The following is a 273,173-nucleotide window of genomic DNA, read 5'->3' as shown; positions in this document are numbered from 1 at the left end:
ATATATATATATATATATATATATATATATATATATATATATATATATATATATATTTATTTAAAAAGTTAAGCTTATATTGTTAAAATGTCACGCATTTATCAAATTTTAGGTTGAATTTAAAATATAAAGTGTTATTAGTCTAGTTGGTTAAAAGTTCGAACCATACCTATAGCATTTTTAATTTTATTTTTAACCGTTTTAAGTTTATGGGCGGGTCAAACCCACAATCCGACCCAAGTATCCATTTACTCAAACATATATCCAAATTAACCACAGCTCTCGACCCGGCAATCCGGACACTTTAAAAATTAAGCATCATTATATATATATATAGATTAGTTAGTTAAAAAGTTGAACTTATATTGTTAAAATGTCACGCGTTTATCAAATTTTGGGTTGAATTTAAAATATAAAGTGTTATTAGCCTAGTTGGTTAAAAGGTTATACTTATTTTGTTAGGTTGCAAGTTCGAACCATACCTATAGCATTTTTAATTTTATTTTTAACCGTTTTAAATTTATGGGCGGGTCAACCCACAATCTGACCCAAGTATCCATTTACTCTCACATATATCCAGTATCCATTTACTCTCACATATATCCAAATTAACCACCGCTCTCGACCCGGCAATCCAGACACTTTAAAAATTAAGCATCATTATATATATATATATATAGATTTGTATTATAAATTAAAATATGATTTAATAAAAAAAAGTGTATTATTATTATTTTTTATAAGGAATTAATTCCCTTAAATTGAAATATGAATTATGTATGAAAAATAATTAATAAATAATACAAAATAACATTTACAAAATCTAAATAAAAAATTGATGATTTAGATATCAAATTGTATAAACAATTTAAAAAAAATAAAACTCTCAAATGAAAATATACAACGATCATGCAATTTGTTGAGGATTTCTCCAAAGACGAACTCAATCTTTTGAGTTTCTAAACAATAGTGTTGAAGTAGAGCAAATTAAACGAACCAATAAAACGGTATCAAAAGAATTTCTGTAAAATATATTCTTAATGTCGAAGGTTGGTAAATGACGTCGTAAAAGAGCATGTTAAGTGAAAATGAACAATTTACATATATGATCGAAATAGTGATAAAATTTATACAAATAATGAAAGAATAAAGGTAAAAGATCCTCCATATACAAGATTAAATCTAGTAATATTTTATTGAAAAAATGAAAAATAACTATAATTCTGGTTATTTGTTGTTAAGAAGGAGACAGACACGAGAAAGAACCATCAACCCATAAGAAATAAACTTACACAAATTCGAGAAAAGATCATCAATACAATTAGAGGAAATTAGCAATAACAACCCACCAACCAACGATTGAGAATATTATTTAGACTATAAAATATTGAAACAAAAAAACCGATCCTGCTAAACAGGATTCTGACCCAAAAAATTTAACAACAACTCAAATATGAGTGATGAAATAAAAAACGAGACACCAATTAACCTTCTAAACTCGTTAGAGTTTGTTTTTCTATAGATAAATCTAGAATGTTAATATAAAATGTGAAAAAAAGAATATATTACTTAAATGTTATTTTTTAAATTAATATTTAAAATTTATAAAATTATAAATTAATGTTAACATTTAAATTTTATTGATTAGTGTTAGAATAAAGAGGAAAGAAATTGTATTGAATGGTATATTATGAATTACATAAGTTATGTCTATTATATAGACATTATATTGAGCTTATAAGGAAACTAATAATATAATATAATATTGATATAATATAATATACTAATGATATTATCACAATTTATAATATTGTGATAATATCTTACATTATATATTATCGTATATTTTAACATCCCTCCTCAAACTCAAGATGGAAAACGCTTGATCAACTTGAGGTTGAAGACGAGATGATGAAATGTTGATGTTGTATTCTTCAATCTTCAAAAACTCGTGAGCTCCATCCAGTTAAAGGATGACAATGTGTTGACGGATAAACCAACAAAGAGGTAGAATCCATGGGAATAGAATGCTGGGGTGAAACAACAACCGAATGAACTCCGAAGTTATTCGCGAGTCTCGAAATCCATCTAACGACGGGATGACAGTGTGTTGCATTAAAGAAAACCAGTGAAAAAGGTATGTAGAATCTCATGGGAATAGAATGTTGGAGTGAAACAACACCTGTAAAACTCATTCTACGATAATATATAATGTAAGATATTATCACAATATTATAAATTGTGATAATATCATTAGTATATTATATTATATCAATATTATATTATATTATTAGTTTCCTTATAAGCTCAATATAATGTCTATATAATTGACATAACTTATGTAATTCATAATATACCATTCAATATTGATATAATATAATATACTAATGATATTATCACAATTTATATTATTGTGATAATATCTTACCTTATATATTATCGTATATTCTAACAATTAGTGGACAGATGATTGTCGAATTCAAATAACCTCAAAATATCAAACAAACTCTAATTTGTATATTTTCTTTATTTGTGAATTGCTATATCAATTTTATTAATTAAAATATTTGTAATTTGTGGACTAACTAAAAATGTGCTAAATTGTCTTATTTGAGTTGAAATGAAAAAAATGGTTGCTAAAAAAATATTAAGCTAAATTTCAAGTGACATAATATTTTAAAATATTAAGTAGTCAATTATTAATTAAAAGATTATTACTATTATTGTATAACTAATCATTTAATAAAATAATGAATAAATTAATTTTCACTCATTTTATTTAAATGGTTGCATTATTTTAGAATTTTGAATCGTGGGAGAGTTCAATTATCATAACTTTAAAATTATTTATTTTCATTCTCATTTTTAGTAAAAAACACATACTAAATATGACTTGTCATTTAAAACATTTTTATTTTTCAATTAATTTATCATATTTCTATAAAAAAAAAATAACAATTCTTTTTTTTTTTTCCAAATATTTTTCCAAATTATATATTTTTAAATCATTAAATTTCGAATTATATCTTAAATAAAATACTAAATTTAAAATATAAATACATCAAAATTGCTAAATTAAAAAATAATTATAATTATCACTCCAAATTAATTTAAAAAAATGGAAAAAAAGTAACAAATATCTACAAACTTATATTTCTAACAACATTAAATTACAATTCATTCAAAGTTAGAAGTTAATTAATTTAATGAAAATGAAAGCCTCTAAATAATCCAATTATTTATTTGTAAAAAAAACCTAGTGTTATCGGACACATTTTAAACTCAATCAAATTCGAACGTTTTGAAATCTCCCTCCTTCATTTCAATCATCTGTAAATAACGATCACCTGATAGGCATTCAAAGGAAGAAGAAGAAGATAGAAGGCTGCGGATCTGTTGACAGATTAAGATGAAAACTCCAAGAAGAACGATGAGACTGAAAGGTCCAGCACCGAATCGCTTAACAGTTCAGCTAGGTCAAGTATGTTTCAAGGTTCCTCACAAAAAAAGCTCTTTATCCAACTCTTCCCGATTCCAGAACCTTCTCGATTCCGAATCGCAAAATCCGGAATCAAAACCACCACCATCTCTAGATGTCAATGCAGATGACAAGAACTTTATTCTAAGTCAAGATTTATTCTGGTAATCTCCATATTCTCGATACTGATTTCGAATCATTTCAATTTACATAATTTAGGGTTTTGTCTTACTTTGCTAATATTTATGTTTTTATTTGATGTTTTTCTGATTCCAGCACTCCTGATTATATCACTCCAGATAGCCAATACATATCGAATAAATTGGAGAACAAGGTGAGTTCTTTTGCTAAATTTATAGTACTAGTAGTAATTGTTTGGAAATATTGAATCTGGGTATTGATTTTCAGGAAAACATCCCTTCTCCCAAGTCTCCTGACAAGATAAAAGTTCCTAAAAGCAAATTATTACATAGACCAGGTAAGGCTAGTTCATTTTATTGTGATCTGAAACCCTAATTACTTCAATGATGAACTGTTTTGTTGTACTTCCAGAAAACATATTGGCATTTGGATCCCATTTGTCTGAACATGAACAAGATTTGGACTTGTTAGAACAAAATGAAGAAAAGCTGGAAAAAGTTGTCACAACAGAAGTTCAAGGGAAACACAGTTATGTTTCACAATCTGCTGTAGCTTTAAGATGTCGTGTTATGCCTCCTCCTTGCATAAGCAATCCTTATTTGAAGGACACATCTGGATCTGGTATGGATCCATTTTCTAACCAAAGATCCAAGTGTGCAGGTACAAGTTAAACGTCCTTAGATACAAAATTTGTAGTTAGTGAAATCTTTTGTTGCTGTTGCTGTTGTTGTTGTTGTTTAAATGGAAAATTGTGCAGGTTTTTTCCCATCACTCACCGGTGGAGATGGCCAATCAAGATACCGATCAGATTTTCATGAGATAGAGGTATTTATGCCTTTGAATAACAGGAGTTTGTTAGATTATTTATGTTTAGATTGGTCTGTTTCTTTGTAGGAAATTGGTAATGGCAACTTCAGTCATGTTTTTAAAGTCTTGAACAGAATTGATGGGTCCATGTATGCTGTGAAAAAAAGCACCAAAGTATTGCATAATGATACAGAAAGGTTCATTTTCTGGCTTCCTAGATGCTCTACTACTTATTTGCTTCCTTCTACATGCATTCCTTTTGTTAATAAATTGATTTCTGCAGAAGAAAAGCTTTAATGGAGGTTCAAGCTTTGGCAGCTTTAGGTTAGTGAATGTTCAGATGATATTCTTATAAGACTCAATGAAGGGTTTTAATCCATATAACCACTTATTCCATCATGAATAAAAATTTCAAATCATCAACTAAAATACTAAATACAAAGGATATTTTAGTCAATTAACCTAATCTTGCATCAAACAAGCTCCAAATCTAGATTTTAATTCTTCTTTTGATCATTACAGGATTTCATGAAAACTTAGTCGGCTATTACTCATCATGGTTTGAAAACGAGCAACTATTTATTCAGATGGAACTGTGTGATCACAGTCTATCCATTTCCAAGCCTCCAAAGCTGTGCACAGAGGGACAAGTCCTAGATGTTATGCATCAGGTTGCATTTTTTGCCAAATTGAAAGTAAATGTATTGTTGTTTATAGTTTAGTAACAGTATAGAATCTTAATAATCCTCAGATAGCCAAGGCATTGGTATTTATCCACGAGAGAGGGATAGCTCACTTGGATTTAAAGCCCGAGAATATTTACAAAAAGAATGGAATTTATAAGCTTGGTGATTTCGGGTGTACGACTCTCCTTGACAAGAGTCTTCCAATTGAGGAGGGTGATGCACACTATATGCCTCTGGAAATACTTAATGATAACTATGATCACCTCGAAAAGGTTGATATATTTTCGTTGGGAATCACAATCTTTGAGCTTATTAGAGGAGCAACTTTGCCTAAATCAGGACCTCTTCTTCTAAATCTTAGACAAGGAAAGCTGCCTTTGCTCCCTGGACACACAGTGCACTTCCAAAGTTTGCTTAAGGTATAATATATTTTTTACTATTTCCTCTAAATTGGATTAAAACAATGTGTAAATTTGTTTAAATTGATTGTTGATAACTTGTTAACTTATATCAGGCCATGATGGACCCTGATCCGATTCGGAGACCCTCTGCTAGAGAACTTGTCGATAACCCAATATTTGATAGATGTCAAAGAAGCACCAAGGCCAAATGAGGCAGCAGCCTGTTGTTGGATAGTCCTTTTTTCTCATTTTATTGTGCAAAAGGGTGCACTGGTTTGCTGTGTAAGGAGTTGAAATTAAGTTGGGTTTTGAGATTCAGATTTCTTTAAAAAGAAAATTGAACTTGTTTTGAATTGTTTGTGTTGTTCATTGTATGAGAATTATGGAAGAGTGGTTCTAGAAATTCAAGTACAAACAGTGTGTTTTGGCTTTATATTTAATAAAAGACCATCTTTAAATAAACATATATTACATTCAAATCTATTGTCTTCTTAAAAATATATATTATATTTTTTGTAAAGCTAATAAATATTTCATGCATGTAACCTTTCATTGGGAATAATAGTCCAGTTACATTTATGTCTAAGCAACTTTTTCTTTTCAAGATTTTCAATTACATATGTAGCAATTCTTCCTATATTTTGACAAATGAATTTATGTCTGTTTTTTTTTGTTTGACCGAACAACGATTTATCGTTGGTAGAGAATCCAATTGAAAAGTGGCGCTTCAGTTTTGCAACGAGAATTTGTTGATTTACCTATCATAATCATTTAAAAATAATAATAGTTATATTATATGTTTAGTGACTACTCGTTAGTTCAACAATTTTTTAAAATCATTTTCTATTCGATTCTTTTCATTTACATATTATTATTAAATTTTTTTTTATTTTTATGTTCATTCAATTTTTTTTTTTCAAGTTTACCGTAACTCTAATTTCTAAATTCGTCTCTCTTGTAAATGCTAATGGTCTCATAACAATTAATTCATTTGTTATCGATTGAATGTTGGTTGTGTTTTAAAACTTTCATTGTGTTTTTGCGTTCTTAAAATGTTTTTCTAGCCAACCCTCTCACGTCACAATATTTTCTTTTAAATTTTCATTTATTTCGCCTTATTTAGATCTTCATTACAAAAAAAAATAGCTTAGTATGATATTTATAAAGTTGCAAAATCTACCATTGAGATTAAATGAATAAATAAATTTAATGCTTCATATCTAATTAAAGTATTTTTTCTTGAAGAAAATAAACTTTTTATAACTTTTGTAATCTGTGTTATATTTTAAAGGGAATTAAAAAGAAATAAATATATGGTAAATAGAGAACACAGGCATGCACGCGAAAGAAAAACAAAGAAAAAAGGTTGAGATAGTTAGAATAGATAAATGATTGTACGTATTTGATTGATAAAATGAATTAGACATCTGATATGATTTCTAATACATAAATATTATTAAACATATAAATTTCACACTATTAAAACAAAATAATTAAAATGACATATAAGATAAATAAAGCATGCATATAAGTGAAAGAAAAAGATAAATATAAAGTATTTTATAAAAAGAATCTTATTAATTTATTTACTATATTATTACATCTTCATCATTTTCCGTGTAATCGATAATGACGAAGTTACGTTATAACCAACTATTTCGTCTCTAGATTGAAGCTCGACATTGTGCCTAAAAACTCATATTTTATTTGGGTAATTCGTGCTAAATTTTCAATTATGTCGTGCTGTGTCTATTTTAATCCGTGTTGTATCGTGTTTTGACACGCTCAAAATATAATGATCAACGAGTTCATTCTTGTCATGCTAACTCGTGTCATCAATTTTATTTTTATCGTGTTAACTCGTTCTCAAATTTGTGTATCGTGGTGTGTCGAATAGAGTTGGTAATCGTGTCGGCTCAATTGTGTCGTGTCGGATCGATGCTCATTTTCATGCGTGTCATGACGTGCTTTAACTTACTCAAAATATTATAACTCATGAGTCTAATCATGTCTTGTTATCTCGAGTACATAGATGTGAGGAACAACGAACAAGAACCGTTTGAATAAGTACTTAATTGTGATTGTAAAATTTGTAAATTTGTAATTGCAGCGCCGGTTTATTGGCCAACTTTTGTGGTGGTTGTGTTAGCGGCTATGATAGCGAGCCAATCGTTGATATCAGGGGCTTTCTCTTTTAATCAGCAGTCTCTCTCGATGGGTTGTTTCCCTCGTGTCACAGTCATTCATACGTCGGCTAAGTTTCATGGGTAGGTTTACATTCCTGAAATTAACTACCTCCTCATGGTGGCTTGCGTTTGTGTCACCTTAAAGGTTTTGACGAAATATTAATATTGGCTTCAACCCCATTGACGTCTGGATTATTGGTATTGTGTTATACATTGCAGTAGAATTATGTATAAATCTTGAACATAAAAGGATAAAAGAATTAGATTGAGATAAGGATTGAAGAATCCAAGGAAGGTGATAGAACCCTAACTGCTAGGGTGAATACAATAAGGATGAGGGAGAGAAATTCTAACAAAATTTTTTAACTAAATCATTTCATATCTATTCTTAACAACCAATATTCTATTTATATTACTCTATTAATAACCTTAATATTATTTCCTCTTGTATCATTACCCTCTCTTTCACTTCGTTTGTCCGCGAATGACAATAGTCGAAGGTTCTGTTGAAGCTCTAAAACATCTGGTGGCTCTCTTCGAACCATATGAATAGCCAAAATTGCTTCTTTAGGATATCGGGTGGTTCTTCAAACCATACAAATTGTCCAACAAGATTTATCAATTGTAGCCCATAAGAACAATTACAAAACTTTGCATCAGGTGGTTTTTCAAACCATAATAAGTATTTGCATCTCATCAATGTTTTATGCCATAAAAGTTTCTGAAAACAAGATCCAATGTCTTGTAATTTCTTGAACCACAAAAACTGGACGCAATTTGGACTTGGCGCTAATAATGCTTGAGAAATGGAATCAAACGTCAACATCTTATCTTCAAGGCCCATTACATCTTCAAACATTCTTTCAATTTCAGCTTCTCCCAAATCACCCCGATAATGATCATCCTTTTCAACGTAGGTTGCCTTTGTATTCTCTCAGTTATCATACACTAGGGAGACTTGCAAATGAATAAACGAAAAACATGAATTATCAGAAATTTGTTCACCAAGATTGAGATTGTCGTGTTTTGTAACATTAGTATGTGAAATCTCCATTTCTTTTTCATAAGAAAAAGTCTTCGAGAGGAGGCGCGTCTTCCATTTTAGAACAATCGTCATCAATAGGGGTTACATCTTTATTTGGAACCGAATGTATTAATGGGAAAGGTGTCGATTGACCCACATCTTCTAAATGTTGATAGTAATCTTCTACTAACTCATCAGATTTGAAGATCAAATTTTGACGATCATCTTTCCACTTTTGCATTGTTATTAATTCATCAGCCTTTTGTTTCTGTCTTTTTATTTCGTCAGCGATCCTCCATGATTTTAATAAGTCGGTTATTTGTCGATACTGTTCTGCAATTAACTCCCACGGTTCTGGCTGCATTTTTTTATATGTCGGGGATCGTCCCTTGTAAATGTCCCAAACTCACGTCGCAATAGTTGTTTCAACTCTATCCACGTAAATCCTTACTAAGAGTTTTTATGACCACATATTCCCTAAGCCATCGTAATGCATTTCCCTAATGTGAGTTGTTGCAAGATGCACCTTGTCTTCTTAAAGCGTATCATTAACCCGAAAAAATCTTTCTACCTCATAAATTCAGTCTTCGACATTTTCAACATTTTCTCCAAAAAATTTTGGGAAAATCATTTTAAAATAATCCACACCCTAATTTCAATTGACCTTTTCGTGAAAGTAACAAAATATTAATTAAAGTTACAGCTACAAGGATAGGTAGGAGCAGGTACTGTGCAACAACAAGGATAAGATGGAGCAGGTACTGTTCACCAATAAGGATAGGATAAGGATAGGATGTAGCAGGTATACTGAGAACTAATTCTCAAACTAACTTACTTTGTTCATTCATTCCCAAGCTAACCTACTTTACTATTTAAACTCAGTTTTTATATTTTAATTTTTTTTATTGTTTTATTATATTTAAATTTAATATTAAATGTATATATTTAAATTATTATTTTTATAAATTAGATTATTTATATTTTGATGTATATATTTACATTATTATTTATATTTTGATATATATATTTTAAATTATTATTTTTATAAATTTTATAATTATTATTTTAATATATATATATATTTACATTTCAATTATTATTTATATAATATAATAAATATTCACTTTACCATCTTCATAAATAATTTGATAAATACTAATATATTTAAAATATTTTAATCATAACTATATATAATAATTTATAAAAATAATTATAATAATTCTTCTCTAAATTATTGACAAGTTTACTCAAATATATCTTCAATTTCTTGACCATACCTCCCATAAATTATGGTCATTCTTGAGCTATTCATTTCAATTAGAGCTAACTTTAATTTCTTTAGTTTTTCTTCTTTCTTAAAATTTTATTAGAATAAAATTATCATATTTCTTTCAATCATGTGCTATTAAGAACTCCAATATTGATTTTCTTGAGTATATATGAAATTATTAACACTATATTTTATATTAAATTTGCTCATTACTAAGCATATTTGACTTATGTTTTTATTATTATTTCTCGAATGTTTAATCTCTTATTTTTCACTTTATTTGGTGACAATTTCAACTATCATGTTTTTTTATAATGTTTTTGTCATTATATTTAAAAAATTCTCATTTATATAATATTAGATTAAACTTTTTAAAATAAAAATAAAATATTATATAAAATAATAATTAAAAATAAATATATATTAAAATATAAATAATCAAATTTATAAAAATAATAATTTAAATATATATCAAAATATAAATAATCAAATTTATAAAAATAATAATTTAAATAGTTTAATAAAAATAATAATTTATATATATATATATAATAAATTTAAAATATAAAAAAATAAAAATAAATAAGAAAATTGAGTTTGAATAGTAAAGAAGGCTAATTTGGGAATGAATGAACAAAGTACGTTAGTTTGAGAAGTTGAACGAGAAACCGTTAGTTTGGGAATTAGTTGGTGTATACTGAGCAACAGTAATGATGGAGCAGATATAGGATAGCAGTGCAAACAGATACACAACAGAAAGCACACTTATTGCTTCGATGCCTATAACGAACCAATTCCAACTTTATCTTCCTTCTTCCATGCAATAATCAGGAATCTCAAATTAAGTTCAGGCCACATATCTCAAAATAATATTGTGTTCTCGCTCTCTTCTCTTAACAGTCGCAGATACACAGTAGAAACACAAGAATATAATCACAGAACACAGGTGAAACCCTATCTAACAACAGTTTATGTGCTCATATTTTGTTCTGCTATTCACAGTTCACCATTGCCTGAAGCATCTATTCGAAATCAATCATTACTTTCGAACAAAATTAATTTCAAACCTAGTGACATTAACTTCACAATGAATTAGTTCTTACGGATGAAGATTTCCAGCCTTTATGATCGACAGAAAGGCACGTCGTTGATATTCTGATTGGTACTAGATTTCTACAACGGAGACAAACTAGTCTGACGCTGATTGAGCTTCAGAACAGTCGGAACCAGTGTGAAGAAGGTAAGTTCAGCCGTTTGGTTAGTTCTTCGCGATCGATACAATATCGTCAAATGATCGTAATGCCGGGATTTTGCTAATTAATCATGGTCCCGGGATTTTGCTAATTAATCATGGTCGAGCGACCTACGTACCTCACAGTCTCTTCCACTCTGATCGGAATATGCACATTTGATGATCCTTTGAATTGTAGCTTTCAGTTCAAATTTTGGATGACCTCAACAGTATTAATTCAAGAACAATCTAAAACGATGCTCTGATACCAGTGTTATTTATACCTTGCAGTAAAATTATGTATAAATCTTGAACATAAAAGAATAAAAGAATTAGATTGAGATGAGGATTTGAGAATCCAATAAAGGAGATAAAACCCTAACTGCTAGGATGAATACAATAGGGATAAGGGAGAAAAATTATAACAATTTTTTTTAACTAAATCATTTCATATCTATTCTTAACCACCAATATTCTATTTATACTAGCCTATCTCTTTCCCCTTGTATCATATTGATGGTGTGGAAAACGAACATACTTCTCGTGATCACTCACACTTTAATCATAGGTGGTGTGGTACAGACAAAGTAGGATATACTTTTGCTCCAATTATGTTACAATGGTTATGTTTGAATATGGCAATTGGAACCTACAATTTCTTCCATCCATCATGATCCCACTATTATAAAGATGCTTGAATTTCTCTAGGTGGTGTTATCCTTTGCACTACAGGTGCGGAAGCATTGTTCGCCGACGTTGGACATTTCAGTGTTAATGCAATACGATTAAGCATGAGAACACTTGTTTATCAAGCGATAGTCTTATCTTACACTGGCCAAGTTGCTTGAAAAATGAATAAAAAAGTCATTTTTTTGATAAAATTAAAAAAATTATCAAATTCTTTTAACCAATATGGTTAATTTAATTTAATTTTTTTTATAAAATAAAACCGTAGTAATAGTATTTATTTAATTACATATATAATAATATTAAGTAAACAAAAAAATATTCACCTTGATTATTAGCAACTTGTTTAATGGTGATTACATTTGAATTTTGTTATAATTTATTCTTAAATTTTCAAATTTTGTTTATCTACATTTTATTTTCAAATAAAAAAATAATTATTTTACTTTACAGCACTTAAATTCAAACAATTTATTTTATAGATCTTATCAGATTTTCATGATAATATTAACTATTTTGACAATTTCATTTTGATGGCCAAATATAAAAGTAGTAACTAAAGTAGGAGAGAATAGATAAATATTAATAGCCCATTTTGTCAAAAACAGCTGGAATTATTATTTAGAAAGCTAATATTACGAGGAAGAGAACTTAAACCAACTATAAGTTTATGGTTCAACAATTATATATATATATATATCTATAAAGTTAATTCAATTTACTTTCAACCAAGTAAAAATTTGAGAATAACACATTCAACTTCTCCAAATCTATAAACATAGATATTAATGATTTGTTATAATGTATTTTTAAACAATTCAGAAAACTTTCTATTTGTTATATTTCTTAAAAATGTTATGGCTTGTTTGCTGCAAGTTATTTAAGATAAAATTCGTAAACCAAAGTACCAATTTAAAAAAAAAAATATAACAAAATATTTGTTTCATTATATATTTATACGAAATGTTTTCTTACCCACAAAAATCAATAAACTACATCAAACAATACTAAATAACAACTTAGTTATTCAAATAACCCAAGAAGTCCCAGAATTGTTTATGAAAATAACAAACCCAAAAATATGACATGGGCAAGCAATTTCACATTCCTAAACGGCAAGAAATCAAATCTACAAGAAATTCATTAAATTCTCCAATTCCAGAAGAGAAAGATTTTATTTATTTTATTTTTTTTATATTTAAAATTTATTATATATAAAGTTTATATTTTGATATATATTTTAAATTATTATTTATATAAACTAAATTATTTATATTTTGATATATATTTAAAATTATTTTTTTATAAATTAGATTATTTATATTTTGATATATAATTTAAATATAATTATTTTTTATAAATTTAATTATTTATATTTTAATATATATATATATATTTATATTTCAATTATTATTTATATAGTGTAATAAATATTAAATAAATCTAATAAATAATTGATGAATACTAATAAATTTAAAATATTTTAACTATAACAATATAATAATTAAATATTTTGCGTTTTTAAATTTATCAATTATTTATTAAATATAATAACAAGATTACCATATTTTAGGGTTAAAATATTAATTAAAAATGTTATTATATTTAATAATTAATTAATAAATTTAAAAACATTTTGTTTGTATGAATATATAATTATTATATTATTATAATTAAAATATTTTAAATTTATTAGTATTTATCAATTATTAAAATGCTAAAGGAATATTTATTATATATATAAATAATAATTAAAATGTAAATATATATATATATATATATATATTAAAATATAAATAATTAAATTTATAAAAAATAATCAAATTAAAATTATATATCAAAATATAAATAATTTAATTTATATATAATGAATTTTAAATATAAAAAAAATAAATAAATAAAAAACTAAATTTGAATAGTAATTAGGTTAGTTTGAGAAAATGAAGGTGAAAGAAGTCATTTTGGGAAACCATCCTTCAAATCATGCAGTGCAATATCGGATATTAGCATATGATGCAAATGAAAACTCATCATCAGATCTTCCTTGAAATATGTCAAATAACTGAGGAAGAATATTTTCATACTTTCTGACATATCTTACTAGAAAATCATTATCACTGATGACTAGCAGAGTGGAAATGTTAACCTTATGTATCAGTAGTAACCCTTTCGATTTCAAGAGACTAAAAATCGTGCATCTCGGGATTATTCTATTCTCCAGACTATATATCAGAATCCAAGGTGTTTTCGCAATAGCACGGGGCTTCATACCCAATCCAGACACAAAGAAATCCATCGTGCTACTTATTTTCTGCTCTGACATACTTAGAATCTGAGGTTGTTTAAGGAAAGCCAGCCTAATGTTATCTTCAGACCAACCATACTTCTTGAAGGCTTTTATCTTGTCATTCCAGGCCGAGTCACTAAGTCCAGACACAGCGTGTATAGCTGGAACTAATAAAAACATGGAAGGACTAAACCCCAATTCAACTACCTTCTTCACAGCTTTCTCGTATTGGCCATGGCTTTGGAGAAGAGATGATTGCCTGCAGCTATCAGTAAACAAGTAGGATAATTTTGATAAAGGAACACCTGTTTTTCTCAAAAAAGCAATCTTGGGAAACAAACACCTGACTGGATCTTCCCTAAACATCCATGGTGATGTTGCAAACAGCTGTTTCACTTTCTCATCATCTAAGAGAAGGATGTCTTTAAGGAAGTTATAAGCTGGACGGATACGATTGTCAAGACTGGCACGGAATAGCAATGGAGTTGAACTGAAGGATTTGGTAAGTACATCAGTTGGAATCCCTAATGAGGTGAAGAATTCGAGTTTGGGTGAAATTGTATTTGAAGGATTAGATAGAAGCAGCCTAGGGTATGCATTGGTGAGTTTGGAGATCTGGGTATCGCTAAATCCGTGGCTTTTGAGGAGGGTGATAACGGAATCAGGTTGCTCTGCTGATTTGAATTGAATAGTTTTTGAAGCACGTAGAGCAGCTTCTGGAGAAAACCCACATGAGGAAATGAGGTATGAAACAGTGAATGATGAAGTAGATTTCTTGGAAGAGAAATGTAATCGTTGGTGTAAGATTGCAGATAATGGTTTGCTACAATTTGTTAGTGTAATGATTGATCTCTTTCCCACAAGCAACATGATTAATCTAGAAATCAAACACGATGCATGCAGGATTCAAATCTAGCAGAGCATTTTCTCGTATCAGATTGATACAATCTAGAGAGTATACAGATTACAGACAGATTAACATACAGGTAAGAAAGAGGAAGAGAGATATTTGAACTGACCTTAGAACATCTACGAAGAGTAGTGCGACGGCTCTTCTTATTCTTTTGCCCAGGTTTTCTTAGAGCATCTAATCTCATATTATGCGTGCCCCATTTTACTCGGACGCCATTCGCAAACCGCAAAATGCGTTTGGATCTCTCTTCCGGCCAACGAACTATTCGTTCCCTTATTTTACCCATTTTTATAAAATGGCCCTCCATCTAATTTTTTTTTTTTATATATATATATATATATATATTTTTATATATATATATATATATATATATATATATATATATATATATATATATATAATTATAATGATTCTTAATAAATAAAATGTAAGGTGACATTCATGTTCTCGCCACCTCTCAAATAGGCTTATTATATTTTATAACAATTTCTCTTTTATCATAATTACATATTCATAATTACTAATTTATTTCTCATACCATAATTATTAATTTATCTTTTCTAATTAATTTATATTTTATTTTATTATTTTTTTTATTCTAATTATATATATTAATTTTTTTCATTAATTTTATAAAAACTTATATTTATATTTAGTATTATTTATTTATATATATATATATATATATTTATTTATAATATACATAGTTATACTATATATATATATAATATATAATAACGTTTAAATTATTTATTAAACTTAAAATAAAATTATAAATTTCTCTTTTATATTCATTTCTCTCTCATATTTATAATATATTTCCTCATTAACACTAATAATTAATTTATTTTTTATTTTCTTTTTCCTCATTTATATATATATATATATATATATATTTTTTTTTTCTTACACATAATTTTTATATATTTTAAAAAAAATAAAAATTTTAAAAATTTTAATTTATTTAAAAATTAATATTAAGCGTTTTTCTCTCCTAAAATTATATTTTATCATTAATTTTATATAAATACATTTTTTTCATATTATGCTTTTATGCATATTTATTATTTATATGATTAATTAATTTATTTTATTTTATTCCTTATATATTTTATTTATTATTAATTAACAAAGATTAAATATTTATATATACATCAATTTTTAAATTAAATTCAAAAAAACATTAGTGGTCTAATGGTTAGTGTTCACATTTCATATTGGAGACCAGAGTTTGAGTCTCAATTGATGCGAATTTATAAATATGTAATTGTGCATGTGGGTATGAGTGCGTAAATGCTTTACAAATATGTGATTGTGCATGTGGGTATGAGTGGGAAGGCCAAAAGTAAGGGTAAGATCACATATGTGAGTCCTTACATTAATGCGTGTGTGAATTTGTGATTAATGGGGAAGAGATAATATATATAATGATGTTTAAAACTAATAATTTAGGGTGACATCTACCAAATTTTTACACATTTTATATGAATTTCTCATCAAATTCTTGCGGTACAGTCGTCTTTCTTTTCTCCTTAGATATAGTTAACACGAGAATAGGAGGTGGGCGTCGACAACGGAAGAGAGACCTAGAGGAAATATTCGATCTTGATTTGAAGAAAAATGAGAAGCGGATGATTACGAGGATTCAAAATTAAAAGGAAGCCGAAGATTCTCTACCTCCGTGGATTTTGAAAATTAAAATTAATTAATTTTTTATTTTTGCACATTTTATATGAATTTCTAATCAAATTCTCACGGTTTATCAAATTCTCGCATTACTTTCGTCTCTCATTTCTCCTTAGGTTTAGGTCTTTCATAAATCGACACTTCTTTCTCCTTAGGTATAGGTAGCACGAGAAGATGAGGAGGGAGACTCCGACGTGACAGAGAAGGGCGACGATGACGCAACGGAGGAGGACGACGACGGCGCAAGAGAGACATAGAGGAAAATATTCGATCTTGATTTGAAAAAAAAATGGGAAGAGAATGAAGACGAGGATTCGAAATCAAGAGGAAAACGAGTATTCTCTATCTCCGTAGATTTAGAAAAAAATAATTATTTTTTTATTTGTACACATTTTATATGAATTTATCATCAAATTCTTGCACTACAATTGTCTCTCCCTTCTCATTAGGTCTAGGTTTTTCTTAAATTGACTCTCATTTCTCCTTAGGTATAGGTAGCACGATAAGAGGATGTGAGCGACGACGACGTAAGAGAGACCTAGAGGAAAAAATTTGATCTTGATTTGAAGAAAAATGGGAAACGAAAGAAGACGAATATTTAAAATCAAGAGAAACCCGATAATTCTCTGTCTCCAATGATTTAAATTTTTTAAATTTTTTAATTTTTTTTTCTAATAAAATTGTATTTAATGAATAATATTAATATTTTAGTTATTTATATATATATATATATAATACAAAAATATAATAAATAGATTATATATATATATATAAATAATACAAAATATATTTAACTCTATATTTTGATATGTTTTAAATAATTAATAAATATTTATTTTTTTAATTTATAATATTATTATAAATATATATTTTTTATACAAAATATTATAAAATATAATTATTTTTTTTAATAAAATTAATAATTAATGTTATTGTTTAACCAAAATAAAATTATATATATAATAACATTTAAGTTTAAAATATATATATATATATATATATATATATATATATATATAATTTTGAAACAAGAGTTTTATGGTATTAACATAAAAAATGGTTCAACATTATTTTTTTAATAGACATTTCACATATATTTTAATTAATATTTTGAGTTTTATTGTATAATAAACTGTTTTCGAATTTCTTGAGAGAATATAGTAGAAGCTGAAATAATTATGTACAAAAGAGAAAAAAATACAAACATTTCAAATCAGTTCCATGTAAGACATTCTTATTTCATCTTATTTACTCGTATTCTTATTTTCATTCATGTAATCATGTGACCCTGGTTGTTCCCAAAAAGTAAGTCATCATAATGAAATTAACTTAATTTCAACACAATTATGTCGAGATCTATTTTCATCCGTGTTGTATTGCGTTTTCACTAGCTCAAAATATAATGATACACGGGTTCATTCTTGTCATGCTAACTCGCGTCATCAAGTTTATTAATTTATGTCGTGTTAACTTGTTCTCAAATTCGTGTATCATGATGTGTTGAATAATGTTGATTATCGTGTCGTGTCGGATCAATGCTCGTTTTTATGCCCAAAATATTAATTATGACCTACGAGTCCAATCATATCTTGTTATCTAGTGTACATAGATGCGAGGAACAATGAGCAAGAGCCGTTTGAGAGAATGTTTTTGAAAATGCTAAAGGGGTTCATAAGGGATGAGGTTGTTTTCTTAGACAAAAATAATGAGGATGATAAATAGATAGAATAATCAATGGAAAGGGAAGTAGATTTGTTGGAAGAGGCTTGTGGGTCGGGTGTGGTTCATTTTATGGGGTAGAGAAGTGGTGGCTGAGAATGCAGCCAAGAATGTCAAGAATCGATCAGTGTTGATTGGTTCGTATAATTTTTTAAAAAGAATCTGACTTGTTAACTTTAGACGGAATGTTTTAAACATGTTATAATATTTAGATTTGACACTCTATTTAGAACTCATGAGACTGAATTGAGATTTGAGATATGGATATGATATAGTATTTTCTTAATGTTATAAATAGCTTTTAAAAATTATTAAAAGAAAATAATAATATTTAAATAGTTTATTATTATGTAAAAGTTATAAATTCTTTTATTATATTACAATTTTATAAAAAAAAAATTAATAGAGTTAAAAAAAATCTAGTAATAAAAATACTCAATTGTCTCCTATTACAATTTTACTACTCATTTTTATAAATTTAAGAACTAGAAAAATAACCAAAAATATGTATGAAAATTTAATAGCTTGAAAAATGACCTTGAACCAAATTCTTCTCAATAATCCTTATGTACTAGTCAGGACTGACCCAAGTTATTCCGACAAGCCCTTGGGATAGTATATCCCACTTATCGGGACAACCCATTTATTAAAAATAATAAAATATTTAGTTAAATTTATTGTAATTGTAAACATAAAATATTTTAACTTAATGGTTTAAGATAAGAACTTAGAATTTTTATTAAGTTAAAACAAAATCATTATTTTATCAATTTTTTAAACTAGACCTAAGAAAAAAAAATATCGATATTTTTCCTACGGCCTGGGTCAGCTCAAAACTCGGGATCGGCTCGGGTACTAGTCAATCCAAACCATTTATCAATAATTCCAACAAAATTATTAATGCAAAAGATGTATGTGGTAATGTGGGCACCCAAAACTCAAACTTTGGGGATCATGTAAATGAAATAAAATTGAAATATTGAATTGAACTTTAAAACCCCATATTTGATAGATTTCTTTAAAAAGAAGATTGAACTTGTTTTGAATTGTTTATGTTGTTCATTATATGAGAATTCTGGAAGAGTGCTTCAAGAAACTCAAGTACAAATGTAAGTGTCTTCTTTTGGCTTTTATATTTAATAAAAGACAATCTTTAAAAAAAACATATATTACATTCAAATCTATTGTCTTCTAAAAAAAAACATTATTTTAAAGCAAATAAATATTTCATGCATATAACCTTTCATTGGGAATAATAGTCTAGTTACAATTAAGTCCAAGTAACTTTTTCTTTTACACAAATTTCAATTACATTGACAATCCAATTTCTTCCTATTTTGAAAAATGAAAATTAATAATCTTCCCTATCATGGGATGTGAATTGATGTCGACAATCAACTTTGCTGTAAGATTTATTGTTGGTAGAGAATTCAATTCAAAAGTGGCCTCAAAGGTAGATCGCTACCATTCTGTAACAAGAATTTGTTGATTTGTGACGTGACTACAACAAGAACTATTACAAATCATTTAACTATCATAATCATATGCCACCAATGTTGCGTATGTTTCCTTAGTGTGAATGATCTCGTCACAATTGAACTTCGTTTGATACTAGTTGTGTTTTATGACTTTCATTACGTATTTGCGTCCTTAAAAATGTTTCACTAGCCCACCCTTTCATTTCTTAACTTTTTTTTCTTTTAAATTTACATTTGTTCTGCCATATTTAGATGTTCCATTACAAATTAAAATTTTAGCAAGAGTTTGGTTTGTTATAAAGCTCCAATCTACTATTGAGATTAAATGTATAAATAAATAGAATACTTCATATCTAGCTAAGGTATTTTTTCTTAAAGAAAATAAACTTTTTACTTTAATAACTTTTGTAATTTGTATTACATTTCAAAGGAAAGTAAAATAAATAAATATAATAGTAAAATAGAGAACACGGTATGTACACAAAAAAAAAATGTTGAAATAATTGAAATTGTAGAAATTTATTGAAAAGGTAGCTTAAAGTTTTATTTAATTTATTGAAAAAAAAAATCTTATTCATTTATTTACTATATTACTTTCTTAATATATAAAAATATGATAAATAGAGACACTGTATGTACGCGGAAACAAATCTTATTAATTTATTTAAAAAAAACAGAATTATTAATTTAAAATAACTCATTATAATTCATTTTATTTGTTTATGCATTAAAATAAAAATAATATGTACAAAATCTCTATTTAATTTTCCTTAAACAATAATTAATACTATCAATTTTTCAATATTATTACAACAATTTTAATACTTTTACATTAATAATAATAATAATAATAATTTGTGGCATCCTATAAGTAGTCTTCTTCTTCCCACACAGCATAAACCCTCACACTTTCTCTCTCTACTGTAGATTCCGTTAACTGACCGGAAAGTTGACCGGAAAGTGTGAGATTAATGGCAAGTGACGAGCAATTAACTAATAATGTTCATGATAATGGCCAAATCTGTCCAGAAGAAGAGATATCAAATCTCCAACCGTATCAAAATCAACTGAAATCTAAGAAGAATTCATGGCACAGGCTTCGTCGTTACGATTCACTCGATATCGAATCGGCGAAGTTCTCTCGAGCCGATCCAGCTCACGGCGGCGGTAAGGTGCGATTCAATTCTCATTTCCTTTTCATTTAACCTAATCTATAAGCGGTTACGGTTACGATTTGATTGATAATTGATTAATAGTTCGATTGAAATTTTGTTGATGATTCTGTATGTGTTAGGGATTGGAGTCATGGTTTGTGCTTCTGCAACTTGCGTTTCAGAGTTTAGGCATTGTGTATGGAGATATCGGAACGTCGCCGTTGTACGTTTATGCCGGCGTATTTCAAGATGGAATCAAGCATAAGGATGATATATTAGGAGTTCTTTCTTTGATTTTCTATACACTCACCATCATTCCTTTGATCAAATACGTCTTCATCGTTCTTCGTGCAAACGATAACGGCGAAGGTACATTCTAACCAACTCTTCGCTTTTGCTTTTCCTTTCGTTTAAATCGTTTACATAATAATCTATAATAATCTGATACAATAATTTTGCGTTTTGCGAATGAAATGCGAACTCTTAAATTAAGTATAAGTTGAATCAAACCTTGATAGATCTTAATATTATTAAAATAATTATATTTTTATTTTAAATAGATCATTATAAATTTTTATTATTTGTAACAAAAAAATATATATATGAAGAGATAAATATATAAAGTTATTTGTTGACTTACACATTTTTTTTCACTTTTAATAAAGAAATTAATTGCTAAGGAATATTTGACTAGAATATAACTACTAACTATATTTTACTAAATCACAAATTAATGAAATTATCTTTTTCAACATATATTTAAAAAATTATGTAATAATTAATTGCTTGTTTCATTATTAATTAATGACCATAGTACACTTTTATTTCATTGGTTTGTTTAGGTTTTTAAAGATGTGTCAAATTTTTATTTTATTTTATTTTGTATAAAATTAGTTTGATATAATGGTGATATTTTATGAACAAACTGATTTGAACTTATCTTATTTTTCATATTGATATATTAATTAAAATTATATTGTTCCAATAAATTATATGAATATACTAATAGAATATTTACAAGTTTATTTGAATAATTTATTTACTATTTAAAAAAATTGATTGATATTAACTTTTAGAAAGTATGATTTTTTTATAAATAAATTTGAAATGTATTAATATATAATAATAATATAATTAATTGAGTGATACGAGTGATAAAAAAAATGTTAATTATATTATTACTTTTTTTAAAATCTTAATCGGATCAGTCTTAAAATAAAGAAAGTACCTTTTTCAAAAGATATTTTGAAAATTTAAACCATAATAAATGGTTTTTTTCAATATAATTTTTTTTATTAGAAACTTTTAACTGAGAATTATATGTTATTTAATGAGTGTAATAAAAATTTAATTTTTTTCTCTCTTATTAGATTTTTTTTACCCTCATTAAATAATACATTATTTTCTATTAAAATTTAATACAATTTTTATATATCATGGTCATTATAGAAATATCTTTTTTCTTTGTTTACAAAAATATTTGTTGAATTATCATAAAATTATCTTTTAAATCATATGATATTTTTTTTATCAACCTAATAAATATTATTTTGAATGAATCATTATTTTAATATTATTTAAAAGCTCTTATTTATATTATATTTTATATATTTGTTAAAATATTAAACCAAAATCATATACACGTTTTTTTTTTGGTACTAAACATGTTATTAATAAATGTATTTATATATACTAAAATAATGTCAATTAATTTTTATTATATTAAAATATTTATATAAATTCCAAAATCTCTGTTATTTGTAAAAACGCAGGAGGAACGTTTGCGTTGTATTCGCTTCTATGCCGAAACGCGAAAGTGAGCTTATTGCCTAGCCAAGAAGCTGAAGACAGAGAAGTTTCTACATTTAATTTGCAAATCCCAAACAATGAAGTTAAGCTTGCATCGAAGCTCAAATCGAGACTGGAAAATAGTGCATTTTCCAAATATTCTCTCCTCTTCGCCACCATGCTCGCCACTTCCATGCTCATTGGCGATGGAATCCTCACCCCTTGTATCTCAGGTACCCATTATAAGAAACTCTCTAATTTCAATTTAAACGATCTGAATCAACATCTTCATCGTCTGGTGCATGTGGGTTGTTGCAGTTTTATCAGCCGTAGGAGGGATCAAGGAAGCTAAATCTCTAGCCCATGTGCTGACTGATGGTAGTTATACTTGATTTACTATTTACCTCGAACCCAATTCACATTCTATGAAATGGGTATTGTTATAATAATGAGTTTGGTTTGATTATTGATTACAGATAGGATTGTGTGGATTTCAGTTGCAATCTTGGTGGTTCTATTTGCTGTTCAAAGATTTGGTACAGACAAAGTAGGGTATAGTTTTGCTCCAATTATGTTTTTATGGTTATGTTTGAATATGGCAATTGGAACCTACAATTTCTTCCATCATGATCCCACTATTATAAAAGCCTTAAACCCTTGGTACATAGTTGAGTATTTCAAAAGAAACAAGAAAGAGGCATGGATTTCTCTAGGCGGTGTTATCCTTTGCACTACAGGTGCTGAGGCATTGTTCGCCGACGTTGGACATTTCAGTGTTAATGCAATACGATTAAGCATGAGCACACTTGTTTATCCCGCAATTGTCTTATCTTACACTGGCCAAGCTGCTTACCTTATAAACAACACTGATGATTTTGCAGATGCTTACTTCAAATCAGTTCCATGTAAGACATTTCCTTTTTGATGATGAATGAATAAGTACTTAATTGTGATTGTAAAATTTGTAAATTTGTAATTGCAGCGCCTGTTTATTGGCCAACTTTTGTGGTGGCTGTGTTGGCGGCTGTGATAGCGAGTCAATCGTTGATATCAGGGGCTTTCTCTGTTATTCAGCAGTCTCTCTCGATGGGTTGTTTCCCTCGTGTCACAGTTATTCATACGTCGGCTAAGTTTCATGGGCAGGTTTACGTTCCTGAAATTAACTACCTCCTCATGGTGGCTTGCGTTTGTGTCACCTTTGGTTTCAAAACAACTACTAAAATTGGAAATGCATATGGTAATTTTCATTATAGTTGTGTAATGGGGTTGAAGCCAATATTAATATTTCGTCAAAACCTTTAATACAAGGATCTTTTCAGGTCTTGCCGTGGTGTTTGTGATGACATTAACGTCTGGATTATTGGTATTGATCATGATCATTGTGTGGAAAACGAACATACTTCTCGTGATCACTTACACTTTAATCATAGGAGGTGTGGAGCTACTCTACTTGACGTCGGTCCTGTACAAGTTCAATCAAGGCGGCTATTTACCCTTTGCATTTGCATTCGTCATGATGACAGTCATGTACGTGTGGAACCACGTTTACAGGAGCAAATACTATTACGAGCTGGAGAACAAAATCTCCCCCGAGAAAGTTAAAGAGATGACAGTTGACTCGAACTGTGTGCCCTTGCCAGGGCTAGCGATTTTCTATTCAGAGCTTGTCCAAGGAGTCCCGCCCATCTTCAAGCACTACATTGACAATGTGCCTGCTTTGCACTCTGTTTTGGTTTTCGTTTCAGTCAAGTCTTTGCCTATAAGCATAGTGCCTTCAGAGGAGCGTTTCCTTTTTCGTCGAATTCAACCAAGGGAGCTCAATGTTTTTCGTTGCGTGGTGAGGTACGGTTACATAGATGCAAGGAACGAACAAGAGCCGTTTGAGAGAATGCTCGTGGAAAGGCTAAAGGGGTTCATAAGGGAGGAGGTTATTTTCTTAAAGGAAAGTAACGTTGAAAAGAAGGAGGAGGATAACGAGATAGAAGAATTGATGGAAAGGGAGGTTGAGTTGTTGGAAAAGGCTTGGGGGTCGGGTGTGGTTCATTTTATGGGCGAGAGCGAAGTGGTGGCGGGGAATGGAGCCGGGATTATGAAGAAAGTGTTGATTGGATCGTATAATTTTTTGAAAAAGAATCTGAGGCAGTCGGAGAAAGTGTTCGATATTCCTCGAAAGAGGATGCTAAAAGTGGGGATGACTTATGAACTTTAAAGTTATGTTATAATATTTATAAGAGTAGTAGATGATGAGATTTAGAATTCATGAGATATGGATATGATATAGTTTTTTTTAATGTTATAAATAGTTTTTAAAAATTATTAAAAGAAAATAATATAATTAAAATAGTTTATTATTATGTGAATAAGTTATAGTTTTTTTTTTATATTACAATTTGATTACTACTATTTTTATAAATTTAAGAACTAGAAAAGTAACCAAAAATATATATGAAAAATTAATAGATTAAAAATGCCCTTGAGCCAAATTCTTCTCAACAATCCATAGGTACCATTTATTGCAAAAGATGTAAATGAGCACCCAAAAATCTAATACCCATTAATTGTTTTTCGAAAAGGGGATTGGAGATTATTGATAATTCAAAATTTGGGGTCATGGATATGAAATAAAATTGAAATAATCGTTTTGAATTGAATTTTAAAAACCCAATATTTGATAGATGTTTTTAAGAAGAAAATTGAACTTTTTTTGTATTGTTTCATTGTATGAGAATTATGGAAGAGTGTTTCTTGAAACTTAAGTACAAACAGTGCCTTTTGGCTTTATATTTAATAAAAGACAATCTTTAAAAAAAACACATATTACATTCAAATTCAAATTATTGTCTTCTTATAAAAACACTTTTCTTAAAGCAAATAAATATGAATGCATATTTCATTGGAAATAATAGTCCAGTTACAATTAAGTATAATTTACATTTACATTGACAAGCCTATTTCTTCCTATTTTGACAAATGAAAATCTATAATATTTCCTATCATGGGATATGAATTGATGTCTACAATCAACTTTGATGTTTTTTTATTGTGTTTGACTGTTAACGATTTATTGTCAATAATTATATGATGTTGGCTGTGTTGTAAGACTTTAATTATTTTTTTTGTCCTTAAAAATGTTTCTCTAGCCTACCCTCTCACGTGACAACTTTTTCTTTTAAATTTGTTTGGCACTTTGGCTTTGTAGAAATTTAATGACAAAAATAAATGTAGTTAATTTATTTATTATAATATTATTTATAATATATATATATATATATATATATATATATATATATATATATATATATATATATATATATATATATATATATATATATATATATATATATATATATATATATATATATCACTAGTAAAAAAAACTCATTAGGTCCTGACCTCTTAAAATTATACCATTTTAAAAGTAATTTGAAAAACTAAAATTAACTCTGACTTCTCAACATTATTACTAGTAAAAAAAAATAGATTTAACAAAATGGTAGCAATTTGAGGAAAAAATAAATTTAATAGAATTGAAGATAATAATAGATGAAGAAGATATTAATTATGTTATTTCAATCATCACACAAAATGAAGAATGAAGAAGCAATGAAAATAAATATTGTAAAAGAAGAGAAATTAAAGATAACTTATGGAGACAATTATACTATCAATGTCCTTAGGGTAATCTATGGTAATTTATATCTATATAATGATGCTTAATTTTTAAAGTGTCTGGATTGCCGGGTCGAGAGCTGTGGTTAATTTTGATATATGTGAGAGTAAATGGATACTTGGGTCGGATTGTGGGTTGACCCGCCCATAAAAATTTTACCGTAATATTTTTTCACAATTTTTATATTATTAATCGGGATACATGCTAGTTGATATTAATAACACTCCTATTTTATTAAATGGTATGCCTCTCTTTTATTTATTTAAATAAAAATTAAGAGTTTGTGTATATATATTAAAAATATTAGAAAACTTTAACATTCTCACCATCTTCTTAGTCAGAATATTATTTATTTAATTCTTAAAATAATTTTAAAACTTTTTTGTTTAGAAAGTCTTTATGAATCCATACAAATTTATTATTGTAGTTATATACTTTAAACTATCGTCTTTAGATGTTCCTATTAGTTAATAAGACTTATATAATCATAATTAAAGTTGTTCTTGAGCTGAATATAGCTAAACATAATTCCAATTAAATTTTGATTTCTTACGAACACTCAAGTAGACAATTATGAATGATCAATGACAAAAACATTGACCGATCATTTCACAATTACAAAAACTAATACTCGAGAGATAAAAACAATAGGTAAAAATCAAAGTTGTTTTAGAATAAATTTTTTGAACTTACAAACATGTTGAGAAGTCTATACAAACTCTAAAGACTTTCTTAGAGTTTAAAAAATAATAAGTAAAATAGAAGGTAAGAGGTTGACCACATGGTAGGGCAAAATGCCCCTTAGTAGGGTTACGAGGTCCAATGACAAACAATCAAGTTTTACTTACTTTTTAAGTTTAGAGTTATGTTTTCAATCTGGAGATTAATTCGCAATCTTTACATAATGATCTAACCAAATGAGTTGGCTTGAGAAGAAATGTCTAAAAGGTCATAAATTTTTCTTTTCCTACTCATCTATTAGGTGATAAATTCAAATATAATAACATAAATCTATATCATACTTCTATTTAGTACAATATTTATATTTTTATTAATCTATAATATTTAAAAAAAATTACAATAATTATATTATAGAGATATTATACCTAACTAGTTAATAATTTATAAACTCTATATTTGTAAAAAAAACATTAAATTTAAATTATATTAATATTTATTTTGTCAATATATTTATTAATAATTAATTATAATATACATTAATAATAATATGTAAAAAAACAATAATGTATAGCAATATATTTTAAATTTAAAAACATTATATAAATTTATATATTATTTAATTAAATAATATATATAATTAAATTTAAAATTTAATTAAGAATATAAATTATATTATATATACCTATTAATTAGTTTAAACTTTTATATATAATAATTAATATATTTTAAATTTATAAACTTTATATAGTTTGTTATTGTATTAATTAAATGATATATAATGATAATATTGGTTCTCGAAAATTCCAATTTGAAAATTTTAATTCCCTCGTCTTTCTCTCACTCTCTTTTCTAACTCTCCGCTCTATTTTTTATATATTAAAAATTTTATTTTCTCTTTTATTATATAAATATATATTTATATGATTAATTTAGGAGTATATAAATTACAGTACCTTAAAGTTTAAGATAGAGTTTAATATTTAGGATATTTTTAATTATTAATATTTATAAATAATAATATTATTAATTTATTATGTTATTTTATATGAATATATATAATCATATAATGTCTTTATGGCTTAAGGTTGTAAGTTTATGATTTTTTTTTAATATTAATGTATATTTATATAATTAGTTTAAGATTTAGAATATTTTTAATTTTTAAAGTTATATGAATATATATTTATATAATTAATTTAGGATTTATGATTATGATTATAATTTATGATACAAGGGTTTATGATACAAGGCTTAGTTTTTTTATATGAATATATATTTACGTAATACATGATTTAGGATTTAAGTGTAAGATAAGACTTATTCTGTATATAAATTTTATTATATTATATTTGATTATTCAGCAAAATGTTTGAGTAGATTTTATTATTTAAAAAAAATATTCAAAAATTTTATAAAAAAATTGTTATGATAATTTATTTGTAAATTTTGAATTATTTTTATTTATTTTCATTTGAGAAATGAAAGGAGAAAAGATAGAAAAGAAAAATAGAATATATAAAATATTTGATCTTAATTTATTTATTTTTTCTAATTTAGGTTTAGAAAAAATAAAAATAAAAAATATTAATAATTTTAAGGTTTAGTAAGAATAAAAAATACTAAATAAAAAGGCAAAAATTAAAATTTAGAATTAAAAAAAATTAAGAAGTCAAGAAAGATTGGAGAGTAGTGTGAGGGTGACTAGTGGTTACCTAATATTTATTATGAATAGGTAAATGATGTTTATTAAATTTAAATTATAATTAATATTTACTTTTATAAATATATGAATTTATTAATAATTAATTATATATACATAGACGATCATAATTATTAAATAAAAATAATAATAAGTAAAAACTAAAATGTTATGATATTGTATTTTTTTAATTTAAAAACATTATATAATTTTATATGTTCTTTAATTAAATAAATATATATAATTAAATTTAAAATATTCATATTTATTTAATTAAATATATATATATATATAATATTTTAAATTTTATATAAATTAATTTGATTTGTTATTTAATAAAATAAATACGTATAATATTACTGTTTTAAAATTTTGTTGACATTTCATATTTTTTAACTTAATAATTTATAATTATATATAAATATTCATTAGTTAGTAAATATATAATTAATTAATTAATTCATTCATTCATTAATCAGCCTCACCTCACCTCCGCCACTATATAAATAATTCTTCTTTCCTTAATCCCTTTCTCCTTACTCAACCTTTACTCTCTCATTATCAGGTTTTTCTTATTCACATTTTTTTTTATAGGATTTTGGGTTCAAATTCTTAATTTATTGATTATCATTGACACTCACCTATTTACTCTTTCTCAGTTTGTAAAAAAAATAAAATTAATTAAAATGGTATATACCACTGTTTTGTTTGTGTTTTTGTATGAGTACATATTTTCTATGAAGAAGACCCTAATAGTCTTATTCATTTCTCAAAATTAAATGAATTGACAAATGTAGTAGTAGAATCAATTTCATGAAAAAGTATAATCATTTTTTTTTTATAAACTCTTATTTATATGAATAGTCAACAAATCCATTAGGAATATAATTTTTATTATCACGATTATAATGCCTATACTATATTATATGATGATTTGTCTAGATGATATTGTTTATAATATATAATAATGATTACAACTAAACGATGATGCTTACATAATGTAATGCATAATTAATGATTTTACATGTATTTATATTTGTAATCATAATCCTAGTTAATTTGATGTTAATATTATTTTATTTTTAAAAAATTGTCTATTTTTAATGACAACAAATATATTTGAAGAGTTGTCTTCTAACTTATTAATAAATAAATGTTTATACTTAAATTGATTTATCAAACCATGTCCTATTATTAGTTAATGTGATATAATAATTTTGTTCTACGGTTAAATGTCTTCATTTATATATAATAAGTATACTAAATTTGGACGACAAACAAATTAATTCTGAAAAAGTATGTGGCTTATTTTAGGTTGAACTAACGAAAAAACAGAGCATCAAACTATTTTTTTCTCTGTATCATGAACATTTTGTTGGTTTAAGTGTAGTATTTATAAGGGTTGGAGTTAGATGATTTTTAATGTTAATTTTGGAATAATGTTTAAAAATTATCTTGTTATTTGAAAATTTGTGTTAAACATTTAAATTATCTTGTTATTTATAAAAAAAATATATAACACAAATATACCTTACCTGCCATCTCCGCCTTCCTCTTCTTGGCCAACTCCTTATTTGCCAACTTAGTGGCCAACTTAGCCGCTTTCCTCCTCTTGGCCAACTCCATTAACCTCTCCTTCCTCTCCTCCTTCTTTCTCTTCATCTCCTCATCCTCCTTCCTCTTCTTCATCTCCTGCATCCTCTTCATCTCCTCATCATGCTTCCTCTTCTTCATCTCCTACCTCTTTTTCTCCTTCTCCTTCTCATTCTCAATATCAAGTGCAGTACATGCCTCTTTTTTTTCTTCTCATCCACCATTCTTTTGTTCCTTTATTTCCCCCAATAATGTGATTATAAGATGTTGATTCTCTTTGATGAGTTTGATTACAGTTTTAATCTCATTTACATCCTTTGTTAGCTCATCAAATTTGGCATCAGTATAGGCTTGAGACACTCGATTGGGTGCACTAGATGTAGAATTGTCTTGATTAGTTCGAGGAGTCGTCGTAGAAGGGACTTACTGAGAGTTGTCTTGACTATTTCATCGTTAACTTCAGGGTTGAGGAGCTGGGGACTAATAAGTCTCATCTTCTTGTCCGACGGTTTGGGAGTCATTTCATCTTTTTCATCACAACCTTCATTATTTCTCTTCCTCCCATCCAATTCAAAGAATTTATCATAAATGTTGCCTCTCATACCTTCAAAGTCGTCCTAGAGTACTTTCTCTTCTCCTCCTCAGACTCATTAATTTTGTTGAGAACATTGCACTTCTAGAGGGTAGTGAATACCTCCTATATGGAATAACTCCTGTAGGATGTATAGAGCATTATCCTCGGGCTTGTAGGATCTTGCCGTGTCATTTCAACAAATTTGGGGACAAATGTATTGATAAGCTCATAGGTCCACACTTGGAAGGCTAGTGCGAACTCATGTAAAGTATAAGCATCATCACATACGCTTTTCTTCTTCCAGGTTTTCTTCTTGGCGAGATATAACCCCAGAGGTGTTTCATATCTTTGTTAAAATATTTGTGGACACGCAATTGAGTTGGCGTACAATGCAATTCATTTGCGTACCACGCAAATTTCATTGGCGTACCCACGCAAATTGCATTGGCGTACCCACAGGAAAATGTTCACAAACCATTCAGAATAAGTAAAAATTATACATTTCTCAGATCTCACAACATTTCAAACCAAAACTATAGAACTCAATAAACCCTAAAACTTAAAACCCTAAAACATTTCATACTCAACATGCAAGAGAGGGAGGAGTAGTCGAACTAACCTGAGAAATGCTTGACGATCGTCGGAGATTCGGGCTGGAAGCGTCTTGGCGATCGTCGAGTAGTCGGGCTCGATGGGTAAGCGTCTGGTGTTGCGCGTCGTCCTATGGCGAATGTCGGGGGAGTCGGGAATGATTGTAGTTGGGGGAGTCGGGGCTTGGGGCGTGGGAGTCGGGGGAGTGCGTCGTGAGAGAGCAACGATCGCGGGGGAGAGAAGGGAAAGAAAACTGAGAAATGGAGGGGAGAAGAGGTTAGTGAAATAAAAAAAAATATAGTAAGGGTAAACTTGTCAAAATTTTTTAAAAAATGTTATATTTGAAAAACGAGTTTATCAAGGTTAGTTTTGAGAGGAGGGTTTATTTTAGGGTCATTTGATCAAAATTCCAAAAATATGAAATATTACCCTTAATTAATTACAGTTTATTTATTTAATTATTAAAAAAATGTTAATACTTATTTTTATCTATTTGTTTTATTAAAAAAAAAAATTGTTATTTTTTTAAGCCCAATTTAAGCCTGGTCCAACTCAGAATTTTTATTGAGTAATTATTGAAGGTTCATTCATATGATTATGATTGTATTCGATTTTAGCATTAATTATTTTATTATTACTATTGAGTTTTATTACAAAATTACGACCCAAATTCAATAGAAGCCCAATAAAGGCCCATAAAAACCCTAAACCAAAGAAATAGCCGCAACGAACCCTAAACCTAGTTCTTGATCTCTCTCTCTATAAATGGTTAAGGACGGCAACCTTCTTCTCTATCCAGATTCACTACCATTACAATGAGCTAGGTAAGATCTTCAATGCTTGGAGATTTGCAGTTCTAATTTTCCATCTTCATATATGTTTTCCAATGAATGAAATAGAGGCTGTGATGTTGAATACTACCTATTTGCTGATCTGGAATTATCCTCTGTGATTAGAAAACACCAATGGATCCTTCTGAGCCTTTTTTTATAATTTCTTACCTTTTTCATTTGTTTGATTTTGATTAGATATGTTTTTCTACTAATTGAATTTAAGTAAGGCTATGATGTTTATAACTACCTATTTTATGATTATATGGAAATATCCTTTGTGATTATAATATACCAATGGATCCTTCTGAGCCTTTTTCAATCTTTCTTTGTTTTGTTGGATCTTCATCAAATTTGATTTTGTTAATGTTTATTTTACAATTCTTCATTTGTTTAATTTTAAATGAATGGATTTGAGACTATGATGTTGAATACCTACCTATTTGCTGATAAGGGAATTCATTCCCTTTGTGATTAGAAACCATCTAATTCTTCTGAGTCTCATTTTTTTCATCTTTCTATGTTTGAATAATAATCTTTAAAATTTAGTGTCTTTATTAATTTGTTTAATATTTTTGTTAAAGAATTAAAACCATTCTGTGATGATAATTTTAGCGAAAGATATGGTCACTTTTGCATTGGAAATTATTCCAGACTACAATTATCTGATCAATGGTTCCTTCTTTACCCAACTTTTATTTATTTATTTAAGTTTTCACTTGTTATTTGTATTATATTTATACATTGATATGATAAATATTATACATTGTGATATTATTTAAGTTTGATAAAAAATTTAGATATTGACATGTATTTTTAGAGTATTTATTTCATAATACATAAAATTTTGTGTGAATTGTGATTTAACTTTTTTTTTACTAATGTTTTTTTAATTTGAAATAGAGATATATGAATTAATTACATAAGTTTAGTTCACGTTGAGTTAGGTAAATCAGGATGAGTTAGGTAAATCAGGATTAGGTTAGAAATTTTTATTCGAATTATTAAACAGTTTTAGTTTAGAATAGAATCGATGAACCTGTGTCAACCTGGACCGATAACTCTTTAAGCTTACCTAAATTACCAACCATAAATTAAACACCACAAATGGTTATTGGGCCAAAGTATATTAGAAATTTAATTTTGTGAACTATGTATGTATGCAGTAAGAATATTGACGAAATTCAATTTATTCATGGATCTGTTATAAGAATGAATAAATTATAGTTGCGTAAGTAACAAATTACAAAATTTATTAATTTATACTACTCATTGATTTTAGAGAATATAGTCAAACTCAATAATGTTGGTATCCCAAAAATTTGAACTTATACTAAATTTTTTTTTATTACAAAATAATGGATAATTTAAAATTTGAGAAAATTTCAACTTATTATAATGTTTATTTTTTATTTGTATATTTCTTAATTAAAGAAATAGATATTTAATTATGTTATTTGGTCATAAACAATTAGAAGACAGTTTAATTAGTCATTTGAAAATGAACAAAATTTGTAGAATGACGAGAAAAGAATTAAATGTTTTATTTTTGCACGTGCCTATTATCATTAACCAAGAAGTTATTCAAAAATTTCTTAAGAATAAAAGTTTAATAAATTAAGTAACAAATTAATTATTTAATTTTAAATTAAAAAAACATTAAATATATAAAATAATAAAGATTGTCTATTATGATTGAAACCATTGACCAAAAAAAAGAAGCAATTTTTTTATCTTTCCCACTTATTTAGAAACACATATACTTAAAAATTATTAAACACGTAAATATAATTGGTACATCAAAACTCGGTTTAACCAAACTGGTCATGATTGGTACATCAAAACTCGGTTCAATCAGTTTTTTTATTGTTCGCTTTTTTTTTGCTTACCCCTACTTTGAATATTCCAATTCTCTTAACAAAATGTGATTTTGAAGAGTTTTATTTAGTTTTTTTTTTGTTATACATCATGCATTTTTAAATTTGTTTAGAGCTGGCATTGAATTACCAAGACGAAGTTGAATGCAGATTTGAACAGAATCTGGAGGTAGAGACTTTGATATTTCTTTTTCTGCTTCCTCTGCTACCTTTATACCTTCTCTGTAATTAATATATGTTTTCATGTTGTAATAGAAAATCAAATAAAAATTCTCTCTTTTTTTTAATCTTACCCGACTAGAATGTCATCGGGCATTGTGACCTCCATTTGAAGGACCATCTTCTCCGGCAACAAGTGTCTTGTTATCCTTTCAATCGCCATTTTCTAATAATCAACCCCAACTACCATTATTAATCTGATTTTAAGTGATGAACACTGTAAACTGAGAAAACAAACATACCTCTGAGAATTTACACAAGATTATATTCCTGACTTTATCTTCTATTTCCTTATGTTCTGCTACTGCTGAATTCGTCCTATTATTATTGTGCCAATGTTTTTCCTCCTCTGTTTCATACTCTCCCCCCATTGATTCATCAACTAAAAGTGAAGTTGCAGGTTCTATAAAAGACCACCCAATTGTTTGTCAATGCATAAATTTTGTGATTTAGATGGTGGAGGAGAGACGAGGAATATATATACCTACGTGTAGGAAGATTTCAAGAACATGAGGATGTTGTTTCTGAAGTTCACTACGAACACTCTCAGCAATATCATGTGCAGCACTCACACTACAGAATGGATCTACCTGTGTAATAATTATATCTATCAATATATGAATAATGTGATTGATATTTTACAAGAAAACAAACATATGATAACCATAATAATTAATAATAATACCCAGATGCTTTAATTACCTCAATATTCACATCAAGATGCAGAAATGAACCAGCTCTTCTTCCCCTAAGATGACTGCACCCCTAACAACAGATTCAAAATCACGATGAGTATATATATACAATGGCCTTAATTCAAACACTTATTATCACAGATTCAAAATTTAATTCAATCCAGATTTTGAATGTGTTTCGAAATGGGATGCAAAGAAATCCATCACTTACCTTGACTCCCTCAACTTGCAGAATAGTTTGTTTATAAGGAAGCAATTCCTCCAATGGGACTGCAGCATCAACTAGTTCCAATATGCTACAACACCAGAAAATTAAGAGAAGAGCCAAAGACCAGATCAGGCTATAACAAAAAGAGTAGATAATAATCATATGCATATCAAACCGTATATACCTCTGATAACCATTTTCAAGACCTGCTTTCAAAATCATTCCTGAGACAACAATTCCGGCAAGAGGATCCAGAAACTTGACCCCAAGAATTGAACCTCCTGACAAATGATGATTGATATGTGAGACTCCACATCAGAAAATAGTTATTAAACTAACTGCACTGGACAGCCTAGATATTTAAATAATTAAATCCAAAAAAACTAGTTGTCTTCATGATAATGTATATAAATAAGAATTTAAGCAATATCCATTTATCCACAACTTGTGACAACATAAAGACCATACATAGTGTGGCAAGGCTTCCGTTGCTCAAAATTGAAAAAAACAAAATGTCTCAGATAGTTCAATTCTGAAATGGATCTCAACAAATCATTGGTTGAACAGTGGGTGAAAAATTTATCATAATATCAGAGATTTAGAATGCACCCAAACTACTCTTTAGTTGCATCATAAATTACAGACAAATTATTAAAAGATACCCGTATCAACATTAAACATGTTTTTTTTTTTTTTCAATTTGGAAATAAGATAGAGGTCCTTACCAACCCCAATTAGTGCAACTAACGAGGAAACAGCATCTGCACGATGATGCCAAGCATTTGCTTTCATCAGTCCACTTCCTTCCCTTTCCCCTGCTCTCTTTGTTATCCAGTACAATCTATGAAAACAGGGAAAGAAGCCAGTCTCGGACATAAAAATCACATACAAATTAAGAAGCACAAAACCACATATATGTATATATTTGTCCTATACAGAGGAGAATCATCAGACTGATCTGGAACAGGGGATATATCCTTTATACAAAAGAATGTGCAATAGAAGACGCAGATCTCAAACAAAATCACATACATCAGGTATACATGAGGGAGGCAGTAACTAAGCAGCTACTATGAACTAAATACTCATGTGGGAAGACTCAAATAAGAAGTGATAGGATATCTATTCATTAACTAAATAACCAAGGTACTATGAAAACAAGTAGGTACGGTAATACTGACAAGTGACAAAGAAACAAATATCAACATGCACATAAAGGCATTAATGAAAAGATCAAATAAGACAGTTGGATAGGGCAAGCAAAGAAAAAAGCAAGACAATAGTGAAGCTTTTGTTACAGCAATACGAGAAAGTCTAAGTACCCTTCTTTTGTAAATATTGCTAGTATTGTCACACTCAAAGCTAAAATAGGATGAGCCATGTCAATCCCATGATGATGATCCACTATCTCAGGAGATTGTGACATCAAGCCCTGTAGATAAAATGTTGAGATTTCTCATCAGGCAAATGAGCAATTGGAAGCAGTGGTCAAAAATTTGCTGCAAATACTACAAAGTACAAAGTATTAGTTATTTGACCTCCATAAAAAGGACGGCATGATCCTTACCATAAAAAGATCTAAAGCATGCCAAGCTATGCCACCAGCAGTTCCCAGAAGCATAAGAGAAATCCCTAGTGCTCCTAAGGTTTCAAATTTACCATGTCCTGAATATTGAGAAAAGTAAAAATTTAGTGACTGGAAGTTTAAAGATAAAACAAATTTGAAATGAAAATACAAATTATCCTAATGCATTATTTATGAAGAAATAAACAATAGAACTTTCCTAGAATGACAAAAGAATGTAGAATCCCACATCTACATTCCCTGCATTACATAGAAAACTTCACAACCATGTAGACCCCATGAATAGTTGGTTGTTCATACAAACAGAAGTACCATTATTTACCATCCACTTACAAATATTTTGCTGTAAAAATGCCAAATTACAAAAGACATGATACTCAACATTCAAGAGCATCATAATCCAGAGAGGTAAAATTATAAACAATGCTAAACAGTGAGCAATCAAAAACAAGAGAGGGTAAATAGGAGTTGCAACAAGTTACAAATACTGCTATCCTCAACACCCCATACTTTTCCCAACAACCGATTTGGATGAGTTAGGAAACTTGCACCAAGAATGCAACAATTTAATATTCACATTTGAAAGCACAATCAACTTGCAGTAAAGAAAGAGTACTAAAAAAATGCAAACAGCATACTGATTTCTAGCAGTGAGTTGTTAGCCTTGTTTGCAAATGAAAGCATACAATATATTGGGGTCAGATAATTAAAGAGGTTATGATATGATGATAACTATAAACAACACATGTATGACAAAAATAAATAAATTTAACCATATGGGTGTTCTTTGTCCTGAGGAACCCTAGCAGCCTTAAATGATAGAAGAGCTACACCGCTTAGAACCTGCAGTGCAATCAATAAATACATTAGTTAGGCAATACTTTTGAAATATTAGACTTGATGAGAAGCCAGTTGATCAAGCTGATATAGAGAGAAAGTGAAATCTATCAGCTAAGGTGAACCGTCAACATAAGAGTAATTCTGAACATTTCTATCAGGAAGATGATACTGAATGAAATCATAAGATGTAATTTCTAATCTACAAATACATATTTCACCTATTTATTGATTTGGAAGCTGAAATTCACATAAAAGCAGATTCTAGGATTTGAAAGAGTGAAACGAAAGAATCTAACCACATCGGAAATGGAATGTGCGGCATCGGCGATTATCGCAGTGCTTCCGGAGACATAACCAGTCAAAGCTTTTCCAGTAGCCAAGCAAATGTCAGCTGCGAGCCCTAAGTGGAATATCTTCTCACCTTCCTTAGTTGAGCGGTCGTAATGCTCGTGTTGCTGATGTGAATGTCCGACGTGCCATCGCTTCGGAATTGTGTAACGACTATCTGGCAGCGCGAATGAGTGATCATGAGTTTCAAGAGAGAATATGTTCAAGATTTGAATTGGTTGATAGACATTGAGATTCTTCGGAGCATAGCTACGAGACTTGGAGTTGGAGATACATGCTCTGTAAATTGGATTGAGTTTGGATAATCTGAAGAATCCCATGGATTCACACACAAACACTATCTATATGTCCTTTTTATGACGATCTTTCCTGCTGAAGAGTTTCTGCTTCGTCTTCAAGCTAATAAATTGTTCTTCAAGAGTAGAAAAGGAAGGAAATTTAGGCTAATGGAAAAGCGCGATCAATTTCAACTGCCATGTCCGTAGCAACTGGCAGCAGACTAAAGTCTTTACTAAGATGGTTGGGCGGATTTGCGAGGCCATTCCCAACCCGTTTTACTTTCGAGATGTTTTTTACCGGTATCGTTTAAAAATTACCGATATTATAAATATATCGAAAATATTGTACGGTAATATATTGAAAATAACGATTTTAAGGTATACCGAAAAAAATGTAAGGTAGAGTACGATACCGAAATTATTGATACGGTAAAAGTATGAGATTTTTAAAATTTTAGTATATCGAGATATGTCGGAATATCGAAATAATATTTATAAATTAAAATATATAATATATAATTCAGGAAATAATTAAAGAGAAATGATTGAGAGAGAGAATTTGAGAGAGGGAATAATGTGGCGCAATTTGTTTAGCCAAAAAAATAACAAAATTTCTCTCTCCTCACCTTTTATCATTTTTCCAAGTGATGTAATGACATGTCATTCCTTCCCATTTTCTCTTTCAAATTTACTTCTCTATCACTCCTAGTAATTAAATAAATTTGATATTAATTTAATTATAAAGATATAATTTTTCATCAAAATATAATTATACTGAAAATTATTCAATATATAATCTATATTTTAAGGATGAGATTGTTTTTTAAAATTAATATGTTTTTAAAGTATTAAAGGTATAATATGGATACCGTACCGAAATTAAGATATACCGAAATCAAGATAAGATAAATGTATTGATTTTTTGTATACCGAAATTAAGGTATACCGAAATCAAGGTAAGGTAAATGTATTAATTTTTTATATACCGAAATTTTTACTAACATATAAGGTATAAATAAAATATTAAGGTCGTACCAACTCACTCTTGGTCGGGGCAGAATCATATTAAGATTGAAGCGAAGAGACAAATACAATCCTCGCTTCATTCCCGGTCAATTATCAGTCAAACCGAGAAGTATCGTTCCTAACCAAACCATTCAAATTAAAAACCGCGAGGCAGATTATAATTGACATCCTTTTAGGGATAGTAATTATATCATATTTTTTTAATATTATATATATTATAATATATTAAATATTTATATAAAGAAATAATTTTAAAATTATTATAAAATACTAAGAATAAAAGAATATACTAGGAATATTATATATTTAATTGTGTTTATAATGTTTTTGTTAAAATCGAAATATCATTTTCGTCCCTCGGTGGTTAAGTACCGATCAAACCCGGAAAAAACCATCCTTAAAGAGACAATTCGGGTCAAAATCGCGTTAATTGCCCTCCCAGTTACGGGTCGGGTGGGGTTGAGTTAGATTCGGGTTACCCGAACAAAAAACTGCCGAATGAAATAGGTCTTCATTTGAAAACGAAAAAAGAATAGGTCTTTCTTCATTCATCATACTTCAGCAGATAACACTCCAAGTCCCCAGTCTCCCGACAGTGACGACCTTCATCTTCCCCTCTTCGGCTCGACGGCGACGCAACCAGACGACCGAAAACGAAACAGACGACTCCTTTACTTTCGACGGCGTCTTCTTCCTCGACCGACAGCTTCAATTCCTGGTCATTTTGTCTTCTTCGGCACTACTCGGCAGGTTGTTTCTTCTTCCTCGGCACTTTTCTTCTTATTCCCTTTCAAATAATTGTCTATGATAATGGAGATAAGGTATTGTGAACGAATGTTGATGAAACCTTCTATTAAGTAAAGAAAAGTTAGAAAAAATTGTAAACACTCGATGTTATGATGATGTTGTTGATTGAATGTAACCGCGACTGTGTTTTTTAGTCTATTCATCATCTCTGTGAGTTCAATTTTTATTGGTTGCTCAAACATACTGTTATTTTGAACTTGTTTTGGCATTTGTTTTACATGCACACTGTGTTATCTGGTATATTTGTAGAATGTCTGGAAATTGCATCCATTTGGGGTTTGATTGATGTATACACGATTATGTGTTATGTTATTGAAGGATTAGTCCTAAATCTCCAGGTTGCCTTTTAATAATGGAGTCTTGATTCTGTTGTTTGTTAGGTGTTTGATGGATATATGAATTTGGCCTGATGCCGATGAAGTCATTATAAAGAAGAATCTAAGAAAGCCTCTTGGTGAGTTAAGAATTAATTTTCTAATTCCTCAATAGATGTAATTACGTATCTCATTTCCATGTGTCACTCTTGCTTGTAGGATCCTGCTGAAAGGGGACAATATCACCTTGATGATGAACACTTAAGAGAGGGCTCATTTCTTGGATATCACAAGCCCTCATATTTATTTCCGCATTGCCATGGCTTCCACGGTTTCCTTTTCTCCGAGCCCCCGAGCTCAGTTCCAGCCCTCCTGGATAAAGAGGAACACAAAACCCACACTAAAGCCACCAAAAAATCTCAACTTTCTTTTTATTTCAACCTCTAACTTCCCGGACTTCACACAACACCCTTCTATCTGTTCTTCTTTTCCGCACAACCTTCGTCTGCCTTCCCTTAACACGTCGATTTCGGTTCACGCGCCACCTTTGTCCGACTCGACAGAGGACAATATAGTCGAAGACCTGGAGGATTTATCAAATTTGCAGACTATTGTAAATGGGTTCAACCAGGCAGACCCAAAGGAATTCTATAAACTTTCACCAAATGGTGTAAATCAGATTGGGACCAATGAATCGATTCGGAGAGTATTTATTCAGGACCCACCTTGGATAACTTCACTATTCATGAATAATTTGTACAAGAGGGCGAAGACTGAGGCTCAAGAAGGTGATAAGAAGAGGTATTATGTGCTGAGGAGGAGACAAATTAGGGCAGAGACCGAGGCTTGGGAGAAGATGGTGGAGGAATACAAGGAGTTAGATAGAGAGATGTGTGAGAAGAAGCTGGCGCCTAATTTGCCATATGTGAAAAAGTTGTTTTTGGGTTGGTTTGAGCCATTAAGAGAGGCAATTTCCAAAGACCAAAGCGCAGTTCGATCAAAGAAGCAGAAAGCTGCATTTTCGCCTCATATAGATTCGTTGTCCGCTGATAAGATTGCAGTGATTGTTATGCATAAAGTGATGGCTTTGTTAATGATGGGACATGAAGATAGATGTGTTCGCGTAGTTCAAGTTGCCGTTCAGATAGGCATGGCAATTGAGCAAGAGGTGAGACTCTATTTTAGTTTAAATCAAAATTCTGTAGTTATATTCCCAAAATATTGCATATTGTTTCAGGTTAGAATACATAGTTTCTTGAAGAAATCGTTAGCTAGCCAACAAAAGAAGTTTGTTTCTCAAAACCCAGAAGACGTAAATAAGGATGCTGTGATACTCAAGAAACGTGTTAAAAATTTGATCAAAAGGAAGAAGACAATTGAGGTGCAAAAGCTGGTGAAAGATGAAGAAGTCAAGCCTTGGGGACGTGATACACAAGCTAAGGTTTGCTATACTTGTACTTTCCCCTTTTCTTCTTCTTTATGTCGTTGTCTAAAAATATGTCGTTAACTAGCTTCTGATTGTCATAAAGTTCAGCTTGGTTGCCGTCTGATAGAGCTATTGACAGAGACTGCTTATGTGCAACCTCCAATTGATCAGTTAGCAGATAGCCCACCTGATATTCGACCTGCTTTCAGACACTTGTTTAAGATTTCAAACAATATCGGGTAAGAATGCAGTTATTTGTATTTCATGTTAATGTGATTAGAATTTTTTTAACTTGCAAATCCATAGTCAATGCCAATTGAAGCAAATTAAAAATGAATTTTCATTTCCTCTTTTCATATAACTTGTATGTTTCTTCTCTTTGCAGGCAAAAAATTGTGAAGCGATATGGAGTTATAGAGTGCGATCCTCTTGTCCTCCAAGGGCTTGATAGAACTGTAAGTTCTCTCATGACTCGATTATCATCGCTTTGTGATAAAAGAAGAATATTTGTGTTGTTGTAGATACTAATGAATCTAATATTTCAATATTATCAATCCAGGCTAGGCATATGATCATCCCTTATGTGCCAATGCTGGTACCACCAAGAAAGTGGAAAGGGTATATATGACAATTTGTAACAATATTTTTTCTGTTTATTTTAGCCATTTAGCCAAGTTGAAATGGGTGATAGCTTAAAATGAAAAAAACTGAACATTACTGATATATATTTTCTTTAGGTATGACAAAGGTGGCTACCTGTTCTTGCCATCTTATTTAATGCGGACTCATGGTTCAAGGCAGCAACAAGAAGCTGTTAAACGAACGCCTCCAAAACAAATGCACAAAGTATACGAGGTAAAAAAGCCTTAAAATTTCAGTCGAGATTTCTATTGCAAAACAATAGCCTGACATTAAAGATTAAAATTCACATTATACAGGCCTTGGATACACTAGGAAGCACCAAATGGAAGATCAACAGAAGAGTTCTAAATGTAGTGGAGGACATCTGGGCTGGCGGTGGTAACATTGCTGGCCTTATTGATCGCCGCGATGTGAGTTTTCCTTAAATTATTATTATTATTTTTTTGTATCGTTCTGCTTAGTGAGTGATCTGTTCTTCTTCTAGGTCCCAATACCTGATAAGCCTATCTCAGAGGATCCAATGGAAATCAGAAGATGGAAATGGAGTGTGAAAAAGGCAAAGAAAATTAATCAAGAAATGCATGGTCAACGATGCGACACTGAACTTAAGCTCTCCGTAAGATTTCATATATATGTATATATTGCTTGTACATTTGTTTGTGAAAAATCACATTGATTTATAAAATAATCTCATGAAATTATACCAAATGAATCAAACAATATTATAATTTGGACGATGTTCGATAAAAAAAATTATATACCAATTGAAGCAACAAAAATTACACTATAATTTGGATGAAATAAATCACTTTCAGTTTTAACTTTGATGGATGTTAATAAGATTGTGATTGTGTCAAAACACTAGTTTCAAATAGACTGGTTATTATAGATAATGAGTTTATTGTCGACTAATTTGTTTTGTGGTTACAGGTGGCTCGAAGAATGAGAGACGAGGAAGGGTTTTATTATCCGCACAATCTTGATTTCAGAGGCCGGGCTTATCCTATGCATCCTCATTTGAACCATCTCAGTTCTGACCTATGTAGAGGAGTTCTTGAATTTGCAGAAGGACGACCACTGGGAAAGTCCGGTATACACTGGCTGAAAATACATTTAGCAAATCTCTACGCGGGTGGTATAGAAAAGCTGTCGTACAATGAACGTCTCTCATTTGTGGAAAACCATTTGGATGATGTGTTAGATTCGGCAGCAAATCCTCTCAATGGAAATCGATGGTGGTTAGATGCTGAAGACCCTTTTCAGTGTTTAGCAGCATGTATTAATTTATCAGAAGCTTTGAAGAGCCCATCACCGCGAACCGTCATCTCTCATCTTCCCATTCATCAGGTAATATGCTTACACTAGCTGAACTTTTCGAAATGAGGTATTTGATAATAAAACCTATCACTTTGTCGAAGTGAATTAAATTCATTTGATCGTTGTTATTTAACATCACTTAATTTTTGGATTTAGCTTAAAAATCTTGTTTAATTTGGTAAGTTATGAATGACTTCACTCGTTAATCTAGTAAGAGCGTACAAAAGACTACTTTAGCCTCTGAAAATTAATCGTAATGTCATTACAAGGATAAAGTAGTTTTTCTGAAAGAAAATGTCAACTTTTTCATTAAAAAAGTGGAGAAGTGCTAGAGGGTTACAAGCTAGGGCAAAAGCAAATACACCACTACATTGATACCATTATAAGGATAAACAGTCTTTAAGTACTTTCCTATATTAGTTCAACATTTTATCAAATCAATTATACCTAAATTAATATATTTTCATTTGGTATATTGTAACATTTTTTTCCCAAAAAAATAATTTTACAGGCCCTTAACTAATTCAGTACTACAAATATTTAAGACAAAGCAAAAAACATATACTGAAAAATCCCGAAAACACCACAAAGTCTTCTTGTCGTGCCATGAGTCTTGTGTCAGAGCCCATACCCTATTCTGACAATTTGAGAACTTGCTCCAATTTCTGCTTTGAAGATTGCAGCATTTTTACCTAATTGGAGAAAATGTTTTTTTTCTTTGGATAGTTGATTCATCTCTTACAATGATTCTTATTTAGGACGGTTCATGCAACGGACTACAACATTATGCTGCTCTGGGAAGAAACTATGTATGTATTTAGCTGGTGCTACTTTTGCTTGCTCACTTTATTTTCTTGGTAATAATAGTAGCATCATGTTCAACTTACCAATTCACTCTTTCTGTAGTTCGAAGCATCTGCGGTAAATCTAGTTGCTGGAGAGAAACCTGCAGATGTTTACTCTGAAATTGCTTCTAGGGTTCATTCTATTATGGATAAAGACAGCCAAAAGGACCCTGACAGCTACCCAAATGCTGTGTTGGCCAAGCTTTTAACCGGTCAGGTTGTACTATTACCTGTGTTATCTTTTCTTAGCTACGGTGATCTCTGCTAAGCTTGCACGTTAAATAACACAATTACTGACAATTTTGGTTTGGTTTGGGTCTCAGGTGGATAGGAAACTCGTAAAACAGACGGTGATGACTTCGGTTTATGGTGTTACGTACGTTGGGGCACGAGAACAGATCAAAAGAAGATTACAGGAGAAAGGTCATATTACAGACGATTCCTTGCTGTTTAAGGCAGCCTGTTATGCTGCTAAGGTAACAATGGCAGCACTAGGAGAGATATTTGAAGCTGCTCGTGATATAATGGCTTGGCTTAGTGACTGTGCAAAGGTATATATTATTTTGAAGTAGAGAAGAAAATTATATGATTATGAAATATCAATATTGTAAATTTTAACCTAGTTTCACTATCAGATTATTGCTTCAGAGAATCATCCTGTTCAGTGGATAACTCCACTAGGCTTACCTGTTGTTCAACCTTATTTCAAGAATGAGCGCCATGTTGTGAGTTCTTGTTCTATCTTTCTAGTTTTTTCGTTTATGGAAGAGTTTACATATCTCGTAACTGTTTTGTTACGGTGTTGCAGATAAGAACCTCCCTTCAGGTGTTGGCGTTACAGAGAGAGGGGAATCAGGTTTGTGACAATCTCGAGGCCAATTTAGGTTTTGGGGATGTTTTTTTTATTATTATTGCAATGAGTTGTTTACAGATTCCTATTTTTTTTATAGGTGGAAGTTAGGAAACAAAGAACAGCATTTCCTCCTAATTTTGTCCATTCACTGGATGGATCGCACATGATGATGACTGCTGTTGCCTGTAGAGATGCCGGGCTACGATTTGCAGGTTTGTTAAATTAAATGCCTGTATTCAATCTTATATTTGGACCCTATCTAGAAACATTTCAGAAATCGAGAAACATATTAGAAAACTTTTTTCTGTGATGTGAATGTGGATTCTCATTTAGATTGGGATCTTGATCCAAAAGTATATGAATCCATTATAAAGGCAAGTATATGCTTCATCATGGACTATGTTTATTTCGGTTTGACAGGAGTGCATGATTCGTTCTGGACGCATGCATGTGACGTGGACAGAATGAATAAGATTCTAAGAGAAAAATTCGTCGAGCTCTATGACCAGCCAATACTCGAAAACGTAAGTGTTTGATTTCGAAAGTATACTGGTTTCAAAGAAATAATTCTTCGCATTGATGTGTCCAGTTGCTCGAGTACTTCCAGACGTCATACCCCACCTTGACGTTTCCACCTCTTCCGGATCGAGGCGATTTTGATTTACGATCTGTTCTCGAGTCTCCATACTTCTTCAACTGAATTATCAAAACACATCTTAGCAACAATGTTTGCCACTTGTTCAACCGCGACATTCTTGACACTCTTGAACAGAGTCTTCGAGCTGTGTTCCGGAAAGAACCCTAGAACGAATCAGTTCCTCGCGACTTCTGTTTCGATTCATGGCGTGGGTGTGAAGATCTAGGGAGAGGAATCATATGATCTAGTTGCTGATCACTAATGGGTGGTGGGGATTAAAGATGAAGACATTGTATAGGATATATCATATATGTAGTTGTTGCAAGTGTTTGTGGTGGTAGTGTATAATAACAACAAAATATGGATGGAGGAGTCTTTTGTAAATACAATTTTGAGATATAATTTAATTCATCATTTCTTTTAATCCTTAAATGTAATTTTTACTTTAAACTTTATTTTAATTTTCAGCTTTTTACAAAAATCTTAAATTTCCTGTTAACTATATATATTTTTAACTTTCAATTCATATAATTAATCTGACCACAAGAGTTCAATTATAAAATAATATTTTTTTTTCAAATGTAAGCAAAATTAAACTTGACCGAAGTATTATGTATCATTTTAAATTATAAATAATAATAATAAGTTAATATACTCTATTATCTTATTATGTTATTTCTATATTTGGTCATCAATATATTTTTTAAAATTATTTAATATGTTTCATTTTTTGTTTTAGAATGATCAAATTTATCTGCTCTAAAGTTTGTGTTTCACATATATATTATTATCTAAATTTTGTTATTTTTTCAGCTAATCAGATTGCGCCACTTTCATTCCCTTTCTCAATCCTCTCTATTATTATATATAGATTTTTAATTATTTATTAATTTTTAAAACTTATTTTTTAATAGTAATTTAATTGTTTTTTTAAATTTTTGCTGTTTAAATAAATAAATATATTTTTAAAAAAACATGTAAATAACATTTTGTTCTTTAAATTTTAATAGGATACAAATTAATTTTGTAAATAAAAGTAAACTTTTGATGTTTAAATAAATATATATTAAAAGGATACTAATTAATCTTTTGAAATAAAAGTAAATTTAATATAAAAAATGTAACAAAATTAATAAATAAAAAACCTAAAATTTAAGAGTGTTCATTTAAAAAAATATCTTATACAAATTAAAATTTGAAAAAACATTGAAATGATATGAATAATTAAATAAAAAAATAACCAGCATTTAAAACTGAATATATGAAACAACATAAATGGTAACCCAGACTTACCTAAATAAAAGGTGATGTAGTTCAACAAATCACATTACAGATAATTTTTTTTCTAAAAATACAACAAAATAATAACATTTAAATTTATTGTTGTTGGAATTCAACACCAAAGAAAACAAATAGAAACTATTCACTCTATTGTACACATAAGAGAGCCTTTTGTCTACAAAATTCCTTGATAACTAATCATTTAAATTACATTGATTAATTACAATGAACCTTTACTCTAGGTAGATTTCTACCCCAATAATATGATCATATGGTAATTTGTTACATTTACAAATCCCTCTCAGAAATGCCATGGAGAAAGCCACTGAAAGTGATGGTTGAAAGTTAAAACAGACATCAATTTATCCCGAAGGTAGAATTGGTAGTTGAAAGTCATCATATGTGATTATTTCTTCCTGAAAAAAGGAAATGGTTGATGTTTAGGAAAAGAAAAAGTTGCAAACAAATGGCATGTCTCGAAATCCACTTACCTCGTTAAAGAATCAATTACATCTCGTCTCAAACGAATCCCAAGAGAGAAACCGAATTAGTCCTCCCTGAAACAAGTAAAGATCCAGCCTCTTCAAATATGTTTGAACTCTGTTTATGCATCAGGAGTTAAGTCAGCTCCTCTTCCTTGTGAAACCAATGGATTTTTTTTTTTAAATTTATATTTTTGAACTAGTCAACTGTCATCGGCCCATAGCATCCATTGCTAATCGAATTAGACGTAGTAATCCTTCCACATCACTAAAATTGACGTCAAGAGCTCTCTTCACAGAACTTAGATTCTCTTCATTTCTAGCTTTTGCAGCTGCAAAAGCAGCTCTGAACTTCCTTGAGGCTTCCATTGCATAATTTGCATCCTGTGCCTGCAATATATCCATATAAAATAATTATTTAGATATTGAAACCAATGATAGGCTTTTTATTATGCCCAAAAATGATACATACAAAATTGAGCACTCGCTGAAAGCTAGGACGGTTTTTTGCAGTAATAACATGTTCAGCAATTTGAGGAGAGCTAACACCCTTTGTTAACAGGGACTTGTCTGCGGCTGCTAGGTGATTTAAGTTATCGACATCAGAGGCTGAAGAAGAAGGAGATTCGCCTGATGAAAGAAAAGGAAAGGAAACATGCCAGATTAACTTCAAGAAGCTGAAAACAATCATCGATTTCATTTAAATCTGATGGTGTGGATCCAGATTGGATCATATTAGAAAACATTGTTTTTACCCAATGGAGAAAAATCAAAGTGTTTTCACCATAATCTAGTATCCGAAATTATAGAGAACATATTCTTTCCATTTTTTTATTTACCAGGAACTATATGAAGTGCTGTCTGCAATTCATGTCGAGCTCTGCTTGCACTGTTATGTGAAGTATAAACTACCCTCAAATAGGCCACTTCCATGCATTTGTATGCCAGAGCAGCATGAGCCATGTCTTTGGACTTCTCATATTCATGTGCACAAAAGCTACAAAAAGAAAATCATAATTATTGAAGACTAAACCACTAATATATTCAATGATGATAAAATTTGGAAGATAAACATGAAAGAAAAAGGGAAACTTCCTCCCAATGAAATTCTACAATACTTACTCGCAAAGTTTGGCAGTACTACTATAAGTCTGGGTAGACAGAATCATTTCATTTTGCTTGGAAGTTTCGGTACTGCTAAGTTCCATTAAAGAAGCTCCATGAAGAAACTTAAGGGCAGCCTGGAAATAAAGACTTGTGCTTTCACCACTTTCTCCAGAATTCTTCTAAGATGTGACAATAGTGATGACATATTAGAAAATGGAAACAAGTTTATAACCGAATAAGAAAAGAAAGTAAACGGTCTAATAATGGAAATAAACAAATTATACCTTAAGACGATCCGCCATATGTTTGAGATCCTTTGCCTCTTTTACAGCTGTACTGGCTGATTGGCTAAATGAATCCCTTCTAAGTGGGCTCGGCTTAGTTGGCTGATCGCTTTCTAAAGTTTTCCCATTTTTTGCACGCTTAACTGAACCATAACCTTCAGAAGTGCCATTTGCAAGCTTCAAACCCTCGTTTTGACTTCTTCCAGAAGGTGGTAACAAGTTAGACTTTTCTCTCCCCAACGATTCTATCTGATCCATCTTTCCATAAGTAGACTTTCTGGAAGATTTTTCCCCATCATCATCAAATCGCTGATTCTGATTCTGCTTTTGTTCTTGCTTGGAGGAAACCGTATCTACTTTAACATTCAATTTCAACTGAGTATTACTTTTAGCCTTCTGAATTGCCACTTTATCCACAGGATCTATTTTATCCATAACCCTAATCTTTCCAGACCTTGCAATGTCTTCACTAGGAAATGAATTGTCAGCAAATTCTTTACTAAAATTAGAAAGTTTGTCCTTAAAACCTCCATCGCTATCCTTAGATCGAGACAACGAACCCTTTCCGGATTTCCTAGCATGTGATGTGTCTAAGTAACCCTCATTCTCATTTCTTTTTCCATCATCATTGCCGTGATGATCTATTGTTGGCAATTTGGTAGGAGGATGAGTATCTGCAGAACGGCGATTTTCTAACTGAGAGGGTACCTCAATTACTCTAGCTCTACTAACACCAGGGTATTCCCCATTTTTGCCTGGAGCATCAAATGCACGTTCCCTCCTCCCCTCGTCTTGACTATCTGAGTTTCTTCTACAATCTTCTTTTGGCTCAGGATCCCTTCTAGTTAATTTAGCCTTATCATGAGTCGAAATCCTCAAAGGAGAAGAAGATACTGATTCCACTGGGGACCCTGAAACTTTTGAAGAGCTTGAAGCAGCAGCTACAGAGGGTTGGCGAGATCCACTTTCTTTTACCAAAGGTTCAATAGAGCTTTTACCCTTACTATCGCCTTCCTTCCACCCTGAAATAGAGACCTTTGCCCTCTTTACTATTTTATGATTGTTTTCATTTGTTTCTTCTGTAGTGCCCCTGCAATCCTGAGGGACGTCAGTGTAAACTTGCTTGCTATCTTCATTCAGTTTCCTCTTTCTTACATCCTTTGCATCATAATTTGAACTGTTATTTCCTTCACTCTTGTTGACCTTCAAATGTTCCTTAGACCTGTGTTCCGCTTTCCCTGATGCATTTACTGACAGTCCGCTACTAGAGCTAGGGCGTGCTTTCTCGAAAGAACCACCTTCATCCATTTGATGTGCATTATTATCTCTTTTAGTTCTCTTGGCACCACTTGAAAGATCTTCATCTTGATCAGAATGGTCAAGGCCTCCTTTGTTTGTTATCTTAGAGCTCCTCATATCACCTATGAAAGGAAAGAGAGGAATGGAATTAGATTTCTTACCAAATAGATTTGAGAAGAGCACCAAAAGTCAACTTAATAAAATTACCTCCTTCAGAACGGTAATCAAGTTGCTTATTTTTCTCTTTGTGTTTGTTTTTGTGAGGTGGAAGGTCATCTGCTGCAGGGAAAATATGGCCAACTTCATTTAAGCTTCTGCTTTGAGAAGATGCCTTAATATTCTTCTTCAGTGACTGCTCAGTGCCACCCAGATCCATAGAATTTGACATTTCTTTCACTGCAGGTTTCTTCTTTGCTACACATGGCATAGAAGGAAGTCCACGATTTTCATGGCTCTGATCAGCCCGAACAGCATTCCTCGAGTATGGGCCAGACATAACAACAACATCAGATTGACCAGACTGAATCGCTTGACCATTGGATGGAGGAAGTAGGTTATGGGCAGTTACAGCTTTTGTTGTCTCTTCTTCGCTAACACTACATCGGTTCATGCCAGGCCTAGAGAAATGTGAATACAGAAGAAGCACGTCAACCACTTACTTATAATACACTTTGTGCACTTTTATTAAATGATGTTATTTATGAAAGCAATGGTGCAAGAGCTCTTGAGAATCATCTATGCAAGTGATTACGCCTTGTTCACTTAAATAGAGAAAGATTGGCCCCATTTGGAAATATCTGGAAACGGTTCCAATTACAGAACATTCATAAATTTATTTTTGTCGTATTTGGATTTTTTTTTTTTTTAAAACCAGGGTTTATTCCATGGAGGAAGCTAGCACAATCCCCCACTTCAATTAGGGCTAAATTTTCCATATACATAAACAAATAAATAAGTGCTAAAACAGATTAATTTTGGACTTACAGCCAATCGAGCATGCTGCACAGCCACTTCTCAGGAAGAGAATTTGGATATATACCAAGAGGAAGAAGCCGCCACTTCTGACACTTGTCACAACCTACCCAATATTCTTTCACCAGGGGAGGAACCGACAATCCATGAACTGCATCACCAATAGGACCATTATTGGAAGGTGGAGGCACTTGATAAGGCCCTTTTGAAGGAGCCTCTAATTTTGGCACCATTTCCTTTGAGGCATGATGATTTAATGTATTTTTACCAACCAGTTCACTTTTGATTGGCTCCAACGAAGGTGAAGGTGTTCCAACCGAATCCACATCATTATCTTCTTGTCCCAACTCCAAGTCTCCAAAGAAATCACTATATTTATTTTTGCCTTCTTGAGGATGATTGTGAAACTTAGACTCTCCAATCTTGGTTTTCGAGAGATGCCCGTTAACATGGGAACTGTCTTTAGTAACTTTTGCATCTTGCACATTATGTTTACTTTTCGGTTTCTTCTTCCCAACTAAAGATGTTTGCTCCTTCACAGCTGTTGTTTCCATATCACACTCTTCTTTGATAGCCTTCCAATTTGAAGAGCCCTTGACTCCCTCAGTTTGGGATTTGCTTCCATTTAGAGCCTGTGCACTAGGTTTTGAAAAGCTAACCAACTTTTCTTCCTCTTTAACTAGATCAGCTATTTCTGAATTGTGATCGAGTTTCACATTACCCTTCGCAGCATAGTCAGCTGATCTAGACAAAAGAGGAAGCTTCAATGTATTAGCAACAAGTTCATCGCAATCCATGATGTCAATATCAGCCTCTTTCTTCAATGGACCACGGATGCCATTTTCAGCCCTCTTTACTTTTAAACCAGGATGACACCCGTTTGAACTTGATCTGCGTGCACTATCTATCCGCAACTTCTCCCTTTCAGTCAAGCAAACCATGTGATCAGTAAGAGGAGATAATACTACGCCATCGAGGAGTGGCAATGATGTCATAATCTGCCATGTATCAAAAAAATAAGATTAAAAAAAACCCACCATTTTAGCACAAAATAAAATCAAGACATCATTTACCCGGAGAATGCTAGTAGGTGAGACATCTGGCCCATCTTCACTGTCAGTTGTGCTATCATTAAGTGATGAAGCTGGAGAAACATCGAGGCCAAGACCACTGTACAGTTCAGAATTTTTCTTAACTGTCTCAGACCCTACTTTAATTCGAACTCTCAAATTTTTCTGGTCAGATGAATGAGCAGAGTGGTTAACAAGCTCAAGCCTTGAAGATGGCTCTTCCTTCACCAAATTACTCTGAGAAGATGTCTTCTGCATAAAAACAAAAACAGTGAAGTAGGATCTACAGAAGATGCCATAAATAGAAATACTCTCTATATAATAATATTATACCTCAATATGCTTGATGTTTATCGACTCATTCGAGACACTGTTCTGAGCTATCGGCGGAGAGCGTTGATAGGTAGGCAGAAAAGAGCCATACCCACCATACATTGCCCCTGTCAATTTGTAGGAAATTCAAAATTATCATTCACAAGCTTCAACCGACTCTAGCTTGTGGATTTATCTTCCTTACTCGGTTTAACTCACCCAAATTCTCAGCTGAGACAACACCACCTTCAAAATCCTTCTGGAAATGTCCAAGGAAGTCTTGAAGTTTCTCATCCTTCATGGTTATAATGTAATATAATATAGGTTAACTATGAACATAACATAACAGATAAGATGAAATCACAACTGTGCAAAATTATCAGTATCAACTCTAAATTAGAGTTGGATCTAAGATCTCATAAAGGTAGAAATTTCTTGTTTTAGAAACCAGTTCAAGTCATAACCATATACAAACTAACATTAAAACCTTCAAATTACAAAGAAAACAAGAGATTAGATTGAGATTGAAAGAGATTACTCACAATATATGATAGAGCATCAGGGTCAATGGACGAATCATCAACTTCATGAGATGAAAAAGCCTCTCCTTCTTCAAGCTCAGTCTCATCCATCTTTTCTTCAACAGAACAGTCTAAAGGTAACCGTTTCCTCCCATCTCTACTCACCACAGAAATCATTCCACAAAAGTTACAAAAGAAGAACAAAAGAAAAGGCTTTTCAAGCCTCTTGAAATTCAATTCCTCTTCTCCCAAGCTAAACAATTCATGACCCAAATTTCAAAACAAACTTAGATGAAACACCCATCAAACTAATTCACCATCAACGGATCAAAGATCCAACCTTCTATTTAAACCAAACACAAACAACAACAGAATTAATTGAACGAAAATATTCCTATAAATTACAAGATCCTTCCTACATCAATTTGGAATTTCGGATTGTTTCCGAAACCCTAATCTCAGATCGTTTCCGCCGATCTGTAAGAACTCAAATTTCGTCGTGAGCCGAGATAATCGTATGAGAGAGAAAACCGGAGGAGAGAGAAACCTCTGTGTTTTTTTTTTTTTTGAACAACAGCCGCGATTTTAATTTCTTTTTCTTTTCTTTTCTTTTCCTTTTCTCTTCTCTTGTTTTAATAAAAAAAAAATATATATTATTTTATTATACTTCAAGCCTCCATTAAAGACCAATCCGCCATGGTCATACATTCAAGAAATCAGACAAAAGCAAATTTATCAAAAAATAAACAAAATTACAGTTTTCAAATAAAATCTTTACCTTGAAAATTGACTTGAAAAATTCTCCATTTCTTCTCTTTCTCTCTCTATAACACTATTATCAACTCAATTATGTAAGAACTCCAACTTTTTCGTTTAATTTAAATCTTGATTTTTCAAAAATTTCACCTTTTTTTTCTATTTTAAAATAAATACCTAATAATAATTAATTTCCAATTTTAGAATACTATTTTTTTCAAATGGGATTTGGGACAACTGTCCCTTATTAATATCTCCAACATATTTTTTCTTCTTTAAGTAACTTCTTAATTCAATTTTATTAACGTTGTTATTTAAATGGGTCAATTACTATTTTTCAATTATTAAAAGTGCTAATTTTTTCAAAAAAAACTTGCATTATTGTGAAAAATCCAAGATAAGACCTAGTCAAATTCTAAATTGTTGTAATTATCTTTATATAGTATTTAACTTTGTAATGCATTTAAATTAATGTAATTTATTATAATGGTCATATAATAGTATATAATTAATTATGTTATTATATATCCTTTTATTTAATGTGTTATTAAGAAATTTTATTTTTCTTTATAGGATAAACAAAGATATTAAAGTTGATAAAAAAAATTCAACATAAAAATAAGGAAGTAAATGGAATTTTAAGTAATTTCCTTTGTTAAATGCATAATACATTGTGAGATGTTTTCCTAATAAAAAAATATTTTGTTCCTTAAATGTATAACACAAGATAATAAAAAATGAGAGGTCATGTATTTTGTCGTCTTTCGATTTTGTCGTCTTTCGATCGACAATTCTTTGAACTTTCAACTAGTTTTTTATTTCTTATTTTGAATTTTGTAAACGAACCATATGTATTTATTATTAAGTTAGGTACAACCATTTTTGGTTAAAACTATTTGACTAATATTTTGTCCAAAACTATATAATTTAAAAAACAAACTTAGCAAAAAAAAAAAAAAAAAAAAAAAAAACTCATACATCAATACAAACGGTTATAATTACAAATGAAGTAAACTAATATCACTATCATTTATATCATTTAATTTGTGTTATAGCTCTTTTTGTGTATGGTAAACAAAAATATTAAGTTGATAAAATATAGCATTTTACTTAATACCCATAAGTTATGTTTTAAAGATTAGAGATCCATTCTTTTCATTTATTTTGTCATTAACTCTTTAAACTTCTCCCTTATAGCTCGTTTAACTTGAGAATATTAAGTAATTGGAAGGCTATGAAATTAAAATTATGAAAATTGAATTCTTGAGATTATTTATGTTAAATTATTCAAACATTTTATTTTTATTTTATAAAAAAATAAACTATGAATGTTTTTAGTATTGGAGCATTGTGGCGATTAAGATTAATTAATACTACAATTGTAAGATGTACTATTTGGATTATCTTTAGTTTCATGTACACTTTAGTAACATACCTTTTAATTCATAGGTTAAGTTTGTTAGATAATTCATAATTTTTATGAAGATTATATTATATAAGAACACAATCATATCTTATTCATAAACTATTCTTTTGTTATTATGACAAATTACTTTAAAAAAATTTAAAATAAAATGTATAATTTATTTTATTTTCTTTTAGTAAGAAAGATACAATTGAATTTCTCTTTCATTGTATATCTATAAAAACAAAAAATGAATATTTTTAAAATTTGTTAAAGTAAAAAGTGGAGTAGTTTTGTTTTTATTTGATAAAAAAATGTGATTAAATTGAATAAAATATTTGTAAGTGAAAAATGAATAGAAAAATCATTTTTTTGATAATGTTTTATATAAAATTAAAAAATTATTAAATCATTTTAACCAATATGATTTATTTTATTTTTTATAAAATAAAATCGTAGTAATAGTATTTACTTAATTAACATATATAATAATATTAAGTAAACAACAAATATTCACCTTGATTATTAGCAACTTGTTTATTGGTGATTACATTTGAATTTTGTTATAATTTATTCTTAAAATTTCAGATTTTGTTAATCTAAATTTTTATTTTAAAATAAAAAATTATTATATTACTTTACAATACTTAAATTCAAACAATTAATTCTATAGATCTTATCAGATTTTCATGATATATTATTCTATTTTAAAATAAAAAATATTATTATTTTATTTTACAGCACTTTTATTGAAACAGATTATTCTTCAACTTTTTAGATTTTCATAATCTTTTTTTCTGTTTTAAAATAAAAAATAATAATTATTATATTTTACCCCATTAAATTGCAAATACTTTCAAAGTAGCCCATTATTATTATTTTTGTCATTATATTATTACACTTACATTCTTGTAGTTTGTCATTTATCCCTTGTTCTACTACCTTAGTATTGTACATATGTCACACTACTACAAAAAAGATATTATTATTTTTTAATTTTACATGTCAACATCAAAATAGGACAATAATAAGTTATTTCTTTCTATTTCATTTTTTTATTATTAAATTGTTTAATATTTTAATTAAAAAAATATAAATTTTGAAATGGTTATTTTTTTCTATTTTATTTATCTATTATTAATTTAATATTTATTTTTAATGTAGGAAGTCATAATGATTTATTTTAATTTAAAAGATTTTAAATAAGAATTGAGAGGGTGGTATTTAGTTTATTAAGAATTATTTTTTATACTTAGAACTATTTTAGTGTATTTTTTATTATTAAAATATTTTAATTATATATATGATTAAATTGAAAATATATATAATTTTTTTTAATTATTATTATATATATATTAATATGCTTAAATATAATTTATTATTTTAAAGATATTTAAATTACATATATATTTGTTATTGATATAAATTTATAATTATATATATATATATATATATATATATTAAGTTTGTTATATATATATATATTATAATTTAAAACATGATATATATACTTTTTCTCAAAATAAAAATATATTATTTCTTACCATTTAATATATATATATATATATATATAAGATTGAAAAAAATATATACAAATTAATAAAAAAAAATACTCCACTAACTTATTCTCTTGTAATAAGATAAAAATATATATATAAAAAATCGTGAATTGGGTTATACAGTATTTGAATACAAAATTTCACACATTATTTGATATTTTAATGAAAATATATTAACTTTAAATATTTATTCTCTTTTTATTTTTTTATATATTTTGTAGTTAGAAATTAATTAATTTGATTTATTCTTTTTATTATTATTCATTTTAAAATAAATAAATATATTTCAAAATTATTAAAAAAGAAATAGAGAAAAACAATTAAGAGAGAAAAGAGAGGGAAATAATATTGAAAAGATAAATTTTGATATAAGGTATTATTTTCAGGATGAGCTTGTACAATGCCAATTTAAATTGGCCACAAATATTTAGCTCGACTTTAAATTGAGTTAATATAAAATAAAATTAAATCTATGTTATTAATTTATTTTCTTCTTTTTTTTTGGTAAAAAAATTAAAAAAATTGGTAAAGAAGGCCCCACAAAGAAAAAATCCTAAGAAGAAATTTACATTCTTAAATGCTCAATATGGGAAAAATTATTTAAAAAAAATATAATATTATGTTAATTGAGTATCTAAGAACATAAATTCATTAAACACTCGATACGACAAAATTAAATAAAGTTGTGTTAAGATATCTTTTGCGTTTACAACTCTTTGAAATCCTCCTTTTCTTTGAGTTAAATTTGGTGTTTAGTCTTTTTTTTTTTTTTTTTTTTTATGGATTTGAAATTCTTGTTGTAGGGGTTTCTATGTTTTTTTTTTGTGGGGTTTCATCAATTGATTTATACATTATGTGGAGTTGCTTTAATTTTCATCTTTTAAGGATTGAAAGGTAAGTGTACTTGTAAGATTGCTACCACTATTGAATCTATTGTATTCTTGACCAATGATTTAATGAATATTTTGTATACAAACTTTAACTCAAAGTTTAAGCTAACTATTTTTTTTTTTGTCCGAGATTTTCAACCATATTTTTATATATAAAACACTCTCGTTTAAAACCTCGATAGGTTTTTACCTGAAAATAACATTAATGCAAAATAATGAACGTGTTTAAAAATTAGAATTAAAATGTGTTTGAAAAATATGTAAAAAAAATATTAAGTGAACATTTTATCGAATTTTTAAGTTCAATGATAAAAAAAAATAGGAAAAACTAACTGATTGATAACATGATTCATCTTTTTCAAAATTAGAAAAAAAAGTATTGAATTAGATTGAAAATAAAATAAAATATTAAAAGATTGTTACCTTAATTAACTTCTTTTTTTAGAGCCATAAGGTAAATCTGTCCATTCACCTCCATGAGAGGTTTTAAGAATGGTCAAATTTACATTTTTTATCCACTATAATTATTTTTCTATCTGTATTTGAATTTTGTCAACTTGAATATGTTAGGTACAACCATATTTATAGCTAATGAAGTTGGCTGATATCTTGCCCAAATAACTCTAATTTATGAAAACCTTTAAAAAAAAGTTATGTTTATATCAGGATAAATAGTTATATTTTTATAAAGTTACTCTTTAATTTATTTAGTATTATCTATATATAATAACAAGAAAGATTAAAAGACTGAAATTCAAGAAAAAAACTTTGAACAAAAAAACATACAAAAATGGAATTGAAAACATCCCAGTCATAAACCAGTGGCAGTAATAGTCTTTGTCTCATCATTGTTCATTTATTCTTGCAAAAATGGCAATAAATGAAGCTCACTTGACTTTTTTTTTATATATTTTTAAACTTTTCAAACCATTTTTGGATTGTTGATCATGCTAGTTCATATTGGATTTTTGTAAAGTATTTGTTGGGATTTTTTTTTAAAATAAAAGAAAAATTGTTTGAATACTAAAGTAGGTTATTTGGGTTTTAATTTGTTAAATTATTATATTGTCTTTTTTTTTTTTTTTTTTTTTTAAGATAAACTAATAATGATGAGAAAATTACCAGTTAATAGAGTTTTAGTCTGACTTCAAATATATTTCAGATTCTCATCATCTTTTTATCTATTTTGAAATCAAAAAATTTAAAGCATAATATCTTCTCATAATTATATTATGAATAAATATATTTTTTAAATTATCAAAATTAGGTGAGAGTGATTTCATTTTAATTTAATAGTCATTATTATGATTAAATTAAATTAATATTTTTGTAAGGTAAAAAGTAAATAAAAAAAGTAATAATTTAATAATTTTTAGAAAAATTTTAAAAAAAGAAAATTTTATAAATGTACCAAATATTTTTTTTATAAAATAAAAAAATGAGTTAACAAGTAGACTTAATATCAACACATTTTCTTTAATTAATTCTTTATAATTATTACATGTAAAATTAATACTAAGTAATTAATTTGATTTTTTTTTTGTCAATTTATGGTTATGCTGCCTAAATCATTGAAAAATGACAATTTCATTTTGATGGCCAAAATATAAAAGTAGTAAAAGTAGGAGAAAATAGATAAATGTATTTGTATTAGCCCATTTTGTAAAAAAAAAAATAGGTAGAATTATTATTAAGAAAGCTAACCCAATATCCAATATTAATTTATGAGAAAGAGAACCTTAAACCTACTATAAGCTATAAGTTTATGGTTAGGATCAAAAATCAATTTAATCCCTCTTATAGCTCAATAACAATGCGTGACCCAATCTCCAGGAGGGTTATCTTCATAAGGGTTATCCAATCTCCAGGAGAGTTATCTTCATAAGGGTCTCTCCTTCATAAGGGTTATGCGCCTGATTAAATGGTTAAAATGTTTAGCTCGCGAAAATTAATCGCACTTTCCAAAGAAAAAGCAAAATCCAGCGTTCAATTATTTTTTAAAAAATAAATAAAATTTAAATAATTCAATTTCCTTTCAACCAAGTATAAAATTTGAGTCTAAAACATCAAACTTCTCCATATATATATATATATATATATATATATATATATATATATATATATATATATATAAAATGATTTGTTATAATGTTTTTTTTATAAATAATTCAAAAAATTCTATATTTCTTAAAAAAATGTAATTGATGAGTTATTTTATATAAAAAATGTTTTCTTACCCACAAAACCTTAATCAATAAACTACATCAACAATGCTGTTTTAAATAGCCACTTAGTTATTCAAACAACACAAGATCAAACAAGACCCAAAATTGTTTATGAAAATAACAAACCCAAAAATATGACATGGGCAACTGCAATTTCACATTCCTAAACTGCAAGAAATGAAATCTACAAGAAATTAATCAACAGTTCATTCTCCAATTCCAGAAGAGAAAGACTTGAAAATACACCTTAATCTGATCAGTCTCAATTTGGACCCAAAAAAAGGAAGAAAAATTCATCTACTTCTAATAATGTGGTCCAATATCAGATATATTAGCATATGATGCAAATGAAAACTCAGCATCAACATCACAAGCATCGGATCTTCCTTGAAATATGTCAAATAACTGAGGAAGAATATTTTCATACTTACTGACATAGCTTTCTAGAAAATCATTATTACTGATGCATAGCAGAGTGGAAATGTTAACCTTATGTATCAGTAGTAACCCTTTCGATTTCAAGAGACTAATAATCGAGCATCTCGGGATTATTCTATTCTCCAGACTATATATCAGAATCCAAGGTGTTTTCGCAATAGCTCCGGGCTTCATACCCAATCCAGACACAAAGAAATCCATCATGCTACTTATTTTCTGCTCTGACATACTTATAATCTGAGGTTGTCTAGTGAAAGCCAGCCTAATGTTATCTTCAGACCAACCATACTTCTTGAAAGCTTTTATCTTGTCATTCCAGGTCGAGTCACTAAGTCCAGACACGGCGTGTAAGGCTGTGACAAATACAAACTTGGAAGGGTTAACCCCCAACTCAACTACCTTCTTCACAGCTTTCTCGAATTGGCTATGGCTTTGGAGAAGAGATGATCGCCTGCAGCTATGGTAAGTAAACAAGTAGGATAATTTGGATAAAGGAACACCTTTTTCTCTCAAAATAGCAATCTTTGGAGCCATACACTTGACTGGATCTTCCCTAAACATCCATGGTGTTGTTGCAAACACCCGTTTCACTTTCTCATCATCTAAGAGAAGGATGTCTTTAAGGAAGTTATAAGCTGGACGGATTCGATTCTCCAAACTGGTCAGGAATAGCAATGGAGTTGAACTTAAGGATTTGGCAAGTACATCAGTTGGAATCCCTAATGAGGTGAAGAATTCGAGTTTGGGTGAAATTGTATTTGAAGGATTAGATAGAAGCAGCCTAGGGCATGTTTTGGTGAGTTTGGAGATATGGGTATCGCTAAAACCGTGGCTTTTGAGGAGGGTGATAACGGAATCAGGTTGTTCTGTTGATTTGATTTGAATAGTTTTTGAAGCACATAGAGCAGCTTCTGGAGATAACCCACATGAGGAAATGAGGTATGAAACAGTGAGTGATGAAGTATCATTTATTGTAGATTTCTTGGAGGAGAAATGTAATCGTTGGTGTAAGATTGCAGATGATTGTTTACTACAATTTGTTAGCGTAATGATTGATCTCTTTCCCACAAGCAACATGATTAACCTAGAAATCAAACACGATGCAGGATTCAAATCTAGCAGGGCATTTTCTCGTATCAGATTGATACAATCTATAGAGTATACAGACAGATTAACATACAGATAAGAAAGAGGAAGAGAGATCTTTGAACTGACCTTAGAACATCTACCAAGAGTAGTGCGACGGCTCTTCTTCTTCTTCTTCTTCTTTTGCCCAGGTTCTTAGCGCACACATAGTACAGACAAACAGACTACAGAGCAAATGTTTTCTTTATGATAAGTCTATATATAAATTGTTTTATTTACTAAATAATTGGGCGAAAATGTTTCAGCTCTCCTTTAATTTAAAAAAAAAAAAAAAAATTATTTGAGCGGAAATATTTTATTGATTTTTTTTTACTACCAACTCTATTAGTTTTTTTAGAAGTCTAGGTAGTATACAATATTATATTAGAAATTTAAATTATTATAAAAAAATTTAAAAACTCTTATCAAATATAAAAATAAATAAATGTATTTTTATCGTTAAATATTTAATTGTATTTATTAATGTTTATGAGATATAAATATGTCAACTCCTAATCAAATCATAACAAATTTCTCAGAACAATTTAAATTGAAAACCCAAAAAAAAATGTCTGAGAACAATTTAAATAGAAAATCGTGGTACCAATTATAATAGTCTTGTCTAATACCAAGTTTCCTTTTGTGTTTTTTTTAAAGACAAACCATTTTATTAATAGTTAAAAAAAATGTTTTTACTTTTCTGAAAAAAATGTTTTTACTTGAATTTGAAATGAAGAAAAAACATTCTTTGCCTCCAAAATATAGAAAACCAAGGAAAAATTAAATAACAATTAGAACAAATTTGAAAACACAACTTAAAAAAACATTAAAAAAGAAAAAAAAGATTAAAAAAAAATTAGTTTTTCATGTTATCATTATTTTCATTTACTAAAAATCTAGAGGTGAGTTGGTACAGTATATATATATATTTTTTTTATCTATACTTTATTAAAAATTTAGTATAATTTTTTTTATACATTTAATTTATCTTGATTTTGGTATATATTGAGTTCGGTATACACCTTAATTTAATATAGTTACTACATAAACGTCACACAAAATAAAAGATATTTATTATAAAATAAAATATTCTTTTTAAAATTCAACATTTTTAAAACAAAAAATATTAAAAATTAAATTTAGTTATAAAAATTAAAATTATTAAGAATAAATATAAGTATAATTTTTAAATTAAACTAAAATGAATACACTATCTTTAATACCATTTGTATATGCAATTTTTTTTTTAAATTAATAATATAATTTATTTTAGATGATAATAATAATAATATTATTAATAATGAATATTAGTTAATTTAAACTTAAATAATAAAAATCTCTAACTCTTTTTAATTTATTTATTTTTACTTGTGCACATTAATACATTCACCATTTTAAGACTCGATTTGCTCATAAAAAGATAACTATCCTTTTATCTAAGCTAAAAATAGAATCAAGACTCGATTTGCTCGTAAAAAGATAACTATCCTTTTATCCAAGCTAAAAATAGAATCACTAACAAGCGTTGAGGATGACATTGACAATAATTAAAATGATTGAGTACTTAATTTTATTCATTTTCACCGCTCTAAGAGATTAAAAGTTTGATTGAATATTTTTTCAATCTTATCGTATAAAGATGACATAAATAATATTACCATATAAATATATTTTGATTTGATTTAAAAAAATATGTATTTATAATTAAATCAATACTAAATTATTTATTTCGTATTGTATTATATATATATATATATTTATAAATACTATTTCGGTATATCTTGATATATCAAATTTTGAAAATTCTCGTACCTTTACCGTACAAATAATTTCAGTATCGATATTATACCTTACATTTTTACGATATCTTAAAAATCAATATTTTCAATTTTCGATATATTACGGTAATTTTCAATATACCTATAATATAGGTATACCTATCTAATATCCACCACGGCTCTTTACACTTCTATTTGAGACCTTAGTCCATAAGCCAGGTCCTCGCTAAGCAAAATCTAAAAATCTTAATAAAAGTTATAAATCATTTAAGAAAATATTACTTTTATAAATTGTAATAAAAAACTATTATAGATTTTCAATATAACAAATTAAAAAAAAAAACAAGAATAAGCACCCCCAAACTTCTGGCTACCCTTTTGTTGTCAAACATTATAATAATTTACAAACCAATTCTATTTGGGGGCTAAAACTTTGGTTGAACTTTCGGTAGCCAGACATCTTGCAGTTTAAAGTACTCAAATGACACAAAGTGTCCCAAGTTCGAAACTAGTCCAAACAATGGTGATTTAGTGCCTCCAATAACACAATGCTCACTGAATGGCAACACAAGATCTAACCATCATTATGTCCTACTACGAAATTGACAAAATAAATAATCCAAAGCCAAGCTTTACCCAAAGTAATATTCTATAATAAATTTAACCAAATTTGAGATATTCTTGTACTATAATAGAAGCTCATACCAAACTCTTTTAGTAAAGTCTTTAACATCTTTTCATAATAACCATCTTCAAAGGGAATTGAATAGAGTTGATAACAAGTCAAGACATAACACACCATCAAACTCAAATACCTAATCCAACAAAAAAAGTACAACATAATGTCATATAACTCAATAAGTATAATAAAAGGAAGAAGGATATCTTAATTTCATCTATTTTTTATCATTTCTAATCCAACTCTAGATAAAACCAAGCAAAACTGCATCTTAATAATACCTTCACATACTTAATGGTTGATAAATAAGGTCTTTCATTATGAATAAAAGAAAGTCTCAATATTTCATGTACCTTCTTTTTATCATGTTAAGCTGGAACTGCAGAATTATAGTGCTCGCCCAATCCAAACGCATGCCTATGGTACGATAGCTTTATACTTGAATTCGACAAAGATCCAATCCCATTCACAGTCTTGTACTCTTTCCCCATCTCCACATCTGGAAAAGACCCAGAAAACACAATTATATGTTTCTTCAAACAATGAGTCAGAGCACCGAGCTCCAACTGTCCTCCCCAAGCTGCTGTCGACTCCACCTCCTTACAATACTTCTCAAATCTCTCGTCAATAGAAGCTTCAGAACTCCCTCCATTCATATTCTCCGAGAGGAAAAATGGAAGGAAATCGGAAACATGATTCCTCATATAAGCAGCCGCCAATTCTCTAAGTTGTTGGAAATTATATGGGGAAGAGCCACCTGATAGGAAGTTCAGTTGGTCTTCTACAGCTCGGTATAGACAGTGCCCGTCTGGCTTTATCTCATTTATAGTCAATCCTAAAGGCTCGAGCTTTTTTTCCAATTTCTCATTTTCGACTGTTCGCTCGCTGACGAGGCTGCTTTGCTCTTCTTGTATCCTTTGTTCTCTGGCTGCTTCTTGCTGAGCCCTTTTCTCGCGCCTTTTCATGCTTTTACTGGGATGCTTCTCATTGTCGGTTTGCTCGGTTAGAGAAATGCCGGCTATGGCTTTTACCAAATTGTCCTTGCCTTTATTGTCTTCATAGCCGAGAGAAGAAGCAAGCTCATTTGATTGTTCTTCTTTAAGATTTGCCATTAGCTTAGAGATTTCATCCTCTACTTGCTTTTTCTTAGCTTTCTGTTCGGCCTTACTTCCCTTAGCTGCTGCCTTCTTCATTGCTGTTTCTTTGTCCTGCAACTTTGATATCTCCTTCCTGCGAATTTAATGGATGAAGCTTGGAAAACTTGAACACTCAACTTCCCGTTCCATTTCCTCTTTTTATTTTTGGTTTTAACATCATCAAATCATCAACAAAAATACCCTATGTTTTCTAAAATATATATATTTATACCCTTAGATCTCATATGATGTTGAGATTTTTGGTATTTTTTTTTACCAAAAACCCATATATCACATCTTAATTATTTTCATCCATCAAAATCACTCGATTAATCAATCACAATACTAAAATACCCTTACTTTATTTTATAAATTTTAAATACAAAAGGATATTACAATAATTCAACCAATTAAAAACCCAAATAACTTACTTTTTCATCAAACAATAATTTCCCCCAAAAAAACCCAATAAAAATCCTACATAACCCAACATTTAAACAAGCTCTTAATGTCTTTATACCCAAATAACTTGATTTTCAATAAACTACTTCAAACGAGGTTATTTGGAAATAGCCACTTGGTTATTCAAATAACCCTAGATCAAATAAGGCCTTAGAGTAGCATTTTTCTTTTTGCATTTCATCTGGAGGATCCCAAAATGAGCAATGAGATGCATCTGACAAGCTAGATAGATCTCATAGCAGAAAAAAATAAAGACGAGTTAGATAGATCCATGTTGATATCTACAGTACCTGTGCCTAGAAAGCATTTCATCGCGACTTTCCTTTTTCTGGTCTGTTACACTTTCAGACCCTCTTTTCTCTACATCTTCCCCACCTTCCATTTGAAAACCTGAAGAATGGAAAAATTAGCAATTTAAAAGTACATGAACTACCACACAAAGCACAAGTAAAACTGGTAGTTTATGTACTTTGGAATGAAGTAGAAATTTGTTTACATTCAATTACAACATCAGATCATTCATGTAGATGGGTATGTACATTTGCAAAAGGAACAAACAGGTTTTAGCTTGATTTTGGCCCATTCAAATTGAAAACAAAAATTAAATCCAACGAAGAATAGTTGAAACATAGAAGAAGTCAAACAATTAGGGATTAGACTGAAGAAAGTGAGAAAAAGGTTCAATCATTTCAGATGTTATCCTAATTCTATGAGTAAAGACACAAATATTATAGAAGAAGTTTCAGCAGAAATATCATGGCCTTGCTTGACACGACAGTGAAGATCATCAGAGATTAAAATGGAATAGGATAGGAGGAAAGGAAGAAGCTTGAGATAATATAAGACTGACAATAGGTGAAACCCACACCAAGAATAGGGTTTCAATCAATTATAGATATGAAGAAAACAATCATCACTATTGATGCCATCTAGGTCAAGATATGGGCATAAAATACATATAAAAAAACAAACATTGTAATAGCAAGATCGTCTTATAGGGTAGTATAATAAGGGTTTCAAATGATAAGAAATTCCAAAAATCTCACTACTTGGAACTCCTAATTAAACATCAAATGAGGAACAGTAAAGACATCTAAAACTAAATAGAGAAACCCACAATAATGATTCACAATAAACACTGAATTAAACCTTTGAAGAAGGTGAGCTGACAAGAGAGAGTATAAGAATACCTGGGATTCGCCCTGATGTTCTAAAGTCTTTCAATTGGGGATTTGATAATGATTAACTTGGGTTGGATGGCAGATCGAAAAGACGCTGAATCTGTCCGTTTGCGGCTGGTGGGTAGGTCTGTAAATGTGGCTGATCTATGTCTCATTCGTCCATGGCCGCTGCTGTAGTATTACAGTGGGAGAAAGACGAACGGCTGGTAGAGAGGAGATGTAAAAACAAAAGACTGTAATAATAATAGACGAATATTCCTCGTCGATACCTTGGAGAATTTTGCCCTTATAATAGACAATTACTAATTTGCCCTTGTTTGAGCTTATATATATATATATATTTTTTTTCTATTTTAGTTTCATAAAAAACTAAAAACTTAAGAATTAAGAAGATAATGAAAATAATATTTTATTAAGTTCAATAATTTAAATATTTTCAACTCAACAAATAATATGATTTATTATTTAATTTAATATATTAATAATTGATTTAGTAAAGTATATTGAGAATTTGTCTTGATTATAGATAATTACTATTTTACCCTTCTTTTAGCTTATGTCTTTTTATTTTAATTCCATAAAATGTTAGTTATTTAAGATATTTTTATGTTGAATTATTATATTTTTATATTTTAAATTATTTAAAAATAAAGTAATGATATTTGATATAAGTGATTTTATAGTTATGATAAATAATAATTATTTTTAATTTAATAAATAATTTAAATTAATTTGAAAATACTTTTTATTTAGGTATTCCTAACCCAAGATTATTGAAATAATGTTGTTTTTATAAATATTGGAAAAATATTTTTTTTTGAATAAATTTTTTTGAAAGGTAATAATATATAATGATAAAATATATTTAAATAAAATAAAATATAAAATATTTTATTATTTTGATTAATAAATTAAAAAAATGTAATTAAGAGAAAAATCAAATAATATTTTATTAAGTTAAGATTATTTAAATATTTCCAACTCAACAAAACTTTATTATTTTGAAAAACACTTTTCCCAAAAAAGTTTTAATTTTGAGAATTTTAACATCGGTTTACGTGTTAAATTTTTTTATAATAAAATATTATTTTAAAAGATATTATGAAAATATCCGACTTTTTGAAATTAATTAAAATAATTAGTTTATGATCAAATTTCAAACCATCTTTGAGATTTAAAATAATCAAATTTGTATTTAAATTAATTAAAAATAATTATTTTAAAAGATTATTTATTTGATAGAATTGCCAATTAATTTTTAGTTAAAAATCAATAAAAAAAATATACGTATACAAACGTATTTTAACTAGAGTTTTTTTTTGGTTCGTAGTTTGATGATACTCGAGAAAGACATTTCACGCTATATCCTTCGTACCCGTTAAAAAATGGTCTATACTTTATAAAATTTTGACTTTTAAAAATTTGTTATATAATATTTTATTTTAACCAATTATTTTTCCGCTCCTATACATGCACATGTTTCTTCGTATTTAAAATTGTAATAATAATATTTAAATGCTATATTTATAGACGATGATGACTATAGATGAATATACTTGAAGAACACCAATTTTGAAGACATTATAGTTTAAAATAATACCCAAACAAGCCTTTATAAAAAAAATATGAAAATATTCTAAAAATATTTTGAATAATTTTATATTTTTTGAGATTTTTAGAAAATGGTTTAATATCCCAAAATTATAAAAATAACTTTGGAATTTTGAAAGTGGAACCAAACGGGCTCAGAACTAGTGCTCTCAGTCCTAGGTGAGATTTTCATCGGTTATGAGCTAAAACCCTTGGTCCTAGGTCAGAACACCCTCGATCGGGGTTCGAAGATTCTTGGTCGGGGTGTTAAAGCCCCTCGGTCGATGTGCTAAAATCCTCGGTCGGGTGCTAATGTCCCTCGGTCGGGGTGCTAGAATCCTCGGGCGAGGTTTTGAAGTCTTCGGTTGGGTGTTGAAGTCCTCGATCGAGGTTTGAGAATTCCTAGTCGGGGATGAGAATTCTCGGTCCTAGGTTAGCCTCAAGCTAAATTTGTTGGTCTAAGTGTGAAGAACACTCGATTATGAGTTAGTCGTTGGCTAACTTTCCTCGGTCCTAGGTGTTGATGTCCCCTCGGTCATGGGTTAACTTTGGGCTAACTTCTGTCGGTCCTAAGCGCTGATGTCCTTCGGTCCTAACTAAGCTAGGGTTAAGCCTCTTGGTCCTCAAGAACATCAAAACTATAGGTTTTGATGTTTTCGTTTGAGGCTTGAATCCTTTAATCCAAAGGCATGAGAAACTTCCAATAGTTTCCAGGATCATTTTAAACATCACCCCGATGTATCATACGATCAGAAAGGGGTTCCATTCGAACCAAACAATTTTGTTACAAAAAACGGGTTTCTGGTTTTTAAGCTTTGATGAAGCGTAAGAATCTTGTCAATAGATTCCTTATGTTTCATATAGTCGAATGGAACCAAAACGTGAACATTGGTTATTTGTTTTGACCAATTCAAGAACTGAATTTTTATGAAAATTTTGGTTTTTTGATCGAACATAATCGGGATGGATTGGAACTGATCCAAATAGGTTCCCAAAATCATTAGAAACATGCTGGGAAACTTTATGGGTTGTTGTTCTTGAACAGATAGCTCAAGACCAGAAAATCCGATTTTAAAATTTTCCAAATTTAAATTTGAGGATTTTTTAGGTCGATTGATTGAGTTTTATTTCAATAGAAAGTTGTAAATGATCTTAAAATCGTTTTCCAATTTAGAAATCCAAGAACCAAACAATATACGAAACTATAAAAACTAAAATATAAAAGTTTCAATTTCAATCTGGAAGATTGAATTAGAGGGTGATTGAAAGCTTATTGAGAGTTGGAGAACACTCATTAGCTCTTAAGGAAGCTTTGTGAATACCTAGATTAGATCCTTAGGGCCTTACACGAAAATTCCAAAAACCGAGAAAGCTTAATTGTTAATTTTTTAAAATGTTTGATTGATGGCATGCGAGTTGATCTATTGCCTTTAGTTTGCTCAAGGGAGGGTATTTATAGCCTCCCGAAGTCGATTTGTGAGGCAAGTGGATCGGATTTAGTCAAAATCTATCAATGGAATTTTGGTTGTTCTTGATCCAACATGTCCGTTTAGGCCATCTTGAGTTCGAATCAATAGTTTTAGTGGAAAATCGACAGAGTTTCATCTTTGACAAATCAAGGATGGGATCCGTCCTTATCATGTTCGTCATCGTGAGAAAGAAGACAAACCAGGCGTGAAACGATATCGTTTCGGGCGTAAATCCGAACGTGGGACACACCATTGGCTTTTAGTTTGGGTTTCGTCTTCGATTCAGCGTTCCGTCATGTTTCAGCTAACAATGTTGAGCCATGTGTTAGTTGATCTCGTTCTTCGCAAGTGCGCACCTCCTTGTTGCAATGTGCGACATATAACTGATGAGCGTTGGATGAAAATTCAGCGCTCATCTGATGTTTGTGATTCCTGTTTTAACAATTCTTCTGAATTTCGGCCGCACATAATTACACTTTATTTTTAATTTAAGGGCTTGATTAAAATTGATTTTTCTTCACTCATTTGATTTAAGATAAAAATGAGTATAACATTTATCCTAAATTATTTTATTTATTTAATTTTTCCTTTATTTTTAATTAATTAGGATTTAATTATTACAATAATCAATTTAATTAATTATTTAACCATATTTTAGCATTAATTTTAATTATTTTGATTTTATTTATTAAAAAATAATTAAAATAATTATTTAATTTATAAATTAGGTAATATAAGTTAATATATTAATACATTATTTGATAAGTATATTGATAATTATTTATTTTTATAGATTGAATGTGAAAATATATTAAAAATTAAAAATTAAAATATATAACTTTTTATAAAAGAAGTTAAACATGTTACATTAAAATAAATAAAAAACTCATTTATCCTTTAAAATTTAATAAAATTGTATTAGGTTTTATAAAAATATTCTCTTTACATCACATTTTTTTCCAACCTCGTCTACAAATAAGAAAACTGTGATGAGATTTAGAATTATTTCCTAGAAAAAAGAGATAAGACAGATGATATATATTCTTATTCTTATATTTATATATTTCTCTCATATATCTTAGGTTAATAAATTATAAATTAATCATCTAATATAAAATAAAAATAAAAATATTTATTTTAATTATTTTTTATTTAAGATTTAATATATTAAAAAATATTTATTAATTAATATAATTAATATATAAAATATAATAGTTTTATTATATTTCTTTAGATATTAATTTTGGATATTTTTAAACCATTTTAAATATTAAAGTTTAAATGTTTTTGTTTACTTTTTTTTATGAGATCTTAATATAAAAAATGTTAGCAAATTTAAGAATATATATTTAATTAAATTATATTTTAAAATATTATATCATTTAAATTAATATTAAGTTAAATTAAAATACTTAATAAATAAATAAAAATTTTAATTAAAATTTGTGAAAAGTTCTCAAATGTCAAAATAAAATTTTGGAAGAATGGCTAGGGATCACTTCTCAAGAAGAAATAACAAATAGATATTACTAATATTTGGTTAATTGTTTAAAATGCTCTTGCTGGGGAATTTGAGGAGATGACCCTAAAAAAAAATGGGTGAAATGCGGAAAGTGCAGAGGTTAAATAAAAAGCGCTGGTAACCCTTTTTACTGTTTTTGGACGAAAATGCCCCAGTTGCGTCAGGTTGCGTGACGCAATTTTTTATTTTTTTATTTTTCAAAAAATTTTAATTATGAATTTTTTTGGACGAAAATGCCTCAGTCGCGTCACGCAACCCAGTTGCGTCACGCAATCGCGAGACGAAAAAAAAAATTCCGGTTGCGTCACGCAACTGGAGTTGCGTTACGCAAAGGTACAATTGTCATTAAAAAAAGAGGGTCACCAGCGCTATTTAAATTATGCACTCACACAATCGATTATTCTCCCTATCTCATTTCCTCAAATTTCCCCTTTGTTAACTATAATTTTCTTATAATTTATTTTATATATTTTTTTTAATTTTTTGATAAATAAAAGAATTTAAATTTTCAAATACTTCATGCTTAATTCCAATCTTTTGAAACAAAAAAAAGATTGTATTTAACATCTCATAAATTTATGAGGATGAATAAGCTCAACGAAATATTCAACGAAAGTAGGTCTACGAATCCGACGTGACTTGTCAGGTGTCCCCACGTCCCAAAAACGCTTATTTCGGGTCCCGAAACCACTCATTTCGGGTCCCGAAACCACTCATTTTGGGTACCGAAACCACTCATTTCGGGTCCCGAAACCACTCATTTCGGGATTTTTTTCCCGAAACGGTCATTTCGGGAAATAATTTTTTTTCCCGAAATAGGCGTTTTAGGACCCGAAATGGCCGTTTCGAGACCCAAAATTACCGTTTCGGGACATTTGAAAATTTTCTCTCTCCTACCGACGTGTGATACCACGTTGATTCATAGACTTACTTTCATTAATATTTCGTTGAGTTTATCATTTTTCTAAATTTATATATCACACAAAACAAAATATAAACAAAAATATGTTTTTTTTCACATTTTATTTGTTCAAATTAAGAGTTTACTCATATTTATACACCCATCAATGGGTTCTCGGTTCTTTAATTGAGTTTTCATGTTATTTGAGTCTGTTTATGTTTTAATTTTAAATAATTTGAAAGAAAATCGAACTAAATTTAAATAAATTTTAATAACACGTAATATAATTTAAATTTGATTTTTGAATTCAATTTTTTTTATTAAATTATATATAATTAGTAAAAAAACCAACTCAATAAAATTAAATTGAAACCTTATTTAATTCAAATTGATTTATAATACGAGTTAAATAATATAATAAGATTTGAATTCGATTTATTTTGATCTCGAATTCAAATTCAACACCTTAACCATCAGTGCCTCAACCTGCATACCCCCTGTTGCCATCAATGTCGTTTTCTTGTTTTCAGCCAATTCAGATTAGGTTATCAGCTAAAGTTAACACCTTTTATTCGCTTACATTAAGAACATCACGATATGCATTCATGCTCAATTAAAATCGACGTTTTTACTTGTTTACGCGTCGGTATTCATGATTCAAGGCTCTGCTACTTACAATAATTGCGATATGCAACCTAATATTTGTGGATGAATACGAACAGATTGGATCTTTCTGGATTTGGGCATGGATTCTCTCTTATCAGGTTAGTTATCGGATGACGTTGGAATTGTATCAGAAAGATATTCCTATGTTATCTTTCTTTCGCTTTGTTTACTACAATTCTGGATCACCTAATCTTTTGTGGATGAATACGAGCAGATCGGAACTTTCTGGATTTGGGTCATGGGATTCTCTCTTATCAGGATAGTGATCGAATGACGTTGGAATTGTATCAGAAAGATATTCCTATGTTATCTTTCTTTCGGTTTGCCTACTACATTCAGAAGTAAAATCTATCCCAACCCAGTGGTTTGTTTCGAATTGAACCACCATGAATGCAATGTTTTTCCTTGGCTGGGTTCTATTGGGGATCAATCAATAGTTTTACACCATGAATTGGATAAGATCTAATCTTTTACACATCAGCATTGGGATCCTTGCTGCTATGGAAGAAGGGACATTCATGAACGAGGCTCCATATTGTGTGAAGTTATTAATGGGTATGCATCCTATTCTTTGTTAGATATGATTAATTATTAGGAAACCACTTGGTATGTCAAAAAGGATTCATATTCTGATGCAAAAGATATCAAGAGATGCTTATTCTAATTTAGGTGCATTTTAATAGTGTTCAACTATGGATTTAGTCGGTTTCACAATCTGCTGAATTGATTAATTAATTCTTACTTTTTTGAAAGATCAAGTGTGCATCTTTATCATTTTTTAAAATTATTCTATGTTCTATTCTTCGAAAATGCTAAATCTACCTATCAATTGAGGTGGCTTGCTTAATCATCTTGCTGCTGGCCTGCTGCCGGTTTCTCTTATCTAAAAGAAAAAAAATCTCTAGGATCTTCTCCCTTTTCTAATTTTTTTGATTAAACAAATTCAAACCCACACATGACTATCTATTGCTGCCTCTATAAATAAGGAGATATATGAAAACTTAAAGTCACATCCTAACATTGAACTAACACTTCCTGTTACATCTCACTTACAACCCATTACTTTCTTCTTCTTTTTTTCTAGTATATTTTAGACACATTTCCACTAAGATGGATAAGGTTAGTGATTTGGCTTCGAGGCAGGCTGCTGTAATCTTTACCAAGAGCTCATGTTACATGTGCCATAGCATAAAGGTTATATTTTATGAACTTGGGGCAAGCCCTGCAATCCATGAACTGGATCAGGAGATTAGTGGGAAGGAAATGGAAGGAGCCCTTCGTGGGCTAGGCTGTAAGTCTGTCCCAGCTGTGTTCATAGGTGGTAAATTTATAGGCTCATCAAAAGATGTCATTTCTCATCATCTTGATGGCTCCCTCAGGCAAATGCTCATTGAAGCCAGGGCTATATGGTTGTAGCCACAACTTACTTTATCTTTATATTTCCATACTAAAAAAAAAAAGAAAAGAAAAGAAGAAAAACTACTCAAGTAACATTTCTTAACTTCTGCCATGTCAAAGTGACTAGATTTTATTAATAAGTCATATGACATAAAAATGGCTATTAAGTTTCTCAGACAGGCATTGAAATTTGGAAGTCAGCTTGTCAAGGGTCAGCTTTTGCATTTTCTATAGTTGGTGTATCTTGAATCTTCAAATCACTGCAATAATATGAAAATTCTAAGTGTAAACTCTGTCATGTTTTATCTTAATTGCTTCCATTTGTTTTTGTAGAAGAATATCCAGATTGGTGAAATATGTGGATATTTTGGGTCAAAAAATAATTGTCCCATAGTTCTATTTAAAATTTTATGTATACATTGGAATATATTATCACAAATCATTCCTCCGCGGTTGTGAAAAACACCTTCCAGTTCTCAAAAACCCTATATGAATTGTCCTCCAATATTTGAATTCAAACATGTCTGAAATCTGAATACAGAGCTTGCTCCATGACTTTGGAGACTGACAAAAAGATGATGTTAGTATTCTTCATTGCACTTTCAAACTCACAAACTATATATAACTGACCTAGGCCTCGAGGCCTGATCTTGGTGGGCCTGACTTAAGTCCATTAGTCAAGAATATAATTATTTAGACATTGTTAGGTTAAGATTATGTATGTTGAAAGACAAGACTATTTCTCTCTTACCTTAGGCTATTTCTTTCTAAACTATAATATTTTCTTATTCTCATCTCCTTTCTTGTATGAACACTAGAGGTTTGTTACACAACCAAAAAAATCAAAGTTTCTTCAAGCCAGTGAATACTAGAGCAGTGAAACACAAACTGCTAGAGAAGGTTTATCATATCACATTTATGGAAAAGGCACATCATCATTCATTCATCTTTCATGAATTACATTGAAATAAGAATCTTCTAGAACTACAATTCAAAGCATAAAGATTGTTTATAAGGAAAACTGGTATATTTTTTGTAAAAATTTGGCTGAAATGAGTAGTTTTGGAATTATTGAATCTGAAAATTGATGGAAATACTAGTATTTATGTCCTCTAAATCATTACAAAAGGTATTTAACAGTTGAATCCTTGATTTGTATGGTTGAAATTTTGCCTTATTCTATTATAAACTTCTGTTTCTGGGCTCAGGTGAGATCAAATCCTTATTTAATCATGTAATCCAGCATCTAAGCCATGATAAGACTCCAAGAATCTCTTGAGCTACAAGTTGCTTGTTGTGGCCTATTCGCAAAAGTGTGCTCTAAAATCTCAATTGGTTTATATGCTAAGGTGGAGGCTTGTGTATGAACTAAACGGCCTATCATAACAATTGAGTTGTGTAATGAATCCAAGTCACTTGTTCAATATTCGATATATACAAAACTTTCTTTGTTTTTCAACCAATAACTGGAAGTTGTCATATTTGGATGATTTGTAAGATTAGTAGTTTATTACTGATAATATGATGTTTTCATGATTTTTTTTTAAATTGTATTTTCTTGGCTGGTGTCAACAGATGTAACACAACTGCAGTAAATATGCAGAGTTTGATATGCTATCTCAATTTTTTAGGATACGAATAATGCAAGTTGGCGGGCACTAGGCAGCAAAAGAACCCAAGCCACTGAAAGTGAAAGCTATCTCTCTTGGGATCTTTGCCAACAGAGAATATTGAGAAAAGATCATGGGGGAGAATCTGATCTAATTGTCCACATTCGTGCGAGCCTAAATGAAGCTTTCATTTCACAGTTAAGCCAGCATGCAGAATCCAAGCATCTGGTAAGTAGTACCTCCCATCAAGAATCATGGTCCATACATTCAATGGTTCAGATCACTCCATCCAAATAGTTTATTTTTGAAAATCGTGAGGAAACACAGTCGAATCTACCCAGGGTAGCTCAATATAGAGCTGATAACTTATGCAATATCTGTGGAACACATACATATCTATCACAAAAGAAAAGTTACTTTATAGAAGTCTGTAAGCATCTAAATAAAGCATAAAATAGAACAGCTTTTAGATGTTCTTGTTCATGGAAAGGACATAACCTTCTTCTCCTCTGCATGATATTTTTTTTTTTATAAATAGAGTTGCATTGCACCATCTCATGACTCACTTATTCAAAACCTTTTCTTTCACAATCTTCCACCGGTGGATCGCATTCCAACAACTTGGATTGCATCCACTGGTATCGGACTAAAAAGGGAAAAAGAAAAGGAAAAAATGGACAGGGTAAAACGGTTAGTTTCAGAGAATAGGATTTTGATCTTCAGCAAGAGCAGTTGTTGCTTGAGCTATGTTGTCCATGTCCTTTTACAGGATCTTGGTGCAAATCCATTTGTTTGCGAGATAGATAAGGAACCAGAATGTCGAGAGATGGAGAAGGCACTAGTGAAGCTTGGGTGCAGCAGCTGTGTTCCAGCCGTGTTCATTGGAGGCAAGCTGATGGGATCCACTAATGAGATCATGTCTCTTCACCTCAGTGGCTCTCTTATGCCACTACTGAACCCATCATCATACCAGATGCCTAACTAAGATCATGTTTAATTTCCTGTTTAGAAGAATAAACTCTGGTTCTTGTTATTGTTCTTGTTCTTGTTGGGTTCATGGTTCCAACTTATGTATATGTAGTATTAGTGTGTGCTTAATTAATAATAATGTGTTTATGTTTAATCAGTTATGTTTGTTTGATTTGCTCAATATCTGTAAATTTATTCGAATAAGATACTTAGACAAAAATAATAATAATAATAATGTTTTCAAATAAATTTATAAATTTCTTGTTTAAATCTAGATCCAACACTCCTCTTCCAAACATCATTTTAACAATCCTATTTGAAATTGACATTTTATGCATAATTAATGATAATCATGATTCAAATTATTTTTTATATTATTGTGTGATTTTGAGGTATACAATTTATTTTTTGAATCAGATTTTTGGGAGTAAAATTAAGGTTCTTATTTGAGTTAAATTAAAATTTCGGATATTTTATTTCAAATTTCACCTCGGATATTTATTTTTAAAATTATACCAAATGAGATTTTGTCATAACGATTTTAAATGGTTTTAAATGTCGTTAACTTGTTATCTACATATTTATAAACAAAAAATTTATGTTACCAATTACCGAATTTCAGAGAAAGAGAACGATTAACCTCCTTTTGTAAAGTTGATTCGCCCGGTCCAAATGTGATCAAACCTATCAATTGAGTCATTGGACTGTTAACGCAAAAAAAAAAAAAAAAAATCTTAATTGGTTTGGACGGTCAAGTTTGAATAAATCCTTAACAAAACAGGATGTGTTTGTGCAATAGATGATTCATATATACATAAAATTGGCATGTTTCCGAATTGATTATATAATTTGTACATAGTCATCTTTAATATAATTTGATGTGTTTTTTTTACAATGTTTTTATAGCCAAATTTCCAAATTTCCAAATGTCCCAAATTGTGTTTAATTACAACTAAAAACAAATAGTTTTATTTAACAAATGATGTATTGCAATGCATATTCATTTTATGATTTTTAATTTGTTTAAATTAATTATTTTAACTAAATAATCTAAAACAAGTTACAAAAAAAAATACATTTTTTTTTGTGTGTATTGTAATGGTGTTACACATCTTAAAAAATAAGCACAAAATTTTGAACTTTTAGAGACTTATTTATTTTTAAAAAATGAATCCATGCAAAATGAAATTGTAACGCCGAAAATTCATTTAAGGTAATTATGTTAATAATTAATTATTGATCAATTTAAATAATTTTTTAGATTTGAAGATAATTAAATTATAATTTGATTAAAAGAAATATTTATTATTAATTTATTAGAAAAATAAATTAAAAGGATTATTTATTTAAATAAAGAGTCGCCAATTGATTTTTTAATTTAAAACCAATAAAAATATTTGTATACGTATATTTGTATACGTATATAAACGTAACATTAATTAGAGATTCTGTTGAGTTTATTGTTTGATGATACTCGGGAAAAGACAATCGCACTATATCCTCCATATTTGGTAAAAACTGGTCTCTAATTCATAATTTTTTCATTATTTATTTAAAAAATTGGTTTTATTATGTTTTATTTAACCAATTTTAAATTTTAGACATGTATGTATTTTTCACGCATTTAAAATTATGAAATAATATTTAAATGCTAGTACATGCGATTGATGTCGAGAATTGTAAAAGAAGATACTTGAAAATACTAGTTTAAGACATTATAATTTTAAAATAAATTTAAACCGGCCTTTATTAAAATATTTATATGTCAAATATTTTAAAATCGTTTTTATTTTTTAGGATGAAAAAAATAGTTTATGGCTTCTAATTGTTAAAAATAATTAGAAATTAAAACCCTCAAACAAACATGCCCTTAGATAGGTGTCCAGGCCGCGAATCAGGTCGAATATGCGGGTTTGAGTCGGTTTAACCTAAAGTCAACGGGTCTAGGCGCCCGGTCAATGCAAAGGTAAGACTTCTCGGTCGCGCGCACTAATCTTTGGTCGCAAACCGTGTATGACTGGTTTTCTCGGTCGAAAACCAAGCCAAGACAAAGTTCTCAATCGGAAAATAAACGTGAATTGGTTTTCTCGGTTGAAAACCAAGCCAAGAATGAAATCTTCGGTCGGATGCAAGAATTTCTCGGTCGGGTGTAGGGGATGACTGGTTTTCTTGGTTGAAACTAGACCCAAGTTAAAATTCTCGGTCGGATGTATTCTTCGGTCGGACCTCAAGAACACAAACTGTAGAATTTGGGATTTTGATTGGAACTTCCATCCTTCGATCTGAAGGCACGAGAAGCTTCATCTAATCTCAAGAATCATATTTTACACCATCTCGATGCATCAATCGATCAGGAAGATGTTCAATTCAATTTAAACAATTTTGGGCAAAAATTGAGATTTCAATTTTTAAGATTCAATTGGGTATAAAGAGCTTACTAATAGCTTCCTTATATATATTGGGATAAAATAGAACTAAAACATGAACATTGGAAATTTGTTTTGACCAAATCAAAATGAGAGTTTTCTTGATTTTTGAAATATTTAGCTTTTAAACAAAAATGCTTAAAACTGATTGGAATTGATTCAAAATTTCTCTAAACATGTTTTTTAAAAGATGTTAGGAAGTTTTTCAAATCGTAATTCTTGAGCTAGATGTCACGGCCCATTAGAGTCACGACCCAATCTAGAGGATGTCGAGGCTCATTAAAGTCTTGGCCTGATAGTGCGCTAATCTTCTTAGCCCAAGGGGAGGCACAGTTGCCTACGTGGGCCCAGTGAATCTTCTAATCAAGGAAGAGATTGGAAAATATATTCTAATCAAGGAAGGAATTAGAATATATATTCTAATTAAGGAAGATATTACAAGAGATATTCTAAATCAGGTAGGGATATTGTTATGGAAGGAATATCCTAAATTAGTGTAATTAAATTGTAATTAGACGTAATTCCTAATTTAGTACGTGTAAGTCCTATAAATACCCTGAAGGTATTCCATTGTAATTATCAAGTATTCTTTCAATATATTCTTATTCTCAAGAGTTTTCTCTCTCTAAGTCTGTTGTATTCTTCTTGCATTGTTTAGAAAGGCTTTCTAAGCTAGAATCAGGGTTGATTTAGCTTAGTGCCACACGGGTCAAATTTTAGCCCGTGACATAGAGCTCAAGAATAAAAACCCGATTTAAAAATTTTTTAAAATCAAATTTGAGTGTTTTTAATTTTGCTTGATTCGTTCTAATTGAATTCAACATAAAGCTTTTAAATAATCTTAAAATCGAATTCAAATCAAGAAATAAATAATCAATTAGTATTCAAGACTAGTCAAATTGAAATGTAAAAAAAATTCAATTTGAATATATATTTCGATTTATAATGCGAATTAAAGATTACAGTGAGTTGGAGAACACTTCTAAACACTTTATGAAACTTTGGGATGAACAAAAAATGAACCATAGAGCCTTACACAAAATTTCTGAAAATTTCAAAAGCTTGAGAAATTTTAATGGCAAATTCTGTGAAGTTTGTATTGAAATCTTGAGATTCTGATCCTTGCATTCGTTTTTCCAGAGGAGGGATATTTATAGACAACAAGGGTCATTTGGATGATCAAGTGGATCGAATTTCAGATAAAATGTCATTAATGATTTTTGTTTGTATTCGGTCGTTCTCATCCAATTAGGGCATCATTGCTCCTATGATCGTAGGAAAAATGATCACAATGTTAGGGTGATCATTTCAACCTTTGAATAATCACATTTGGTTGAGTATCGACCGAGTTCTACTTTTGAAAAATCAAAGTTTCGGTCGATATTCATCATGTTCGTCGCAAGGAAGACGACATACTCGACTTAATTATTGTCGTTTCACGTCAGGGCGGATGCGCGTTTGGGCATAGCGTTCTGTCAGTGGTTCATTGCGTTTGGGAGTTTCGTTTGCATTTAGGCTAACGACGTTGAGGCGCACATTAGTTGATCTAGTGCTGCGCGAAAGAACTTGTCTTCCATTGTAGCGGGCATCACATCCCTCTATTGTCCGTTGGACGAGGCTTGGACGCTTATCTAATGGTTGTGTGGGCTACAACCGTTTCTCTTATTTTCGCCTGCACTAGATTAAGGCCCATTTTAAGCCTTTGATCTTGTTTGAAATTGATTTTTCCTTACTTCTTTTGCTATTATTTTTACCTACAAAATATTTAAATAGACACAAATATTTATTTAGTCTATTTATTTTAATTTATATATTTTGGAGCTTTATAAATAATTAATTTGAGATTTAAATGAATACAAAATTCATCTCAAATTATTTATTTTATTTTTTCGAGCCCCTTAAAATTCATTTGGGATAAAATGAATACAACATTTATTTCAAATTATTTTATTTTATTTTTCTTGGGCTTTGTTTTAATTAATTGAGATTTAAATAATACAATAATTATCCAGTTAATTATTTAATCTTGGTTTGACCTTGATTTTAATTATTTTGAATTTATTTATTCAAAATAATTATTTTTATATTTATAAATTGAGTAGGTAAAATTTTAGTGCTTGTAAATATAAATGAGAGTCGTTTAATCTCACCGACAAAATCATTACAAAAAATTGAAGAAAAATATTTAAGAAAAGCACACAAAAAAAGGTTCACCAAAGGTCAAAGAATAAATAACATAAATAATAAATTTAACGAGCACGGAGGTCCTCGAGTAGATCAATGAGTTCTCCGACTGTCTCAACCGATTTATGCAATGAAACCTCACTGATTGTCATAATAATATAATTATGTATTAAACGCATCGATCGACAACAATCACTAAACGTTCTACGATTCCTTTCAAACCAAATGGTCCACCAGAAGATAAGCGAGCGAAATGGGCACAACAACTCAGACCAACCGAGCTCACTATCTCTATCCATACTTCTCAAAAGCTAACAATCAATTCCGGCATAACCCACTAAATACCAGTCATGTTCCATATAATAAGCTCCAAATCGCAACTACTCCATCACAGTGTAAAAACAAGTGAGACGCTAACTCCGCCTCTTTATGTCACATTCTACAATGACTCATAATACACCATTTTTTCATGCATCTATCATCCGTCAAGATCTCTCAATGCATTACACTCTATGGAAAGAACAAGATCTTCGATGGAAACTTAAAATCCCACAACTTCTCCCATATGAGATCGTATGGAACATTCTTCGCAATTAAAGAGTATCAATGACTAACCTTAAAGTTATTAATATTTTGTCAACACAAAATATTAGAGACATATTATTTTTTATATTTATAATCACTTAAATCCAAGGACATCAATAAATTAGAGTCGAATGAGTTTAAAAAACTAAATTAGAGTGGACTTAACTAAATAAATAAAAAGGAAAATTATAAATAAATCAAGTGAATAATTTTCTTAAAAATTATATAAGCTAAATGAAAAATATAAAAAATTAGAGTATTAGGTCATATAAAGATCAATATTCAATGTTAAAAAAGTATTTTATTTTTAAAAAGATTATAAAAATGAACAAGGTTAATTATTATTATACATATATATTATAATATTTAATTACTTATAAATGGTGTATCGTAATTATTTAGATGATATTGGGAGATAAACTAATATAAATAATTTAATATAATGATTTGTTGATCAATATATGAGTAAATTTGTGAGATATATCAATTAATATATTTATACATAAAATTATTAAAGAAAAATAATCATCTTTAAGTAATTTATTTGTTAAAATCTTCGTAGTTCAAAATAAAAAAACGAAATGTTTAAATGAAATTATAATTATTTTTATAATAAAGAGTGTTAATTATATATATGATTAGATAATAACAAATGAATTTAGTGCAAAAGTTTCAAAGTGATGCTAGAAATTTTATTTAAAAAAAAAATCAGAATTAATATTTATTTGAGAAAAAACAAGAATCAGTATAATTATTTGTTAAATTTCATTTATAATATAAAATTTTAAATTAATTTATTATAATATTTCAAGTACTAATTAAATGTATTTTACAAGATACCACCTTGTTTTCTTTGGATTTTTTAAAAATCTAACTAAAATCAAATTTTCAATTAATCATTTCAGAACTCACCATACTTATTTCATTAACTAAAATATTAAAATAAATTCTATTTTAAATTATTATTTTTTATTTTATTTATATATATCAATACCCTCTAAGTCTTTTTTTTTTATCAAAAATAATCACCACCTCCTCAAAATAATCACCAATCATTATTTTTATATCTCTCTAAATTTAAAAATAAATACCAATCCAAAGAAGACCTAAGAATATTTTAAATTAAAATAAAAATATGATTGTAAAATCTTACTAATTTTTTAATTTAAAATAATATAAAATAAAACAGAGTAATGGAATAAAAAATAATGTCTTGAAACAAGACATTGAGTAAAAGGATGAACAATCCACTAAATAACCGATTAAATTGATATGTTCTATACCTAATTTTTTTTTAGAATATTATTTTATTTAAATTAATATCTCAATAAATTATTAAAATTATTAAATAATTTTTACGTAAATTAAAATTGCATTTTTTTTTTGTCCAAACCTAATTCCAACTTCGAGAGTTTCAAATCGGGCTATTATATGATTTGATTTCATTTTAATCTATTAATTTCTAAAATAAAAATAAAAATAGTCACCGTACTAATTACAAAATTCGAGGTGGGTTCATATATATATATATATATATTTATATAATAAAATAAATATAAAATAATTAAGTTTCAATTTATATATATATATATATATATATATATAAATTGAAACTTAATTATTTTGTATTTATATTATTATTTGAACTCAATTATTTGATATTCAATTATGAGATACTAACAATCCATGTTAAACAGTTAAAAGTATTTCAGTGCATGTAGAAAATAAGTTATTTTTTTGAACATTATTTACTCACTTTGGTAACTCATTTTAATTTATATCATAATTTAATTAATTAATTAATTAATTGTAATACATTATAAACTAATTTCTTGAATTCCATTATAAAATATGATATATGTTGTCTTAAAACTATGTGAAGTTATACAAAATACAGTATTATAGGTTGATTGACAATAAAAAACAATAAAAGTGCAAGATTAGTGGATAGTTGATGAAAGAGATCGACAATCATGAGTATGCCGTTCACTTATTTTATTAGTAAAATTCAAATGAAATTATATTATGGTCAAACATAGACATAACCAAGTGAATTATTGAGGCATACTGATATTAGTTGATGTTCTCAACATCTAAGTGAGGTTTTGGCCCATTCTTTGGTGGATGTGCATGTCGATGATGTTTCTTGTGCCTTTTGTATAACTTTTCATCCATCGACGTAAGATCTTCGTTAATCTCTAACAAATTGTCATTGATTGAAGTAAGTGTTGGAATTTTTAGGGTAACTAGTATAATAAATAATTGTGCAAATGTCATATTTAATATAAGCCAAAATAATGTGATTTAATGTGATTAAGTTTATGGCTTATGGGTGTATTTGTCATGAATATAAAGTGAGGATACCTAAGTGGGATTTCTAATTTTATGAAGGGGCTAAATTAAAAATTACCTAACTATAATAACTAACTTAATGTTGGTTATATGTAACGGTAATGGTCCCCATTTAAAGTAATGTCAAATATTCTCCTTTGCATCCCATCAATAGAGAGAGAAGCTTATTGACTTACTCATCAATTGGATTCCACATAAAGAAATCTATTACAAGGAAAGAGAAGATTCATGCAATTAATTAAGGTACGCTTCCGTCACATTCAGATTTTAATTTCTCACACATTAAATTAGGATCTAATTAGGATAATTCTAACATACCATCATTTTAGATTCATCTGATTATCAAAACCATCAAAGTTGGATGAAGGTTTAGGTGGGTATAAAGGTGCTTGAACTGGTCCCCTCATCGGTGGATGCGTGTGTCGATGATGTTTCCCTTTGCGGTGACCGTTCTTGGGCTCCCCATATAACTCTTCATCAATTGAGGTAAAATCTTCATTAATTTCTAATGAATCTTCATCGACTGAATGTAGACCATCATCTAGATCCATTTGGTTATCTATGTCGTCAATATTGGATGAAGGTTTAGGTGAGTGTACAGGTGCATGTGCATGTCGATGATGTTTTCCCTTTGCGGTGACCTTTCTTGTGCGCCCCATATTCTTCATCAATCGGGGTAATATATTCATTAATGTCTAACGAATCTTCATCCATTGAAGAAAGACCATAATCTACATCCATCTAATTATCGATTCCATTAATGTTGGATGAAAGTTTAGGTGGGTGTATGGGTGCTTGAGTTTGTCCACTCTTTGGTGGATGTGCATATCGATGGCATGGACGATGTTTGTCTTTGTGTTGACATTTCTTGTGCATGTTTGACTCTTCATCAATCAAAACATGATCATTATTAATCTTTGAGGACTCTTTATTTGCCGAGATAAGTTCATCATCGTTAGAGGCTAACCAATCCTCACGGTGGTTGGTTATTTCTCTAGAGAAAGTATAAGCTATTGAAGAAGCCACGAGAAGAAATGATAAAAGAAAGTATTTTGTTGCATTCATTCTTAGATTTGAAATATTTAGTTTGATGGTTTGAGTTTAGAACCCTGGGTTCCTCTCTTTATATAGGTTAGGTTATCCCTTTATTAAATGTAGTATTTATAATTAATTTTTTTTTTTTGTCATTGTTTGAATTTTATGGATTTAGATTTTAATTTTCTAATCTTTTACTTTGATCTACTTAAATTTGGTCTTTTTAATTGAATCACCGTATATTTATCTAAGAGACTTAGAAAGAATTATATGGAAGGACTCTTTTCAATTTTCAAAGGAATAAAAAGTGAATTTAAAATTTAATGAATAAGAAAATTAATATTTGATGGTACATCAAAATAATTTATTGGGAAATTGAAAGATAAAACTAATCCAAACACAATAAGATTTTGTTTTCCAAATTAATCCGGAGGAGTATGAAGATCAAATTCATGACCATTAAAATGTGAGTTTTCTAAAAGTGTTCGGTTTAAGAGACCAAAATGTCACAAGTTCAATCCAACTGAAAGCGTTTTAAGTAGAAACGGAAACTACAACAGTAAAATGTGTCATGTTAGTTATTCTTAATTCAAAAAAGGTTATTAACTAAGCAACTATTATTATCACTATCTTTTTTTTAATTAATAATAAAAGTATTAATGGTCTAGTCACATGTGACTCTTAAAATAAATCACATATACATTAGCTCTATACACAGTACTAGTTGAATTTTTATAATATTATATTTGAATGTTAATTTAGATTAAATATACTCTAATTATGTATTATTCATAAATTAAATGACATTTGTTTAGTTAATTCCAACTCCTTTAAGGTGTTTGGGCCATGGTTATGATAAAACAGTATGAAAATAAAAATTCATTAAAAATAATATTACAGATTAGTGAATAATTCATGCGAGAAAAGAGTTGAAGAATATAATTTCACTCATTTTATTGGTAAAAACCATATGTAATTATTAAAAATTTATTTTGGTCCAGTAGAAGCATAAATATGGAGTTATTGACCGAAATCAGATGAGGCACTATCAGTTGTATAAAGGTTTTGGTCCGCCTTTAAGTGACCGATCATCATGATTTGGTCCACCTCTTGGTCTTGGTGGAGGTTCATCGGTTTTCGGTCCGCCTCTTGGTGGAAGTTCATCATGTTTTGGTTCGCCTCTTAGTGGAGGTTCATCATGTTTCGGTCCGCCTCTTTGTGGAATTTCATCAAGTGTTGGTCCGCCTTTTGGAGGAGGTTCATCATGTTTTGGTTCGCCTCTTAGTGGAGGTTCATCAGGGTTTTCTCCACCTCTTGGTGGAGGTTTGTCCGATTTCGGTCCGCCTCTTGGTGGAGGATCATCATGTTTTGGTCCGCCGCTTGGTAGAAGCTCATCAAGTGTTGGTCCGCCTCTTGGAGGAGGTTCATCGAGTTTTGGTCCGCTTCTTGGTGGAGGTTCTTCATGTTTTGGTCTGCTTTTTTGAGGAGGTTCATCCGGTTTTGGATCGCCTCTCGGTGGAAGTTCATTCGGTCTCGGTCCGCCTCTTATTGAAGGTTCATCGGGTCTCGGTCCGTCTCTTGGTGGAGGTTCATCGGGTCTCGGTCCGCCTCTTGGGGGAGGTTCGTCTGGTCTTGGCCCGCCTCTTAGTGGAGATTCGTCTGGTCTTGGCCCGCCTCTTGGTGGAGGTTCGTCCAGTTTTGGCCCGTCTCTTGGTGGAGGTTCGTCCGATCTTGGTCCGTCTTTTGGTGGAGGTTTGTCCGGTCTTGGTCCGCCTCTTGGTTGTGGTTCGTCGGGTCTCGGTCCACCTCTTAGAGGAGGTTCGTCTGGTCTCGGCCCGTCTCTTGGTGGAGGCTCGTCTAGTCTCGGTCCGCCTCTTAGGGGAGGTTCGTCCGGTCTCGGCCCGCCTCTTTGGGGAGGTTCGTCCGGTCTCGGACCGCCTCTTTGTGGAGGTTCGTCCCATTTCGGCCCGCCTTTTGGTGGAGGTTCGTCCGGTCTCGGTCCGCCTTTTGGTGGAGGTTCGTCTGGTCTCGGTCCGTCTTTTGGTGGAGGTTCGTCCCGTCTCGGCCTGCCTTTTGGTGGAGGTTCGTCCGGTCTCGGTCCGCCTCTTGGGGGAGGTTCGTCCGGTCTCGGTCCGCCTCTTGGTGGAGGTTCGTCCGGTCTTGGATCGCCTCTTGGTGGAGGTTCATATGGTCTTGGCTCACCTCTTGGTGGAGGCTCATCCGGTCTTGGCCCGCCTCCTGGTAGAGGCTTATCTGGTTTGGGTCCGCCTCTTGGTGGAGGTTCATCATTCATTGTTGATGACTTCTCATGTTTCAAGACAGATTCAACATCATTAGATGATAACCAATCTTCTTGGTCGGTTAACTCTCTAGCGCTAACATAAGCAAATACCAAAGCAATAAGAAAATATGATAAAATAAAATATTTTATTTTGTTCATCTTTTGATTTCAAATATTTAGTTGTATTGGTTGATTTAACATGACCATGTACCTCTATATTTATATACGATTATATTAGACTTGTTACTTTTTTTTTTTATTATTTCATTTTTATTTGTTTATATGTTAATTTTATAATCTATATATACTTTTATATAAAATAAAGTAAATTACACTCCATCTCCATAAAATAATGACTTTCTAATTGTGACATAAAATTTATGCAATTAGCCATATTCAAAATTTCAAAACTAAGAAATTACATTAAAATTTAATTTTCAAGAAAATTTATCTTTTTTTACTGAATAAAATAAAGTATAGAAATATTAAAAGATAAAATCAAATTTGAGGATATCTAAATTTTGGTGTTTGAAAAATATTAAAAATATTTATTTGTTCAACGACAATTTGCATGACTACATTTTTTGGTTAAATTTTACCTGATATATGTTATAGACAATTTTTTTTTAATACTTACTTATCTTATAAACTGTAACACTCCTTTTAAAATTAATAATGTCACCCATAAAATAATGAGAGTATTTATTTTCAAGTTTTTTTACTCATAAAAAAAATACTATTATTTCTATTTGTTTTTTTTATTAATATTATTTAAAATCTAATAAAATAATATTGTCATGATTTTCACTTCAATCTTTAATTTAAAATATTTTTTTTAATAAGAATTCAACTCGAGAGATTTGTTTTCATTGTTAAGATTATTATTATTTTAACTATCTTAATTAGTTTTCTATATGTATTTAATATAACTATTAGTTGACTTTGAGGCTTAATTCAAGATTGGCATCATCCACACTTATATATAAGTTAATTCAGAACTAATTACATATTCTAAAGCAACACAAAATAAAAGAACAAACTATTTGAGTGAAGTTTTCTCCCTTTTTATTATGAAGTCACTTTTGTTATTTCTCCTTCTATGTTGAACATAAATAATAATACAAATAATTTTTTGAAATTTTATTGTAAAAATTTCAATAAAAGTAATCAACAAAAGTGTTTTTTTCTTAAATATATTATGAAAATATTACAATAATTTTATTTGTAAAACAATTAGTATATTAAAAAATTATGAACACTCTCTTAACGTTACAACAAAATATTTTAATAGGATAAATGAGTCATTATAAACTTAGTTTGATCAACTTAATATTAAGTATATTAACCGCACTCATTATACCTCATATTTAACTTTTTTTTTCTTCTTCTTTTAAATTTAATTTCTTATAAAATAATTACATGCTTTTGTAAAAAAAACTTGAAAACCGATAACTAAACCGAACCGGTAACTTACCGATTTTATTTTACGGGTTTTATCGGTTAACGATTTTCGATTGAAGGTAATAATTTAATTATATATTTATATTTAATAATTTATATATGTTATTTTTTTTATAAATATTAAATATATTGTAATATTTAATAATTTATATATATTTAACTTAATTATTTATTTAATTCTTTTTCCTTTCACCAGTTTAATTAATGAAATTCATTTAATAAATTTAATACTTAATTTTAAAAAATAAAATTAACAAAATTGATACAAATACCGATCGGTTAACCAGTTTATAAAATAAGGAGCAAAACCGGTCTTAACCGGAAACATATATATATATATATATATATATATATATATATATATATATATATATATATATATATATATATATATATATATATATATATATATATTTAGTTGATTAAATTAAATTTGTTTTCTAATATAAAATTGAAAAATAAGTTTCTAATTTCAATAAAATATATTTAAAATTAAAAGTAAAGTTAAAATACTTAATATTATATTAAGTCTTTTAAATAATAAAAATAATTGTAACTAAATATCACATAAAAATATTATTGGTTCCTTTGATATATTTTTTCTTCAAACACAATAAACTGAATCTCGTATTCAGTGACTCAATAGATTTATATATTTTTTAGTTATTAACTTGTTAGACAGCACTAAAATGTGATTTTGCTATAATTAAAGTTGTCGATCTACTCAACATCGATGGTTAACGATGAAATGCTTTAACAAACAATAGTTATATGAAGAAAACTTATTATGCTTAAACAAACAATAGTTATATGAAAAAAAACTTATTATGTCATTTTAATAGGTATGTGATTATTAATTTAAGTGAAAGTCATGGTTTTAGAGAGTTATTAGTTTCCTACATTCAAAAACAACATTTTAGATAATATTTTTAAAACTTTTGGTAGCATGTAAAAAACAATTAATTTTACTCATTAGTTATGTAAAACAATATAGGCTAAGTGAATATTCATCTATATTATTTTTTATATTTTCTTATAAATTAATTCTTACATCAGTATATTCAAATTATAACATACATTTAGTTAACAATATAACAAATGTAGGTCTATTGGGACAAGAATATTTTAAATAAGACTATCAAATATTGTAACCTTCAAAAATCGCTCCCTCCTTTTTAGCAGGGAATATCGCGGGGTGATTCGATGTTCTGTTTCAACATTAGTTTGCATGTCAGATGTTTTTAAAAGAAAAAAATATTTTAAAAGATTTTGAAAAAATACATAGCAGTTTTTTAAAATTAATCATGTAAAAATATTTAATTTTATTTAAATTTTAATAACACAACCCAATTTAAATTAATCAAACATAACTAATTAAAAAAATTATTTATTTGAATGCAGAGTCACCAAATAATTTTAGAAAAATCAATAAGTACGTGTATAAACGTACTTTATACCAGAGTTTTTTTTTTTTTTTTTTTTTTGTAAGAGATTCGTAATTTAGTTGCGTTCGGGAAAGAGTTTTCAGACTATGTCTTCCGCGCCCGTGAAAGGACGTTTTCATTTTTAAAATAAGCAAAGTCGAGCTATTTCAAGATTTATTTATAACATTTATTTTCGTTATTTTTATACCTTATTTTTCATATTTATTATTTATACAATTAATTTTCTTTAATTCATTATATATTTTATATATTATTCATTAATAATGATTAAATATATATATATATATATATATATATATATATATATATATATATATATATATATATATATATATATATATAACTCTCCATATTTATTATATTTCATCGTTATTTAACTATTTTTTAATTTTATATAATTATATCTTAATTTTTATAAATAATTTTACCTTAATCTTTAATTAAAATTTCTAAATAATATATTAAAAAATTAATTTTATAAATTCTACACATATTTATTCATAAATTAAATGACATTTGTTTATTTAATTCCAGCTCCATTCCAGTTGAAAGTGTTTGGGCCATTGTTACGATGAAACAGTATGAAAATAAAAATTCATTATATACATATTTATTATTTATATAATTATTTTTTTTTTATTCATTATATCTTTTATATATTATTTCTTTATTTTAACTTTTTTTTTTAATTAGTTTAATATAATTATATATTAGATTATAAAAATATTTTTACTTTACTTTCTAATTCAAATTTTTAATTAATTTATTAAAATATTATTTTTACAACTTCTCTAAATATTTATTATTTATATAATTAATTATTATTTTTTTTATTATATATTTATCTATTATTAATTATTAATGATTAAATATTTATAAATAAAAAAATAATAATTTTAAATCAACAATTACAAATAGTCTAGCGATTACAAGTGTTCATATTTTATATTTGAGACCAAAGTTCGAGTCTCAATTGAATGCGAATTTATAAATATTGAAATGAAAGTGATGGTGTATGTGGGTGTGATGTGATAACATATGTGAGTCTCTACGTAAATGTGTGTGTGAATTTGCGGTCGACGAGGAAGGCCAGAAGAAAGGGTAAGATGACATATGTGAGTCCTTGCGTAAATGTGTATGAATTTATGATTAATGGGAATGTAAAAGGCAAAGGTAATATATGTAAAAATTGCTAGAAGGGAGGTCTATAATGAAAGATCAATTAGAGCACTTTATGAGACAAAACATGTTAAAAAATATGAAAAGTCACTACCTAAAAAATTAAATTAATGAACATGAGAACTCTTTTTTATATTATTAGTCTCCATATTTATCAAATTTATTTTAATTTTCTTTTTCTTAAAATATATATTTTTTTTTTCTCTCCATATCTATTATATGAGAAATGATTGAGTAAGAGAATTTTGAAGAATAAATTTGTGAGGGAATGACATGGCTCAATTCGATGAAAAAATAACAAATTTTCTTTCTCTAAATCCTTTATCTTTAATATAAATATATATTAGATTTTAAAAATATTTTATTTTAGTTTTTAAATTAAATTTCTAAATAATTTATTGAAAAAATAATTTTATATCTTATATAATTAAATAATTTTCTTTTATTTAATATTTTTTTAATCTATTATTCTATTATTTTATTTATTTTTGATTAATTTAATTTAATTATTGGTTAAATTTTAAAATTATTTTTATTTTAGATTTAATTTAAATATTCAAATAATTTTATATTTTTTTATTTTCTCTCCATATTTATTATATGCACCATTATTTCATTTTTTTTTTATAAATATTTTATCTTATTCTTTACTTAAAATTTCTAAATAATTTATTAGTAAAATAATTTTATACTTCATATAATTATTTATTTTCTTTATTCAATATATTGTTTTTATTATCTATTATTACATTATTTTAACTATGTAAGTGTAAATTTGTAATTGATGGGGGAAAGTAAAAAATATTGGTAAGATGATATGTGAATCCTATCGTTAATATGTGTGAATTTATTATTAATAGGATAGTAAAAAGTAAGGGTAATATATGACTAATTGTTCGAAGATTTATTAAATAATATTTAGAATCACTAATTAAAAAATTAAATTAATAGATATAAGATTTTTTTTTTAAATTATTAGTCTCCATATTTATTAAATTTATTTTAAAATAATTTTGATTAAAAAATATATATTTTATTTTTTCTCCATATTTATTGTATACACCATTATTTCAACTTTTTTTTAATTTAATATAATTATTTATTAAATTTTAAAAATATTTTACCTTATTTTTTAATAAAAATTATAAATAATTAATTAATAAAATAATTTTATACCTTATATAATTAATTAATTTTCTTTTATTCAATATACCATTTTATCTATTATTCTATTATTTTAATTTTTATTTATATATTTAATTTAATTATATATTAAAATTTTTAAATATTTTTACTTTAATTTTTAATTAAAATTTTAAAATAATTTATTAAAAATTATTTTTATATCTTCTTTCATATTTATTATTTGTTCATTTAATTAATTTATAATTAATTATTATATATTTGATATATTATTCATTAACGATGATTATATATATATATATGATTATATATATATATATATATGATTATATATATATATATATATATATATATATATATATATATATATATATATATATATATAATCATCGTTAAATATATATATATATAAATATAAATATATATATATATATATCACTCTATATTTATTATATTCACCATTATTTTAACTCTTTTTTATAATTTAATATAATTATATATTAAATTTTAAAATTATTTTTACCTTAGTTTTTAATATTAAATTTTAAAATTATTTTTACCTTAGTTTTTAATTATAATTTTTAAATAATTTATTAAAAAAATAATTTTATACCTTCTTTACGTATTTATTATTTATAAATAGTTTTCTTTTATTTATTATATATTGTATCTATTATTCCATTATTTTAACTTTTTTTTAATTAATTTAATATAATTATATATATTATATTTTAAAAAATGACTTTAATATTTAATTCAAATTTCTCAATAATTTATTAAAAAAATATTTTTATACATTTTCTGTATATTTATTATTTATATAATTAATTAATTTTCTTTTAATTATTATATATCTAATCTATTATTCATTAACATGATAATATATATATATGCATACATAAAATTTTAAATTATTAACATATCATATTTGAGACTAGATTTTAATTTCAATTTAGTAGGTAATAATAATAAGTTGAAATTTATTCTGGTGGAATATTAATTGTTTTTAAATATAAATTAAACTATAAAATTAAATTAATAGATATGAAAATTCTTTTTTAAATTATTAGTCTCCATATTTATTAAATTTATTTTAGAATAATTTTGATTAAAATATATATTTTTTATTTTCTCTCTATATTTATTATATGCTCCATTATTTCAACACTTTTATTAATATAATATAATTATATATTAAATTTTAAAAATATTTTACCTTATTCTTTAATTAAATTTTCTAAATAATTTATTAATAAAATAATTTTATACCTTATATAATTAATTAATATTCTTTTATTTAATATATCTTTGATCTATTATTTCATTATTTAAACTTTTTTTTTTATTAATTTAATTTAATTATATTAGAATTTAAAAATATTTTTACTTTAAATTTAAATTTTTAAATAATTTATTAAAAATTATTTTTATATATTCCTTTCATATTTATTATTTGTACATTTAATTAATTTTATTTATTTATTATATATTTAATCTATTATTTGTTAACAATCATTAATATATAACTCCATATTTATTATATTCATCATTATTTTAACTTTTTTTTATAATTTAATATAATTTTATATTGAATTTTAAAAATATTTTTACCTTAGTCCCATTCTCTACATATTTATTATTTATATAATTATTTTTTTTTATTATATTTTTTTTTATCTATTATTCCATTATTTTAACTTTTTTTAATTAATTTAATATAATTATATATATTAGATTTAAAAAATTACTTTTATATTTAATTCAAATTTCTAAATAATTTATTAAAATATTATTTTTATACCTTCCCTTTATATTTATTATTTATATAGTTAATTAATTTTCTTTTAATCATTATATCTAATATATTATTCATTAACATGATAAAATATATATGCATACATAAAATTTTAAATTAAAAATTACAAGAAGTTTAGTCGTTAAAGTGTTCATATTTTATAACTAGAATTTGAGTTTTTATTTATACAAATTTATAAATATTAAAATAATTCATATTTGATGTGATGACATATGTAAGTCCATACGTAAATGTATATGTGAATTTGTGGTTGACGGAGAATGTCAAAATTGAGGTAACAATATTAGTAAATTGAAATTTGTTTTGGTGGAATATGAATTGTTTTTAAATATAAATTGAACTATATTTTTATTTAACCGTTATCAATATTATCTTTAAAAGATAAGAAATAATAGTATGTTTGAGGTATAATTTGAAGGATTGGGAGTTATAGTTTAAATTGAGAGAGTGAGTGTAAAAAGTCACGAGATTAATAATACGAGAAATCGATTTGAAAATGCCAAAAGTAAATATATAAGATCGATACAAAATACTCAAAGTAAAGTCTAATGAAAGATAATTAGAGATTGTTTAAATTTTAAAGTGAGGTCACAAATAAGTGGAAGTTTATTTTGATGAAATATTAGCATTTTATTAAATTAAAAATAAAATTTATAACAAAAATTTAATAGGTAGAATGACATGTTTTAAATAATTGATAAATATTTGTGATTTTAATTTATAATATTATTGTAAATATAATTTTTTTTCACAAAGTATTATTAAATTAAATTATTATTATTTATAAAAATAATAATTAGTATTATTATTTAACAATAAAAAATTATATATATAACATTTATTTATATATATATATATATATAATTTTGAAACAAAATTTTTATAGTTGATATAAAAAGTGGTTCAATATTATTATTTAATATACATTGTGGGTATTTTAATTAATATTTTGACTTTTGATTAATAATAAATTGTTTACAGAATTTTTGAAAAGATGAAGTAGAAGTTGAAATAAGTATTTGTACAAGAGAGAAAAGACACAAACATATATTTCGTTCAAATATTATTTTCGCCAATTTGAGATTATGTGATAATTTACATTAAAAATGAAAAAATGATATTAAATCAATAGAACGAAAAAATCTTCGGTTGGATGCTAGAATTTTTCGGTCGGGTGTAGGGGATGACTAGTTTTCTTGGTTGAAACTAGACCCAAGTTAAAATTCTTGGTCGGATGTAGGATTCTTCGGTCGGACCTCAAGAACACAAACTGTAGAATTTGAGATTTTGATTGGAGATTCCATCCTTTGATCTGAAGGCACGAGGAGCTTCATCTAATCTCAAGAATCATATTTTACACCATCTCGATGCATCAATCGATTAGGAAGATGTTCAATTCAATCCGAACAATTTTTGGGCAAAAATCGAGATTTCAGTTTTTAAGATTTAATTGGGTATAAAGAGCTTACCAATAGCTTCCTTATATATATATTGGGATCAAATAGAACTAAAACATGAACACTGGATATCTGTTTTGACCAATTCAAAATGAGAGTTTTCTTGATTTTTGAAATATTTAACTTTTAAACAAAAATGCTTAAAACTGATTGGAATTGATTCAAAATTTCTCTAAACATGTTTTAAAATATGTTAGGAAGTTTTTTAAATCGTAATTCTTGAGCTAGAGCTCAAGAACAAAAAACCGATTTTAAAAATTTTAAAATCGATTTAGCTTGATTCGTTCTAATTGAATTCAGAATAAAACTTTTAATAATCTTAAAATCGAATTCAAATCAAGAAGTATTCAAGACTAGTCAAATTAAAATGTAAAAAAATTCAATTTGAATATGTATTTCGAATTATAATGCGAATTAAAGCGTACAGTGAGTTGGAGAACACTCCTAAACTCTTTATGAAGCTTTGTGATGAACAAAAACTGAACCATAGAGCCTTACACAAAATTTCCGAAAATTTTAAAAGCTTGAGAAATTTTAATGGCAAATTCTGTGAAGTTTGTATTGAAATCTTGAGATTCTGATCCTTGCATTCGTTTTTCCCGAGGAGGGATATTTATAGACAACAAGGGTCATTTGGATGATTAAGTGGATCGAATTTCATATAAAATATCATTAATGATTTTTGTTTGTATTCGGTCGTTCTCATCCAATTAGGGCATCATTATGTTGGGTCAGCTCATTTGGCAGCTGGGCCTAACAAATTAATAAAGCCCATTAGGGCATATTTAATTAAGGAAAAAAAACACAACAGTTTTTAATAATTGTTTTTCTCTCTCCCTCTTCTAGCAGTTCTTCCTCTATTGAAGCAACAATTCCTCCATTGAAACATCAGGTTTTTCTTCTAATTTCCTTTATCTCTTCTCCATTTGGTTAGGCATTTTTAGTGATGATGATAATGTATGTGAATGACAAGTTAGGATGAGGTTAATTGATAACTTTGATTAGATTACCTCTAGGCTTGTATTGAACAACATTGTATACCCATTTGATATAGTGGATGATTTAAGTGGCCGAAGTGTCTCGTGGTTTTACCTAATTTGGGTTTTTCACGTAAAATCTTGGTGTCTTGCTCTCTATTTCTTTGATTGCTTGATTGTTTGATGCTCAATTGAATTGTCTGCCTATTTGATTATACAAAAGGGGAAAAAGAATTGTTAGACCTTTGTTGTAGCTTGTCTATTTCTGGATTGCTAAACATGTGCTATTATTCGATTTCTCCAACAAGTGGTATCAGAGATGAGTTCGTTTGGTGATGATTCTTGTATAATTCAAATGGAAAAATCATTGAGTAGTAATGGAACGATGATCAAACTCACAACTACCAATTACACAATCTAGAAGTCACGGATGGAGGACTTATTGTGTAATTATGATTATGAAGACACTATTTTAGGTGATAAAGGTAAACCAGAGGCTATGACAGATGGAGATTGGAAGAAGCTGAACAGAAAGGCAGTTGGTAAAATCAGGCAATGGGTTGACAACAGTGTATATCAATATGTGGCTACTGAGGTTAATGCTCATAAAGTGTGGACTATTTTGAGTGAGCTGTATGAGAAGAACAACACTCAAAACAGAGCATTTCTATTTAGGAATCTTTGCTCGTTGAAATATCAAGATGGGTCTTCTATGTCTGAGCATCTAAATGCTTTTCAGGGGATTCTAAATGAGTTGGATGCGATATGAATGCAATTTGATGATGAACTTCATGTTATGTGTTTGATTAATTCCCTGCCCGATAGTTGGGAGACACTTGTGGTTTCAATTACCAATTCTGTTCCACAAGGTAAGCTCACTTTGAAAATGATGAAAGAGAGCGTGTTGAATGAAGAGGCTAGAAGAAAAGAACAGGGTTTCTCGACTCCAAGTCAGGTGTTCGTGACTGAAAAAAGGGGTAGAAGTAAAAGTAAAACTCCAAAGAATTGCAATGGCAGTTCAGACAGGTCATGGGGAACATCAAGCTCGAGAAAAGAGATTACATGTTATCATTGTGTCAAGCCAGGACACAAGAAGTATCAGTGCAGATCTTTGAAGCGGGAACAAAAGGAGAATAAGCAAGATGGAAGTAGTAAGGTTGCAGATGTGGGTGGTAACGACATCGATATTGTTTACGACAATGATAGTATCAACCTTGTTTCTCAATATACACAATGGGTGGTAGACTCAGATGCTTTTTATCATGTCACCAATCGTTGTGATATATTTGCTTCTTACACTAGTGAACAGTTTGGTTCAGTGACGTTGGGAAACCATGTTACGTGTAAGATTGTTGGAAAAGGAGATGTTTGTTTGGATACTAACACTTTGTGCAAGCTACTTTTGAAGAATGTTCGACATGTTCCCGATATTCAGATGAATTTAATCTCTACTAGTATTCTTGATGATGAGGGCTATCATAGTTACTTTGGTGAAGGAAAATGGAAACTCACTAAGGGGTCTTTGGTGACAGCTAAAGGAAAGAAGGTCAGTTCTCTTTATGTGACAGAGACTAAGTCTTACGAAGGAGAAGCAAATGCAGTTAATGATTGTTCAGCACAGCTTTGGCATAAGAGACTTGGTCACTTAAGTCAGAATGGCATGCGAGTTCTCTCCAAGACAATCGATCTTCGGGGCTTAAAGTCTACAGATTTGAAGACATGCATGCTTAGTTGGTAAGCAACATAGAGTTTCTTTCAAAAGTTTCTCTCTATCTAGGAAGCCCAATATCCTAGATATGATTCACACAGACATATGTTTTATGGATTCCTTGACTCTAGGTGGTGCCCATTATTACATCACTTTTATCGATGATTGCTCAAGGAAGGTGTGAGCATATTGCTTGAAGACTAAGGATCAAGCATTGGATTACTTCAAGTTATTTCATGCTGAAGTGGAGTGAGAAACTAGGAAGAAGTTGAAATGTGTTCGTTCGGACAATGGTGGCGAATATAGAGGGCCATTTGTGAAATACTGTAAAAGTCATGCTATCAAGCTTTTGAAGACTGTGTCAAAAACACCTCAATAGAATGGAGTTGTAGAGAGGATGAACAGGTCTATCAATAAGAGAACTTTGTGTATGTTGTCTCATACTAAGTTGCCAAAATCCTTTTGGGGAGAGGCAATGAAGACAACAGTTGATCTGATAAACCTTTCACCCTCAACTCCTTTAAATGGCGACGTTCCAGAAAGAGTTTGGAGAGGTAAAGACGTCTCTTATGATCACTTGAGAGTATTTGGTTGTAAAGTGTTTATTCATGTTCCTCGAGATGAGAGAGCAAAGCTTGATAGCAAGACAAGACAGTGTATCTTTATTGGGTATGGCCATAGAGAATTTGGGTACCAATGTTGGGATCCGGTTAACAAGAAACTCATTAGAAGCAGAGATGTGGTATTCTTTGAAGATCAGACCATTGAAGACTCTGAGAAAAAAGAAAAGCTGAAGTCTACGGAGAAGGAATTGTCTGACAATGGTAGGATTCGTACACCACAATCACAGCCCAATGATGTGGAAAATGCCCAAGTTGAGGTTGATGAGACTCCTCTAGTTGATGCTGAGCCAACAGAGGAAGCTGAACAAGATGGTGATAGTTATCTAGAGCCACCTGATGATCAACATATTAGAAGATCTAGTAGGTAGCGACAACCTTCTAGTAGGTATCCTCCCAATGAGTATGTGATGTTGACTGACGGGGGAGAACCAGAAACCTATCAAGAAGTATTGTCTCATGAAAACAAGAACAAGTGGTCGGTGGCAATGTAAGAAGAGATAAATTCATTACAAGAGAATGAGACTTATGACTTGGTGAAACTTCCAAAAGGAAAGAAGACTTTGAAGAACAAGTGGGTATTCAAGTTGAAGCACCAAGAGAATAACTCACAACCTCGATACAAAGCAAGACTGGTTGTGAAGGGCTTTGGACAGAAAAAAGGGATTGATTTTGAAGAGATCTTCTCACCGATTGTGAAGAGGTCATCCATCAGAGTTGTGTTAGCATTGGCTGCTAGTCAAGATTTGAAAATTGAACAACTGGATGTGAAGACTGCATTTTTCCATGGTGACTTATAGGAAGAGATCTATATGGAACAACCTGAGGGTTTCAAAGTTAAAGGTAAAGAAGATATTGTATGCAGGTTGAGGAAAAGCTTGTATGGGCTCAAGCAAGCACCTAGACAATGGTACCGAAAATTTGACTCCTTCATGGAAGCAAATGGGTACAGTAAGACTACTTTTGATCATTGTGTTTTCATAAGAGATATATTGTTGATGATTATGTTATTCTTTTGCTCTATGTTGATGATATGCTGATTGTTGGGCAAAATATTGCGAAAATTGAGAAGCTCAAAAAGGATTTGAACAAGTCTTTTGCGATGAAGGATTTGGATTCAGTGAAGCAGATCCTAGGCATGGAAATCACAAGAGAAATAAAGAACAGAACACTTTGGCTATCACATGAGAAGTACATTGAGAAGGTACTTGAGAGGTTTGCAATGAAAAATGCAAAACCGGTTTCAGTTCCACTTGTAGGTCATTTCAAGTTGAGTTCTAAACAATATCCTACAAGTGAGAAAGAGAAATATGAAATGAAGAATGTACCTTATGCCTTTGCAGTTCGTAGTCTTATGTATGCCATTGTATGTACAAGACCAGACATAGCACACGCAGTTGGTGTTGTTAGTCGGTATCTCTCCAACCCTGAAGAAGAACATTGGTTGGTTGTTAAGTGGATTCTCAGATATCTTCGAGGTTCTTCGAAAGCACGTTTATGCTTCGGAAGTGATACTCCTACTTTGGAAGACTTTACAGATTCTGATATGGCGGGTGATGTTGATTCAAGAAAATCCGTATCAGGTTTTTTGGTTACCTTTGCAGGCGGTGCTGTTTCGTGGAAGTCAAGGTTACAAATGTGTGTTGCTTCGTCTACTACAGAAGATGAGTATATTGCAGCTACCGAGACATGTAAAGAGGTGTTATGGATGAAGAAGTTCCTAAAAGAGTTGGGCCAAAAGAAAGAGAAGTTTACATTGTTTTGTGACAGTCAAAGTGTCATTCATCTCTCGAAGAATTCAGCTTTTCATTCGAGATCCAAACACATCGACGTGAGATATTATTGGATACATGATGTGCTTGAGGCAAAAGAGCTGAACTTGGAGAAGATTCATACAAGTGAGAATGGTGCCGATATGTTTACGAAATCCTTGCCTAAGGACAAATTTGAAGATTGTCGGGAGAGAGCGGGTTTATTGGAGCCCGCGAAGTTGCGCTGACGGGGAGATTTGTTGGGTCAGCTCATTTGGCAGCTAGGCCTAACAAATTAATAAAGCCCATTAGGGAATATTTAATTAAGGGAAAAAACACAGCAGTTTTTAGTAATTGTTTTTCTCTCTCCCTCTTCCAGTAGTTCTTCCTCCATTAAAGTTCCTCCATTGAAGCAACAAGTTTTTCTTCTAATTTCCTTTATCTCTTCTCCATTTGGTTTGCCATCTTTAGTGATGATGATAATGTATGTGAATGACAAGTTAGGATGAGGTTAATTGATAACTTTGATTAGATTACCTCTAGGCTTGTATTGAACAACATTGTATACCCATTTGATATAGTGGATAATTTAAGTGGCCGAAGTGTCCCGTGGTTTTTACATAATTTGGGTTTTCCACGTAAAATCTTGGTGTCTTGCTCTCTGTTTCTTTGATTGTTTGATGCTCAATTGAATTGACTGCCTATTTGGTTATACAAAAGGGGAAAAAGAATTGTTAGGTCTTTGTTGTAGCTTGTCTATTTCTGGATTGCTAAACAGGTGCTATTATTCGATTTCTCCAACACATTGCTCCTATGATCGTAGGCAAAATGATCACAATGTTAGGGTGATCATTTCAACCTTTGAATAATCACATTTGGTTGAGTATCGACCGAGTTCAACTTTTGAAAAATCAAAGTTTCGGTCGATATTCATCATGTTCGTCGCAAGGAAGACGACAAACTTGACTTAATTATTTTCGTTTCACGTCAGCGCGAATGCGCGTTTGGGCATAGCGTTCTGTCAGTGGTTCATTGCGTTTGGAAGTTTCGTTTGCATTTAGGCTAACGACGTTGAGGCGCACATTAGTTGATCTAGTGCTGTGCGAAAGAGCTTGTCTTCCATTGTAGCGGGCATCACATCCCTCTGTTGTCCGTTGGACGAGGCTTGGACGCTTATCTAATGGTTGTGTGGGCTACAACTGTTTCTCTTATTTTCGCCTGCACTAGATTAAGGCCCATTTTAAGCCTTTGATCTTGTTTGAAATTAATTTTTCCTTACTTCTTTTGCTATTATTTTTAACCTACAAAATATTTAAATAGACACAAATATTTACTTATGTTAGGATCGGGGACGCCCTTGGAGGACCGGGGTGTTTTTCCGGTTTCGGAAAGGGTGGCCGCTTACACAACACACACTTTTGGTGATAGTCCGGTTAGAGACTAAAACCTTTCTCAGCACTACGCAACCTGTCACAGACTCTTGAACCGGTGTTCAAGGGCGGAAATGTCTGTTTCAGGTTGAAGCAACGTTTGCGACGTTAGATGATGTTTAAGAAGGAGTCGGTTTAATGGAGGTGAGTGACCGGTTTTGGAAGTATGATTGGTTTGCGGTTTACGTTAAAAAGGCGGGAAATGAAAGCGAATGAAAGAACACGAGACAAGGCAATTTGTTTATGGATGTTCGGAGCAAACCCTCCTATGTCACCCCTTCTTCTCAGGTTATGAGAAGGATCTCCACTAACTCTTTAGAGTTACAGTTACACTTCCGGTCGAGCCCAACTTCGCTACTCGCCGGTTACACCAAACTCACTCTTTGATGTGATACAACAACTCAACACAATAACACACAATTGGCTTCCGGTTTTAGGCAAACCGGTTTTAGAATATAAAACTTTATCTCTCTAGAATTTAATGCTTTGATACTTTGTTTTCGTAATCCGTCACTTGCAGAACTGGCGTTTAATGAAGACGATCCGTCTTCCTTTTATAGCTGAAAGTAGCTAACGGCTACTTTCTTCTCTCTCTTCTGGATTGGTTGATCGTCATCACGCCTGTTTGCAGAAAGATTGCTTGCACGCTTCAACTTCCTCAACACCTGGCATTCATGCAGGTGACTCTGAACAGATGATGACATAGCCGGTTTTCAGATTGATACACGTGTTGAACATCCGCTTCCGGTCGTCAGCATCGGATCAACAAGGCATCATTGCTTTCCTCCCATGCTTCTGATCGGATCCGATCTTCTTTTATTCTTTCGAGACACGTTTCTTCCGTCATGATACGTCACTCTTGAGATTTGAATCTTCTGACTTTTGATCTGTACTTTCCGGTTTCTGTGTCTTGTGAATTATGATCCGGTTGGAGTGAAATCTTTTGTTCTTCGTTAACCGGTTGCTTGAGAGAGTGAGGCCGGTTCCTGTGATCCTTTATCTTGATCACTTGAAGCCGGTTTCTTTGAAGTAGTAGCAACCGGTTATTGATGCAAGGTTTCCGGTTCCGGTTTGTTAAGTACCTGCACATGAAATTCAGCTTCTGTTTAGTTTGTCTGGCCGGTTCCAAAATTAATCTACTTAATTTTTCTATCAACTTAGTCTATTTATTTTAATTTATATATTTTGGAGCTTTATAAATAATTAATTTGAGATTTAAATGGATACAAAATTCACCTCAAATTATTTATTTTATTTTTTCGAGTCCCTTAAAATTCATTTGGGATAAAATGAATACAACATTTATTTCAAATTATTTTATTTTATTTTTCTTGGGCTTTGTGTTAATTAATTGAGATTTAAATAATACAATAATTATCCAGTTAATTATTTAATTTTGGTTTGACCTTGATTTTAATTATTTTGAATTTATTTATTCAAAATAATTATTTTTATATTTATAAATTGAGTAGGTAAAATTTTAGTGCTTGTAAATATAAATGAGAGTCGTTTAATCTCACCGACAAAATCATTACAAAAAATTGAAGAAAAATATTTAAGAAAAGCACACAAAAAAAGGTTCACCAAAGGTCAAAGAATAAATAACATAAATAATAAATTTAACGAGCACGGAGGTCCTCGAGTAGATCAATGAGTTCTCCGACTGTCTCAACCAATTTATGCAATGAAACCTCACTAATTGTCATAATAATATAATTATGTATTAAACGCATCGATCGACAACGATCACTAAACGTTCTACGATTCCTTTCAAACCAAATGGTCCACCAGAAGATAAGCGAGCGAAATGGGCACAACAACTCAGACCAACCGAGCTCACTATCTCTATCCATACTTCTCAAAAGCTAACAATCAATTCCGGCATAACCCACTAAATACCAGTCATGTTCCATATAATAAGCTCCAAATCGGAATTACTCCATCACAGTGTAAAAACAAGTGAGACGCTAACTCCGCCTCTTTATGTCACATTCTACAATGACTCACCATAATACACCATTTTTTCATGCATCTATCATCCGTCAAGATCTCTCAATGCATTATACTCTACGCAAAGAACGAGATCTTCGATGGGAACTTAAAATCCAACAACTTCTCCCATATGAGATCGTATGGAACATTCTTCGCAATTAAAGAGTATCAATGACTAACCTTAAAGTTATTAATATTTTGTCAACACAAAATATTAGAGACATATTATTTTTTATATTTATAATCACTTAAATCCAAGGACATCAATAAATTAGAGTCGAATGAGTTTAAAAAACTAAATTAGAGTGGACTTAACTAAATAAATAAAAAGGAAAATTATAAATAAATCAAATGAATAATTTTCTTAAAAATTATATAAGCTAAATGAAAAATATAAAAAATTAGAGTATTAGGTCATATAAAGATCAATATTCAATGTTAAAAAAGTATTTTATTTTTAAAAAGATTATGAAAGTGAACAAGGTTAATTATTATTATACATATATATTATAATATTTAATTACTTAGAAATGGTGTATCGTAATTATTTGGATGATATTGGGAGATAAACTAATATAAATAATTTAATATAATGATTTGTTGATCAATATATGAGTAAATTTGTGAGATATATCAATTAATATATTTATACATAAAATTATTAAAGAAAATTAATCATCTTTAAGTAATTTATTTGTTAAAATCTTCATAGTTCAAAATAAAAAAACGAAATATTTAAATGAAATTATAATTATTTTTATAATAAAGAGTGTTAATTATATATATGATTAGATAATAACAAATGAATTTAGTGCAAAAGTTTCAAAGTGATGCTAGAAATTTTATTTAAAAAAATCAGAATTAATATTTATTTGAGAAAAAACAAGAATCAGTATAATTATTTGTTAAATTTCATTTATAATATAAAATTTTAAATTAATTTATTATAATATTTCAAGTACTAATTAAATGTATTTTACAAGATACCACCTTGTTTTCTTTGGATTTTTTAAAAATCTAACTAAAATCAAATTTTCAATTAATCATTTCAGAACTCACCATACTTATTTCATTAACTAAAATATTAAAATAAATTCTATTTTAAATTATTATTTTTTATTTTATTTATATATATCAATACCCTCTAAGTCTTTTTTTTTTTATCAAAAATAATCACCACCTCCTCAAAATAATCACCAATCATTATTTTTATATCTCTCTAAGTTTAAAAATAAAAACCAATCCAAACAAGACCTAAGAATATTTTAAATTAAAATAAGAATATGATTATAAAATCTTACTAATTTTTTAATTTAAAATAATATAAAATAAAACAGAGTAATGGAATAAAAAATAATGTCTTGAAACAAGACATTGAGTAAAAGGATGAACAATCCACTAAATAACCGATTAAATTGATATGTTCTATACCTAATTTTTTTTTAGAATATTATTTTATTTAAATTAATATCTCAATAAATTATTAAAATTATTAAATAATTTTTACGTAAATTAAAATTGCATTTTTTTTTTGTCCAAACCTAATTCCAACTTCGAGAGTTTCAAATCGGGCTATTATATGATTTGATTTCATTTTAATCTATTAATTTCTAAAATAAAAATAAAAATAGTCACCGTACTAATTACAAAATTCGAGGTGGGTTCATATATATATATATATATATTTATATAATAAAATAAATATAAAATAATTAAGTTTCAATTTATATATATATATATATATATATATAAATTGAAACTTAATTATTTTGTATTTATATTATTATTTGAACTCAATTATTTGATATTCAATTATGAGATACTAACAATCCATGTTAAACAGTTAAAAGTATTTCAGTGCATGTAGAAAATAAGTTATTTTTTTGAACATTATTTACTCACTTTGGTAACTCATTTTAATTTATATCATAATTTAATTAATTAATTAATTAATTGTAATACATTATAAACTAATTTCTTGAATTCCATTATAAAATATGATATATGTTGTCTTAAAACTATGTGAAGTTATACAAAATACAGTATTATAGGTTGATTGACAATAAAAAACAATAAAAGTGCAAGATTAGTGGATAGTTGATGAAAGAGATCGACAATCATGAGTATGCCGTTCACTTATTTTATTAGTAAAATTCAAATGAAATTATATTATGGTCAAACATAGACATAACCAAGTGAATTATTGAGGCATACTGATATTAGTTGATGTTCTCAACATCTAAGTGAGGTTTTGGCCCATTCTTTGGTGGATGTGCATGTCGATGATGTTTCTTGTGCCTTTTGTATAACTTTTCATCCATCGACGTAAGATCTTCGTTAATCTCTAACAAATTGTCATTGATTGAAGTAAGTGTTGGAATTTTTAGGGTAACTAGTATAATAAATAATTGTGCAAATGTCATATTTAATATAAGCCAAAATAATGTGATTTAATGTGATTAAGTTTATGGCTTATGGGTGTATTTGTCATGAATATAAAGTGAGGATACCTAAGTGGGATTTCTAATTTTATGAAGGGGCTAAATTAAAAATTACCTAACTATAATAACTAACTTAATGTTGGTTATATGTAACGGTAATGGTCCCCATTTAAAGTAATGTCAAATATTCTCCTTTGCATCCCATCAATAGAGAGAGAAGCTTATTGACTTACTCATCAATTGGATTCCACATAAAGAAATCTATTACAAGGAAAGAGAAGATTCATGCAATTAATTAAGGTACGCTTCCGTCACATTCAGATTTTAATTTCTCACACATTAAATTAGGATCTAATTAGGATAATTCTAACATACCATCATTTTAGATTCATCTGATTATCAAAACCATCAAAGTTGGATGAAGGTTTAGGTGGGTATAAAGGTGCTTGAACTGGTCCCCTCATCGGTGGATGCGTGTGTCGATGATGTTTCCCTTTGCGGTGACCGTTCTTGGGCTCCCCATATAACTCTTCATCAATTGAGGTAAAATCTTCATTAATTTCTAATGAATCTTCATCGACTGAATGTAGACCATCATCTAGATCCATTTGGTTATCTATGTCGTCAATATTGGATGAAGGTTTAGGTGAGTGTACAGGTGCATGTGCATGTCGATGATGTTTTCCCTTTGCGGTGACCTTTCTTGTGCGCCCCATATTCTTCATCAATCGGGGTAATATATTCATTAATGTCTAACGAATCTTCATCCATTGAAGAAAGACCATAATCTACATCCATCTAATTATCGATTCCATTAATGTTGGATGAAAGTTTAGGTGGGTGTATGGGTGCTTGAGTTTGTCCACTCTTTGGTGGATGTGCATATCGATGGCATGGACGATGTTTGTCTTTGTGTTGACATTTCTTGTGCATGTTTGACTCTTCATCAATCAAAACATGATCATTATTAATCTTTGAGGACTCTTTATTTGCCGAGATAAGTTCATCATCGTTAGAGGCTAACCAATCCTCACGGTGGTTGGTTATTTCTCTAGAGAAAGTATAAGCTATTGAAGAAGCCACGAGAAGAAATGATAAAAGAAAGTATTTTGTTGCATTCATTCTTAGATTTGAAATATTTAGTTTGATGGTTTGAGTTTAGAACCCTGGGTTCCTCTCTTTATATAGGTTAGGTTATCCCTTTATTAAATGTAGTATTTATAATTAATTTTTTTTTTTTGTCATTGTTTGAATTTTATGGATTTAGATTTTAATTTTCTAATCTTTTACTTTGATCTACTTAAATTTGGTCTTTTTAATTGAATCACCGTATATTTATCTAAGAGACTTAGAAAGAATTATATGGAAGGACTCTTTTCAATTTTCAAAGGAATAAAAAGTGAATTTAAAATTTAATGAATAAGAAAATTAATATTTGATGGTACATCAAAATAATTTATTGGGAAATTGAAAGATAAAACTAATCCAAACACAATAAGATTTTGTTTTCCAAATTAATCCGGAGGAGTATGAAGATCAAATTCATGACCATTAAAATGTGAGTTTTCTAAAAGTGTTCGGTTTAAGAGACCAAAATGTCACAAGTTCAATCCAACTGAAAGCGTTTTAAGTAGAAACGGAAACTACAACAGTAAAATGTGTCATGTTAGTTATTCTTAATTCAAAAAAGGTTATTAACTAAGCAACTATTATTATCACTATCTTTTTTTTAATTAATAATAAAAGTATTAATGGTCTAGTCACATGTGACTCTTAAAATAAATCACATATACATTAGCTCTATACACAGTACTAGTTGAATTTTTATAATATTATATTTGAATGTTAATTTAGATTAAATATACTCTAATTATGTATTATTCATAAATTAAATGACATTTGTTTAGTTAATTCCAACTCCTTTAAGGTGTTTGGGCCATGGTTATGATAAAACAGTATGAAAATAAAAATTCATTAAAAATAATATTACAGATTAGTGAATAATTCATGCGAGAAAAGAGTTGAAGAATATAATTTCACTCATTTTATTGGTAAAAACCATATGTAATTATTAAAAATTTATTTTGGTCCAGTAGAAGCATAAATATGGAGTTATTGACCGAAATCAGATGAGGCACTATCAGTTGTATAAAGGTTTTGGTCCGCCTTTAAGTGACCGATCATCATGATTTGGTCCACCTCTTGGTCTTGGTGGAGGTTCATCGGTTTTCGGTCCGCCTCTTGGTGGAAGTTCATCATGTTTTGGTTCGCCTCTTAGTGGAGGTTCATCATGTTTCGGTCCGCCTCTTTGTGGAATTTCATCAAGTGTTGGTCCGCCTTTTGGAGGAGGTTCATCATGTTTTGGTTCGCCTCTTAGTGGAGGTTCATCAGGGTTTTCTCCACCTCTTGGTGGAGGTTTGTCCGATTTCGGTCCGCCTCTTGGTGGAGGATCATCATGTTTTGGTCCGCCGCTTGGTAGAAGCTCATCAAGTGTTGGTCCGCCTCTTGGAGGAGGTTCATCGAGTTTTGGTCCGCTTCTTGGTGGAGGTTCTTCATGTTTTGGTCTGCTTTTTTGAGGAGGTTCATCCGGTTTTGGATCGCCTCTCGGTGGAAGTTCATTCGGTCTCGGTCCGCCTCTTATTGAAGGTTCATCGGGTCTCGGTCCGTCTCTTGGTGGAGGTTCATCGGGTCTCGGTCCGCCTCTTGGGGGAGGTTCGTCTGGTCTTGGCCCGCCTCTTAGTGGAGATTCGTCTGGTCTTGGCCCGCCTCTTGGTGGAGGTTCGTCCAGTTTTGGCCCGTCTCTTGGTGGAGGTTCGTCCGATCTTGGTCCGTCTTTTGGTGGAGGTTTGTCCGGTCTTGGTCCGCCTCTTGGTTGTGGTTCGTCGGGTCTCGGTCCACCTCTTAGAGGAGGTTCGTCTGGTCTCGGCCCGTCTCTTGGTGGAGGCTCGTCTAGTCTCGGTCCGCCTCTTAGGGGAGGTTCGTCCGGTCTCGGCCCGCCTCTTTGGGGAGGTTCGTCCCATTTCGGCCCGCCTTTTGGTGGAGGTTCGTCCGGTCTCGGTCCGCCTTTTGGCGGAGGTTCGTCTGGTCTCGGTCCGTCTTTTGGTGGAGGTTCGTCCCATCTCGGCCTGCCTTTTGGTGGAGGTTCGTCCGGTCTTGGTCCGCCTCTTAGGGGAGGTTCGTCCGGTCTCGGTCCGCCTCTTGGGGGAGGTTCGTCCGGTCTCGGTCCGCCTCTTGGTGGAGGTTCGTCCGGTCTTGGATCGCCTCTTGGTGGAGGTTCATATGGTCTTGGCTCACCTCTTGGTGGAGGCTCATCCGGTCTTGGCCCGCCTCCTGGTAGAGGCTTATCTGGTTTGGGTCCGCCTCTTGGTGGAGGTTCATCATTCATTGTTGATGACTTCTCATGTTTCAAGACAGATTCAACATCATTAGATGATAACCAATCTTCTTCGGTTAACTCTCTAGCGCTAACATAAGCAAATACCAAAGCAATAAGAAAATATGATAAAATAAAATATTTTATTTTGTTCATCTTTTGATTTCAAATATTTAGTTGTATTGGTTGATTTAACATGACCATGTACCTCTATATTTATATACGATTATATTAGACTTGTTACTTTTTTTTTTATTATTTCATTTTTATTTGTTTAGATGTTAATTTTATAATCTATATATACTTTTATATAAAATAAAGTAAATTACACTCCATCTCCATAAAATAATGACTTTCTAATTGTGACATAAAATTTATGCAATTAGCCATATTCAAAATTTCAAAACTAAGAAATTACATTAAAATTTAATTTTCAAGAAAATTTATCTTTTTTTACAGAATAAAATAAAGTATAGAGATATTAAAAGATAAAATCAAATTTGAGGATATCTAAATTTTGGTGTTTGAAAAATATTAAAAATATACGACAATTTGCATGACTACATTTTTTGGTTAAATTTTACCTGATATATGTTATAGACAATTTTTTTTTAATACTTACTTATCTTATAAACTGTAACACTCCTTTTAAAATTAATAATGTCACCCATAAAATAATGAGAGTATTTATTTTCAAGTTTTTTTACTCATAAAAAAAATACTATTATGTTCTATTTGTTTTTTTTATTAATATTATTTAAAATCTAATAAAATAATATTGTCATGATTTTCACTTCAATCTTTAATTTAAAATATTTTTTTTAATAAGAATTCAACTCGAGAGATTTGTTTTCATTGTTAAGATTATTATTATTTTAACTATCTTAATTAGTTTTCTATATGTATTTAATATAACTATTAGTTGACTTTGAGGCTTAATTCAAGATTGGCATCATCCACACTTATATATAAGTTAATTCAGAACTAATTACATATTCTAAAGCAACACAAAATAAAAGAACAAACTATTTGAGTGAAGTTTTCTCCCTTTTTATTATGAAGTCACTTTTGTTATTTCTCCTTCTATGTTGAACATAAATAATAATACAAATAATTTTTTGAAATTTTATTGTAAAAATTTCAATAAAAGTAATCAACAAAAGTGTTTTTTTCTTAAATATATTATGAAAATATTACAATAATTTTATTTGTAAAACAATTAGTATATTAAAAAATTATGAACACTCTCTTAACGTTACAACAAAATATTTTAATAGGATAAATGAGTCATTATAAACTTAGTTTGATCAACTTAATATTAAGTATATTAACCGCACTCATTATACCTCATATTTAATTTTTTTTTCTTCTTCTTTTAAATTTAATTTCTTATAAAATAATTACATGCTTTTGTAAAAAAAACTTGAAAACCGATAACTAAACCGAACCGGTAACTTACCGATTTTATTTTACGGGTTTTATCGGTTAACGATTTTCGATTGAAGGTAATAATTTAATTATATATTTATATTTAATAATTTATATATGTTATTTTTTTTATAAATATTAAATATATTGTAATATTTAATAATTTATATATATTTAACTTAATTATTTATTTAATTCTTTTTCCTTTCACCAGTTTAATTAATGAAATTCATTTAATAAATTTAATACTTAATTTAAAAAAATAAAATTAACAAAATTGATACAAATACCGATCGGTTAACTAGTTTATAAAATAAGGAGCAAAACCGGTCTTAACCGGAAACTTTTATATATATATATATATATATATATATATTTAGTTGATTAAATTAAATTTGTTTTCTAATATAAAATTGAAAAATAAGTTTCTAATTTCAATAAAATATATTTAAAATTAAAAGTAAAGTTAAAATACTTAATATTATATTAAGTCTTTTAAATAATAAAAATAATTGTAACTAAATATCACATAAAAATATTATTGGTTCCTTTGATATATTTTTTCTTCAAACACAATAAACTGAATCTCGTCTTCAGTGACTCAATAGATTTATATATTTTTTAGTTATTAACTTGTTAGACAGCACTAAAATGTGATTTTGCTATAATTAAAGTTGTCGATCTACTCAACAACATCGATGGTTAACGATGAAATGCTTTAACAAACAATAGTTATATGAAGAAAACTTATTATGCTTAAACAAACAATAGTTATATGAAAAAAAACTTATTATGTCATTTTAATAGGTATGTGATTATTAATTCAAGTGAAAGTCATGGTTTTAGAGAGTTATTAGTTTCCTACATTCAAAAACAACATTTTAGATAATATTTTAAAAACTTTTGGTAGCATGTAAAAAACAACTAATTTTACTCATTAGTTATGTAAAACAATATAGGCTAAGTGATTATTCATCTATATTATTTTTTATATTTTCTTATAAATTAATTCTTACATCAGTATATTCAAATTATAACATACATTTAGTTAACAATATAACAAATGTAGGTCTATTGGGACAAGAATATTTTAAATAAGACTAACAAATATTGTAACCCTCAAAAATCGCTCCCTCCTTTTTAGCAGGGAATATCGCGGGGTGATTCGATGTTCTGTTTCAACATTAGTTTGCATGTCAGATGTTTTTAAAAGAAAAAAATATTTTAAAAGATTTTGAAAAAATACATAGCAGTTTTTTAAAATTAATCATGTAAAAATATTTAATTTTATTTAAATTTTAATAACACAACCCAATTTAAATTAATCAAACATAACTAATTACAAAAATTATTTATTTGAATGCAGAGTCACCAAATAATTTTAGAAAAATCAATAAGTACGTGTATAAACGTACTTTATACCAGAGTTTTTTTTTTTTTTTTTTTTTTTTGTAAGAGATTCGTAATTTAGTTGCGTTCGGGAAAGAGTTTTCAGACTATGTCTTCCGCGCCCGTGAAAGGACGTTTTCATTTTTAAAATAAGCAAAGTCGAGCTATTTCAAGATTTATTTATAACATTTATTTTCGTTATTTTTATATCTTATTTTTCATATTTATTATTTATACAATTAATTTTCTTTAATTCATTATATATTTTATATATTATTCATTAATAATGATTAAATATATATATATATATATATATATATATATATATATATATATATATATATATATATATATATATATATAACTCTCCATATTTATTATATTTCATCGTTATTTAACTATTTTTTAATTTTATATAATTATATCTTAATTTTTATAAATAATTTTACCTTAATTTTTAATTAAAATTTCTAAATAATATATTAAAAAATTAATTTTATAAATTCTACACATATTTATTCATAAATTAAATGACATTTGTTTATTTAATTCCAGCTCCATTCCAGTTGAAAGTGTTTGGGCCATTGTTAAGATGAAACAGTATGAAAATAAAAATTCATTATATACATATTTATTATTTATATAATTAATTTTTTTTTTATTCATTATATCTTTTATATATTATTTCTTTATTTTAACTTTTTTTTTAATTAGTTTAATATAATTATATATTAGATTATAAAAATATTTTTACTTTACTTTCTAATTCAAATTTTTAATTAATTTATTAAAATATTATTTTTACAACTTCTCTAAATATTTATTATTTATATAATTAATTATTATTTTTTTATTATATATTTATCTATTATTAATTATTAATGATTAAATATTTATAAATAAAAAAATAATAATTTTAAATCAACAATTACAAATAGTCTAGCGATTACAAGTGTTCATATTTTATATTTGAGACCAAAGTTCGAGTCTCAATTGAATGCGAATTTATAAATATTGAAATGAAAGTGATGGTGTATGTGGGTGTGATGTGATAACATATGTGAGTCTCTACGTAAATGTGTGTGTGAATTTGCGGTCGACGAGGAAGGCCAGAAGAAAGGGTAAGATGACATATGTGAGTCCTTGCGTAAATGTGTATGAATTTATGATTAATAGGAATGTAAAAGGAAAGGTAATATATGTAAAAATTGCTAGAAGGGAGGTCTATAATGAAAGATCAATTAGAGCACTTTATGAGACAAAACATGTTAAAAAATATGAAAAGTCACTACCTAAAAAATTAAATTAATGAACATGAGAACTCTTTTTTATATTATTAGTCTCCATATTTATCAAATTTATTTTAATTTTTTTTTTCTTAAAATATATATATTTTTTTCTCTCCATATCTATTATATGAGAAATGATTGAGTAAGAGAATTTTGAAGAATAAATTTGTGAGGGAATGACATGGCTCAATTCGATGAAAAAATAACAAATTTTCTTTCTCTAAATCCTTTATCTTTAATATAAATATATATTAGATTTTAAAAATATTTTATTTTAGTTTTTAAATTAAATTTCTAAATAATTTATTGAAAAAATAATTTTATATCTTATATAATTAAATAATTTTCTTTTATTTAATATTTTTTTTAATCTATTATTCTATTATTTTATTTATTTTTGATTAATTTAATTTAATTATTGGTTAAATTTTAAAATTATTTTTATTTTAGATTTAATTTAAATATTTAAATAATTTAATATTTTTTTTATAACTTCCATTTATATTTATTATTTATATTATGAATTAATTTTATTTATTTATTACATATTTTATCTATTATCAATGATTAAATATTTATACATACATAAAATTTTAATTTTAATTCAATAAACACAAATAGTGTAGTGGTGAAAGTGTTCATATTTCAATTGATACGAATTTATAAATATTAAAATGAAAGTGATGATGCATGTGTGTGAATTTGTGATCCACACGGGAAAGGCGGGAAGATAAAAGCAATGGTAATAAATGTACAAATTGAACGAAGAGTTATTAAATAATATGAAGGGTTCACAAATTAAAAATAATAAAATAAAGGATATGAAAACTCCTTTTTAAATTATTAGTTATCATATTTATTTAATTTATTTAAAATAATTTGGATTAAAATATATATTTTTTTATTTTCTCTCCATATTTATTATATGCACCATTATTTCATTTTTTTTATAAATATTTTATCTTATTCTTTACTTAAAATTTCTAAATAATTTATTAGTAAAATAATTTTATACTTCATATAATTATTTATTTTCTTTATTCAATATATTGTTTTTATTATCTATTATTACATTATTTTAACTATGTAAGTGTAAATTTATAATTGATGGGGAAAGTAAAAATATTGGTAAGATGATATGTGAATACTATCGTTAATATGTGTGTGAATTTATTATTAATAGGATAGTAAAAAGTAAGGGTAATATATGACTAATTGTTCGAAGATTTATTAAATAATATTAAGAATCACTAATTAAAAAATTAAATTAATAGATATAAGATTTTTTTTTTTAAATTATTAGTCTCCATATTTATTAAATTTATTTTAAAATAATTTTGATTAAAAAATATATATTTTATTTTTTCTCCATATTTATTGTATACACCGTTATTTCAACTTTTTTTTAATTTAATATAATTATTTATTAAATTTTAAAAATATTTTACCTTATTTTTTAATAAAAATTATAAATAATTAATTAATAAAATAATTTTATACCTTATATAATTAATTAATTTTCTTTTATTCAATATACCATTTTATCTATTATTCTATTATTTTAATTTTTATTTATTTATTTAATTTAATTATATATTAAAATTTTAAATATTTTTACTTTAATTTTTAATTAAAATTTTAAAATAATTTATTAAAAATTATTTTTATATCTTCTTTCATATTTATTATTTGTTCATTTAATTAATTTATAATTAATTATTATATATTTATATATTATTCATTAACGATATTATATATATATATATATGATTATATATATATATATATATATATATATATATATATATATTATATATATATATATATAATCATATATATAATCATCGTTAAATATATATATATATATATATATATATATATATATATATATATATATATATCACTCTATATTTATTATATTCACCATTATTTTAACTCTTTTTTATAATTTAATATAATTATATATTAAATTTTAAAATTATTTTTACCTTAGTTTTTAATATTAAATTTTAAAATTATTTTTATCTTAATTTTTAATTATAATTTTTAAATAATTTATTAAAAAAATAATTTTATACCTTCTTTACGTATTTATTATTTATAAATAGTTTTCTTTTATTTATTATATATTGTATCTATTATTCCATTATTTTAACTTTTTTTTAATTAATTTAATATAATTATATATATTATATTTAAAAAAATGACTTTAATATTTAATTCAAATTTCTCAATAATTTATTAAAAAAATATTTTTATACATTTTCTGTATATTTATTATTTATATAATTAATTAATTTTCTTTTAATTATTATATATCTAATCTATTATTCATTAACATGATAATATATATATGCATACATAAAATTTTAAATTAAAAATCAAAAGGAGTTTAGTGGTTAAAATATTAACATATCATATTTGAGACTAGATTTTAATTTCAATTTAGTAGGTAATAATAATAAGTTGAAATTTATTCTGGTGGAATATTAATTGTTTTTAAATATAAATTAAACTATAAAATTAAATTAATAGATATGAAAATTCTTTTTTAAATTATTAGTCTCCATATTTATTAAATTTATTTTAGAATAATTTTGATTAAAATATATATTTTTTATTTTCTCTCTATATTTATTATATGCTCCATTATTTCAACACTTTTATTAATATAATATAATTATATATTAAATTTTAAAAATATTTTACCTTATTCTTTAATTAAATTTTCTAAATAATTTATTAATAAAATAATTTTATACCTTATATAATTAATTAATATTCTTTTATTTAATATATCTTTGATCTATTATTTCATTATTTAAACTTTTTTTTATTAATTTAATTTAATTATATTAGAATTTAAAAATATTTTTACTTTAAATTTAAATTTTTAAATAATTTATTAAAAATTATTTTTATATATTCCTTTCATATTTATTATTTGTACATTTAATTAATTTTATTTATTTATTATATATTTAATCTATTATTTGTTAACAATCATTAATATATAACTCCATATTTATTATATTCATCATTATTTTAACTTTTTTTTTATAATTTAATATAATTTTATATTGAATTTTAAAAATATTTTTACCTTAGTCTCATTCTCTACATATTTATTATTTATATAATTATTTTTTTTATTATAATTTTTTTTATCTATTATTCCATTATTTTAACTTTTTTTAATTAATTTAATATAATTATATATATTAGATTTAAAAAATTACTTTTATATTTAATTCAAATTTCTAAATAATTTATTAAAATATTATTTTTATACCTTCCCTTTATATTTATTATTTAAATTTCCAAAATTCGAGTCTCAATTGAATGCGAATTTATAAATATTGAAATGAAAGTGATGGTGTATGTGGGTGTGATGTGATAATATATGTGAGTCTCTACGTAAATGTGTGTGTGAATTTGCGGTCGACGAGGAAGGTCAGAAGAAAGGGTAAGACAACATATGTGAGTCGTAAATGTGTGTGAATTTATGATTAATGGGAAGGTAAAAGGCAAAGATAATATATGTAAAAATTGCTAGAAGGGAAGTCTATAATGAAAGATCAATTAGAGCCCTTTATGAGACAAAAATATGTTAAAAAATATGAAAAGTCACTAACTAAAAAATTAAATTAATGAACATGAGAACTCTTTTTTATATTATTAGTCTTCATATTTATCAAATTTATTTTAAATATTTTTTTTGTTAAAATATATATTTTATTTTCTCTCCATATTTATTATATGAGAAATGATTGGGTAAGAGAATTTTGGAAAATAAATTTGTGAGGATGAAAAAATAACAAATTTTTTTCCTCTCAAACCTTTATCTTTTTCTTAGCTAGTGATCTGGTGACACGTCATTCTCATCACTATTCTCTCTCCCAAATTCTCTCTCTATATCACTCTTCTTATTATATTTAACATTATTTCAACTTTTTCTTAATTTAATATAATTATATATTAGATTTTAAAAATATTTTATCTTAATTTTTAAATTAAATTTCTAAAAAGTTTATTGAAAAAATAATTTTATATCTTATATAATTAATTAATTTTCTTTTATTTAATATTTTTTTATCTATTATTCTATTATTTTATTTATTTTTGATTAATTTAATATAATTATAAGTTAAATTTTAAAAATATTTTTTCTTGATTTTAATTTAATTATTCAAATAATTTAATAAAAAAGTATTTTTATACCTTCCTTTTATATTTATTATTTATACTATGAATTAATTTTATTTATTACATATTTTATCTATTATCAATGATTAAATATTTATACATACATAAAATTTTAATTTTAATTCAACAAACACAAATAATGTAGTGGATAAAGTGTTCATATTTCATATTTCAATTGTTGCGAATTTATAAATATTAAAATAAAAGCGATGATGCATGTGTGAATTTGTGATCGACGGGAAGGTCAAAAGCATGGGTAATATATGTATAAATTGTTCTAAGAGTTATTAAATAATATGAAGGGTTCACAAATTAAAAAAAATTAAAATAAAGGATATAAAAACTCTTTTTTAAATTATTAGTCTTCATATTTATCAAATTTATTTTAAAATAATTTTAATTAAAATATATATTCTATTTTCTCTCCATATATATTATATTTACCATTATTTCAACTTTTTTTTAAAAATATTTTACTTTACTCTTTACTTAAAATTTCTAAATAATTTATTAGTAAAATAAATTTATACCTTATATAATTAATTATTTTTGTAGTCCATATTTTTTTTTATATATTATTACATTATTTTAACTAAATTTGCAGTTGATGGGAAAAGTCAAAAATATTGGTAAGATGAAATATCGTAAATGTGTGTGAATTTATTATTGATGGGACAGTGAAAAGTAAATGTAATATATGTAAGGTTTATTAAATAATATTAATAGTCACCGACTAAAAAATTAAATTAATAAATACGAAAACTCTTTTTAAATTATTAGTCTCCACATTTATTAAATTTATTTTAGAATAATTTAATTAAAAATATATATTTTATTTTCTCTCCATATTTATCATATGCTTCATTATTTCAACACTTTTATTAATATAATAAAATTATATATTAAATTTTAAAAATATTTTACCTTATTCTTTAATTAAAATCTCTAAATAATTTATTAATAAAATAATTTATACATTATATAATTAATTAATATTCTTTTATTTAATATATATTTTATCTATTATTCCAATATTTTAACTTTTTTTATTAATTTAAATTAATTATATTAAAATTTTAAAATATTTTTACTTTAAATATTAATTTAAATTTTTAAATAATTTAATAAAAATTATTTTTATATCTTCCTTTCATATTTATTATTTGTACATTTAATTAATTTTATTTATTTATTATATATTTGATCTATTATTAGTTAACAATGATTAAATATATAACTCCATATTTATTATATTCACCATTATTTTAATTTCTTTTATAATTTAATATAATTATATATTGAATTTTAAAAATATTTTTATCTTAGTCTCATTCTCTACATATTTATTATTTATCTAATTAATTTTCTTTTATTTTTTTATATTTTTTTTATCTATTATTCTATTATTTTAATTTTTTTAATTAATTTAATATAATTATATATATTAGATTTAAAAAATTACTTTAATATTTAATTCAAATTTCTAAATAATTTATTAAAATATTATTTTTATACCTTCTTTTTATATTTATTATTTTTATAATTAATTAATTTTCTTTTAATCATTATTCATTAACATGTGTATACATAAAATTTTAATTTTTAAATTAAAAATCATAAGAAGTCTATCCTAAAAAATCTAGTGGTTAAAGTATTCACATTTCATATTTGAGAAGATGGAGTAAAAGCTGAAATAAGTATTTGTACAAGAGAGAAAAGAGTTCAAATATTATTTTCGTCAATTTGAGATTATGTGATAATTCACATTAAAAAATGATATTAAATCAATAGAACAAAAAAAACTAAAATATTGAATAAAAATAACCATATTTACAATATCTCAAAAAATATTCTATAAAAGAAAACTTATATTAAATATGAATAGATAACTTCACAAAATATTAAAATAAAAATGGAACAAGTAAAAAAAAAATACCTACAATATTAAAATTTCTCAAACTTGTATATTTTAAATAGATAGTCTCTAACAATTATGCAAACACAATATAATAGTAAAATTTATATAATAAAATTTAAATATTTTTTTTTATAATTCATGTGTAAAGTTGTAAATAAAAAAAAATAAAACTTACATGTGTCCTTTTTTTATATAACAAAATTTAATTGATGTGAAAATTATGTTTATTTAGTTTATTTAGTTTTTTAAATTATTGAATATATCAATATTGATATTGATTCAATTTTTGTTACAATTTTTTTTTATATCTTAATTATTTCTCTTATATAATTGTTCGTTTGCATCGCACAAGAATCTTTCTAGTTGAGTAAAAGAAAGTATAATCTACTAAATAACCGACAAAATTGATATTTGTTATAACTGATTTAATTGATACTAACATGTATTACGCACGAGTAATGATAAAAAAACCGTGAAAAAAAATATTACGGTAAGAATATGAAAACAGTTTTAATTTTATTTTTAACTGTTTTAAGTTTATGGACGGGTCAACCCACAATCCGAATTAAGTATAATTTACTCTCACATATATATCTAAATTAACAACAATTCTCGACCCGACAATCCAAACATTATATATATATATATATTAGTTAGTTAAAAAGTTAAACTTATATTGTTAAAATCTCACGCGTTCATTAAATTTGGTGTTGAATTTAAAATATAAAGTGTTATTAACCTAGTTGATTAAAAGATTGTACTTGAATTGTTAAGTTGCAAGTTCGAACCATACTTATAGCTTTTTTAATTTTATTTTTAACCGTTTTAAATTGATGGGTGGGTCAACCCACAATCCGACTCAAGTATCCATTTACTCTCACATATATATCCAAATTAACCACAGCTCTCGACCCAGCAATTCAGACACTTTAAAAATTAAGCATCATTATATATATAAATTAGTTAGTTAAAATTTTGAACTTATATTATTAAAATGTTTCGCGTTCATCAAATTTGGTGTTGAATTTAAAATATGAAGTGTTATTAGTTTAGTTGGTTAAAATGTTGTACTTGTTTTGTTAGGTTACAAGTTCGAACCATATTTATAGTTTTTTTAATTTTATTTTTAACCGTTTTAAGTTAATGGGCGGGTCAACCACAATCTGACTCAAGTATCCCATTTACTCTAACATATATATCCAAATTAACCACAACTCTCGACCCGACAATCTGAACACTTTAAAAATTAAGCATAATTTTATATATATATATATATATATATATATATATATATATATATATATATATATATATATATATATATATATATATATATTTCTATATCTAATAGCATGAAGGAAAGATTTAGTTCAAAATTTCACAAGTTAACGACTCTATTTGCATGCATTTGAAACTGGATTGAAACATTAGTTAATAAATATTATTAAATTTATTAATATATAATATTAAATTTGTTATAAAATATTTTTTATTTTATTCAATATCTCAAAAATAACAAAAAATTAAATAAAATTGAAGTAAATAAATATTTTTTTTTATCCAAACCCAGCACCAATTTTAGGTTTGGTCATTAAATGGTTTCATTTTAATCTATTAATTTTTGACAAAAAGTCACCGTACTAATTACAAAATTCAAGGAAGGTTCATATATATAATTGAAACTTAATTTTTGTTTGTATTTGTATTATTATCTGAACTCAATTATTTATTTGATAATTTTTTTAAACGGTTAAAACCATTTAATTAAAATTTCAAAAGTGAGAAGGTAAATAATTAAAGTTAGATAAACCTTAGCTATGATTAAAGGATAACAATCAAACGATCATAAAGAACTTGATTAGTAAAAGTCAAACATACAAATCGATATTTCTTTTTTATTTCTCATCAAACGAATGACATCTTCTTCTGGAAATCCTAGCTATTCTTAGTGTGATATTGGGAAATCTCGACTTTCAAGATTCCTTGGTGGTGAAATGGTAGACACGCAAGACTCAAAATCTCGTGCTAAAGAGCGTGAAGGTTCGAGCGATCTCGTAGTTCTTGGTCTGTGAAGATGCGTTGTTAGGTGCTCCATTTTTTTCCCATTGAGGCCGGCCGAACCTAAACCTGTGCTCGAGAGATAGCTGTCCAACAAACATATGCGGATCCAATCACGATCTTCTAATAAGAACAATAGATCTTTCTCGATTAATCCCCTTGCCCCTCATTCTTCGATAATCAGAAAGATCGTTTTCCAGTTTGATTTGTTCATTTGGAATCTGGGCTCTTCGACTTCATTTTTCTTTTTTAATTTTTTCCGTTTTTTTTATATCATTCCTTAAGTCCCATAGGTTTGATCCTATAGGTTTTGAACCATTTTCTCATTGAGCGAAGGGTACGAAAAAAAATAAGTAAGTGAAATACTCGATTTTTTCTTACGCCTCTCTCCCTATACCATACCCATCCTCATCTTCCTATTTATAAGCCACAACTCACTTCGACGTTTTAAATTTTCCATAGAATTTCCGGAGCTTTCCTAGCCACTATAGTTTTGTTTTTTTATCTTCTTTGTCTGAAAATAGGTTTGATTTGCTTCACCTATGATCATTTCTACCAATTCTTCTTTTATTCATCAAAGCTCATCCTAATATCTCGACTGCCTTAGCCCTGTCCTATCATCTGTATAATGGAGTTCGTCATTTATTGACTTCTCTTTCTTGGAAGAAAAAGATTGAATTGACAGGTCAATGGTTGGCTTCCTCTAATGACATGAGCCTATCACCTACTGATTATTAGATTGACAGTTGCTGGTGCTTGCCGGGGGGTTGCCCCGCCCGGGTTCAAGCACCCGGTCAAGCCCTAACTAAGAGGCACAAGTCGATAAATTACAAACAAAGATTATAAACTGTATCGAATCATAATTATCCCAATCAGTATTTTTATTTCTATACCGACTTGTTGTATCAACAGGTTGTCTTCCTCTTCCCATTGTCATTCCTCATCCTCTTCCTCTTGCAATGAAAAAGGGATGAATTGAAAAGGTTGATAAATACTGTATATTCTCATTTAAAATTTTTCTTTATATGACCCGTTCTGATTTGATTGAAATAATTATTTTTCAGGATTTACAGGCTCTTCACCTTGTTATTCTCAACTTGAATTTATAGATCATTGTCTTCATTTTCTCCAGTTTCGGCTTGGAATCCTCAACAACTTTGGAATCCTCTGTATCAACCTTTGAATTCTCTTCTTCCTCTTTATTTTCATCAGCAACCACTTCAACTTTATTTGATTGCGATTTCTCAACTATCTCTTCAACATTATTAGATTGAGGTTTCACCTCTTTCTTCGTATTGCTTTCTTCTTTTACAAAACTTTCTTTATCTTCGATTTCTTGTTTTTAACTACATTTTGCTCTTTGATTATCACTAGTAAAAAAAAGGGTTAATAGTGAGCATTACCACCAATTGGTTTAAAGACCAATCGTTATTACCAAGGTAATAGTTATTGGCCTTTAAACCCATCGCTATTATCCCATTAAAAAATCGCGAAGAGAAGGCGCCAGATTTTTGCCACTTTATTTAGTCATAGTACCTATTGTTTTTAAACCAATCGGCACCCCCATATAATTAGCAACCTCCGTAGGTAGCTTTTCTCTCATTTTCCCTTTCCTAAGCCCTACCGCTCTCTCTTTCCTCTCTCGCCGTTGTTATCTTCTCACCATATATCACCATATTCTATCACTTAGGGCGCCATATCATGACATCCTCTAGATTTTCTCCAACTTCGATGGCCGATTTAGCGAGAAGTTGGTCGAGAAATTCACTAACGACAATCCTAGAGCACTAAAGTAAACTCTCAAGTCCAATGGATAAGTTTTTTACTGTGTTCGTTCATTTGTAAGTAGATGGTAGGGATGTTGATTTATTGATTTTTGGTTATATCATTCTTTTGTTTCGGTGGCCTTTCTTTGGAAGCAGGAAGGCAGAAATCACCGTTGTCACAATTATACTCTTCCATTGTGAGTATATTTATCAAATTCACTTTCTTCATTCATTCATTAATAAAAGCGCCATTTCTTCAAGCATTCTCGGTTATCATTTTGTTTGTAAGATGCATCGCCATTCTACAGACAAAACTCATCTTAAAAAGAAGAAGAAAAACAAGGCTAGACCGAATGGTTTACCAAAGATAAAATATGGATCTATATTAGGTCATATATTAAGGAGATTAATTGTTAAGAGGTTAGAACGCAAGTTGCTTAGGGCTTTCATAAGGAGAAAGTATTTGGATTCATGTTAGGGCAATTTCTAGCAAAAATAGCCTTTCCTCCCTTTCCCCCTTGTTCTCAAAGATGAGGGTGCTGGAATTTCATCAAATTCAGTGGAAGATGACATCTCATTTTGCTCTAGTTGTAATTTTGAAGTGAGTTTTATTCTTCTTTTTGCCCAAATTCATTTCTAGGTTAACTTGATAGTTTCTGTTACTTATGTCATATGAAAGCCTCATATAGATAGTACCAATTAACAGAAGATAATGGAAAAGAAAGAATCAAAGGTACGAAGATTCAAACCCATGACCTTGAGGGAATGAGTTATTGTGACCTTGATAAATATGTAAAGAATCAAAAGTTTTTCTTACTTAACTCACACGAAAAAGGTTTTTCAAATTTGACATGATGATGTAGGTGAAAAAGAACATCAAACATTGTAGGACTTGTAACAGGTGTGTGGAAAGGTTTGATCGGTAAGAAACAAAGCCTAGGAAGATATATCAAGACTAGTTCTTCCGTGGTTAAACAACTGTATTGGGAAAAGAACTACACAACATTCTTTCTTCGGATAATTTTTGTGTTATTGATAGTTAGTTCAAATTTCAAGTAAATTTCTTGTTAATATTTCTTTACCTATTCTGATCAAATGTTATTTCCTTCTTGAAAACAACTTTTCATAGAAGGAGGAACAGTTATTTCTGTATTTATTAGGTGTTTTTTTGACAAGAAAGGGATGAAGGTAGAGGTTAAGAGGAAAATGAACATAGATTTCCCAAGAGGAGTTCTTGCAACAATAAATGTACTTATTTGGCTTCATTCTTTTACATTTTTAATGATTTGTTTCTTCTGTCATCACCCATTTGACTTTTTTTCTCTCACGACAGATTTTGCTATTCCTACTCACATCATATGGTTCAGCAGCACTGGCACAACTTTTCTTTTTCATGTGGTTCTAATTCAGAAGGTATTTATTGTAGATTGGCTTTACATACTTATGCTTGAATAAATATTAGTTAAAGCTTTAACCTTTGAAAAACCCATGATTTGATTCTTGATAAAAATGGTGCAGGGAATGAGAACATATGAGTATGTAATGGCAATGAGAGAGGAGAATCTATCATCCATGAATGAGATAGAATCATTTTATGACGAATCCGATTTTTTATCCGATTATGATGATGAACCCTGAGAAGAAGACAAAAGGATTTCGCGCAGGTATAAATCCATGAAAGTTAATAAGTATGAGCAAAGATAAAGTTGTGTTAGCAGCATAGAAGGCAAAAGAGAGGTTGATGAACAACAATAATAAACAAGAAAATGAAACTGTCATCATTCCCGAGTACTATATTCTGTATTGAATGAAAATACTTTATAAAGATTGTGTTGGAATAAGCAGTTGATGAATGGTATTTTTTTTTTTAAAAAAATTTATAGTGATTGATTAAATTATCAATCGCTGTAGCCTTAATAAACATCACTGATTGGTCACTAAACCAATTGTCATAGCCTTAGTGAGTAGCGATTGGTTAATAAACTAATCGTTATAATCATATAGCGATTGGTCATTTACCAATCGTCGTTGCCAAATAAGGCAACAATTAGAGGACTTATGTCGATTGAAGGCGATTGGTGTATGACCAATCGTTATAGGCCTATAACGATTGGTTTGGAGGTTAATAACGATTAGTTTACTCATCCCTATAAAGGTCTTTTTTTACTAGTGTATAGACACGTCTGTTTATTTTTCATGCATCTTTATTTTCTAGTTTTTATGAATTTTCTGATCTTCTCCTTAGCCAAATCACATTTTGGGTTTGAATGTTGGAAGGTATTATAGATAGAGCATCTATATGGCCTCCACTCATAAGTAATTTTCATAATAGTAGGTTTTCCCTTTCTCTTTACTTATCATACTTTTTGGCAGTGTGCTTCTAGAATGCACTTCAATGTTAACTCTAGCAAATGATAGACGTTCTACTCCTTCTGTAATTGGGTCCATGTATAATTGTCTACCCAATGAACCTATAAAATGATTAAGGGGCTTCAGAATTGTACATATGTGCATGTATATTCTAGAACTTGAACTATATCTATGCAGTTTCCTTTTACTTAATCAATAGGTTTAAGTCTTTAGACCATTTTCCAACTTCATATAGTTGGATCCTATATACGTATGCCTATTTCCTAGAATTTCTTCCAGATTAGATCCCTCTTGAATTTATGGAAATATAGATTATTGACATTTGTTGAAATCTTTTCCAACTTTTTCCCATCCCATTGCTTAAACAGTGTCCCTTTAGTAATTGGGAAGGATACTTTGTTTTTTCCAATGTAATTTTTCATAAACATTTTCCCATTTCTTTTTACAGATTTCCTCTACTTTAATAGGCAATTTAAATTCAAATGAAGAATTCAGTACCTCTATTTTTGTCTATGTATTGCCCAAGTAGATTTTCCCTTTATAAAAATGATCTTCTGCCTTTTTTGCATTGTTGTTCTTCTAGACTTCATTAGTTTTCTATGTTGAGTTGCTCCTTATAGTATATGACTTTGATTTAGGAGTTTTCATCATCTCCTTCATTGTAAAAATTGACTATTGAACAATTTTTTTTATATTTTTCTTTTTTCAGCAGATTCTAGTCTTAAAGATAGTGAATGTTGAGTTGAATTGTAATAACATGTGTTTTCTCCTTATTAGTGACAATTTCTCCCCTTTTGGCATGTATAAGGAGTTTTGTAATCTGATTCTGGAGCCCAAACAAATTAACTCTTTCATTATATCGTATCTTCCAAACTCCTTCATTATCCTCTGTTTTCCTGTATTATTTTGTACATAAATTTTCCTAACAGTAGTTCGAGTATATTGCTTACTTGTGTTGTTATTTTGCTGACTTTTTTTAGCAATTCTTTCAATTTCTTTGACTTCTGCGTCTTTAATTTTTTCCAACACAAACTCCCTAACTTCTTTAGATTTATTACTTTTGTTTTTCCCATTCCCCATGATGATAGAAACAGAGTAAAAAACAAGTAATTGCAGAAAACCCTAATAGATTATCACAGATAAACCGCAATCAAGGGAAAATTCCAGCGGTGCTTACAAATGCACAAGAAACCCTAGATTAGCAATACTTAATGACTGACTTGGCGCAAGAAAATATCGTGTCGCCCGTGTCAATTTATACGTGTCGTATGTGTCTCGTGCCGCATGTGTTGATCGTGCTTCTTTTGATCAACAGTGATTCAGGCACCAATTTGATGACTAACCGCGCAAGGAACTATCGTGCCGATTGTGTCGTGCCGCCTATGACTATCGTGCCGCCATGTTGATCGTGTCGTGCCACCTATGTCGATCACGTTTCCTTTGATCTATGGTGATTTCAATTATTTAATAATTAATTATAAGATACGTGCAATCGGATTTCGGTTAAAATTATAACCTGAGTTATTTGAAAATAATGATTGGTGGTGATTTTGAGAATGTATAGAGTATTTTTGATAAAAAGACTTAAATAGTTATAATATATAAGGAAAAAATAAAAAATAAAAATTTTAAATATAGAAATTTTTTAAAAATTTATTTAAAAAATTAAATAGTGTGATAAAGGAAAGAGTAAAAAGATATTTATTAGATTTGAGTTATTTAATTAACCAAACAGGCCTAACAATCCATGTTAACAATTTATAAGCATTTCAGTGCATATATATGCATATATATATATATATATGCATATATATATATATATATATATGCATATATATATATATATATATATGCATATACATATATATATATATATATAATGATGCTTAATTTTTAAAGTGTCCGGATTGCCGGGTCAAGAGTTGTGGTTAATTTGGATATATGTGAGAGTAAATGGATACTTAGGTCGGATTGTGGGTTGAACCGCCCATAAACTTAAAACGGTTAAAAATAAAATTAAAAATGTTATAGGTATGGTTCGAACTTGCAACCTAACAAAACGAGTACAACATTTTAACAAACTAAGCTAATAATACTTTATATTTTAAATTCAACCCAAAATTTGATAAACGTGTGACATTTTAACAATATAAGTTCAACTTTTTAACTAACTAATCTATATATATATATATATATATATAATGATGCTTAATTTTTAAAGTGTCCGGATTGCCGGGTCGAGAGCTGTGGTTAATTTGGATATATGTGAGAGTAAATGGATACTTGGGTCGGATTGTGGGTTGACCCGCCCATAAACTTAAAACGATTAAAAATAAAATTAAAAATGCTATAGGTATGGTTCGAACTTACAACTTAACAAAACAAGTACAAACTTTTAACCAACTAGGCTAATAAAAATTTATATTTTAAATTCAACCCAAAATTTGATAAACACGTGATATTTTAACAATATAAGTTCAACTTTTTAACTAACTAATTTATATATATATATATATATATATATAATAATGCTTAATTTTTAAAGTGTCCGGATTGCCGGGTCGAGAGCTGTGGTTAATTTGGATATATGTGAGAGTAAATTGATACTTTAGTCTTACCGTAATATTTTTTTACGATTTTTTATATTATTACTTGTGCAAAGGCACGGAATGCATGCTAGTAATCATAATGATGCTATACACCTTAGAAAATAACTTAAAAATAATTTGAACTGTTTACAGGCTTATTTTCTATTTATAATCACTTTAGTAACTCATTTTAATTTATGTCATAATTTAATTAATTAATTATAATATATATTATAAACTAATTTCTTGAATTCCATTATAAAATAGTTAAAAACCATTTATGACTAGTCAAAAACCATTTATGGTATTTTGATTCTTCATCCTAGCATTTATGACTAGTCAAAAACCATTTATGGTATTTTGATTCTTCATCCTAATGGCTGGAATATGCATCATTGACGTCATGATCACCTACCATATTTCCTAGTTCCATCTTTGAATCAGCCTAAACGGTTTGATGAATGGATTATTTGGATAAATCCTGGATTCCTTGTTTGATGAAATGAGTTAAAAATCTGGATTTTAAATTTTGTTCCTATTTTACCTTTTCTTTATTTCATATCTCTCCCCCTCTTACATCTCCTCTATTATATTATATTATATTATATTATATTATATTATATTATATTATATTATATTATATTATATTATATTATATTATGATTAATAATATTTTTTAAATAAAATAATTTAATTTATATTAAATAAAATTTTAAAATATAAATAAATATTAAAAAACTATAAATATATTAATATTAACTTTTATTAATATATAAATAAAAATTTAAATAAATACTAATTTTATAAATAATTACTATTATAATTTAAATATTACATCAAATAATATAGTATATTATAATCTTATTTATATTGTGTATTTATTTTTATTTAATATAATTAATATAAAATTTTTACATGAAATTAATGTTATAAGATAATAACTAAAATTCAAACAAGTTTATTAGAATATTTATTTAGAATAATAGTTTAAAGTTAATTTATATTAAAAAAATTAAATAAATTTTTTTATAATATTTAATTTAAATGAAATATATTTATAAATTAATTAATATTTTTATTTAAATATATTTCACTTTATTTTTTAATATAATTATTTATTTAAACTATTTAAAATTTAAAATGGTATTTTAGATAATACAGTAGGTTATAATTTTATTTATATTTAATATAATTTTTTTAAATGAAATAATTTATTAATTTAATTTATATGAAAATAAATTTTATAATGTAACAAAATAATATAAGATATATATATATATATTATTTTTTATTAATATAAAATAAAATATTTAAGTAAGGGTAATTTAGGTATTTTAATTAATAAAAGGATTGATTTGATTTATGATGGGATTATTGGGTTTTGGGCCAAAAACCCAAAGATCAAACGAGGCAATAGTCGTGATGAAGAAGATGATCGGGGGACGAAATGAAGTCATTTCGGGCGAGAACGCGGATGCGGAGCGGTCCGCTAGCATTCCGTCGCGTATCAATTTCATTATGGACGTTCCGTTAGTTAATCATGTGCGACGCATGCACGCGTTTTCTTCTTTACATCGGGCTACTCTTGGGCGTTAGATGAAAATCTAACGCTAATCGGATGGACGCGGTTTTAGTTGTAGCCATTCTTCTAAATTTTGGCTACACCCAATTGCATATTTAATTTTTATTTTAAAACCTTAAAAGTTTGTTTAAAATTGATTTTTCTTTCACCATTTTTGCGTTATTTTTAAATCTTTAAAATACACAAAATATTTAATATAAATATGACAAATATTTTTCCAATTTATTTTATTTTTTTATAATATTTTTGAGTTAAATAAATAATTTTTGGGATGAAATGGGTACCACATTTTATCCTAAATATTTTAATCCTTTTATTTTTCGAAAATTATTTTGAGATAGAATGAGTACAACTGTATTCCAAATAATTTTATTTATTTTAGGTGGTCATTATCCTTAATTAATTAAGTTTTAATTATCTCAATAATAAATCTAATTAATTGTTTAATTAAGTTTTGACATTGGGTTATTTATTTTGATTTTATTTATTTAAATTTAAATCAAAATTATTATTTTAAATTCATAAATTTGGTATGTAAATTTTGAGTGCTTATAGAGTGTCCCTCTTGAATCAAATTTGAATATAATAAACTAGTTTTGAAAACGCTGATTTGAGTATGACATTTAATACTAAGTTTATCTTATCTAATTTATACTGAGGGTGTTTAGAAAGATAGAACATGTAGCTAACGTTGGAGTAACATGGTGATGTCGTGTATACCATTCGTCGAGGTGTTTCCAAGCGTTTCTTAAGGATCTTTCCTTGGTGACTATTCTAATAAGGATAGCTCTTGTAAATCTTGTCTTACATAACTTAATAAAGTATCTGTAAAATTCATGGGATAATGATAAAGAGATAATCATAGATATTGAAAAATTAACTCATATTTATCATATTTAGCATGAATATCAACAAATTATTCAAGATATTCATATATAAATGGCTAATAGTTAATATCAATATACACGAAGGGAACATGAAAGTTGTAGCAACTTTCATGTCAATTACTAGCAAGTAACACTTAGGGTGATCATATATGTATATGATCGTAGGGCGCCTATTCACAGATAGGTATTAGTGAAAGTCCACGAGCTTGTCAGGGCTTACTAACAAGTAATGCACATGGTGATCATGTATAAATGATCGTGGTACCATCAACAAGTATGTTTATTGTGGGAGTCAACAAACTTGCCACATAAATTTTTAATACGTAAGGTTGAAGACGATCATATATATATGATCATGGTACTATTAAAAAATAATTTTTTTTGTTTGTGAATTGAAAGGAATAACTATTGAAAAATAGGATTTTTGTCTTGGAGTATCTATCGAGAGATAACGTTTTTGCAGGATTATGTACGAATGATCTCTGGGCTTCTTCATGAACAAGGTTTGGATACCTATCGAGAGATAGGGTTTTGGAAAGATCATGTACAAATGATTGTTGTGCTTGTTCACAAATAAGGCATGGGTACATATTGAGAGATAGGGTTTTGTTTTGAGTACCTATCGAGGGATGGGGCTTTGCATTTTGTGAAATGGAGATATACTTATTCAAAAATAGGATTTTTGATTTATGTACATATCGAGAGATAGGGTTTTGGTAGGATCATGTACGAATGATCGCTATGCTTGTTGATAGACAAGGCATGAGTACCTATCGAGAGACATGCCTTTGTTTACCTATTCGAGAGATATGGTTTTGTGTTGAGAACCTATCGAGCGATAGGGTTTTGTTGGAGTACCTATCAAGAGATATGTTATTGTTACATATTAGAACGATATGGTTTTTATTACCTATCGAGAGATAGAATTTTTTTGGATTGAATCATGTACGAATGATCTTTGTACTTACCGATGGGTAAGGATTTGTTTTGAGATATAGGGCCACACATGGTGTTTTGAGAGGGGATACCTATGGAGATATAGAGTTTTGATTACATATTCGAGTGATAGGATTTGGTGGATCATGTACATATGTTCGCGAATGTTTATCGACGGACAAGGTTTGTATACTTATCAAGAGATAGGATTTTATAATCTATCGTGGCATAGAGTTTTTTATTATCTATTCGAGCAATAGGGTTTGGATACCTATTGGGAGATAGAGTTTGGATACATATTCGAGAGATAAGGTTTGGATACCTATTCGAGAGATAAGATTTGGATACCTATAAGAGATAAGGTTTTAACATAATCGTATATAAACGATATCTCGGCCTATCAACAAATAGAGTTTTTGGCGGAATCATATGTAAAACGATTGGTGCACCTATCAACATATAGAGTTTTGACTGGATCATAAACGTATGATCTCGGGTCTTTGTCGACAAATAAGATTGTTAAGAGATCGCCTATAAATGATCTCTGTGTTTGTCAATAAATAAGGTTTGTAAACAGAATCGTATATAAATGTTGTCTCATACTTATTGATAGATAGGGTTTTGGGCGGACTCGTACATAAATGACGTCTTGACCTATCGACAAATAGGGTTTTCAGACGGAATCATGTACGAACTTAAAGCCACAAATAGCCACAAAGTTTATGCCGTCTAACTTTGGCCTATCGATAAACGGTTCGAGAAATATATTCTTATAAAACTAGATAATGTTTGCGTAAATAGATGGCTCACTCTCATGAGTAACCCCAAGAACCGAGATAGAATTAATCGTTATTTCTAGCCCGTGCAATTGAAACACTATGAAAAAATTGTGTTCTTAACACTGTATCTTAACCATGTAGCCCTACTATGTTGGCGAGCCCCGATTTCCTCTTCCTTGTATAGAAATAACAACTCACTAATCAAATGAATACGAGAGTTAATTTCAGAATCCAACAACTCACGCACCTCTTCAGCCCCATGAATAACTTTTATCTTATAGCTATAGTATCTAACTTAGATCGAAAGCAATCACGGTCCCCTACAAACCAACTTTTAAGCAGCTTTCGAAGATCTTTGAATTTAACAAAAATCTTGAAAGAATGTGACCCACATATCACTTGGTTCTCTCACCAAGTTTGCACCATCGGAAGAAAATCTAGTCTGATCAATCATTTATTCTAAAATCTAAATGGACGACAAACCCTCAAAATTAACATACGCTCAATTAAGATTGGTCGATGATCGGAGCAGCTCCAAGGAAGAACTTTCTGGAAGACATTAGCTACCCCACAAAAAATTGAATCCCTTACTAGAAACATGTCTAAACGAGACAGAACAAGTCTGCCGTGACTGTCACCTCTCCTAAAAGTATATTGACATCCTTTTAATGGTACATCAATAAGTTCGAGAATCTGAATGGTTGTAGAGAACTCACGCATACTGCTCGTGAGTCTTCTCGCACATTTTTTCCAGAAGAGGATCTAACCTCATTCATGTCGCTCGCTGACACAATAGGAAGATTCCATAAACTAGCAACACTAGCCAACTCAAAAAAAAACTTCGTCTTTAGTTGTGGAAGGACAAGTCCATAAACAGCCAATATAACCCACCTAAAATTATCCCCACGATTTTTCAATTGAACATTCATATAAAATCTTCCAATACTAACTTCCATGTTTTCGAACATGTCATCTTTCCATGCCACTAAAATCCCACTTGAGGCTCCCACGGAATCAAAAGATTCTCATCCATAAAGTCGCCAATTACAAATATCCCTAACAACTCATTGATCCATACGCTGCGACTTCGTCTCACTAAAACAATAAATACCTTAACCGAGAGTACCCAATAGAGACTTAAGTACCATACGATTATTAGTAATCATTGATCCCACAGATGTTCCATGCAATAATATTTCCAATCATTAGGTAAAATGATTATTGTATACCTTACTCGGCTTCGAACTCATTTCTTAGTCTTTAAATAACCGACAGGGAGTGCAAACTCTCATTTCTCTATGTCGATACGGAAGTGGAGGAATTCCATTAACTTTCCGTCTACACCTCTGTTTCGGCTTCAAGAACTGTTGCCTCGTGGATAAGGGATATATTTTCATTTAAATACATAGTATGAGTTGAGAAACTTTATATCCTTGACCATCTGTGTGTACATGATTGTTGTTTTAGAAAAAGTATGTTACCTCATAACCCCCGAGTATGCTGTTGCTACAAGTTTCTCTCCTCCTGTTCAGCTGCTATCTTGGACTCGCTCTAATATAAGGTCATGTATTTGTTTCAATATTAATTAATATATATATATATATATATTAATTAATATGAGTGGAATTCAGTCTACACTATTTTTTATTAACTATTAAAATTTTACATATTATTTTTTTTAATAAACTGTAAATATAAGTTGTCTAATTATTAGTAAAAAAATTCTATATACCAACAAGGCCTGTTCGTATATGAGTTGTATATGATTTTGAGGAGGTATTAATATTTTTGAGTAAAAAAGTTTAAAGAATATTAATATATAATGATATAAAATAAAATAATAGTTTAAAATAAAGAATAATTTAATTAATGAATTGAGTATTGTCATTAAGAAGAGAGTGATTAAAAATATGTTTTTTAAATTTAGATTATTCAAATAACTCTAAACCGATCCAAGCCCAAGAAAGTTAAGCAGTAGAAATTTAGTTATCAATTGCACCTCAATAAATTACTGGTTTTGTCGTAGTTAATTCATCTGTCTCACAATGTGTTTATGGTGAACATTGTGATATAAAATGATAAAAAAAAAATAGTTTTAATATGTTGTTTCCTATTATTTCATACTCTTGGTAAACTTATATATGTTAGTGAATCTTAAAAAACTATTTGGTAAGACTGAATGACTGATAAATGAATAAAAGTATATATTTAGATTTTGTGACAGTAGACCTCCTTCTCCACTATATCTTTAAATAAAGTAAGGGCACTATATATAAGGTGCATTATTAATATAAAAACAGTTTTAAATATTAGATTATTATTAAACATTTCTAAATATGTATGATATTATTTTAATTCATAATCTTGATATTATTTGTGAAAATCTCACTACTAATAATTAACTGCAATATTTTTATTTGAAAGAAAGAAAATTTGTAATATTTATTACTCTTAAAGCCTTAAACTATATGCATATATAAATAACATAAGGAAATCATAGGTAATTTCTGCATTAATTATTAATTAGTTACCTTAAAACTATTATTTTGATTATTTAAATAGATCAACAATGAACAAATCATGATACTTTATTCTAAGAGGGGCAAGGGAAGTATACTATGACAAAATCTGATTGTGTGCATTCGTCTTGCATTCTCTTTGTATTTTTTATTTCATCAATTATTTCTCTATCTTATGATGTAACAGGTGAAGAATTAGAAAGAAAGGTAAGCACAATTTTTTTGATTTAATTTGTTAAGATGTTTTATTTAGTTTTTTTTTCTTTGAATAAGTGCTCTTCACCCTATAGAATATTAATCAAAAGTTTACCCTTTAAAAAAGAGAGTAAAGATTTAAAGGGAATATTTGTAGTTTGATTTGATTAATTACATTATGTTAAATTATTTAATTAATCTAGAATTTTTTTTGTCATTATTTGTAGGTATATATAATTTACATGGGAAACCTTCCCGATGGAGAATATTTAGCTCGATCACACCATCTTAATTTACTACAAACTCTTGGTCATATCAATTGGTATATAATTATTTTGTTTTTCATTTAAATTATTTAATTGGTGTATTTACATTTTGTTGTTCTAACATAAGTATGATCACAAGATAGTGATGATCAAAAAAGATTTTTATTTTATTTTTTCAATATTTAATAATTTTCTATGTTAAAAAAATATAAAGAACAAAAAAGAGATAGAAAAGTTAATATTATTAGATAATATTTTTATTTATATTTGACAGGATGGCAGAAAAGATATTGTTGAGAAGTTATACAAGAAGTTTTAATGGATTCGCGGCTAATCTTATCCCATATGAAGCCTCAAAGTTGAAAAGTAAATATCTTATCATTTGTGTTTTTTTTTTGAAAAATATAAAATATACAATAATCCTTACAATATACCCATGTATTTCTCCCTTTACATGAAAGGTGTACCTTTTTTATATATTGCATGCAGACATGAAAGGAGTTGTCTTAGTTTTCGAAAGTCAAAAACTCAAAATTCAGACAACGAGATCTTGGGACTACATTGGATTATCCTTAGATGTTAGCCGAAATCTAACGATGGAGAGTGATATTATAATTGGCCACATGGACACGGGTGTAAAACCTAATAGTGACAGTTTATCTGACCATGGCTTAGGAAATGTTCCTAAGAAATGGAAAGGTGTTTGTAATGGTGGCAAAAACTTCACTTGTAACAAGTAATTGTGATTTTCCTATATATTCATTATATATATTGTCTATCATTTGTGCTAAATTAGTCTATATATTATTTAATCATCATGTGATATAGAAAGTTGATTGGGGCGAGGTACTACATAGGAGACTCAGCAATAGATAATTCAGTAGTATCTCATGGAACTCACACAGCCTCCACAGCGGTTGGAAGAGTTGTAAAAAACGCAAACTTTTTTGGCATAGGAAACGGGACCGCTAGAGGAGGCGTCCCATCAGCGAGGATAGCTAATTATAAAGTTTGTGATATGGAATGCGATGATAAAGATATATTGGCTGCCTTTGATGATGCCATTGCCGACAATGTTGATATTATCAACGTCTCAATTGGACCTGAAATGCCAGTTAACATCAGCCAAGATACTATTGCCATTGGATCATTTCATGCAATGAAGAATGATATTTTAACTGTACAAGCAGCGGGAAACACATACAATAACATGTTAAAAACAGTTGTAAGCACTGTACCATGGATATTCTCAGTGGGTGGCAGTAATATAGACAGAAACATAATCAATAAGCTTGTTCTTAAAAATGGACCTACACTCATTGTAAGTAAATTACTTTTATTTGCTCCTAATTAACTCATTCATAAAAGAAATTCAAAATAACTTACCACATGAATAAAATTGTATGTATTTTTAGCATAATATTTGATGTTTCCTTTGAAGTTGTCCTAAATGAATTTGTTTTTTCTAAAGAAAGTTATAACCTGTAAAATTCTATAAATGCATTAGAAAGAAAAATTTGTGTGTATAACTAATATCTTGTCGTTGTTGATTAGAGTAATATTATAAATCCTTTCACTAGTGGCAAGCACAACAAGAAACTGGTATATGGAAGAGAGATCACCAATCATTGTAACGAATCAAGTGCAATGTAAAGTTTTCTTTTCGTTTCTCATATACAAAACAACTCAAAGACAATCTTGTCATTTTAATTCTTGCACAATAACTTAGTGAGTAAATCCATTTATTTTTGTAGTTTCTCTTACATTTCTCTTTCGTATTTGGTTTGCAGGCGATGTATGAATAGCTGTATAGACCCTAATTTGGTGAAAGGAAAGATCATAGTATGCAATGTTGATGATTTCGAGCTATCAGCACGTGAAACGATTTTGAATGCAAGTGGTCTTATTATGCGAAAGTCTAACAAATATTATAAAGATATATCTAAAATCGTACTTTTACCTACTGTGCATTTGAGTGACCATGATTTTCATTATATTGAATATTACCTCAAGTCTAAATCATTTCCTTCCGCACGCATACTAAAGAGTAAGACTACTCACAATAATGGTCATGTTTTAGGTTCTTTTTCAAGCATGGGGCCTAATACGAAATTGCCAGAAATTTTAAAGGTATATATTTATATACACAAATTTTATATTAAAAGACATTGTGTAGTCATTTTTTAGTTCTTTCTAGTTACTTAGTTTATGATTTAAGATTTATTTTGTTTAGCTCTTAGTCTAACTAATATTATGTTCTTATATATTACTTTGATATATATGATAGCCAGATATAACTGCACCTGGCTTAAATATACTAGCAGAAGGTCCTTCAGACACAATTGCCTTTATAGACATACCAGGTGCAAAGTATAACTTTCGTTTTGGAACATCTATGGCGTGTCCTCATGTTACCGGTGTGGTTGCTTATGTGAAATCAAAACATCCAGATTGGTCTATTTCAGCTATCAAATCATCTCTTATGACTACAGGTAAACGGGTAACAAGTTGACTAGCTAAATTATTGTGCGACAAAAGATAAAAACGATTCATGATTAATCGTATATTTTTTGGATTGTTTTGTATGTAGCTCGAACCATGAATACAAAATACAATAAAAATGTTGTATTTGGTCATGGAGCAGGATTTATTGATCCAATAAAAGCAACACATCCTGGGCTCGTGTATGAGACATTTTTAGACGAATATATGGATATGTTTTGCAATCTAGGATTAGAAGGAGTCAAGTTGAGAGAGATGTTAGGAACAAAAGAGAAGTGTCCAAAAGGAATTAAAATGTCAACAAAGGATCTCAATTATCCAACAATGACAACCCCGGTCCACACCAACTCGTCCTTCAATATTCAATTCTCAAGAGTTGTTACAAATGTTGGACATGCAAACTCAATTTATCACGCACGTGTAAGTACTGGAGATAACACAATATACGTCAACGTAGAGCCAAACGTCCTCTCTTTTGTTAGTCTTAAGGAGAGAAAAAAATTTGTGGTGACAGTTACCGGACATTGGCTAAATCAAGATCATGTTTCTTGTTCCTTAGATTGGTTTGATGGTATTCATACAGTCAAAAGTCCAATTCTTTTATATCGATCATCTATTATATGATTAGTAATAGTTGATTTTATTACTTGTATAACTTTTCTTACTAATTAATAAAAGATTTATGGGTAAAGTTTGTACAGTTATTAATGAAATAATTAATTAAGTTATGCATTTACTATGTATGCATGTTATTATCAAAGATAGAAAAACAAAATAATAAGCATTAAAATTGAAAGGCTAGCTAGAAAGTAACAAAATAGTATTATTATCTTATCAAAGGAAAGGAAAGAAAAACAAATTTACAAAATAATGCATCGAATGAATTGTAGTAAAGGATAAAAAGAGTAATATCTAGCTACTCATTTTAATCTGTGGGTCTGCAAATTAATACTTTTAAAACTTTCATCCATCTCAATTACAAGTAAAAAACAGTGCAATAGCGACATTGAATACTTTCGCTATTGATCAATACACCGTTGCTGAATGTTAACAACAAAAATGGTCGTGCCTGTCCCAACCGTCGCTATTGGTTGTGTGGCTAAAAAGCGGTTACAGGAACAAGTACTATCGCTATTTTGTGGCTACAGTAATAAATTACCGTAGCTAAAAGGTAACTACACTAGCTACATAATAATGTTCAAACATTATTATGATTATATTTACTGTAGAAAGGTACAAGTTTTGCTACAATTATTGAGTAAAATATTTTGAACGAGATACCATGTGACTTTGAAACAATCAAGATGTCTTAAAGGCTACCTAGCGTGGACGGTGGATTGAACCATGTGTCCTGCTTGGTGTAAAAAGAAAGTTAACATCCAGACATATCCATTAGTTCTGATTGTCATCAATTTAACTACTGGAGAGAAGATCTCATATTGTAGTCAATACCTTCTTTTTGTTGAAATTTTTTCACAACCAATCTTGCCTTGTACCTCATGGTTTTATCATGTTCTTCTTTAATCCTGAAGATCCATTTATTGTGAAGTGCTTTCTTTCCTTTTGGTAGCTCAGTGAGCTCCCAAGTTTGATTCAACGTCAAAGAGTCCATCTCATCTTTCATTGCAGACTCCCACTTAACTGATTCATCAGATTGTATTGCTTCCTCATAGCATTCAGGTTCACCTCTATCTGTCAACAAGATATAGTTCAGAGATGGAGACCACCTCTCAACTGATTTTCGATTCCTTGACGATTTTCTCAACTGTATAACCGGTGTTTGCTGATTTACCTCTGAGGTCACGTTCCCAAAAATTTCATCTTCAACAACACATTGTTCTTCTTCGACAGCCCGTATATATTCAGCTGAATTTTTTTTCAAATCGACTGTACTAGTCTCTTCCAACTTGGAATCATCATCTGATGTTTTCCCAACACAATCTTTGTAGAGAACATGTTCATTGAAGATAACATTTCTTCTACGAATGATCTTCCGAATTTGATTATCCCAGAAACGATAACCAAACTCAATATCACCATAACCAATAAAAAACATTTATTAGACTTTGGATCAAGCTTGCTCCTATCACATTCATTAATATGAACATATGATAAATACCAAACACTTTCAAATAAGAAAGGCTTACCTTTTTATTTCTCCAGGATTTTCAGGAATTCTGAATTCAAGAGGAACAGAGGGTCCCCTATTTATCAAGTAGGCATTAGTATTTATAGCTTCTGCCTAGAAGGTTTTAGGAAGCCCTGCATGCAATCTCATGCTTCTAACACGCTCGTTCAATGTTCGATTCATTCGTTCAGCTACTCTATTCTCTCGAGGCGTTCGGGGAATAATCTTCACCATACTGATCTCATTCACAACACAATACTCTTTGAAATCTGAATTGATATATTCACCTCCGTTGTCGGATCTCAAGCACTTAACTTTCTGATTTGTTTCATTTTCAACCAAAGTCTTCCATTTCTTGAAAATAGAAAATACTTCAGACTTTTGCTTCATAAAATATACACATACCTTTCTTGTCGAATCATTTATAAATGTCACGTAATATTGTAATCCGCCAATAGAAGAAATAGGTGTAGGCTCCCACACATCAATAAGGATGACAAAGGGTACCCTACCCGACGGGTAGTGAAGTACTCATCCCCGACCCCGAACCCGACGGGTATCTCTACTTCTATACCCATCCCCGATTCGTCGGGTACCCGATCCCCGACGGGTACCCCATTACCCGATTAAATTACTTATAAGATTATAAAGATTGAAGAAAAAGAAACACAACTTTAATAAATAATTTTAACATTAGTAATATTGAAAGATTAAAAATAAAATAAAACAATTACTTACCTACTTCATAATTTTTGTAAATCTTGAAGAAGATAAACTAGAGTGGAGAAAAAGTAGAATGAACATTAAAAAAAAATTAAAGATTGAATATGAAGAATTATGAGAGAGAGTAATATTTTGTTATTAAAATAAAATTGAAGTTATGTAGAGAAATATTTTTTTGGAAATATAAAATAATTAAAGTTGTAGTGTAGTGTATTTATGACTATGTTTGGAGTGAAGTGTGGATAAAATCAAATTAAATGATGTATATTTATAATACATTTGCAATGATGAAGTATTTTTGAAAAGTCACACATTAAACTTTAATAAAAAAAATCAATAATATTAATATAGTCGGGTATCGGGTTTGGGTTTCGCAAACTCCCCATCCTCGACCCCGTACCCGACCGGGTACCTTCTCCCTCTCCCCATGCCCGACCCCAAACCCAATTTAAAATACCCAAATTCGACTATCGGGTACCCACGGGTATCGGGCATACTAGTACCCATTGACATGTCTACACATCAGTGTGTACCAACTCTAGCCTTTCTTTCTTGAGTTCCTTCCCAATCTTTAAGAAATTCACCCGTATTTATTTCCCAAGAATGCAATTTTCACATAACTGATGTTCAACAGACTTCAGTTCTGGAATCTGTCCATTTTTCAAAAGAATTTTCATCCCTTTTTCGCTCATATGGCCTAACCTGCAATGCCACAGCTCACTGTTCTTTGAGTCATCAACTACAGCAGAAACTGTTTCTCTTCAAGTTGAAGTCGTGTATAACGTTCTAGTTTTGTGACCTCGAGCAACAACTATTGCTCTTTTAGTCACCTTCCATGCACCATTTCCACAACTGAAATTGTGACATTCTTCATCAAGTTGTGTAACAGAAATCAGATTGCGCATTAAACCTGGAATGTGTCTTACCTTATTAATCTTCCAAACAGAACCATTTTCCATCTTCAATTTGATGTCCCCCATGCCAACAATATCCAGTGGCTCACCATCTATGAGATAAACTTTCCCACAGTTTCCAGCCACATAATTCTCCATTAATTCTTTGTGGGCAGTGGTGTGGAAAGAAGCTCCCGAGTTCAAAACCCATGAATTTATCGGGCTATCAACACACATAAGTAATGCATTAGTGACAGTTTCTGTAACAATGTTGGCTGCATCATTTTTATCATCACTGTTTCTCTTCGGTGCTTTGTAGTTCCTCTTCAAATGACCTTGTTTACCACAATTCCAACACTCAAATGTCCGCCCAGACTTGGACTGACTCCTCTTGCTCCTCGACATAGATCTGTTCTTACCTCGGTTGAAATTTTTATCATTACCTATGCCCCTGTTTTCCACATTTAGAGCAGAACCTTTGAACGTTTCACCAGAATTAATTTTACGAACCTCTTCAGCAAAAATACGATCTCTAATTTCAACAAATTTCAGTTTAGCATTTTCAACTGAATTACTAATTGTTGCCCTCATAGGTTCCCAGCTATTTGGTAGAGATGCTAACAAAATCAGGGCACTAACTTCATCCCAAAATCAATCTCAACAGATAGCAATTGATTCACAATTGTATTGAATTCATTCAAATGAGTAGTGACAGAAGTACCATCAACCATTCTTAATTAAAAAGTTTTTTCATTAAGTATACATTGTTGTTAGCAGATGGTTTCTCATACATATCAGAAAGAGTTTTCATCAGACCTATGGTGGTCTTCTCCTTTGCTACATTGTGAGCAACCGTCTTGGCTAGCGTCAATCGGGCAACTCCCAAAACCTGTCTATCAAGGAGTTTCCATTCAGCTTCATTCATCTTCTATGGTTTCTCACTCAAAGGAATGAAGCTTCTTTCCATAGAGATAATCTTCAATCTGCATTCTCCAGAAGTCATAATCTGTCTCATCGAATCTTCCAATCCCATGTCCTATACTGTTCTCATTTGCCATTGTTTCCAATGCTCAGATCTAGCATAGCTGTTCTAATACCAGTTGTTAGGATTTGTATCTCCCAAATCCGACCAGCTTGAAACAATCTGTAAAATTGCAAGAAAGAAGAACACAAGAAGACACAGATTTATAGTGGTTCACTCAAATTGAGCTACATCCATTTCAGCCACCACCCGATTTCACTATGAAGAAGAAGAAGGATTACAAAGTTTTTTGTCTCACATTTTATCTTTCTAGAATTCTGTCTTTACAATGTAAACTCTTAATAATCACATATTTATAAGTCTGATAATTAATAATGTAGAGTTTATTATAAGTGTAGGCTCTATAACTCAATATATATATATATATATATATTAAATGATTAATTAACTTAAGATTATATAATTTAATAATTAAAAATAAGATTTTGTCTAAAACTTCATCTTCCTCTCCACTATTTACATTATTGAGGTAAGAAAAAGAGAAAAAAAAGTGGTGAATGTACATACGTCTCTTTCTTCTAAAGCGTGAAAAATATTTAAATGATATATTTAAAAAAAGATATTGAAGGTCTTACTAGAAGAGTGAATAATTTTTTTTTAATGTTTTAGATTTTAGAGTTTGTTTGATTGTGTGTTATTTGAGATTTTTATTGAATTTATTTAAAACTTATAAGTTAGTTTAAGGAGAGAAAGAACCACCAAAATCAATTATATAAATACTCAAAGTATGAAAATAAATAATTTTTAAAAATTTTTTAAATCAAATTTATGTAAAAATTTGATTAAAAACTCATTTTAATATTGAGAAATGAATTATGAAGAAAAAAGAAAAAAAGTAAAAGTAAATTACGGTGGCCAACTTTTTTTGTTAGGTAGAGAGTTATTATACTTTTCCCCCTTTTTCTCTTTATAATTCATATTTTTTTTTTTTTTGTATGTTTATACATAAATAGCAAACCTGTAAGTGTAACATGTGATGTCCGGTCCTACTTACCTTATAAATATCATTTTTGACATAAATTTTAATCGTTTTAAAATTATTTTAATCTTCATATTCAACTCATATGACAAAAACAACTTGGAAAATCTAACTATAAAACTTAAGTATATATAGATGATTCTCATTGAAAGTTTTTAAATTTAAGTGGCCGGGTTAAGTGCACATTATATAAGTTAATTCAAAACATAAAATAGATTATTATTTTTAAATATTATTTATACAAAATTATTAATTAACCTTAAAAAACATATTTTAATAACAAAAAAAAAATATTTAGTTGCCATCTTTACCCTTCAATATTTACATTGTTAAAAGATAAAGAAAATGGTGTGAGTCTCTTAATTTGTCTGACATAAATTTATATGTTTTGTGAGTCTCATTGAATGTGGTACTATAAAGTGAAAGATTTTGTTTTATTTCTCAGTTTGTTTGAATATGGGTTAATTGAGATTTTTATTAGAAAAAAAATGTTTTATTTATTATTCACTACTTATAATTATCTATGAATGCACGACAATGTTCATTTTAATGAAATAGATCAATTATAATTTTGTCTAATAATTTAATATGACAGTAATTTAATTATTTAATTAAATTATTTAATTTCAAATAAAATTAGATAAGAAAAGAACTAAAGGTGGTTAGAGAAGAGCATCTAATTATTAATTTTTCTTTTATATGAAAATAGTATCATGGTCCCTGGCTAAGACAGTGCATTATTACTAGTACTTTTATATCAACATGTAATTCTAGTCTAGCACCTAGTCCTAGTTAATTAATTAAAACTAAAATTGAAATAGTAAAAGTTAACTATGTGAAATGTACCGCATGTTTGCCTATATATAATGCAAATGGTGTGTCTTGTACTCATATTCATACTCGAACTCGTACTCATTGAAAGAGAAATTCAAGAAAAGAAAATCAATCGATCGATCACATTTTCGATCATTTTGATCTATCATATATATAAATTTCTGTGTGAAGAAGGGGCGGGGAGAGAGATGGGTGGCATTGGCAATAAGGTGATGATATATTGTCTACTTGTATCTATGATCTTCTGCTTGCAGGTGGAGGTGGTGGAACCTGCCCGTACCATTGTCTTCCCTATGGACGCATGCACCGCAAATACATGCGCAGCAGCATGCCTTAAACGTTTCGGAGGAGGACTTAATTATCTGTCCTCCAAATGCATTCTCAACCGTCCCAGCTGCGCATGTACAATTAAGTCCAAGCACTAGATGACCGACGACGACGACGATGACCGACGACGACGACGACGACCCGACGACGATGACGACGACTTTTATTATTATTAATTATTATTATTTAGTTTTTGTTTGATGATAATCACTGGTGAAAAAGGGGTCAAAACCGAGAGTTAAAACTCTCGGTTTTGACCCTATAACTTTCGGTGAAGACACCTTACCGAAGGTTTTAGTTACCCTCGCCATCCCTCGGTATTGACTCTCTCGGGACTTTCATAAAGAGAAAAACCGAGAGTTATATGAAAACTTTCGGGTTTTTCTTTTTGCGGAAAACCGAGGGTTTTACAAAGACCTTTCGGTTTTTCTATTTGTGGAAAAACCGAGGGTTTTACAAAGACCTTTCGGTTTTCCTCTTTTTACAAATAACTTTCGGTTTTTCTCTGTGTGGAAAAACCGAGGGTTTTGCAAAGAACTTTTGGTTTTTCTCTATGTGGGAAAACCGAGAGTTATTTACAAAACTTTCGGTTTTCCTCTTCGGGTAAAAACCGAGAGTTTTCCAATAACTCTCGGTTTTCTCCTTTTCAAGAAAACCGAAAGTTATATGAAAACTCTCGGTTTTTACCCGAAGAGGAAAACCGAAAGTTTTGTAAATAACTCTCGGTTTTCCTCTTTTGGATAAAAACCGAGGGTTTGTCATATAACTCTCGGTTTTCTCTTTGGCTAAAAACCGAGAGTTTTCTAATATCTCTCGTTTTTTCCAAAAAGAGAAAAACCGAGAGATTTCAATATTACTTTCGGTTTTTTCCCCTCAATTTTTAAAAATGTGCGGATTATTTTGCTCGCAACCAAAACCTCTTCAGCCAAACCAATATATTAATGATAAAAGAAATGCAGCATACATTAAACGATCACATTAATTGATCACGAACATTACAAAATTCGAAACCAAACTAATATTCCGAACAATCTGTTATAAATTCAACCTATAATGAAAACATGTTTTGAATCAAACAACCTTAGCTTGTGGGGGGAGGAGGTGGTTGTTGCCTCATATATAATTCGATTTTCTCCATTCTTGCGTTCATCTCTAACTTCTCCCTCTCCATTTTTTCGGTAATCTCTAACTTCTCCCTCTCCATTCTTTCCACAATTTCTTTCTTTTCTGATTGCAATTCTTCCATTTTGCGCCTTCTTTCTTCATCTCTCTTCTCTAGTTCCTCCAGCTTGAGCTTCATTATTTGATTCTCTTCTAACAATCGCTCATTGTTTCGCTGTGAACTGTTTCCACTACGACGATCCTCACGAAAGTGTGTGGGCCGGACGCCTGATCCCATTCCGAACACTACCCCGTGTTTTTGTTGTCCGAACACCCTCTCCGTCAATTCAAAATCCGATATTCCCGGTTCGTTACTAACAACCTCTTCCATCTCAGCCTGCACAATTCAAATAAAATATCATTTCTATAATAAAAAACTAGGCATATTCAATTCACTTACAATTTTCTCTTGCACGTGTTCGTCCGGGACGGGTGTTGGGTTTTCTTGTGTCGGTTTTGGTGTACGGGTCCTCTTGAATACTTCAATTACAGACGGTGGTCGTCCCATTTCAATCGCCTGTTGAAATAAATGATTTATATAATTAATAACAATCTTTATATTAAGTTATTACAAATAATGTACTTACCAACTCGTCTTCAATTTGTGCAAACGGTCTACTTCCCGTTCGATGCGGGAATTTCAGATTCTTCCGGTTCTTCATATTTGTAGAACTGTGTCTCTGTATTTGAAATAACAAATGAAGTTAGATTATTTAATATCAACTTATATTTGAATTATGAAACCGTACCTTAAACGTTTCTGTGAAGAAATGGTTGCGACACACAAACTCCCAATCATCTCGATCGTAGTCCGGTGGAGGATTAGCCAGTACCGCCGCCTCGTCTCCGTTGTGGACGCGGATATAATTCTTGTTCAAATCCGACCGCCATCTATCCCATATCTGATTGGCGTGTCCCAACCCCGTCTTTCGAAAAGACTCAATGTCACCATTAGTCGCTTCGAACGGATCCTGAAAAAAATAATATCCAAATGTTAAAAATAATTATTTAATGATGTAATGTATAATCAAGTAATAATTATTAACCTTGATAGCAGTCCACAATGAATCCAATTGGTCTGCACTTAAAGCCTTCCACTTGAGAAGACGGTGTGAGACGGCTGCGGGGTCCCGGATTATCGACCCCACATGTCTAGACCACCGTGTCCTTCCCACGTCTGTACCGCCTGACCTCCCATCCTTCTCTCTAAACGTTAAAGGGATCCTCGTCCCCGCTAGCCTCTTAGACAGCGCAATATTCTTGTTCTTCCCTCGTCTCTTGCGGGCAGAAGATTCTTCAAAATTATCAAAATCTTAATTAAATATGTCAATCAATTGAAACACTAACTAATTTGTAAACGAAATACCTGTCGATGATGGGTCGGGAGTGGTCCCGTGCTCCTCCTCGTCATCCTGCTCCTCGATAGGCTCCTCAAGACCCTCGTCTTCAACCTCATCGCTAGGCAGGTTATCAGCGAATGTGCTCTTTATAAACTTGGAGGTCATCATCGTCTTCAGTCTCGTATGTTCGGGGAGGCGCAGTAGCTATCGGGACCACAGGAATCGGTGGTTGGTCTCTAGAAGACGATCCTCGTCGCTTTAACGACTCGGATTGGGCAAGTAGGTTTTGGTAACTCTTATCCAATTTCTTGGGTGTCTTCCTCATACTCTTCCAAGTTGTTTTAGGACCTTCAGACATTCTTAATTCACACCATTAATAAAAATGAGTGAATAATTGAAATAAAGTAGTAATAAAAATGAATATAAAGTTAAAAACATAATTAAATCTACCTAATTAATTAATCTGAACTATATGTTTGTAAACCGCGGTTTTATTTTTGTCACAATCTTCCAACCGGGTCGGGCTGACATATCAGGGGCGTAGAATACTTGTTTTGCTTGACTCGCCAATATATACGGATCTTGACTTTGGGTTTTCAAAATTCGGTTTACATTTACACTTACGAAGCCATATTTATCCACTTTCACTCCAATAAATTATAATTCAACACGTTAATTTCATACACATTTCAAACCTCATCTAACCTAATCTAACATAAATCAAACATATTACCTAATCTAACATACTTCAAATCAAACATAAATCTCGTCGACTTAAATCTAACATGAAAATCTAACATAAATCTAACATGAAACTAACCTAACCATATAATAAACCAACAAGAACTAACCTTGCACAAACAGAGCGACGAAGAAGAGCAGCGGATGTAGATCGACGGGCGGGCTGCGTGCGGCTGAAATTTCAACAATAACCAACATTAATATAACCAAATATTCAAACCAATAAATCTAACCAAATCAAACTCCAATCAAACTTTAATCTAACCAAAATTTTAACCTAAAATTCTAACCTAAACTTCAATCATATCTAACCTAAATCAAACATCAATTAAACAACAATCAAACCAAGAAACATTCAACATAACATATATCAAATCAATCCAAGAAAATAGTCAATCCAAAACCTAAACTAACCAAAATCAAACATACTTTCAACCTAATCTAACATTATCTAACAAAATCATACAACCAAACTCAATATAACCTAAAACCAAATCCAACAACCAATTCAATATAATTAATCCAAAAACAAAATTCAACAATCCAAAAACTAAATCCCAATCATACATATATCAAATTAAAAAACCTAAACTAATCACAATCATACATATATCAAACAAATAACCTAATATCAAACAAAAAACCTAAAATCAAACTACAAAATCATGAATCTAACTAAAATCAAACTAATATAACCTAAACTAACCAAAATCAACCAAATTTTCAACCCAATCAAACAAATATAACCTAAAATCAAACAAATAACCTAAAATCAAACAATTAACCTAATATCAAACAAAAAACCTAAAATCAAACTACAAAATCATGAATCTAACTAAAATCAAACTAATATAACCTAAACTAACCAAAATCAACCAAATTTTCAACCCAATCAAACAAATATAACCTAAAATCAAACAAATAACCTAAAATCAAACAATTAACCTAATATCAAACAAAAAACCTAAAATCAAACTACACAATCATGAATCTAACTAAAATCAAACTAATATAACCTAAACTAACCAAAATCAACCAAATTTTCAACCCAATCAAACAAATATAACCTAAAATCAAACAAATAACCTAAAATCAAACAAATAACCTAATATCAAACAAAAAACCTAAAATCAAACTACAAAATCATGAATCTAACTAAAATCAAACTAATATAACCTAAACTAACCAAAATCAACCTAATATAACCTAAAATGAAACAAATTTAACCTAAAATTAAGCAAATATAACTTAAACCTAAAAAATAAACTAACCTTTTGTAGGGCGGCAGCAGGCGGCGGTAGCAGGCGGCGGCAGCAGGCGGCGACTGTCTTCAATCGACGGGGGCAGTCTTCAATCACCGGCGTCGTCGATCCAAGCGTGGGCAGCGAACGGCGTCTTCGATCCGAGCGGAGGCAGCGACTTGGCGGCGGAAAGGGTTCTTCAACCTACGGCGGCGTCAATCGGATGAGGGCAGCGCGGCGGCGTCAATCGGAGGAGGGCAGCGCTGCTTCGTCTTCGATTGAAGGATGGAGGACGCGGCTGGGCAGAGGCGGCGTGGAAGAAGAGCGAACGGGAGAGAGAAATCGGGGAGAAAAAAAAACGGGGAAAAAGAAAGAAATGAAAAAAAGCGGGTTATGTTTTTTTAAAGGTCATTTCCGAGAGTTAATCATATAACTCTCGGTTTTTGACTATTAATTTCCGAGAGTTATATGATTACCTCTCGGTTTTGATCTTTTGATTAATTTCCGAGAGTTGTATTATTACCTCTCGGTTTTGATCATTTGATTAATTTCCGAGAGTTAATCATATATCTCTCGGATTTGATCAATTAAATTCCGAGAGATATGTCTACATCTCTCGGTTTTGTAAGGTGTACAATTTTAATTTAATTAGATAAAAACGAAAGTTAATTGTATAACTTTCGGTTTTGATGGTTATTTCCGAAAGTTATACAATTAACTTTCGGAATTACAATTTCAAAAATTGCTAAATTAATAGGTCTTTAACCTCCTAATGACTTTGAATGTCATTGTTTTAACCTTTTTGATATCCTTAAAACATTACAAAATCTATATGATCAAATTTTGTACACATTCATATGATCATCAAACACAAACATACATATACACTTCTTTTTATAATCAAACACAATCATAAAGATTTTAACATCAAACACAATCTTCATTTTCAAAATATAACACACACTTGATTATATTAGTTAAGAGTCTAGATTAGTAGGTTTAAAACAAAATAATTTAACAAATTAGGTACTGGTAAAACCGAAAGTTAATAGTATAACTGTCGGTTTTTATTGGTATTTGTGAAGGTTTTGAATAAACCTCTCGGTTTTGATCAATTAAATTCCGAGAGATATGTCTACATCTCTCGGTTTTGAAAAGTGTACAATTTAATTTAATTAGATAAAAACGAAAGTTAATTGTATAACTTTCGGTTTTGATGGTTATTTCCGAAAGTTATACAATTAACTTTCGGAATTACAATTTCAAAAATTGCTAAATTAATAGGTCTTTAACCTTCTAATGACTTTGAATGTCATTGTTTTAACTTATTTGATATCCTTAAAACATTACAAAATGTATATGATCAAATTTTGTACACATTCATATGATCATCAAACACAAACATACATATACACTTCTTTATATAATCAAACACAATCATAAAGATTTTAACATCAAACACAATCTTCATTTTCAAAATATAACACACACTTGATTATATTAGTTAAGGGTCTAGATTAGTAGGTTTAAAACAAAATAATTTAACAAATTAGGTACTGATAAAACCGAAAGTTAATAGTATAACTGTCGATTTTTATTGGTATTTGTGAAGGTTTATTTGAAAACCTTCGGTTTTACCCTTCCCCATACTTAGAAAAAAATCTGATTTTTTTAATGTGATGTAAAAACCGAAGGTTTATTTGAAAACCTTCGGTTTTTACCCTTCCCCAGACTTAGAAAAAAATCTGATTTTTTTAATGTAAGGACAAAACCGAAGGTTTATTTGAAAACCTTCGGTTTTTACCCTTCCCCATACTTAGAAAAAAATCTAATTTTTTTAATGTAAGGACAAAACCGAAGGTTTATTTGAAAACCTTCGGTTTTTACCCTTCCCCGTACTTAGAAAAAATCTGATTTTTTTAATGTAAGGACAAAACCGAAGATTTATTTGAAAACCTTCGGTTTTTACCCTTCCCCGTACTTAGAAAAAAATTTGATTTTTTTAATGTGATGTAAAAACCGAAGGTTTATTTGAAAACCTTCGGTTTTTACCCTTCCCCATACTTAGAAAAAAATCTGAATTTTTTAATGTAAGGACAAAACCGAAGGTTTATTTGAAAACCTTCGGTTTTTACCCTTCCCCATACTTAGAAAAAAATCTGATTTTTTTAATGTAAGGACAAAACCGAAGGTTTATTTGAAAACCTTCGGTTTTTACCCTTCCCCGTACTTAGAAAAAAATCTGATTTTTTTAATGTAAGGACAAAACCGAAGGTTTATTTGAAAACCTTTGGTTTTTACCTCAAGATTTAAAAAAAAATGGGTCAAAACCGAAGGTTTTCAAATAAACCTTCGGTTTTGGCGAGGCAGTTTTTTTTTTAAAAAAGGTGAAAAGTCAACAAAAAGATATATAATTATTTAAAACATATTAAACCAAACCAAACAAACAAAATAACAATAATTCATAAATATTAAAACATAACGCATAAAATTAAATATTAATTGTCATAAACCCATAATAAATCCATAATAAATCTAGAAATTAATTATTAGATGGGGTGGAAGGAGGGGGTGGTTGATTCAGTCGACTCCTCAACAAGACAAGTTCCTGTTCGAGATTCTCTAATCTCTGAGACATTTCGGCCCGGTCCGCTTTGATTTCACTGAGCAAACGACCTCTTTCGGCATCTCTTAATCGGATTTGTTCCATTTCCAGCGTCATCTTTCTGACTTATTCTTCACGTGCCGCAATTTCTGATTGTGTTATCAGATTCTGGTAACACGGATGTAGTTTCTCCGGTGTACGCCGAAGTCTCTTCCATGTCGAATCACCCATTTCCTAAATGCATTTCAGATATATGTATATATATATTAATCAAACAAAATAACGTAAACTAACATAAATCTAGATCTATAATATATATATATATATATATAAACTTAAGAAATCTAAATCTTACAATAAACAAAACAAAAAAAAAACAAATCAAACAAATTACCTGAAGAGAGGAGAAGAACCCGCGGCTTGGAGGAGGCAGGCGGCGGCGGCGGCGGAAGAGAGAGAAAGGAGAGATGAGCGGAATGAAAAAGAGAAGGGTTAGGGTTTGTATTTATAGAGGTTAAGGCCGAAGGTTTTCATAAAACTCTCGTTTTTGACTAATATCAAAACCGAGGGTTTTTTTAAAAAACCTTCGGAAAAAACAATTTCAAAAATTTGAATTTTTTTTTAATGAGAAAAACCGAAGGTTCTTTGTAAAACTTTCGGAAATGAAATTTTCAAAAAAGGCAAACCCGAAGGGTCTTTGAATAACCTTCGCAATTAAAAAACCAAGGGATTTCAAAACCGAAGGTTTTTCCCAAAACCTTCGCAAATAACCCACATCCAACACTTAGAATTTTTTTGGGTTTTTTGGGAAGGTAAAAACCGAAAGTTCTTTGTAAAACTTTCGGTAATAATAAATAAACCCGAAGGTTTTACACCCCTCTCGGAATCTATTTTTAATAGCGAAAGATTTGTTCCTCTCGGGAGTATTTAGGACAGGTTTACAAAACCTTCGGGGAAAAACCGTCGGTAAAGACCCTTTTTTTACCAGTGAATGACGAGGACATGATGATGATGATGATGATTACTTGCTTGCTAGCTAGTTAATTAGTTATCTATCTGTTTGCATTATTAATCCTTAATTTGATACTTAACTATGTGCTTGTTTTATAATTTGTATGACATGATTTCATTAAAGATATGTTTAATTAATTAGTTACTGCAGGTAGGTAGACATTTATAGATATGTGTATATTATTAATTTCTTCTTTCTTGTTGTTCTATGAAATTAGTCACTGTTAATTAGAAAATAGATCACTGTTATATATAAGCTCCAGATCAGTAGAATATATGGTCAAGCATTGGAATTAGAAGATGGATAATGTGCTTCAAGCTAGCTGGAGAATGAAAGATCAGGGGACGATCATTGATTCATGGAGACTATACCATTGGAGATACTCACGTTGTAGGTCTTATATTTGCATCTTTTATTATTATTTCTCATTACAAATAACTCCAAACGAGATCAATTCAATAATCTGAATCTGATAGAGAAAATCAATCAAGTTGTTCATAAAGTTATTTAAGGATCTGTATGTAGGCCTTGCGGCACAAGAAACTCAAGAACAATGGTCATATATCAGTCTCATTTACTAATTATCTAATCTATCTACTGACAACTATGAATCAAATCAGACATCTAAACTAAAGAATCAAACTCGTTAGAATTTCATTTCCGTCATCGCGGAAAATTTGTTTTCTCAAGACCTACATGAGTAGTGATCCTCCACTAGTCACGTAAGTGGCACGAAGATGTTTTTGGAATGACAAAGAACACGAAGGAAAACAAAGTGCATCGAGATCGAGATCCTGGCTGAGAAAGATCCTCGTCGGCCAAACCGGACGAGGTTGTTTGGTGAAATCTTAATGTGGTGAAAATATTATTTGTAATAGAAATAAAAAATTTCAACCATTTTTAGGAAATATTTGAAAAATTCTTTAACTTTTTTATATTATAATTTAAGTTTTACAACTTTAAAAATTATAAAAAAAAAAAATTCAGCATATTTCTAAAAATAATTTTGACCATCACAAAAACATTCAAAATTTACATTTGGATAAATATTAACTTGACAGTTTCATAAATAGAGTTTCATAACTCTAAAAATTCCAAGGAAAATTCATGCGTACTTCTAAAATTATTCTCCACATTTGTATGCAAATAAATTTCTCATCAAGAAAACTTGAATTTTTCATTTCTCGTTGTGTTCTCCTTCTTGATAGTGAAGCATTCCCAATTTGTTTATTTTAACATTTTCTAATACTAACGGACTCTTAGACTTGCTTAAAATCAAATTTGGGTATTCTTTATTTAGCTTAATGCATTCGAATTGGTTTCGGTGGAAGGCTTTGGAATAGTCTTAGGAACAAATCCAAATCAAGAAAATAATCAATTGTACCATATTAAAGATTGAACGAATTGAAATGTAGAAATTTCAATTTGAATTCGTAAATTGGATACAGCAAGCTGGAGAACACTTTTCATCTTCTTATGAAACTTCTTAACTTCTTGATAATCCAGAAAAAATCTTTAGAGCTTTACACAATATTTCAAAAAATTCAAAAGCTTGAGAAAATTTTCATGGCATATTTTGTGGGAGTTAGATTTGAGGCTTGTGATTGATCTCTTCTCTACTTCGTCTTGGTTTTAAAACCAAACCCGTATGGTTTGGTTAAGTTTTGATAAATAAAAAACATTTATTTCTTAAAAGCTATCGGATTTGAGTTTTGAAATTGATGAAGAGGTTAAACTAGTTGGTTTTAATTGATTTCTTTCGAATTTATTGAGTCCAAGAAGCTTTCTACAAGCTCGGAATTTGAATTGGAACTCTTATTAAACATAAAAATCAACTTTTCCAATTGAAGATTTCATTTTTCGGGATCTGACGAGACCTCTACGTAAAGAGTGATGATCATAAACTATGCTAATCCTATTCTACATAATGAGGAGAAACTCCTTATATGACCGAGTTGGAGTTTGAGGACTCCAAAAGAAAAGGAAGCCAGCTTACCTTCTGACCGTGTGACTCCCTCACGAATGAAGACTTCAGCGTCGCATAGCCTTCAATCTAACTGTGGCATCCCGTCTACCTCGCAACCGAAGACGCCCTGTGCGCTGCTGCCCGACCGAGAATGAAGTCGTAGTGGATTTGCATATATTTTTTGTTTTTACGTATTAAAAATATCTTTGATTAAAAAAAAATCATGTATATTAAGAATAATGCATATTAATTATATATAATTGTAAATATTGTATAATTTTATAAACTATTTAATATAATAGATTTCTCTCTTTTTTAAAATGAAAAAAGTGAAAAAATATGTTATAACTAAAATAAAATTAGTACTTTCAAATTTTGTTGTAAAGGACACTACAAAATTCATAGGCAAAAAAGGTAATTTTTAAATGGATTATGTAAATATGTGTGATATTATTTTATCTATAATATAAGTTTATGAAAGTATCACAATTTTAATATGACAACATACTAAAAGAAAATAGCTTGTCAATGTGGAGGCATTGATTTATGGGGTTAATAATCTATTTTAATAACACTGATTAAACCAACATTTGCCATAAGATATTTCGAGAATTTAGTTCAAAATTTTCATAGATAATTACTGTTGATCTCAAATTTAGGGTTGAACATATATATCTTGGGTTGACCTAAACACAAACTTAAAATATTATTTTTGGTAATTAATTTGGCTTGGATTAAGTATGAGTTGGGTTTGGGTTACTCAAATTAATTTAATTTAATTTAATTCTCTTTTATCAATCCAACATAAAGTAACAATCTTTCAACTCAAATATATTCTCTTAATTTTTATTAAATTGATCTCTAATATAGTCAAACGAAAAATAATTACAAATTTTAAAACTCATTAATAATATATTTATTAATTATAGTCTAGTCATACAGAATTAACATATCATTATTATTCTAAACTTTATTTAGTATGAATGATTTAAATATTTTTTAATTAATCCATATTTATCTCACATATTATTTCTTTAACTAATTTAGTAAATAAAATATCAAAATAATTTCAAAAAAAATCAAAATTATATTAAGCTGATCAAAAAACGTATAATAATGTCAAAGATATATTAGACGGAGCAAAAAACAAATTAAACGGACTAAAAATGGTAATGTGTCACAAGTGTGTTAAATGGGCCAAAACGTGTTAAACATGTTAAAAACATGTTAAACGTGTTAAAATGTGTTAAACGTGCCAAAAATGTGTTAAACATGCCAAAACGTGTTAAATGTGTCATAAATTTGTCAAAAACATGTTAAACGTGTCAAAAACATGTTAATTTTACTCTGTCTAGCTAATGAAGTTATTACTAAGGTATTAGATGAAGATATTGCAATCGGTCTTTGGTCGAAGTTAGAGTCTTTGTACATAACAAAGTTACTAACTAACAAGTTGTTATTAAAGCAGCGTATATTCAGTCTTTGTATTCATGAAGGTAAGTCTCTTCGAGAACATCTTGATAAGTTAAACACTATATTACTTGAATTGAGAAATATAGATGTTAAGATCAAATATGAAGATGGTACATTAATTCTATTGGTATCTTTACCCAACTTTTTGAAAATTGTGTTCAATCGTTCGTTATGAGTAAAGACACTATGACTCTAGAGGAAGTTCAGTCAGCACTTCATACTAGAGAACTGTGCCATAAGGCGAGCGATGAAATTATAGATACTCAAGCATTTGGGATTGATTGTCAACACAGTCAACTAGAAAGGGTTCAGAAAGAATAAGGATAGAAAATACAAATCTAATGGCACTATGCTAAAGACATCTGTAATTACTGTAAAGAACCTAATAATTGGAAGAACAATTGTCCTAAGAAAAAGGATAAACATTGCACGGCTACTATAGCACATAAAGACAAAGACACCGACTTTGAGGAGGACATTGCCCTTGTAGATAACGCTTCTCTACACCCTATTATATGTTGGGTGTTAGATTCAGGGTGTTCATATCATATGATTCCGAACAAAGAATGGTTCGATACATATGAATATTATGATGGTGGAAACGTTGTCATGGAAAACGATACCATATGTAAAATTGTGGGTATTGGGACTATCAAGATTCAGATTAATTATGGTAAAATAAGAACTCTAACTAGCATTCGGCATGTTCCTCAACAAGGTAAGACGTTGATAGGTTTCTCTACGGTTGCATCCAAATCTGTGAATTGGCACCCTAATATAATCAAGTTGTGGCATATACAAATTAGACATATAGGTGAGAGGGGATGCAAATTCTGTCCAAACGGGATCTTCTATTTGGCTACAAGGTTACCAACTTTGAGTTGTTTGAACACTGCATTTTCGGGAAAAAGCATCGTAGTAATTTCGGTAAGGGAGTTCACAAAACTAAGGGCACACTAGATTATATCTACTATGATTGTTGTGGTCCTGCTCGAGTTAAACATGTAGGAGGTTATAACTATTTTGTAACATTTATAGATGATGACTCAATGATGACCTAGTTGTGTCTTCTCAGACATAAAAGCGAGGTATTTAAGTCCTTCAAACATTGGAGGGAACTGGTGGAGAATCAAACTGGAAAGAAGGTTAAGAGATTGTGAACAAATAATGGACATGAATTTTGTTCATTTAAGTTTGATGAGTTCTGCATGGATATGGGGATTGATATAGACATCACACTATTCGAGGTACACCGCAACAGAATGGTGTAGAAGAAAATTTGAATCAAACACTACTAGAGAGAGTTAAAAGTATGATCTCTAATGATGGATTGGCTAGGAATTACTGGATCAAGGTTGTCTTAACGACTTGCAATCTGATAAAAACGTGCACCACATAGTGGGATTGATTGTAGAATCCCTTATAAGGTATGGTCTGATAACGTCATTGATTATTCTCACTTGAAGGTTTTTGGGTGCACAACTTTTTTTTTTGAGAACGGGGTGCACAACTTACTATTCATGTTAATGAAGGAATGCTGAAACCAAGGGCAAAACAGGGTATCTTCATGAGCTATGGAGATGGAGTCAAAGGATATAGAATATGGTCATCTTCTGAAGGTAGAGTAATTTTCAGTAGGGATATCAGATTTAATGAGATATTTATATTTAACTCCTCTATCAAGCCATCAATTGCTGATAAAAATGTTAGTGCCAAGAAATAGGTGGAGCTTCAGGTGGCTTTAGTTCAAGAGACAACTAACATGATACGCGATACTAATAAACTATCTGAGGAAGTTTATCAATTTGGAGTACTTGAAAGTCAATCTAACATTGCTTCAAGATCTAAAAGGCAAATTAAATCTCCTAAAAGGTTAATTCATTCAATCGAGGGAAGAAAGACCTCAATTGATCCTGGAAGTATGACAATCGGTCTATCTGTGAATGTGTTAGGGTCTAAAGAGCATCCCTCTTTGTTTGTTATCGGGTTTCTTTCATTTGAGGATCGTCTTATTCTGATACCAAGAATGTTACAATTTGTTTTATAAGGTGTGTTTATGGGTTCTTGATTTCAAGAATCAAGTTCTTGATCTCTAGGACCGGTGGAAATTCTATAATCAAAAGGCAGTGGAAGGTTTTTAATAGAGAATTTGGGATGAAGGGATAGAAGAACCAAGGGTGAGAAGAGAAATACTATTGGTCTATACGAAACAGTCCATAATAAATAATCAAAACATAATAGACAAATGGGAGGTGAAGTTCATATCTTCATTATTTCATTCATGGGTCTTTGGGGAAGAAAGATCAGCCTTATATAGGTGATGTCTTGCCCCAGAATATTCGGTTACAACTACTTAGAAAATAACAATTTTCGGTTTATAAAATAGAAAGGGAAAGCAAAACAAAATATTAAAACAACAAACAAAAATATGGCCCATGTGCACAATAGGACCGAGAAAGGGTGTTTAAATTATTTTAGGACCGAGACCTTAATTTGTAGACTCTAACAGAATGATACTGAAGAAATGGCAAGTTATACACTTCAAGTAGCTGAAGATGTCATACATAATGAACCATCTTCTTATAGTGAATTTGTTAATGGTGGTGATTATGCGCAATGGATTTCTTCCATGTGTGAGGAAATGGAATCACTTCACAAGAATAATATATGGGAGCTAGTTACTTTACCTAATGGTAAAAGGGAGAAGAGTCATTAGGTGCAAATGAATTTTCAAAAGAAAAGATGGAATATCTAGTGCTGAAGGAACCAGATATAAAGCACGATTAGTTATAACGGGTTAAATTAAAAGGAAGGCATGGACTACAATGAGATATTCTCACTTGTAGTCCAACACACTTCTATTAAGGTACTACTAGCTATAGTAGCACATCAGGATCTAGAACTCGACAATTAGATGTGAAGACGGCTTTCTTACATGGTGAGATTGAGGAGGATATATTGGTGAGTCAGCCTAAAGGGTTTCTTGTCCCTGGTAAGGAACATATGTTTGTAGTCTGAAGAAGTCTTTGTATGGACTTAAATAGTCTCCTCGACAATGGTATAAACGGTTTGACAATTTCATGATTGAACATGGTTATAATAGGAGTGCATATGATTGTTGTGTCTATCACAACAAAATCGGTGATGGTTCTTTGATATATTTACTCTTGTATGTAGACGACATGTTAATTACAGCCAAGAAAATGTCAAAGATCAAAAGCTTAAAGACCTTCTCAGTTCCGAGTTTGATATAAAAGATTTAGGTGGAGCACTGTTGGGTCAAATTATTTTAACTAAGTGTTGAAATAATTTAACCACTAAGATTTTAATGATGAAATAACTTATGAGTTTTGATACAGGTGTATTGAAACAATATTTCATAAGACTTGGATCTAATGAGGGTCATTAGACCGATTTTTGGCATTCAATACATAGAATTAGACGTACAGTCTAACTCATCGGAGTTAGACGTGTAGTCTAATGAATGCACAGAATTAGACGTACAGTCTAACTCATCGGAGTTAGACGTGTAGTCTAATGAATGTAAATAATTAGACGTAAGTCTAATGAATACGGAATTAGACGTACAGTCTAACTCACCGGAGTTAGACGTGTAGTCTAATAGACTTGTAATTAGACGGGTAGTCTATTTGATATTCGGAATTAGACGTACAGTCTAACTCATCGGAGTTAGACGTGTAGTCTAATATATTTGCAATTAGACGGGTAGTCTAATTTATGCGGAATTGGACGTGCAGTCTAACTCTGTGGAGTTAGACATGTAGTCTAATAGAAAGTGAAAGTTAGACGTGCGTCTAACTCCTTCAGACAATTCTAAGGTAGAACCGGAATTAGACGTGCAGTCTAATGGTTATTGGATAATTAAACGCGAGTCTAATTCTATTAGACCAGACGGTCTAATAGACGTTTTCTATTAGAGGGAGATGTTCTATTTCATTAGACTGATTTTCACAATCTGTCTAACTGAAATACGTCTAATGCTCAGTTTAAGTAGTACGCTTGAATCTAGCATTTCACCTACCCACGTGCTATAGTTGTACCCTACTCCTGCTCCACTTTCTAGTGAAGATTAGTACAACAGCTATATGCATTCAATCAAGGAATGCCACGTAAGAGAATTTTTCTCACATTACTTGTTTTGCAGGTACATCCCTGATGGAATATTCGGCGCACTACCAGTGATGTACGGCCACGATCTTTGTGCTCAGAACCTGCTGTGTACAATGGAGGCTTTCCAATGGAAAAGTGTCACGTATCATTCTAAAGATTCGACCGTTAGCTCCTGCTCGGTATTTAACAAATCTCAAGGACAACGGACAACAAGCCTAGCTTTTGCCTTACGAATTTTGTCGAACGAACAAGCTATCTGATTTTGCAGAGAGAGAAACTACTCAATCATCTTGCTTACTGAACTCATACTGTGAAGCTTCTTTTTGATTGTACTGTGTGTGAATTAAGAGAGATCTATAATCAAAACACCTTTAGCTGAGTGATATTCTTCATCTTGTAATTGAATAGAAAGTGTTCTATTCAATAGTGAGCTAAGTGTGTGTGTAAACTGTATTTGATTCAAATCATATTATAGTGAATCCTTCCGGTGGTTGGAAGAAGGGGTGACGTAGGAGAGTTTCTCCAAACATCCATAAACAATCTATTGTATTCTTCATTTCTGTCATCTTTTCATATTTCATCTTGTGCTTCAAACCCAAGTAAACAATTCCTCCTTGAATCTGTTTCAAGTGTTTACACAAGTTTGCGTAGAATAGAAAGCGAATTAAATCTCTAACAGGATTTCTTTCAAACCGTTTTTCATAAGCCTTCATCCTTAGTCAGACCCCCGTCTTTATCGATCAAGCTGATCCTATCAAGCACGAAAAATTATGGGCATGGAAATAGTAAGAGATTAAGTTCAAAAGAAGCTATTCCTTTCGCAGAAGAGTTATATTTTGAAAATATTGTCTCGTTTTGGGATGAGTACAGTAATGGCTCTAAATACTCTTGCAAATGTTACTACTCATTTGTCTGCGTTCGCACCCCAGTCTGAAGTTGAAAAATTACACATGTCTCATGTACCGTATGCTAGTGCGGTGGGAATTTTAATGTATGTCATGGTCTACACTAGACCTGATGTTATTTATTCAGTTAGTGTTATTAGCATGTTTATGTCTCAACCTAGTAAGGAACACTAGCAAGCGGTAAAGCAAATATTTCGCTATCTGAGAGGCACATCAAATGTTGGTCTCATTTATGGGAGTAACAACTAGTGTCTCGTAACTGGTTATTCAGAATCAGATTATGCTACAGATATCGATGGTAGAAGATTAATTACTGGTTATGTTTACACCCTTTGAAACTCTATGGTTAGTTGGAAGGCAACATTATAGTCGATTGTGACGTTGTCCACTACCGAGGCTGAGTATATTGCACTAACGGAAGCAAACATAGAGGGTATATGGTTGAAAGGATTAATTAGTGACATTGGTATCCATCACGATCAGGCAATTGTTTTTTGTGATAGCTTAAGTGATATTTGTTTGGTCAAGGATCAAATGCATCATGATAGAACTAAACATATTGATGTCCGTTATCATTTTCTTCGTACTTAGAGGAGAATCAAGTTGAAGAAGATCAACACTCATCATAATCATGATGACATGATCACGAAATCAGTCCCACTTAAGAAATTCACTCATTGTTTGGACTTGCTAAATGTTAACAGTGGGAAGTATCCTAATAAGGCTCATCTTGTTGGGTGATATTAAAGAAATGTGAAGATTTGTAACGATTTGTCTTTAGTACAGGAATTAATATCAACCATTAATTGTTTGTGGTTTATATTAATTTATATTACATCACCATTATTCTATGGTTATGCTTCTTTAAGTTAGGTATTTACGTTTTTCTGTAATTGACATATTAATAGTTGTAGTCATTTTTGTTTGTAGCATGTTTTCCATTTTTGATAATTGAATTTTCTCTCTTCATCTGTCATTGATCATAATTTTCTTTCATTTCGCACAACAGGCCAAATGGTTAAGTGTAGACCAAGTTGCCAATTTTTTAAGTTAGGCTTTTTCTGATTTCTATTTTCTGTCAATCTGGATCAACCGAGACTTTAAATGCCCATAACTTTTAACTCAGACCACCATTGAGCCTGAGCCAGTATGCGTTAGAAAGGTGAGCTTGTTAGCTTCTACTTTGGTTTTGTAAGAAATATTCAAGACTTGTCGTAGGTCCATGCAATTCTTTATGGAACGTTGGGGTCTCGAAGTGGACAACTTATCTTACTGGCGATCTCACGTGGGCTGTATCTCAAACCATGAGCGCTACTTGGCATCAAATGAAAACTAACTCAAAGGCCTTTCCAATAGTATCTTGTTTGCTCAAAATGATTGAGCCAAACAAAATATATGAATTTTAAAAGTGATTCCATGCTCCATTTCGCACTTGGAACGAAGTGGGTGAGCTTGCATTGGGTTGTCGAGCTAAATTGACTACCTTAGTCATTGAATAGAGGCACGGGACCGGTGTCATTCGAATTAGCTACTTCTAACCATAGGGTGTAATCCAAAACTAAGCAACATAGCATTGGTTATGAATTAAACACTAAGGACATGTCTGGTTTGATCATGTCTTGGTCGCATCATCTTTAGAACGTCGACGTTACTCTAGATACAAGCAAATGTTGTAGAGGACTCTTCGAGCTTTCTAAAACATTCAAGAACAACTAATTTCGTTGAGTATAGCGACCTAGATTATACTTTGAAGTTGAAGGTACCTCTAGAATTTCTTCAGCATAAAATGATTCAAAATCCATGATTTTGAACTATTTTTTCAAATGAACCGCGGTTGGCGACAGTATGACGTCCACACGCACGTTTTTAAATTTTTTTGGGCGCAAAGCCTGGAGCGTTGACCTCCGTTAACTCGCTCCCGACTCGCCTAATTCGACTTGGTTTTGACAATTTTGCCCTTTTGAAGGTCTCTTGCACAAAATTGTCAACAACAATATTATACTCAAAATTCAAGATTTTTCGAACCGGTCAATATGAACGTTTCAGGTTCCCGAATTTCAATTCTTTTTGAATAATGGTGTTTGAACACACAAATGGGCTCCGAGCTGGTTGTTCAGCACATTTTGTTCAACAACAATATTATACTCAAAGTTTATTATTTTCAAGACGGTCATTCTAAACGTATGAAAACATATGAAGCCCAAGTATTTTTTAAATTGGCATTTGGATCGAGGGTCACTCCAAGCCAATTTCAAAAAAGTGATTTTTTTAATTTTGCTCTCCTGGTTCAGTAATCAAGTATGAACATCATACTAAATCGGGTAGACTCATTTTAATTTTGAGGTATAAAAATCGAATATCTATAATTATGTAATTTTAATAGTTAATTATTAAATAAAGTTGAAGTCATGGTTGTGAAGGTTTTTATAGATCTACATTCACAAAATAAATAAATAAAAACTAAATAAATAAATAAAAACTTTTTTAAGTGGTATTTCTTGTTAAAATTATTGATAGAATGTTAAAAACAACTACTTTTACTAAACTGTTTACTTGTATAGTTATTAGTAATATAGGCTAATTGATTCATTTATATTAATTTTATATTTTCTTTAAAAAAAATATTCTTTATTCAATTTATTCAAGTTTATAGCATACACTTAGTTAACAATATAGTTTTAATGGGATAAGAATCTTCTAAATAAGAATAACAATTAAATATATATACACAAATAATATTTAAATAAAGAGAAATGATTAGGTGAGGGAATGACTTGGCATAATCTTATTGGCTGAAAAAATCAAATAATTTCTTTTTTTTCTCTCTTTCCTCCCACTTTTACATTTTCCAACCAATAAAGGTGATGCCAAGTCATTCACTCACCAAATTCCCTCTCTCTATCACTCCTCTTAAATAAATATTCTTAAAATATGAAAGATTACCTATTCTATTACCAATTAAAACGTCTTAAATAAAAGTTTAAGTCATAGTTGGTGGGGGTTATTATGTTAACTTTTTTTTAGATTAAAAAAATTATATACAATTAATTATATGTTTAAGATAAAAACAAATCAAATATTTAAATAGTGATAATTATAGTATAATATTATATATTTTTAAGATTTTTATCAATGTTCTTATTTAATTTAAATGAAGTTAATTAAATTGAATGAATCAGTTTGAAATATTCTATGCTTAATTGTTTTTTTTTAACTTATTCAAATATATTATTAACTTATTTTATCATTTAAATTTAATTATAGTTTATAATATATAGTAGTTATTTTGATTATAAATTTCTCTTCTACATTATTGGAATAGTCTAATTAATTTAACATATTTTTAGTTGACATCTAACAATATCAATATTATATGAATTATAACAAACTCTTGCCTAGTCTTGTTTAAATAAAATTTTGTTTGAAGCTTAGCAATTTTACATTTAAAGTTAAATATCTAGACATTGATCTATCTAGTATAAGTAAGAACAATATTTTGAAAATTCTTAAGAGAAGTCTCTTTAAGTTCAATTTAATGATTCGACCTCTTTTAATTTTCGTAAACAAAAGGATGTCTTGAATATGAACGAGTCTCGTAATTTACCACAGTTACAGAGGAGGTGGAACAACGTCCAAATTTGAAAACTCGTCATTTGTATTTTACAATACATAATCATTTTATGAATTTAAATTTGTTTCAATTAATTATTCTAGCTAGATAATTTAATATAACAAAGTGATTATCAATTATGGAATACTAGTCATCCATGTTAAAAAATCTATAAAATTTTCAGTATAATCATAATAATGTTATACACTTTACAAATAAGTTCATAAAATTTTGAACTATTTATACTTAGTTCTTATTTATAATCACTTTAGGAAACTCATTTTAATTTTCAGTATAATCATAATAATGTTATACACTTTACAAAAGAGTTCATAAAATTTTGAACTATTTATACTTAGTTCTTATTTATAATCACTTTAGGAAATTAATTAATTATAAACTAAGTTCTTTATTTCCATAAAAAAAACTATAAAGCAGAATGAAAATGAAGGTTCTTTGAAAATAATATTACAAGATTAGTGGAGAGTTTATGCATGAGAAGAGATGAAGAATATGCATTCACTTATTTTATTGATAAAAAAAAACAAATGAAATTATTATTTGAAATATATTTTGGTCCAGTACAAGCATAAATTTTATTGGTAAAATTCAAATGAAATTATTAGAAATATATTTTGGTCCAGTACAAATTACGGAATTGTTGAAGCGAAAATGAAATTAGTTGATGCTCTCTCCGTAGTATAAAGGTTTTGGTTCGCCTCTTAGCCAAGGTTCATCGAAGCGTTTGCGTTGATTTGTCTTGTTCGCCTCATATAACTCTTTATCTATGGGGTCAATATTTTCATATCGATGTCTACTGAATCTTCATTGATTGAAGTAAGACCATATTGATTATTGATGTCATCAATGTTGGATGAAGGTTTAGGTTGGTGTAGAGGTGCATGAGTTGGTCCCCCTTTGGTGGATGTGCATGTCGATGATGCTTCCCTTTGCGATGACTCTTCTCGTCTCTCTGGTCTTCCCCTCGAGGTGGTGGTGGAAGTGCATAGTGATCTCTCTTGTCTTCCGGGAACTCTTCATCCATCAAAATAAGGTCATCATTCATTGTTGATGACTCTTCATCTGTCGAAACGGATTCACCATCAGGTCTATCACTAGATGCTAACCAATCTTCATGATTGGTTAACTCTCTAGCTTAAGCATAAGCTAATAAAGAAGCAATAAGAAAACATGATAAAAAAAAATATTTTGTTTGATTCATCTTTTGATTGATTGAAATTGGTTGCTTGATTTTACAATACCACATATCTCTATTTATATAAGATCATTATATTAGACTTATTATTTCATTATTATTAATTTAGATGTTCATTTTATAATCTATATACTTTAAAGCAAATTACACTAGATCTACTTAAAAGATTGACTTTCTAATTGCTACTTAGAATTTATGCAATGAACAGGTTTCAATTTGTCAAAAAATAAGAAGTTACTTTTAAATTTAATTAATAAGAAAATTAATGTTTGATGACCAATAAAGTATTGAAATATTAAAAAATCAAATTTGTGCAGATCTAGATTCTGTTGTGTAAAAAATATTAAAAACATTTATTTATTCTACCACTATTTGGGGGATTTTTTGTTAAAGTGTTTTCAATCAAATAAATAATTATTTTCAAATTTTGTTGTAAGGATATATCAATAAAAGAAATAATCAAAAAAAAAGAGTTTTATTCTTAAATAGATTAGATAAATATTACCATAATGTTATTTCTTCCATAATCTATGTTTATGAAATTATCATAATTTTAGTAAAAAGGTCAACTTGAAATAAAGATGATCTCTTGTCAATAATACATGGGATCACTTGTTATTCTGCACATCTTCCCGTTTATTTTCTGAATTTACATTTTACATGTCTTTCCATTTAATTTTGTAAATTACTCAATTTTTTATATTTTTTCTAACTAAACATATTATTTGACATTTTTCTTTTCTTTTTTTGGTTATTTAATATTTATATTTTTTTTTTTTTATAGAGTAGTGATAGAGAAAGGAATAACGCGTCATCACGTTATTAGCTGAAAAATAAAAGTATAAGAAAAAAATAGAGAAAAAAATTATTATTTTTTTCAGCATCACGTTATATCATGTCATTCCCTTATTTATTTCATTTTTTAAATTTCCTCCATAGTCATTTTTCTTTTTATATTTAATATATTAAATTATTTAACCCAATACATAATAACATATTTGGACGTTTTTACTAACAAATAATTTAAAGATGTATTGTGTTTTTCATATTCATTACGACATGAAAATGAAAAATAAGAGTGATTGAGGGTCAAAACTCGTGTATTCTAACTGAAATAAATAATCTAAAAAATGATAATTTGTTCTTCATAAAGATAAGAAGAACATATAAGACGTAGTTCGAGATGCACTCATCAACATGGTTATTAATATTTAATGTCTAATAATGTATTTTAATTTTTATGTAATTCATTTTATTTAATGTATATTATTTTATTTTTATGTATAATATTTAAATTTATTCTTATTTTATTTTATTGATTTGTATCGTTAAATTTTAATTTTATGTATGCATTTTAATTAAAAAAAATAGAATCATTTAAATATAATTAAATTTATAAAATTAATCATAAGACTATTTTATTTTTTCGTCACCTATCCTTTTTCTTAAAATAATATCAAATCTCATTTAAATTATATTTTTCTTTTGTGACTCCATTTTCATTTTGGGATGATTAGAAGTATTACTAAAACTAGAAAGATTGTCGTCCGATATACACGGATAAAAATATAAATAAAAAAAAAATTAATAAAAAATAATAATATGTATTAAATGTTTAAAATTATTAATAAATCATGAATAATATATTAAAATAAAAAATAAAATACTCTCATTCCATATTTTATTTATTTCGGTATAACAATTTATTTATATTCTTAAATATCTCATCACATATTTTTTTCCGAATAAACCTCTCATTTCGTGACCTTACACTTTCAGTTTGGTCAATCAAATATTTGATTCATATTTTTAACAATTAACATTGTGACACCACATTTTAGTCAATCAAATATTTGATTCATGTTTTTAACCACTTTCAATTTCAATTGATATCGGCCTATTATCCATTGGCAAACCACATCACAATCACACTTGGTTAAATGTTGTACTTGTTTTATTATGTTGCAAGTTCGAAAAATACATATAAAATTTTTTTATTTTATTTTTAACCGTTTTAAGTTTATGGGTGGTTCAACCCACAATCCGATCCAAATATCCATTTATTCTCACATATATATCCAAGTTAACCACAGCTCTCGACCCAGCAATCCGGACACTTCAAAAATTAAGCATCATTATATATATAGAGATTAGTTAGTTAAAAATTGAACTTATATTGTTAAAATGTCACGCGTTTATCAAATTTGGTGTTAAATTTAAAATAAAAATTCTTATTAGCCTAGTTAGTTAAAGGGTTGTACTTGTTTTGTTATGTTGCAAGTTCGAAACATATATATAGCATTTTTTATTTTATTTTTAACTATTTTAAGTTTATGAGCGGGTTAACCCAAAATATGACCTCAAGTATTCATTTACTTTCACATATATATATCCAAATTAATCACAGTTCTCGACCTAGTAATCTGGACACTTTAAAAATTAAACATTATTAATTATTTATTTATTTATATATATATATTACAAGCGTCTTTTCATTTTAAATAAATTGTTTTAAATATCTTGGTGAGTTTTTATAAATTTGACTTTAAATGACACTAAATAAAATAAAGAAGGCCTTCATTTACAAAAATAAATATTTACTAGTTTTAAAAAATTAAATAGTTTTTTTAAAATATTCATTACTATATATCTAATAAAGACAATTATGTAAAAACAAAACAAAAAAGAGTTTTATTTGTGGTTGGTGAGGCGAAAAAGCAAGCACTCTATCTTGTTGGCTAATACTTTTCTTTCACTTTATTTTATTCTATTCCAAAGGCTACGTGTCCTTTCGATCCCTTGTTTGGATTGAGAAATTTTATTTTATTATTTTAATTAGAATCTTCATTTTTATACCATTTGCATTTATTTATGTTTAGGTTATTAAATTTATTATATATATTATAAAAATAAATAAAAATAAATATTATTCAAATTCAGTTTCGGATCTATTAAAACTCAATTCAGGAGTCTTAAGCAAAGTTTTGATCATTGAGTAAAAATAATTTCACTGAATGTTAATGAAATTAATAGTTAATAGAGATAATATATGTTATTTTATTTTTTAAATGATTTATATATTAAAAATCGTTTTAATAAAACAACATAACATAAAACAATAATAATAATAATAAATTAAAAATAAAAATAAAATAAAGTTTTTCAATAAGTTATCGAACTCGTAGGTACTCGAGAAAAATAGTTAATTCCTCGACCGATTCTATCGACTTTCCGGAACGAATCTTAGATCATCATTATAATAATAGCATTATGAATAATACGCATCGGACGACTACGATCATTGAATATTCGACAATTTTTCTCCAACTAGATAATCAACTATAAAATAATTTGGTTAGTAACCCAAATATGTAGGTTTTCATATCAGACACATATAGAGACAGATCTACGTTAGGGCTAAGAGCCCACCCTGAAAAAAAATATATATTTTTACACTAAAAATGTGAAATATACCTATAATTTTTTAATTTAATTTAATATTTATTTTTTTAATTTTCAAAAATAGGTAAAATCTACACTAATCTACTTATTTTATTCATAAATTTCCAATTTCACGTTCTCAATCAATTCAAACTTTTCAGTAATTATTCCAAAACTAATACTCCACCAAATAATTGTGATGAAAAATAGTCCAAAGAAATGGTTCAATCCTCTTATTTTTGTTCTCAAAATGAGATATACATGAATGAGGATCCTTATACATGGGATATGATTCTCTTCTCCCAATTATCCTTTACTCCTCTCACATTGATGGAACAAAACAATCATTTTAAAATATATATATATATATATTACTGTGTTTCACTCCCTCCCTACAAGAGGGAGCAGAAAAAGTTGGGAACAGGCAACCCAAGTGTTGATGCATATAGTTATAAATGATTCAATGGGAGCAAGAATTTTCAAGAACATTTCACCGTAGAAAGTGCAACATTGGTGAATGCTAAGCCTCTCTAACCCTAAAGGCCAAATTTCATCTCAAATCAATGTTCTTCTTTTAAACTTACCTGATAATTGTTCTACTTCACCGGTCCCTTTAATTGATTGACTAGCACTATCTCGACCATTAATTATCGTAGCGTTATAAATATTACACAATCTTGCCCAACGAAAAAGCTACGTCTAGTATCGGACCCCTATATGTTTTTTTCAAACTAGATGTCGCGGGACAAAAATAATATGATAGGGGAGGTGATGGAAGAGAGAATGATGTGTCATTTAAAATTCAAATATATTAACAAAAATATATTAACAAAATTACGTGGAGAGAGAAAAGAAATAGAAAGACTTTTATATTTTTTTTTATGCTTCGTGCTTCCCCTCTCCCGGTAAAATCAAGAGCTGTTAGTTTGGACTTCACGTTCAAAGAAAGCAATACGAAAGGGACTTCAAAGCAAACAGACAATACCTTTCACTATCTCCCTCTCCTCTCCTCTCCTCTCCTCTCTCCGCTCTTCAAAGTCGACGCTTCTTCATCATCATCATCTAACCCTAACGATATGCTCTAAGATTCCACTTCCGATCTCTCTCCAATGGCGTCTTAATCAGGTCAGCATCAATTTCTAACTTAATCTCATCCTTACTTTCATCTACACCGAACAAATTAATCAATCGCATGTTATTTCTCTCTTTCCTGTTTCTCATCGTCTTAGATCTTCAAAATTAACTTAAAGATGTTGTTTCCCTGCTTAGTTCTATAGCAGCTACTATCTCTCTAGGTTTTCCGCTTCATCGCCTGCAGTTTCATTATTAAGATACGATTCAAGAGCTCTTTAAGAATTAAGATCTTGATAGAATGATATTGATCTTAACTTCCTTTCAATTTATCATCTGTTATTATTAGTTAGCGTTGTTTTTCATTTCTCTGCAGAGGCGATTTCTTCGTGGAGGAGATTTTTTTGATCATATGAGGCTCTTACTTTCTTCAGTAGTCATTGTTATCTCAAATGTGCACATCTCGCAGATTCTATCTAGCATCATCAAACCTTTGGAGAAATTAAAGTAATTCCATTCATTTTATTCTTCTTGTCTCCATTGATTTCTATAGAATCTATTGCTTATTCCTATTCCTTATGTGTCCTGAAGAGATTTGCACTAAGCTTGATTGTTTGTTTCTTGCAACCAAATCTAGAATAACAGTTGAGCTTTGAACAGTTGGATTCTTGGAGAGGAGTCATTTCTACTCTATTGTTTTGGATTGGTGGAAGAAAAGTAAAGGAATACCATGGCTGGATTGGAAGAAAACATTGAAATTAAGTTTAGAATCTTTGATGGAACAGATATTGCTCATAGAACATATGCAATTTCCACAACTGTAGCTTCTCTTAAGCAAATGCTTGTTGCAGAGTGGCCTCAAGGTTCATTATTTGTCTTCATTGTTCGATTTGATTTGATTTGATTTGGTTTTCTTCCTAAATCTTAACTAGTATTAGATGATCAATCTTTGTCACTTACAGATGTATCAGTTGCACCAAAGTCAGCAAATGAACTGAAACTTATACATGGAGGAAGAGTTCTCGAGAGCAGCAAGACTCTTTCTGAGTACAGAATACACTTGACAGATGTATCTGGTGGCGTTATAACCATGCACGTCGTGGTTCAGCCTCCGATAGATAAAAAGAAATCAGGTCCGTTTCAGGTTTCAAATTTCAATTCAATCGTTTCATTTCAAATAAAATTGTTATTTTGTTTTCGCTTACAATAGTCTGATGCAAATACAGAGAAGAACAAGGAGGTGACTACACAGATCTCGTGCTCATGCACAATTCTTTGATGTGTGGGACTTCGAAAAACCCTTCTATGAAACAATCTTTTACCCTTTTGGTTTATTTTCTCAAGATGGCAATTTGACTATCATAATGGTTTTAATCGTTTTTTGGGTATGTACCCCTTTTTTTACTCGATATGTGACACAAACTTCTTTTTTGAGATAGTGCGTGAGAATGCAAACATGTAAATCTCTCTATCTCGTGTACAATATGTGGACGAACACTCGTCGTCCTCCTTATGGATGGAGGAGAATGTTATCAATATATGCAAGTGTTAATTCAAACAAACATTTTAATTTGTTGTATTGAAAGATTATAAATGTTCATTTTTTTTCCTATTAAGTAAGAGCTTGGTTGAAATGTTATATACACAAAGTTGAGGCATTCTTATTCTGTCAACTATTAATTCAAGTTGTTTGTGTAGAGTTTACCTCTATTAATCCTCAATGAAGCTGCAATTATCTTTTTAATTTGTTACAACCTATATCTTGGTTTTGTTATTGTCAATAAAAATTGTATATTAAGATGTTAATACTAAGAATTCATTAGTTCAAACATTTTATGATTGAATTAGGTATTATGGTTTTACAAGATGTATGTTACCCAAAATTTTATATTAGATTGATATATATTGGATTTTAATTTTTTTTTATCTAAGTGTAAAAGTTTTGTCTTCAAGTTATTTTTTTTACATAAAACATTTAAATATCCCATTACGGGTAGAGATGATAATTATAATTTTTTTTGTAATTTTTTATCCGAGCTGTCCCATTTTAAGCGTTTTTTCTTGAATTTGAATGACTGTTGATCGGGATGATATTTATGTCCCCGCTTCACACTAATAAACTCAATTAAATATATAACATCATGTTTTATAAATAAAAAAAATATAATAATATGAATATATAAAAAGATTAGAATATAAACAATGTTTACTAGAATTTTCCAAAAGGACTTTAAAAATACACTCTTTATTTTATTGATAAATATGAGTCAGGTTAACTTCTTAAAATAAAAATATGATGGAATGAGACCTAGAGCTCGTTTGATGAACTGGTTTTTTTGATTTTTCCAGAATTTTATCCTAAAATCCAAACATCATTTCATCCATCATTTCAACTATTTAATAAATCATTTTATATATATAAATATCAAAATTACCTTTTATTTAATTATATAAAATTAATTTATATTTAAAACTAAAGGATATTTTTGACTTTTTAACTTTAAAAACTAGTTTTTTTTAAATTTCATCAAACAAGGTTTTTTAGGACAAAACCCAGAAAAAACCCTAATAACCAAAGATCAAACAAGCCCCTAATTCAAATAACTTATTTTGTATAATGCCAAATAATAAAAATAAATAAATTAACGTATTTAAGTGAAAAATGAATTTAAATTTAAAAAATCTTGTAAATATCTAGAAAGTTATTAATTATTTCTCTCATGGATCTCTTCAAATTTTCCACAACACTAATTTGAATTGACCAAATTTTGAATAATTAAAATCCTACTCTATTAAATTTGTTTTGTAAGACAAATTCAAACTCAATAATTTTTTCAAATCTAATTTATAGATTAGACAACAATAAGTTAAATTTTAAAACGGTTTTAATTAATCCATTTTCAATAATGGGCCTTATTTAATTTGTCATTTTTTTTCAACTCAAAATTTATTTTTAATTCATTTACAATCTAATTAATATTATATATATATATATATATATATATATATATATATATAAAATATAAAACAAATATATTATTAAATATTTGATTCTAATAATAATAAATAAATAAGGTGGACTTTATAGATAAAAAATAAAAGAGAGAAACGAGTTTTGGTTTCAAAGAGAATCGGCGACAAATCCAGAGCGAGCATGAAGAAAGAGGAGATTCAGATGGAAGAAGAAGGCGAGAGTTTGAGTCAGAAGGATTCTGGAAAGATGCAGTACGGGTATGAGAATTTCTTCAATCCCCCCCATCCCATACACCTTTTCTTTTCTTTTTTTACTGATTGATTTCTTCCTCTCAACACAACAGATGCGAACACTATCGAAGACGATGTCAAATCAGAGCTCCTTGCTGCAATCAGATTTTCTCTTGCCGCCATTGTCACAACGAATCCACCGTTCGCCTCTTCTACTTATCTACCTATCCATTAACTTCATTACAACTTGCTTAATAATCTCTGTTGTTTCTTTCTATTAGACTTTGCTTACTGATCCAAAAGATCGTCACGAAATTATCCGACACGATGTCACGAATGTAATCATTATCTCTCACCTTGTTTGTTTTTTTTCAATTCGACCTCGGCCTCGTTAAATCGTTCTCATATGTTGTTCTTACTACTCCAGGTTATCTGCGCTGTATGCAACACTGAGCAGCAGGTGGTTAATCTTTACTGAATCTAGATTATTGTTTGATAATTTCACCTAACATTGGTTTATACTTTGTTTTGTTTTCGTTTTAAGGTTGCACAAATTTGCTCAAATTGCGGTGTTAATATGGGGGAATATTACTGTGAAATCTGCAAGTTTTATGATGATGATGTAATCAGTAATTTGGATTTTCTCATTTTGTTATATTGATTACCCGTTTTAAGTGTAGATGTAAATTGTCACTGTTTGATCTGATATTATCATGTTACAGACAAGTAAGAAGCAGTTCCATTGTGATGAATGTGGGATTTGTAGGTAAGATAGTTACACACAGAGCTTTATCGTTCTTATCTTGTTGGTTTCGATAATTTGAATTGACAGTTTCAAACTGTACAGAGTTGGTGGCCGTAACAATTTTTTCCATTGCAAGAAGTGTGGTATGTGTAATTGTGTATGCGTGTTTTAAAATTGTATTATATTGATAACAAGCTTATTATGTGCTTTAATGTGTTCATTTCAATTTTGGGAAGCTTCGTGCTATACAATAGATCTACGTGACAATCACTTATGCGTTGAGAACTCTATGAAGAATCAATGCCCAATTTGTTACGAGGTATGCTTATTGTTAACTTACTTTGTTTTTGGGTTGTGTTCTTGAAGTGATGTTAGTGCACTCTATTGGCAGTATCTGTTTGATTCGATCAAAGGCACAATTGTTATGAAATGTGGACACACGATGCATAATGACTGCTTTCAGGAGATGATATTACAGAAACAGTAATTCAATTGTTTTAAATATTTGAATTGTTTTTTTTATCTGACTATGTAATTATATATTAGTGTTTTACAATCAATTGAATTGATGATTTAGGTATAGGTGCCCCATTTGTTCAAAATCAGCCTTGAATATGTCAAGTTCATGGGAAATATTAGACTTGGAGGTAAGCCATGGACTGAATCATTTCTTTACTTAAAATGAGTTTTTATGTTGGACATGTGAATGTTAGGCCTTGGTTATGTTTCTTTATATTTCATTCTTTCTATACCCGGAAAACCATTTATACTCTTGAGATTCTTTAGATGATTGAAAATTTACAGGATAAATCAGAAAAATGCATTATAAACACTGTTTTCTATTAGGGCCCCATTTGAAAACACTTTTGTTTATGTTTCTGTATCTGGCAATATTTCTAGATAATGAAATAAAAGTGTTAAGACGGGGGAGTACATGATCTTTTTCAAAAGGACAAGTGTTTTTTGACCTGTTTTCCTCTTAAAAGTTCTCCTCTTTCGAAAAAACGTGCAATTTGCCTAGAAATACTTAATTTAGTGGCACATTAAGCTTGCTAAATTTCTAATATGCTCATTTGAATGGTTAAATTTATATAGATGTACACTTATCAAGTTTTTTTTCTCACATTTGTAAGATTTGCTATTCATTGATATTATTACATGGCATTATAGATTGAAGCAACAGCTATGCCAGAGGAATTTCGTTATGAGGTAAATTAACACTTGTTTAACCTTTTATTCGATTTTTACTTACAAGATTGATGTTCCATTATTTAGATACTAGTTACTGAGGAACAATTGTTTCTTTATGGTTAGTACAATTAAGAGGGATTAGGATTTCTTTATGTATGTATTCGACCTGACCCATAACAATAACGGTCACACAATACATGGATCTATTTGAAAACATTTTATAATCAAATACGTGCTCTACTGTAGGCATAAATAGATTTGTCCAAACATAGTCTCCTCACGATCCACACTTGGATGAGATTTCGGAATGGCGTTGCATCTGACTTAACATTGTTTGGCAATTGATATTTGCAGGTGCCAATTCTATGCAATGATTGCAACAATAACAGCCAAGTATTGTTTCACATAATTGGGCACAAATGCAGTCACTGCAAATCGTACAACACTCGTCGTATCATTGGAGAAGATTGCAATCAACAATCATCTTCATCACCTTCAGTAGATCCTCCTAGTTGATTGTTGATTTCTATTGCTCTGAAAATTGCATTCGCAACTTTATTTATTTAATATTGTTGTCAGCATCGATTACAAACAGTTTTTATTATGAACAATTCAACCATTACAAACTGAGTTTTTTTTTCTTGTATTAGTAATGAAACAGATTTATAGATTTTTTTTAATTGTCGAGATATTTTATAAGTTAGTTTTCATTTTCAAAAGAAAAATAGATGTCATCATTTGGATACAAAATAAAATCAATTCTAGACTGTTACCTATATGTGTCACCACTCTTTTGGTGATTCATCGTATGGCTTTTGTGTCGTGAACTGTAGTATTTTGTTCTTACCATATCTCGTAGATTATTACCAAAAAAGTGCATTTATAGAAGATCTTGGACTAAGGGTTATTTTCTTGATACTCTCTTATTGTCTATGCACTTGTTCAATTTCAAATGTGTCAATGTCTCCTCCGCCTCCCAACAAAACTATGCAAAGAATGTTTTTAACAACTATGATTCTTCGTGTTTTGTCCTTCGGTACTAGTATTGACTTTTGTACTTTCAAGTAGGGGTGATTGGTTAGATTGAGTCGGTTTGACAATTGACAATATTATTTGGATATATGACCTTATATATCTAATAATTTATATTTTACATGTTTTAAAATAATTAATTAAATAAAATCAAGAACAAAAACATCTTATAAAAACAAAAACGTTTTTAAGACCCTACATCTGTAAAATTTCTTCGTCTTACTACGTTATTATACTCAATCAAGACCTTACATCATCTGACCATATAATCAGTAGATCGGATGTTTTTCCGATTCAAATTTTGTCAATATAACAGTTGGACAGTTCGGTTTAAATGATTAATATAACAGTTGGAGAGTTCGGTTTAAATGATTAATTTTGTCATCATCCAATTGTTCTCAAATGGGTCCATTCAATGATGTAAAATCGAGCAATGTAATAAATCTTTACCTTTAGGGGGAATCTAGGGTGGGAATCGAATCCTAACATTATGTCTGTTTTCGGGACAAAGTGCATTGTTTGCCACCTTAAAAACGGAGACCCTTAATTTGAAGAAATAAAATGACATTAAAATTATGTCAAATATAACACCAATCCCAGCTGATTTATGATTTGGCCCCAATACACATTTATGATCTCTAAAACCAATTGAAATACAAAGAAATGTGACAATCTAAATCATTTGATATCTTTGTAGATTCAAAATCGATTCATAATTTCATAGACGGGCGTGAAGGCCAAGTATCAATAATAATATCTCAATCTCGAAAAAACAAACTACTAAAAGATGTTCATTTTCTTTCTACAACAATAGGAGGAAATGAAAAACATTATATAATTTCACAACTGAAAACAATCTGATCAGTTTTTAGTTAGTAGGAGGAGAGCCTGAAACTGGATCATTAGATTCTTCAGATGACACAACTATTTCTTCGAAAACCTCAACCATGTCGATTGTCATCTCATCTTCACCTTCATCAGCTGTCATTGTAGCATCTGTCATCACTTCATCGTTGTCATCATCTTTTGCATGTTCAACCCCGTTTTCTACAGAATCAACTTGCAAAGGAGGACTATCGTTGTCTACTTTTTCAACTTGTTCTATCATTCTCGAAGGGTATGGATCCGAACATATTGTTAGTGTAGATGTAACTGATAAATTCTTTTCCAATGCTAGAGCAAGCTTTGAAAGGCTTGAATAAATGTTCTTGGAATCCAGAAGGATCTGTAACCATATATAATGGAAAAGATAAATAGAAAGAATTCGATACGAATTTTTATAGCTTGTTTGATCTTGGGTTATTTCTAAGGGATCTTTATCATATCACCTATCCTTTCAACAATCAAAACAAAAATATACTTAAGTTTTTATAAAATTTTCATGAAACAAGATTTTGATTTCATAACCTAGATTTGTTTTAACCCCACATCAAACAAGCTCGGGTGGAAGAAAGTATAAAATAATAGTCCAAGAAAGAAAAACAATAATAATTACCTCACACACCCTCTGCAAAGTAAAGGGAGGACCTTCTATAAAGTTACTCAAAGCTGCCAAGCAAATACCAAGTTTGAAAAATAAGGAAAATAACCACAATAAGAATCACATTATAGATTCAAGAAACTGATGCATTATAATGCCAAAGAATGCGCATACTTGTGCTAAGAAAAATGACACAATTGGTTTTATTTGAATCAGGATGGGATCATTTTGGATAAGGAGTATATCTTGAACTTAATCCAAGATTCAAGGCATTGTTTGATTTAGGGTTATTTGAATATTCAAGTGGTTATGTTCAAATAATATTGTTTGATGTAGGTTATTTGAAAATCAAGTTAGATGAGGTTATTTGAGCAAAAAGACGTTAGATTGATGATTTGACACTTGGATTAATGATTTGAATGATGTGATTGATGAGTGGATCTTTTATTGGATAGTGAGTATTTGAAAATAATCTCAAATAACTCATTCCACATCAAACTAGGCCTATTTGCTTAAAAGAAGCCCCAACGAGTGGGTGATGTTTGATTGGTCTAGGTGAGGGCTCAAAATAGTCATCTTCACAGTTCTACAAAATGTATAAATTTCATGTTAGTCCGATGATTATTGATCATGGACAGAAAGTGTTTGAAAGTGACACAATTTCCGGTGTATCCAACCAGCTAGCTATCCATAAATTCATTGGCGGTTTCTCAATCAAATCGAGATTCTGAAGTGTTTCCAAATCAAGCCAAGCAAAAATAAACTATGACCAAAAAAGAATATGAAATAGTAGCTTTCATCGGTTCAAAGATCCTCGTATACATAATGATCAGACTCAAAAGATATAGCATCCTATCCAATAATAATTCTAGAAACTTCATATCAAATCATACCAGACTATTGTAAGAAGTGGTAATAAGATTAAGGAAATACCGTTATCCAACTTTTTCACAAGCTCCTCATAAGTCTCTCCTAGTGAAGATTTTTGTTCATCCGTTGTCATATTGGCTTCGGCATACTCAGAGACAACCTATGTATATTGTGAGGGTGCAAAGATTAAATGTAGCCAAGATTAACAAAAGTAAAATTACGATAGATATTACAAAATCTTCAATAGTAGCATAGCCATCCTGGCATACCTCCTCCCCCATACCTGCTTCAAGTAGAAGGATAACAAGCTTTTCAATTTGTTCCAATCATGCCTGTGAAATAAAATTAATCAAAACTTTACATTAATAGAAGTACTAATTTGAATGAATTCATTTCATAACTGTTATTTAAAATCACTTCATTATTTAAATTCAGCTCAATCTAAGCTACAAAATTTATCTTAATTCGATAAACTATGAATGACTTAACTCGATAATATAGTAAGATCGTACAAATGACAACTTTAAACATTTAATTTTCAGTATGATAGTTAAAACATACCAAAATTTCCCTGTTGAAGCAATAACTTCCACTATACTCTTGGCTTCTTCACCAGCAATACCATGCTTGTATTCTGTTTCTCTGTAATTCCAAACAAGATACAACTAAGAAAATCAAAACACGAGTATCAAAACATATAAATTTCGAGAGTATATGATGTAAAAGGTTTCTTGAATGTTCTATTGTTTTCTTTTGATTGCAGCAATGTTAACACATGATTGTCTATGCAACAAATTGGTCTTTTTCAAATTATACAAGTGCAATGTTAACAAAAAGAAAACAATTATGAACCAAATTTGAAATTAAGAAACATATACCGATCATAGTTAGCAACATCATTGACCAGATTATCATTGATTTGTTCAGCATCATGAGAAGGAGGAATTGTCGAAGGCTGTGTATCTTCTTCAATAGACATACTCTCTACCGCCTACTCAACAATAAACACCATAAACAACATTAAAATGGAATAATTAACTTAAACAATCACATATAACAAGTAGTAAACTTATAATTTTCAAGTTTCAGTTCCAGATCTACACTGAATTCATATAAATCAACAATCAAAGACTAAATCCACTAAAATACTCCAAAAAAGTCGAAATCAAATTCTCTAAGCTACAGAAATCGAGAGCTACTTCGTAAAGTTACGAGAATCGGAATGATCTGTAGATTCAACAGAAGGTTTACCTGAAGAAAGAGAGCAAATTTACAGTAGGATCGCCAATGGCCGTCGGCGGTTCACAAACGCTATCAAACTTCAAATCTTTAACAGCCAGCCTGGCCCTATCAAGGTTCTTAATTGAACCAATGCTCGACCGGAAGGGAAACCCGGTTCATGTAACACCTCAGACCGGTAATCCTTTTTGACAAGTTTATTTTAAATAGACTAAAGATAATCTTGGTCATGAATAATAAAATATATGTCTAAATAAATTATATTTATAATTTGAAAAAGAAAGATGAATATCTATATATTAATTATCTCTGATTTAAACTTGTATTCATATAATACATTTAAAATCTTAATTTAATTATTAAAATATTATAATTTTAAGATTCTAAACTAGACTAATAACTAATTTAATTTTAAGTAATATTTTATAATTCTAAATATTTTATAATTTTAAATGAATTTATATTTATAAATTCAAAAGGGAATTATTATTTATTTAAATAATTAATTTTGTAAAAATGAACTTTTAGGATAATTTATTTGTAGTTTTTAATTAATTTTATACTTTATTATATATATAATAAATATAATATATATTTTTAAATAAATTTATATGATTTAAAATATGTTATGAATGTTACTCATTTATAATTAATCAAGTGAATTTTTTGAATGATATATTTTTTTTTATAAAGAGAGTGATTAAAAATTTTAAAATTTTGAATTAACTCTTAAAATCTTATAATTTTATGATTTAAAAAAAAGTTAATTATTTAAAATCTTAAATAAGTAAACTTTTATAATTTTAAATTTACGATAATAATATTTTACGATTTTAATAGTTTATAATTAATTTTGATTTTATATTAAAAATAAGGTATTTATATTTATAAATTAAAAATATATTTTTTAATTTATTAATATAACTAATTTTGTAAATATATTTTTTTAGTGTTATTTACTTATTATTATTTTTTAATTAAATTTATATTTAAATATATAAATTTTTAAAATTGATTAGGTATAAAATTCTTAATTATAGATATAAATAATAATAATATATAACTAAGATTTTTTAAAATTAGACTATTAAAATTTTAAGTAAATTCTAGATTTTAATAATTTATAACCTAATAATGTTTTAATGGTAAATTTTCAGTTTTGACAACTTTAGAAGGCAGACTGCAGAAACACATGTATATGGGCTTAAGAAAAGGAATGCACTGAGAGTACTCTAGGCCCGTCATCATTTTACCATGCCTAGAAAACTGTCAAATATGGGCTTAGAGACTTAGACTACTTACTATTAGGCCCATCATCATTTTACTATCATTTCTAGAAAACTCAATTATATATTATTTATATTTTTTAAATTATAATTAAAAAAAATAAATAAAAGGACTGTTATTGTAGACTAGACTGCAGGTAGCACAGTGAACATATTATAAGCTTTTGCAGAGCCATAATTGATTTGATTCATATTTATAATAAGCTTTTACAGGCCCATAATTGATTTGATTCATATTATAAGCTTTTGCTTTTCTTCTTTACAGACCAGGGCCAGTCACCATCCAGATCTTGTCTTTCTAATTAAAGCCATTAAAATTAAAAAAAAAAAAAAAAAAACATTTCAGACTCCAGCTGCTGAGCCATAAATGAAATGCTTCCACCATTGCATTATTTTCCTAAAATGAACAAATTTAACCCTAACGTCTTATTCTCTTTAGTTTTAAAAAAAAACTTAACTAAAATTAACTTTTAAATCAATAATTTTCAATAACTAATATACTAAAATATTTTCTATTTTAAATTTTTATTTTTATTTTATTTATATATATCAATACATTTTAAGTCTTTTTATAAAAAATAATCATTACCTCCTCAAAATCATCACTCATCATTATTTATTTTCACCCTCTAGATTTTTTTTAAAAACCTGAATTGGAACAAGGCCTAACTCAACCTAAAATTGGATTTATTTTATTTTATTTTTGTTTTTTTTAAGGGTGTGATATTAGTTATACATGTATAAATTGTAAATGATATAATTTGTACGGAATATTAAGATATATAAATTATATAAATTATTAGTGTTTGGTTAAAAAAATAAAAGAGATATAAATTATATAAGTTTTATAATTTTGTATTTAATTGTTGGTAAAAGAAAATAGTAAAAATAGTAAAAAAATTATTTTATCTTTATATTTATATAAATTGTTTTAATATTTATCTTATTTTATTATTATTAATTATATTTAAATTAATAATAAAAAATATCATATAAATTATTTTAAAAAATATAATGATGCTTTATAATTATATATGTTCTTTTTATATATATATATTTTTATAATATTTATCAATAATTAAAATTATTAAATATATATTTTAAGGAAGGTCTCTTAATTTAACTTGTTTAAACCTTTTCTAAAATAAATCAATCATTTCTATTTTGACTTTAAATAATATTGATAAAGAGAAAAAAATTCAAAAACTCTTTTTACTCTAGAAGTTGAGATAACTTCTTCCACGATTAAATAGAGTAAAAAAGGAAAGAAAAAATTTAGACATAAATCGTTAAATTGTACTCATTAACCACGTCAACTTAAATTTACTGTAAACACTAATATTTTATATCTACATTATTATTGTATCTCTAAGACTAACCAAATAGAGACTATCGAGATTTTTATTAACACATCGTTGCATCACAATATAGAACTATTAAATTATTTAATTTATTAATAAAATATCAAAATACTCATATTATTTTTATTAAATTTTAATTTTAAATAAAACATGTATTTAATCATTTATGCATAAAAATCTCATATAACTTACATTTTTATTGAAAAATAATTTTTCAAAAAACTTTCATTTATATATCCTAGTTCAAACAAGTTATAAATTTAACTCAAATATTTTATTTTAAATTTTTAAATATTTTATCAAAAACTCTTTTCCATATATATATAACCATTCCATTACTTCCTTTATCAACTTAAAAAAAATATATTATAATAATTCAATCAATTCAAAACTTAAAAAAAATAATTTCTTTTTAAACTACATCTTTTTCAAAAACAAAAATCTCAAATAAACAAAGTACAAAATGAAACTAGAAAAGTAAAATAGAAGATAAATAATTTAATTTATCACCTTTTCAAAACAAAAATAAAAATTGACAAAAGATAATTTAATTTTTTTTTTCTGCTAAATAACATTATTTAATTTTAAAAAAAAAATGATTTCTCACCTAATAAAACTTTATCCAACTCAATTCCATTTCCACCTAAACTAAAGATAATTTTTGTATTTTTCTTTTTTTGAAGTATAAGACTAAAGTTAACCGTAATCATACATTTAAAAGTGTGAAGATAGTTATTGTTAAAGAAATAGATAAACTCAACTTTAACCAAACAAAATTTTATTTCAAGTCATAATTAACTCCTTCTTTTCCTAAAATAAACAAATTTAATCATAACTCAATCTAAGAGTTTTTTTATATTGGATTATTTTTTGTTAGTTCTTTTTTAGGTTTTAATAAACATGAGCTTATATGACAGAATATTAATCATTAAATTATTTAATTTATTAATTAAAATATTAAAATATTTTAAATTTAAAAATAAAAATGACATTTTAATTATTTATGTATAAAATTCTCCATTAACTTATTTAAAGTTTTGTAAATTAAAAAAAATTAACATGACACCCAAAATAATATATCTTTCCTTTGCATTAAAGAAAGTGTTAGATGAGAATCAAATTGGTTTATTAGGTTTAGGTTAACTCTTTTGGGTATTTTTTTTATCAAATACTTTTTTTTCACCTTTTTATATATATATATATATATATATATATATATATATATATATATATATATATATATATATATATATATATAATGACAAACTCAATAAAAAAATTTAAGAGAAAACAAGTTCACGAATTAATATGGCATGCCACGTGCGTAAAAGAGAAAAATTTTAAAAAATTTCTAAAATGTCCATGGATAGAAGAGAGAAATAAAAATGTCTTGAAACGCTAATTTCGAATTCCGAAACGCACATTGATAGAAGAGAAAAAAATAAAAACGTCCAAAAACGAAAACCGTCATTTCGGAAAGAAATTTTTTTTGTTATCAACTCAAACAAAATACTTTCTTATTAAACAACATTTTTTCAAAAACAAAAAAATTATAATACAAATCTCAAATAACCACCATCAAACATCCTCTTTAAAATTAATGTTATCATTTTTCCTTTTCTACTAGCAAAACAAAATACAAAATGAAACTACAAAAATAAAATAGAAGAAAAGTGATATTATCATATTACCACCTTTTCAAAGTAAAAAAAAAATAATTAACAAAATATAACTTAAATTGTTTTTTCTACTAAATAACATTCTAATCTATAAATTTCCACCTAATAAAACTTTTATCAAACTCAATTCCATTCCCCCCTTTAATTTAACAATTTTCAAATAAAACCTAATATTCAAACTACACTAAACATTTTTCTATTCTGAGTTACCTGGATAAATCTTCTTCTTCTTCTTCACATGAACACCACAATCATGTATACTTCCAATACAACTCAATTTCCTCTTCATCTCCTTCCAAACACCAACTTTTTCCTTCTTCTTCTTCATCTTCATCTTCATCATCTCACTTTTTGATTTCTCAATCTCCTTCTTCATCATATCATATTCTTTCTCCAATTCCCTCATCTTACTCCCCATCTTCTCCATTTCCATCATCACTTCTTCCTTACCACTACTATTACTACTGATAGTAGACGATCTTGTTGAAGCTTTATCTCTGTTTATCAATGGCAATTCATCTCCTTCCTCACTTGGATCATATGTTTCTTTCTTTATCACATCTCTCAAATGTAATTGACCCACAAACAAAACCTGCACCACGATTCGAATTGGCAGACGACTGTTCTGCGCAGCATGTTGGCAGATTATTTGGGATAGATTGTTGAAATCCAAAACCTGACAGATCTCTTCTCGTTCTGATTCGGTTAAGTAACTGTGATGTTTCAAGTAAATATCGATAGCTTTGTATAGTTGGTCTGATTTTCGTTTCAATCCCTTTGAAACAGAACACGCCAACTCTGTCATTGCTTTGAATGTAGATATAGTTAGGTTAACGTCAATGGCGATCTTGAACAAGAAGTTTTCTATTAGCTCTGCAACTGAATACAATTTGGAGGAATTTGAATTTGCTGGGAAGTTATTGTAGAAGATCATTAAGATTCTCTTTACGCATTCTGTATCGTAATTTCCTTCTTTGGAATAACCTATTGAAGGTATGATTAAGTCATGAACTGTCGCTTCCTCGAGCTGTTTACCTATTCTGGTTTCGAATCCGTTCCTGCAATTGGAGTTAGCTTCCATTGCGATTGCGATTTTCAGCATTTCAAATAGTTGTGTGCAATGAAGAAGACCTATTTCATTAGGTAAAAGCTTTTCTACTGCTTCGATTACACTTACCTGAGACGTGTTCTTGTTCTTCATCGCGTATTGAAAGAGTGATGAAGCTATGTACCTTGATTGAACATGATTTTCAGCCATTTGATAGATTAACGGTTGGTACAATTGAAGAGAAAGTGATGTCAGATCTTCGAACTTTGATCCAATTTGGAATAGTTTTCTCTTGACGTTAAGTTTATCTTCAATAATGTCTTCGTCGAGGAATTGAGGATTCTCTATTGCCTTGTGAATAAGCGAATCGAAACAATCACCGATTAATCCGAGTTCATACGCTTGTTGAATAATGCTTTCCGTAGATCTTAATGCTTTGACAGATTCATTCCAGTTAGGTAAGATCTTCTGTTCAAAATAGATCTTACACTTCTTGAACAGATTGTTTGGACTATGTGTTTCACTCATGCCAAGGTAATAAGAAACACAATAGAGAGGAATGACGTTTTCGGCTGATAGTTTCAGTTCATATCCATGACAGAATCTTGCAACAAGATCAAACGTCTCTGGATCAAAAGGAATGTTACTTAACTCATCAAACAGATTATTATTATAAGGATTCTGTTTAACTAGAGAAGCAATAACAGATGATCTCTGAGTAATAATATCCTGTAAAAACAAATCAAAATTCCAATTCAATTCGTTTCCATAACCGATAATGATTAGGTTTTCGAATTCTAGATTCAATCGTTACCTTATCCAAAGCGATAGGTACTCCACGAACATATAATTTGATTTTCGTTGATGAATTCGGTGTTGTTAACCTTCAAACACACGTTAAGAAGTAGATGATGATGATGATGATTGTTAGCAGTTAAACAAGAAATCAACAAGAGAGATTGATGAATAGAATATAGATCATACCGAAACGATGACGATCTTTTATCCATTATCGTTAATTCTTCTTTCTTCAATCTCCAGAAGAACATGAGACATCAGCCGATTTGATCATTGAAGAAGAGGGAGAAAAACTCACCAGAATGGATCGAGCATACGAAGGAAGTGAAAAGAATGAGCCGTTGATTACAAGTGATGAGTACTTTGAACAGGTTTATCGGATTAGTTTAAAAAGATAATAAAGAAAGTATGGAGTGAATGTTCAATAAAAGAAGGAAGTATGAGGGTTGAATTATACGTTTGGAGGAAGAAGAGGCGGGAAATGTGGAGAGTGGTGAAAATTTTGTATATTTAAAAATTGACTTAGTATGAACAATTAAGATACATAAGTTTTTATATATATATATATATATATATATATATATATATATATATATATATATATATATTCAAAATTAAAAAATAAATACATAAATGATAAATATTTTTTAAATTATATAAGTTCACATATATTAATATATATATATATATATTTACTAATTTGTAAATTATAAGTTAATAAATATAAGGTTATATAAATATATATAATTTTAAATTATTTATATAAATGAAAAGTGACTAATAAGACAATATTTAAAAATTTAATTAATACAAAATTAATAAAATAAATTTAAACTTAATAATTAGTACATCAATTGTTTTTTATTTTTATTTTGATAAGTTATTTTTTGAATAAAAAAAAAATAAGTTGTTAATAATTTATTAAACTATTGTATAATATTAAATAAAATGATATTTAAAATTTAAATTTAAATAATTTATAAATATATGATTAAATATTTAATTTGAAGATAATATTTTGTTAATGTTAAAACTAATATATAAATTGATTTTAATAAAATATAAATGAATGGAGAGGGAAAAATAATTAACATTTGAATGGCTATAATTATGTGAGAGATTAAATAAATCAGTTTTTAATATTAAATAAATTTAGATAAATTTGTAATAATTCATAAATGAACAAGTTATTTAAGTAGATACATTTATAAGAGATTTATCTTATAAATATTTTTATTATTATTTAAAAAAAATAAGATTATATTAAAATTATTATAAATTTTTAACTAAAAAAAGAGTTTATTTTGAGTCAATACTCTTTAAATCTTTTAAATTTAGTTACGATAGTAGGTTACAAATTGTTTTATTAAGCAAAATTTATGAATATGATATAAATGTAATATTACAATAATTATAATATAAAAAGTAACCTCAAAACCAAACAAGCTCTTAAATTTGAATTATAACTAGCATTATTTGTTTTCTCACAAGGGATGATTATTGTTATTAAAAGAAAAAATAAAGAAAAGAGAGTAATTATTCTATGTTGTTTTTGTGGAGGGATCCATGAATATAATTATAAATTTAAAATCAGTATAACAACAAACTTATGTTTCTTTAAGTATATAACTAATTAATTACACTCAAAAAATAATTTGTACAAATCATCATATATCATGTTAATAAAGTTTAGTTTATTATGATTATATTAATATTTTTAATTCATTATATACCTTTCTTACTAAAATTTAAATTATGATGAAATATTATATATCTTGTTATATATTTTAAAATTCGTCATTATTTTTTAATAAAACTATATTAATAATAAAAAAAAAGTTAAATAAGTTAACAGTCACTCAGTTTAAATAAAATTAATATTTTAGATAAAAGTTAAATACTGTTTGAAGCTATATAATTATATAAGAGAAATGATAAAGCCAACGAATGACTAGCGAAAACAAGGCCACGAATCCTACGTGGCCTTGCCAGCTAGGAGAGAGAAAGAAAAAAAAAAAAGAAAAAAAAATAAAACGTTTCAGCTCCTCTTTCTTCTTTCTTCTTCCCTCTCTTTCTTCTCTTGCGATTTATCACATCCGGCGAACGAACCGGCGTCTTCTCTGGCGATTTATCACTCCGGCATCCCGACTTCTACTTTCTTCTTTCGCTCGAAAATGGTAAGACACTTCTCATTCTTTAATATTTCAGTTTCAGAATCGTCCGCCTTCGTGTTCATTTCGTAATATTTTCTTTTCAGGCTGGTGTTTCAGGTAAATCTTCATGCAAGGCCCCAAGATCTCCAAGGACAAGGTAAATAAGACATCTTCTATTTTAGAATCGTAGGGTTAGCGTTTTGCGGTTAGGGTCAGGGTTTTGCAGTTAGGGTTAGGGTTTCAGAGTTATGGTTAGGGTATTGCTGCATTATGGTTATCGAAACAAAGTTTTCGTTACCCGAAAGTCTGATTTAATTGTGTATGGTTGAATTATTGTTAGCCAAAACTAAATTTATTGGGTATTTGCTGAATTTAGGGACCCGAAATAGGCTGTTATGGGTCCCGAAAGTGGGAAAATTAATGTTTGGCTGAATTTAGGGTCCCGAAAGTGTGATTTCGGGACCCGAAATAGGCTGTTATGGGTCCCGAAAGTGGGCTAACTTCATGTTTGGCTGAATTTAGGGTCCCGAAAGTGTGGTTTCGGGACCCGAAATAGGCTGTTATGGGTCCCGAAAGTGGGAAAATTAATGTTTGGCTGAATTTAGGGTCCCGAAAGTGTGATTTCGGGACCCGAAATAGGCTGTTATGGATCCCGAAAGTTGTATTACTTAATGTTTGGCTGAATTTAGGGTCCCGAAAGTGTGTTTCGGGACCCGAAATGGATGGTTTCGGGACCCGAAAGTTGGATTACTTAATGTTTGGCTGAATTTAGGGTCCCGAAAGTGTGTTTCGGGACCCGAAATGGATGGTTTCGGGACCCGAAATGGATGGTTTCGGGACCCGAAAGGTGGTTTCGGGACCTGAAACTGGTGGACTGGTGGTTTCGGGACCCGAAATGGATTGTTTCAGGACCCAAAATGGTGGTTTCGGGACCCGAAATGGATGGTTTCGGGACCCGAAATGCTTCATTTTAGTGATTATTTGCTTCATGGCTTTTAAATGTTTATCATTTGTTGTTGTAGGGCAAATAAACGTAAAAGTATTGTCCAAGAATCAGCTCCCAATCCAGCTCCCAAAGCAGCTTCCAAACCATTTCCCAAATCCCCTAGAGCAACAGCTCCAAATGCAGCTCCCAAATCAGTTCCAAAATCCCCTAGAGCAACAGCTCCTAAAGCAGCCCCCCACAACTTATTTTTAACTAGGACATCGTCTAGTGGCCTTTTCAATCTTCTTCAAATGCTGTCTAAGGAACAAAAAGATGCTGTGAAGTCAATAGGCTTTGGCGCTCTACTTTCATTATCGCTTTCAAAATGCCCCGGGGAGATCTCTCGTTATCTAGTCAGAAAGTTTGACTGCAATAAATGTTCATTCACCCTAGAGAATGGCGAGGAAGTGAAAATCGAAGAAGAGGACGTTCATATGGTATTGGGTCTCCCCAGAGGGGAGCTGGATATTTTAGAATATCAGAATAACGAGATTGATGACAAGTTGAAGGCATTTAGGACTCGATGGGGTAACCCCGTTAATGGCGCTCCTTTAGCTACTGCTATGCCGATCAAAATCATTGAGAACAAAGCTGCTGACAACAATTTCAAGATAGACTTCGTATTATTTGTTGTCAGTTGCTTTCTCTGGTGTGATCACCTAGGTAACCTATCCAGGTATATCTCATTTCTAGTATTTTCAATTGCATGACAACAAATTTGTATTGTTAAATAATCCTCAAATATGTTTTTTTCATTTGCAGGTATAGAATTCTGAAATCTATTTCAGATGTTGACAATATCAAGAAGTTCAATTGGTGCAAATTTGTACTTGAAGGATTAGTTCAATCATGCGCAAAAGTGAAGCAGAATGAAAAACGACATTTCCAAGGACCACATACGTTCTTTATCGTAAGTTATCACTCATTCATTTTCATGTTTTCAAAAATATTTAGTTTTAACATATGTATGTTTTCAGCTATGCTACGTGTATAGGGTGAGCAACCCTGAACTGGGAGGAGTTACTGAACGACGATTTCCTATACTGTCATGTTGGAATGACACAACGTTGAAGTTTAGGCTGGATACAGAGTTGGAAAATGGAGGATTCGGACGTGGAAGCGTTCTGGGACGCATTCCACTACCTGGGATGTGGGATGAGAGCGACGACGAGGATAATGATTTCAGAGAGAACGACGAGGAGGAGAACGAGGAGGATGATATTGATGGGGGGGTGTCTCAGACCCCAAAGGCGGCGGCGGCAGCAGCAACAGAACCTAGGAATAGGTCACCACCTCTGAACACAGCTCCGGATGAGGTCGGAATAACATTTACAGAGAATTTGGTGTGCGTTACGAAATGTACAGTGATGCTTGAAAAAGCGATGAGAAAAATGGAATCTTTAAGTTCAGGCTGGGATGCAACACCATTGTATGACAACGCCATGCACATCATTTACAGAGCAATGGACAAGAATAAGCTTTTCAGGGATGCCATGCATAAATACTTCAAGGATCAAGCACCTTCTGAAGCACAATGTGACAAAGATGCTGCTGACAATGAGGTGGGTCTTGATGAGGCCGTTGACAAGGAGCCTGCTCAAAATGACGGTGGTCTTGATGAGGCCGGTGACAAGGAGCCTGCTCAAAATGATGGTGGTCTTGATGAGGCCGCTGACAAGGAGGTGGGTCTTGATGAGGCCGGTGACAAGGAGCCTGCTGCTCAAAATGATGAGGGGTATCACACAGAGGACGATGGAAAAGAGGTGCCTCCAAGAAAAAGAAGGAAAAATCCCGTGCGACAACTGAGAGTTCCAGCAAACCTTAAATCTCCATATATGACGCAGGACAAGCCGAAGAACTTCGAGTCTGCCCAAATTCATCGTGATGCAGGATATGAATTGCAGGTTCAAAAAGAGGGTGGTGAAGAAGTTCCTATATCGGTGTTCAAAGGAAACAAATTTGTCATCAAAAAACCTAAAAAAAATCCCCTGAAAGTCATGATGAAAATTCCACCACGCCTTCAATGTCCGTATTTGATGGAGAACAAAAAAAGATATAAAAATTTCTTCAAATTTGTCAATATAGCTGACAAGGATGAGGTCGTTTTGGGAATGGTTTTTGACAATAAAGCTGATGAGGATGCGAGGTAAATCAATCTTTCTTAGTTCATTTGTTTTTGTCATGAAAGTTGAATTCTTATGTGTATGTGTATTCTTTATGTGTTTGGCTGTTTCGGGTCCCGAAAGTGTGGTTTCGGGACCTGAAAGTGTGGTTTCGGGACATGAAAGGGGTGTTTCTTGTCCCGAAATGGTGGTTTAGGGTCCCGAAAGTGTGTTTCGGGACCCGAAATGGATGGTTTCGGGACCCGAAATGGATGGTTTCGGGACCCGAAAGGTGGTTTCGGGACCCGAAACTGGTGGTTTCGGGACCCGAAACGGTTGGTTTCGGGACCCGAAATGGCTGGTTTCGGGACCCGAAACGGGTGGTTTCGGGACCCAAATTGGTTTTTTTTTAACTTCATCTCTTCTATATGTGGTTTCAGGAAGGAAGTATTGTATGTATCCGAGCATACCAATATCAACATAGAGCAATTTCAATCGATGAAAAGTAGATGCCATGTTGAAAGTGGTATTATTGATGCTTGGGCAAACGTTATCACACTGTTCTGCAAAATGGCCTCCGAAGCGAAAATCGTTTTTTCAACAGTCCTTACGGTAAGTCTCTATATCTTTCATTATTGTATAAACCAATTGTCTTATTGTCATGTTGACTTAATTTGCAGGACTTTTGGAGAACGAAAGAGCTTTTTATCGAAAGACTGATTGAAGAAATGAGAATTTTCCAAATAACACCCGAAGACATGAAAACTACTAATCTGGTAAGTTCAATATGCTTATATTAAATACTTATTCTTGCTCATATATGTCATCTGATTCATGGTCATAATTTTGCAGATATTTTTCCCAATTTTATACGAAAGTCATTATTATGTTGTTGTCATCAACATTGCGAAGAAAGTAATTGAAGTCCTCGACAATCTACCACTGGACCCAGATATAGAATGGGAACATAAATATGTTACAATTCGGAAACTGGTATTGTTGAAGTGTTTTTTACACATAATGTATGTTAAAGTGTTTATGTTTATTAACTTCTTTTGTAAAACAGGTTGAAAACGTTGTGGAGTACTTCAATACTATCGACCAAGAGATGTCAACCCAAATTGCCCAATTCCCGGTCAATGTTTTAAATTTACATTGGCAAGACAGTTCAAATAAAACGGATTGCGGAATATACTGCATGAGACATATTCATACTTACTATGGCAATGCAGATTGGGAATGTGCTATAAGCCAAAAAAATGTAAGTTAAATATTTTCACATTTTATTTGTTTCACAAATCTTTAATAAATAACCGGTGAATTATCATTTTCTTAGGCAAAGGGAATGATTGAAGCTTTGCGAGCCAAATACACCGCAATGATCATCCGTTCAAGTTTGAACCGAAATCTGAGGAACATCTTATTGAAGTATCTGGAAATTTTGAAAGAAGATTGTCCTGAAACATTTAACATGTATAATCCAAGTATATAAATTTTTTGTCTTCAATTATTTTATAGTCTTCAATTATAGTATGAGTTAAAAAACAAGAAACAAGTATAATATGAGTTGAAAATGCCATTTCGTGACAAGAAAACAAGTATAATATGAGTTGAAAATGCCATTTCGGGACAAAAACAAGTATAATATGAATTGAAAATGCCATTTCGTGACAAGAAAACAAGTATAATATGAGTTGAAATGGGTGGTTTCGGGTTTAGGGACAAGAAAAGTAGTTTAGGGACAAGAAACGTTTGGTTTAGGGACAAGAAACGTGCGGTTTCGGGACAAGAAATGAATGGTTTCGGGACCCGAAAAGTTGTTTCGGGATAAGAAACGTGTGGTTTCGGGACCCGAGATGTTGTTTCGGGACAAGAAACGTGTGGTTTCGGGACCCGAGAAGTTGTTTCGGGACAAGAAACGTGTGGTTTCGGGACCCGAAATGGATGGTTTCGGGACCCGAAATGGATGGTTTCGGGACCCGAAAAGTTGTTTCGGGACTCGAAATGGATGGTTTCGGGACCCGAAAAGTTGTTTCGGGACAAGAAACGTGTGGTTTCGGGACCCGAAAAGTTGTTTCGGGACCCGAAATGGATGGTTTCGGGACAAGAACATTATCAAATAAGTACTATCTTCGTTAAAGATATGATAAAAAAGTAAAAATATTCAAAGTGACAACAACATTATCAAATAAGTACTCTCTTCATTATCAAATAAATACTATCTTCGTTGAATGTTATCCCCACACGCATTATCTTCGACATATACTTGAGAGGACAAAAGTGATGTAAAGGAAAATTGAGTTGAAAGTGGATCATTCCATTGCTGTTGTTGTTGTGTTGAATCCAAAACTGTAGATGTTGTGGCCGTATCTCTCTTCTTTTTTGATCTCGAAGTCTTGGGGATTTTTTCAATTAAGGATTGTTTCCTCTTTGTTGGTGGTCGTCCTCGACTTCTAACTTTGTTAGGAGAGTGTATCAAAATGGATGTAGCGGGAGATTGAAATGGAGATGGAGATGGAGATGCTTCTGTGCTTTGGTCTTTAGATGCTTCAGTATGGCTTCCATGATTAAGTGACATAAACTGTTCCATCAATCCTTTTATTCCGTTCATCCAAAAAGAACAGCTGACTTCAGATTTTACTCCAACTTGTTGAACCTCTTGCATCAATCGAGTTAGACTATTGTGACGTTTTTTTTCTTCAACAGACATATCTGAATCATAAATGTTGGTGATATTTTGATACCCACGCTTAATATCTTTACGCCACCGGTCCATTATATAATGCATTGGTACCTCATTCACCCTCATTTTTTTCAATACAGCCATGATATGCCTACACAAAACACCTCTGAACTCAAACAATCGACATTGACATTTCACATTGCAATCATTTTCTGTGTAATGTACTTTGTAAGAAACATCTCTTACATGTTCTCCATTAACCCCCAGAATGATTTCCTCAACTCTAAATATACTAACTGACCCTTCCTCTTCAATGACTGAGATGTCGCACAACATCAAACCTCTAACTTCTTCTTGAACCAATCTAAATATATCTGGAGTGTAGAAGGTTTGGTATTGTCTTTCAAAGGCAAATCCACTTACAGTTGGTATCAAAGAATTAAAAGATTTGAAATCCAATTTCTTTTCTCTCTCGATATTTCGCAACAGAGCCCTATCATATTGCTCGACGAATTGTTTGAGAGATGTTTTGGACTGCACGTAGTCATCAAAGAATGCGTTCATACTTTCACTCCGTTGAGATGTTGACATGCCGGCCCAAAATTGTCCTTTGACATAAACAGGTATCCATTTAGATCTTTCCAAATACAAAGATTTCAACCAAACATTATCTTCCAACTGATAATCTTCAATTAATCTATTCCAATCATCTTCACATTGTTGAATATTTATGGAATTGTATACTATGTTTTTCAGCCTCTTCTTTATTAGATGATATTCAGTATGGCTTCCAAGTTTTATAGGAAGTTTCTTCATTATATGCCACAAACAAAATCGATGATGAGTTTTAGGAAATACCTTCTCAATTGCAATCGCCATGGATCGACATTGGTCTGTGATTATGGCATTTGGAGGTCTATCATGCATACATTCCAACCAAGTTCTAAACAACCAAGTGAAAGAATTTGAATCCTCACTTGACAATAATCCACATCCAAGCAAAATGGATTGACCATGATGATTAACACCAACAAACGGAGCGAAAGGCATGTCATAGCGATTTGTCAAATAGGTTGTATCGAAAGAGATAACATCATGAAAATCTTCAAAGGCAGCCCTGCACCTACCATCTGCCCAAAACACGTTTTTAATTCGGGATTCCTCGTCCAAATCAATAAGGTAGAAGAAGTTTGAGTTCCTGGTTTGCATTCTTAAGAAATAATTAGTGAGTGCTTCAGCATCCCCAATCCCTAACCTCAACCGTCGTGCTTCTGTAACGTAATTTCTACATGTCCTCTCATCGAAAGACATGTTTTCATACCCTCCAGCTTCAACTACAAGTGATTGAAATGTTTTGGCCACAGTTATTCCAGCTTCATCGTTTGTATCCAATCTTCTTTTTACATTTCCGTCAATCACTTTGTAGAATCTAACATGACGTATTCTCTTTGGGCTTAATGTATGGTTGTGCTCAAGAGAAATACTTGTTATCACATATTCCCCTTCATTTCGAACAACAACATTAATCTTTGCTTTACAATCTGTCTTCGTTATTGGTCTAGGCTGATGAAACTTATTTTTTGCCTTCGATTCTTTCATAAAACTCTTGGCACAACCAACGCTGAAATATTTCCTCTTACCACCTACATTTTTGCTCCCTAATTTGGTAATGCCGAATCCCGTTAAGTGGGCATATGATGTGTAGAATTCAAGAAGTTGTTCTTCGGAGGAAAATGTCATTCCAACACTAGGAATGTGACTGCAAAAATTATGTGAAACCGTAAGAAAAAGTCCATAAAACACCCATTTCGGGTCCCGAATCCAACCATTTCGGGTCCCGAAACAACCCGTTTCGAGTCCCGAAACTACCTTTCGGGTCCCGAAACTACCTTTCGGGTCCCGAAACAACCTTTCGGGTCCCGAAACAACCTTTCGGGTCCCGAAACAACCCGTTTCGAGTCCCGAAACCACCTTTCGGGTCACCAAACAACCTTTCGGGTGTCCAAACAACAAGTTTCGGGTCCCGAAACCACCCGTTTCGGGTCCCGAAACCACCCGTTTCGGGTCCCGAAACCACCTTTCGGGTCCCGAAACCACCTATTTCGGGTCCCGAAACAAAACAATGTTTGTCCCGAAATGGTTGGTTTTGACCCTTTCTTGTCCCGAAACGACTCATTTCGGGTCCCGAAACATAAAATTTTTTTACCCGAAACACAACATTTTCTTACAAGACACCACACATTTCGGGACAAGGAAGGACCCTTTCTTGTCCCGAAACCACTAGATCTGTTCAGGGTACCTTTGGGGTTCAACGGGGGTGGAACTGTTCAGGTTAAGTTCTTCATCTACTGGGTTGTTCAAGTTCGGTGCTTCGGTATCCTGAAAATTCAAACCGTTTAAATCCATATATACATCGGTAAAATGTAAAACCCTAGATCTGTAAAATCTAAACCCTAGATCTATAAAATCTAAACTCTGGATCTATTAAAAAAATAATAAAGATCCTTAAAAAGGATACCATTGAGAAGTAAATGCAGCCGTGGAAAAGAAATAAATGCAGCCGGAGAAGAGAAATAAATGCTGCCGGAGCTGGAGAAGAGAAATAAATGAAGCGTTTCAGAGAGAGAAAGAAATACAGAAATATGAAACCCTATTGGGTGAAAGAGGATATGCAGAAACGTTTTATTTTTTTTTTATTTTTTTTTTCTTTCTCTCTCCTAACTGGCAAGGCCACGTAGGATTCGTGGCCTTGCTTTCGCTAGTCATTCGTTGGCTTTATCATTTCTCATTATATAAACTGTTTGACTAGTTCAAAATCCTTTATTTCAATCATTAAGTTTATATGTCTGGAGCTATAAAAACTTTGACATATTTAAGCTTATTTAAGTAAAATTATTAAGAAAAAGAAATAAATATTATTATTTTTTAAATATAAATTATTTTAATATTTTAGTTCATAATTTAAAATGATGTAATTAGGGAGACTGGTAGAGTATAAAGTTAAATTATAAATTACTTATAATCTACAAATAAAGAAGCTCTAAATTAATGTAGAAAACAATTTAACAAACCAATGCTGGTGATTAATTACAAATGAACAATTCTATGGAATAACAAAATCAAGTTTATTTGGTTATTATCAAAATGAGTTGATAATATATATTTTTAATATAAATAAAGTTTTTTCAGAAAAAATTATTTAAATTTAAATAAGTTTTTATTTTAAATATTATTTTATTTAATATTATGAAAAATAAATGAGTTGACATCTAATTTGAATTAAACTAAAAACTAAGAAATATATTATATATTTAAAATTGACTCAAATTATATATAAAAAATTGATATATATTTAAAATAAAATAAATTACATAAATAATAAATATTTTTTAAAATTATATAATTTCACATATATTAATACAATATTTGTTTTACTAATTATTAAAATTTGTAAATTATAAATTAATAAATATATTTTAAAATTATATAAATTATGTATATATATATATATTAATAATAAAATATATAATTTTAAATTATTTATATAATTAAATAACTAAATAATAATAAACTAGCTGAAAAGTTAATTAATAAAAAAACTAAATAATAAGATAGTATAATAAAATAAATTTAAACTTAATAATTATGTATTAATTTTTTAATTTTATTTGAATTGTGATTATTAATTACTTCTTATTAAATAATAAAAACAAGTTGTTAAAATTTATTAAAATATTGTATAATATTAAATAAAAATAATATTTAAAATTTAAATAATTTTGAAAATACATTATTATACCTTTTCAATTAAAAATAAAATAAGTATATTATAAATTTATTTTAATCAAATATGAGATAGGAAGAGATGAGATAAATATTTAAGAGATTAAATGAATTAATTTTCAATAATAAATAAGTCTAACTAAGTTTTTTTTTAATATATTCAAACCCATAATTTTAAGCTTGTGTTACCAACTTAACTAAAAAATTTCAATTTAAGGTTCTCAAAGTTCAAGTTATAAATTAACTTAAAATCTGAATTTTTGGTTGGACAAAATATTGTTGATAGTTTTTTATTATTGTTTTTTTTTTTAATGAAAATACGGTATAAAATTTTATACTCTTTAGACTTAGTTCAATTTTGAATTATTTAAATAATTAAAAAAATAAACAATCACTTCACCTTACGGGAAATTTGACGAAATGACCATAATAATTGCTCTACTTGTATCTGTAGTCACCCGATAATTTAAATTGTTCTATTGACCACTTTATTTTTTTTGGACGAAAATACCTTTATCGCGTAACGCAAAGGATTTTGCGTTTCGCGAAGTGGAAATGTTCTTTATATAAATACTCAAATTTTTTCATTTCCTTTATCTCTCTACTCCTTGTTCTCTCTTAGACGGCGGTGGCGAAACACATCATACATATCGATGATACCAAAACCCTAAATTGATTTATCGTGTGTTCATCATACAAATTAATGTTCTTATTTCCATTATCTTCATTTCAAACCCTAACCCTAAATTGATTTACATTCTTATTTCCATTATCTTCATTTTAAATTCTTATTTCCATTATCTTCATTTTAAACCCTAAATTGATTTATGTTCTTATTCAAACCCTAAATCGATTTAATATGTTCTTATTGTCCATATTGGTTCATATTTTGTTCATCTTATTGTTCGTATTGGTTTTACTATTCGTTGTTCATATTGTTGATGATGATATTTGCAGATAATCTCGTCGATGATCAAATGACTTCCGTTTTAGGGAAGATTCACTTTTCGCTTCACGTTTCGCTAAGTATTTCATGTTCCGCTAAGTTCTTCGCGTTTCGCTAAGTAAGTACTTCGCATTTCGCTAATGGTCAATATTTTTTGTTATTTATAGTTAATCATGACTTCATTTGACAAGTTATCTACATCACTCATTGTTTTGAAGAAAAATTGTCTTAACAAAATAAACCTTAATAAATTTTACATAAAAACATTTAGATTCTTCAAAAAAGACCTTTGAAGAAGCCATCATTGAGCTCCAGGTAAGAGAAGATGGTTTGAAATCGATTTTGATAGTCATTAAGCTAACGAAATCAATTTCAAACCATCTTCTCTTACCTAGAGCTCAATGATTGTTTATTCAAAAGCCTTTTCTGAAGAATCTAAATGTTTCTATGTAAAATTAATAAAATTTATTTTGTTAACACCGTTTCTCTTCAAAACTATGACTTTGTTGTTGATACCTTGTCAAACGAGAGAGATTACCTATAAAAAAATTTAAAAAATTGTACTTAACGTTTCGCTAAAGGCTTTGCGTTTCGCTAAAGACTTCGTGTTTCGCTAAGGACTTCGCATTTCGCTAAGGACTTCGACTCTCGCTAAGGAAGTCGAAGAGGCGCGCGTAGGAAGTCGAAGAGGCACGCGTTTCTGCACGCGCTATACCTTATTTATAATCATTTTCTGCACGCGATGAACATTTTTTTTCTTCTCTCCCTCGCCAAGGCCTCATCTCTCTCTAGCCTCTATTAACTTAATTGCTCCCTGCCTTGACGATTCTTCCTGCTCGTCTTCTCGTCCGTTATTAATCAGGTTTGTTTAGTTTTTCGGTTTAAACCGTCTTATGTTAAGTTTTAGGGTTTTTGCTTATCTTATGTTTCTGGTTTTTGGTTTAAACCTTCTTAGGTTTTTGGTTTTTGCTCGTCTTATGTTAAGTTTTATGTTCATGGTTTCTCAATGGGAATATATGGGTTTAGGGCATATGGGTTTAGGGTTTCGCTAAGTACTTTGCGTTTCGCTAAGTACTCCACGTTTCGCTAAGTACTTCGCGTTTCGTACTTAGAGTTTGCGATGATATTTATATTTGTTCATACATTTTTGTTGTTGTTCCTTTTGTAGATGACAAAAATCACAGTTACTGAGTTTCTTGGTATGATTTCTTGTTAAAGCGCCCTCTGCCTCAAGAAGATTTCTAGCAAGTTCGATACAATGGATCTTTTGGAGAGGGTTTATAATACCCAATTCATATATTTATTCACAGCCCCTTAGGAACTATTGTACATCATATGTTGATTAAGAGGGTAAGATCAAACTTGAAGGATATTACATTCATGGTCAATGGGCAGGAACTTGTATTTGGTATGAAGGAGTATGCCTTGGTTACAGGCCTAAACTTCGACAGATTTCCTGAGGTGAACGAAGAAGAATGCTGAGGTTGTCCACCTCTCTCGGTGAAATATTTTAGAGGGAAAACGAGTGTACGAATGAACGAGTTGGAGTCTGCTTTTATGAAATGCAATGATAAGGATGATGCATGGAAGATGGGGCTGGTATGCCTAATTTTCCAGTACCTATTTGCATTTGACCCATGGAGGGTGGTATTTCCAAAAATCCTCCACATTGTGGAAGATGAGAAAACTTTCCTCCGATTTCCATGGGGAAGGTCACCTTTAGAGCCACCCTCAAGGGTTTGAACAAGAACATGAAACGTCTTAGTTCCTTATATTTTAACAAGAAGAAAACGATTAATGATCCTTATGCTCATTTTGTTTATAATATTTATGGGTTTACACTAGCATTTTAATTGTAGACATATGAGGTCATCAAAAGCTTTGTCCATAAATTTGCCAAAAGAATGAGCTTAATGAGCCTCTACGCCCAAGGTTGTTAGTCTATCAATCCAACAAGAACACCTTGAATGAGATAAAGTTTTTCCTTGAGACCACAGATCTAACTGAGAGGGAAGAGTCCTCCATGGAGAAGAAGTTATACAGTGGTGTGGACTTTGAACAAATAGACGAGTCAACTGATGAATTTTTTGAGGGATTTACAAATGGGAGGATATGCAAAGATGAAGTTGATGAAGATGAAGATGAAGAATATACTCCCAAACCTGCCACCAAGAAGAGAAAGGTTGAAGCTACTCTCAAAGAAGTAGTCAACCTGAAGAGGAAGTTTGCTTATGAATCGAGTCCTCCCAATGCAAACATTCCTAGTCCCCCACCGCGACGTCAAGTCCTGCATTACCTCCACCACCTTCTGTTGGATGTAAATGTGATGAGCTGAAGGAGGAGCTAAAAGAGATGAAAACAGAGCTGAATGAAGACCTCAAAGAGCTGAAAACGGAGCTCATCAAAGAGCTGAAAATCACCATAAAAGAAACTCACCATGCTTATATGAAAAAGTTGGTTATTAGTAAGTCCGAACAGTTATTAGCCAAATCCAACCAAAAGATGGTCATTTTAATAGCCAATCCCCTTCAAAAATTTGAAGATGAGTTGCTGGTTGAAGTAAAAAATTGGTTGAAAGATCAAAAACCAAGGATGAGAAAAAGCATGTGTATACTTGCGAAGCAGGGAATGAGGTGTTTTTTGAGTTCTAACAAGGTTCACATGGCTTCAAGATACTGTAAGTTGTGCAATTCATAATTCATTAATGTTATTCTAACAATGTTGTTTGATATATACTGAATGTTTTCCCATTGTGCAGGAAATCGATGCATTCTACCACTTGTTGCGAAAAAGGATTGCAGCTTATCCCAAGACATATAAAAATTCTAAAGTAACAATAGGGTATTGCTTATTCGGAGATAAGATAAGGCGAGAATACAACACTTTTAAAAAAGATCATGAAAATTATCCACTCGCAGCATTTGAAGATTACTTCTTGGGTGTAGAACATAGATATATGCCTAATTGGGCATCAATCGACGATATATACGTGCCTATGAACATTATCAACAAGAATTGGGTATTGTGTGTAGCTCGTCTATAAAAGAATCACATTGACGTTTATGACTGCGATTCTTATCTTTTTAAAAATCTAGATCCATACTTGAGACCGTTGTGTGAGATGATTCCACATTTATTTGTAAAGGGAGTCTCTGATGCTCAGTTACAAAGGTTTCCTAACTTTAACTTCCAGCCCATGACATTCAAAATGATTTAACACCCCCAAAGGCAAAAATACAACAACTAAGGTAGGGGAAGTCCCTAGAGCAACCGAGAGCGGGAACTGTGGTGTATTCACGCTTATGTATATGGAATACTTGACTGCTAACCAAGGTGTACAGAAGGTGCCCTCAGATGAAATGGAGTTTTGGAGACAGAAGATTGCAGTCAAGTTATTCCATCAAATTATAGAACCATAATATTGTAATCTTGAAGTGAATTTTGGAGAGAACTTGAAGTTACTTGTAATGTAAATGTAATGTTAAAATATTTGTAGTTGAATTTTGTGTATATTCTATTCATTACATTGGATGATAATTTGAATGACTTCACGTTTCGTTAAGTACTTCGCGTTTTGCTAAGTACTTCGCGTCTCGCGAAGGACTTCACGTCTCACGAATTGATAGTTTATGTTTTCTTTAAATGTAAAACATACCAAAATTCATACCAAAGAAATGAACATGAACTTTACATAACATACCAAAAAATTGGAAGATACTTTCAAGTGAAACTTCAGGCTCTTCAGACTTGAAGATAACCTTCAATGTAAAACCATTGTGTGTGAAGAAACTTCAAGGCTGAATAGCAGTAAGGAAGGATACTCAAACTAAATTATGTATCCTCCCTTGCTTGCTATCTAGATTTGAAGATAACCTTTAATGTACAACCATTGGGTGTATGTGTAACTTTACCTCTATTTATAATAACATAAAAACAAGTGTAACTTCAACTTTAAACTTCGTGTTTCGCTAAGTAAAGTAAAGGAAAGATACTAAATTGAAAACCTTGGGAAACCTTCAGTTGAAAACCTGGCCTCATTAATCATGCTTGAAATGCTTGTGTCATCTCCTATGACCATGCCTTGATCAGTACACGAATCGGTAAAAATGAAGTCATTCTTTGACCAAAAGGTTTACATACAAGATATACATGATGGTGAGACAAAATTGACCGATAAATGGGAGTTCAGTTACATGATAGAGACCACATGACTGCACAACATATTTACATACATACCAATAAACAACACAAAAGGCTCATACTACAACTTACCAATAAACTTTAACATAAAAAGAAATATAATGCATGATGATATCAACTAATTCGACAAACGTAGTAGTTTGGGGGTAACTCCAATGTTTTGATTGAAGTGGCATTAAAATACATTATACCATCAGCATCAAATTTCCACTCTCCATTATAGAAAACGAATACTTCAACTGCAATATAAAACATGAATGAATGGATAAATAATATTATTGAAGTGAAGTGAAAAGGGAAGTTCTTCACGTAACGGGAAGCCCTTCGCGTAACGGGAATGACTTCTCGTTATGCGAAGGGCTACGCGAAACGCGAAGTCTCATCGGATAAACAATAAACAACAACAGTGCATGTGATTCAAAGATGTAGAAACCGAACAACAATAAACGTGAAGTCTAATCTGATAAACGTACCATATGGAACAGTGCTCGTGCTCGTCATGCTCATTGTCGTTGTCGCCGTCGAAGATCGCCACCGCCGTTTAGGGTTAGAGAGAATGAGGAGAATAGAGAGAAGGAGAAGAAGAGAAATGAAAAAAATATGGTGAAGTTATATTAAATAGTAAAGGTATTCTGGACTTTTCACACTTTTTCACTTCGCGTTACGCGATAAGAATATTTTCGTCCAAAAAAAAATAAAGTGGTCACCAGAGCAATAAAAATTAAAGGGTGACCCGAATGCAAATAAGTGATTCTTTAAGGTTATTTCATCAAATTTCCCCCTCACTACACTTTTTACTCATTACTCACTTAATTCATTAAAAAAAAAATACTAAAATATTTTTGTATTTAAAATTATTATCTTTTATTTATATATCAATCAATACATCTTAAATTTTTTTAAAAAAAAAAAAATCATTATCACCTCCTTACCATTATCATTTTTTTTCTTTCTTCCAAATATTTAAATAACCTCTACCTAACAAATCCAAATCCTTAGTGTTAAAGCTTATTTCGTGCCAATTTTATCACCAGCTGTAAAATCTTTATTTATTTTTTAAATATAATAACTTAATACCATAACTCTTTTATTTTGATTCATATTTTTATGTATAATATATAAATATATTTCAAGACAAGTTCCCTGTTATCAGAAAATGAGACAGTCTGTATCACACAAACAAAAAGTTAATGTCTATGCTATTTCTTTATTTTCTATAACTCTTTGTCATAATAAAAATATAATTTTGGCCTTGTTTTGAATAAATTTATTTTTTATCATTTTTAATAAAAAGACCAGGCCTTACTATATTGTCATTGCATAATTGAAATATCATAGTTTAATGAATCAATAAGTTTGGAATATCAGTTATTACACATCTGTCACATCAGAGTTTTTATTATTATTATTATTACAATAGTCTTATTAAATTTGTCTTCTTTTATATTATTGCCATGTGAATTCATGAAAAGTAAAAGTAAAGTAAATCCAATGTGTAAAAGTTATTAATTCATTGAAAAACACAGCAGTTATCAGGTGGTGTAAAAAGAAGAGATAAGAAAAAGAGAGCAAGGACAGAACAGACAGAAGCTGCTGCAGGCTACATCGAATCTCTCTCACATGCCACAACAGTCCAATCCATTAAAATAATAATAATAATACTCCCACCAAGAATCATGCCATTATCATTACACAAACCCTTCTTTAGATCTTCTTTCTTTGACCCAACCCTTGTTTAGATCATCAATAAGAAGATGTATTTTTCTGGGTACCTGTAAAAATCCAAACCCATATCTTAATTATTTCAGAATTCAAACAAAACCATAGTAATCACTTTTAGAAAATGCATACCATAATGGTTCAAGATCTTGATCTATTGGAGAAGAATATTGTCTTGGACCTTAGAGTGTTTGTCGATTGTCCAAACAAAGTCGGGCATGTCGAATCTTTCCCCAGCAACTGTGCGATATATGTAAAGTTTCTCCACTGCATGAGTTGAATGAGGGCCTACTAATAATTCAGGTCTAGGATCTGAATCTTGTGGAATTGTTGTAGTAGTAGTGGTAGTAGATCCACTTTCGTTCATAACTTCCACAATAAGTCTAGGCATCTTTTGACCAAGAACTTTACACCCTTGGAAGCTAATTGGGCAAGAAGACATCCAAAGGGATCGCATTGTCTCCAATTTTGCAGCATTAGCTAATAGAGCCTTCTCCCCAAATGGACAATCTCTAATCTCAAGTTTCTTCAGCCTTTCGCATCCAGACAACACATAATGGAGACCCAAATCACTATCCCCAGCAAAAGCTATAGAAAGCATCTCCAATTTCTTACCATACTCACCAATATAACCAAACACTCTATCAGTTAACAGACCCGATAAGGAAAGTCTTCTTAAGTCTTTGCATTTCTCCACTATGGCTCCAAAACCAACATCCAGAGGCTCGAGCGTAGTGTAATCAGGGGTATGGGGCTCGAGAATGCAGAGCCGGAAACGAGTCAGGTTTGGTCTGTTATTGGCGATTGTGATTAAAGCTGAGTTTGTCATTTGGCGACAGAAATACAAAACAGACTGAAGCTTAGGACAGCCGTTTGCAACAGAAACAAGACCTCGTTCTGTTAATGACACATTTGCTACTGGTGCAAATGGTGATGAAGGGAAAACCCTTAGTTCTTGTAGATCCTTGCATGATGCAGCAAGAATGTCGAGACCACTGTCTTCAATGTAATCCAGCACCCAAAGTCGCTGCAAACTGTGGCACTGGGTGATAAGCTTAGCAAGATCTGGACTTTGAATAGTCGCATAGCTCAAGTTTAACGAAGTGAGCATGGAGCAAACTGGATAAAGAGCAGGGATGTAAGCAGGAACAACATCCCAAAACCCAGAAAGTCTCTTAAGCTCTTTGCAACTTGAGAAAGATTCAATCAGAGTTGAAAACACATCAGAATGAATGTCAGCTGAATATGCACCAGTACCCAACTCAATCAAATGTGGGGCAAGTTTAATTATGTTTGAAAGCCTTTCAAGTGGAACAGCACGGTGAAGACGAAGACTCCTCAAGTTAGGACACCTAGCCACCAAACGCTCAAGCCGATCTAGAGAAGAGAAACTCCATTCCGAGGTTAAACAAGCAATGTTAAGTGAAACAAGCGATGTACAGTTATCTGAAAAATAGCTAATCCAATGCCCATTAAAATCATCCACTTCACATTCATGCAAATCCAATTCCCTTAATTTCCTGTCAAGCATACAAATAACCATCAATTTCTAGTTTCTACCCTAAAACAACATAAAGTTCCATAATCATTTGAAAACCAAATACCAGAAAATACAACAAAACACACCAAAATAAGCAATCTAACAAATCAAAACAACACCCAAATAAGGAAAAGGGAAATCACCTGCAATTAGCAGCAATAGAAGCAAGTCCATCTGTAGTAAAACCCTCACATGAATACAAAACCAATACCTTAAAATTCTTAAACGAACGAGAAACTAACTCCAAACTCTCATCAGTAACCACCATGCGTTTAAGTTTAATCTCTTCCAACCAAGGATAAGACCTAGCCATAGCAGAAATCCAAGGTTGTACATAACCACCCCAACCATCCGGAACAAGATTATAGTCAGCAAAATGAGGTTTTCCTTTCAACTCAATAGATCTAACATCCGGAAATCTCCTAGTCATAATCGAAGGATTGACAGAGTAACAGTTTCCGATAAAGATCCGTCTCCGACACCACCGTTCGATTTCGTACCATGATTTGCAGACAAGAGAGACTGTGTTTCGGTCCTCATCTGAATGTATAAAAGAGAAAACATGCTCTAGTAATTCTTCAGGAAAAGAGTAAGTCATTGGGTTGTGGAATTGATTGAATCACAGTGAACAAAATGTAATCTTTGATTCAAGTTCAGATCCGTCACGCCATTAATGAGCTTCAGATCCAAGCTTTTTAGTTGAAGATGAACAGTTTGGAATTGAAAAATATTATATGAGAGAGGAGAGAGAGAAAGGATAAGACCTTACTGCAATGATAAGCTTGAAGGTTTTTCTACCCGCGCACCAAATACTAAAGAGTTGAATAATAAATCTAAACCGTTCATAATTATAAACGACAATCCAATCTTATCCGTCCGAAACGAATCGCGATCATTAAAAATCGAGTGTACACAATTCGCATCCCATGTCACCCCCCAAAAAAAAGTCTTCATTTTTACAGATAAATATTTAATTTTAGTTCAATCAATCACTTATAAATATTTTGATTCATTTTACCTTTTAACATTTGTGTTTTTGTGTAATAATTTGTTACACAAATAGATAAATAAAGTATAAAGAATTCAAAAAGTAACCAAATAGATCAAGTAGAGTAAAAAACATATTATTGAAAATCCAAAGTTACTTTGGATTTATCCATCATTTAATAAGTTAACATAAAAAAATTATAATAAAATACATTTTTTAAGTTTAGAAATATTTTCTACCTCATTATAAGTTGAATCCTATCAAACCCACATGAGAAAAAGTATATGAGAATAAACTCAAGCGAATAAATTAACTCAAAATCTATGGTCATCCTATTTTTTTAGCCTAGCAGCAATAAGAGGTTAATACTAACCCTAAGATTCTGAGTTTAAGCCCGTCAGGCGGCAAATTCTACGCATGATTAAATAGTTAAGTGTGTTTGCGGGTTATATAGTTAATCCGTTTTCCAATTTTTATGGGTTCGAGCCCGTCAGACGGCAAGTTTTAGGCCTGGTTAAATGGTTAAATGAGTTTGCGGGCGATGTGCTTAACCCGTGGGGATTAGTCGCACTTCATAAGAGCAACTGAATCCAAAGTTCTAAAAAAAAAAAAAAATTACAAAATCTATGGTCTATTCTGGATTCATAGTTAATAAACTTACCCAAAATGTTAATATTACTATTTTATTTTTAAGGTAAAAACTAGTATAACAATAAATGTGGAATTGAAATCCTAACTTTTGGAGTTTCATTTAATCTTTGGTCTTTTAAATTTTATTTTTTTGGAATTTATTCAGTTTTTTATAAATTATTTTGATCACCATCAAATCACTATTTTTATCAATTAAATTTAAATTTTAAATATAAAAGAACGTTATAGTAATTTAACAAATTACAAACTTAAATAACCTACATTTTTTTAAAACAAGTTTTTATTCAATAAAATCCCAAAATATCCTAAAAAACTTATTTAAAAAGCCCTTGATCTTTTAGGAACTATTGACATTATTGAGCTATTTTATTTGCAGGAGTTTGATTTTATAAATTATTATATTTAAGAAAGTAAAATCATCCCTCACAAGTCAAAATAAATAATTTTATTTAGTTTATTTTGTCTAAAAACTTTATTTATTCAAACAAAATAACAATATGCATGTACCTAATTAAATAAAAGCAAAAACTTAGAAAAATAAATCAAATCTAAGGAACTCTTATATTCATAACAGCCATAATTTCATTTGTCACATCTTATTCAAAAAAGCAAATAATCAAGATTGAGCCAATACAATATGCATCATCATGTATAGGGTCCTTAAATAGTATGTTATAAGGATCCATTCATTTTTCTTCTTTTATTCCTTATTGAAATGTAAGTTTAAATTGTAGGTGTTGGTATCGGTTTTCGTAAATCTAAATAAGTCGGTATGTTTGTTGGAAATAAATTTATATATTATTAACTAAGAAATTTGTATATTTATTATCTAAATGAAACATACTATGGCTAACTAAATTTAAACAATGAGATTAATCAAATAAAAACAATAACAAAACTTAACACTTAAGAAATAAATCATTGCAAATTATAATTACATATTTAAATATAATAATAATAACTATATATATACTTATATATTAAATATTCACAAAACTAAAATTTCATACAAAATAGAATGAAAAAAAAAATCATAAGAGAATTTAAATCCTCACAATTCTAACAAAATGACCAAAATTAACTTCAATAACTAATTTCGTTCCAGATATATCATTTTTATTTCTTCGCAAATCTTATTATAAAAAATATCTTGTTTATTTTAAGGAAGATGATCCGTTAAAAGATTAAAATGATTATGAATAATTTTTTTTAATGAATTTTAATTTCTTAAATATCCTTAAACCGAGAAATTTGACGAAATGACCATAAAAAGGGGAGTAAATGACCCGGTGACTGGTGCATATTTTTAAATGTGCTGGTGACCACTTCATATTTTTTTTTACGAAATTGCCCCTGTTGCGAAACGCAACCGGATGCCATGTGAAAAGTCCACAATCGGATAGTCGGTTGCATCTCGCGATTGTCGGTTGCATCTCGCGATTGTCGGTTGCATCTCGCGAATGCCGATTGCTTCTCGCAACCAGGGGTGCGTCTCACGCTTGTGAACTTTTCACATGGCATCCGGTTGCATCTCGCAACCAGCAGTTGCGTCTCGCGATAGGGACAATTTCGTTAAAATATGAAGTGGTCACCAACGTATTTAAAATTATGCGCTGGTCACTAGCTCATTTACCCTCTATTATGAGGGTCATTTCGTCAAAATTTTCACTTAAGCCTATGCTTTTATAAAATTATTGGTCATGATCACCCATTCAATATTAACCACTCCTTAAAGTTTTCTCCAACATAGGCCTTGTGGATTAGGGTTTTTTTAAAACCTAGAGGGAGAAAAAAATAATGATTGGTGATGATTTTAAGGAAGTGATGATTATTTTTGATAAAAAGATTTAAAAGATATTGGTATATATAAATAAAATAATAAATAATAATTTAAAATATAAGGTATTTTGGTTAATAAAATGAGTGATGTGATTGTTGAGAAGTGGTTATTAGAAAATTGATTTGGGTTGAATTTTTAAAAAAACTCGAAGAAAACAAGCCTATATATGATATCAAATTATATATATTTGTATTAATTAATAAATTTAATGGGTAAAGATTTTATCATTAATATCACTCCATCTAAAATTAGAACCAAACATTATAATACATATTAATTATTAATGTAACTAAAATACAAAATGAATTAAATGGGCATTTAGAATATTATAAAATTGGATATATTTGGTGAAAAATGAGAAGGAAAATCTTAAAAATGATCAATTATCGTATTTGAAGTTGAATTGACTGAAAAAAAAATATATAGGTAATGGGTCGGCACTGACGCAGCATGGGACGACATGGATCTGTCCTTTTTATGTGGAAAGTTGATGGTCATATTTCATAAAAAAAAAAAAAAAAAACATCATTATAAAATGGACGGTCTAGGTTAATTTTTCAGATAAATAAATCTACACCATTCATAAATTATATTTCCATATATTCAAAATTAGTTTTGCAATCATTATAATTATACTAATTTTAAAAACAATTATTGCAACTTCACCAGTTTTCCAATAATTATTGGTATAGTACTAGTCTTGCAATAATTATTTAACCAATTTCACCAGTTGATTGTATTTTCTTTTTTAAAAATTTCACTATAAAAAAAAAATACAGAGCTAATATTATAACAACTTAAATGTTTATAGTATTTACTTTTTATTTTTTAAATGGTAATTATATTAAAAATGAAAAAATAATAATTTAAACTTAGGCCATGTTCGGTTATAAGTTTTTAAAATAGTCAAGAGAGAAATAAATTGAATGATGAGTGATGATTTTAAGAAGGCAATAGTTATTTTTTTTTTATAAAAAGACTTAAATGTATTAATATATATAAATAAAATATAAAATAATAATTTAAATTAAAGGATATTTTAGTATTTTGGTTAATGAAATGAGTAATATTATCGGTAAAAAATGATTAATTGAAAATTTTGATTTAATAAAGATTAAAATAAAAACTTTTTAAGAACAAAGCCTTATAGTATTATTTTATTTTAATTTAGAATATTTCTAATGTGAATCGATCCTCTCTTATATATTTTCATATGAGATTATTTACTGTGGTAATTTTTTTAATCTCCTATGTCATGCTGATCTATTGATCATGAAACACACATTACTATTATATCAAAAATTCATAGTACATTATCGTTGTTTGGTACTAATATATATGAGATTTATATTGGAGAATTGATACGTGACTTTTTAAAACACTTAATAATTAATTTAATACTTTACATAAGTTTTTTTTTTTCTTTTTGTGTTACCCGCTGCTGAAATGCATCGGAAGAGAAATTACTCAACATTCTATTTACAATGTAAACTTTAAAGATGTTTGAGATTTTTTCAATTATAATAATTTTGATTCTCCAACTTGAGAGTTACAGAATGTTAGATTATTTCGAAACTAGGATGGTAAAAATTAATATTGATGCCTCTTACTTTGTTGATGAATAGAAAACCTCAACTAGAATCATTGTTCGAGATCACTTAAGTATACTAATTCGCATCCTTGCACACAATTTTAGAACTTTCTTTTGCGACAATGGAGTTAATGATCATCTAATATGCAATTTGCTTTGTCATTGTCCGAAGCATTGTTATAAACTCTGTTATTAGAGTCTTAATTCAATCATTCAAGACGGTGTTTTTTACACCGTCATCAATTTTTCAAACTTTAGTTTGTCTCACTAAGTAATGCTAACAAATCCGTAAATTGGGTGGCATACCATTGTAGAAACTATTTATTTCCATTGTCATTTCTCTTTGTACTAATGAATTTTCACATTTGTAATATTATTTTAAAATATTTTTATTAAAAAAATACTTAGTGTGTTCTTACAATGAAAAAGTACGAAATTGTAACTAAAAACGTCATATGATCTCTTCTAATTATTGCAACACCATTAATACCTTAATTGTCTTAGTATATAATGGAGTATTAATTAGCAATAATCACAAATTTATCAATCATTAAGTTTCATGTTCACCTAAATAATTTCCACTATAACCCTAGCTTTGATCTCTACTATAAGTAATTAAGTACCACTATAAATCTTTTTTTTGAAAAGAACTTATAACCTAGCTTTTCCTTTTCTAAATTTGTTCATCATTGGATTTGGATTGGCCTAATAATTGTAAGTGTCATTTTGCCAAATAAAAAAGTTTACTTTATTAATAATTATCGGTCAATTTTATTGGAAAATAATTTGTTTTCAACATAATTATATCGACTTGACTAACAAAAGTACTAATTAATTATGTGAATGGGAAATTAATTAGGTTCCTATCTTAGCTCGTTTGACTAATTAAATGTAGTAACATGTTTGTGCAATCTAATTAAGTATTTTTATTCTATTTTCAAGGAACGTGATACTAGTATGAGCATATAACATCCACTTCAACTTAATGCGTTATAAATATGTATTTTTTTTCCGCATAAAATAACCCCTTAGAGGTTGTTGTTAACCTATAAACTTTTATTTATTTATTTTTTAAAATTAAAATTATATTTAATTTTAACGTTAAAATTTATAATTTTAATTTAGTGTAAATAAATTACTATTAAGCTTCGGTAAGTTGAAACAATAATGCAGGTTCGTGGGAGGTTGGGACCAGAACTGTGTTACTAATTATGATATTCATAATGAATATGGACAGGACCGGACCATATATATATGTAATTTATAATATATTAATATTGATAGAACTAAAATTGAAAATTTTGAACTGAATCGCACTAAATCAAACCGAATATCCGGTTTGGTTACTCGGTCTAGTGGTCAAACTATCGTACCAACCAACTTATAATGGTTAGATTTTTAAAAATATACGTAATTTAGTTACGATGATCAGGCGCGGGTTGTATAGCTGTAGACTGTATGCAATGCATGCTTTCATATGTCAATGCATGGTCCTGAGATGGTCTATATATATATGATCACACCTTAGCTTAGCTAGGTTTCTTTTCTTTGTTTTTGATGGCCGGACCACTAGCTAATAATTGCTGGTCCTGGTCCTGGCCTTGGTCATGGTCCTGGTCATAGTCCTGGCTTGGGAGTAGAGACGACTGAGCAAAGGCTTTCTAATCGTGGCGTACCAATTGATCCGATTCCATTTTCTTTTTCTTTTCTAATTTATTAGCTAGGGATCTTATCTTTAAAAACAAATTAAAATAATGTTGTCAACTCAATTAATTTTATCATTCACCAGCTAAGTCTTTGTCTCACTATGTTTTATTTTTATTTAAGGATCATAAATATCATTATTCCCCTCTAAGTATATATGTGTATGTACCAAAAAAAAATCCAACAAAAATAATACAATGTAAATAATAATGACCACATACAGTTCTCATTAATTCAAATATTATAATCAAATATAATAAAAACAAATAGATTAAATGCATTAATTAACACAAGTTGTAACTTTAGATTTTTTTGAAAAAATAAAACATTTTTAGTAATCTATTTATTTGCGAAGAACGCAATAAATGATAAAATTTGTCAAAATAAAATAAAAGTTTACAACATAAATAATACATTAATTATCAAAAAATTTCAAAATGAATAAAAACTAAAAAGAACATAAAATTGCATAGCAAAAATAAAGGAAACCATGTTATAACATCAATCTGGACAAAATATATCATGTTCTTAAAACCTCAAAATCGAGTAAAATCCGAAATATAAAAAAACTGAAAAACAGAGGAATTTTGGGTAGTTTCTTTGTGTGTCTGTCTTCCTGGTAATTTTTTATAGGCAATGAATCATGCTTTCTATATATTTATATATATTTATAAGAACTATACATTAAGAAGTAAAAAAAGTTAAATCTTTTTATTAAATATGTAGCTAGGAAGATCTCGACTTTTGTGAATAAGTATTTGAAAATTACTCCATGACATAAGCACAAACAAAATATTGTACACATAAAGTCGATTAGGTAAGAAAACCTAACAAAAATAGTTTCTAAGCTAATAATCATAAGTCATGAGTTTAATTCAAATTTAAAACATTAAGTGGAAGGGCAAATTAAAACTTGTAGGGTTAAACTAACTTTTAATATTATATATAAAATATACATTTGAGTAACCAACCCATTTCATAAAAAAAAAGTTCATGCACATGCTAGAAATAAGAATCCAAAGACAATTCACGTCGAAACCCCTTCTTTTAGTACGAGTGGACCTCATCAATGAACAACCAATTTTTTTTTAAAAAATTGTAAAAATATGGAGTGAAACCATAATGAATAGAAAAAGGGATACAAGGAAATTTTATACTTAACTATCTTTAATTAAATTGTTTTTGTGGCAAGTATATATAATCTTCAAGTCTAAAGTAAAATAATGAAGAAAAAAAGCAATCTACCCAACATTCCAATCTAATCAACAATTTTTGTTATATATATTTGGTTACTTTGATCATGAATACTCTCAATTTCATCCTTATCCAATAACTAACCCCCTTAATTTAATATTGCTCCGCTCCAATAAACAAAACATGGTATATATATATTTTTAACTTGTTGATTGTCACAACCGGTTTGGTTCTTTTTCAATTAGTTGATTTTTTTTAAACATAAATTTTGATGAACTTGATGATTAGATTGGATTAATTGGGGTCTTTTTATTAAGAGCAATGATATAGAGCGTAAATTTGATGTCATGAATGATGTCAGAAATGATGTGTCAACATGTGTTTGAAGTTAAATCTTATTATATAAGAGAGAAATTTAATTTTCCAAATCCAATCAAGGGTTGCCATAAAATTTTTGACACCATTCATGACACCAAATTCCCGATATGTATCATTACTCTTTATTAATTAGTTAATATAAAATAATTATTGTGCAGACATGGGGTTGATATTAATTTTTTTAAAGAAAAAATTATTTCTAATTCAACAAAGAGTTACGCATATAAAATTAATTAGTAAATAATACAAAATAAAATCTATAAAATCATTTCAAACAATTGATGATCTAGATATTAAATTGAATGAATAATTTACAAAATTAAAATATTTAAAAGAGAAGATTCAACAATAATGCAATTTGTTAGGGTCACTCTAATAACGAATTCATTTGAGTTTTTAAGGGATGAAGGTTAAGTAGAGTAAGTCTAACAAATCAATAAAACGGTGTCAGAATAATATATACTAAATGTGCTGAGCTATATTTGTAATAATTCTAAATGTTGGTAAGTAAGGTCGGAAAATGTCTTACCAAATGATAATTAATTATCTACATATATGACATAAATAATAAGAAATACATAAAAATAATGAGAATATTCTCCATATGAAAAATCGAATCAAATAACTTATTATTAAAAAAAAATAAAAGTCACTACAAATTAGATAATTGTGTCTTTTTTTTTTTTTGTTGATAAGAAGAGACGGACAAAACTAAAAAAAGGATCACTAACAAAATCAGAGGTATGAGCAGCAAACGAATCATTTGCGATTGAGAGTATTATTCGGATTAAAAGAGTCTAAAATGAAAAATTCAATCTAATCCGACTAAATAAGATGCTGCATTGAACATAACACAGTCGGAAAATGTCTTACCAAATGATAATTAATTATCTACATATATGACATAAATAATAAGAAATACATAAAAATAATGAGAATATTCTCCATATGAAAAATCGAATCAAATAACTTATTATTAAAAAAAAATAAAAGTCACTACAAATTAGATAATTGTGTCTTTTTTTTTTTTGTTGATAAGAAGAGACGGACAAAACTAAAAAAAGGATCACTAACAAAATCAGAGGTATGAGCAGCAAACGAATCATTTGCGATTGAGAGTATTATTCGGATTAAAAGAGTCTAAAATGAAAAATTCAATCTAATCCGACTAAATAAGATGCTGCATTGAACATAACACAGTACTAACTCAAATTTGAATTGATGAAATGAAAAATAAGACATCTCTTTCGAAGTAAAAAAATCGAAAATCTATAATGAAAAGGTAAAGAAAGAAGAAAAATTATGAGAGATATGTTTTACTTAAGCATGGAATTTGTGACATCTCCCCAACTCCTTGTTGATGTGTTTGCTGCTTTGAATGGAGTGCAACATTATTATTTATCATGGAAATCTTTTGGACTATCATCATGCACTTTAATTAGCTCAAGATAATTATGATATAAAAATATCCAATTGTTTTCAAATTTAATCTTTAAATTAAGTTTTTCTATTAGTTTGAACATATGTCAATTAAGACTCTCCATAGGAATAAACTCCGGTCACCATAATAAAATGCTAAGTAAATACCTTATTTTAAATACCCAACTCACCCACTCCCCTTTAAAATTGAAAAAATGGCACCTCCCAAACCGTTAAGATATTCATGTACATGTAATTTCATTAATCCCATATATGTAATTCTTAAATGTATTTGGAGCATCATTTGATCTTTTTATGTCATTTTGCCCACAATAATTAAACATGAACTGTTTGTTTGTTTGACTGTTGGATGGGGGATTGAGAAAGCATGGTGGATTTGAATAGAAAGTTAGGTTAATATGAGTAGATAATTAAACATCACATGCAACTTATGAAATTTAGATGGAGCTAACATTCTTTTCTAGTTTCACATTCTCATGTATAAAAATATCAACCTTGTCTTATATTAAGTCCTATCCATCATAATATATACTCATTAGAACCTATTCTTCTCAACATTCCAAACCATATTCTAAGTTCAAGCTTGTTTGTCATATAATGGGGCCGGGAGGACCAGGAGGAGGAGGACCTGGCGGTGGTGGCGGTGGTGGTCCTGGTTGGGGGGGAGGGCCGGGAGGACCTGGTGGTGGTGGTGGTGGTCCTGGTTGGGGGCCAGGGCCGGGAGGACCTGGCGGTGGTGGTCCTGGTTGGGGGCCAGGACTGGGAGGACCTGGCGGTGGTGGTTTTGGTTGGGGCATCGGACCCGGAGGCCCTGGCTTCATGGGTGGTTTATGCAATGTGATGAACTCTTGGTAAACTAATAACATTTTGTTTACCTAATTTTGATTTTTCTCTATTGGCATATCTTTTATATTTTGTATTTCATGGTGAATTGTATATATATATTCACCAAATATTTCAATCTATAGTATAGAGGCATAATTGATATTTTTATTTTGTAAATATCCAATTTATTGTAGCAAAAAACAATTAATTTGACTTACAACTACATTTTATTGAATATTTACCCATCAAATTCAAGCTTAAACAACAAAGTTTTGGATAAAAAATTTATAACCGCAAACAATATAATAAGAACTTATTAAGATAATTTATTTATATATTTCAATTTTCACTAAGAAATTAAAGCAGGGTTATGATTTATGAAAATTGGTGTTAGTTTAATAAAATTCAAAAAATAAAAAATAAGATAATTTACACGAACATAGATTAATTTATTTTTGCCTTATTGCAGCTTGTCTTTTATTTGCTGCTGCTGGTTGTTCCAAGATTGTTTTGGTGGGCCTCCACCGCCACCTGGTGGTCCTGGCGGGCCTGGTGGTCCTGGGCCTCCATTCTGAAGTTGTTGGGCCTTAAACTCTTGAAGTGTGTTATCTTTTGTTCTGAGTGTATTGGGTTTGATGATTTTATTTTATCTATAACTTGTATTATTTTACCCAAAACAAACTGTTATTCTGGTAAATAAATCTCTCCTTATTACTTTTGAGAGATTCATCCAAAACTATATGAATTATTAGGAATATATATAATTTATGGTCTAACTGATATTTGATTTTTTTATTATTAAATAAAATTCCAACTTTGAATTGGTCATATAAGGATATGACCATAATATATAGTCATTTAAAACCTTTTCACAAACAAATAAATGCATATTTTACTTTAACATAGTAATTTCATTTTTTTTTAACTAATTTACCTACAAACAAAATATGAATTTTTTTTCTTAAGGTATTTAAACAACATTCAATAATTTTGAACGCATTTTTCTCCAAAAAAAAATACTAAATTTAAAACACAAATAGTTCTAAACTAGTAGACCTTACACAATGATATATAGTTATGAATTTATTTGAAGAACAAATACAAAATCTATCTTTAATCAAAATTTCTATAATCTTCTCTTATATTACTAGTCACCCAAATCAACTTTAATAAATTAGAATGAATAAATCTCGACAACAATACTCAATTTAAAAAAATACGTCCAAAACATTTCTATATATATTTTAATTTAAAAACATGATAAATTAATTAGAAAAACTAAAATAATACGTTAAGATAACACATGTTTTTGTACATTTGAGAAAATCTCAAATGCTTACACGGCTAAAATTACGATAATTCTAATTTTATCATCGAACTTCATTTAATAAAAAAAATAGCAAATGACCATAGAGTAAGCCATTAATTAGGAACTTCCTTGTTAATTAAAAAAAATTAAATTTGTAATTATGATTTTCAACAATTATTACATTCAAATTAACAGTTTGACTATGGTGATTAGTTTACTAATTCTTAATCAGCAAAAATTAGAAAATATAATTTAAATCCAGATTTTATTCCTAATATAAATAAATTTAAATTAACAAATTAAACAGAAAAGTAAAAAATTGAATTGAGCCGTTGCATTGCACGCTCCGGCCGCACCAAAGTTGATAAAATTCCTAAAATGCCCTTTGAATGGCGGGGATAGAGGATGCTTTGGTAATTTGACTGGTTTAAAATAAACTTAGTGTCCACATGGCAGTTTCTTATTGGTACAAAAACGAGCCGTTTGAAGCTTGAAAATTCAAAATGCTTTAAATTGAAACTTGAAGCAATACTCTCTCTCAATAACCGATTCTGTTTGAAGAGAGAGAGTGAAAAGTTTATCTTCTTTCTACCACCATTAATTCCAGTTTGAACATTCAAGAACAGAGTTGAAGAGAAGTTATTATTTCAGGTAAATCTCAATCTCGATCTCTTCAAATCTGTACAAATCGTGAATTCAAATCTCAAAAGTTATATAGATCATCATGAAATTAAAGCATCCTTTAGTAATTTGTTGATATAAAATGTACAGATCTTCATGAAATTAAATCATTCTCTTGTAATTTGTTGAGTTTTGAAGCAGAAATATGGAGGAAATGAGTCAAATGAAGAAGATCAAGCATAAATACTCATCTTCTTACTCTTGGTGGTTCCAGAGCCACAACAACGACAGTACGCAACAACGATCGCCATGGCTCCACGACACTCTTGCAGGTTATAATTAGTCTATTAATCGATACGAAAAATGATTTTAGTAATTTCTAGATGTTAAAGATAGATAAAATGAATATGCAGAGCTTGAAGAAACAACAATGACGATGCTGAATATAATAGAAGAGGATGGAGATACTTTTGCGAAACGAGCGGAGATTTATTATAAGAAGAGGCCAGAATTGATCGGTGTTATCAAGGATATGTATATATCGCATCGATCGTTAGCAGAGGAAATCGATAAACTCAAATCTGAATCCGTATCATCACACAAATCGTACGATAGTTATTCATTGGAATCAACTGAGTCTGTACTGGTCTATGATGATGATCTAGACGATGAAGAAGAAGAAGATTTGGATGCTGAGATAAGTATGAAAGAGATTGAGGAAGAAGAGGATGATAAGAAGAGAATGATGAATGAGAAAGATGAAGAGAAAAGAGAGGTGATTCGACAGTTAACAATGGCTTTAGATTCTGTGATGGAGGAGAACATGATGATGAAAAGAAAGCTTGCTGCTGTGTCCATTAACAGATCTTCGTTGGGAGGAAGAAGAAGACCGGTATTAAGTGAGTTGAAAAGGATCAAGGATATTGTTCTTGGAAAGTTCATCTTCTTCAACAATCTGCATCTTTAGGTACTAACTAATATTTTAGCAGATTTCTTACATACATACAGATTACAGATTACAGATACACAAATGGAGACTTAACTCACTCCATATTTGAAGAAAACACATCAAAATCTATAGCATGAATTTGGGGATTGTTTAATGAAACTTCCTTCTTTATAAGTCATGCCAAAAAGATAATATCATTGGAAGAAGACTAGTGTGGTTTCAAATTGGGGTACAAGTGGTTGGTTCTGTCGGTATTTTCACCGAAAAATTCTTACACATGGTAGGTTTCGGTTTAAAAAAATTTCATATCGGTGATCGCGGTTAAACATCGGTTTTAATTTAATCATTAAATTTATTAAGTTTGTTTATAGGTAAAACTCAACGAAAAGAATCGAAAAATGAGAATATATATATAATTTACTAAACTAAAAAAATTAATTGACAAAATTATTACAAATAAAATTGTAATAAATTATGTAAATTTATTTTTATATCAGTAAGTAAAATAATATTTAACTTAAAAAAAATTAATTAAATTAAAATTAATTTAAAAATAAATTAAATATGCAATAAAATAATAAATATAAAGTGTGAAAATTCGAACACTTAAAAAAAATCCGTATTATTATTAGAACATTTGTTAAAAAAAATATCAAAATATATTATAGTAGTTTTTTATTATTATTAGATTCAAAACTTAGAATTCAGTTTATTCGATTTATAATTAGTTTCAAATAATGAAATATTTATTATATTCATTAAATTTCAGACTATGACAAAAACTTTAGTTAACTATTTATGAGTGTTAAGATAAGAATAATGTGCGAACACATCCATCACTAGTGGAAAATAATAAAGGACGAGGAGAAAGAAAAAAAAAAAAAAACTTATTATTTTTTCAAAAATTAAATCGGCCACGTCAATTCCACTCATTTCTCAACTATAAATTAATGAACTGTTTTTATATTGAATTAAGAATCACAATCAAATTAAAAGAAATAAACAATTATCAAACATCATGAATAGAATATATATATATATATATATATTAGAAGTACATACATACATAAACACACCCAGAATTTTAGAGTTGGGATAGACTAAAAAAAATTAAATCAAGACATAAAAAATAAAGAATTTTTTTTGGATAAAACAAGTATAAAAAATAATTAAATTTTAAAAAAAGATTGTGAAGTGATGTTAAATTTCTATAAAAAAAAAATATTTTTATTATTTGGAGTGGACTGAACTTATTTATATCCGTGTCCATGATTGCATGAATCTTTATTAATCAAACAATTAATAAGATTTTTATTTTTTTATAAATAATATCAAATTTTAATATATAAAATATAATTTATCATAAAAAAAAAATAATATAAACTATGATCAATGAAAATTAAAAATAAATAGAACTTGATAGAAATAATAATAAAAATAAAATTTTAAAAATAATAGAGAAAATAGGGGAGAGGATCTATAATGTGGAGAATAATAAGTCAAGATCCGCCTTATTACCATATGACATTGCCACTGTTAAGGAACCAGACAATCTTACTCCACAAAATCTGCAAGTCAAAGATGCAATCAAGTCACAATATATTCCTCCATAATCTTAGTGATTGTACAGCTAATTCTTACCCATATTTAGACTTTACATATAACAAATTGTAATATAAATAACCTCTACATTTCTCATTCATATATACAATTATTCCTTTTCAATCATACATCTTCTCTACATGGTATCAGAAGTCTAGATCCTACAATGTCATCAAACGCCTTCTCCATCCCAAACCCTACCGACCCCGGCTATTCCATCTTCTTTGTCAACCTATCGCAATGCAAACCCTTACAAACTACAAACAACTCCACCTCATCAACACCTACCACCGCTTTTGTCGCAACCTACAAACCATCATCCAATACTCGCCAAAATAATAATTACTCCCGACCCCAATACTCTAAAGACAACAGCCGACAGTCCTCACCACACTACCCCAACCCCTCCTCCTCATCCAACACCAAATCACCTGATGTCTGCCAATATTGCGGCTACACTGGTCACACCATCTCCGTCTGTCGCCACTTCTCTCGCGCCCATCCTAACTTTACACTCAAACCCTTTGTACGTCAATCTCGCTATACTCGTCCTCAAGCCAACACTGCCTATTCATCTCACGCCCCTCCATGTAACTGGATTATAGATAGCGGTGCTACTCACCATGTCACACATGATCTCGATAATCTATCCCTTCACACTCCTTATACAGGCAACGATGATGTTATCATCGGTGATGACTCATCTCTTCCAATCTCTCACACAGGTTCATTCACTATCACCTCTCAAAACAAATCTTTACTCTTTCAAAATGTTCTTTATGTTCCAAAAATTGCACAAAACATTATTTCTGTCTCCAAGTTTTGCCTTGATAATAATGCACAAATTGAGTTTACCTCTTCTTCCTTTCGTTTCAAGGCTATCTCCACGAACACCATCCTACTCCAAAGAACTTTTAATCATGGCATGTACACCTGGTCTTCTTCCTACAAATGTGCCCTTCAAACATCTCTCACATCATCTACTTCAAAGCTATCCACCACGTCTGCTCTCCTATGGCATCACCGTCTTGGCCATCCGTCATTTATTTTTTTTTCTTATATTTCAAATTTATGTAATTTAGGTTCAATTTCATCCATTGATTACTGCAATTCTTGCAAGATTAATAAAGCACACAAACTTCATTTCTCTCAATCCACTCTTACGTCTACAGCTCCCCTTGAATTATTATTTTCAGATGTTTGGACCTCACCCCACCTCTCACATGACAACTACAAATATTATCTAATCTTTGTGGACTATTACACTAAATATGTATGGTTTTACCCTCTCAAAAATAAATCCGACTCTCTCACAGTCTTTCTCGACTTCAACAAATTAGTTGAAAACTATTTCAAAAGAATGATCATAACCCTATTCTCTAACAATGGAGGCGAGTTCATCAAATTGGCTCCCACCTTACGCGCTAATGGCATCTCACATCTTACTACACCTTCCCATACCCCTGAACACAACGGCTATGCAGAACGCCGTCATCGTCACATTGTCGAAAATGGTCTCTCTCTCCTATCTCATGCCAATCTACCTGTCACTTACTAGACACATGCATTCTCCACCGCTGTGTATCTCATAAATCGATTACCTACACCAACCTTACAAAATGACTCTCCCTACTATCGACTCCTAAATGTCAAACCTATCTATTCCCAATTACACTCCTTTGGCTGTCTATGCTACCCATTACTACGACCTTATGCTTCCAATAAACTAGATCCTCGATCTCAACCATGCATTTATCTTGGTCGTTCCCTAACTCAAAGCGCTTTTCTGTGCCTAAATCTTACCACAAACAAATCTACACTTCTCGTCATGTCACTTTCATTGAGCATGATTTTTCATTCCACCGTCTATCAAACCAACAAAATTCAACTTCGCTTCCCTCACCTCACGAATGGTTTCCCACTCCTCTCATACCTATTTCATCACATAACCCTACAACACCATCCACCACTGCCACACCCCCACAGAACACACCTTCTACGCCACCACATCCATCACATAACTCTACAACACCGTCCACCACTGCCACACCCCCACAAAACACACCTCATACGCCACAACATCCACCACCCCCTCCGCCCATTCTCCCTCGTCCCATAACTCGTCTCACAAATAACATAACCAAACCTAACCCAAAGTATGCCCAACTTATCACTATCTCCTCACCCACGTCACTACCAACCACCCCCAAACAAGCACTCTCCATCCCTCATTGGCGTGATGCTATGCTTGCTGAATACAATGCTCTACGGAAACACAATACATGGACTCTCGCACCACCTAGTGAAGCTCGAAATGTCATTGGTTGTAAATGGGTCTTCAGAATCAAATATAATCCTGATAATACGATTCATAAATACAAAGCTCGGCTTGTCGCAAAAGGTTTTCATCAACAAGCTGGTCTTGACTACTCTGCCACCTTCAGTCCGGTTATCAAACCAGTCACGATTCGACTCATCCTCTCAATTGCTCTCTAACACAACTGGATATTACGCCAACTCGACATCAACAACGCCTTTCTCCAAGGTGATCTCCAAGAGACAGTCTTCATGCAGCAACCATCCGGCTTCATCGACGCTAACAACCCTTCTTATGTGTGTCGTTTAAACAAAGCCATATACGGGTTAAAACAGGCTCCACGTGCATGGTTTACAGCCCTCACCTCCTATCTACTACAATTCGGTTTTACAACATCTCTCGCCGACCCCTCTCTCTTCATTTACAAAAAAATGGCGATCTCATATATGCACTTGTTTATATCGATGGCATTATCGTAACTGGTCCTTCACCTGATTTTGTCTCGGTTTTTATTTCCAACTTTGCCAAACGCTTTTCTCTCAAGGACTTAGGGCAACTTTTCTTCTTCTTAGGGGTGGAAGTACAACACAACACTTCTGGTCTCCTTCTCTCCCAAAGAAAGTACATACACGACCTCCTTCAACGTCATGACATGCTTGACTGCAAACCATCAACTACCCCTATGCTTGCTCACCCTCAACTACTACAAAATACCTCCACACCTCCATGTGATCCTACTACTTATCGTTCTGCTGTTGGAAGCCTCCAATACTTATACCTCACACGTCCTGACATTGCTTACTCTGTCAACAAGTTAGCCCAGTTCATGCAACACCCTCAAGAAGCTCACTGGACAGCTCTCAAGAAGCTCCTCCGCTACCTTCACGGGACTTCTCACCTTGGTTTGCAATTACATCGCAATACTCCGTCATCACTACATGCCTTTAGTGACGCGGATTGGGCAAGCGATGTTGATAACTTCATCTCCACTACTGGTTATATCATATATCTCAGCAAAAATGCTATCTCCTGGACATCTCGCAAACAAAAAACGATAGCCCGATCCTCAACCGAAGCTGAATTTCGTGCCATTGCTGACACCACTTCCGAACTCAATTGGATAAAATCCCTTCTACAAGAACTCGACATCCACTTACCTTCTACACCTGTTATATATTGTGATAACTTAAGTGCTACAAATTACTCCGCCAATCCGATTTTTCACTCTCGAATGAAGCATGTTGCTCTCGCTTTTCATTTTGTTCGTGAACAAGTCCAAGCTGGAACACTTCGGGTACAACACATCAGTGGACATGATCAGCTCGCCGACGGCCTCACCAAACCTCTCCCTCGCCCGCGTTTTGAGTTCTATTATCCAAGATTGACCTCTTCAATGGAAGGTCCATCTTGAGGGGGAATGTTAAGGAACCAGACAATCTTACTCCACAAAATCTGCAAGTCAAAGATGCAATCAAGTCACAATATATTCCTCCATAATCTTAGTGATTGCACAGCTAATTGTTACCCATATTTAGACTCCACAAAATCTACAAGTCAAAGATGCAATCAAGTCACAATATATTCCTCCATAATCTTAGTGATTGCACAGCTAATTCTTACCCATATTTAGACTTTACATATAACAAATTGTAATATAAATAACCTGTACATTTCTCATTCATATATACAATTATTCATTTTCAATCATACATCTTCTCTACAGCCACAGCCCACCAGAATTGTAACAGGTAACGGGATTTACATCCTGCCCCGTAGGCTAATTCTATTAGTTTTGTTTTAATATATATATATATATGATTGGGAAAATAAATTTGAGTGAAAGAATAAAAAAAATGGTGTGACACAATCTGATTAATTGAAAAAATAAAATAATTTCTTTCGTTTATCTTTTTCTCATACTTTTTTTTTTCTTTTTTCAATCAATGAGGTGATGTCATATCATTCACTCTCCCATTTTATAATATTTTATAAAATAATAATAAATTAAAAAAATGACCATGTTCGAAAAATTGTTGTCCATGATGTATGGTCATTTTCACGAACATTCTCATTTTTTAAAATTTATTATATTTTTAATATGATTTTTTATTTACTTATATCTCTTGCACAAGTGGTATGCCACATCAGATTCATGACTTTAATTTATTTCTCAACTTCATTATTCCACAATTAATTATATAATATCCCAAAAAAATATTTACAATACAATTAATTTTCATACAAGATTATATGATGGATTATAGGTCTAGATTGAGTTAATTTTTTAAAAATAAATTTAATTTAATTAAATATTATTTCACTCATCTTCTCATTAATCACATTATTTATTTCAGTAAAAAATTTAAAAATACTTTTATGAGAAATGATAGAGGGAGAGAAGAGCAACGACTTTCTACGACTTCCTACGTTGCCCGATTAGAATATAATTTTTTTTATAATTGTGCAGGCTTCCTCATTTTTGCCATAGTTATATATATAAAAGGACGCTCTTTATCGCAACCTTTGTTTTTTCTATCGCAAGATCGCTTGGAAACGATCTCCGAAGAAGACAAACGAAAGAACGATCTCCAAAAAGACAAATGAAAGACTTTTAATGGAAGGAGTCTTCCAAAGCTAAAGACTCCTTGTAAGGTAACAAACGAAGGGAGCCTGTAGCGCGTTCATCCTCATTTTTGCCCTAGCTTCTCTCTATATAAAATATAGCGTGACTGAAGCCTGAAGACGATCTCCGAAGAAGACAAATGAAAGACTTCTAATGGAAGGAATCTCCCAAAGTTGGAGACTTGAAAGGTAACAAATTAAACAAAGGATCCTGTAAAATGCCGAATCTAGGAAAATACAGCAGTCATTGAAACTAGAAAAATGTTGTATCGAAGAAGACCCTTCCTTTAACCTTCAATGACACCGAGTTCTCTCGAGTTTTTGGGATCTTTTGAAGAATACATTAAAAGGTATGTCATTCTACATTGTAATGTTTGAGATTATGTATTTAAACTTATGTTGTGGGTTCTACATTTTAAAGTTTAAGATTCTTTGTTGTCATGTTTTATTAACTAAGTTGTCATGTTTTTTAAACTGCGTTATTATGTTTTTTGAACTACGTTGTCATGTTGTATATTAGATGCATTTAAATGTTTTATATTATTCATTTTAACTTAGTTTATGTTAATTCTGCATTTTAAAGTTTGAGATTCTTCGTTGTAATATTTTTTAAACTGCGTTGTCATAATTTTTGAACTGCATTTTCAAGTTCTATATTAACTGCATTTTAACTTAAACTTATGTTAATTCTGCATTTTAAAGTTTGAGATTCTTTGTTGTCATATTTTATTAACTGAGTTGTCATATTTTTTGAATTGCGTTGTCATGTTTTTTGTACTGCATTATCATATTGTATCTGTATTCATATGTTTTATATTATGTATGTTAACTTAACTTATGTTCATTATGCATTGTAAAGTTTTATATTATGCGTTGTAATGTTTTATTAACTACATTGTCATGTTTTATGAACTGCGTTATTATGTTTTATGAACTGCGTTATCATGTTTTTTGAACTGTGTTGTCATGTTGTATATTAGCTGCATTAATTGTTTATCATGTTTTAATGATTTTGTGCTAAAATGCTCAACTAAAATTTTCATTTCATTTCAACAATCTTTAGTGTTATAGTTATCTCTTATAAATATCTCGCCAGTTATATCTTATATTCATCTATTTTTGTATTTAAGGAAGTGTTTGAAGAACGAAGATTATACATATTACACATTTTTTATAATCTTTTCGGGAAGATCTTCAAGTATACAACATAAACTTTGTAACTTGAGAGTGTTTTCATGTTTTTAAATTGTTTATTTTTTAAGACTTTAATTCTTGTTTGCACATGTTAATTATTTATCTTAAGAATCCTCTTGAGACATGAACTAGTACTTAGTTAATATAGAACTAACCTACTTCATATTCTGTAGGAGGGTTATTCATACTATTGGTCCAAAGTATGCTGTAAAATATCATATTGCTGTAGAGAATGCATCGATTCATTATTACAGGTATTGCTTAGAACTTTTTATCGAAAGTGTTCTTTAGAGATAAGTAGATGCAAAAACTATTGTTAATGTATTTGAAGAAATTATAATAGATCTATACCATTGATATAGACTAGTCATGCAATTGATATGAGTTGGGTTTGTGGTGATGTTGTGTGTGTATGAAATAGATGGATGCTTTAGTGTATCTGGTGGATGCTTTAGTGTATCTGGTGGATACATATGACAAGGAAAGATTTGCATAGTCAAAGAAGGAGTTGGATGCCTTGCTCTCGAATGAGTCATTGACAAATGTTCCATTCTTAATTTTGGGGAACAAGATTGATATCCTTCATGCTTCTTTTGAGGATGAATTACATTACATGTGGGTTTGAGTGGAGTGATAACTAGAAAGGGGAAGGTGAACTTCACATATTCAAATGTGTGCCCATTGGAGGTTTTCATGTGCAACATTGTCCAGAAGATAGGTTAGGAAGACGGATTCAAGTGGGTCTCACAGTATATAAGTAGAGTACACTTTAACATTAAAGTGTTCATGTATTTTGTATCAATAATATAATATAATTTGTATTATTAATATTATTATTATTAAAACTCTAATAATCTCTATAACTAACTAGGAAGATCCCCATGCGATGCACGCGGATAAAAATATATTGTTACAACGTTCCACGTTCATCAAATTTGGTGTTGAATTTAAAATATAAAATGTTATTAACCTAGTTAGTTAAAGAGTTGTACTTGTTTTGTTAGGTTGCGAGTTCAAAATATACCTATAATATTTTTAATTTTATTTTTAACCGTTTTAAGTTTATTGGCGGGACAACCCAAAATCCGACCCAAATATCCATTTACTCTCACATATATATCCAAATTAACCTCAACTCTCGACCCGACAATCCAAACATTTTTAAAATTAAGCATACATATAGATTATTAACATATATTACACTTTACAATTCAATACATCGTTGTCATTTTCTCAACGAAGCGTTGTCATGCCAAGTTTTAAAGTGAAATTAAATATCTATTAAACTGCACTTCATTTTTTTAAACTATAATTCATTGTTTTAAACTGAAATATCATTTTATGAAACTGAAATAACAAACATGATATTCTAGTTTATTACAACATTAAAATTGACAATCTGTATTTTTAATTTTTGTTGGATGTCTATAAAACTGTAATTCATTTTTTTAAACACAATTATCATTGTAAGAATATAGAGAAAAAGATTGTATTGAAAATTGATAATACATAGTTATAACATATATATATACAAGATTTATCTTAGCGCCCAAGTTAGAGCAACTTTTAGATGGGCTGAAATCTTTAGATGGGCTGGGCCACATAATATATTATAATATCCCTCCCCAAACTCAAGGTGATAGAGTAGAGATCAACTTGAGTTTTCTCAAAAACATGTAAAAAGACCCGAGAAGAGAGACTTTGTGAAGACATCTTTAGTCTGGTGTTCGGTAGACATGTATCGTAATTATATAGTACCAACACTAACATGTTGCCGTACAAAATGGCAATTGATCTCGATGTGTTTAGTGCGCTCATTAAATACATCATTCTGAGAAATGTGAATAGCACTATGACTATCACAATGAAGATCGGTGGTTGACGGTTGAGGAATGTCAAGATCTAAGAGAAGTCGTCGAATCCAAAGAAGCTCAGAAGTTGAATCAGCAAGTGCACGATACTCTAACTCAGCGCTGGAATGGGAAACAACAGTATGTTTCTTGCTTCGCCAGGAAATAAGAGAATCACCCAAGAAGAAACAATAACCAGTGATGGAGCGTCGGTTAGTGGGATCGCCTGCCCAATCATCATCTGAGTAACTAATAAGTACTAATGATGAATCAGCGGAGAAGTGAAGACCATGTAAGAGAGTGCCCTTAATATAGTAGAGAATACGTAACACAATAGAGTGATGAGCTGTATGAGGACTGGTCATGAATTGACTAACTATGTGAACTGCATGAGCTATGTTAAGGCGAATAATAATTAGATATATCAGGGAGCCCACTAACTGACGATAGAGCGTGGGGTCTTTAAGAGGGGTTCCATCGAGAGAAGTAAGACAACAATCTACCTCAAGTGGAGTCAAGGCAGTTTTGCTATCAGTCAAACTAGCACGGGAGATGAGGTCATAAGCATACTTCGCTTGAGACAAGTAGATACCATCTACTATGTCGGAAATCTCAAGACCTAGAAAATAACGCAGTTTACCAAGACTCTTCATATCAAAATGTTGATAAAGATAGGTCTGTAAATCAGATATACTAGAGGCATCATCGTTAGTGATCACCATATCATCAATATATAATAATAGAATAATAATCCCAAATGAAGAGCGACGAATGAATATAGCAAAGTCATAGGGAGAGGCAGTAAACCCATACTAAATAAGTGATAAGCTGAACTTGGAAAACCAAGCTCGTGGTGCTTGTTTTAGACCATAAAAAGCGCGATGTAGCTTACATACCTTCCCTAAAATGTCTGAACCCGGTGGTGGACTCATATAAATCTCATCAGAAAGATCTCCATGAAGAAAAGCATTCTTTGCATCCAACTGGTGAAGAAACCATCAACGAGCAACATCAATAGCCAAAAGACAACGAACATAAGTCAAACGAGAAACGGGAGCAAAAGTCTCTTCATAGTCAATGCCATACTCTTGTAAGAAACCCCTGGCCACAAGACGAGCTTTGTAGTGCTCAACAGATCCATCAGAATTTGTTTTGATCTTGTAATTCATTTGCAACTAATAGATTTATTGCCAGGTGGTAGATCAATGATATCCCAACTCCCAGTCTTCTCAAGAGCCTGTAGTTACTCTAACATAGCCTCACGCCACAATGGATCACAATTTGCTTCACGAAAGGTCTTAGGCTCATGATTATTTAGAATGGTAGAAAAGCAATGATAATCTTGGAGATTATGAGGAAGACAACCTACCCGGGTAGAATGTTGACTAGTGGCACCAGGGACCTGAGATATTTGATCAGGTATTTGTTCAAGAGACGTAGGTGGTTCAGGTACTTGTTTAGGATATGCAGGTGGGTCAGTTGGGGGTGATGGGGAAAAACGACAGTGTCAACAGAATTTTGTGTGATCTCAGGACCTGTAAAATAAGGGGATGAATCTAAAATAAAAAATGAGGAATTAGTCTGAAAAAGAGTGGCAAACTTGGACTCAGAAGAGAACATCTTATGTTCCCAAAAGGTGACATGACGAGAAACACGAATCCGATTTGACACAGGATCCCAACAACGATAGCCCTTATGCTCTACCCCATATCCCAGAAAACAACACAGACAATTCTGAGGCTCCAATTTGTTTCGTTCATGCGTGGGAGGTGGACAAAACGGACACAACAAAATGGTCAAATAATGGCGTAATCTGGTGGCTGACCAAAGAGTTTTTGGTAAGGAGTGACATCTTGAAGTACAGAAGATGACATTCGGTTGATTGTATAGACAACAATAAGGGAAGCTTCCCCCCAAAATCGATCTGGACATGAAGCAGAAAGAAGCATGGAACGATTAATATCTAGAATGTGTCTATGTTTAGGTCATCCTTACCATTTGTTGTGAGGTGTAAGGAAATAAGCACTGAATAGCAGTACCCTAGACAGAAAGAAAACTAAGAAAGGTAGAATCATTGTATTCTAGAGCATTGTCGGTACGAAGTCTTTTAATAGGGCATGAGAATTGTGTTTGAATCATTTTCGTAAAAATTGAATAAGTAGAGGCAAGTTCAGAACGCTTTTTCAAAAAAATAAATCTAATTAAAATATGAATAATCATGAATAAATATTACAAAATATCAATAACCTTGAAATGTACCAATAGGGGAGGGCCCCCAAATATCTAAGTGAACTAGCGAAAAAGTTTATCAGCAATAGAATGATTATTCAATAAAGAAAGTGTTGGTTGTTTGCCAAGCTTACAATGCACACAATCAAATGGCTTACATTGAATAGGACCCCAAAAACCTTTAGTAACAAGAGAATGAAGTTTATTTAATGAAGCATGTCCGAGTTTAAGATGCCACTGATAAATGGAGGAAGGAGAAATGACAGCAGAAATTGAAGGAAAATGTTGAAGGGAAGAAAGCTCAAACAGGCGACCCGTCTTGCATCCCGTCCCAAGAATCCGACATGTCTGTGAATCCTGAACCTGTACACCAGAAGATGTAAAAGTAACAGTAACTCTCTGCTCAACCAATTGACCAACAGAAATAAGGTTTAATATTAAACGAGAAATGTAGTAGATATCTTAGAGAGATGGTGAAGTGGCATGACCAGTATGTGTGATGTGCAGAGTTACACCATTTGTTGTGTGAATATGAGGTGAGGTGGTGAGAGGTTTTAGGGAATGCAACAGATTAATGTTAGATGTCATATGGTTACAATAAACAAATTCTATGAACCATGGTTTATTACATAATGTGGTGGCTAATGAAGGATTGACAGATAAAACCTGAGTGAGAAGTTTATGAATATCCATAAGAGTGGAAGTAGTGGACTGAGGCGACTGCAAATCATTTGTGGCGACGGCTATGGAGGAAGAGCTAATTGTAAAAGATAAATGACCTAGTTTTGGGCATTTCTGAAGCACATGACCCTTTTGATGACAATAACGACACTCAATGTTGGGGAAATGAGTGTACACATGATCAACATTCGGACAACGACGACATCTATAAGACTTATCTGATCGAGCATCTTTCTGCACATTCTTACGAGGAAACACAGGTAGAGAAGATGAAACATCCATAACAAAATCAATAGTAGGAGATCGAAGTATGACAAGACGAGTAGCCCCAAAAGAGATCTCCTTCATAGTTATGTTTAACGAAGCCAATGGATGACGATAGAGAAATGATCCACAAACAGACTTATACTCAGGGCCAAGTTTCATTAGTAGTTGAATGACCCTTAAGAGTTTATCATTAATGCTGGCCTCGTCAATGCGATCCCAGAGTGACTGGATAGTAGAGAATAAATTGTCTATGGATTGTCCTGGCTCATGTTTCAGTGCATGTAACGAACTCAACAATTGATAGTGGTGCATTTCTCTAGTAGCTTGGAATCGATCTTTCAGATAATCCTAAGACATCTTGGCGGTATCCATTCGTAGAAGCTGGATTTGGATATTCCTAGATGACGTATTTCGAATCTAGGTAAGAATATTATGATTCTTACTGTCACAATCATCAATAGCCACACAATAATCGTCAATTTCTTTTGTAGTCGGCAGAGTAAAGAAAGATCCAACAAGTTTTATTGGTACAATGAAATCTCTAGTGACATATCGCCACAACTTCTTACCAATCAAAAAACTCTTCATAGATTCAGACCACAAATCATAGTTGTCTCCTGAAAACATAACAATAATATCAGATGCCTCCATACGATCCATATTGAGAGACATAAAGGAAAAATCTAAAGTAGAAAAAAATACCAATAACCATCTAAAATATATCAAAATGTTCAATAAAGAACTCAGATTGCTCATCGAATCAGAAAGTAGTAGATAATTCAGAAAACCAAATCAGATCTGAAAATAAAAGAATATTCGAAATCAAAATATGACCGTACTATTGCGTCGATGATCGAAGCTAAACTGGATTGTGGCAAATAAAATCAAAATCTGACAGTAGAAACTTTGATACCATGTAAGAATATAGAGAAAAAGATTGTATTGAATAATTGATAATACAAAGTTATAACATATATAAAAAAAATTATCTTAGCGCCCAAGTTATGACAACTTTTAGATGGGCTGAAATCTTTAAATGGGCTAGGCCACATAATATATTCTAACAATCTTGTTGTATTAAACTATAATTTATTTTTTAAAACAGAGTTGTCATGTTATATATTATTTAGAATATTCTTCAATTTAAAAGTAAAATATATCAGTTATTCTCAAATATTAATTTTGAAGTGATTATTTATTTTGAAGTGAATAACTTATAAAATAATATAAATAGAGAAGTCATATTAACATTTTTTAAATTCTTTCATCATATTTCATTATCTTATGTTCATACAACTACTATATTACAACTACTATCTTCGTTGAATGCTGTGCATATATGTATTATCTTCGGGAAATTATTATATCAGCTCCATTGTTATTGCGTTGATATTTAATCCTGCACTATTACACCATTTGCAGTTTTCATAGGCTTAAAGTTAGCATATGGAAGTTGTCATAAATATTATTTTAAATTCAATAGCCATTAAAAACTAAACTAAGCAATAAAAAGAAGGATGACTAACGTCTCAAGTTAGAAACTCTCATAAGACAATACCAAAACTAAATACATATGCCTTGTGGCTATACATCTTGTGTAAGATAACCTATGAATGAACAAACCCAACACCATACAAACAAACTGAAGAGAAATCAATCAAATTGTGTGATTATGTCAATCAGTGATTAAGATTTTGTTTGTTTCAAACATTTGTTTACCTCAGGAATCATTCGCTTGTATGTTCTCGTTTCCATAGGTGAATTATCTTTTTCTCAAAAAACAATTTCTTTATACCAGCATAAACATCATAATAGTCCATTTTATCATTTAACAGATAATAAAAATGACAAATAATAAAAGTGAAAAACAGGTTTACCGGTTACAATGCACATATTTGAAGGTTGGGTGCATGCACCTATGAATTACACAACATTCCTTGACGGATTTTCCTGCATAAATTAAAACTAAAGTTAAAACAATATTATCGACACATTTTTTAGACAAGAAGTGTTTACATGAATATTATCGACATAAGTTAAGTTAAAATTCAGAATATAAATCATTTAAATGCAGTTAATACACAACATTTCAACGCAGTTCAAAAACTATGACGACGCAGTTAAAAAAACATTACAACAAAGAATCTCAAACTTTAAAATGCAAAATTAACGTGTAAGTTATGTTAAAATGCAGAATATAAAATATTTAAATGTAGTTAATATACAATATGATAACGCAGTTCAAAAAACATGACAACGCAATAAAAAACATGACAACTTAGTTAATAAAACATGACAACGAAGAATCTCAAACTTTAAAATGCAGAATTAACATAAGTTAAGTTAAAATGCATAATATAAAACATTTAAATGCAACTAATATAAAACATGACAACGTAGTTCAAAAAATAAGATAACACATTTCAAAAAAACATGACAACTTAGTTAATAAAAGATGACAACGAAGAATCTCAAACTTTAAAATGTTGAACACAAAACATAAGTTCAAATACATAATTTTAAACATTACAATGCAGAATGACATACCTTTTAACGTATTCTTCAGAAGATCCCGAAAACTCGAGAGAACCCGGTGTCATTGAAGGTTAAAGGAAAAGTCTTCTTCGATTCAGCATTTTCCTAATTTCAGCGATTGCTGCATTTTCCTAGATTCGACATTCTTTAGGCTTCTTTCGTTTGTTACCTTTCAAGGATTCTTTAGCTTTGGAAGACTCCGGTCCTTCCATCAGAAGTCTTTCCGTTTGTCTTCTTCGGAGATTGTCTCCAGGCTCTAGTCGCGTTATGTTTGATATAGAGAGAAAGCTAGGGCAAAGATGAGGATGAGCGCTACCGGCTACCGGCTCCCTTAGTTTGTTACTTTTCAAGAAGTCTTTAGCTTTGGAAGACTCCTTTCATTAGAAGTCTTTCGCTTGTCTTTTTTGGAGATTGTTATTTCGTTTGTCTTCTTCGGAGATCGTCTCCAAGCCATCTTATGATGGAGAAAATGGAAGTTATGATGAAGAGCGCCCTTTATTTATATATATATAGAGAGAAAACTAGGACAAAAATGAGAAAGCCTGCTCTATTATACTTTTTTTAATATTCTACTGTGGCATACCACGCAGGGAGTCACTGGGGGAGTCGCTGCTAAGGATTGTAATGGGTATTGTATGCCCGATACATGTAGGTACTCGATAGTTGAGTTTGGATATTTTAAATCGGGTTTGAGGTTGGGGTCGGGCATGGGGAGGGGAGAAGGTATCCGGTCGAGTACAGAGTCGGGGATGAGAATGGGGAGTGTGCGAAACTCAAACCCAATATTCTTTAGAGAAATGATAGAGAACATTAATTATATGGCAAAAAAATTGATAGGAATGATATGTCATTCCCTTATTGTATTGAAAATCTGAAATTTCTCTCTCCTATTAGATTTTCAATCAAATAAGAGAATGACACATAAATTCTGTCAACTTTCTTGTCATATAATTATCGAGTTTGTCATTTTTTTATTAATATAATTTTTTTTGTTAAAACTTAATTTGACTTTTCAAATTTTTTTATTATTATAAATATATCATTTAACTTGATCTTATCCACAATCTACTCCAAATATTATCATAAATGTATTCTACTCCATTTTTTAATTTTTTATATTTCTAAGAAAATATTTTTCTACATAAATCTTGATATTCAATTTTACTTTAACTAGATAAAAGAATTATTATGATTTGATTTATGAAGTATAGGTGCTATTCGAGATATCGAGATTAACAATAATAAAAAATTATTCACTTTTAAAAAAATAAAATATCTTAATAGGATTTGTATTAATGAAAAGAAAAATATCTAAAATTTAATATAATTATTCATATTGTTAGAATTATTTTTCAAATCAAACCAGACTTATTGTTGATTCACACAATGCTTATCCATCCATGTGTAGATCATATCTATTTTTTCCTTTATTTTATATTTTTTAATAACAAAAACTAATTAATATTAGTAGGTGGCTTTTACTTTTTCAATATAAATAGTTTGAACTTGATCCTTAAAATCTCATCAAGTTCTTCTCTCATTTCATATCTATATAGACACTATGACAAATCTTATATTGTCAAAAGCTCTAATTATGATGGTGATGGTTATAAGTTTAATGTTTATAATAGATTCCGGTCAGGCTATGACACAAGAGAGCCACATTCTTTCACGAAAATATGGGTTTCAACTAACTGAATGGGAAAAGAATCACCAAAATAATGCTGATTTTCAGTCCTTAGACATACATACTCAAAGGTTGGCACCAGGTGGACCAGATCCTAAGCATCACGATATACCACCGAAGGAGACTTAGCCGTCAAATCAAGCAAATTATATATAATTAAATAAGTTCACAAAAATGTATGATGGGGTTTAATTTTATATATTATCAAATCAAGTTTCATGGAATTTTATTTACATGCTTTAATTGGTAATACTGAATCATAATTGTATGGTGCATGCATATACTTTTTTTTAAGACATGTCATATGAACTTAAATCAAAGAGATTGAAAAAATGATGAATCTAAATTTAAAAGTAGCAATTATTCTGTAATTTTTTAATATCTTATAATCAATAGGACATTTTCAGAATGAAAATAATTGGTTATACAGTTCAATTTATAGATGTTGCTCTTTACCTAGGTTTCTACATAGGTAATATTATCATAGTAGATAAGTAGTAATAGATTAAATTATTATTTAATAAGAATACATTTTTTATATATTATTTTAACTAGACGGGGTAATATTTAAACAAAATAATATTTGATGATCATATAGATTAATTTTTATTTTTTCTCTCATTTTAATTTATTTTTTTTATTATATATATATATATATATTTAAATATATATAAATAGAGTAAAATATAATAAAAATATTAATTTATATATATTAGAAATAAAAAATAATTATATTATATATATATATATATATGATATTTATATAATAGAGTTAATAAAAAATTATATTAATAAGAGAGAAAATATATATAAAATAGTTAGGAGATATTGTGGCTTTATATAAAAATATTAATTAGAAAGATAAATTAATATAAATTATAAAAAAGATAAAACTTAATTGATTTTGGAGAGCACAGTGAACCTTCAAATAATTTTGTTAAGCGTTATATATATATATATATATATATATATATATATATATATATATATATATATATATATATATATCAAAATATTACATCCACCCACCTATCTTCATATTCAATTTTATAACAATTTTTTTACCTATTTTCATATTCAATCTTATAACAATTTTTTCATCTTCCATTTTTTTTTACTCTAGTTTATATTCTTCAATATCTACCAAATAAATATGTAGATAAATAATATTGTTATTTGAATTTTTAATATTTCGATAATACTAATTTTAAAATTATTTATTATAATTATGTTTTTTTGTCAAACATATTATAATCTCATAATTAGTTTTTTATTCGGTTAATGGGTACCTGTCGGGGATCGAGTACCCGACGGATCGGGAATGGGAATAGAAGTAGAGATACTCATCAAATTTGGATCCGGGTCTGAGAGTAAATATAAATTGGGTTCGAGGATGAATACTTCACTACCCGACGGATAGGGTACTTATTGTCAATGTCACATTTGTTTTCTTTATCATTTCTCTATTTTTATTTATTTTTATATATTAATTGTTGTAGTTTTTTTTTTTAAATTCATTTTCTCACAATTACAATTTAATTTTAATTTAAAAATTATCCAGTAAACAACTTATATAACTATATATATATATATATATAAAATATATATATATATATAAGATAAAAAAAATATTGGTTGACTTACTCTATAAGTCCAGTATCGTCCCTATAAAACTTATATGTTCTTTTCATGATAGTATTTCTAAATAAGATCCTATATAATGTTAGGATTTGAATCTCCCAAATCCGACCAACTTGAAACAATATGTAAAAAACACAAGAAAGAAGAACACAAGAACACACAGATTTATAGTGGTTCACTCAAATTGAGCTACATCCATATCAGCCACCACCAGATTTCACTATAAAGAAAAAAAAGGAATACAAAGTTTTTGACTCACACTTTATCTCTCTAAAATTTTGTCTTAACAATATAAACCCTTAATAATCATATATTTATAGGGTAAACATTCAGGTAATAAACCTAAATAACTTTGGTCAGGCCCAAGCCAAAAACCAAAAAGAAAACCCAATAAACTCTAATTAACAATGTAGAGTTTATTATAATTATAGGCTCCATAACTCAACAATCTCCCACTTGGAGACTAACTTCATCATCTCTCGATCGGTAGTGGCTTTCCATTCGGTGTCTTAACGAAGAAGACCAACTGAAGTTGCACACAACTTCAGTTTCTCATTTGTCACAACTTTCGTCAACATATCAGCTGAATTTTCACTCCCGGGAATCTTCTCAAGAGCTAATACTCCATCTTCTAAAGTTGACCGGATGAAATGATAACGAACCTGTATATGCTTCGTCCTGCCATGATAAATAGGATTCTTTGCCAAATGAATGACACTCTGATTGTCGCGTCGCAACACACTTCACTCGTAGTCTTGACCCAATTCTCGCAAAAAGGGTTGTAACCACATCATTTCCTTAGCAGCTTCTGTCACAGCAACATACTCTGTCTCACAACTAGAAAGAGCAACAATCTTCTGCAATTTTGAAACCCAACCGATTGCAGTACCTCCCAAAGTATAAATATACCCTGTTGTGTTCTTCTTACTATCAACATCACCACCATTGTCAGCATCAACATATCCTTCCAAACCCATATTAGACTTTCGAAAACACAAAGCGAGACCCGTACTTCCTCTTACGTATCGTAGTATCCACTTTACTGCTTCCTAATGTTGTCTACCCGGATTGCTCATGAATCTGCTAACAGCTCCCACTGCATGTGCTATGTCCGGTCTTGTGCAAACCATCCCATACATAATATAACCAATAGCAGAGGCATACGGAACAGTTGTCATGTAATTTTTCTCCTTCTCTGTTGAAGGCGACTGATCTTTAGATAGTTTGAAGTGACTAGCTAAGGGGGTAGTAACTAATTTTGCATCATACAAGTTGAACCTGCTAAGAACTTTCTTCATATATTCTTCTTGTAAAAGCTTGAGAACTTCTTCATCCCTGAAAATTCTTATCCCAATGATTTGTTTAGCAGCACCCAAATCCTTCATTGCAAACTTTTCAGACAACTCTTTCTTGAGCTTTTTAATCTCATACAAGCTTGCTCCAACAATCAACATGTCATCAACGTAGAGAAGAAGAATAATGTATGATTTATCAAACCTCTTGATATAACAGCAATGATCAGCTTCACACCTCAAAAAATTGTTACTTTTCATGAAGCTATCGAACTTCTTGTACCATTGCCTTGGAGCCTGTTTCAAACCATACAGACTCTTCTGAAGCTTACACACAAGCTCATCTTTTCCTTTGATTTCAAATCCTTCTGGTTGTCGCATATAAATCTCTTCATCTAAATCACCATGAAGAAAAGCAGTGTTGACATCCATTTGTTGAAGATGAAGGTCTTCTTTCATAACCAAACTCAAAATAATTCTGATTGTCATCAATTTAACTACTAGAGAGAAGATTTCATTGTAGTCAATACCTTCTTTCTGTTAAAATCCTTTCACAACCAACCTTGCCTTATACCTCATGGTTTTATCATGTTCTTCTTTAATCCTGAAGATCCATTTGTTGTGAAGTGCTTTCTTTCCCTTTGGCAGCTTAGTGAGCTCCCAAGTCTGATTCAACGTTAAAGAGTCCATCTCATCTTTCATCGCAGACTCCCACTTAACTGATTCATCAAATTTTATTGCTTCCTCAAAACATTCAGGTTCACCTTTATCTGTCAACAAGATATAGTTCAGAGATGGAGACCACCTCTCAACTGGTTTTCGATTCCTTGACAATTTTCTCAACTGTATAACCGATGTTTGCTGATTTACCTCTAAGGCCACATTCTCAACAATTTCATCTTCAACAACACATTGTTCTTCTTCGACAGTCAGTATATATTAAGCTGAAAAATCTCTCAAATCGACTGTACCAGTCTATTCCAACTTGGAATCACCATCTGATGTCTTCCCAACACAATCTTTGTAGAGAATCTGTTCATTGAAGATAACATTTCTGTTACGAATGATCTTCCGATTTTAATTATCTCAGAAACGATAACCAAACTCAATATCACCATAACCAATGAAAAAACATTTATTAGACTTTGGATCAAGCTTGCTCCTATCACATTCATTAATATGAACATATGATAAACAACCAAACACTTTCAAATAAGAAAGGTTTACCTTTTTATTGCTCCAGGTTTCTTCAGGAATTCTGAATTCAAGAAGAACAGAGGGTCCCCTGTTTATCAAATAGGCAGCAGTATTAATAGCTTCTACCTAGAAGGTTTTAGGCAGTCTTGCATGCAATCTCATGCTTCTAGCACGTTCATTCAATGTTCGATTCATTCGTTTAGCTACTCCATTCTCTTGAGTCGTTTGGGGAACAGTCTTCACCATACTGATCACATTCACAGCACAATACTCTTTGAAATCTGAATTGATATATTCACCTCCGTTGTCGGATCTCAAGCACTTAACTTTCTGATTTGTTTCATTTTCAACCAAAGCCTTCCATTTCTTGAAAATAGCAAATACTTCAGACTTGTGCTTCATAAAATATACACATACCTTTCTTGTCGAATCATCTATAAATGTCATGTAGTATTGTGATCCACCAATAAAAGAAACAGGTGTAGGTCCCCACACATCAGTGTGTACCAACTCTAGCATTTCTTTCTTGAGCTCCTTCCCAATTTTTAAGAAACTCACCCGTTTCTGTTTTCCAAGAATGCAGGTTTCATATAACTGATGTTCAACCGACTTTAGTTCTGGAATCTGTCCATTCTTTAAAAGAATTTTCATCCCTTTTTCACTCATATGGCTCAACCTACAATGCCACAACTCACTATTCTTCGAGTCATCAACTACAGCAGCAACTGATTCTCTGCAAGTTGAAGTCGTGTATAACGTTCCAGTTTTGTGACCTCGAGCAACAACTATTGCTCCTTTAGTCACCTTCCACGCACCATTTCTACAACTGAAATTTTGACCTTCTTCATCAAGTTGTGTAACAGAGATCAAATTGCGCATTAAACCTGGAATGTGTCTCACCTTATTAATCTTCCAAACAGAACCATTTGTCATCTTCAATTTGATGTCCCCATGTCAACAATATCTAGTGGCTCACCATCTACGAGATAAACTTTCCCACAGTTTCCAGACACATAATTTTCCATTAATTCTTTGTGGGCAGTGGTGTGGAAAGACGCTCTTGAGTCCAAAACGCATGAATCTATCGGGCTATCAACCGACAGAAGTAATGCATCAGTGATAGATTCTGTAACAACGTTGGCTGCATCATTTTTATCATCACCATTTTTCTTCGGTGTTTTGCAGTTCCTCTTTAAATGACCCTATTTACCATAATTCCAGCACTCAAATGTCCGCCTAGACTTGGACTGACTCCTCCTGCTCCTTGACATAGATCTGCTCTTACCTCGGTTAAAATTTATATCATTACTTCTTCCCCTGTTTTCCACATTCAGAGTAGAACCTTTGAATGTTTCACCATAATCAATTTTACAAACCTCTTCAGCAAGAATACAATCTCTAACTTCAACAAATTTCAGTTTAGCACTTCCAACTGAATTACTAATTGCTGCCGTCATAGGTTCCCAGCTATTTGGTAGAGATGCTAACAAAATCAGGGCACTAACTTCATCCCCAAAATCAATCTCAACATATAGCAATTGATTCATAATTGTATTGAATTCATTCAAATGAGTAGTGACAGAAGTACCATCAACCATTCTTAAGTAAAAGAGTCTTTTTCATTAAGTGTACCTTGTTGTTAGCAGATGGTTTCTCATACATATCAGAAAGAGCTTTCATCAGACCCATGGTGGTCTTCTCCTTTGCTATATTGTGAGCAACCGTCTTGGCTAGCGTCAATCAGACAACTCCCAAAACCTATCTATCAAGGAGTTTCCATTCAGCTTCATCCATCTTCTCTAGTTTCTCACTCAAAGGAACATGAAGCTTCTTTCCATAGAGATAATCTTCAATCTGCATTCTCCAGAAGGCATAATCTGTCCCATCAAATCTTCCAATCCCATGTCCTAAACTGTTCTCACTTGCCATCATTTCTAATGCTCAGATCTAGCCTAGCTGCTCTGATACCAGTTGTTAGGATTTGTATCTCCCAAATCCGACCAGTTTGAAACAATCTGTAAAAAACACAAAAAAGAAGAACACAAGAACACACAGATTTATAGTGGTTCACTCAAATTGAGCTACATCCACTTCAGCCACCATCAGATTTCACTATAAAGAAGAAGAATGAATACAGAGTTTTTGCCTCACACTTTATCTCTCTAAATTTCTGTCTTAACAATGTAAACCTTTAATAATCACATATTTATAGGGTAAACATTCAGGTAATAAACCTAAATAACTTTGGTCAGGCCCAAGCCAAAAACTAAAAAGAAAACCCAATAAACTCTAATTAACAATGTAGAATTTATTATAAGTGTAGGCTCCATAACTCAACCTATAACAAGTCTAAAGATCCTAAATTTTCAAATTGAGAGGACTTATGAATATTTGGGGATCTCAAATGTCTCAATGGTGACAATCCTAGGGCTCAACCTTGTACAAACGATGTGAACTACCAAGTTGGAATACATTAGGGACTAGGGCATATTTGACCGTTCTTCGTTAATACGACGATAATTTCACATATATCGACGATTACTAGCTCCTATAATTCGAATACACATCAATTCTCGAGCTCCACACAATTATCTGTAACATTTAAATAGGTTTAGGGTTAAATCATATTTTTTTTTATCTTTTCTCTCAATGCAAAATACAATTATCCATGAAAACATATATATTATTTGTATAAAATAAAATGCTATTTTTCATTCCCAATACCGATTTCTTTAAATTTTTCATCTTTATCCGTAAATAATAAATTAAGTTCGTATAGATATTTTGGATGCCACCACATTATAATTATCATAATTGATTAGTTAACGTGTAAATATTGTTGATTACAATTTTCATTTATACGCAAACAAAATATTTGTTAGCTTAAGATGTCCTAAATGTTAATGCATCTAAAAAAAGATAAATGCATCTACACAAAATTAATCTCTATTGGAAGATCTTCTAAAGTTTTGAACCATAAAATACTTGGGTTGAGGGCATCATAGGGCAGATCAGATCTTTTGTTACCGAATTCTCTATTCTCCTGTTTCGGATCAATCATAATGCAATATTATTATTTTATTATTAAATTAAGTTTTGTTTTGAAATAAAGAGAGAAAGATCCGATCCCGGATATAATTATGGGTCCACCTGATTCATGTAAAATCAAAGTTTGAGAAAGACATCACAAAGGAAGGAAATAAATATTTCATATCAAGAAGTTATTCAGTGAATCTTGCTTTACTTCACTCCACTACTCAATATAAATATATTCACTCCACTACTCAATATAAATATATAATGCATTTAATTTACATGTAAATCCACTTACTCCTTCATGTAAAACTAAAACCTACAAAACAATATAAAATAAAATATATTACTTGTTTATATAATTATATATTATATAAATATATATATAACAATATATTTATAAAGTTATTTGTGATATATTTAAATTAATTTGTATCAATTATTTTATAATTTTTATAATTATATATTAAATATATATAAGCACATTTAAAAAAAATTGTGTAAGATATTTAAATAAATTTGTAAAACAAAATATTTTAAAATTTATTTGTAAGATATTTAAGTTAATTTATTTTAATTATTTTTAATTATTTTATAAAATTATATATTATATATATATATATATATATATATATATATATATATATATATATATAACATGTTCAAAAAAATTCTGTAATATATTTAAATTAATTTTTAAAACAAAATATTTTAAAATATATTTGTAAGATATTTAAAAAAATTTATTTAAACTATTTAAACTATTTTATATTTTATATAATTATATATTAAATATATATAAATGCTCGTGTAAAACTACTAACACATTTATATAAAAACATTTATACATTTATGCTTTAATGTAAGTCTGTAAAAAAATAAAAAAATGAAACAAGCGCTACCCATTGATGCTTTCTTCACTAAGTATTTGCAGCGCTGATAGAAGTGAAACAAACTTCACTATTTATTTACATTTATAAGATATTTAAATGAATTTATTTTAATTTTTTATATTTTATATTTTATATTATATATATATATATAACATGTTAAAAAATTTCTATAATATATTTAAATGAATTTGTAAATTAAATATTTTAAAATTTATTTATAAGATATTTAAATAAATTTATTTTAATTATTTTATATTTTATATAAATATATATTAAATATATATAAATGTTCATGCAAAATCACTAACACATTTATATAAAAATATTTATACATTCATGTAAAAACATTTTTGCTTTCATGTAAGTCTGCAAGAGAATAAAAAAAATGAAACAAGCGCTACCTAATGAAGCTTCACCAGATATTTACAACGCTGATACAGGTGAAGCAAACTTCACTAGGTATTTACATTTATAAGATATTTAAATGAATTTACTTTATTTTTTTATATTTTATATGATTATATATTAAATATATATATATATAAATAAAACATGTTCAAAATTTTCTATGATATATTTAAATAAATTTGTAAAACAAAATATTTTAAAATTTATTTGTAAGATATTTAAATAAATTTATTTTAATTATTTTATATAATTATAAATTAAATATATATAAATGTTCATGTAAATATACATAGTGAAGCAAGCTTCACCAAGTAGCGTTTGTTTCATTTTTTTTATTCACTTGCAAACTTACATGAAAGCATAAATGCTTTTACATGAGCGTATAAATATTTTTACATAAATGTGTTAGTGGTTTTACATGAACATTTATATATATATTTAATATATAATTATATAAAATATAAAATAATTTAAATAATTTTTTTAAAATATCTTACAAATAAATTTTAACAATTTTATTTAAATATATTACAGTAATTTTTGAACATGTTGTTATATATATATATATATATATATATATATATATATATATATATATATATATATATATATATATTTAATATATAATTATATAAAATATAAAATAATTAAAATAAATTCATTTAAATATCTTAAAAATAAATTTTAAAATATTTTATTTTATAAATTTATTTAAATATCTTACACAATTTATTTTAAAATATTCTTATATATATAATATATATATATATATATTTAATATATAATTATATAAATTATAAAATAATTAATACAAATTAATTTAAATATATCACAAATAACTTTATAAATATATTGTTATATATAATTTTATATAATATATAATTATATAGACAGTAAAATAAGTAATATATTTTATTTTGTATTGTTTTGTAGGTTTAGGTTTTACATGAATGAGTAAGTGGATTTACATATAAATTAAAAAGCATTATATATTTACATTGAGTAGTGGAGTGAAGTGAAGTAAGGTTCACTGAATAGCTTCCTGATATGAAATACTTATTTCCTTCCTTTGTGATGTGCTTCTCAAACTTGATTTTATATGAATCAAGTGGACCCATAATTATATTCGGGTTTGGGTCTCTCTTCATTTCAACACAAAGTTTAATTTAATAATAAAATAATGATAGTGCATTATGATTGGTCTAGAACAGGGGAATAGAGAATTCGGTAACAGAAGATCTGATTTGATGGGTGAGACAAACTAGAGAGCCATCTAGATCATCTCTACAATTTTTTTTTAAAAAATTATTATAATATTTAACAAATGAAACTAGATTTTTTATATTAAATATAATACAAATTTATTAATATTTTCAATATAAATAACATAATAAATTTAATAAAAATAATAATAATTGTTTTTTGCCAAGGATACTCAAAACTTTGAGATTGGCCCTCGTAAGATCATACAACATCCAACCAATTTTGTTATTGAAAACCTCTCATTAAATAGCCTGATAAAAATATCAATCAAATTATTTATTCATAAAGTATGTCTCACTAAATATCAATCAAAACTCAAATACAAAAATGGATGTTTTATAAATATATATAGTTCTTATACAACATAAATTTGTATTTATTAGTAAATTCAGGCCAACAAATAAAATTCTAATACTAAAGCTGCCACAATTCCTTGACAAATGAATCAATAAAAATCACTTCAAAACAACAACAATAACAAATCCACTAACATTTAAGAATTCCCAAATTTACCCTTTGACTATTCTCTCCACTACTGCACATTGAGACATAGGTCTTGTCTTTTGCATCCCATCCTTTACAGGGCACGCGGCCTCAACTGGAGGGACCATACAATTACACTACAAACACAATGTACTTCGAACCTGAATCATAAGCATTGGATTCATCTTCGTTTCCGATAGATATTTTGAAAGACAAATTTATTCTTAGCGAAAGGTTGATAAACAATGCCAAAAAAGATCATATGCCTAAATAGTAAGAAATTTGTGCAAATAGTGAGAATATAATGTAAGAGAGCCTCTATATTAAAGATCAAATCAAATAATTTATTATTGAAAATATGAAAACAATTCTAGATTCGATAATTTAGTCTCCTCTGTTGTTACAAAGAGAATGAACACAGACTCGATAAAGCATTACCAATACAATCAGAAGATATGACCAGCAAACGACCCACCGAAAATTGAAGTATTATTTGAATCACAAAATTTCGGGATAAAAAATTCGATCCGATTAAATAAGATGCTGCATTAAACAAAATACAATACCAACTCAAATCTGAGTGACGAAAAAAAAATTATTTTAATTTTTTCAAAACTTTTTTTAGAGAGAGAAAAGAGAAAAATACATATTCTCAAAATTATTTCATCAATATTTATAAATTAAAACATAATACGCAATAAATAATGACTAATAATTTTAAATAATTATATTTTAATTTCCCAATTCATGCCTATGTTTATGAGTTTTTTTTTAGCAAAAATCAAACGGTGATCAACGAATCTTAATAATTTATTTTTTTCTCCTAACATATTTGAGGCTCAACCTTTAATTTATCTATTAGGTATATTTAACCTTAATAACTTTAGTTTTTTTAAAAAAAATTGATAATAGTTCAATTATAAAAACATAATTTTTAAAATAAAATCATAATTAAATTTTAATATTATTCAATATATATGTCATCCTTATACATTTTATTATCGAAATATGAAACTAATTTGATTTCACTATTAAGTGTTTGATTTTTCTAATATGTTGTCAAATTTATCTCAAATACAAACCACAATGAAATTTGAAACACAAAAGTTCAAAGCTCGAAAAAAATAATAACAACTTCAAAATCAAAACTTCCTCTAACTCCTAAATATGGAGTGTATTATCAATTTATAAAATAATTTTACAAATGCAATGCAATTAAAGACCGATATGAATCTCTCACTCTGTCTTTATTGTAGTTTAATTTAAAGATTATACTTATGTTTATTAATATTAAATTTAATTTTTATTATTAAATTTAAATTTTAACTTCTTTTTTTTTTAATCTCAAATGTTGAATTCTTATCAAATAATATTTTATTTTATAAAAAAAATCTTTAATTTTTAGTTTTGTGACTTTTGCTTAACTTTTATGCATTAACTATAGTAAATTTGTTTTTTGTTTTTTTAAGTAAATATTTTTTTGGTATACATAGTTTACTATAAATATCAACTGAAATCAAGTATATCGAAATCAAATTACGATAAATATATAGATTTTTCTATCTCAAAATTTTCGGTACAATATAATGTATAAATAAAAAATTATCCACCCACTTATAAATATTTATACTATAAACAAAATATTGATAATACATTTTTTTTTGTATAACTATAAGATTATAGGATGGATTATGAGCTTTATTGGATTTAGATTTTTTTTTACTAATCCTGTCTAATCAAATATTTTTATTTTATTTTATTAATCAATCACATCATTTATTAAATAAAATATAATTTATTTTTAAAAATATTTTGTTCATAATTATATATTAATATGAATTTAAGTGTTTTTTTAATCTTATTTTATCAAAAATACAATCAATCACTTAATATGAATAATAATAATATGTAGTTTTAAAAATGAATCTACAGTTATTTAAAAATTATCTACAAAATAAATAATATAATTGTAACTCTGAAAATTTACTTTTTCGAAAAGTCTGAATTTCGAAAAATTTTAAATCGGTTTGCGTGTCGAATTTTTTTTATATATTATAAAAAATATTTTTTTTATATTTTAAAATTAGTTATAAAAATAATTAATTTTTATGTTCAATTTTAAATAATATTTTAGATTTAAAATAATCAAATTATAATTTGATAAAAAAAAATTAGTATTTTAAATTAATTTAAAATAATTAAATTAAAAGATTATTTATTTGATTAAAGAGTGGTATATTGATTTTTAATTTAAAATCAATAAAACATTTGTATATGTATATTTGACCAGATATTCTTTTAAGTTCGGTGTTTGATAATATTTGTGAAATGACTTTCGCACTATATCTTTCGTACCCGTTAAAAATGTCTCTACTTTATAAAAATTTAGCTTTTGAAAAATTAATTTTATTACGTTTTATTTAACCAATAATTCTTCAAGTCCTAAACATGCACAAGTTTATCTTGTATTAAAAATTGTAGAATAATATTTAAAATCTAGCAATTGCAATTGATGTTAATGGCTATCGAGAAAGGTACCTGAAAATATCAGTTTAAGCATTAAAAATTAAAAATAAATTCATACATACCCTTATCAAAACTTTTTTTTTTCAAAAACAATTTTAAAATATTTTGAATTTTTTTTCTATTTTTTCAAATTTTTAGAAAATGATTTGGGGTTTCTATTAAAAATAATTAAAATCTCAAACAAACGGGTCCTAAGATCGGTCCTCTCGGTTGCGGGTGCCGAACCCTCGGTCGCAGGCTAGAATCCTTTGGTCGGGTGAGAGGGATGTTCAGTCGGGTGTAAGGAAGCTCTCGGTCAAGGTGCGGGGAGTTCTTGGTCGGGGCTAGAAATCCTCGGTTGGATGTAGGGGAGTTCTCGGTCGAGGCAAAGATTCCTCAGTCAGATGCGGACGATCCTCGGCCGAGGGTAAGATTCCTCGGTCAAAAACCATGTCGGGCTTGTTTTTTTGGTCAAAAATCAAGCCCAAGCTAAAAATCTCTCGAGAGGGTGCAAGGTTTCTCGGTCGATTGTAAGGGAGGGTTCAATTTTCTCAGTTGGAAATTGAACCCAGCTAAAACCCTCAGTTGGACATCAAGAATATCAAACTACATATTTGATGGTTTTGACTCAGACCTTTATCCTTAAATCCTAAAGCATGAAGAGCTTCGTCTAGTCTCATGGATCATTTATAACATCATTCTGATGCATCATTTGATCGAGATGAGGTCCCATTAGATTTAAACTGTTTTTGGACATATATCGTGTTTTTGATTTTAAAGGTTTTATTGGGTATAAGGAGTTTACCAACATCTTCCTTATACCTATTATGATCAAATAAACCAAAATATGAACACTAACTATTCATTTTAACCAATTCAAAAATTGAAATTTTTTTATAAAAAAGGTTTTTGATCAAACATGATCGGGATTATTTGGAATTTGTCTGAATATACTCCTAACACCCTTAGAAACATGTTAGGAAGGTTTTGGGTCATTGTTCAAAACGAAAACCCGATTTTAAAAAAATTAAAATCAAATTTGGGTAATTTTAATTTAGATCGATTTATTCAAATTGATTTTGACATAAAGCTTTCAAATGATCTCAGGATTGTTTTCCAATCATGAAATTGAATAAACAAGCAATATATAAAACTAGTCGAACTAAAATGTAAGAATTTCAATTTTAATTCATAAGTTGAACTACACCATGAGTAGAAGCTTACATTGAGTTGGAGAACACTCCCGAACTTTTTCATAAGTTTTGTGATTACTCAGAATTGAGTCTTAGGACCTTATACAAAATTTTATAATTTTCAAGAAAAGCTAGAAATTTTTAATTACAAATTTTGTACGAAGTGGATTAAGGACTTGGGAATCTGATCATTGCCTTCGTTCTAGCTTAGGGGAGCTATTTATAGCCAACGAAGGTCAATTGATCGATCAAGTGGATCGAATTTCAAACAAAACGTCATTAATGACTTTTGTTTGTTCTTGATCCAATTACTTGATCGTTATATGTCATGATTTCTCCTATAATCGTAGGTGAAATGATCACCAAGTTAGAGTGATCATTTCAGCCTTTGAATTAGGTTATTTGGTTGAGTATCGAACGAGTTCCATCTTTGAAGAATCAAATATTTCGGCTGATCATCATTGTTGTTCGTCGCGGGGAAGAAAACAAACTAGAGGATGAAACATTGTCGTTTCAGGCTGAAATGTGAACGCTTAGGCGTTCCGTCCACGCTCTGTCGTGTCTGGGCGTTCTGCCATCGTTTAGTTAACGACGCTGAGGCAAGCGTTAGTTGATCCGTTGCTTCGCAAATGCACGTCTCTTTCATTGCAGCGGACAACGCGGCTTGCTGTTAGGCATTGGATGAGGCATGGGTGCTCATCTAACGGTTGGGCGATCTGCTGCACTGAATTCTTCTGGTTTCGGCTGCAGTAGATCACGATTTTTTTTCAACCTTAGGGCTTGTTTAAAATTGATTTTTTTTATCCCTTTGGTTTTTGTTTTTAACCTACAAAATATTTTAAATAGACATAATATTTATTTAGCCTATTTATTTTATTTTTGTAATTTTTGGGGGCTTTATTAATAATTAATTTTGGGATGAAATGGATACAATATTTATCCTGAATTATTTATTTTAATTTCTTTTGACCACTTCAAATTAATTTGAGATAAAATGAATACAACATTTATCTCAGATTATCTTATTTATTTTTCTCGGTTTTATTTTAATTAATCTAGATTTAATTATTATTCCAATTAATTATTATAGTGATTATTCAATTAATTATTTAATCATGTTTTTACCTTAATTTTAGTTATGTTGAATTATTTATTCAAAAATAATTATTTTAAATTTTATAAATTGTGTAACTAAAATTTTAGTGTTTATAATAATAATAATAATAATAATAATAATAATAATTATTATTATTATTATTATTATTATTATTATTATTATTATTTTTCAAATTTGGGGATAAATATTAAATTGTTAGAGAAAAAAAAGTTGGCTAAGACTTAAGTACCGCCCTGATGAAACTCATATGTTCAATTGAGAGAAACCTTGTCAAGGCCGTAGATAACAAGTCTAAAGATTCTAGATTTTTGAGTTTAGAAAAATATGGAGAGAACTCCCGAACATTTGGTGTCGATGGTGACTATCCCAAGGCTCAATTATATACGTAGATATGATCCTCTGTTACAATCATATTTAAAAATATATATGTTAATGTTTTGTCCCTCCCTATTAGGGGAACAAGGGATCCCATAACAAGCAACCAGGCTGCTGTCACAAGGGATTATATGGTTGTAACAGCTGCCAATATAGGCGGTGTAAACTACTAAGCTGGGGAATACGGTAGGGGTTAAGGGCATATTTGGCACTGATCATTAATCACATCTACAATAATATTGTCGATATGTGCTTATCAACAATTGGTAGTTCCTATTATTCGAGTACACATGAATTCTTGAGCCCTCTACTATTCACGACACTGAAATATGTTTGGGATTGATTCATATCATTTTTATATATTATTTCAATGCAAAATACAAGAATCCAAGAAAAGAATAAGTATCATTCGTCTAGACCTATTATTTTTTCATTTCCTAGACCGATTTCTTTTGGTTTTACATCATTAATCCGAAATAATTAAGGGAGAAATTGGGAAGAGAATTAAAAAGGTAATGACGTGACATCACGTTATTGGCTGAAAAAAATGTAAAGAGAATATAGATTTTTTTTCCATCAATTAGATTGCGTCACGTAATTCACTTTCTCACTTTCTTTTCCAAATTCTCTGTCTTTATCATTTCTTATATATTTTAGAGGTCATTATTGAACTATCCTCCTAATATATTGTAGTGGTCAATTAGTTAACATGTTTGGTTAACCTTTCCAATGATAAATAAACAATGTATTTCGAGACCTCCAAACTATAGAGTACTTGTTATCATTAAACACATTTTTTGCATTATCGCAGAGTCAATCATTCTATTCTAACAAAGTTTGAATGACTTAATACAAATTATTATAATATTTAACCAACTAAACATAAATTATTCAGGTTAAATATAATACAAAATTATTAATATTTTTTATATAAATAAAATATAATAAATTTAATAAAAAAATAATTATTATTTTTCTTTACTGTGGACATCCCAAAATTCAGAATGACCCTGCATTATTGTGTGATAAGATACTACATACAACCAATTTTGTTCTTGCAAAACTCAAAAGTTAGCCTAATAAAATATCAATCAAAATATGTCTCACTAAATATCAATCAAAACCCATAATGCAAAAATGGATCTTTTATACATATATATAGTTTTATACAACATAAATTTGTCTTTATTCATGTCAACAAATAAAATTCTAATACTAAAGCTGCAACAATTCCTAGACAAATGAATCAATAAAAATCACTTTAAAACAACAACAAACAAAATAATTCCAATTTTACCCTTTGACTATTCTCTCCACTACACACATTGAGACATCGGTCTTGTCTTTTGTATCCCAGCCTTTACTGGGCACGCGGCCTGAACCGGAGGGACCATACAATTATACTGTAAACAAACCGAACTTCGAACCGGAATCTTAGCCATTGGATTCATCTTCATCCCCGACAGATAATTATGTTGTACATACAAAACATGAATTCTACCGTCCAACACTCCGTTAATCAAACCGGTCGGAATCTCGCCGCCGAACATGTTATTATTCAGATACAAGTTCTCTACATCGGAAAATAACGGCGATATTTCTCCGATCAATCGGTTAAAACTCAAATCAACAGTTTGAATCGTAACCTGATGAACAGGACGAATCGTACCCGTAAACAAGTTCCTATGTAGAAGAAGATTCGAGATCGGAGAAGAGAATAGGCTTCCCGGAATGGTTCCAGTGAATCTGTTCATACTTAGATCTAGATAGTTTAACTTGTTTAACCTGATTAACACTTTCTCCAATGATCCGTCTAGTTGATTCCATGATAATGATAGGTATTGAAGAGAAGACGGGAGAGAATCAATGGAGATTGATCCACTTAGAGAATTCCGTTTCAGATCGAGTCGAGTTAGGGTTTGTGATGTAAAACGGGGGATAGAACCAGTGAGACGATTACGGCAGACAATGAAATTTGATAACGATGGTAAAGCAGCGACGGCAGGAGGAATTTTACCTGTTAAGATGTTGAAACTAAGATCTATCGTTCTAATCCCCCGGATTTGGCTTAAACTGGGTGGAATCTCGCCGGAGATGTAATTCCTGCTTATTCCGAGGAATTTGAGATTGTGTAACATAGAAATTGTTGATGGTAGAGTACCGTATATTTTACCAGGCACGACTGTGAATTCAGCAAGTGAAGATAAATCTCCGATAGCGGGATGAATATGGCCGATTAAACCGGGAGAGTTTGCTCTTGGGTCGCCGAGATTTAACGATATGACTCTTCCAGCGTCGCAATATACGCCGGAGAAATTACAGGGATCTGATGTGAAATCCCATGAAGAGAAGAAGTTTGAACCAGGCATATCATGGAGAGATTTACGGATTAGTTGTAAAGCTAAGAAATCAATTGGATTAAGCATTGCGAATGAGAGAAGTGATGAATATTGAAGAATGTATAGAAGATGAAGTAATGCCATTATTATTATCTGCATTTGGATGTGATGAAGAAGATATGATGATCATAAGTGAAGAAGAAATAGATGTTTAAAAGAGAAGAAAGCAAGTTTCTCGTGAGAGATGATTGTGAAAGCTCTCATGAAGACAGCTCAAAAGAGGTTAACGATAGCGATTGATCGATCAAAGATATGGCAAGATATATTAGGTCACGATCTTCTTCCTTTCTTCTTCTTCTTCTTGAATCTCAAGGAAGAAGATGAAGAAGATGAAATTTATGAATACTATTTTCTGCAGGCTTTTTGGTGATAGTGCTAATTTGTTTCTGTTTATGGGAATGAGGTTCGGGTAATGAAAACGGCTGTCCGAGCCTAGATGGTATTACAAAACCCGAGGTTCGGATTGCCACGTCAAGTTTGCCTGCCTAATCACCAGCAACAAATAACGTGTATATATAACAACGACAATAATAATAATAAAAGTTAAAATAACTTTTCTATAAGTTAAGATGCTTCAACAATAAAATAATCACTAATTTTTTTTTATCATTTGGATAAGATTTTTTTTTAAATGATTTAATTAATATCCTTATTTGAGTTTGATTTTTATTTTATTTGATATAAATAATTGTATAGATCATTAATTTTTTTTATATAAATATAACAATGTAACTTTTTTCTAGATCATAAAATGTAATAATAATTTTATAGAATTGTTAAGTAATCAATCTTATTTAAATCGTATACACTTGTATTATATAATATATATTATTTTTCTAAACATATAAATGTGTTTTTTTAATCTAATTTAACACAAAAAAAAATCACTTTAGCGGTTTAGCCTATATTTTTATTTCTAACGAACAAGGCCTTAGTTATTATAACGAACAAGGCCTTAGTTATTATTTTTATTTGTAAATAATTGAGTTCTTGTAGATAATAATAAAAAAATATACTTTTTTTTTTTATCTATTTATTAACTTTAGCCTATTAAATTTACTATATTTGTAGGGCGGTCGTAGGTTGACTAGGGTCAGCCTATATATATCCATTAATATTTAGGTATAAATGTCTTTCAAATCTAGATAAACACGGTATTTGTCTATTTTTCTTTTTGTTTTTTTTTTCAAGGAAAAAGTTATAAAGAAGTTGAAAAACATTTCTATTTAATCATTTTAATGAATTTTTTTAGCATGAGTTATGTTTTTCTTTCCATAATTCAGATTTATGTTGGTGTTGTATTTTGTTTGATGCGGTATCTTATTTAGTCGGATTAAAATTTTTTATCTCGGATTTTTTTTTATTCAAATAATTCTCTCAATCTCGATAGATTGTTTGCTGCTCATATCCTGTAATTGTGTTGGTTTGTCGAGTTGATGTATGTCCCCTTTTTTAGCACCAAAGGAGATAAAACATACAATCTTTTCACATGTTTCCAATCCCAACTAGTTGGAATTCCGAGACCATGTTTTTTAAGATCTTCTTTATAACAATCATCCTCCAAAATACAACCTTTGAATTTCTTCTCGTTAGGGCATCCAAACATAATGATTTGTTTCATTTACATTTTTCTAAATTTGCAAATTTTTATTTGATGATCTCACTCTTTCAACCGAATCACTAGTTTCTCTTAAGCAATCTTGAACAATTAAATTTATAATATGAGCAATGCATCTTACATGCATCCATTTTCCCTCTAAAACACAAAGTCTCCTCCCCCACACCCAACTAGCACAAATATTCAAGTGCTCCCTCTAAAACACAAAGTCCATTCCCCCACACCCAACTAGCAGAAATATTCAAGTGCAACATTAGAACTTGCATTGTCAATAGTAAAGTGAACACAATTCAATAGCTATTTCAATATCTAAACCATTATGAATCAATATTTGGCAGAAGTTTAATATTTTTTTTTATGTAATTTCCAATCATTATCAATAAAATGAGCTATAAACACATATAATTAATTCTTTGCAAGGATGTCCAAGTATCTGTCGTTAAACAAACCCTAAGAGTCGTGTTTCTTAGATGAGCCTTAAGTTTGGTTTTTTCATCGATAAACAGTTGATAGCAATCTATAGTCAGTGTACTTCTAGATGACACAACAAGACAATGTTGACATGCTTTCCTACATAGTCTAAAACCAATATTTTCCATAAATTTAAATGGAAGCTCATCCATAACAATCATTTGAGTTATTGCTTTCCTACCAACTTGTTCATCAAATTTCCAAGACATTAAATTAACTTTTTCAACTCTAGTTTCTGCATTTGTTGAAGTATCATAAGCTAATTGAGTTTGTGATGGTGTTCTGTGGACCTTGATTCATTATGATGTGTGAGGTGGTGCGACCAAATCACATATAATTTATAAATCACGTGATTTAAAGTTCACAAGCAGGATCCATCATAATAAACTTGATATAAGCTCTAACTTGGTCTTAACCAACTTTCAAACAGAACTACCAGATATGAATTAAACCCTACTGTCAGATTTGAAACACAAAATCCATCGAAAACTTGATTTTTTTTTATCTCTACCGTCATATTTTAAGTTACCAAATTTAAGATAGATTAAATAACGAGATTATTACCTTAGATTTAAGTCAGTTAGAAAATGGATTAGGTTTAGGTTGTGGAGATTTTGATTTTATTATTATATCAATAGAAGATTATGCCCAACTTCCCAAGCCTATTTCGATATTTAATAATATTTATATATTAAATATATAATATATTATCATTCGGTTTTCGGTTCGAGTGATATACGATTTAGACGAAATATTGAATATCTCTAACTCAAAGGTAATAAAAAAGTCATATCACCAACAAAATAATGGAGGTAATAAAAAAGTCATATCACCAACAAAATAATGGATTTGCACTGAGTGATATACGATTTAGACGAAATATTGAATATCTCTAACTCAAAGGTAATAAAAAAGTCATATCACCAACAAAATAATGGATTTGCACCAACATCCCCTTTCTTTCTTTTAAATTGTTCAATACTCTTTTTTTTTTTTTTAATTGTCTTCCATATTTGATACATGGTTAGGTTTTGGAGAAGAACTTTGTGGAGACATGGCTGCCAAAGACATGGAAATTCAGTAAGCAATACAATAACAAAAAAAAAATCTTTATTTCTTTAACACCCTTCAGACAAATAAGGAACAAATTGTAAACATGTCACAAAGACAATTGGAATCAGAGTATAGACAGTGTTGTAAGAATGAGAAGTTAACTCAAAAGAGACTAAGGCAGAGTGAACATGAACATGATATTCAGATTAAGCATTAGACCATTGCCTCTGAGAAGTTTCTAGAGATAAGATTGCTCATTTGTGATCAAGAAAAATACAATAAATAGTTGACAGTCATCCTGGCATTCAACCCAATCAATCAGAATAAGTTGCCAAAGCTAGATAGACAAAACACGAATCCTGGTGAAGGTCATGAAAATTTGAAACATAAAAACGATGTTAAGAAATAGTTAAAAACCGAAACATGGAAGAATCTTAGACTGAAGCCAATGATAAATCAAAACCATTTGAAGCAGAATATCACCAATAATTAGTTTGAACTCTCACCATTCATCAAACAACCACAAGAAGATATATCATTTTTTTCACACAAGATTCAAGTCTTTTACAACAAGAACTGGCCATAATCTACCACAATCTATAACTTTCCATCTAAGAGCAGCAACATTGAGCAAACATCAACAGTTGAAGAATCAAAAGCTGAAATTAACATTATTTCTTCTTCTATGCCATCACAGGAATAGATCCGCCAACAGACAAGATCTGTTGCTCCAGCTAATAAAAACAAGCAAAACAACAAATCAGATGATTATAAATTTATAACCTATCAAAGTTGATACGCAAACAACAATTCGCACCCGGAAAAGATTTTGAAGCTTGTTTTTCACAAGATTATATTCACTTTTCAATTGCTGCAGACAATTAACACACCTGCACAAATCAATCTAATGTTCTTCATATATTCTAGTCTTTAGGAAGAACTCATATAAGATGAATGAGTATTGAGTTAACTCACCCTTCAATATTCTTCTCTTCACAAACATTTCTAAATGCAACACACACATTTTTAACCCTTTTGGCACCTATGCTGTTCAAACAAAAAATCAGACTTTACTTAGAACCTTCAACCCTATATGTAACAAAAAAAAAAAATAATAGCTTTAATCATATCAAGACCTTGAACTGCTGCCCTTGAACTGATGAACATGAGCATCAATCTGTTTATAATCCACCATTGGTTGTTCTCTGCAAAACCCATCAATCAATATATTATAATCTCATTATAAGAGTAACAAACAAACAATTTATTGAAGTAATCCTCACAAAGCAATAGCCATGTTACTAAGAAGCTTCTCTGAATCTTCAAAGAAGAGCGAAACTACTTCAACAACAAAATCTGGGTTGCTCTCATCTTGCAATTTCTGAAGCTGTGAGAATTGATCGTCCAAGAACCCCTTTTTTCAAAAAAACGAAATCAAACCCTTTGTCAATAAAAACCCAATCAACAAAATCAAATCGAAACCCTCGAAAGATACAAGAAAATATTCAATCTTTTACTCACCTCACGATATAGAGAAGTCGCGTAATCAACAAACTGTCTCTGCAACTGACTAACAACGTCCATGGCAGCAGCTCTTATCTGGTCTTACTTGCCTCCAACTTACAAGACGAAAAGGGCCAAATTCAGATCTCAGAAAATAAATCAAATCATACCCCCTTTTTTATTAGGGAGAAATACCAAATCTATCATATATTTCTGAAATATATTCACTTATACTCACTTAGTGAATATTTATTCAAATTTGTACCCACCTTGTTTGTTTTGGCCCTTTGGGTTATTTGAAAAACAAAATCCTAAATAACTAATTATCTCATCTATTATTCCATCAATTACATTATTTAAATTATTAATTAATATATAAAAATATGATAATTTAAAAAAAAAAAAAATTATACTTTTAAGTTTTTTTTATCTAAATAATCTATTTTTTCACAATCTAAAATAATAAGATTATTCAGAATAACTCATTAATTATTTAAATTTGGTCTTTATTTTATGTGAAAATGTCATCTTCATTCTTAATATTAAATTATTTATAAAACAATCTTTATCTTTAAAATTATTAAGAAAGTTAAGTTAAATGAGTTTTGATTAAAATATTAAAAGTCTTAAATTTGATTATTATAATTATTTATTATTATTTTTTTTTGTAGGGGTGATTTATAGGCTTTTAATAAAAATGTCTTTTTGTTGGACATAACAAAAATTCGTCTCTCGACATATTCAAAGTTTTCAAACACAATTAAATAATTAATCGTGATGTTATGAATAATGTATAAAGTGAATTTAACAATATCGCGTTATTCTTGTTATCCAAGTGCGAGTGATGTCGTGCACATCGATTCGAATATCGTCAAATTTGTTCTTTTATCCATTTAAACTCCTAATAAGATTCCTTAATAAGATTTTTGCATTTCTTTCTAACTAGATTTGATATAGGAGAGTTACATATGTGCTTTTTAAATAAGTTAACTATAAATTTTCTATTTGTAAATAATAAGAGTGAATATTTAGTAAAAGTTTATGAGTATTTTTTTTACGATATACACTACGAAGGTACAAGTTTATTTCACAAAAGTTGAGGGGTATTTTTGAAATTCTTCATCTCATAATTTATTTGACGACTCTATTGAGGAGGAGAAGGTGAGGGGTTGTCACCATTGATGTGGATTCCAAAAATTGGTATATAAGTTTTAGCATCTTTCTTTCTTTCTTCAAAATCCATTTTTGGGGAGCATTATTAAATGTAGCATCTTTTTTCCTTTATTTATTCTTTATCTGTCAACCCAAATTAGGTGTATCATGTTTTCCTTCACCTGTTGCTCGTGGACAGTTGTACGTTTTTTCATACCACACAAATTATTGCTTTGGAATATTTTTAATTGATTTGTACAAATGTATCTGACTCAAATTAATGGAATCTTGAAATATTTCAAATGATCCTAGAATAATAACTAAAGATCATATATGTCTGTCTGTCTGACCACTCAAATCAAATAAAGAATCATTAGTTAATTACTACATTGAATCATTAGTTAATTAATAGCATCTATGGGCTAGTTTGATTCAGCCTATTCTTAGTTTATTGACGCCAGCTTATTCAAGCTTATTCTTAGTTTATTGACGCCAGCTTATTCGTATGTACGTTTGATACGATCTCAGTTTATTTAATCGTTAAGCTTGGGTATATTTGATTCAGCTTATACGTCCAGTTTATTTATTTTTTATATTTATAATATTATTTAATAATTAATATTATATATATATAATGTTATATATATTTATTAATTTAATTTTAAATATTAATAAATGATTTAAATGAAAGAATAATTTATTTGAAAATAAATTATATTAATATATTAATTTTGTTAATATATAATTTTAAATATTAAAAATTATTTAAATTAAAAAATAATATATTTTAAAATAAATGAGATGAATATATTAAAATTTATAAATATATAATTTTAAATATATTCAATATATATATATATATATATATATTATAAAAATATAAATAAAATATTTAATAATATTTTAAAATTTTCCGTCTTTTCTCTTTTATTTAAAAAACATTATTTTATCTTCCTTTCCATTTCTATTTCCATTTTCAATTTTTTTAAAAATATTTAGATGATTTATTTAAAGAAAAATAATTTATTATTATTATATTTATTTTCACCCTCTCTTACCCAATTTTGTAATTGTTAATTTATTTTTTTCTCTCTCACCCTCTTTATATATCATTCATTTAGGGTGATTAGAATATGTCTTCTTAAATAATTAATTAAGACTAGTTTGATTTTTAAAATTGTATTTATAAATTAAAAAAATTAAAATGTATTTATATTCATATTTTGTTTAATTATTTTGTATATTAAAATATATATTATAAATAATAAATAAAAATTTATTTAAATGTATATTTTATTATTATAATATTTTTATGTAAATATATAAAAATATTAAAAATAAATGAAATATATGAGAGAATGAATAAAATGATTAGAAATAGATTAAATAGATGAGAGAGGGTGAATAAAATATTAAAAATGAATGAAATAGATGAGAGAGGGTGAATAAAATATTAAAAATGAATGAAATAGATGAGAGAGAATTAATAAAAAAATATTTAAAAATGATGAGAGAGAAAAACGTTGAGATTATAAGTTTGAACGCTGATGAGGGAGATAAAGAGAAAATTGAGTTTAAACGCAAAAATGTGTTTAATTATAATTTTTTGAGTGAGCTTATTACACAAAGTTACTATAGCAGCTTATTACGCAAACGCCCAAACACAACGTTAAAATGCTGAATCAAACAAGACCTAAATATGAGATAAATAAGGGAAAAAAAAGAAAACTAGAAGCTGCACTTGTGTTTGGGCTACAAGGAAGGGACCCTGTCTTATATGGCTTCTTTTTTAGACTTCTTTTGAAGTGTCCTAAATATTATGAGGTAACGACTTATGATTAGGATCAGCAAATTCTGACGCGACACAAGAATACATTTCGAACTGAAAACGAAAAAATTAAGTTAGGATTATGTATTCTTGGGTTTGGGCGAAATCAGGTAAACCGGTCAAAGTTGAATCGACCTCAAAGTAATATGTAATTCGTTTATAATTTTCTTTGGTTAGATTCTTGTTTTTTATTTTCTATTATTAACTTATTTTCTTTTGTAGGGTTTTCATAAGTGTATCTATGATTTAGTTTCATTAAAAAATATTTGATGTCATTTTAATCTCAAATAGAAATGTAATATTAATTAAATCAGGTTAAATTAGTTTGAGTTTAGTGGAGTTAATCGAGTCGGATACATCAATTACAAATAAACATGTTAAGTTTATGTTAGAAAATTTGACCAAAATTGTTAAACAAGTTAGGTTAATGTTAATATTACTTAACTTGTTAATTTGTCAATCTAACACGTTAATTCAAATTCGACCTGAATTGCCCCTTATATGATAAAGGAAAGTATGATTTGTAAATGTTTTGAAAGTTTTGGTGGAACTAGTAATAAAAAATGGTTTGAAATGAGTTACAACTTACATCTTAAAAAAAAGTAATTTATTGTTGACTCTTGCATATTCATTAAACAAACGTTCCATTTCTTTATAGACGTGGGACAACCTATTAGACAACCTAAGAAGATGATTGCAATGTCTTGTTATTTTAATTTTTAATTTAAGTTTCCACATTCTTTGTTGTTCATTTCTGCTTGATTTGATTTATTAACGAGATTATAAACAATGGCCAACAGTGCATTATTTTATTATTATTATTTTTTAAATAAACATGTATTTTAAAAGGAATTTCACAATTCCCTAATTATGGTCTCACTTCCATTGTTAAAACCCAAAAATAAAAATAAAAGTTAGATAGGCCCTAGTTCAAAGTCATAATTGATTACTTGACTTTTTAAGCAGGTTTCCTGAAATCATTTTCAGCTATATAAAATCTCCACCAAATCTACTAAATTACCCTAAAATAAAAGGAAATGAAATATAATATTAATAGTGTGAAACTTTTTCAATTTCAAAATAATATATATATATATATATATATATATATATATATATATATATATATATATATATATATATATATATATATATATATATATATATATATATATATATATATATATATATATATATAATAAAAGGAAATGAAATATAAGATTAATGTGAACCTTTTTCAATTTCAAAATATATATATATATATATATATATATATATATATATATATATATATATATATATATATATATATATATATATATTGAATAAATTTAAATTTACTCTATCTAAATTCTATATACGTTGACTAGATTTAACAAATATTAGGTTGTTAAATAATCATTTGAATATCCTACATTATACATTTAATAATATATTTTAAATTAATTAATTTAAACACATTTTTTATTAAACAAATATGTACAAATTAAGTTAATATATGTGTATATTTTTTTTAAAAAATTATAAAGTTAATTAATATATATTTGAATGCAGGGACATAGCCACGCATGGGCATGAGTTAGGGTGGGTTCTAGCCTCTAGGCTCACCTAAATTAAAATATTAAAATAAAATATTTTATATATGTATTGACATGTGACTCTTAGTTCAGTTGGCTATGTAACTAAACTGTGAAAATGAGATTAGTTGATGAGTTGACTAGTGTTTTATATTTTTTAATTTAAACCATTTCAAAAATTTATAAGAAAATATAAATTAATATTAATAAACAAGTTAAAATAGTTACATTGGTTTGATTCGGTATTTAAATAAAGAATTTGATATTTCTGCTCAAAAACCTAACAAATCAATTGATGCTGATATATGGAAATATCATTTTAATCAAAAGGATGAAATTAGACGAGTTTATATCAAGATGGGGTCATATCAACCTATTAAGGATGAGTACCCGCCGACCAAATTTGGAAATCAAAATCGACGGTTCCAAAGTCATTGGTTTAAGAAATTTACTTGGTTAGAATACTCTCCTTTGAAAGATGCTGCTTTTTTTTTCCCATGTTTCTTGTTTGAACATAAGCAACCCAAAAACCTACATTTACAATAAATGAATTCAAATATTGAAAGCGATTTAATGATGGGGATAAATGCTCTTTTGTTATGCATATATGATGTAATATTTCACCACACAATAGGGCAGTTGAATATCTTGATAATCTAATGAATATCCTTGTCATATTGACAAAGTACTAAATGCAAAGTTTTCAGATTAAAAATAAAATAACAGATTACGGCTTACAACAACTATTGAAAGCACTCGGTAGCTCACTTTGCAAGTGTGTGCATTGAGAGGGCATGACGAGTCTCCATCTTCTAATAATCGTGGAAATTTTATTAAGAAAAAGCGAAGCATAAAAAGTTAAATTTGATATGCAAGTTGAAGTCAGCCCCAGGTAATTTTTTTTTCCTGTTTCCGCCCTGTTTAAATGTAAATAATATATCTATACATGTTAATATATAATGGTATGTATTTGGGAGGGATTTCAGGTCGGTTTTTGCTCATCCCAAACAAATATAAAATTTTCTTTTTATGTTAAAATTGTGAAATTACTCTAATTTTTTAAATATATTTTTTTTCAATTTATTACTTATCTATTTTTTATTTAAAAAAGAAAGAGAAAACTCATATCTTTATTTATAATTTTTTCTTTTTTTTAAACCTACTCTAAGTTTTCTTCAAACTCACCTACTCTAATTCCTAATATTTGTTTGTATCCAATCATATCCTATACAAGAATATGACTTTTCATCCATTAGACCAGCCGCAGCAGGGGAGTATTTGAGGGGTTATTTGGGTGTCAAAAGAGGAGGGTGGGAGGCAGCAGGGGAGCAATTTTGGGTGTCAAATTTTGGGTGTCAAAATTTGACACGGGTGTCAAATTTTGTTTGGCCAATGAGATCCTGCCATGTGGCAGGCTTTTGATTTTACTTTTCTTATTTTAAAAATACATTTTAATAATGATTGATCAATAAAAAAAAAAAAAAAATTATATCAATATTTTTTATTTTTCACGATCTATAAATAGAGACTTGGTTTGTATCATTTGGACACCAAAAAATTTCAGAAATTTTCTACCATATTATCATCCTTGTTTGTATCACCTTTCTTTTAAAATCTTCAAACTCTTTCATCCTTGTTTAGAGTGTTTGTTTTCTTCTTCGTTTTAAATAATATTTGTATGTTTGATTTATCAAGTGATGAATAATATTGTTTGTGGTTAAAAAAAATGAAATTATGTATATGTTTAAATGATGTGGAAGTGAGAGAAAGTGAAAAAGTAATTTTGATACTTTGAATAACACGCTGCTGTATGACATGTTAAAAAGTGGGTGTTAAAAGAGGTGTTAAGCTGACGTGGCAGGGTGTTAAATGAAAAAATTTAACACCCTGCTGTGGGTAGTCTTACAATATTAGGACTTTTCATCACTTACTATGTAACATTAAGGCTGCCCTTTGACCTCTAACTGTCGAACAGGAGAAGGGATAATGATGATATTTTTTTCTATTACATTTTTACTCTTCTTCCCACATTCAAGCATAATCATAAATTACACAAATTACAAATCAAATTTCCATTAGCAAATATAATGGGAATAAGAATAATTGTTTTTCAAAGGCATACTAACATCTCTATAGATTCTAGTTGTTAGAATAACTTTTATTTAATTTCATAGATTATTCAAACAATAATAATAATAAATATGTGCATGAAAATAAAGTTATATTATAATTGTGTCATGAGTAAGTTGAATGGACAACTCACTTACTTTTGTATTGTTATCAATAATTGACTAATATCTGAATTTTTTTTTTAAGTGTTACTAAGATTCTCTAGATGATGTTTGAATCTTTAGATAATTTCTGATAATTTAAATTGATCTGCTTATATTTCAGACCTATATATTTGGGTCCAATTCAAATTATTTTTTTTAGACTATCTAGTTGGAATAAAATTGTCGAACTTTCAATAATCGTAGTCGTCCGATAAAATTATTTTGACGCTTTATGAGATTCGTTCGGGAAACTCAATAGAGTACATCTGAGAGTTAATCGTTTTTTCGAAAATTTACCGATAACCTATTAATTTTTTTTTTTCATTAACATTATAAAAATAAATAATTATTTTGAGTTGGCCGGCCAATTTTTTTTTATGTGATTTTCATCTTTTTCCTGGAAACCACAAGCAATCAAGCTTCCAATAATGGCTGCCGCCTCACAAAAATGAGTCAAATTCATCTTCCCCAAAGCCACTCACCATCTATCTCTCTTCTTCACCGGAGAAACTAAACCTCGCCGGCGCCGGCGGTGAAGCTCAACTAATTTTCAATTGAACTCATGTAGACAAAGCAAAATGTCAGTATTCTTCTTCCTACTCTTTCTTTCCCTAAATCTAGGGTTTCAATCTCAATCTATCTCTTCCGCATCCACCATCCGCCGTCTACTTCAAAACCAAACCACCAACACCACCACTACTTGCCCACTCGATTTCGAATCCCTCCGTCGGCGTATACAGAGTTCCAACCGCCCAAATCTCGACGTCGCCACTCGTTGCCATTACGTCCTTCAAGGAATCCGATTAGTTCAGTCTGAATATCTCAGATCCACTGGAAACTTCGTGCCTCCACTTGATTCAGCTGACGCATGTTGGAATTCGTATCAAACCCTAGTCAACGATTTCGTCTCCGGTTTCGATATTCGTAAAACCTGCGGATTTCAGACGAGTTGGATCGCTGAGGGTTGTATGAACATCACCACTCGTCGTGAATTCGAATCTAACGTTTCCTCCACCGCATTAAACAACGTCGCCGTCGCCTGTAATCAATCACTCGAAAACAGCTCCCCCTGCGCTTCCTGCACTACCACCCTATCTAGCCTCCAAGCTACTTACCTCGCCGGAAACTCCATCGGTAACGTCTCCGATTGCACGGCCTACCCTTTAATTTACGCCGCCGCCGTGAATCAATTTGGCCCTGCCGATTCAGGTACAGCAAAATGTCTGTTCTCACTCGAATCAATTCAAATCAAACCCAGTAACAAAAACAGGAAAACAATAATCGCCGTAGCTGTTGTATCCATTTCATTTCTCATTCTGTTTCTGGGTTTATCTGGGTTATGGTATTTCCGGCGAAAACGACTCGAATTACTGAAAAAGAGAAGAATCAGCAGGAGAGAAAGCGAATTAGCTTCAGGATTAGAATCAATCAACTCAAGCACCACTCTAGTAAACTACACATTCGATCAAATCAAAACCGCTACGAAGAAATTCTCAAGAGATAACATAATTGGAAAAGGAGGTTATGGAAATGTATACAAAGGCATTCTCCCAGACAATACCGAAATCGCTGTCAAAAGATTCAAAAACTGTTCAGTTTCAGGCGACGCAATCTTCGCCCACGAAGTGCAGGTAATCGCGAGCGTTCGTCATGTAAATCTTGTAGCCTTAAGAGGGTATTGTACAGCCACAACCCCAATGGAAGGGCACCAGAGAATCCTAGTAACCGATTTGGTAAAAAACGGAAGTCTCCATGATCATCTATTTGGAACAACCAAGAACAATCTGTCGTGGCCAATTCGACAGAAGATCGCATTAGGCACGGCTCGAGGTCTCCTATATCTACACCAAGGAGCCCAACCCGCGATCATCCATCGTGATATAAAAGCCAGCAACATATTACTAGACGAGGCATTTGAACCAAAAGTAGCAGATTTCGGTTTAGCAAAATTCACCCCGGAAGGAATGACTCATTTGAGCACAAGAGTGGCAGGAACAATGGGTTATGTAGCCCCTGAATACGCCCTTTACGGTCAATTAACTGAAAGAAGCGACGTTTACAGCTTCGGGGTGGTTTTCCTCGAGCTCTTGAGTGGAAAGAAGGCGTTAATGGCGGTTGAAGATGGACAGAATATGTTGATAACCGATTGGGCTTGGTCTCTTGTAAGAGATGGAAGAGCTTTGGATGTAATTGAAGATGGGATGTCGGATTTGGGAAATGCAGAGGTTATGGAGAAGTATGTTTTGATAGCTGTTCTTTGTTCTCATCCACAATTGTATGCTAGGCCTACGATGGATCAGGTTGTGAAGATGTTTGATACTGATTTGGCTGTTCCTTCTATACCCGATAGGCCGATTCCGATAATCGCGAATATTGATGATATTGAGAGGTCGGTTGGGAGTAGTGGTTCGATTTCGGGGAATCTTTCGGGTTCGGGCGGATTCCATTGTTATTATGTACAAGATGAAGATGACCATTGATTCACATTTTTATTCTTTCTTTTCTTTGCAATCAGAATCAGATAGAACAATATTATTGCTTAGGCAATGCACACAATGTATAGTAAATATTATTATTTTCATTCAATAATACTTACTAATAATATAAATATTTTAATTTGTCTGATTCGATCCAAGCCTTCACTGAGTCCGAAATCAAAAGATTCACTCTACAACTTTGAATCTAAATTTTCTACAAAAGTTTCAAACTTTTTTATTTTTCAAAATTCTTGCATAAAGTTCTGAAACTTGGATATAGACGCCTTAAAAAGCTAAGAAGTGTTCTCAAATCTAGTATGTTTCCAATCATCATTTAATTTATACTTATAATTTGAAAATAAGATTTTTATATTTCAGTTTTTAAATTTTTTTTTTGGAAAAACGACTTAGCGTTATTTCATTAAAAATTCCCCAAAACGTGAAAAAAATCACGAGTTTAAGAGATCATTCTAGACAGATCTATAATGATTTTGAAGTCGTAACATTATGAATAAAAGCTAAAAACGTAAATGAACTATCTGATTACAATGCTTTCAATTTAGTGAGTTCAAAAAATGGTAAATTCTAGTTTCCACATATATTTCAGTTCTGCTCCGTGCTTGAGATTCTTCTCCACGTTCCCGCGAGGGCGCTATAATTCGATATAATATCTTTCCATAATTCTTCAACGCTCCTGCGGGTTCTGCCATATACCCTTATATTTCGTTCTTACAAAATGTTATACACCACTGCTCTAAAGTCGTACTTGAACACGCTTGTTGCATATCTATTTCACTTGGTTTTGAGTAGTGCTGCTTCTTTGATTTCATTCCATTCGCTCGGGAAACTGATCAGCTCCAGACTTTTATAGAATCTGTCCCAAATCAATACAACAACTCCCAAATAGGTGATCTATGGTTTCTTCATTTCTATGCATAGAAGACAACTCGCGTCCAGAATGCTCATATACTTACTGATATGATCACGAGTGCTGAGTCTTTCCCAGAAGGCGAGCCATAGGATGAACTGGTGTCGAGGGATAATCTTCGTTGACCATACAAGAGAAGCTCATTCTACTTTCTGCGCTTTTTCCCGGGTTACCTCCAATATTTTCTTCGATACCAGCTTCCCATTGTCCTCGGCTTTCCATTCATAAATATCCGGTCTGTCGTGTAGTTGTATGTTACTTATATGATCAAGTATCTTTTTTCCTTCTGGAATTCTTCTCAAGAGCGAGTTCCAATTCCCGTCTTTGATGTCTCTGATTTTCGCTTTTGCGTAGTCCCTTCTGATACGGATATTTTGAAACTCCTCCTTGTGTATGATAGGATGATTTTCAAACTAGGGGTCGTGCCAGAATAGAGTGCATTTCCCGTCCCCTAGCCGGATGTCGTAAAGATCTGTAATATCGCTTCTTAGTTTAAGAATCTTTTTCAGAAACAAGCTCATACCTTCGTGAATTTTGCAGGTCCAAATATTGGTTTCATGTTTCATAAACCTCGTATGCACCCATTTGATCCATAGTGACTCTTGTTTGCGCTTCAAAGCCCACAGATGCTTGAAGGTTAGAGCCTTATTCCACTCGATACAGTTCTTCAAGCCGATGCCACCCTCGTCCTTCAGTTTGCAGAGAGCGGTCCATTTGACTTTCTTTTCTCATCTTCCGCTACTGCCCCAAATAAAGTTCCTCATCAGCGTGTCGAGCTCCTTCATTACCTTTTTTCGGAATGACCATCTGTTGCGCCCAGTAGCCAACTATGCCCATGACCACGGTTTTGATAAGTTCGATCCTCCCTGCATAAGAAAGTTTTTTTGCTGCCAGCCAAATATCATTTTTTTACCTTTTCAATTAGCGGCTTGCAGTGTGAGATCTCGATATGCTTCGCGGTTAACGGAATTCCTAAGTACCTTACGGGAAAACTGCATTCCTTGATGCCCATGATGTTGAAGATGTCCTGCTTTGTTTCATCCTTCACGCCTCCATAAAATGCCACACTTTTGCTTTTATTAATAGTTAAACCTGTAACCTCAGAAAAGAACGTTAGTGCAGCCCTAATAGTTTTAATGGAATCAACGTCTGCGTGCGCTAGAATGAACAAATCAGCAGCAAAACATAGATAGGTTACCTCCTCTACCTCACATAATGGGTGAAA

The 273,173-nt window shown here is 29.7% G+C and overlaps 23 protein-coding genes, 3 non-coding genes and 1 pseudogene across 32 annotated transcripts; 15 read left to right on the top strand and 12 right to left on the bottom strand.

Moving 5' to 3' along the window:
* Window positions 1–3,325: 3,325 nt before the first annotated feature.
* LOC124916093 (wee1-like protein kinase) lies at window positions 3,326–5,914 on the top strand. The gene is made up of 10 exons (XM_047456830.1): window positions 3,326–3,642; window positions 3,755–3,812; window positions 3,887–3,956; window positions 4,031–4,279; window positions 4,377–4,444; window positions 4,514–4,623; window positions 4,710–4,750; window positions 4,949–5,097; window positions 5,178–5,531; window positions 5,627–5,914. Exons 1-10 carry the CDS (start codon window positions 3,410–3,412, stop codon window positions 5,723–5,725), a joined length of 1,431 nt encoding a protein of 476 aa, XP_047312786.1. The 5' UTR covers window positions 3,326–3,409; the 3' UTR covers window positions 5,726–5,914.
* Window positions 5,915–13,892: 7,978 nt separating this feature from the next.
* Window positions 13,893–15,087, bottom strand: LOC124911815. The gene has a single exon (XM_047452341.1). The coding sequence runs from the start codon at window positions 15,066–15,068 to the stop codon at window positions 13,893–13,895; it is 1,176 nt and encodes a 391-aa protein (XP_047308297.1). The 5' UTR covers window positions 15,069–15,087.
* A 5,878-nt stretch (window positions 15,088–20,965) lies between these two features.
* On the top strand, window positions 20,966–25,145 carry LOC124911806 (potassium transporter 5-like). Its single transcript, XM_047452329.1, has 7 exons — window positions 20,966–21,166; window positions 21,289–21,517; window positions 22,921–23,169; window positions 23,255–23,314; window positions 23,413–23,841; window positions 23,919–24,173; window positions 24,256–25,145. Exons 1-7 carry the CDS (start codon window positions 20,966–20,968, stop codon window positions 25,143–25,145), a joined length of 2,313 nt encoding a protein of 770 aa, XP_047308285.1.
* Window positions 25,146–32,639: 7,494 nt separating this feature from the next.
* Window positions 32,640–32,731, top strand: LOC124923121. The gene has a single exon (XR_007098136.1). It is a non-coding gene; the product is annotated as a small nucleolar RNA R41 (small nucleolar RNA).
* Window positions 32,732–32,798: 67 nt separating this feature from the next.
* On the top strand, window positions 32,799–32,893 carry LOC124923122. Its single transcript, XR_007098137.1, has one exon. It is a non-coding gene; the product is annotated as a small nucleolar RNA R41 (small nucleolar RNA).
* A 93-nt stretch (window positions 32,894–32,986) lies between these two features.
* On the top strand, window positions 32,987–33,079 carry LOC124923123. The gene has a single exon (XR_007098138.1). It is a non-coding gene; the product is annotated as a small nucleolar RNA R41 (small nucleolar RNA).
* Window positions 33,080–34,498: 1,419 nt separating this feature from the next.
* LOC124916083 (metal tolerance protein 2) lies at window positions 34,499–38,828 on the bottom strand. The gene is made up of 12 exons (XM_047456820.1): window positions 38,295–38,828; window positions 37,932–38,001; window positions 37,141–37,238; window positions 36,896–37,005; window positions 36,299–36,414; window positions 35,758–35,854; window positions 35,577–35,661; window positions 35,373–35,435; window positions 35,155–35,260; window positions 34,913–35,073; window positions 34,745–34,836; window positions 34,499–34,673 (listed from the first exon to the last, which is right to left on the bottom strand). The coding sequence occupies exons 1-12, from the start codon at window positions 38,664–38,666 to the stop codon at window positions 34,541–34,543; spliced, it is 1,503 nt and encodes a 500-aa protein (XP_047312776.1). The 5' UTR covers window positions 38,667–38,828; the 3' UTR covers window positions 34,499–34,540.
* A 2,152-nt stretch (window positions 38,829–40,980) lies between these two features.
* On the top strand, window positions 40,981–46,915 carry LOC124920224 (DNA-directed RNA polymerase 3, chloroplastic). Its single transcript, XM_047460665.1, has 17 exons — window positions 40,981–41,939; window positions 42,009–42,212; window positions 42,306–42,436; window positions 42,583–42,652; window positions 42,757–42,815; window positions 42,935–43,052; window positions 43,136–43,249; window positions 43,324–43,455; window positions 43,770–44,186; window positions 44,915–44,965; window positions 45,063–45,218; window positions 45,325–45,552; window positions 45,637–45,726; window positions 45,810–45,857; window positions 45,952–46,066; window positions 46,275–46,378; window positions 46,444–46,915. Exons 1-17 carry the CDS (start codon window positions 41,091–41,093, stop codon window positions 46,552–46,554), a joined length of 2,997 nt encoding a protein of 998 aa, XP_047316621.1. The 5' UTR covers window positions 40,981–41,090; the 3' UTR covers window positions 46,555–46,915.
* Window positions 46,916–47,843: 928 nt separating this feature from the next.
* LOC124920223 (cysteine-tryptophan domain-containing zinc finger protein 3-like) lies at window positions 47,844–54,396 on the bottom strand. 3 transcript variants are annotated; one of them, XM_047460662.1, is made up of 12 exons: window positions 53,841–54,396; window positions 53,518–53,593; window positions 53,320–53,426; window positions 52,990–53,238; window positions 51,929–52,914; window positions 51,152–51,561; window positions 49,646–51,066; window positions 49,377–49,540; window positions 49,094–49,251; window positions 48,727–48,884; window positions 48,264–48,644; window positions 47,844–48,188 (listed from the first exon to the last, which is right to left on the bottom strand). In XM_047460662.1, the coding sequence occupies exons 1-11, from the start codon at window positions 53,994–53,996 to the stop codon at window positions 48,465–48,467; spliced, it is 4,065 nt and encodes a 1,354-aa protein (XP_047316618.1). In that variant the 5' UTR covers window positions 53,997–54,396; the 3' UTR covers window positions 47,844–48,188; window positions 48,264–48,464. The 3 variants fall into 3 exon arrangements, with proteins under 3 accessions (XP_047316618.1, XP_047316620.1, XP_047316619.1); XM_047460664.1 differs by having other exon boundaries at window positions 52,990–53,235; XM_047460663.1 differs by having other exon boundaries at window positions 49,377–49,537; window positions 53,841–54,395.
* Window positions 54,397–60,793: 6,397 nt separating this feature from the next.
* On the bottom strand, window positions 60,794–62,395 carry LOC124916076. Its single transcript, XM_047456812.1, has 2 exons — window positions 61,144–62,395; window positions 60,794–61,059 (listed from the first exon to the last, which is right to left on the bottom strand). Exons 1-2 carry the CDS (start codon window positions 62,167–62,169, stop codon window positions 60,958–60,960), a joined length of 1,128 nt encoding a protein of 375 aa, XP_047312768.1. The 5' UTR covers window positions 62,170–62,395; the 3' UTR covers window positions 60,794–60,957.
* A 2,300-nt stretch (window positions 62,396–64,695) lies between these two features.
* Window positions 64,696–67,641, bottom strand: LOC124920222 (OVARIAN TUMOR DOMAIN-containing deubiquitinating enzyme 5-like). The gene is made up of 3 exons (XM_047460661.1): window positions 67,463–67,641; window positions 66,563–66,662; window positions 64,696–65,904 (listed from the first exon to the last, which is right to left on the bottom strand). The coding sequence occupies exons 2-3, from the start codon at window positions 66,652–66,654 to the stop codon at window positions 65,043–65,045; spliced, it is 954 nt and encodes a 317-aa protein (XP_047316617.1). The 5' UTR covers window positions 66,655–66,662; window positions 67,463–67,641; the 3' UTR covers window positions 64,696–65,042.
* A 5,920-nt stretch (window positions 67,642–73,561) lies between these two features.
* On the top strand, window positions 73,562–77,735 carry LOC124920220 (monothiol glutaredoxin-S11-like). The gene is made up of 3 exons (XM_047460659.1): window positions 73,562–73,699; window positions 73,816–74,156; window positions 76,631–77,735. The coding sequence occupies exon 3, from the start codon at window positions 77,283–77,285 to the stop codon at window positions 77,592–77,594; it is 312 nt and encodes a 103-aa protein (XP_047316615.1). The 5' UTR covers window positions 73,562–73,699; window positions 73,816–74,156; window positions 76,631–77,282; the 3' UTR covers window positions 77,595–77,735.
* On the top strand, window positions 74,215–76,612 carry LOC124920221 (glutaredoxin-C11-like). Its single transcript, XM_047460660.1, has one exon. It carries the CDS (start codon window positions 74,712–74,714, stop codon window positions 75,015–75,017), a length of 306 nt encoding a protein of 101 aa, XP_047316616.1. The 5' UTR covers window positions 74,215–74,711; the 3' UTR covers window positions 75,018–76,612.
* A 9,473-nt stretch (window positions 77,736–87,208) lies between the features above and the next one.
* Window positions 87,209–88,453, bottom strand: LOC124911796 (basic salivary proline-rich protein 3-like). The gene has a single exon (XM_047452317.1). The coding sequence runs from the start codon at window positions 88,451–88,453 to the stop codon at window positions 87,209–87,211; it is 1,245 nt and encodes a 414-aa protein (XP_047308273.1).
* Window positions 88,454–110,001: 21,548 nt separating this feature from the next.
* LOC124911786 (proline-rich protein 2-like) lies at window positions 110,002–124,988 on the bottom strand. Its single transcript, XM_047452305.1, has 3 exons — window positions 124,958–124,988; window positions 124,620–124,857; window positions 110,002–111,325 (listed from the first exon to the last, which is right to left on the bottom strand). Exons 1-3 carry the CDS (start codon window positions 124,986–124,988, stop codon window positions 110,002–110,004), a joined length of 1,593 nt encoding a protein of 530 aa, XP_047308261.1.
* Window positions 124,989–125,253: 265 nt separating this feature from the next.
* LOC124911778 lies at window positions 125,254–126,926 on the top strand (annotated as a pseudogene).
* Window positions 126,927–137,685: 10,759 nt separating this feature from the next.
* LOC124911767 (subtilisin-like protease SBT4.3) lies at window positions 137,686–151,548 on the top strand. The gene is made up of 7 exons (XM_047452284.1): window positions 137,686–137,776; window positions 137,900–138,146; window positions 138,239–138,731; window positions 138,965–139,059; window positions 139,201–139,540; window positions 139,698–139,902; window positions 151,361–151,548. Exons 1-7 carry the CDS (start codon window positions 137,686–137,688, stop codon window positions 151,546–151,548), a joined length of 1,659 nt encoding a protein of 552 aa, XP_047308240.1.
* Window positions 151,549–172,584: 21,036 nt separating this feature from the next.
* Window positions 172,585–174,349, top strand: LOC124916048 (membrane-anchored ubiquitin-fold protein 3-like). Of its 3 annotated transcripts, none has more exons than XM_047456794.1 (5): window positions 172,585–172,805; window positions 173,128–173,258; window positions 173,412–173,614; window positions 173,714–173,884; window positions 173,978–174,349. In XM_047456794.1, exons 3-5 carry the CDS (start codon window positions 173,482–173,484, stop codon window positions 174,028–174,030), a joined length of 357 nt encoding a protein of 118 aa, XP_047312750.1. In that variant the 5' UTR covers window positions 172,585–172,805; window positions 173,128–173,258; window positions 173,412–173,481; the 3' UTR covers window positions 174,031–174,349. The 3 variants fall into 3 exon arrangements, with proteins under 3 accessions (XP_047312750.1, XP_047312755.1, XP_047312742.1); XM_047456786.1 differs by having other exon boundaries at window positions 172,586–172,805; window positions 173,389–173,614; XM_047456799.1 differs by lacking the exon at window positions 173,128–173,258.
* Window positions 174,350–175,858: 1,509 nt separating this feature from the next.
* On the top strand, window positions 175,859–178,587 carry LOC124920219 (E3 ubiquitin-protein ligase MIEL1-like). Its single transcript, XM_047460658.1, has 12 exons — window positions 175,859–175,982; window positions 176,069–176,156; window positions 176,237–176,293; window positions 176,383–176,415; window positions 176,500–176,577; window positions 176,678–176,721; window positions 176,803–176,843; window positions 176,937–177,019; window positions 177,092–177,183; window positions 177,278–177,347; window positions 177,871–177,909; window positions 178,246–178,587. The coding sequence occupies exons 1-12, from the start codon at window positions 175,906–175,908 to the stop codon at window positions 178,405–178,407; spliced, it is 864 nt and encodes a 287-aa protein (XP_047316614.1). The 5' UTR covers window positions 175,859–175,905; the 3' UTR covers window positions 178,408–178,587.
* Window positions 178,588–179,591: 1,004 nt separating this feature from the next.
* Window positions 179,592–182,543, bottom strand: LOC124920218 (serine/threonine-protein phosphatase 4 regulatory subunit 2). The gene is made up of 7 exons (XM_047460656.1): window positions 182,525–182,543; window positions 182,152–182,264; window positions 181,835–181,915; window positions 181,557–181,605; window positions 181,337–181,433; window positions 180,419–180,471; window positions 179,592–180,148 (listed from the first exon to the last, which is right to left on the bottom strand). The coding sequence occupies exons 2-7, from the start codon at window positions 182,250–182,252 to the stop codon at window positions 179,792–179,794; spliced, it is 738 nt and encodes a 245-aa protein (XP_047316612.1). The 5' UTR covers window positions 182,253–182,264; window positions 182,525–182,543; the 3' UTR covers window positions 179,592–179,791.
* A 4,446-nt stretch (window positions 182,544–186,989) lies between these two features.
* On the bottom strand, window positions 186,990–188,901 carry LOC124916039 (BTB/POZ domain-containing protein At5g17580-like). The gene is made up of 3 exons (XM_047456776.1): window positions 188,871–188,901; window positions 188,701–188,770; window positions 186,990–188,615 (listed from the first exon to the last, which is right to left on the bottom strand). Exons 1-3 carry the CDS (start codon window positions 188,894–188,896, stop codon window positions 187,035–187,037), a joined length of 1,677 nt encoding a protein of 558 aa, XP_047312732.1. The 5' UTR covers window positions 188,897–188,901; the 3' UTR covers window positions 186,990–187,034.
* An 18,129-nt stretch (window positions 188,902–207,030) lies between these two features.
* LOC124920217 (protein TRANSPORT INHIBITOR RESPONSE 1-like) lies at window positions 207,031–209,579 on the bottom strand. Of its 2 annotated transcripts, none has more exons than XM_047460655.1 (3): window positions 208,939–209,579; window positions 207,384–208,775; window positions 207,031–207,309 (listed from the first exon to the last, which is right to left on the bottom strand). In XM_047460655.1, exons 1-2 carry the CDS (start codon window positions 209,391–209,393, stop codon window positions 207,410–207,412), a joined length of 1,821 nt encoding a protein of 606 aa, XP_047316611.1. In that variant the 5' UTR covers window positions 209,394–209,579; the 3' UTR covers window positions 207,031–207,309; window positions 207,384–207,409. The 2 variants fall into 2 exon arrangements, with proteins under 2 accessions (XP_047316611.1, XP_047316610.1); XM_047460654.1 differs by having other exon boundaries at window positions 207,031–207,308; window positions 207,388–208,775.
* A 9,509-nt stretch (window positions 209,580–219,088) lies between these two features.
* On the top strand, window positions 219,089–220,186 carry LOC124916024 (myosin heavy chain IB-like). 2 transcript variants are annotated; one of them, XM_047456767.1, is made up of 3 exons: window positions 219,089–219,310; window positions 219,356–219,432; window positions 219,876–220,186. In XM_047456767.1, exons 1-3 carry the CDS (start codon window positions 219,179–219,181, stop codon window positions 219,979–219,981), a joined length of 315 nt encoding a protein of 104 aa, XP_047312723.1. In that variant the 5' UTR covers window positions 219,089–219,178; the 3' UTR covers window positions 219,982–220,186. The 2 variants fall into 2 exon arrangements, with proteins under 2 accessions (XP_047312723.1, XP_047312718.1); XM_047456762.1 differs by having other exon boundaries at window positions 219,089–219,432.
* A 1,027-nt stretch (window positions 220,187–221,213) lies between these two features.
* On the top strand, window positions 221,214–222,409 carry LOC124916014 (protein NETWORKED 3A-like). Its single transcript, XM_047456754.1, has 3 exons — window positions 221,214–221,366; window positions 221,538–221,668; window positions 221,750–222,409. The coding sequence occupies exons 2-3, from the start codon at window positions 221,542–221,544 to the stop codon at window positions 222,301–222,303; spliced, it is 681 nt and encodes a 226-aa protein (XP_047312710.1). The 5' UTR covers window positions 221,214–221,366; window positions 221,538–221,541; the 3' UTR covers window positions 222,304–222,409.
* Window positions 222,410–255,799: 33,390 nt separating this feature from the next.
* On the bottom strand, window positions 255,800–257,416 carry LOC124916003 (leucine-rich repeat receptor-like serine/threonine-protein kinase SKM1). Its single transcript, XM_047456744.1, has one exon. It carries the CDS (start codon window positions 257,165–257,167, stop codon window positions 255,986–255,988), a length of 1,182 nt encoding a protein of 393 aa, XP_047312700.1. The 5' UTR covers window positions 257,168–257,416; the 3' UTR covers window positions 255,800–255,985.
* A 3,273-nt stretch (window positions 257,417–260,689) lies between these two features.
* LOC124915993 (histidine-containing phosphotransfer protein 5-like) lies at window positions 260,690–261,887 on the bottom strand. Its single transcript, XM_047456733.1, has 6 exons — window positions 261,732–261,887; window positions 261,494–261,624; window positions 261,347–261,415; window positions 261,186–261,257; window positions 261,028–261,100; window positions 260,690–260,944 (listed from the first exon to the last, which is right to left on the bottom strand). Exons 1-6 carry the CDS (start codon window positions 261,792–261,794, stop codon window positions 260,894–260,896), a joined length of 459 nt encoding a protein of 152 aa, XP_047312689.1. The 5' UTR covers window positions 261,795–261,887; the 3' UTR covers window positions 260,690–260,893.
* Window positions 261,888–268,939: 7,052 nt separating this feature from the next.
* Window positions 268,940–271,164, top strand: LOC124920215 (probable LRR receptor-like serine/threonine-protein kinase RKF3). The gene has a single exon (XM_047460653.1). The coding sequence runs from the start codon at window positions 269,122–269,124 to the stop codon at window positions 271,021–271,023; it is 1,902 nt and encodes a 633-aa protein (XP_047316609.1). The 5' UTR covers window positions 268,940–269,121; the 3' UTR covers window positions 271,024–271,164.
* Window positions 271,165–273,173: the final 2,009 nt, after the last annotated feature.

Source organism: Impatiens glandulifera, chromosome 1, assembly GCF_907164915.1.
Source record: "Impatiens glandulifera chromosome 1, dImpGla2.1, whole genome shotgun sequence".
NCBI classification, from domain to species: domain Eukaryota; kingdom Viridiplantae; phylum Streptophyta; class Magnoliopsida; order Ericales; family Balsaminaceae; genus Impatiens; species Impatiens glandulifera.
Note: the sequence above shows the minus strand (reverse complement) of the source record. Positions and strands in the feature narration are given on the sequence as shown.

Excerpts from the sequence above, each read along its gene's own strand:
- LOC124916024 (XM_047456762.1), top strand. The coding sequence starts at position 219,179 with ATGGGGCCGGGAGGACCAGGAGGAGGAGGACCTGGCGGTGGTGGCGGT. Across the intron at positions 219,433-219,875 it reads TGCAATGTGATGAACTCTTG|CTTGTCTTTTATTTGCTGCT; the intron begins GTAAACTAATAA and ends GCCTTATTGCAG.
- LOC124916003 (XM_047456744.1), bottom strand. The coding sequence starts at position 257,167 with ATGCAGATAATAATAATGGCATTACTTCATCTTCTATACATTCTTCAA.
- LOC124920224 (XM_047460665.1), top strand. The coding sequence starts at position 41,091 with ATGGCTTCCACGGTTTCCTTTTCTCCGAGCCCCCGAGCTCAGTTCCAG. Across the intron at positions 44,966-45,062 it reads CTGCTCTGGGAAGAAACTAT|TTCGAAGCATCTGCGGTAAA; the intron begins GTATGTATTTAG and ends CTCTTTCTGTAG. Across the intron at positions 46,379-46,443 it reads ACCAGCCAATACTCGAAAAC|TTGCTCGAGTACTTCCAGAC; the intron begins GTAAGTGTTTGA and ends TGATGTGTCCAG.
- LOC124911786 (XM_047452305.1), bottom strand. The coding sequence starts at position 124,988 with ATGGGTTTAAAGGCCAATAACTATTACCTTG. Across the intron at positions 124,858-124,957 it reads GGCCAATAACTATTACCTTG|AAATCGAAGATAAAGAAAGT; the intron begins GTAATAACGATT and ends GTTAAAAACAAG. Across the intron at positions 111,326-124,619 it reads ACAATGATCTATAAATTCAA|CGCTAGAGAGTTAACCGAAG; the intron begins GTTGAGAATAAC and ends TGCTTATGTTAG.
- LOC124911796 (XM_047452317.1), bottom strand. The coding sequence starts at position 88,453 with ATGAATGATGAACCTCCACCAAGAGGCGGACCCAAACCAGATAAGCCT.
- LOC124920219 (XM_047460658.1), top strand. The coding sequence starts at position 175,906 with ATGAAGAAAGAGGAGATTCAGATGGAAGAAGAAGGCGAGAGTTTGAGT. Across the intron at positions 176,294-176,382 it reads TCCGACACGATGTCACGAAT|GTTATCTGCGCTGTATGCAA; the intron begins GTAATCATTATC and ends TTACTACTCCAG. Across the intron at positions 176,578-176,677 it reads GCAAGTTTTATGATGATGAT|ACAAGTAAGAAGCAGTTCCA; the intron begins GTAATCAGTAAT and ends ATCATGTTACAG.
- LOC124916076 (XM_047456812.1), bottom strand. The coding sequence starts at position 62,169 with ATGTTGCTTGTGGGAAAGAGATCAATCATTACGCTAACAAATTGTAGT. Across the intron at positions 61,060-61,143 it reads GGTTACTACTGATACATAAG|TTATTTGACATATTTCAAGG; the intron begins GTTAACATTTCC and ends ATTCTTCCTCAG.
- LOC124916093 (XM_047456830.1), top strand. The coding sequence starts at position 3,410 with ATGAAAACTCCAAGAAGAACGATGAGACTGAAAGGTCCAGCACCGAAT. Across the intron at positions 3,813-3,886 it reads CGAATAAATTGGAGAACAAG|GAAAACATCCCTTCTCCCAA; the intron begins GTGAGTTCTTTT and ends ATTGATTTTCAG. Across the intron at positions 4,445-4,513 it reads CAGATTTTCATGAGATAGAG|GAAATTGGTAATGGCAACTT; the intron begins GTATTTATGCCT and ends GTTTCTTTGTAG.
- LOC124920218 (XM_047460656.1), bottom strand. The coding sequence starts at position 182,252 with ATGTCTATTGAAGAAGATACACAGCCTTCGACAATTCCTCCTTCTCAT. Across the intron at positions 181,916-182,151 it reads GATGTTGCTAACTATGATCG|AGAAACAGAATACAAGCATG; the intron begins GTATATGTTTCT and ends TTGGAATTACAG. Across the intron at positions 181,434-181,556 it reads TATCCTTCTACTTGAAGCAG|GTTGTCTCTGAGTATGCCGA; the intron begins GTATGGGGGAGG and ends CAATATACATAG.
- LOC124920217 (XM_047460655.1), bottom strand. The coding sequence starts at position 209,393 with ATGACTTACTCTTTTCCTGAAGAATTACTAGAGCATGTTTTCTCTTTT. Across the intron at positions 208,776-208,938 it reads TCTATTGCTGCTAATTGCAG|GAAATTAAGGGAATTGGATT; the intron begins GTGATTTCCCTT and ends TATGCTTGACAG.
- LOC124920222 (XM_047460661.1), bottom strand. The coding sequence starts at position 66,654 with ATGGAAGGTGGGGAAGATGTAGAGAAAAGAGGGTCTGAAAGTGTAACA. Across the intron at positions 65,905-66,562 it reads GAAATGCTTTCTAGGCACAG|GAAGGAGATATCAAAGTTGC; the intron begins GTACTGTAGATA and ends TTAAATTCGCAG.
- LOC124915993 (XM_047456733.1), bottom strand. The coding sequence starts at position 261,794 with ATGGACGTTGTTAGTCAGTTGCAGAGACAGTTTGTTGATTACGCGACT. Across the intron at positions 261,625-261,731 it reads CGACTTCTCTATATCGTGAG|GGGTTCTTGGACGATCAATT; the intron begins GTGAGTAAAAGA and ends TTTTGAAAAAAG. Across the intron at positions 261,258-261,346 it reads TTCAAGGGCAGCAGTTCAAG|CATAGGTGCCAAAAGGGTTA; the intron begins GTCTTGATATGA and ends TTGTTTGAACAG.
- LOC124916048 (XM_047456799.1), top strand. The coding sequence starts at position 173,482 with ATGGCTGGATTGGAAGAAAACATTGAAATTAAGTTTAGAATCTTTGAT. Across the intron at positions 173,615-173,713 it reads TGTTGCAGAGTGGCCTCAAG|ATGTATCAGTTGCACCAAAG; the intron begins GTTCATTATTTG and ends TGTCACTTACAG. Across the intron at positions 173,885-173,977 it reads GATAGATAAAAAGAAATCAG|AGAAGAACAAGGAGGTGACT; the intron begins GTCCGTTTCAGG and ends ATGCAAATACAG.
- LOC124916083 (XM_047456820.1), bottom strand. The coding sequence starts at position 38,666 with ATGGGATTCTTCAGATTATCCAAACTCAATCCAATTTACAGAGCATGT. Across the intron at positions 37,006-37,140 it reads ATGCTTTAGATCTTTTTATG|GGCTTGATGTCACAATCTCC; the intron begins GTAAGGATCATG and ends TTTTATCTACAG. Across the intron at positions 36,415-36,895 it reads GCAATATTTACAAAAGAAGG|ATTGTACTGGATAACAAAGA; the intron begins GTACTTAGACTT and ends CTGTTTTCATAG.
- LOC124916014 (XM_047456754.1), top strand. The coding sequence starts at position 221,542 with ATGGAGGAAATGAGTCAAATGAAGAAGATCAAGCATAAATACTCATCT. Across the intron at positions 221,669-221,749 it reads GCTCCACGACACTCTTGCAG|AGCTTGAAGAAACAACAATG; the intron begins GTTATAATTAGT and ends ATGAATATGCAG.
- LOC124920220 (XM_047460659.1), top strand. The coding sequence starts at position 77,283 with ATGGACAGGGTAAAACGGTTAGTTTCAGAGAATAGGATTTTGATCTTC.
- LOC124911815 (XM_047452341.1), bottom strand. The coding sequence starts at position 15,068 with ATGTTGCTTGTGGGAAAGAGATCAATCATTACACTAACAAATTGTAGC.
- LOC124920215 (XM_047460653.1), top strand. The coding sequence starts at position 269,122 with ATGTCAGTATTCTTCTTCCTACTCTTTCTTTCCCTAAATCTAGGGTTT.
- LOC124916039 (XM_047456776.1), bottom strand. The coding sequence starts at position 188,896 with ATGGATAAAAGATCGTCATCGTTTCG. Across the intron at positions 188,771-188,870 it reads AAAAGATCGTCATCGTTTCG|GTTAACAACACCGAATTCAT; the intron begins GTATGATCTATA and ends GTGTGTTTGAAG. Across the intron at positions 188,616-188,700 it reads TACCTATCGCTTTGGATAAG|GATATTATTACTCAGAGATC; the intron begins GTAACGATTGAA and ends TTGTTTTTACAG.
- LOC124911806 (XM_047452329.1), top strand. The coding sequence starts at position 20,966 with ATGGCAAGTGACGAGCAATTAACTAATAATGTTCATGATAATGGCCAA. Across the intron at positions 21,167-21,288 it reads CAGCTCACGGCGGCGGTAAG|GGATTGGAGTCATGGTTTGT; the intron begins GTGCGATTCAAT and ends TGTATGTGTTAG. Across the intron at positions 24,174-24,255 it reads TAAAATTGGAAATGCATATG|GTCTTGCCGTGGTGTTTGTG; the intron begins GTAATTTTCATT and ends GGATCTTTTCAG.
- LOC124911767 (XM_047452284.1), top strand. The coding sequence starts at position 137,686 with ATGGCAGAAAAGATATTGTTGAGAAGTTATACAAGAAGTTTTAATGGA. Across the intron at positions 138,147-138,238 it reads AAAAACTTCACTTGTAACAA|AAAGTTGATTGGGGCGAGGT; the intron begins GTAATTGTGATT and ends CATGTGATATAG. Across the intron at positions 138,732-138,964 it reads AAAATGGACCTACACTCATT|AGTAATATTATAAATCCTTT; the intron begins GTAAGTAAATTA and ends GTTGTTGATTAG.
- LOC124920221 (XM_047460660.1), top strand. The coding sequence starts at position 74,712 with ATGGATAAGGTTAGTGATTTGGCTTCGAGGCAGGCTGCTGTAATCTTT.
- LOC124920223 (XM_047460662.1), bottom strand. The coding sequence starts at position 53,996 with ATGATTTCTGTGGTGAGTAGAGATGGGAGGAAACGGTTACCTTTAGAC. Across the intron at positions 53,594-53,840 it reads CTGATGCTCTATCATATATT|GATGAGAAACTTCAAGACTT; the intron begins GTGAGTAATCTC and ends ATAACCATGAAG. Across the intron at positions 49,541-49,645 it reads ATATGGCGGATCGTCTTAAG|AAGAATTCTGGAGAAAGTGG; the intron begins GTATAATTTGTT and ends GTCACATCTTAG.